General features: G+C 34.8%; 15 protein-coding genes, 4 long non-coding RNA genes, 1 other non-coding gene and 2 pseudogenes across 25 annotated transcripts; 13 read left to right on the top strand and 9 right to left on the bottom strand.

Moving 5' to 3' along the window:
- Window positions 1–13,478: 13,478 nt before the first annotated feature.
- On the bottom strand, window positions 13,479–17,885 carry LOC142632097 (cysteine-rich receptor-like protein kinase 44). Its single transcript, XM_075806517.1, has 5 exons — window positions 17,476–17,885; window positions 16,974–17,184; window positions 15,979–16,216; window positions 15,682–15,832; window positions 13,479–14,032 (listed from the first exon to the last, which is right to left on the bottom strand). The coding sequence occupies exons 1-5, from the start codon at window positions 17,692–17,694 to the stop codon at window positions 13,664–13,666; spliced, it is 1,188 nt and encodes a 395-aa protein (XP_075662632.1). The 5' UTR covers window positions 17,695–17,885; the 3' UTR covers window positions 13,479–13,663.
- Window positions 17,886–30,541: 12,656 nt separating this feature from the next.
- LOC142633185 (small nucleolar RNA R71) lies at window positions 30,542–30,649 on the bottom strand. The gene has a single exon (XR_012843828.1). It is a non-coding gene; the product is annotated as a small nucleolar RNA R71 (small nucleolar RNA).
- Window positions 30,650–30,716: 67 nt separating this feature from the next.
- Window positions 30,717–32,636, top strand: LOC142632683 (uncharacterized; annotated as a pseudogene).
- Window positions 32,637–43,362: 10,726 nt separating this feature from the next.
- On the top strand, window positions 43,363–64,446 carry LOC142631209 (AMSH-like ubiquitin thioesterase 1). 2 transcript variants are annotated; one of them, XM_075805318.1, is made up of 14 exons: window positions 43,363–43,750; window positions 46,369–46,433; window positions 46,567–46,642; window positions 46,808–46,987; window positions 47,244–47,338; window positions 49,050–49,155; window positions 49,227–49,273; window positions 49,522–49,903; window positions 50,078–50,167; window positions 50,246–50,308; window positions 50,404–50,478; window positions 61,179–61,241; window positions 63,762–63,814; window positions 63,992–64,446. In XM_075805318.1, the coding sequence occupies exons 1-14, from the start codon at window positions 43,619–43,621 to the stop codon at window positions 64,164–64,166; spliced, it is 1,602 nt and encodes a 533-aa protein (XP_075661433.1). In that variant the 5' UTR covers window positions 43,363–43,618; the 3' UTR covers window positions 64,167–64,446. The 2 variants fall into 2 exon arrangements, with proteins under 2 accessions (XP_075661433.1, XP_075661432.1); XM_075805317.1 differs by having other exon boundaries at window positions 49,227–49,285.
- A 24,822-nt stretch (window positions 64,447–89,268) lies between these two features.
- LOC142632682 (uncharacterized) lies at window positions 89,269–89,955 on the top strand. Its single transcript, XM_075807048.1, has one exon. It carries the CDS (start codon window positions 89,269–89,271, stop codon window positions 89,953–89,955), a length of 687 nt encoding a protein of 228 aa, XP_075663163.1.
- Window positions 89,956–92,605: 2,650 nt separating this feature from the next.
- On the top strand, window positions 92,606–93,070 carry LOC142632681 (uncharacterized). The gene has a single exon (XM_075807047.1). The coding sequence runs from the start codon at window positions 92,606–92,608 to the stop codon at window positions 93,068–93,070; it is 465 nt and encodes a 154-aa protein (XP_075663162.1).
- A 15,519-nt stretch (window positions 93,071–108,589) lies between these two features.
- On the bottom strand, window positions 108,590–120,310 carry LOC142631355 (zinc finger protein BRUTUS). 2 transcript variants are annotated; one of them, XR_012843604.1, is made up of 14 exons: window positions 119,805–120,310; window positions 117,555–117,764; window positions 115,890–116,084; window positions 115,435–115,802; window positions 114,638–114,866; window positions 114,159–114,327; window positions 112,803–114,044; window positions 112,485–112,650; window positions 112,114–112,332; window positions 111,958–112,019; window positions 111,121–111,355; window positions 110,934–110,993; window positions 109,857–109,928; window positions 108,590–109,161 (listed from the first exon to the last, which is right to left on the bottom strand). XR_012843604.1 is itself a non-coding variant. In XM_075805496.1 (14 exons), the coding sequence occupies exons 1-14, from the start codon at window positions 120,105–120,107 to the stop codon at window positions 109,027–109,029; spliced, it is 3,741 nt and encodes a 1,246-aa protein (XP_075661611.1). In that variant the 5' UTR covers window positions 120,108–120,310; the 3' UTR covers window positions 108,590–109,026. The 2 variants fall into 2 exon arrangements, 1 of the variants encoding a protein (XP_075661611.1); XM_075805496.1 differs by having other exon boundaries at window positions 111,882–112,019.
- Window positions 120,311–140,080: 19,770 nt separating this feature from the next.
- Window positions 140,081–142,438, bottom strand: LOC142632680 (uncharacterized). Its single transcript, XM_075807046.1, has 3 exons — window positions 142,213–142,438; window positions 141,472–141,617; window positions 140,081–140,815 (listed from the first exon to the last, which is right to left on the bottom strand). The coding sequence occupies exons 1-3, from the start codon at window positions 142,436–142,438 to the stop codon at window positions 140,081–140,083; spliced, it is 1,107 nt and encodes a 368-aa protein (XP_075663161.1).
- A 5,366-nt stretch (window positions 142,439–147,804) lies between these two features.
- LOC142632678 (uncharacterized) lies at window positions 147,805–148,530 on the bottom strand. The gene has a single exon (XM_075807045.1). The coding sequence runs from the start codon at window positions 148,528–148,530 to the stop codon at window positions 147,805–147,807; it is 726 nt and encodes a 241-aa protein (XP_075663160.1).
- A 27,999-nt stretch (window positions 148,531–176,529) lies between these two features.
- On the top strand, window positions 176,530–180,798 carry LOC142631611 (AP-3 complex subunit delta). Its single transcript, XM_075805816.1, has 2 exons — window positions 176,530–179,800; window positions 180,392–180,798. Exon 1 carries the CDS (start codon window positions 176,779–176,781, stop codon window positions 179,713–179,715), a length of 2,937 nt encoding a protein of 978 aa, XP_075661931.1. The 5' UTR covers window positions 176,530–176,778; the 3' UTR covers window positions 179,716–179,800; window positions 180,392–180,798.
- Window positions 180,799–185,991: 5,193 nt separating this feature from the next.
- LOC142631612 (glycosyltransferase BC10-like) lies at window positions 185,992–191,147 on the top strand. Its single transcript, XM_075805818.1, has 2 exons — window positions 185,992–186,764; window positions 190,393–191,147. Exons 1-2 carry the CDS (start codon window positions 186,147–186,149, stop codon window positions 191,038–191,040), a joined length of 1,266 nt encoding a protein of 421 aa, XP_075661933.1. The 5' UTR covers window positions 185,992–186,146; the 3' UTR covers window positions 191,041–191,147.
- A 10,615-nt stretch (window positions 191,148–201,762) lies between these two features.
- Window positions 201,763–207,774, top strand: LOC142631948 (glycosyltransferase BC10-like). Its single transcript, XM_075806320.1, has 2 exons — window positions 201,763–202,403; window positions 206,980–207,774. Exons 1-2 carry the CDS (start codon window positions 201,873–201,875, stop codon window positions 207,619–207,621), a joined length of 1,173 nt encoding a protein of 390 aa, XP_075662435.1. The 5' UTR covers window positions 201,763–201,872; the 3' UTR covers window positions 207,622–207,774.
- Window positions 207,775–210,703: 2,929 nt separating this feature from the next.
- LOC142632677 (uncharacterized) lies at window positions 210,704–211,243 on the top strand. Its single transcript, XM_075807044.1, has one exon. The coding sequence runs from the start codon at window positions 210,704–210,706 to the stop codon at window positions 211,241–211,243; it is 540 nt and encodes a 179-aa protein (XP_075663159.1).
- A 15,233-nt stretch (window positions 211,244–226,476) lies between these two features.
- On the top strand, window positions 226,477–230,621 carry LOC142630921 (protein SAR DEFICIENT 1). The gene is made up of 7 exons (XM_075804981.1): window positions 226,477–226,678; window positions 226,850–226,925; window positions 227,448–227,991; window positions 229,386–229,546; window positions 229,630–229,815; window positions 229,959–230,055; window positions 230,263–230,621. The coding sequence occupies exons 1-7, from the start codon at window positions 226,590–226,592 to the stop codon at window positions 230,508–230,510; spliced, it is 1,401 nt and encodes a 466-aa protein (XP_075661096.1). The 5' UTR covers window positions 226,477–226,589; the 3' UTR covers window positions 230,511–230,621.
- Window positions 230,622–239,704: 9,083 nt separating this feature from the next.
- On the bottom strand, window positions 239,705–243,952 carry LOC142630430 (uncharacterized). The gene is made up of 3 exons (XR_012843310.1): window positions 243,734–243,952; window positions 243,495–243,569; window positions 239,705–240,285 (listed from the first exon to the last, which is right to left on the bottom strand). It is a non-coding gene; the product is annotated as an uncharacterized LOC142630430 (long non-coding RNA).
- A 1,634-nt stretch (window positions 243,953–245,586) lies between these two features.
- Window positions 245,587–247,645, top strand: LOC142631716 (uncharacterized). 3 transcript variants are annotated; one of them, XR_012843647.1, is made up of 3 exons: window positions 245,723–245,995; window positions 246,443–246,534; window positions 247,339–247,645. It is a non-coding gene; the product is annotated as an uncharacterized LOC142631716 (long non-coding RNA). The 3 variants fall into 3 exon arrangements; XR_012843646.1 differs by lacking the exon at window positions 246,443–246,534 and having other exon boundaries at window positions 245,587–245,995; XR_012843645.1 differs by having other exon boundaries at window positions 245,587–246,534.
- Window positions 247,646–247,932: 287 nt separating this feature from the next.
- LOC142631715 (uncharacterized) lies at window positions 247,933–249,210 on the bottom strand. Its single transcript, XR_012843644.1, has 2 exons — window positions 249,132–249,210; window positions 247,933–248,488 (listed from the first exon to the last, which is right to left on the bottom strand). It is a non-coding gene; the product is annotated as an uncharacterized LOC142631715 (long non-coding RNA).
- Window positions 248,863–250,102, top strand: LOC142631714 (uncharacterized). Its single transcript, XR_012843643.1, has 2 exons — window positions 248,863–249,203; window positions 249,942–250,102. It is a non-coding gene; the product is annotated as an uncharacterized LOC142631714 (long non-coding RNA).
- Window positions 250,103–251,987: 1,885 nt separating this feature from the next.
- Window positions 251,988–267,567, top strand: LOC142631712 (LEAF RUST 10 DISEASE-RESISTANCE LOCUS RECEPTOR-LIKE PROTEIN KINASE-like 2.1). Of its 2 annotated transcripts, none has more exons than XM_075805999.1 (2): window positions 251,988–252,925; window positions 266,257–267,567. In XM_075805999.1, exons 1-2 carry the CDS (start codon window positions 252,169–252,171, stop codon window positions 267,399–267,401), a joined length of 1,902 nt encoding a protein of 633 aa, XP_075662114.1. In that variant the 5' UTR covers window positions 251,988–252,168; the 3' UTR covers window positions 267,402–267,567. The 2 variants fall into 2 exon arrangements, with proteins under 2 accessions (XP_075662114.1, XP_075662113.1); XM_075805998.1 differs by lacking the exon at window positions 251,988–252,925 and adding an exon at window positions 259,237–260,570.
- Window positions 264,013–265,772, top strand: LOC142631713 (LEAF RUST 10 DISEASE-RESISTANCE LOCUS RECEPTOR-LIKE PROTEIN KINASE-like 1.2; annotated as a pseudogene).
- An 11,547-nt stretch (window positions 267,568–279,114) lies between the features above and the next one.
- LOC142631637 (LEAF RUST 10 DISEASE-RESISTANCE LOCUS RECEPTOR-LIKE PROTEIN KINASE-like 1.2) lies at window positions 279,115–283,423 on the bottom strand. The gene is made up of 4 exons (XM_075805853.1): window positions 282,554–283,423; window positions 280,977–281,012; window positions 280,612–280,875; window positions 279,115–280,284 (listed from the first exon to the last, which is right to left on the bottom strand). Exons 1-4 carry the CDS (start codon window positions 283,311–283,313, stop codon window positions 279,359–279,361), a joined length of 1,986 nt encoding a protein of 661 aa, XP_075661968.1. The 5' UTR covers window positions 283,314–283,423; the 3' UTR covers window positions 279,115–279,358.
- Window positions 283,424–285,771: 2,348 nt separating this feature from the next.
- On the bottom strand, window positions 285,772–287,357 carry LOC142631636 (LEAF RUST 10 DISEASE-RESISTANCE LOCUS RECEPTOR-LIKE PROTEIN KINASE-like 2.1). The gene has a single exon (XM_075805852.1). It carries the CDS (start codon window positions 287,218–287,220, stop codon window positions 286,396–286,398), a length of 825 nt encoding a protein of 274 aa, XP_075661967.1. The 5' UTR covers window positions 287,221–287,357; the 3' UTR covers window positions 285,772–286,395.
- Window positions 287,358–288,358: the final 1,001 nt, after the last annotated feature.

The raw sequence follows: 288,358 nt of genomic DNA, 5'->3' as shown, positions 1-288,358 counted from the left end.
GGTGTCTTGGTCTGATGATAAAGAGCTATCATCATAAGCGAACGTCATAAGTTGAAATTATCTCCAAAAAAAAAAACTTTAAATTTAATGTAATCTGTTTGCCAAAAAGTTTATTACTTTTTGTTTCTTTATCTCGGTTTTTTTTTTAGAAACTTTATCTCGGCTTGATTTTAAACAATCTAAGTATTCACTTTTAATTTTTTAATAAATAAACTAGCTTTTAGCTTTTTATCTCACATTATGCAAATAAGCTATAGAAAAATAATGTAAGCAATTTTTAAATAGACATTTATTTGTCCATTGATCATGTTGTTTACAAATGACATATATTTACCGTAGCTAATGTTATGATGGACGGTCAGATTTTACAGAAACAACTATGGATGGCGGCACTAGGGTGATGGACAAAGAGAGTAGGTAACACAACGACATGTGTAGTGAGTAAACAGATTAACCTTGTTGGACGGACAGGGAGGTAGACGGACACTAAAAGGTGGATGGTGGCAAGAGCCACGTGGCACCTACATGGTTTATTTGGTCCTCAAGGAACCTTAAATGAAAACAACTTATACTCCATGATTAACCCTAGTCAATAAAATCTCTATATGGAAAGGATCCCACAAAATATGCACATTTATGAGGATCTTCTTACAAGGAAATATTCCCCTTCGCCAAGGAACTGAGGTCGGTTTCCCTACTACTATAAAAACCCAAAATCCTTAGAAACCAAGATACGCATAATTCACCCCAGCTCTAGCACTCTAGAGTTGTAACAGTTTTTTTACTTAATTTTCGGAGGGTATTTGGTCAGTACCACACCAGTACTTTCTTGAGGTCTTCTTTTCCAGTGTTGTGTAGGTGTTGTTTTGGGCACGTGAGGACTGTGTAGCTTACTAACGATTTTCGGCTTCATCAGTTGGCACCATCTGTGGGAAAACATAAGTGAGCCATACTACTACTTCCCAAACAAAAAGTTACATGGTTCTTACTGGCTCGATGGCAACCAACACCAACAACCAAGGAGACAAACCCTGTACTGTGACCTTTAAAAGATAGGTCCAGACTCTCGTCGTGGCTGTGGAACGCCTTACCAAGCAAAACCACGACTTAGAAGAATAGTTGCGCCAAAGGGACGCTAAGCCTCGAAATCAAGAAGAGGAGCAGAAGGGCAACAACCTTTTGCACGCTAATGGCAGACAGAATAGGGAAGGGCTAGAAGGCAGCAACGCCATGAGTAGGTTGACAGCCACAGATATCACCCCTCGAACCTAGCCACAGATATGCAGATGATAAGGGAACAGATGGACTTGATGATGAACGCCCTCGAGGGACGGGTATCAAGTTATCTCGACGAACTGGTGCACCGAACGGATTCGCCCTTCACGCGCCTGTTACTTCGTTCCCTCTCCCGCTGAAGTTCCGTATACCACAAGTAGAATCCGTTGACGGGTCAAGGAATCCTTTGGACCACCTGGAGACGTTTAAGACCTTCATGCACCTGTAAGGCGTAGAGGACAAGATCATATGCAGGGCCTTTTCCATTAAACTGAGGGGTCCTGCAAGAGTATGGTTTAGCAGGTTGACGCCAAATTCCATCAACACCTTTAAGGAGTTAAGCGCCCAGTTTGCCTCGCACTTTATTGAGGGACACAAGTGCAAGAAGTCAACCGCATGCCTAATGAACATTAAGCAACGGGAGGATGAGATGCTAAGGTCTTAAATCACCCTTTTCAATGAGGAGGCCCTCTCAATTAATGAAGCTAGTGACAAGATACTCGTGGCCGCGTTCACCAATGGATTACGGAAGGGGAAGTTTTTGTTTTCCCTACACAAGAACAACCCGAAAACCATGTTAGATGTACTTTACAGGGCTACCAAATACATGAACACGAAGGACGTGTTGCTCGTGCGAGAGGAGAACCCCAAAAAAGAGAAAGACAAGAGGAAGCAAGACAGGAAAGAGGACGGAAGGCCATGAGGACAATAGAAAGATGAAAGGAAAAATGCTCCAAGCCCCCTACAGGAAGGTTCACAACTTTCACCCCACTAAATGTCCCCATCGATCAAGTACTTATGCAAATCAAAGATAAAGGATCGCTGACGTTTCCTGGCAAGCTGAAAGGTGACCCAACAAGAGGTCCAAGGACAAATACTGCTGCTTCCATCTAGACCATGACCACAATACGTCCGAATGCTACGATTTGAAGCAACAAATAGAAGCCCTGATTAGGCAAGGAAAATTGCAAAGGTTCATCAGCAAAGAGAAGACGAACCAGCCATAAGAGCAGGGCTCCCGGAGGGAAAATGAGTGCCCTAAACTACCCATAGGGAACATACAAATGATTGTAGAGGGCACCGCAACCTCCTGTTCAATCAGGAAGGCGCGCAAGATCTACCTCCGGATGGTTCAGAATGTCTAGTTGACCGGTATGGTCTTGAAGATGGCGTGCATCGATAACCCCGTAATCGGGTTCTTGGAGGAAGACACTCGACATCTCCATCATCCACACGACGACGCACTTGTTGTGAGTATACAGATTCGTGACTACAACACTCATAGGGTCGTGGTGGAAAATGGCAGCTCTGTTGATAGACTCTACTATCCAGCCTTCTAGTAGATGAGGATTGGGAGGGAACAGTTGACTCCGATTGACGCACCACTTGTTGGGTTCGGAGGAACAAGAGTGTACCCACTCGGCGCAGTCACCTTACCTGTTACCGTCGGCGATTACCCTCAGCAGATCAACAGGGATGTCACATTCCTAGTAGTAGAATGTTCATCCACTTATAACGCCATCTTGGGCCGCCCTATCCTTAATTCATGGAAGGCCGTAGCCTCCACCTACCACCTGATGGTCAAGTTCCCCATTGAGTATCACATAGGAGAGGTACGAGGTGATTAAGTAGTAGCACGCGAATGCTATATCACCATGTTGGAGATGGACAATCATTTCTCGGTGATGTGCATAGAAAAGCGTTGGGCTTGGGCAGAGCTGGACGATAGGTTGGAAGAGGTACTGCTTGATGACTCCATGCCTGACCAGAGGACAAGAGTAGGTACTCTTGCAAGCCCACCGGTCTGTTAGGCATTGATATCATTTCTGAGGAAGAACTAGAATGTCTTCACCTAGAGCCACAAGGACATGCCCGGAATCAGTCTTTCGGTCATGGTCCATAAAATGAATGTATCGCCCACATTTTCTCCCATTTGTCAGAAGAAACAGGTATTTGCTCCAAAACGAGACATGGCCATAGCAGAAAAGGTTTGTAAGTTGCGGAAAGCAAGGTTTATACGAGAAGTATACTACCCCGACTGGCTGGCCAACGTGGTGATGGTCAAAAAGGCCAATGGGAAATGGAGGATGTGCGTAGACTTTACAGACATGAATAGGGTGTGCCCCAAAGATAGCTACCCGCTCCCCCGGATAGATATCCTAGTAGACTTAACAGCAAGATATCAGCTACTGAGTTTCATGGACGCATTTTCTAGTTACTACCAGATCAAGTTAGACAAAGCTGACCAAGAGAAGACTTCTTTCATCACTAGCCAGGGCCTCAACTATTATCAAGTAATGCCATTCGGACTTAAGAACATAGGTGCCACGTACGAGAGGTTGATGGATAAGATATTTGCGCATCAGATTGGGTGGAATGTCCAAGTATACGTGGACGACATTCTGATTAAAAGTGTACGAAAGGACGACCACCTAGATGACCTTAGGGAGACTTTCGAAACCCTATGGCACTATAACATGAAGCTGAATCCGAACAAGTGTGCTTTCGGAGTGTCGGCAGGAAAATTCCTAGGACTCATGGTATCTCAAAGGGGTATTGAGGTTAACCCAGACAAGATACTTATCATCACGGAGTAAGCTCCGCCAAAGACCGTCAAAGAGGTGTAAAGTTTGAACGGAAAGGTCGCTACATTGAACAGGTTTGTTTCGAGAGCCACAAATAAGTTCTTACCCTTCTTTCACACATTAAAAAATGCCTTTGAATGGACAACTGAGTGTCAGCACGCGTTCGAGGATCTAGAGGCATATCTTTCTTCCCACCTTTGCGTAGTCCATCCAAGCCCGGAGAGGGGTTTTTTCTTTACTTAGCCGTCTCTTCAGCCGCTGTCAGCACAACCTTAGTTAGGGAGGAAGACGGGGTACAAAAGCCTGTGTACTTCACGAGCCAAGTGCTTCGAGGCTCAGAAGAGAGGTACCTGTTATGGAGAAGCTCGCTTTTGCATTGATAACTGCAGCATGAAAGCTAAAACCATACTTCCAAGCCCACACTGTTGTTGTCTTGACCAATAAACCCCTACGGAGAGCTATGAGCAATCTGGAGGCAGCTGGAGGAATGGCACTACGGGCAATTAAGTTGAGTGAGTTTGACATACAGTATCGCCTGCGCATAGCCATAAAAGGACAGGTTCTTGCCGATGTCATTGCAGAATTCACCCACATGGATGAGTAGGGGGCTGGAGAGAATCCCCAATGGATGGTCCACACGGACAGCTTGTCAAACAAACATACAGGAGGAGCTGGTGTAGTACTCTGCAACCCAGAGGGAGACGAGGTTGAGTGCGTGGTTCGACTTGACTTACCCACAACAAATAACGAGGCTGAATACGAAGCTTTGATAGCAAGGCTGGATCTTGCACAGGCAGCATAAGCCACGAGTGTGATCATGCATTGCGACTCCCAAGTAGTCACCAATCAGGTCAACGACGGTTACAAGTGTAGAAGGGAACAGATGAAGGAGTACCTTGAGCAAGTGAAGAGTCAAATAAACAATCTCAATGCAAAGTTGGTGCAAATCCCTAGGGAAGAGCACGAACAGGCCGAACGTCTTGCCCAAGCAGCATCAGCAGAGCACATGTCTTTTTTAAGTCAAGGACTCTTCTTTATTTAGGATCACCTGTGATAAACACAGTTAGCATGCAGGAGATAGGTTCCGAGAATAACTGGACGACGCCAATTACCACCTACCTAAAGTTCGGCACGTTACCGGATGATAAGGGAGCTACAAGGAAGTTGAAGGTCCATGCTGCACAATTTGTACTGATCAAAGACATTTTTATACAAGAGAGGATTCTCCCGACCATACCTAAGGTGCCTTATCCCCGAGAAAGTAGACTACGTCATGCGAGAAGTTCACGAAGGAATCTGTAGAAACCATTTCGGATCTCGATCATTGGTCCACAAGCTAATCCGGGCTAGAAATTACTGGCCCACTATGCAAAAGGGTGCCTTTGCATATGTCAAAGCTTGAGACAAGTGTCAGAGGTTCGGCAACATAATCTGACAACCAATAGAGGAACTCACCCCAATAATGACCCCATGGCCCTTCGCTTAGTGGGGTTTGGACATCATGGGTCCATTCCTGACGGCTAAGATTATTAAATCTTTGGAACATTATAAATAGAATTAGGCCCTATCAACTATGCTATTTGTGTTTATAGTTTGGATTTAATATCTTGTGTGTACTAAGTGGCTGTGTTGGGCTGGTTGTTCTATTTGTAATTTGTTTGCTCTTCAATATAATGTCTGAATTATCCAAAAATAAAATAAAATTATAAGTACATCTTATGCACTGGATCATGTGGAACAATGTTAATTTGCTTTCATTTACTACTTTCTATTTCAAATGATTATTGTTGATTGTGCATCACTACTCTCTCTATTTTATATGTTCGAATATGCTATAAGCCTATATTTGGGGAATTTATCCCTCTGTGGTGCTTGTTGATTCTTAGCTAGCTTGCGGGGTTAATGATCTATTGTTTTTTTTTTTTGTCAGTAGTTTCTGCTTTGAGTTTGTATTGGGTCTCCCCTGTTATTGTGCAGGGGTTTATTTTGCTTTTAGGTTGGCCTTTGTGATTTAGAGGCTGATGGTTTGTTTTTTTCATTTTTAAGGTCTGATGGCCTAGACTTTGTAAAGTTTAAAAGAGATGTCCTATCAATTAAGCTAGAGAAAAAAGGCCTAAAGCTTTCAAAATACATTCTACAAGTGTTGATTTTGGACCCAGACCATCATGAGCCATCACTACTAATATTAATACCTTACCACTAAATGTTATCATATATCAGCATTTCCTAGATGTTATTCCACTTGAGTATGATATGATTATAACATAAAATACCAAATAGTTAGACAAATAGTGAATTCTATAATTAGTTTCTTTTCGTGAAAAAAGCTACAACAAAGTATTGAAAGCAAATGGAATGTAATCTAAGATAGCTTTATGGATGAATCTAAGATAGTGGGTATGGGGTATGGTACCCGCCCAAATCTTAGCCATATGTTTTTATTGTTTCAATCTTGACCGTTTATTGATTTTAATATATTTTCTACACATGTATATGGACAGTGCAGTCATTCATCAGGCAAAGTTGAAACATTCAAGGACAAGGTAGACGCCATCCATCGACAAGATATTTGCGGACTTGGTTGTTAAGCATATACAACTTGTGAAAGAGCAAATTACTTTTAGTTGTTATAAACTATTAGTTGTTGGAAAAATGGAGCTACAATGTGAGGATGGAACCTTTGACGAAAAAATAGTTGCAGAAATATTGAATGTAATTGTTAAATATTGATAACATTGCATTTTGGCAAACTTTGAAATCTAAAATTATTTTGAAATGTAGTTATAGCTTGCTGCTGGTTTGGTGTATTTTTTCTTTTGCTTGGTTGCTTCATTTTGTTATTTCCTAACAAAAATGTCATTAGCTATTTTAATTATAATGCATAATTTATTTGCTTCTCAATTTTACACTCTCTTTCCCTTCACATTTGGTATATCAAGTTCTTCAAGAACACGCTCCGATGCCTAAATTTGTTTTATGTTTCAATTTCAAGTTCTTCAAGAAAACACACTAAGGCCTAAATTGTTTTAGGTTTAATTTTTTTTTTCTTCTTTAGAGTTCACAATTATAGCATTGTATGGTCTAAATATAGAGCTTCTTTGGAATCATTTAGAGGATCAAATGTTTCCTAACAAATAATGTTTGCTTTGGGTCACCTTTTTTTTCATTAAGAAAATTTAACACCATAAAGGTATCAAACAAGCTAAGATGTGTTTGATTAAAGCTGATATTTAGCGCTACTTTGTTCATTTTTAGTGTTTTTTTTAAAATTAATTTTGAAAGTTTAAAAATGTATTTTAGTCATTTTATAGGTTAATGAAGGTATTTTGGTAATATTTGAAGCATTAGGGTATTTAAGTAATTTTATATATTTTTAGGACTATTTTTTGAAACCCTTAATTTCTAGGGTATTTTTGTTAATTTTCAAGTTTATAACTATTTTGGGAAAATTTCTTGTTAATATTTTAATTATTACCAAGATTGTTATGAATTGACAAAAATACAGGTATATGTGATGTTGATATTGCCCAATATAATGATTAAACTGTCAAATGTGAGAAACAAATTATAGAAAATGAGGGTACCACCGAATGTGACAAAAGTACGGTCACATGTGAAACTATTGTGACCGTACTTTTAGGTAATTCAATGGGGTTAGGTTGGGTTGGTTACGCCCATATGTAATGTTGGTTCTACGTAATGTGATGATGGAATTGTCAAATGTGAGTAAAAAAGAAGAGAACCATTAAATGTGACAAAAGTACGGTCACATGTGATGTTGATACTACCCAATATGACAATAAAACTGTCAAATATGAGATAAAAGATAAGGAACTACCGAATGTGACAAAAGTACAGTCACATATGATGTAGGTACTGCATAATGTGAGAATGGAACTGTAAAATGTGAGAGAGAAAAAAAAAAGAAGAAGGGAAACTACCAAATGCGACAAAAGAACAGTTACATGTGATGTTGGATCTGCACAATGTGAGGTTGTAACCATCAAATGTAAGAAAAAATAAAGGAACCATTGAATGTAACAAAAGTACAATCACATGTGATGTTAGAACTGCACAATGTGAGGATAGAACCGTCAAATGTGAAAAAAAAATCAGAAAACCATCGAATGTGACAAAAGAACTATCACATATGATGTTGGAACTGCATAATGTGAGAATGAAACCGTCAAATGTGAGAAAAAAAATAAAGGAACCACTGAATGTGACAAAAGTACAGTCATATGTGATGTTAGAACTGCACAATGTGAGGATGAAACTGTCAAATGTGATAAAAAAAAAAACAAGGGAACTACTGAATGTGACAAAAGAACTGTCACATATGATGTTGGAACTGCATAATGTGAGGATGAAACCGTCAAATGTGAGAAAAAAAGTAAGAAAACCATAGAATGTGACAGAAAAATTGTCACATGTAATGTTAAAACTGCACTATTTGAGGATGAAACTGTCAAATATGAGAAAAAAGTAAGGGAACCACCAAATGTGACAAAAGAACTGTTACATATGATGTTGGAACTGCACAATGTGAGGATAGCGCCGTCAAATGTGAGAAAAAAAGTAAGGGAACCACCAAATGTGAGAAAAGAATTATCACATGTGATGTTGGAACTGCACAATGTGAGAATGAAACCGCCAAGTGTGAGAAAAAAGTAAGGGAACCACTCAATGTGACAAAAGAACTATCATACGTAATGTTGGAACTGCACAATGTGAAGATGAAATCGTCAAATGTGAGAAAAAAAAGTAAGAGAACCACCAAATGTGATAAAAGAAGTAAGAGAACCACCAAATGTGATAAAAGAACTGTCACATGTGATGTTAAAACTACACAATGTAAGGATGGAACCGTCAAATGTGAGAAAAAAGTAAGGGAACTACCAAATGTGAGAAAAGAACTGTCACATATGATGTTAGAACTGCACAATGTGAGGATAAAACTGTCAAATGTGAGAAAAAAATAACTGATATAACAGGTTACCTACTAGTGAGCACCATACCATATTTTTTGGGGTTCCGTAGAATTACTCATATATATATATATATATATATATATATATATATATATATATTAACTTCAATCCTATAAATTTTATGAAATCTCAAGTTGGACGGTATATATCTCTCTCCGTTTTGGGAATTGTAATTAATGAAGGGAGAGAAAAAAAAAGAAAAAAAGATGCTATTAATGAGCAAGTTAATATTGTAAGTAATAAATATTTCAATGTGATATATCGTAAGTGCATTTTTAACCATTAGGAACTCTCACGGCCTTCAAAAAAAAAAAAAAAAAAACCATTAGACAATTTCACCATGGAATTATATGTTTCCTATATTCTTAATATACATACCAAGTTTCATGCAAAGCAAATATTATTTACTATTTGATCTAAAAGCTTATCTTTCAGGTTTAATTTTAAATACAAAAATTTGAAATTTAAATATTTTATCGATAATATAGTTTTTGATCCAAGATATCGATCTAAGATCATCTTGAAATTTTGTAAGGATATAAGTTATATAGTCCCCTCATGTTAATCGCATTCAATAAGAAAATTCTTGTTGTTCGTTTGTAGGCGGGTCTTATTAGGTCAACGACCTACTTCATAAGAGCATTAGTTTAAAAGAGTTTGACAACCAACTCAAATCAACCGTAGTCTGTAGCTGACCAACTCATAAGCAAGTTCAGCTTTTGTCAAGTGAACTGTCCCTTGATAATGCCTGTATGTGAAATGGTCAAGGTGTTTTACTTTTTTATGCTTTCACATATATATATATATATATATATATATATATATATATATATATATATATATATTAGATGCCTTCGCTTACAGAATTTAATGCAGTCATGTGGCAAATCATATTCGGCAGGTCCCATGAGAAAACCATTTTTAATTGGTCTATTTCCTTGCAAGTAGCCATTGGTAGTGTTTTAACGGGATAATATAAATTAAGGGTCCGTTTGGTTGGAGGATAAAAAAGTGAGAGGATAGAAAATAGAGGGAGGATGAAAAAGTAGGAGGATAGAAAAGTTTTTAGTTTTTCTCAGTTGTGTTTGATTGAGAGGGTGAAAAAGTAGAGGGATGAAATTTTTTTTGGTTTAGTTGAAAATAAGGTTTATATAAATTTACTATCATGTCCCTCTTAAATAAAAGAAAAAGTAATACATTATACTTTTTTTTTTTTAAAATTGTGTATAGAAGAAAGTGGACATTTCAAAAAAATAGTATAAGGAATCATCCAAAAGTCTTTTCTTAAAAAATAATAAAAATAAAAATTAAGAGAAAAAAAGAAAGAATAGATGAACCACCACCTGACCAAACAAAAGAAAGGGAAAAAAAAAAAAAAAAACCAACGTTTTGGAAAGTCAAAAGGAAAAAAAAAATGGGGGTAGTTTTGGCAAAAAAAATTTCTCACTTTTCACTCCAATTTGGAGAGATTGTATTTTGAAGGGGGAGGAGAGAAAACTTGTGGCCCCACCACTTTTCTCTCCTCCTCCCCCTCTCAACCAAACAGTGAAAAATTTCATTTTTCACCCTATTTTTCATTCTCTCTATTTTCACCCTAACCAAACACACCCTAAAGGAAAAGTTGCAGCAACTCCGACAAAAATGAAAACATCTATCTAGACTTATATTTAAATGAAAACTTTCTTATTGAGATTGAATTTTTAACCAAATGGCCACTTGACATGTGCTTGCAGGATTTGCTATAACTTAGTTTTATGTGAGCATTAAAACTTCTCTTAACCCAACTAAACTTATACATGAATAAAGACATACTTCGTTTAGGGTATTACAAATAGGAAAATGTTAACGGATGCCTTTAAAATAATGAATAACAATCTATTTAAAAAAAGATGTTATAGGAAAAAGAAAAAAAAATTAATGTTTTGATAACTTTTTTCATTTTCTATAAAAGTCTAAACTTTCCTAAAGGATTGTTTACCCTTTACATTGAGACTGTCTAACACAAGTTTTAGCATCACCATCTATGACAACTTGCAACCAGTTCTCTCGAGTGGCAACTTGCAAGGCCTAGAGAAATGCTACTGTCTCGGCCTACAAAGGAGAGCACAACTCATGTAACTTGGCTCAGACTTTGAGACTTCACCGTAATTGTCTCTTGCCACCACTGCCTTGGCAGTTAAGTGATATATGATAGTTGCATCCATGGTGAGTTTGAATGTTTGATTATGCTTATAGGTGGCGGTTGTCGTGATTCAGGTTCTTTAACTCTATTAAATGCCTTGGTCTCCTCATCAACAATATGTCAATAACCAAATCATATTCCTTGACCATGTTTTCTATGTTGTTAGTGATAACCATAATGTCCACATGCATGCTATGATGCACACAGTTTCTAAAACTCCAAATTGAATCCATAGTGAATATCATATGTAGTGAGCACACATGAAAGCCTCCTCTCTATGAAGATAAGCACATGAAAGGTGGGTAAAATGATCTAGCACCAAATTAATAATGTCTTCATTTGAATTTATTGGGCAATGGTCAGATTCCATGCCTCATTTGTCAACAAACCAAATGGCTTTGGCAACAAGGAATTTAAAGTAAAATGGGCACAAAACTCAAATGCAGAACAGAAAAGCACACAGCTTGGATAATCCATGTCAATTCTTTGCCGGAGGTTTTCTCTAGTAGGTAAGCAGTGGGAGCCAATCCTCCAAAGCAACATTTTGATTTGGTGCTTATACCAAACCTCTTATGCCTCATAATAAAAAACAATACACACATGAGAACGTCCACAACACTTCATGGAATCGACTATTGATAGCACCATAATGGCCTTGTGTTCTTCTCAGGTTAGTGAATAATTACAAGTGAAAACCCTTTTATTCTTGGTAGAAGTGGCACCACATCTATTTTCATAAAAGTAAAGTTCCTTCTTTATGTCTTTGTTACAACATGTACTTGTTTATGAATTTCTTTAAGAGTATAAAGTTCATCTTACTAAATGTAACAAATATCATTAATTCATCTTGAATGAAACACAAAATTTAGTGTTATTACTTACCACGTATCAATAACTTTTTGTTATCCTTTAAACCTCTTAGATTAAATCAATTCGAGGTTGGATTCCTACTGCTAGTGATTCTCTTTAAGATAAAAGGTTTTATACTTTTAATTCCACCCAATGAATGTTACCCTTACCAAGTTGTGAGATAGCCTTTGGTATAAAAAGGGCCTATATCATTTTTAGACTTTACATAGGCAACGTACTAGTTCAACCACATTTTACTTGCCTTACATATTCTTGTCTTAAACTTATAAGTTTACATTTACATCGTATACTTCACTTGTATACTCTATGAATGGTGGCTTCACCATTACATTACAAGGAAATGGTTCACAAATAATCAGCCATGACACTTTATCCAAACCTTGGCCATTTTCTTGTGTTGGAGAATCTTGTCAAGGACTAGTTGAGGTCAGTTGTAATTTGTAAGGCGTTGAAGCATTTAATGGGGGATGGAGGTAGATTCTCATGTGGCATGATTATTAGCATTGTGATCGTCCTTTGTATCCTATATATCGATTTGGGGTGATGTATATAATGCTACAAGTGATATGAATGCCAAGCTTTCCACTGTCATTCATGAGGAAATATGGAATTGGTTTCTAGATAGGTCTAAGGACTTTAGTTTCCATTCTTTGAAGAAAGCTGTGAAAGATGAACGGGGACGGGTTTGAGGATTCTGTTTATTTGGTTACCCTCTCAAACAAGCAAATTCTCTTATGCAACCCCATGGGAAGGGCTTAGAACAAAGCATCTTGAAGTGGAATGGAGTAAGGATAGATTGGTAACCAAAAGACCGTGGAGGTGGATACATTATGTTTGATATGTAGAAGTATATAGCAAAGAGCATCTATTTTTTCAATGCTCCTTTACCTCAAGAATTTGGATGAAGTTTATGAATTTTGATTGATTACTAGACCTTACTAAAGATGGGACATCAAGTCTAGGATCAAAATCTGCTGTAAGGTGAAGAAATCTGTCCAAAATATAGCTCTTTGCTCCAGTTGGGGAAATTCTCTATTTGTATACCAAGATTGAAGTTGTAAATGAGATTGTTTAGTGCTTGTCAGCTCATTTGTTTTGTCTTGCAGCTTTTGTCCTTTACTTTGTTTTGAGATGAGATATTGTATCTGCATTTTTGCTGCTTGTCCCTGGACTTTGTATGTTAATCCCAATAAGTATGGGAATACAACATGTTTTACAACAAATGATATGTTGTGAATAATAAAAGTGGTGCCAGTAATAAACCCAAGTGAAATTGATGTTACTTTAATCAAAACAAGCTATATCAACAAAAGCAAAAAGTTGTATCCATAGAACCCTATTACTCCTGGGTTTCAATAAAATCATTCATTCATCTGAATAAACATGATTCCAAATTTCATTCAGAAAACATTGAAGGTTCACAAACTATTTGCTCAAAACCTATACAAATTGGTAATTTTTTTTTTTTTTTGATGGGTATACAAATTGGTAATTGACTATTCATGCATTATCTTCAGAGTATCTAATCATTCATCAATAATTGAGATTCAATGTTTAATCACGTAAAAACCTATAGATTCAGAAAATAAAAGCTCTTGATCTTTGCTCTATCACCAGCACAGCAAATGGTTTTGTGTATAAAAAAAAAAACAAAAACAAAAACTACACTAAATTAGAATAAAAAATTTAGCCCCAAAAAAGAAGAAAACTTTACATAATATAAATGAAGCTAATTGCCCTTTACAATCTATAAAATCCAGTCATCTTCCTTCATCAATAGAAGAAACAGATATAGAATTTCTAGAATATTCCTCAACAAAACTACTGCCTCCAGAAGCCTTGGTAGCACCAGTAAGCGTGCTACTAGCATTGGTATTAGTGAGAGCAGTACTGGTAGTCGTCCAACGTCCCCCACGACCTTGAATTCCGGGTTTGCCTGGTCTGGGCAATGTAAATGAATCACTCGAAAGCATGAGATGAACTGCATTCATGTCAGGCCTTTCTGCAACACTTTGTTGACAACATAACAGCCCAAGCTGGATGCACATAGCTGCCTCATCAGTATTGTACTTGGCAATGCTTGGGTCAACTAATTCCAATGTCCTCCCTGCTTGATACAGCATCCATGTCTGCAAAATACAGCAACGAAGAATCAAAGGATTGAATGAATTGACTGAGCATTTTTCCCCTTTCCCAATGTGGGCAACAAACACCTCTGCTTTTAGGCCAATCCAAATTGCTAAATATACTTGAAGATCAATATTGATTAATTAGATTTAAATTCATGAGAAGGCACTATATGACTACATTATGCAAAAGAAAGCAATTCTGGGAGCACTTTATAACTCAATATGTGAGATAAGGATATATTGGAATTGACAACTCTTACTCAGTCTGTTTCAGTGTAAAATGTTTTCTGTTTTAGTGGAAATTATTTGTTTTTTATTGTTTGGTTGCAACCCGGAAAATATTTTTAAGTGCTTAGTTGCGCCCAAAATTTCAGACAATAATGGCAATTGGGGGGAGGAAAGTGGAGGCAGTGGCAACATATTCAGCTAACCGCTAACAGTGGTGAGGGAAACTGGGCGGTGGCCAATGGTGACAGCAGTGTCTGGCAAATTGGTGGCGTAGAGCAAGCTAGTGGCAGCCAGCAGGTTGGCAAATAATGGCTGGTTGTTGACAACAAGCGAGCAAGCAGGTGGGTTGGGTGGCAGCTGGTGGCTGGGGGTTGGTGGCCACGATAGTCTGCAATAATGACTAAGGGGCTATCTACTGCTAGTGGTGATGGCCAATGATGGTCAGGTGGGCAGGTGACAACAGCTTTTGGCAATGGAGGATGAGATGGTAGTGGACTAGTGCCGGCATAGAGGGAAAGGGATTAGTGTGGTGGGGATGAAGCCAAGGCCTTTTTTAGAAAATGGTTGACACTTTTAAAAGCATAAATCGTTTTTTGCCATTTGTGTAATTTTCCATTGTCCAAAGAAAAGTTTTACATTGACTGACATTTTAATCGCACCAAACACCGGAAAATATAAAAAATATTTTCCAAAAAGCATTTTATGCCTAAACAAATAGGGCCTTAACACTCCACAATTTGTTCATAGATACCATCAAATTGGTTAAATGGCAAAAAAATATGAATTTTAAATTACTCCTACTTGAATTTGAGAAAACTAGCTAAAAACCAATACTTATCAAAGATAGAAAAAAAAAAGGGGGGGGGGGGGTGCTGAATAACTTGATCAATCCACCTTCTCAGGCATAGCAAATTACTCATTGAAATGGAGATTCCACTACAAGGCAGGAGAAGCAATTGTCACAGGTGACTCATTGCCTAACCTCATTGAGGGTGGTTTTTGTGTGTGTGTTTTGTCAGGAACTTAATAGAGAAGGGTTAAAGAAGAATTATAGTAAATAAGTAGCATGTTTGGGAGGTACAAATGCTAGAAAATATTCAGTAATGATGCTAATATTTGCATTAATACTCAATTATCTGGAACAGAAGGTTACCCTTACAAAAAAGAACCTTTAATTAGATTTCTTTTTCTTCCTTAATAGATGTATCTTCAATTTATTGGAGTACGTTGTAATATATGGGTTTCGATTCTCTGATTCTCAAAGGATGATAAGACATGCAAGAATATAACAACAATGACTCAATCAGTTAATGCAAATTTCATTGTATATAAATCTTTTAGGCTGGCATTCAGAGAGATGAGCATTACATGTAGCAACCATCATTCATTACAAGATTGAGGTTTCAGATAAAGTAACTTACATAGTTCAGGAGATCTTGTTTCTCTGAACTAAGCTTTGTGTCATTGTTCTTTCTCCCACTAACAATCTCTAACACCAAAACTCCATAACTGAAAACATCTGTCTTGACAGACAAATATCCATGCATTGCATATTCAGGGGCCATGTAACCACTGCATTCAACAACATTTTTTTTATCATTTTATTAGCTACTAACCCCAAAAATAGTTCTTAAGATAGACTAATATCACTTGAAGCAGTGAAAACAACTAATTAAGAACAAACACAAATAGGTGAAGTTGACGAAAGAACCACTCACTGAGTACCAGATATCCTAAACGTATTTACATGGGTGTCATCCCCAGGAAAGAGCCTTGCCAAGCCAAAATCTGAAATTTTTGGATTCAAATGCTCATCCAACAATATATTACTAGCTTTGATGTCTCTATGAATTATCCTTAATGGGGCCTCTTCATGTAGGTATTGAAGGCCTCGCGTAATGCCTGTTACTATTCGAAATCTTGTTGGCCAATCCAGGGATGCAGACTTCTCTTTATCTGAAAAAAATAAAAATCCCATCAGTTTTAATCTCCTTATACCCTCTCCCCCAAGAGAAGATTTTTCATGTATACTATATACACATCCTTCCTCTCAAAGCGTGTGAATCCCATAGCTGTAGATGCATAAAACAATTATTGCTCCCCCACTCCCCAAAACAAACACTAATAAAACCATCACATTCATGATAGTTTTGTCAAATAATGGTATTAAGATCCTCTAGAGTTCTTATTATAACTCCACCACAAAGTTCTTAAAATCCTATTTATTCATTTTAAAATGATTGGCTTATTATACCAAGTCATCAACATTTGATAGGAAAAAAAAAAAAGACTATTACAAATTTAGTATCTATTTAAATTATTGTTGATGTGGAAAAATCCAGTTCGCTCATTTCAAAAATGAATGGATAGGATTTCAAGAATTCCATGTTGACGTTACCCTAAAAACTCTAGAGTATATTAATTCCAAATAATGTGGCAATATTTTATTTATACAAAAGTCAGTTGGCAACATGTATAAAGCCCCCAATAGCAAAGAACCTTGTAACTCGGTAGTATTGTGACTATTGTTTGGTCTCCTATACACGAATAACGAATGCCCCTCCCCCACTTGTTATGATTTATAACAATTGGTCGTACCCATTACACAAAACTCCAGCGACCTGTCGGTTTTTGATGTAAGGCACTTGGCATTGCACACCTCTATATAACTCACAACAATTAAATTATTAAAAAAAGATGGGAAAGTTTTTACCGAATAGAAAGTAATCGAGGCTTTTGTTAGGCAGGTATTCGTAAATAAGCATTTTCTCAGGCCCTTCAGCACAACATCCAAATAATGTGACCAAATTCTTGTGCTGAAGTTTGAGTAACAGTTTCACCTCATTAGTGAATTCTCTCCTCCCTTGTCTTGATTCTAAAGATAGCTTCTTCACTGCTACTTCTTGACCATTTGGCATCAATCCCTGTATATTTTTTGTTTCCATAATCATCATTAACCAATTAATAACAGTCCCCAAAATTAACACAACACTAATTAATTAATAATATTAATATAAAAAGCTGAAACTTTTTTTATAGGTATATAAATTATTTTTTAATTACATTTCAATTTTATTTCTTTTTTTTTTTTCCAATTGTCCAATTAAACTCTTAAGAACTCACACAAATTTCTGAAATTTTCGAGGATAATTTCGTAATTTGGTTTAATTTTTTATAATTTTTTTTTTTTTTAAAAAAAGGAGAGTTTAAGATACCTTGTAGACAGGACCAAAGCCACCGTGTCCGAGCTTATTGATCTCGGAGAAGAAATTGGTGGCGATTTGGAGAGCGCGGAGCTCGAAGAAGATATCAAAGGAGTCGATAACTTCGTCTTCAGGATCGTCTGCGGCGCCGCCTCTGCCGCCGCCGCCGCGTTTGAATCTCTTTAGCAAGCAGGAGCAGAGGTTGGACAGAAACCTCATCAAAGCAAGCATTAATGGTAAGGCGATAATCACTAAATAAATGGACAACAACACAACACTCTTCCAGCTTTGCTCGCTAATCTTTCTTCTGGGTTGTACGGATAGGACTTTTTTGCAAGGAAGAGACCCAACAGTTGTTGTCCGCAATGAGTACGTCTGTTTTGGTTTAATGGTTCTATCTGTAATGAATTGAGTGTTTTTTTGTTTTTTCGTAGGATAATAAATTGAGTGTTGAGTTTTCACTTTGTGTGATGTTGTTGGGTTTTGGAGTATATATTTACATTTTTGGGCTTTTTTTTTTGGGTCAAAAGACTCGAGTTTTTAGTTTTTACTCTTTGGTGAAGGGTAGTTTGGGGAAGGTGTATATAACATTCAACCTTGTCGTTATAATTGGGTAGTGAAAAAGTACAGAGTTTTCTAAGGCCAAGCTGGAAGAAAGAAAATGGTGTCGATAAATACTTATAATAAGAGATTTCACTATTTTTAATTTGTATTTTCAGCAGTGGGTGAAGTTGGTGTTGAGTGCCTTTTTAGCACGTGTCCAATTTTAGATACGTGTGTTCGTTTGCATCTTAGTATGTCTTGGTGCAAAAAAAAAAAAAAAAAAAAGACATTGGTTAGATATAAACTATGGCTAACATTATTTTACATTAAAACCAGTCATTTGTATAACACTTGACTCTTAGAGTTTTGGGATGAGACAGAGTTTAGATATAATCTGTTGTTAAGCTATTTCATTATAATCATTGCGTAAGTGCAATATTTAAATAAATTATATGGCTCGTTAAAATAAGTATTATGTGGACTAGAATTATATATGAATGATTTCTTTAATCGACATATAATAGCTTGAAAGAAAATAGTTTTAGTATTCGTTTGAATACGGATTAATTTTACTGTGTTTAGCGTTTTCACGTTTTCTTCTTTTTTTTCCTGCTTGTGTCAAGGATGGATTTTACTGTTCATGCTATTGTTTATGAACAGTAGTCGTATATGTTTGACTTTTCAACCCTTTTCACTTTTTTTTTTTCAGGAGTTTCAGCTTTTACCCAACAAATTGTACTGTTTAGTACTGTTCATAGGACCTACAAGCACTTTATTCAGAACAAAAAATATTAAAAATGGGTCCCATAATACTATTCACATATTTAAAAATTATTTTACTACAGTATTTTCAGTTTCAATTTTCAATTTTCAACAATAAGTTCTATCCAAACAGACCTTTAAATTGGTTTAAAATTAAACTTTTTGAGAAGTGCTACACTCACAACATATTCACAACTAATCCTAGATAACAGGTTATTACAAGTTTTAAATTCGAATTCATCAATGTAATAACCTATCATTTATGATTAATTGTAAAAATGTTATTATTGTCATTTTTTCAAACTTTTTCCATTGTGAAACATAACTGGAAAATGCGACTCTAAATTTTGACATGAAACAAAAGTCATATGAGATTTTGTGTTAAACTAAACTAAAAAAATTAAGACCCAAATACAATTCAATAAAATAATATTAATTACACTTAAAACTTCCATAGTTTAAAGAGAAACCTCGGAAACAAATTTGTATACTTCTTTAAAAATAATGGTACACTGAATGTGAGTGCTTCAAATAAAATAATTGGTAATACTGATTTTTATTTTATTTTATTGACTAGAGGAGACCAATTCAAATATAGTCATCTCATCGCAATGAAAAAAAAAAAGGTCAAGTAAAATATACTTGTCCACATCATCGTTCTGTGGTCAAGTCAAAAAGAAATACTTTCTCAATAAACAATAAGAGGTTGCCGCACCAGACAGCAAAGCTGGAAACATCGTGGTGAATGCAAGTCCATACAAAAAGAAGTGCAAATGAAATTTCAAACCCATGTCTAATCAATCGATGTAAACAAAAGAAAAACTCCATTTGACCAAAATTTAAAAGTCTTCTCTGCATAAAGGAGCTGCATGTATCAACGTATGTGTGGGAATGATGGCTACACGTTTCTGTTAGATTCCGTGATTGAATTAATTGTGATTAGCAGTTGGATACTTGCTTGAATGTAATTTGTCTAAACGATCTCTTCTATAAGAACAAATCAAAACTCAACCTTTTACAGGTGCTTTTGACATTTGGAACGTTTTGTTCGTCACATTGGGAACGAAGAGTAGACAATTTATCGTGTTTGACATTGTAATTTAGAGCATTCATTAAGCGCGTGGACTAGTACCACCTTACCTAAATTTTTCTTTATTACAATGGAAAGTATGGAAACCAACTTCTTGTTTGAGAGAAGTTATTACATGTTATTGGTGCATGTTTCCTCTCTCTCACAAGAGATGGACCTTACAAAAGAAGAAATCAAAACTCAACTTTTTACAAGTGTTTTTGACATTTGGAACGTTTTGTTCATCACATTCGGGATGAAGAGTAGACAACTTCTCGTGTTTGACACGGTAATTTAGAGCATTTATTAAGCACATGGACTAGTACTACCTTACCTAAACTTTTCTTTATTACAATGGAAAGTACGGAAACCAACTTCTTGTTTGAGAGAAGTTATTACATGTTACCAGTGCATATTTCCTCTCTCTCACAAGGGAGTGGACCCCACACTGTGAGAGAGAGGAAATATGCACCGGTAACATGGTGAAATTTTTCCTTGTTTGATCTAAATTCATATTGCTTATATTTAATTTGAGAAATGTCACTCCGCCTACCTGAGTTTCAATCCATTTTTCTTCCATAATCCACCTCTTTAAAAACAAAGATAAATATGTATTTTTATTTACTTTTTATATCTCTTTCCTCCCAAAACAAAAAAAATACCTTAAAAAAAAACAAAAGAAAATAAGATCTAAAAGTAAGGTTCTGTAAAAGTTTACAAACTTGGCTCAAGAACTGCAATAGAACACAAAACATCTTTGTGACTTAGAACGTTAGGCAAAAATTTAACTCCATCCATTATTTCATCTTAGACCCAAAAATTTGTCTCGCTGTAAAGCCTAGATCGCATGAGGGATGAAGAGACTGAGAGAAAAATCAATGAGAACCCAAAGCCAATCACTCTCTCTTTCATCTCCTTTTTTTTTTTTATCGCTGCATTTCTTTTCTCGGCAAAATTCACCTCTAGTACCTGAAGGTGTGGTACCAAATGTGTGATTTACCTTTAAAATTTAAAGATCTACCGAGTATTCTGTGAATTTCCACATTCAAAATTTATTTTTCAAAATTTATTGTGAACTTCCACACCTTTAAACATTTACTGTAAATTTCTACATTTAAAGTTAATCCTCATCGAGCATTTCCACATTAAAAGGTGTAGTATTTTCATAGTAAACCCAACAAAGGAACCATTGGTGGGTTTTCAATTTTTCTGCTTTTTAAAAAAAAAAAAAAAAATTTAACTTACTCTTTGAAGTTCCTTCTTCTAGGCGTTTGGACTTTACAATTCCTCTATTCTATTATCTCTCTACAAGAAATGATACTGCTTTGTTACACTTCCTAGATCCAATGTAGCATTTGAGAACCATATGGGTCTTATAAATCGTCCCACTTTTGGTCTTTTTAAATCTTTTCTCCAAAAGGATTTTAATGTTTAAAGATACATCTTGAGTTTTCATGTTAATCTTTTTTATTCTTGGATATGTCGTTGTATTTGGTTTCCAATTTGTTGAATTAAGTTACTGATTGGAGGGAAATGATGGAAGCAGGGGGGGCCTTCTCTACCCGCTTGGTATGGCCTTGAGGAGATGGGTAATTTTTTTTTTGAGAAGCAACAGAGGGTTATTGTCACATTTCTTCAACTCTGAAGGCCTACCTCCTTCTCTCATTGTTTCCTCCATTTGTGTTACTAGTCGTCAACTTGTGCAATGCACGACAAAATTCAGAAAAAATTTCAAGAATTTTTTTTTTTTTTTTTTGTTAATCAAAGAAAAAATGAGCTTGAACATTAATATACAAATTTTGTGTTCCTATTCCTCTATAAAAACTAAAAGGGAATGAAAACCAACATCAAAGTTGAATAAAGATTGTATCTGAAAGCACAATGTAAAAGTCGTTTCTTATTAACTTATATCCCAAAATTTTAAGGAACATCTCAAGTAGTTTAGTAGCTAAACATAACTTTTTTGTAAATATAGCATTTAGCAAGAACTGTCAATATCTAGCCTAACTTACAAAAAAAAAAAAAAATTCAATAGGTAGCCTAATTTACATACATGACAGCTTAGCAACTGAGAGAAGACTTCCACAGAAACTTCTATGTCAACCATCTAACCCCAAACTTGTCAACATGTGCTAGTAATAGCCTTTGAGACACTTGTGACACTTGCTCTTGACCAAAATGTTTCATCTTTCCTTTAGATCCAATTTTTCCACCATGTTCTATAATGAATTACATGCAATCATCATAGAACTCCTAATCATAAATTGAGCAAGTTTTCAAGAACTCCATAGAACTCTAATTTTTGGTTTTCTTCCACACTATCTATGTGGGGGAGTGCGCCATCAAATACACAATTCAATGTAAACATTTGTTTCTAGTCTAGCAAAAAAAAAAAAAAGTAAATAATCTTCAATTGCATTATTTCCATTTAAAATAGAATTTGGATGCATGTTTGATTCAACAAGTCAGAGAAAAAAAAATTAATAGGATTTTCTTTATTATAAATAGAATTTATATAAGATTTCAAAGAAACTATCATGCATTTACAACTTAATATAAAGGATAAACAAAAACCTTGAGATTGAAGACGGTAGCTCATCATCTTTGTATAAGTCCCCCACATCACCATTCACATCCAGCAGAACAATACGAACTACAAAATAAAAACATAGAAAGCTTATCAAATTTTCCCCACAAGTAAAATAGTAGTACAAATACAACATTAGTTTGTCACTGAGTCCTCAAAATTGAAACACTAAGCAACACAAATTAATAAATTAGAGAGAACTTTAAAAAAGAGCATCAAGAACTCTCATTTTCACCTTCATGCTTGTGTATTGAATTGATGTTAGTTGCATTGAAATCTATACATAAAATTAAACAGCAAAATTATATCAGGGGAAGGAAAAGAATTGAAACAAAAACATGCCAAGAGACTACCTGGATGTTCATGGCCTTCGTGTTGGACTCATGTTGTTCATGGCTTTTTAGATAGTAAAAGTTTCTAAAATTTTCACACTATTACATTTCCCAAAATTCACCGGATTTGACATACTAATCTAACTACAAAATGTATGTTCTAAAACCCCAATAACTTACTCAAAATTAAAAATATTAACAAAATCAAAACTCTTCACATTAAAATTTTTTTTTGGGTAAACTCTATAAAAATAAGCAAAATTAAGAGAAATAGAGAGATTTATCGTGCACAAAATCCCTAAGAAACTTGTGCCCTGAGGAACTTACAACTAAAAATTATAAAAATTGAGACCCAAAAAAAAAAAAAACTCATTTAGCCAAGCATAACAAAATATTTAAATTATCCAACTAACATACTACATATATAATAGTACATTGATTATAATAAAAAAAAATATAGTAGTACATTCTTTTGGAGAGAAAAAACAACATAAGAAAGAACAAAGAAGAAAAAACACGTCAATGCAGTAATTATATTAAGCTTATTACAACCAAAAAAAAGGAAAAAATAAACAATAAACAAAGAATCATATGTAACCCCTGCTTAATCAAGTTCAGCTACAAATATGGAGAAAAAAAATTGCAAGCACCTGCAAAGAATGAAGAAGTTATTAAGGTGTTCTTCCCATATGAATAATGGTGTCAAGAGAGTTCCCAAATCTGTTGGATTGAAATAACCAATGAAAGTAAAATAGAATAGAATACCATAGAAACATCTTAGTAAACATAACATAATTATCAATGGTATAAATAAAACTACCATCCCATCTACAAAAAAGACTTTGACAATGCAAAAAACTACCATTCCATTGAATTTTGGGTTGAGCAATAGTTGCATTGCCACTTGCCAGCATTGTTGTCATTATTAGAAAGATTAGGATGTCAAAGAAGTGATGATAATCTAAATTTATTGCAAATCTACATGGAAAAGTCATTAATGTAGTCCTCATCATATATACCCCCAAACCGTAATTCATTCGCAACATGTTCACTGATATATTTTAAAAAAAAACAAAGATTGACCTTAAAAAATCAATAAAAATTAAACTAACTAAATACAGCAACCAATATAATATGAAGCTCCAAAGAATGTCAAGATACTATCGTCCTGCTAAAAGCAGAACCAATGCAAAATATGAATGATATTGCAACTCCAAAAACATACTTTTAAGATGCTAAACTACATAAAACACATGTAACACCTTATGGGTTCTTATTTTGGACAGTACCCAGGCCCAAGTAGAAACAAAGATCCTGAGCTTTATACTTGTTATATGATGGACTGGGCTTGGTTCACCATAACTATATTGGGTTGATTACGAACCAAGTTGTGCACAAAACATGAATCCTATAACACATACATATTCATATACGCAAATATATACATATTATAAAGTAAATGGCTGAGGAACAATAAAGAAATAAAGAAAAAGTAAATAATGACGTCTAGGATCCTCAGAAAATAAAATGATATTTCATTATATTGAGTTTTAGTACATTGGACTCTTCTTTTCACTGAGATGTGTCACAAGGTTCAAATAAGTTCAAAAGTCACAGACTTGGATAGCTCTTTATAGACTTCCAAGACTTGTGAGGTTTGAATCTCCTTGAATCCAAGTGTATTCTCTAGTGCTTGTCTCAGGATCCCTCACAATGTTTTTCCATTTTCCTATTTTTCTGAGATTTAAAGGAGTTTTTTAGAGGGTCTTTATGCTCTAATTCCTTATAGCTAAATGAATTTTGCTAATGGCTTGATCCCCTTTTATAGTACCTTTCTAGGGTTTTTGGTGTACCATTAATTCCCTCCATTTGCTGTCTTGGGTACCAGAACCAATGTTGTGTCAACAACATTGGCGACTGGTCATTTCTTTATTTTCTCACTATATTCTTCTTTTGAGGTTTCCCTCCAAAAAGTCCCCAACTAACCTTCCTCTTTTGGGAGATCCTAGGGGCTGATTTTTAATCTCTTTTTCCAAGGTTTCTAGAGAGGCTTTTCAGAACCCTCCTTTTGGCTACCTCATCCTTTGTCTTTTTTCTCTAAATAGGCAGATTCCCCCTTGTCAGGCCGAAAGATCTCCAGCCACCTTCCTTCATAGTTCACCTTGATGCTCTTCTCAAGGTACCAGGCTTCTCTTCATAGGTACTAGTTTCTAAGTCATCGTTTGTTTCCAAAGTATTTTTTTCTAAGATGTACGTGGCCGATGGGACATGTCTTTCTTCATTCCTTGTGCCCATGAGCATGCTTCTCTAAATTGTCCAACTCCCAGTTGATTCTTTCCTGCACTTCTCGAGGATCCCCTCCTTGGTTCTGTCAGCTCCTCAGTATGCTGGTCCAGTCTCTTTATGGGCTCCTTAGGGGTTCTTCTCATAGAGGTTGGGCCAAGCTTCCTCGACTTTTTTCTTTCTTCTCTAAGGCCCAAGGCTTACCCGTTCATGAGCTTGGGCTTCCTTTTATCCACTTTAAATGGGCCTTGGCTCACAGATTGTTCCTTTTCTATCCTTGAGAGCTCATTAGTTTTCGATTTCAATACTTGTAATATTTTGGACCTCAAACACCTTAACTACCACTGTTAATATGGTTAATTATCAAAATTCAGACCAACTTAATACAACAACCAACATAATATAAAGCTTAAAAGAACTTGAAGATAGTATCTTTCCCTATAAAAAGTAGAAATATGACACAAAATATTGGCATATATCCACCAATATCATCAACCAAATGAACCCAACAAAATCAGAAGCCCAATCAAATTCCCACAGTAGGCTTACATTACAAATTTACAAATACACCAAAGAAATACCTTTACTTACTGATTCTAATGCAAAGGAAGCTGAATAAAAATTCAAAATCCAAAATAAGCAACTGGGTATTCACCTAAACTTCATTAAGAAGCACGAGATAAGGAAAAGAAAAGAAACTTGGTGGACATGTAGAGAATTGAACAACTTGGGCTTTTTATTTTTTTTTATTTTTTTATTTATAGAAACAACAACTTGGACTTTAAAAAGGAAAAAAGTGAAAGACCAACCACAACAGATTAATAGCTTTCTTGATATTTAGTTTTCTAAAAGTTGGCGATATCCTGCAAAGATCAGACAATAACAGTCATTACTTAAAATTAGGACTTAGATTCATTAACTTAAAATTAGCAGCTTTTTAATGTAGCACCTACCAATATGAATACTCATGGCAGTCTTTATTTTCAATCATTCAAGTATTCCCAAAATAAGGCTACATTGAACAGAGCAACAAACTAACAAAGAGGCAAATGAAAAGATGGAATAAAAATGACATCAACAAAGAGAGATGTAAGCAAGAATCAACCTAAAAAACCCTATCTCTATAACCGAAATTTAGCAACCAACATTAGGAAAGAATTATAGTTGGATTCAAAATTGGAAGCACATATATTGTAGCACTTGCAATTCATGTTGATATAAGAGTCTTAGGATGCTCGGACTATCCTCTGACAAAAATTAAAATTGAATGAAAAAGATGGCATAAAGAAACTGAAACAAATCCTCCAACAATACAAAACCATAACCTAGATAAAGAACATTTAAACTCTCACAATCTGAAATAAAACAAAAAATTAAGTAAATAAGAAAATGGTACGAAGAAATGAACTTGATGCATAATTTTGAAGCATTTTTTATGATAGAATTAAATGATTTCAAATTTAAGGGGCAAACGAAAAGAAAAACAAAATCTTACAAAAAAACTACCAAACAGGGAAAAACATTCTAGCCAAATGACAATAATCGACAAAACAGAACCCAAAAAATTAGAAAAATAAAATGGGAAATCAGGTTACCTTTAACCTTGATTCAATAATTTTTTTGGCATAAGACCCAATGTTTGGCATAAAAACATGGTATACTGCAATTGGAGAAAAAGAATGGAAATAATAAATCAAAAATTAATTAGGAAGACGGAATCTTAACATGAATGAACGATATAGAAGTAATAAGGCGTAAACAATGTAAGAATGGAACCTTTGTTGTTGCAGGGAAGGAAAAACAAAAAAGCAGGAGAAGAAACTATACAGCATGAAGGAGAAAAAGAAACTACACAACAGGAAAAACTACTCTGAACCACAAATTTAAAACTATCTTAACATTAAGATAGATTTTTTTATTGAAATTAACAATGGGCTCCAAACCCATCAATTTGTGTTTAAAAAGACTCCCAAACAAAACCCTAAATCATATTTAACAGGAAACTTATAAAACAAAATTAAAAAATTTATTGGTAATAGTGTTTGAGAAAGACTAGTCTCCGGCACATATTTTTCTCTCCATCTCTGAATCTCTTTGCCGTAATAAAAATAATCACGGAGTGGGGGTAATTTTCCTTACCCTAATTTCTGAGCTTTTCTCTACTTGCTACTTCCATCTCTCTCTCTCTCTCCTCTCTCTCCTTCTTGTCCCTCTCTCTCATCTCACATCTCAAACCTCTCACTCTCTATTGTGCCTTTCTCTGAGCGAGTTCTAGTATTTGGGTTGGTGGGTTCCGATCTATTTGTGGGTTGTCGTAGTGGCGGTGGGTCATTGATTGGGATGCGGTGGTTGGATTAGTGGGTCATGCCGTAGGTTGTGGGTTGCATTTTGGTGTGGACCGTGTGGTGGCCTTGATCGTGGGTGGTGGGTCATGTTGGTGGCCTTGGTTTGCGTTTGGTGTGCTAGTGGATTCCAATCACCATGGTTGATGTGGGTTTTGATTGTTGTTTATAGTGGAGTTTTGGCTTTTGGCTTGAGATTGAAGATGAAAGGGTGTATGGGGATTGTATCTTGTTAAGAATTTTTCTAGGATTTCAAAGAAATTTTATGGGGAGAGTTGTGGTTGGTGGCTAATAATAGCTTAATTTTGCATATTTATATCATTATTAAAAAGTATTATCATACTTATTTTGAGTTAATTCATGCATTTTATAGTTGGTTTTGGAATAATGATAAATAATCAATTTTGTGCTTAATTGAATTTTAATGCGTGAATTTATCTTTAGGATAATGAAATTAAATAAGTGGATTTGTGCAAAGAAGAAAGCAAATGGACTTTACTCTTACAAGGGTCATGATGAAGTCAAAGAAGGCCAACCCAATTAAATTCAAGTCCAATTTGAGCAAGGAATCAAAGAAAATTTGCACCAAATCCAAGTCCAATTCAGATTGGGATTCCAGCTTGTGCACTAGTTAGTATTTGGAGCATAACTTTTGACTCAGATGTCTAATCGAGATGTTTCAAGTTGAGCTGGAAAGATAACTTAAAGGGCTAAAACTTTGTAGTTTACCAAAAGTCCTAATTCCAAATTTAAATGGGCCGAAAACGTTGGTTAAGTGAAGCCTAAAAATCTGAAATTGTCTCCAAACGGGAATTCAACTTGTAATGAGATTCCTTGACCTATTTAAAGGCTCTTTAGGACGAAATTCAGGAAGAGAGCTGCTGTAGAACATATTTTAGGACTTTTTAACATTTCTTTATAGTTTTTAGAGTTTTATTTATATTATGGCTTGCTAGAAGTCTTGCTAAGGCAAGGGGTGAAACCCAACTGTTTATTAGTATGTTCTTAACAATTATTTATTGGTTTTAATGCTTATGTTATTATGTTGTTGATTGTTTTACTCATCTAGAAAAGTGTTTAGTTTTTTATAATCCTTTGATTTATCATAGACTCCGAGCACGTTAAATGCTTAGTATTCCTTGCGAACTAATTCAATAATTTTGTTTTGCCTAAAATAAATCAATTTCATAAAACTACCTTAGACAATTAATTCTTAAGTTTTTATTGTTAAATCATCTGACTAAGATCATCTTTCATATGAATTTTAGTTGAGGTATAAAATAAATATTGTTAAAACTACCAATAGATGTGTTGTGTGTGGATCCTTAAACTTTAGTGCCTTAATATATTGTTATTTTCTCTCAATTTAAATTAAATTTACTAAACCATCAAAAATCTCTTCAATTAAACTTTATTATTTTGGTTTTATTCTCTTGTGGTTTGCTAATCAATTCCTTTTTCCTTGTGGATTCGACCTCGAACTTACCGAGTTATTATTTCACGACGGAGAAAATAGTAAAATAGCTTTAAGTTTCAAACAATATAATTAGCAGTTACTGATTACAAACTATATATTTTACTAGCATCTCGAGTCTAAAAGACTCGATTTTGAGGCTATAAATCGAGTTTTTAATGCTCGATTTTTATGGTTTAATTCTGTCTGATGTGGCATATTTTTCACGTGGCAACTACCTGGAAATCGAGTCTCTAAGACTCGATTTACAAACCCAAAATAAATAAAAAAATCTAAGTCTTTTGCCATCTGAAATCCACAACCATCAAAATCCACAACAACCATCAAAATTCATCCACCACCATGTGAAGATCAAGACTGAACAGAACCCAGCACGCACAAAAAAAAAAAAAAAAAACCATTGCCCCAGATCCACGGCTGCCTGGGTCTCGCCGGCCGGGGTCGCGCGACCTGGGGCGCGCCGGCCTGGGTCGCGCGACCTGGGCTCGCCGGCCTGGGTCCGCGTGGGTCGGCGGCGGCTGGGCATGCAGGAGGAGGAGGAGGAAGAAAGAAGCAATGAGAAAAAAGAAGCAGATTGAGAGTAGTGAGGAAGAAAGACCGGAGTGAAACGCAGAAAATGGGAAAAATAAGAAGAAGATAGGGAAAGATATAAGACATAAATCGAGTTTCTAAGTCTCGATTTTCAACTAGATGCCACGTGGAAAATATGCCACATCAGACAGAATTAAACCATAAAAATCGAGCATTAAAGACTCGATTTATAGCCCCAAAATCGAGTCTTTTAGACTCGAGATGCTAGTAAAATATATAGTTTGTAATCAGTAACTGCTAATTATATTGTTTGAAACTTAAAGCTATTTTACTATTTTCTCCTTTCATGACAATCCTGCACTTGGGAGCATTATTTAAGTCGCAGCAAGTTTTTGGCGCCGTTGCCGAGATTAGGCGATTAAAGAAGCGATCCACTTCGTTTAGAGATGTTTTCGGCATTAAATTTCATTACATATTTGGTAATATCTCTCTAGCCCTTTTCTTTTTTAAGTAGTTTAGTTTTCCTTTAGAGGTTTTTTTTTTTTCATTTTATTGTTAAAGGTATTTGTTTTGTTTTGTTTTGTTCTCTTTTTTACTTTTTCTTCCTTGCTTTACTATTGCATGCGTGTTTGGTGTCATGATAGTGATAATCGCTTGATTAGAATTGAGTCTAATAATTTGTTTAGCAATTTAACTGATTCTTTCACACATTCTTACGCACCTGATATCATAGCAGACTTAGAGAGTAATCATGGTAGAATAATTTAAATAATGAAAACTTCCATGCTCACCAACCCATTAGAACTCTTAGGGATTATTTGCAACCTACTAGGAGTAGTGCACAATCATGCATCATTTTTCCAACTAATGCAAATAATTTTAATTTTAAGCCCGATATGATTTCATTACTTCCTAAATTTCATGGCTTAGATTCTAAAAAATCCTTACCTACACTTTAAGGAATTTGAGGAGGTATGTTCTACCTTCTATGACCAATCATGTAATGAAGAAACAATTAGGTTGAAGTTGTTCCCTTTTTCTCTTAAAGACAAGGCAAAAACTTGGCTTAATTCTTTGAGACCTAGGTCAATTGGTACTTGGCAAGAGATGCAAACTGAATTTTTGAAGAAATTTTTTCCAATTCATAGGACTAATGCACTTAAAAAACAAATAATGAATTTTTTCACAAAAAGATAATGAGACATTTTATCAATGTTGGGAAAGATTTAAAGATTTGCTTAATGCTTGTCCATATCATGGCTATGAAACTTGGCGTATAATTAGTTTTTTCTATGAAAGCTTAACTCCAAAGATGCGCTAATTTGTAGAGATGATGTGCAATGGAGAGTTTTTGAATAAAGATCCTGATGAGGCTTTTGATTATTTTGATCTCTTAGCTGAGAATGCCCAATCTTGGGATACTACTGATACCTCAGATAGGTCTAGAGCATCCACCAACCCCTCTAGGGGTGGTAAGAACCAACTTAGGGAAGATGATGACCTTAGTGCTAGGCTGGCTAGTCTAACTAGGAAGCTTGAAGCCATGAAATTAAGGAAGGTCGATGAAATCAGTACTGTGCCTAAAATTGATGAAGTTTGTAGAATTTGTGAGACCATGGAACACCTTATGAATGAATGCCCTACAATTCCAGCTTTTAAAGAGGTGTTGCATAATCAAGCAAATACTATGAACATGGTGAAAAAATCATATACTTCCCCCTATTCAGAGTCATACAATTCAAGGTGAAGGAATCACCCAAATTTCAGTTGGAGGAATGATAATGTGATTGCACCTCCTACACGTGGTTCTTTAAATTTTATTCCCTATAATCCCCCTCCAAAGAAGAGTCTTGAGGACACTTTGCAACAATTCATGCAAACTCAATCCACCATTAATAATCAGAACTCACAAGCCATAAATGACATTAGGAGCACTCTCACTAAAGTGACCACATCCATGAGCACAATAGAAAATGGTAAGTTTCCATCTCAACCACAACCAAACCCCCAAGGTCAATTTTGTGTTGATGATTGAACTTCCTCTAAAAATAAAGTGAGTCAAATTAAATTTGTAACTACTCTTTGTAGTGGAAAAATTATTAAGAAAGATATTCCTAAAAGCAATACATATGATGAATCTTCTAAAATAAAGAGTAGTGATGAAGTTCTTGAGCTTAAATCTAATGAAATTGAAAGGTGTCATATCCCTACTCCCTTTCCACAAAGGTTTATTCCACCTCAAAAAATGAATCAAAATTTTGAAATCCTTTAAGTGCTTAAGCAAGTTAATGTGAACATTCCTCTTTTGGATGCCATAAAGAAAATTCCATATATGGTAAATTTTTGAAAGATTTATGTACTGTTAAATGTAAGCTTAATGTACATAAGAAGGCATTTTTGATTGAACAAGTTAGTGCAATCATTCAAAATAATAAACCTCCTAAGTTTAAAGATCCAAGTTGCCCCACTATTTTATGTGTGATTGGTAATTCAAAAATAGAGAAAGCTTTGCTTAATCCTGGGGCAAGTGTGAAACTTTTGCCGTATTCAGTGTATGAGCAATTAGGTCTAGGCGAGTTAAAATCCACTTCCATAATTTTACAATTTGCCGATCGATATATGATTTTTCTTAAGGGTGTTGTTGAGGATGTTTTGGTTCAAGTGGACAAATTTTATTTTCCTGTTGACTTAATTATTTTGGACATGCATCCTGTTTCTAATGCTAATTCTCAAATATCTGTTATTTTAGGACACCCATTTCTTGCAACTTCTAATGCATTGATAAATTGTAGAAGTGGGGTCTTAAAATTATCTTTTGACAATATGACCCTTGAGCTTAATATATTTAATACTTGTAAGCAAACTAGGGATGAAAAGGATGCGCATGAAGTTAACTTGACTGAAACAATTGTTCAAGACCAAACATTAGAACCTTGTTTAGTTAATTCATGTGATTTTAAATTTGATGAGAATTTTCGAAATTGCATACATTCATTGTCTCTTGGAATTTGCATAGAAATTGGAAGTGGGCAATTGGAAATTGAAATATGAGGAGTTGCCACCTTGTGAGATAAAGTTGTTGCCGTCTAGTGATCAAGTACCTAAATGGAAGTTGAAGCCCTGGCCAAATGAACTCAAGTATGCTTTTCTAGGAACTGATAAGACTTTTCCTATAGTAATATCTTTTGAACTTGACTCCTTGCAAGAATGTAAGTTATTAAATGTTTTGAGTAAACATAGGGTGTCATAGGAAGGAACATGGCTAACATAAAAGGACTTAGTCCATTGGTATGTACTCATAGGATTTATTTAAAGGACAATGGCAAACCATCTAGGGAGACTAAACAAATTTTGGAAAAGACAGTTAACCCAAATCGTAAAAATTGGTCTTTAAGGTTGAATGATGCACTATGGGCATACTGCACTACCTATAAAAATATTCTTGGTATGTCTCCTTATGGACTTGTTTATGGTCAAGCTTGTCACTTGCTTGTGGAATTGGAACATAAATCATATTGGGCAATAAAGATGTTTAACTTTAACCTAGACAAGGCTAGTTCATTGAGAAAATTGCAATTGAATGAGTTGGAAGAAATTTGGCGTGATGCATATGAGAACTCTAGGATTTCTAAAGAAAGAATGAAGGTTTTTCATGACAAACAAATTTTAAGGAAATCTTTTGAACTATTTCGAAAAGTTCTTTTGTATAATTCTAGGTTACATTTGTTCCCCCGGAAAATTGAGATCTAGATGGACTGGACCATTCATTGTTAAAAATGTTTTCCCCCATGGTGCCATAGAAATTGAAAATCCTAATAATGGTAACATATTTAAGGTGAATGGACAACGTCTTAAGCCATTTTTTGAGAATTTTTCACAAGAGGAGGAATCCATTAATTTGGAGAAAAACATTTATCAAGACTTGCCAAGCAATTAGCATTAGTGTTTGTGTTGTAGTTTAGATTGTGTTTTTTTTTTTTATAATTATTTTAGCTATTTTGTTTTCTAACCCCTTTTGCAGGTGTTAAAGTATTTTTTGTTCATTTATGTTCATCTCTTCAAGGTAATCTTGGTAATCTTTACTCTTTATTGTTTTTCCTTATTATCATTGAGGACAATGTAAGTTTTAGGATGGGGGGAGAAACTTGAGATCATTTGCATTTGGTTTTATTTTATGTTAATTTTTTTTTAGACTGTTTTTAGTGATTTTTGTTTTTGTTTTTAGTCCAATTTTTTTTTTTAAAAAAGAAGTGTTGCTTTAGGAAGAGTTTCAAGTCAAAGTTCTTTATGCTACTTTTATCTAAAGAATTCCATTGTTTTTCATGCTCAACTATTATGCACATGCACTTTAGCCAATGAACATGTTTCTTGGTTGAGAGATATAGATGACTTTGAAAATTTTGAAAATAAAATGTAGAGACTATAACCCAAGTGAGTTCTTGAGTCATTCATTTTTTTAGAGGTTTTTTTTTTTTTTTTTAATCTCATTTTTCATTTGGAAGCACATAACTCTGTTGTTGCTTAGTCTCATTATTCTTTGATTTGGTCGAATGCTAAGAATTCATCAATTTTATGCCACACTTGAATATATTAAAGTCATGGATTTTGAAGAACTATCCCAATCCTTAAAAGATAATTTCAGGCCATCTTTGTTAATTTTGAGCCTTTATTATTTTCTTTCTTGATACATTATCGCTAGTCACCCATTTGAGCCTATTATTTTAGTCATTCTTTCTCAAACCCTTTTCTAAAGTGTTCTAAGAATAAATGTAATCAAATTGTCTTATAGTGGTACATTTGTGGTGAAGTAGTTGGAAGAAAATGAGGACTCACTCCAAAAAAAAAAGACTTATAAACAAAAAAGGAAAAATGTTGAAAAAAAAAAAGGAATGTGAAAGATGAAGAAACAGAGAATGAATTTGTTAATGAAATTTTGAAGAAAAAAGAAAGTGAAAGTGCAATGTTCAAGAAAGTTAAGAGGATAAATCAATTGTCATATACTCAAAAGAAGTTGTCTCTCTAATTATTCTTGGGAACACTTTTTATTTTTACTTATACCATTTGTTCTAAATTCCTCCTCTTTACCCTACAGTACGTCTCAATGAAAATCCCATTTGATCTTAAGGAATATATGGTTTGGATCTTGACATGGCCAATCAATGTGTGTGGTGTAATATTTTTAGTGTTTGACATCCTTTCATGAGACTATAAATGTCCTTTATTTTGCTTCACCGTTCTTCATCTTATTTATATGTGAGATATTAGTCTTTGTTCTACATTATTCTACTCACATATGTTTGAGAGTGTTACACCCTTTTCGGAGTGATTTTATTTATCGAGTGTTAACAACTGTGAGATTTGAGTTGAAACATAACTTTGGATAGAAATTTAAGCCATGTTTTATTTTAAGACTAAGGTTGCGTTTGTGTTTGCTAAACTATTCACACACTAAGTATTGATGGTATGTGGAATATCTTTGGTGGTTGTTAGTGTTTTGAACTTTGATTAACTATTTTTACTAAAATAATAATTTTTTGTTTTTTTTTGTCTTTGTCTCGAGTTGCTTAAATTGCTAGGTATTAGCAATGAGCTGGTTGGGGAGTGTGATAATAGCTTAATTTTGCATATTTACATCATTGTCAGGAGCGGTTTTTGCGCATAACCACGTGTCTTCCACTGGAGGTGTGACTTTGCTAATCTCGTATTTGTTTTGGGGAGTTCAACCCGAAACTCAACATTAGGCCGCATAGACCAATGACTTCCGGTGTATTTTTAAGTCTACAAAATAGATAAAGCCCAAAGTCTTAGAATCATGATAATGGTTGAAATATATAAATAATATGTTTAGCATGATAGTTTTGATTAAATGGTGAGTTAATACATTGTTATTATGTAAAAAAATTTATTGTAAAATATTTTACAGTAAAATATTTTTAAGTGTTTGGAATGACAAAACGAGTGAAAATGCAGACTGCCAACAACCACCTCAAATGAGCAAAAACCACCAACAGCCACCCGAAAATGAGCACCACTCCAAAAACCAGATTTGGAAGAGAGGAAAAAGACAGCTACCACCTAAAAATCTGACCATTAAACCACAAATCTGAGCACAAACCACCAGCAATCCACAACATATGAGAATTAAGCCACAAATTCGACCAAACAACTCCATAGCCACCCAAAAGAAAGCCAAAAAAAATAAAAAACCCATGAAATAAAAAACAAATTTCAGGTCATAGTTTTGTTTCATCTTTGCTCGCCATTGTAGCACCTTCCAGACATTGATGGTAGATCACGACTGTAGCATCTTAGCACCTTCCTTTAATCTACCCATGAAACGGAACTGCGATCTACATTTCAGAAAAATCAAAACCCAAGAAGTCTTCCTTGGTCGCCGCTATCCACCGTAGCACCTTCCTTTGATTGCGACTATCCAGATCATGCCGGAAAGCTTCCTTAACCACCACCGGCATCATAGCTCCCCACCAAGAAGCCCTCCTCGTGACTTTCTTTTTCTCCGCGAGATGGGTATGAGAGAAGGGAGACAGATCCAATGATGGGAGGCGCCGATGGAAGCTGGAGTTGGCCGATGCTGCCTCAAACCTTGGAGTCAGTGATTGGTGGGAGAGGGGACCGGAGGTGGCTGGTTTTTTGGAGAGAAATTTGATTTGGGAGAGTTTGAGCTTCAAGTGACTGTAGAAGTGCTGTAGGGTGATGAGTATCGGGGTGTGAGGGAGTAAGCAAATGTAAAAAGTTTTACCAAAATTTTAAGTGTAAAATATTTTACATAAATTTTCTTAGATTGATTTAGTTAACTGAAAATATTTTATTTTTGACCAAATATTTTACTGCAAAACAAACACCGTAAAATTAGAAAATATATTCCTGAAAATATTTTACATCGAAACAAACAGAGCGTAAGTAATGTCCAATATTAGAAAGTAATTTATTAAGTGTCATATGTCTAGTAATGGGATGAGTCCAAAATAGTCCATATCAAGTTGTGGTTCGTGGTTCATGTACAATATAATAAGGTATGTCTAGCAATGGTCTATGTCCAAATAAGAGACGTCCAACAATGTTTTATGTCCAAATAATATATGCCAATCAGTGGTATATGTCCAAATAATATGTGTCAATAGGTGATATATGTCCAAATAATATATGTACAATGGTGGTAGATCAATTTATTAATATGTATATTCATTGATGAAGTATTAATAAGACCATGTTTTATTAAATAGTGAGATGATATTAAAATAATTTGCATTCAACGATACAATAATAATGAATTAAAATGTACTTAATAATGTAATTTTGAAGATAGAGAGATTTTGACTTATCTTGTATGTTTTTTACTCCAGTTGTACAACATCACTTTATTCTTTATATGATTTATGGCTCCAGCCGTATATCATTAGTAAGCTTCACAGTTTGTAGCTCCAGTCGCATCAATGAGTTGCTAACATTTCAGTGGTATAATAACATTAGTCGAGTGGTATAATGATAATGAATAAAATATACATAATAATATAAGTTTGAAGGTAAAATAGAATAACTCATTTTCATAGTTTGTAGCTCCAATCGTAGAACAGCAGTGAACTTAAACATTTCAGCGGCATGAGAAAATGGGTCCAGCAGTATAATATGATATTATGAATCCTTTCATGGTGACTTCATGATTGAAAGGGAAAAATGGGTGCAACTGGAGGGATAAATAATATGTCTAACCGTGTGCATAGGTTGGTTAAGTTTATCCCCTTTATCATGTATTTAAATGATTTTCTCTATGTAATGCTCTTTTGGTTTTTTAGTCAAATATGAGTGATGTTGTCTTCCATGAGAATGACTTTTAGTATTATAAGTTTTTGCCTTTCATAAGAAGGGCTTTTAGCATTATAAATATATGTCTTCCATGAGAAAAATTTTTTAGTACTAAGTTCTTAAAAGAGTGCTTGATATGTTTTAAGATGTGTGGAAATGGTAAGAAATGTTTTAAGATGTTTTAAGAAATGTACATATTTTTGTTAGATATGGTGTTTGTAATATGTATAGGAATTATATGTAGATGCTTTGTTGAACATAGATCTTGTATATGTATATTTTGTGAGATATGGAGTTTAAAGATATATGAGAAGTATGTATGGGTATTTTGTGAGGAATGTGTTTGTAAAAATATATGGAAGTGTGAGATAGATAATATGAAGGTTAAATATAGTAAATACATGAGATTATAGTTGTTGCTAGAGTGATTTTTTGTGTAATGTCATGAGTTATGTTGCTTTTTAAGAAGGGAGATTTTGTATGAGAAATAAGGAATGAGATGGAGATGTGTTTTTGGGCAGCAAAATGATGAAGTTTCAGAATATTAAAGTGTGGGAGAGATGGATAGTGTGTAATGGTGTGGTGTAATAGGTGTGATGTAATGGTGTTATCTAAGAAGAGATATTTTTGTAAGGGAGATGGAGAAGTATGGAAATGTTTAGAGATATGTGCAGCAAAGTGAATGAATTTTCAAAATATTGAGGATGAGAGAGGGATGGATTAGTCTCTCATGGTGTGTGGCTTGATCATCTTTATATATGGCCAAGCATGTAACTAGATTAGAACTAGTTAAAGGGAAATTTAGCAAATAAGGAAAAATCTTTAACAAAGTAAGTGGTTTTCTGTTTTTTAGCCAAAAGCAGAAAGTTTGAGATTTTAATGTTGCTGTGATAGCTGGATGATGTCATTTAAATGACATTTTTGGCATTAAATTCATGGTTTGACTAAAGATGGTAAGATAATTTTTATGGGATCCTTAAGGTATTATAGCTGGAGCTACTGTAGAATGTGCTAGAACTGTTGCAGCTTCTGCAGAAGCTATTTCTATAGAAGCTGTTTCTACTTCTACCGGAGCTGTTGTTGGTATTTTTGGTTAAGTTTCCTCTTTTGGAAAAAATATATGTTTAGTCCATATATAATTTTGGTAAGTAATAGGCTAGTTGGTTGATATTTGATGAAGTTTTAGAGATGTAATTATGATCTTTTTGTATTTTAACCAAATCTTTGAGAGTAAAGAGAGCATTTAATGCTAGATATGAGATATTAATATATATTTAGCCATGTGCTTGGAATTGATTTAGATGATAATAATATAATTTATATGAAATACTATAATTATATTTTTAAACTTATATTATATGATGGACATTAATTTTTTATGTACAGAGTATGTGGAGTTTTATCATTTTAAGTGTTGTGCGATATGAGAGGCTTACCAAATGTTACCTATTGCACACTGACCCGTTAGAGTTTAGGGAATTGGGGAAGACATGCTAAGCAACATACTTTCTTTTATCAACTTTAAACCACGGAAGCTTTACTGAACATACTTCTTGACCCTCCAAATCACGATTCCCAAAATTCCCCCAATAAGACTCATGATCTTGGATCATGAGTTGAAAATGAGATGTTGTGATAGAGCTCGAACTATGGGCTTTGATGAGATTATATCACCATGAGTTTTGGACCATGGGCTTCGGTGTCATTTTGTGAATATGGACTCTTTTGGGCTTTAAAAGAGATTTTCCCAAAATCCATGATAATGTTGACGTGGTGTGAGTTGCCAATGAAATGAAGCCATGTGGTGTGAAAAATTTGTCCTCAACAATCATTATTTGAAAGCATTATCATACTTATTTTGAGTTAATTCATGCATTTTATAGTCGGTTTTGGAAAAATGCTAAATAATCAATTTTGTGCTTAATTGAATTTTAATGCCTGAATTTGTCTTTTGTAGGATAATGAAATTAAATAAGTGGATTTGTGCAAAGAAGAAACTAATGGACTTTACTTTTACAAGGGCCACGATGAAATCAAAGAAGGCTAACCCAATTAAATTTAAGTCCAATTGGAGTAAGAAATCAAAGAAAATTTGCACCAAATCCAAGTTCAATTCGAATTAGGATTCCAGTCTGCACACTAGTTAGTATTTGGAGCATAACTTTCAGGTCAGATGTTCAATCAAGGTGTTTCAAGTTGATCTGGAAATCTAACTTAAAGGGCTACCAAAAGTCCTAATTCCAAAGTTAAATGGGCCGAAAACGTTGGTTAGGTGAAGCCTAAAAACCTGAGATTTTCTTTAAACGGGAATTCAACTTGTAATAAGATTCATTGACTTATTTAAAGGCTCTTTTAGGGTGAAATTTAGGAGTGCTGTCGTAGAGCATAATTTAGATCTTCTTAACGTTTCTTTATAGTTTTTAGAGTTTTATTTGTGTTATGACTTGCTAGAAGCCTTGCTAAAATAAGGGGTGAAACCCAACCGTTTATTGGTATGTTCTTAACAATTATTTATTAGTTTTAATGCTTATGTTATTATGTTTTTTATGGTTTTACTAATCTAGAAAAGTGTTTAGTTCTGTATAATCCTTTGATTTATCGTAGATTCCAGGTACGTTAAATGCTTAGTATTCCTTGCGAACTAATTCACTAGTTTTATTTTGCCTAAAATCAATCAATTTCATAAAACTACCTTAGACAATTAATTTTTGAGTTTTCATTGTTAAATCATCCGACTAAGATCATCCTTTATATGAATTTTAGTTGAGTTGTAAATTAAATATTGTTAAGACTACCAATAGATGTGTTGTGTGTAGATCCTTAAACCTTAGTGTCTTAATATATTGTCATTTTTCTCTCAATTTAAATTAACTTTACTAAACCATCAAAAATCTCTTCAATTAAACTTTATTATTTTAGTTTTATTCTCTTGTGGTTTGCTAATCAATTTTCTTTTCCCTGTGGATTTGACCTCGGACTAATTGAGTTATTACTTTAAGACAATCTTGCACTTAGGAGCATTATTTAAGTTGCAGCAGTGGCTTGCTGTATGGGTGTTTGGTTGTGGGTATCGGTGTTTAGTGGTTGTGGCTAAGTGTTTGGCTATAGCAATGGCTGTTTGTGTGTGTTTTGAGGTTGTGGAATGTTGTTTGTGGTAGAAATTGTTTATATTATTTTAATATGTTGTATGGTAAAATAGAACCATTGATGTCAAATGTAATGTAAAATGAGGTGTTAAAATAGATAAAATAGCTTTTTGAGTTGTTAAAAGTTAAAATTTTTAGCACAACTACTGTGAAAGCTCTTATATGGTTATTATAGTAATTTGCAAATTTACACATCTTAAACTTGATTGATGTGGGTGATTTTGGGGTTAAATCTGTAAAATTGTACACTTTTTGTATTTTGCATTGATTGATGCAAATGCTCTAATAGTTACTTCAAAATTAACCTTTATGTATAGGAGGAAGGGTGTCCCATTCACCACTTCTTGCTTTGTTTCCACCTGCAAATTCCCAATAACATAAATGGACAATAAATTTAGAAACTCAAAAGCATGGGATCTAGTACTTTTATTTGTCCCACTCTTAGGATTTTGTTTCTTGTCTTCCAAAGAAAAATACTTAAGTAGTCCCAAAGTAGTGTTTTGGGACAACCTAAAAATTATCCGTCATCCAAATAATGTCACAATAAATTGTTGTGAGTATAGTGAAGTTAATTACCTAATCTTTTTGGATCAATAATCAGTTTAACCGAAGATGCAAATGGAATTAAAGTTAATTTCATAGAATCTGATAAGCTAAGGTGACTAGGCCTATATGGTTATATTTATTGGGAAATCTATGAATAGATATCGAGTGTCCCTTCATTATCTCCACATAAGATGCATTATGTGTCTTCAATATGTAATATTTTTTGGAGTATAAACTTTGTTGAGATGACCCGTCTTGCCATCTTCCATAAGAGTAGTTTTAGTCTTTCTTAAATTTTAAACTTCCATAGAATTTTTCATTCTTTCTTTTTCCAAGAGGGTTCTCTCAATTTTTCTTAAGATTTGCATCAATTAAGATTTTGTAGGGAATTTACTTACGGAGTTTAGGACTCATACAACTTTATCCTCACTTCGTTTTTGGGGAAGATGAATCATTAGAATTTGGAGGAAGAATTCCTTCTCAAATGTTTCCTATATTTGATCTATATCCTATATGATTGGGTTATAAACTTATAATTATAGAGGATGAGCTTGAAAACTTAATTTAGGTTTTTTTTGGAATTTTCTTCTAAAAAATTTTTTTTTTTTTGAAATTAAATTTATGGACTTTGGAATGGATTGATTGCACTTGGTGCATTGAGATCAGATAAATTTCCTCCTCACCATTCAATTAAAAAAGTTAAAACTTTTTTTTAAATTAAATTTTCTTTTAGTTTTTTCCCGATCAAACGGTTATAGGCCATTCGATCTCATTGCATCCACTGCAAACCCACCTACTATACCATGCCCTCCCATTAAAAATATGGTCACATTTTTTAAGTTTTGTTTTATTTAAAGTCTCCCAAACATGTTATGCCTTGTTTGGCAATCATGTTTAGAAACTAATTTTTTGATTAAAAAAAATCTGGGTGTTTTTTTTAAACCTAAAAACGATAAAAGTCTTATTAAATAGCATTATATACGGTAGTAAGAGGTCAACAAGGACAATAGCTCAATAATAATAATAATAGCTCAATATATAGCTATTTGAGCTCCACTCAAACACAAAAAATCTTCCTGCAACAGTGGAGGTAAAGTAAAAAAATTTAACTAAAGTGCTACAGTGCTCATGTATCAATACGTGAGCACTGTAGCTGAGAGCTATAAAAAAAAAAAAAAATTTTATTCACCTTTTCAATTAAATTGTGGTTGAATATTTTTTGGGTAGTGAGATATATTATTTTATTGTAGTAGATATATTATTTTATTGTGATGTTTATATTATTTTATTGTGTTGAAAGCTAAAATAGATCCACTGCTGCAGCATGTTTTGTAAAATAAGTAGGTAAAATAGATAAAGTAACTTTTTGTAGAGCTAAATTGCTAAAATTTTTGTTCCACTGTTGTGGATGCTCTAAAGAGGCTAGATATGTCATACACAAAACTAGGAATCTGGTTCTTTTGTTATCGGCTCTGCCCCCACAAATATTTACTGAAGTTATTTTAGCAAAGCAATTCTTTTGATGTATTTCATCCTAGTTTGTACTTGTCTTTGTTTTTAAATAAAATTCTTTATGTTGTTCATAAAAAAACTAGGAATTTCTAAGGAACTCTCAGATCATCAGCTACAATTTGGCACTGCTCAAGCAAGTTGGGGGCTCCATATGTGCATTTGGATGTTCTCAAAGTACTAATAAATTTTGGGCATTCCAAATGGACTATGTAACTCATTTCTCCAAATCTTACATTGACAAGTTCCCAACTATTTCTTGTGCCAGAGCATGAAAGTCTAGTGCACCTAATATCACATTTATGTAGTTTACCTCTGACAAGCGTAAAGTTGGGTTTTCACTACAAACCATGTTTGACAAGTTGATTTATGAGATACTTCTAAAAAAAGAAAAAGAAATTTAGACCAACATAATCAAAAACTTTCTCAAGTAGAACCAACACAAATTTTGAAAATTTGACAACTACATATGGAATAAATAAAAATGAGTTTCCGCCTTAAAGTTTAACTGACATCTATTAGTGTTTTTAATGAAAATGTCTTAGGTTTTAATTTTGTACAACTTTTGAATTATAAAATATAAAGAAAGAGTAAATTACAAACTATACCTTTAAAATTTAGAGATGTTTAAATTTTATACCTTAAAATTTTACTCTTAAGTTATATTTCATTTACATCAACTCCATCCATATTATTTTAGTCAAGTGTCATATAAGTTTGCCACGAACAAATTAAACATAGAAAACTTGTGTGGCACTTGACAAAAAATATGGACAGAGGGGCTAATGATGCAAATAAATATAACTTCAAGAGTAAAATGTAAAATTTAAAATTTTAAGGCACAAAATCTAAATAATCCAAACTTTAGAGCGTTGTTTGCAATTTACCCAAAAAGAAAAAAAGAAAGAGTTTCCAAGAAGCCAAACAGACCCTAGGCTAATTCTCTTTGTCACATTAGCCCCCGAGCGAAAGCCAAATGACTTCCTTGGCCCTTCAGTCGCGTTGCGAGGATCGTATACGTAGCACTCTCTCTCTCTCTCCGTTTCCTCTCTCAGAGCCAAGGCCGCCATTGACGACCTCTGTCCTAAGCTCCTTCGCTCTCAAATTTCGGGGTCAGAATTGCGTCCACAATTCCCGATCCCCAAGGAAAATGTTTGTTTGGCTAGAAAGAAAGTAAAATAAAAATTGAACGAGAAAAAAAGAAAAAATGAGATCGAATTCTTCTCATAAACCTTCTTCTCAGAGTGTTAACATCGCTGCCAGTGCTCAGAGGCTCGATGTCGATAATCGGATTTCTCTCCGGTACTACTTCCGGATCGCCGATAATATTCTCAAACAGGTTTCACTTCTTCCTCCCCAAAATTTGTTGATAATTTTGATATTTTCACTTGGAGAATTTTCTGCAATACTGTGTTTTTCGATTATCGTCCAAGCAAGCTTTGAATTGTTCATTCTGTGTGGATCTCTCTTTATTTTTATTTTTATTTGTGTGAGATTAAATTTGAGAAATGTGAGTTTTTAGGCAATTTGGATTGGTAGGAAGCTGAAATACTAGTACGTGTTATTGGAATTAGGACTTGTTGCCTGTAGTATAATGAGCTATAGCAGAAGTTTTTTGATAAGAATTGATGGAGTTTTAGGTTATGGGTACTTTATGTTGGATGGTTAATTATAATGAGCCCAAAACTGGCAACCCAGTTGAAGATCAATCGACACAAGTCCAACAATGCGTAATACGCGTGTGGATGATCATGATCATGATAAGACATGTGACTAGGGTCAAGAACCTAGTGCAAGACAAGCTGAGAGCTGTTTGGTTAGTTTGTTACTAGGTGTTGTACAAGTAGTTAGTTGGGAACTGAGTAATGAGCTTTTCTTGATGTTAGTTGGGTAAACATTCTCATTATCGAACTTGATGCAGTTGGCTATCTTCCTAATTCCCCTTTCTTCTTCTTTGGAGTGTGACTACCTTGAACTAAGTCAAATCCTTACTTTCCATACACTTCCCTATCATTATCAATCATTTCACTCTCCTAGCCTTTAAACCACTAGCAGGTTCATTAATTTATATAAGAGCATTGATTCAAGATGGCTAAAGGTACAAGATTCTCTCTGCTGGGAGAGTCCTTTGCTATGGTCTAAGGAGATTTTGGCTCAACAAATTGCCCAAATCACTGAGGCCCTCCTCAAAAGATATCATGGTTGCTCTACCATGGGCTTAAGAGCATCATGAGGAGGTAAAAGTTGTGGCAGGAAAAAGAGGCATAATCCATCTCCCTAAGGCTACGAAGTTACAATTCCCTAAGTATGGTGGTGAGAACGCATTAGGGTGGATCTACAAGGCCAATCAACACTTCAAGTACTACTAGGTTCCAAATCAAGAAAAGGTTTTGATGTCCTCTTTTCACATGGAGGGTGAAGCTCTAATTTGGTTCCAAGATGCTAATGATTTTTTTGGTAACTAGGATTCTTTCATGAAAATCCTGCAAATTAGGTTTGGACGAATATCTTATAATGACCCAATGGTGTGTCTCACCAAGCTTAGGCAAACCTTGAGTGTGGCTACAACAAGGCCTAGTTTGAGGTCTTATACAATAGGCTAAGGGGGCTTTCTGATGGACATAAACTTAGTTGCTTTTTGAGTGGATTGAAAGATGAGATAATGCTACCTGTGAGGATGTTGAACCCTTAAAACCCTCAACCAAGCCTTTGGATTGGCTAAGATTTAGGTTTATGTCATTAGCAGCCATAAACCCTTTAAGGTAGCCTATGAACAAGGGTAGCCTTCCACCCTTGGCTTGCCTAAACTAGGATTAAGAACCTAGCGTAAGACAAGCCAAGAATAGTTAATTAGTTTGTTACAAGGTGTTGTATAAGTAGTTGGTTAAAGAACTAATCTTAAGCTTTTCTTGATGTTAGCCTTGTAAAATCCTAGTATAAATATCTTTATTAATGAAACATGACCTATCAAAAAAAAAATCCTAGTATAAATACTAGGCAGACATCCTTACTGTTGAACTTGATGCAAATTCGTCAATTCTCTTTATAGGCTCTCTTCCTAATTCCCCTTTCTTCTTCTTTGGGGATTTCTACCTCGAACTAAGTCAAATCCTTACTTTCCATATACTTCCCTATCATAATCAATCATTTCCCTTTACTAGCCTTTAAAGTTTAAACCACTAGCAGGTTCATTACATTATGTTGGCAGTTCTTACACTCAGAATTTTGTTCATTGTGATAATGTGTCTAGAAGCATGAAACAATGGACATTTATGTCTTAGTGGTAAAACTGGGTTTCAATTGGACCTTTTCATAGATTGCTAGACTTAGAGCTAGCAGTTGGACATACTTTAGTCGCAAAGTAAATGTGAATGGAGGATGATGTATGGGTTTCAAGTGAAAGTGGCTCTGTGAACAGTACTCACAGGCAATATAATGAAGGGAGAATAATGTTTGGGATGTGTTGTCACCCATGCCATTTTTTACCTAATCTCACCATTGAACGTTTTAGCCTAAAAAGAGAGAAAAAAACAGAAGAAGAAAGATAATTGGTTAAATATGGCACGCATTGTTGTTTCTTTGACTCACATTTCTGTTATGGAAGTGGCAGCGTAGCATTTTTAGATCATTGTTATTGCAGGGCATCTCTGTTCTTTCATTCATTCATTCAATTAACATTGCTCTAACTTATTTGTTATGCATTTTGCTACTACTATAAATTTTGAAAATTTTTTTTCTAGATGTGTTTATTATGCATTTTGCTACTACTATAAATTTTGAAATTTTTTTTTCTAGATGTGTTTACTGCCACTTTAAAATTAAATATTCTAATGCTGATGCTATGTTGCTCCCGTTGAATTTCATTTTAGATGTTAAAGTTACTTTCTTTTCTCTAAATCAATTTCTTGTTCAGTTTTCCTAAATGTCCTTGATTCCGATCTATTTGTTATATTTTAGGCTGACATCTTTCGAAGAGAGAAGAATATTATAGATCTGTACATTATGCTTCTAAGGTTTTCAAGGTGAGAAGCACAGATGTTGGTTCCTCTTTTAATTTGTTACTTTAATTGGCTAGTGCCTGTCAAGTTAGACTTCTATGTAGTTCTTAGTTATCTTTGGAAAGTGTCCCTGGAACTAGTTTCTTTTCTATTTCAGTTTGGTCTCTGAGACAATACCATGCCATCGAGATTACAGAGGATCTCTTCAAAGCCAAAAAGTTTATTTGAAAAAGGTAATATTTCCTGTTCTCTCAAATTTTTTTGATAGGTAATTAAAAATACACACACACACACATATATGTATATAGAAAAACTAAGGAGATTCACTTATATCAAATGATTTAGAATTTTCTGATACAGCTTTTGGGGCACAACTTGATTTGGAATATTTATTGTAGAAATTATTGGCTACATTGACTGAGCTGGAAGAGTTGAAGCCTGCAGTGCAACAGAAGATCGATGAATTAAACAAAAAACATACATATCATGTAAATGGGAGCAGCCAATTTCATCGAAATAATTCATGGGACTGGTCTCCTGTTAAAAAACAATCCTTGACGAATTATGATGTGACAAAGGTACAGTTAATGCTACATCATATTAGTATAAATTACTCTCTCCCTTCAATTTGCTATTCTGCTTCATTAGTTTCATTTTAGGGTAGCTACCTTGATTTTATTTTTAGGTGACAATTTGTTATTTAGTCAGTTGCTTCATACAGTGACCTTTTTCTCTTATTCCTATTTTTATTCTTTCTTTCTATGCTGCTGCTCTTATTGGTTCAATTCTATTGAGATAAAAGTTTTACTTCAATATGCTTTCTACATTTGACAGGCAGCAAGACCAGCTGCACGTCAATTCCCCACTCAAGGTTCAAGGGCTCAACAATTTTCATATGCCAGACCCGTGGAACAGCAGTTTCACAAATTGTAAGTGATTTTATGTATTCTATTAGGGTTCTGCTCTAAGTGCTTAGAGTTTTTCTCCCAACATGCAGCACATACCTACTATTGCGATTAAGGCTTAGTTGAGTTGAGTTGTTTTGTCTACTACTTTATCTTTAAAGTTAGATACTACTAGGCATATATACTTGTATCAAAACAGATACTTGGTTGCATGCATATTGGACAGAATCATTTCTTATATATAGAATCCTGAATACAATCTATTTGTTTATTGCCATTTTTTTACTTTGTGTTTACCATACTGGAGCTTTACAGCTTATGAAAAGATGATTTATTTTTGTAGCCCTTAATGCAAAAAGTTAAAGATATTGACTATATTGTCTGCCAAGAGTGTTGTATATTGGAATGCCCTTGATAGTACATACAGCATCTTGATTTACCAGCATTATGTATTTTACATTAGTAGATGATTTTCCAGCATTACGTTATTATGAAATAAAATAATACTAGATTCGTGTTTTTTTGAATGGAACCTGGTCTTATCTTCTAATTTTTTTAATGCTTATTTTACAAACTGTGCTTATTTGTGGCCTACCTTGTCCCTTTTCAGCTTGTAACAGTTTATCAAAGCTGCATTTGTTGGCAAAATAATAAGCAGAATATAGATACAACTTAACTCAAATCAACTAACCCTTAATCTTCAATCAAATCGTTGTTTTATCGATCATTAGACTTTGTTGGTTATTCTACTATATTTTTTAGATATCAGCATCTTCGGGTAAACTCAGTGTTTTTAGAACAATCAGACACACTTAAGCATAAAGTTCTCATGGAATCTTGTTACAATGCTTAAGTACAAGTCTAAGCTTGATTGAAGCAAAGTGCACATTTTTGAAATAAATGTCAAGTCATTTCTTATTCTTTTGGGACAATACAAATTTTTTTCTTATTAATCCTTGGTGATCATAATGCCAGGAAACTAAACTCTAAAATAACGACGAGTATCATATTCAGTATAAAATTACTAAATATTTAGTAGGATAATTTAAAATTGAAAATGTCCAAAGTCAACATGATATTTACAGGGTTAGAAGAATCATAGGCCACCAATTTCAAACCCATTAAGTAAAAAAAAAAAAAAAGATGGAAGCAAGTGGACCCATGGGGCCAAACTTTATTATTAAAATTATTAACATAGTTTGCTAGTAGAGATGGAGTCGGAGCCCCATCTTAAATGTACTATAATTTAAATGCAAGTGCATTAAAATTATTAACAGTCTTTAAGCAAAACTGAATTATTAATGTTTCAAGAAATTAAGAATAATATTTCAATTAAAATTCAATTACCAAAAGTTTTAAATGGAGTTTCATTATTATTTTTATATAATTTTAATAAGCTATTATTTATTTTTTGTTTAATTTTGGTCTTATACAATGTGCTTTCACCATTTATCTTGAAGCAATTTTGAATTTCAAGTTTCTCTTAGATTTTCCTTCTGAGATTTTGTACATTTTTGACACTTTGTGTTCATCATTATGAACATAAAATATTTTTAATTTTAATAGAAATTCATTACTTATCAAAAAAAAAAAAAAAATCTTGAAGCAATTTATGTTCTTTTATGTTCTGGAGTATAATTTACTAGTGCATGTGACAATGGAGAAGTTATATTATGAGTGATATGTTCATCTGTTGGTGTCCTTAATTTCTAGCTTCTTTGCTTGCTTCTTGTAGATCTTTTAGTATCCCGCGTCCAAAGGAGGAGACTCTCTCTAGGCACTCTATCTTGGGTCCAAATGGACTTCATGGACAGTGGCAGCCACCTATTAGTGATAAAGGGGTATGCCAGTAACTAGTGATTTCTTTTGCTTCATTGCCGGAACCATGCTGAAATATCTCTTCTTGATGTAGGTCCAATATCCAAGCAATATAGATCTGACTCCAGTTGAAATCCCAAGGTTTGCCTCTAGTTAAGTTCCTTTTACTTGGGCTTTTGCGCACCTCTAGATAGATCAAATCTCAGTTCATGGGGGGAATATATAAAGAGATACTTTCTGCGTAGGCATTGCTTGATTGTAGATAGAAACTTGATTTGTTTAAAGATTGAATCTTGTCACTGGTTCTCTCTTCATGATATCCCTTTGTTTATGCGTTTGAAGAGTCTATAGCTCATATGTTTCATCTGGTTGCCTTTCTGGGAAAACAGCCTGCAGAAAGCCATAGATGATGGACTTGCAATTAGAGAAGATTGTAGCAACTCGGGACAGGAAAAATCAAGGCAGGAACCAATTCTTACCTCAAAGGATGATACTCAGATGCATTGTGCTGAGGAACCTTCTTCCCTGATTTCATTTGAAACAACTCAATCTCAGCCAAATATTATCAGACAGCCTTCTCCTCCACCTGTACTTGCTGAAGTACAAGATTCGATCCCAGCAGTGTCACACACTTGTTCTCCAAATGTACTTGCTGAAATACAAGATTTAATACCTGCAGTTTCATCCCAAGTTGGTGAGTCAGGATGTGGAACTGAGATGTCCGCTAAAGATAATTTTGTCCAAGCTGAATCTCCACTGCAATTGCATATTGTGAGTTTACTCTTGACAATCTCTCTCTCTCTAAATTTCTTTTTGGGAATGACATTTTGACATTGGTTATATTTTTCTGATGATAACAATTTTTTATGCTTAAATCAATTACAGTGATGTAAGTAATACTGTAATAGGCTATATTTTTATCCTAACAGATGTTTCTCTTTGCAGTCAACCAATATGATGGAGACCTTTATGAAGCTTGCTAAGTCAAATACTGTTAAAAACTTAGAAACATGTGGTGTACTTGCAGGTTCACTTGTAAGTGCTGATAAAGATTACTTCTTATGACCTAAACACTTCTTAACCCTAACGTTTTTAAATATTTCATTTCTGCAGAAAAACAGAAAATTTTATGTTACAGCTCTCATCATTCCAAAGCAGGAATCAACATCAGATTCTGTATGGAGATTTCTTTACACATTTTACAGGGTTCTTTTGTGTGACTTAATAAGATATATACCGTTGTTATTCTAAACTTGTGCTTTTTTAATTAGTGTCAGACAACAAATGAAGAGGAAATATTTGAAGTGCAGGACAAGCAATCTCTTTTCCCTCTTGGGTGGATTCATGTGAGTATCTATTATTTTGGTTGGTAGTTATTTTACACAAGTAGCTATTGGGTCTTGAACCTAAGACTTCACCCTCCACCATACCCTTACAAGGGGAGGAGGTGCCCTTTGAGCTAAAGCTCATTGGAGGATTCTTGTGTCTATATTATAATGTGATGAATGATCCTACACTTATGCTTAAACCCTTTGCTGGTTTATGAATTGAATGCAACTTATCAAACTTGATTACACTTATTGCCGTTGGTATGTAGAGTCTTACTGTGCTGAGCCTATGGCCCCATGGAACTACTGTAACATATGAAACCAGTACTAACATTGGTTGATGTACTTGAATTGTTGACCCCTTGTACACTCCCTGTGTACTAGGGTGTTCCTTTTTTGATATCAATAAAACTTATTACTTATCAAAAAGTACTAACATTGGGTCATGTTAAAATTTGGTAGTTTCCTGTAATCTTTTTTTTTTTTTGATAAGTAATATAACTTCATTGAAAAAAGAAATTGATACGGGGAGCCAAAGCATGCAGGCAGTGTTCTAAGGATCCAGCAAAAACTATAATGCAAAGAAAGTACAACTATGTAACAAATTAGTCAAAGAATTAAAAGTAAAAGAACGCTCGAAGAATTTGTCCACTCTAGCAACATCTAGAGGAAAAGCACCTTCATAAAATGAATTAATCTCACTTCCTACAAAAGTATGAGCATTCCTCTCCTGCCAAATACCCCACATAAGGCAACGAGGAATCATATTCCAAAACACAATAGGCTTAGGTCTGCTACATCCACAACATGGCATGGCATAACCCAATGAACCTTAAATAAAGAAAACACTATATTACAACTCTCAATGTGAACATTAAATGATCAATGGACTCCCCATCCTACTTACACACACAACACCAATCCATCAAAACTACTCTTTGTTTCCACAAATATCAGTAGTTGAAATTCTCCCCAAAGCTGCAGTCTACAAAAAAGAAAAGACCTTTTTTGGCACCTTTGTCTTCCATGAAGTCTTCCAGGGGAAAGAAGAATGGGTAGTGGAATATAATACCTTATAAAAGGATTTAAGATCAAAAAACCCTCTGGAAGAGGGTTTTCAACATAATTTGATCCACTACACTCACTCTTACCAAACCAGAATTAATCAAATCCAAAAAATTGGCCACCGACCCCAATTCCTAGTCTTGCTCCAGACGAACAAAATTGACATTCCAGTGGAAACCATCCCGAGAAAGATAAAAGCTCAGACACAAAAGATTCCTTATTATAAGAAATATTGAATAATTATGGGAAGATATCTTTTAAGGGAGTCCCCCAACACCAGGTATCAAACCAAAATTTGATACAAGAGCCAGCCCCCCCACCTTAAAGCAACAAAATGATAGAAAGTATCCCATCCCTTCCTGATATTCTTCCATAGGCAAACTCCATAAGTCTCCTGCACACCATTAGAGCACCAACCCTCCCACATACTACCAAACTACCATATTTAGCCTCCACAACACTTCACTATAAGGCATACCTTTCTATAGCAAAATGTCAACCATTTCCTGAGTAAAGCCTTATTAAAAAGGACCAAATCCTGAACACCTAGCCCCCCAATTTTGAATTGGCTCACAAAACTTCTTCCCACCAACCAGGTGATACTTGAACTCATTTCTCAATCCTCCCCACAGGAAATCCCGTTGTAATTTTTCAATATGATGAGCAACACTCATCGGGTTAGGAAACAGGGATAAAAAATAAGTAGGGAGGCTAGACAAAGTGCTCTTAATTAATACAATTCAATCCCCTTAGAACGATACATCATCTTCCAACCAGCCAACTACCTCTCCATTTTCTCTAGCACAACATTCCAGACTGCTTTTTCTTTGAAGGTAGAGCCTAAGGATAGACCCAAATATGTCACAGGCAGCTGAGCTAATTTGCAACTCAAAATACCAGCCAAAGCTTCCACATTCAGTGCATCACCAATCTGAACCAATTCAGATTTCCCCAAATTTAACCCAGAAATAATCAGAAACGATATAAATACTGCTTTCAAGTGCCGACTTTGCTCTGGATCTGCCCCAACAAAAATCAACAAGTCATCTACAAAGAGAAGATGTGAGATAACTATCTGTCTACCAGGATGGCGACCAACTGAAAACTGTGTAAATTTTTTTTTTTGATAGGTAATCAAAGAAATATTATTAATGAAAATAGAAAGTAAAAATACAAATTGTTCATGATGATGAACAACAAGAAAAGGATAAATCAAACAACAAAGAAGAGGGAAATCAGGAAACTAATCTAAGAGAAAACATAAACTCAGAGAGAACAATTAGTAAAACCCCAACAACGAGACCACTCAAAAATACTACACTGGCATAAAACCTTTAACTTTTCCAAAGTTTTCTTAGTGTCCTCAAAGGAGCGATGGTTTCGTTCCAACCAAGTAATCCACGTCAAGCAACTTGGAATCAAATTCCAAATATTTGAAGTATTATTCCCAAGTCATTGATGCCAACAAAATAACAATCCCGCCACTGTTCCTGGCATAACCCAATGAATACCAAAAGCCTGAAGCATAAAAGTCTGTAAGGTATATGTAACAAGACAATGAAGAAGAAGGTGGTCAACCAACTCCCCATCACGACACATACAACATCGATTTTCCAAAGAGCGACCCCTAAGCATGAGATTATTCAAAGTAAGAATCCGACCATGAGTAGCTGTCCACAAAAAGAATCTTGAGTTCCCCGAATTGCATGGTAGGAAGATTGGGTGTCAAACTTACCATCTCCTTTGAGCCACCAACAAAGAGTATCACTCCTTTCACCTCGAGGAATATGAGATTGGATAAACTCAAGGAGAGAATAAGATGCAGCTATCTCCCAGTCTTCAAATTCTCTATAAAACCTTAAATTCCAAACTCTAACGGGACCCCCCTCCGGAAGTCACAACACCTCAGAGATACAAGCATCCTTGTTAGCTGAACACAAGTAGAGGTCAGGATAGAGAAATTTTAGGGTATTATCGCCAATCCATCTATCATGCCAGAAATAGATACGAGTACCTTCATCCACTACAAAAGACATGCTTAGAAAATCGTGTAAAATTTTAAGACATCTATTGAGATTGGTTATTTTTGCTCGTTGCTTTCTTGACTTTTTATTATTGCTATTGCTATCATAATTAATTTGTCTACGGAGATTCAAATTCCTCTTGCTAGCATCTTATTTGTATACTCGAGTTGCTTTCAAGTTCTTTGCCTGGGGTTTTGGTGCTATAGATTTCATGAGTAATTGGCAAGTCTGGTGTTCTTCCCTTTCATCTTTCTGCTTTGCTATTTTCTTGACTTCTTATATCTCTGAATAACAAGTGCATGGATAGTTGTGCCAGAGGGGACTGAACGCTCATTGCCAGAGTTAAAGTTGTTTTTCTTGAGACCCTTGTATGATTGGATGGCTGCTTTGAGTAGTCATTCCCTTTCCTCGTTGGAGGAATTTCCAGACTGATGTAATTTTGGCTAGCATTATAGATTCTTTGGTACTCAACCTGTGTACAGGGGAGTCTGTTTGTTAGGATCATTGTGTAGCTGTTGTAAGTGTAGCTGTGGTAATTCATTGTAATTCAATTGTAACTCAGGATAGTTAGTAAGGGAGGGTTAGTTAGAACCATGGTTTAGTCAAGGAAGGTCAAGGGAGTTAATTGGTAGTTAGAGGAAGTTAAGTGGTAGTTAGTTTGTTAAAGGCAACAAATGAGATATAAGAGTGAGGGTTGGACAGAAGGGTTCATTGAGCAATTGGTTAATACATCTTCTATTCTTTTGTATCTTCTATACTCTCTCTCTCTCTAACTTCTTCCTCATTCTGGAGACCTAGCTGTTCTCTAATTTAGCTAATCCCTAATCCAAATCATTGTCAATCCTTGCAATTTGGTATCAGAGCAAGCTTTCCTGATTAACCATGGCAGAAACGCGTGCTACAGCAGCCACCAATGAAGCTATTGCATCTCTAAGAACCACCACTGATCATCATACGAAGGAATTTCAGAAGATGCGAACGGTGCAACAGGAGATGCGAATTGTGCAAGAAATTCACACGAGAACTATGAATGAGATGAGTCAACAGTTGAATGTGGTATTATAGAAATTGAATTCCTTTGAAAATCCAGGGTCACCAGGATTCCAATCTCAAAGAAATGGTGAGAATATAAATCCTAATTCTGCCTTTGTGTTACTACCTGTATCTCGCACCATGAAATTGGAGTTTCCAAGATTCTTTGGGGAAGATCCTGCGAGTTGGGTTTACAAAGCCAATCAGTATTTTAGATACTATAACACCCCCATTGGAGAAAAGCTGATGTTAGCTTCGTTTCACATGGAAGGTGAGGCCCTAATCTGGTTCCAAGAAGGGGAGGAAACAGGGGTGTTTCATGATTGGAATTCTTTGATTCAAGCCTTGCATGTGAGGTTTGGTACTACTGCATACGATGACCCTATGGAGACATTAACAAGGCTAAGACAGACCTCTACTGTGGCAGTATATAAGGCCCAATTCGAAGTTTTGTCAAACAGGATCAAGGGTCTCTCTTCTTCACATAAGCTGAGTTGCTTTCTCAGTGGGTTGAGGGATGAAATCAGACTTCCTGTTCGTATGCTTAACCCACAGTCACTGAATGAAGCTTTTGGGTTGTCTAAAATTCAAGAAGAGTACAACTGGAGTTGTAAAAGGAGTTCCAAGATTCAATTGGAACCAGGTAAGACCTCAATTCTTGGTCCACCTCCAAAAATTCCAACTTTGACTGATAACAAGAATAATAGGCTACCACTTAAAAGAATTACTCCTGCCCAAATGGAAGAAAGAAAGAAAAAAGGTTTATGCTATAACTGTGATGAGAAATGGGGTCCGGGTCATAAGTGTAAAAATGCTATGCTTTTCCTTCTTGATTGTGTAGAGTTTATGCCTAATGCAAATTCAGGTGTGCACATTACTGAAATAGATAGTAGTGGTGGTAGTTGTGTCTTTGAGGAGCCCTTGAAGTGTCAAAGTGATATGGTTAAGGAGGCTGAAATTACACTATATGCTCTAAGTGGTACTCCTACATCTGGGACTATGAGGGTGAAGGGTAAGGTTAAGGGTAAATCTGTGGTAATTTTGATGGATTCAGGTAGCACTCATAACTTTGTTGATCTTTCACTATTTTCCCAATTACATATTCATGTAGATAGGTCCTAAATATTGGAAGTTAAGGTTGCTAATGGTGAGGTACTTAGAACTCATGGGTTATGTAAAGATGTGCCTATTGACTTACAAGGTCATCAATTTTTAGTTCAGTTGCATGTGTTAACCATGGGAGGGTGTGACTTGATCTTAGGCACTCAGTGGTTGAGTACTCTTGGAGTCATTCAATGGGATTTCAAGTTGCTTACCATGTGTTTCTTTTCTGGTCATAAAAATGTGCTACTGCATGGTTTAAAAGGGGCAGATGGTGACTCCATTCAAGATGGCCTTCAATTCTTGAAAGAACCTGTTAAAAGAGGCTTGGTATTGCAGATTTCTGAGTCTCTTACTCCTGTTGAGGAGGTTGTTCACATATCTGCAGAAAAGGTCGCTTCAGTTCCTGCCCAGGTTGCTGTCTTGCTTAAGGAGTTTGAGGCAGTCTTTGCTACCCCTGTTGGCTTACCTCCTATTAGAGGGCATGAACATAAAATCCAGCTCAAGGAAGGTGCCCAAGCTGTCTGCCAAAGACCATACAGATATCCATTTTATCAAAAAAATGAGATTGAGAAGATAGTTAAGGATTTACTATCTGTGGGATCAATTAGGCATAGTTGCAGTCCATTTGCTTCCCCTGTTTTGCTTGTGAGGAAAGCTGATGGGTCTTGGAGGATGTGCATTGACTATAGGGCTTTGAATCAAGAGACCATTAAGGACAAGTACCCTATTCCTGTCATTGATGAGTTGCTGGATGAGTTGGGTGGGGCTTGTGTGTTCTCCAAGTTGGATTTGAGGTCGGGGTACCATCAAATTAGAATGAAAGAGGAGGATATACCCAAGACTGCTTTTAGGACACATGAAGGGCATTATGAATTTTTGGTTATGCCCTTTGGCTTAACCAATGCTCCTTCCACCTTTCAATCCTTAATGAATGCTATCTTTAGGCCCTTTTTGAGGAAGTTTGTCCTTGTCTTCTTTGATGATATTCTGGTTTATAGCAAGACTCTATCTGATCACCTTGGTCATCTCAGGTTGGTTTTGGAAACACTAACCAAACACCAGCTATTTGCTAAACAATCTAAGTGCACCTTTGCTTGTGCTGAAGTAGAGTATCTTGGCCACCTTATTTTTGGAGAGGGAGTCAGAACTGACCCTAAGAAGACTGCTGCTATACAGCAATGGCCTATCCCTAAAGATGTCAAAGCCTTGAGAGGATTCCTTGGTTTAACTGGATACTATAGGAAATTTGTGAGAGGGTATGGCCAAATTGCTGCCCCTTTGACTGCCCTTTTGAAGAAGGATTCATTTGTTTGGAATTCTGAAGTTGCCACTGCTTTTCAGAGACTCAAGGAAGCTGTTTCATGTCCTCCAGTCCTGGCCTTACCTGATTTTACCAAAACTTTCATTGTGGAGTGTGATGCTTCTGGTTTAGGCCTTGGAGCTGTTTTGATGCAAGATCACAGGCCTATTGCTTATCACAGTCAGGCTTCAAAAGGTAGTAAGCTTTCTCTTTCCACTTATGAAAAGGAGTTCCTTGCTTTGGTGGTGGCAGTCAAGAAATGGAGACCTTACTTGTTGGGAGGTCCTTTTATTATTAAAATAGATCACCATAGTCTGAAGTACCTGCTGGAACAAAGGGTGGGTACCCCAGCTCAGCAAAAATGGATTTCTAAGCTCTTGGGGTATGCTTTCATAGTGGAATACAAGCAAGGTAGGGAGAATGTGGTGGCTGATGCTCTTTCTAGGAGACAAAGTGATGATACAACTGTTTCCTGTGATGATTCTTCTTCTGCCTTGGCCCTTGCTGCAAGTGGGTCAGGTGTTCATGAGGTGTATGCTAAAGGTACTCTATGTGTTATCTCCTTTCCCACTCCCTCTTGGCTGTCTGCTTTTAAGATTAGCTATGATTCTGATCCCAAGATTAAGGCACTCTTGCAGAAGGTTCAGTCAGGTCCTTGTCCTCCAGGGTTCACTTTTTGTAATGGGCTGTTGTTTTACAAGGGTAGATTGTATTTGGGAGACTCTAGTCAGGAGTTGAAGGCTGTGGTATTGTAGCATGTCCATGACAGCCCCTTGGGAGGTCATTCTGGTTATCTCAAGACCTTGCATAGACTCCAGAAGGATTTTTATTGGTCTGGGTTGAGACAAGACTTGAAGCAGTATGTGAAAGAATGTGACACTTGTCAGAAACTCAAGCATGAGACTTGTTTCCCTGCTGGGCTGTTACAACCCTTGCCCATTCCCGAGAAGCCTTGGTTGGATGTGAGTATGGATTTTGTTGAAGGATTGCCTAAATCTCATTTGAAGTCTGTGGTATTTGTGGTAGTGGATAGACTTACAAAATACACTCATTTTATGGCCTTGTCCCACCCTTACACTGCTGCCAAGGTAGCCAATCTCTATTTACAATTTATGTTTAAGTTGCATGGTATGCCAACCACTATTGTTAGTGATTGAGATCCAGTGTTTACTTCCTTGTTTTGGAAGGAATTAATGAAGTTACAAGGTGTTTCTTTGGCCATGTCTTCTGCTTATCACCCTCAGTCAGATGGCCAAACCGAGGTTGTGAATAAGAGTTTGGAACATTACCTAAGGGCTTTTGCAGCTGATAGGCCTAGTACTTGGGTGGAGTGGCTGCCCTTGGCAGAGTTTTGGTTCAATACCAACTTCCACACTTCCATTAAGATGACACCCTTTGAAGCTTTGTACGGATACCCTCCTCCAAGGATCTTGGACTATGTGGCTGGTACCACAAGGGCGGATGCAGTGGATGTGATGTTAAGGGATAGGCAGCAGCTTCAGTCCTTGCTTAAGCAGAACTTGAATGCTGCTCAAGAGCGTATGAGGTGGTTTGCTAATCAAAAGAGGGTGGAGAGATCCTTTGTAGTAGGGGATTGGGTCTATTTAAGGTTGCAGCCTTATAGACAGACTTCAGTGTCTGCAATGCACAATAAGAAGTTGGGTAAGCTTGATCCTAGGTACTATGGACCTTTTAAGGTCATTCAGAGGGTTGGGGCTGTGGCATACAAGTTGGACCTACCTCCTGGTTCCAAGATTCATCCTGTGTTCCATGTGTCCAATCTCAAAGTTAAGTTGGGCAGCCAGGTGGTGCCTAGACCTACTCTACCAGCTGTGAATGCTGATTTGATAATCACTCCTGAACCTGTGATGATTTTGGATAGGAAATCAATACAGCTGAGAAGTAGAACTGTGACTGAAGTATTGGTGCAGTGGCAAGGGGAGAGCAAGGAAGAAGCTACATGGGAAGTGCTCTATGACTTGCAAGCGAGGTTCCCTCACCTTGTGGGCAAGGTGCTTTAAGGGGGGAACAATTGTTAGGATCATTGTGTAGCTATTGTAAGTGTAGCTGTGGTAATTCATTGTAATTCAATTGTAACTCAGGATAGTTAGTAAGGGAGGGTTAGTTAGAACCATGGTTTAGTCAAGGAAGGTTAAGGGAGTTAATTGGTAGTTAGAGGAAGTTAAGTGGTAGTTAGTTTGTTAAAGGCAACAGATGAGATATAAGAGTGAGGGTTGGACAGAAGGGTTCATTGAGCAATTGGTTAATACATCTTCTATTCTTTTGTATCTTCTATACTCTCTCTCTCTCTAACTTCTTCCTCATTCTGGAGACCTAGCTGTTCTCTAATTCAGCTAATCCCTAATCCAAATCATTGTCAATCCTTGCACTGTTTTGCTATTTTTGATGCTATAAAATTTCTTATTCTACTGATTAAAAATAGGAGGTTGAGACTTACAGTAAGAATACAAGGTTCTTTCTTAATGCTATAGTAATTGCCTAAGTAATGCTTTCCTGTTGCCGATTCAATTACTGATTCATAGGATTAACTAGAAGAGAGGGAAGGCAGTGGAGGCGCGTTTGGAAAGGGTTGTTGAGATCAATAGATCTAGCAGTGTTTGAATCCTTGATTTGAGTATGTGAAAGATCAGCTCTAGATTAGAGAATGATCTCCAATTATAGTTGAAAAGATAAGTAAGCATCAATGGATTTAGGGTTTAAATGGTGGTATTACATTGAAAAATGCGAAGCTCATGAGTTCGTTATGTCAGGCTCCAGATACTAATCACATGTTAGGTTAGGCTTCAGATACTGATTTTGTTGTTTTGCAGTGCAATTGCTTTGGTAATTGGAGGTCACCAGTTTGTGATAGAGATCCCCTTGATAGATCTGTAAATGTGCTTAATGCAGGGGAGCCTTGGAATTTTTAATTGTTAGGGTCTATTTTGCATGGGGTGGGTGGTTGGAGTATGCAAAGAAATGAAGAAAAGGATAAGGGAAAGGGATAGAGAAACTATTTAGGCCATCTTCAACAGCCAAGATGCCTAAAATTTTATTAATCTAACTCTACTATATTGATACAAGAGGCCTTACTTGTGGATTTTATGCAAACCTTTCTTAGCTAGCAAAATCATTTGAAAACAAAGCCAACAATATTATGACCAATTTTTACTTGGATCTAGACCTTTCTTATTGAAGGATCCAAGCTGCCATTTTTACAACTGAATGACACAGCATATAGTCCCACCTTGAAGTTTGCTTCAGTGCCCTGACTTTTGCCCGAGTAACTGAGGCATTTGCTTTCTGCTGATTTCTTTTATTTATTTATATTTTTTACCTTTTGCTGTCATTTTGGGAGTGGGAGAGCATATACATTAAATTGAAATTAAATAATAATAGAAAGTAGAGAATAAAAATAAGTAATGATTACATTAAGTTACATCATGAAAGCACATCATGTAAAACCTAATTTTTATTAAAAACAAAAGTTATAATATACTACTAAAATAATCTAAATTAAATCATTAGTTTCTTTTAAATCTCTTGAAATATTTGGCTATTAAGTTTTAACTTGAGTAGTATTTAAAATCTCTGGAAAGTTTGTAATAGAGTTTACTTAGAGCAAAGTAGATTAATAATTTTAATATATTGATAGTGGTGAAAGCACGTTGTACAATTTGTAACACTTAGGTAAAGCTCCATAGCACACTAATGACGTGGGGGACCCAGCTTTTATTATTAGAACAACAAAGGTTTTATTATTAGAACGAAATTATGATGGATGATTGAAATAATTTGGAATGGATAATATAAGATGTCTTTTAAATTTCTTATTACTTTTAGTAGTTGAGTTTAATTACAGTAGTAATTTGAATGTCTTGAAAATTTTGATAATTTAGAGTTTTAATTCAAGAAAATTATGTTAATAATTTTAATGTATTTATAATGCACCATATGATGAAAGCATGTTGTATAACGCTTTTGTTGAGCAGCATGGTGTAACCACAGTTTTTAGGACAGAGCTATTATTGTATAGAATGTGATATATTATTAACATTGAATTTTGCCTCTAATCACTTCCTGTTCAATGCCTGATCTGCATATGATTATGATCTTGTGATATGCATGTTCAAAAAAAAAAAAAATGTGATTGTTATGCTGACCAATTAATTATACCTTGGTTCAATTTCCAGACACATCCCACACAGTCTTGTTTCATGTCGTCGATTGATCTTCACACTCATTACTCATATCAGGTGTGTCTCCTTCTGTTAGTATAATGGTTATGGTTGCAAATGGAAGCTAAATTTTTAGATTCTCAGTTACCCATATTAGTCGTGGTAGTTATTTATGACTGAATCATCATCTTTATCTTCATATTTGATTAAAATGTTTATAAGTTACATGTTGGTTGTCTAATTTCTTAGGTTGAACAAACTTATCAAAAAAAAAAACAAAAACTTCCTAGGTTGAACAAGGCATCCCAAATAATTGTGTGCATAGTGATTAGTATCGTATGATATGTATCAAATCAGATGAAAAAAGTACTGCATTGTAAGTAGGTATCAATCATGCTCATGAATTGTATGATGCATAGATATGCGTATCATATGAATTGTTCGTATCGGACAATATATAGACATGGCTTTAAATTGGAGGTTTTTTTATTATTAAAATTTGTAATTTGAATCGAGTCCAACCAGTTATTAGGCTTGTTTTTAACACATTTATTAGGTTACTTGATTGAGCCCAATAAAATAAGAAGTTCAGGAGGGTTTTTTTTCCCTACAAAATTTGGTACTCACTTGGTATTTCATTTTCACATTTGCAAATTGCTTTTCTATATTGTGAATAAAGTGTTATTAAATGACAATATAATTATTATTATTAATTTTTTTATTGTTATAAATCCAAGAAAATAGAATGTCAAGAAGAAATGTAAAGAAAAAGTTGGTGCAATAGAAAAACAAGAGGTGATAGTAAATGTTAGAGATGATGAAGAAGATGCCAATGGAATGATTTTGTAAGATGATGAAAATGATAACAACATTGACTTGAACTATAGAGCTATGAAGCACAGGTGTGTTTCCAGATTTGGGTGCGAGTGCGGGTGCGGGTGCGGAATTTGGCAATTTTTGAAAAAGTAGGGGGCGGATGTGGTGATTAAAAAATTATTAAAAATAATTTTATTTATATTTTCTATATATTGCTAAGCATACTTTTTCATATAATTGTAAATATGTACCAATTTAAGAGTAATAGTAGTAGATAATAACTAAAAAATGATATTCATAAATTAGAATACAACCTACAAATTTATTTTTATTATTTTTTTAACATGTATTTCAGCCATGATTTTGGCCAGTTTCGGCCGGAATTGGCGCAAAAAAAAAAAAAAAAAAAAGAGGCTGAATTGGCCTGTCAGAGGAGCGTCACCGCGAGTCCGGTGTGGGTGCGGTGGCCCTGGACCTGCACTTGTGCTGTCTAGCTATAGAGATGAAGTTAATTAGGCAAGATGATAAATATATGTGAGAAATTATTATTTTGGATATATATCATGTATTATCATGTTTGAGTTTTACCAAATTGAACCTCTATATTATAAATATATTTTAATTTGATTTATTTATTTAGCTTTGTTAAATTACATAAGTGATGATTAAACTAGACATTAGTTGAAATATTTTCCAAATTTATGGTATGTATTAATTTTGATAAGTTGTTTTTGTATCTTATGATACACGATAGAAAACAATATAAAATTGATTCACGATATGATTCATATTTTGACAACTATGATTGCATGATTTAGGTAGAGATAATTTTATTACACAGTTTGATTCTTGGAAATAGGTTTTGGGTTATTATTTCAGCATTCTGATTCTCTTGTTGGCTCTGATACCATGAAATGAAATATGGGAGAAAGACCTTCAGGAGACTGAGAGTAAAGAAAGAAAACGGGATTCCATAGAAAAACTCTTGTGAACCACGTTCTCCCCTTCTCTCTTCATTTCTTCATTCCGTTCATTGTCGTTTGATAGATAGCACTTTAATCTAATTGAATGCCCAAGGGATTTGAAGGAAGTGCAATGGTGAAATGAAAATGTTTCACAAATCTGTGGAGGCATTGTCTATAGTTCCTTATAAATTATGAGTCCGGTTAACGGGTGTTCTTAAAGCGATTGTTAACAAATCATTTTAAGAACGTTTTGACACCACTTTTATAGGAAATAAAAAAAGCTGTCAAAATATTGATTGCTTTTTTTCTTTTTCTATAAAAACTTTCCTAAAATGACTAACAAATGTCCTTAGGGCATCCGTTAACACTTCTCATAAATCATTGCTATCAAATACTTGAACCTATAAAAAGAAAGGGAAAGATAAATTTGAAACCAACTTCCCCTCCTTTTTCCTCTGTGATAGTCTCATCCAACATACACAGAATAGATTATCAAAAAAAAAAAAAAAACACAGAATAAGTGGAGAATTTTCTTTTCCAATTGTCCTAAAGAGCTCACTGTTTGTCATCTAGAGCCACTTTGGTATTATTATTTTTGAAAGTTCAATAGTTACAACGGGGGTGGGGGATTTGAATCTTGGATGTTATGGACATACTATAAGGTGCCAACCAGTTAAAGCTACAAGGCTCTTGGCAAATAGCCACTTTGGTATTATGTCAGGAAACCTTTTCATATCCAACACACTGAAGGGTAAATGATTTTGTGTGCTTTTATCATTTCTGTATTAATTACATAAATGCTTATTCCTTTTTCCAGATTATGTTGCCAGAATCTGTTGCAATTGTCATGGCACCAACGGATGGTTCGAGGTAAGATCTCAATAGAATTGTGAACTCGCAAGATAATATATATATATATATATATATATATATATATATATATATATATATATATATATATATATTTGAAAATTATATCTGCTAAACAATTATCTGCTAAACAATTGTATTTTCTCTAGATAATCTCTTTGTTATTCATCTGTACAGAAAGCATGGCATTTTCCGGTTGACTACACCCGGCGGCATGTCTGTCATTAGAAAATGTCAGCAACGTGGCTTTCATCCACATGATCAGCCTCCAGATGGTGGGCCCCTTTACAAGACCTGTACAGATGTTTACATGAACCCCAGTTTAAAATTTGATGTCATTGATCTTCGTTGATCACAATCAAAACATTCGGAATTGTACATTTACGATGCAATTGTTCATATAATGTGTGCGCTATAATATTTTTACGATTAGGGAGCCTTCCGAATGCAAGAATAGTCATGTTAATGTACTGGTGTTTTGTGTAAAAGATGATAGGGGTAATATTGCCAGCTGACCACATAACTATCTATTGTACCCTATCTATTGTACCTTGATCAATTGGCCATCACTGGAATTGCAATGGAAATAACTTCAAGCTGTGTTTATGTATGATTTGTTGATTGAACAGAAATGCAACAGCTTCTACTTCATTACAAAATTTTCAGATCGGTTTTATCTGTATCATCAGGCATGAGCGCATCATAATCAACAATACATGTCGTTGCTGTGTTACTTTATTAGTGTCAATGAGCTTACAGCCCCATGGCATCCTTCCCCCTCCCCAACCCTTTGTGGGCTTAGATCCCTCCGCCTCTCTCCGGCCAGCGAAACAGAATAATGTGCGACAAACATATGCAATACATCGCTCCACTCGCATGGGATTGGGCCTCACATAACTGGGATCAATCCCTATTTGAGTAGGGTGTTCATAAGACTGTTACAACGGCTCCTGATACCTTAAATTAGTTTTAAAATAAGGGCAGAAAGATTTTAATGTTGAAACATTACTTGGGTTTTTCAAATATCAATGAAATTATCTGCTTGAGGGGATTTTTCTTTTTGGGGTAAATTGAAGAGTTCACATGGTACTTTTTTTATTGAAAATGAATCTGGTTTATTTTGCACATTTTACTCAATGAGAAATAGGCAAACTTCAATAGTATCAAACCTATTTGATCCTATCCTATGGAATGGATAAGATTTAATTTCATTCCTTTACCTGTCTTTTAGATGGCATGTCAACTAAGTGATTGATTATTTCTTTGATAAGAATCAATGGATATATATGGAGCTTACTCAAATTGAAAAAACTGTCATATCAATTAGTTACACTTTCAATTTTAGGAAACTCTTTATAAAAAATAAAAAAGTAACTAATTAATTTGACTTCTTTTTTAATTTTTTATGAAAAGTTTTTAAAAATAAATAGTTAATGTATGTCCTAAAGACATATATTAACCAGACTATATATATAAAATGAAAGAGTTTAACTTTTTAAGTAATTCTTCTCGTGTTACAAATGTTTGAAAGTTTACATTGTATGAATCAATTAACATTGTATATTTTATTAGAATGAAATAGTTAGATATTAAATAAATTATGATTAAATTATATTGCATCTTTTCTACATATTCTTTTATTTATAAATTATAAATATAGTTGGATAAGTTTTTATTTTATTTAATGTAACTTGCACAGATTAATCATTAACAGCTGGTTTCACCTTTTTCAAAGCAATTTAGATGGATGTTTTCACTGTTCATGCATTGCGTTTAGTTTACTTTTATTCTCAAAGAAAATTCAGATGGGTGTACGGGAAAAATAAAAGAAATGGAAAAAGATTGTGTGGCAATTTAGGAAGATGTGGTTAGACAAACATTTGGAAGATTGGAGTGATGACAAAGCCATCCCATCTATCACATTCCACATACATAGCTTAATTGAAAGCAAAACAATAATCGAAAAATATGGAGATTCGGCATCAATCGTTTGGCGGTTGCTCTGGATATGAGTTTTACTTTACATTTTCATTTGTCCAATCTTTGAGGTCATCGTTCGAAGACCATCATCAGGCCAAACTTTTGTTTTCTCTTTTAGAGGAGACTTTTATTAGCATGGTGCTTTCATTTCTCCTGCAAAAGTGGTCTTTGCCCCATTTTTTCAATTTCTTTTCCCCTCAAACAAACAAGTGTTCTTTATCATTATTATTAGTCTCGTTTCTTGATTTTACTTGTTCCAACTTCAACTGTGGAAGAAGAAAGCATCTCAGGATGGTACCACCACCCATACGACGTAATAATTCCACATGATGTGGGTCTTAATTTGTGCACGTACCTTTCATAAGTGGGGACCATTCCTATCCAAAAAATAAAGAGTTGGGTCCATTGGAATAATAATTAAGGCTACACCGTTGATCAGAAATTGTGATGGTGAGACGTCAAATATTCAAAATGTATGAATGTTATTCTTTAATTGTAAAACCTTTGTACTCTCACTATTTCTATACCAAATCTTGCTATGAAGATGCCAAATGGGTCCTATTATAGGTAGGGAGTTGTTGGGAGGGGCCCTTGTAATTGTCTAGGATTAAGCATTGCCAGCACCCATCAGGCACATCAATGCCAAAGAGTACAGATTTCTCAATGGATGGACGGTGGATTCTGATTAGTGAGGTGAAATATTTTGTAAATTTCGTCGTGTCATTATATTTATTGTTTTCACAATTTTTCGTTAAACAATGCTAAAGATACTATAAGGGATTTGTCTTTCCTTATTCATCCACGAGGATTGAGTGCTCGTGGGAAGTTGTCAAAATTTGAAAAATGCATATCTTTATGTGCGTTCACACGGGTTGGATCGAGTTGAGTTTATGTTCGACCCAATCATATAGAGTAAAAGAGATCAAAATCTGCCATTGACTGTTAAAGAATGTCAATTTGGATAGCTCGGTTTTTTCACAGGTGGTGGTTGAATTTGGTCAACATTGGCTAATGGCAGGGAGAGGCAAAGATGGAGGATCTTCGTTGGATTTTGAGGAAATCTCACCAGATTGACGAATATCTTGCTAGATCTAGTGAAGATCTCAGTAGATTTGATGGATATCTTGTTGGATTTAGCATATATTCATCGGAATTGGTGATAACTCTCACAAATTTGTACCCCTTGTCAATTGGATCGAGCTCGTTGGATTTGAAGTAGGTAACTCGCCACTTAATTGATCATCGTCAGATTTTAAAAGAAAAAACCTATCGTCGAATGTTGCAATCATTGGATTGATTAGTTTTTTGTTCGGGTCTAGTCGAATCCTTTGAGTAGGTCGGTTTGCTTGGGTATGTGGACAACCCTACCTAGCTCACATAGAACCACTACTCACTCATTTGACTCCACCACAAACATAAAGAAAAGAAGGAGTGTGAAAATTTATGTGGAATTTTCGATGTGATTAGAGTTATTTAAGTTAAGGAATTTTGCTATCAACAGTCTTTTTACAGAAAAATTAACAGACTTTATCACAAATTCACATCACTAAAATCCATCACAACACAAAAAAAAAAAAAAAAAAAAAAAATACACTAATGACAAAATTGGTGACAAAGTGTCACCAAACTTTTCCTTAAGTTAGGGGATTCAGATTTGGTGTAATGCAATAGTGAATTGATGAGCGAGATTTACATATAAAAATTCACTTTTAATCTGAGCTCTTAGACTAGTAACTTTTTAATCTTTGAACTTTTTGTTTTTTTACCTTTCAAACTTTTACACTTCACAACTTTATGGAATTACACCATGCAATTATTGGATAGGATCGGAAACATTTGTAGCCTACTGGCGTTGGGGCCCTTCACCATCACCCCAAGTGGACCCTTTTTTCCCTGCCGTACAGTTTTCATCATGTCATTGGTTCCATTTTCCTTCTAAAGTCAGCCATTTCACATTTGGCTCGAAGAACAAATTTGGTATCTGAAATCTATATTCAGAGAGACCAGATTAACTTTATATGTGAAAGTTAGAGGCGTGATTATTGAAGGGTAAAGTGTTACTTAAGCTACATCATGGAGAATAGTCTCACAGGTTCAAAAAAAAAAAAAAGAGGAAAAAAAAAATCTTCTAAAAACTGATAAACACTAATATCTATTTTCGAACCAATCCATAGGCTAAAGAGAAAAAGAAAAAGAAAAGTAAAAGCATTTTTGAAGAAGATTCTAATTGGGGCTTGCTCAACGTATTGTGGGGCTTAAGACAATTACTTTTAAGCGAAACATATTCTTATATTTTAAATATTATTAAAAGATTTATTAAAATTTTAGTAATTTTTTTCACTTAAAATCTATTTTTTTAGATGAAAATTTATGAATTAAAACGAATCCATTTTTATTATTCAAAGACTATACAACTAGAATAAACCTTATTTATTGAGTGAAGCAACTAAATACTAAAAAGTTATAACTGAAAATTTTAATAAAATTATATATTTAATATCCCCAAATAAAATTTGAGTATAAATTTATTTACTAGTAATTAGTTATTCATTTATTTAATTTGTTTTTCCAAATTTGTTATATTTTATAGAAGTGTTGAAGTGGACAAAAACAAATAAAGTGATGGTGAAAATTTATTTTAAAAAAAAACTAAGAGCTCAGTTTCAAGAACAAAATAAAGGGAAAGTAAAGTAAGAATTAGAGTTTTTAGAAAACTATCAAAACTAAAATGAAGGCGTAGACTCATCGCAAATCATAATGGAGAAGATGGCCTGAAGCGCAACTAAGAACCTTTAAAAACAAATCATTTTCCAACATTTTTTTAATTTCATTTAGTTTTTAGAGAGAGCTAGAGAGAGTGATCTTTCAGCATTTGTGTGTGAGAAATTAATGAGTCTAAACTCTAAACTGAGAAGAAAAAAAATAGTCATGGCTGCATCAATGAAAAGATTATTTTTTTGTTTTTCCTTGGTAAAAAATTACTTTTTATTTATTGGCTAATATTTGAGGTTTAATTAATACACTCATTAGTACATAGATATCTTTATTGGAAAAAATCTGGGGTCTTAGGTGGTTGCTTATTTTCCTCATGCCTTCAGCCGACCTCAATTAGGATTTTACTAACGTACGCTCTTAAAGCATATATTAGTAAATCATTGTAGGCAAATTTTCATAAAAAATTAAAAAACTTTCTTAAAATTGATGATTAATGTTAACCAGTCTCTACCTAACTAATACACTAACAAAAAATTTAAGTCTAATTTGACAAGAAATTGAACCCTCAATCACATTTTAGAACTGAGATATAAAATTCTCCCCTAGACGAAAGTTATAAAATAATCTTCAAAGAAATCTTCATTGGCATGGGGTCCAACGTCAACGTCTTAATATCAATGTATTTTACTTTTACGTCAAAGTCCAAATATTAAGACTGTTCTTTTAAATTTTAATACAATAGTAGCCATGAGATGTGAATTGAACACACGAGATCTGCGAGGATCGGAGGCCTATAATTGGATTAAGAGCATTTAGGAATTGGATTCTTGGATGCCAGTGAGAGTGTAAGACCAAAAAAGAAAAGAAAAAATGAAGTGATTAACCTGTTTTATGAAAATTATGGAGTGCAGGGGTTTCGTGATAGAAGGTTGTAAAGAATTTGCTTCATTATTACTTTAATAGTAAATAAATGTTCAATATTCTTCTGTTTTTTTTTTTTTCTTTTCTTTTCGTAATAATCGTTTTTTCGGCTATGTTTAGTTGAGAGGAAAGAAAAGTAAATGATAGAAAATTAGTATAAATTTACTATTTTTGGTTGAGAAAAAAAGTTAAAGAATAAAAAAGATGGTATAAATTTACTTCTATGCTCCTATTACATGGGTACATAATATATAAGAAGTAGTTTGATACATTATACAAGTGAAAACATCACAATTATTACCTTAAATTAACTTCTTTCTTTATTGATTCATTTTTATAAATAAAAAATAATATAATTAACAAAATTAGTTAAAATGAATATTAAAAAGAAAAGAAAAATGAAGTTAGATTTTAGATAAGTTTTTTGGAGAATAAATATTAATAAAAAAGAAAAAGGAAAAGATGAAAAAAAGATGCTTTAGATAGTGTTAGATAAGACCAAAAAAAAAAAAAAGTGTTAAGATAATAAAATATATAGGACGGAAAAGATGACCAAGTTTGAATGGAACAAAAAAGGGTGAGAGAGTGGATATGAACGTTATAGGAGGGGTAAAACTGACTTTTTAGTTTGATGCTCCCTTTTTTGATAACAAAATCAAACAATGGAAAAATGAGCTTTCTCTCCACTTTCTCCCATATGTTTTCTATCGCTCTAGTTCTCATTTCAACCAAACCGACGTTATCCTCCAATCCTCAATCCCCAATAAAATTCATCCAAATTAGGATGCTTGTCTAACAAGCTCGCTAAAGAGCTAAAAATCACATGTGGATTGAAATTAGTTGAAGTTTATGCACCTTGATAGGGAATATTTTCACTAGTTAGAAAATTGTTTCTAACACCCTAGAGTCTGCGATCACCAAAAGCATCATGAGCTTACTAAAAGCATCTTCGATCATCAAAAGTATCGTCGGTCACAAAGGGAGCGCGACACCATGTGATGCGTTCTACCCTGACGGTCGTCATTTATTAATGGATCGTCAGGTACCCAGCGGTCGTTAGGTACTTTCCCTGACACCGCACGAGACGCTCTGCCTTGACGGTCGTCACGTATCAATGAGTCATCAAGTACTAAGGGGTCGTTAGGTACCTTCTTTAACATTGTGCGACATGCTCTGCACTGATGGTCGTCACGTATCAATTGGTCATTAGGTACCAAGAGGTCGTCAAGTACCCAATGGTTGTCAGGCACCTTCCCTGACACCGCGCGACACGTTCCGCCCTGACGGTCGTCATGTATTAATAGGTCATTTGGTACCAAGGGGTCGTCAGGGACCCAGTGGTCGTCAAGTACCTTCCTTGACACTACGCTACATGTTCCGCCCTAACAGTCGTCACATATCAATGGGTCGTCAGGTACCAAGGGGTCGTTAGGGACCCAGCAGTCATCAAGTATGTTCCTTGACACTACGCGACACGTTCTACCCTAACGGTCGTCAGGTACCAAAGGGTTGTCAGGTACCCAACGGTCATTAAGTACCAAAGGGTCATCAGGTACCCAACAGTCATCAGGTACCTTCCCTGACACTATGCGACACGCTTCGCCCTGACGATCGTCACGTATCAATTGGTCGTCATGTACCAAGGGGTTGTCAGGTACCTTCCCTGATACTATGCGACATGTTTCGCTCTGACAGTCGCCATTGTATTAATGGGTTGTCAAGTACTAAGGGGTCGTCAGGGACCTAGCAGTCGTCGGTACCTTCCTTGACACTAGACGACACGTTTCTCCTTGATGATCGTCATGTATCAATAGGTCGTCAGGTACCAAGGGGTTGTTAGGTACCCAATGGTCATCAGGTACCTTCCCTGACACTACGCGACACACTCAACCTTGACGGTCGTCACGTATCAATTGGTCGTCATGTACCAAGGGGTTGTCAAGTACCCAGCGGTCATTAGATACCTTCCCTGACATTGCGCAACACGTTTCGCCATAACGGTCGTCATGCATCAATAGGTCGTTAGGTACCAAGAGGTTGTCAAGGACCCAGCAATCGTCAGGTACCTTCCTTGACACCGTGCAACACGTTCCGCCTTGACGGTTGTCACGTATCAATTAGTCTTTAGGTACCTAGAGGTTGTCTGTACCTTCCCTAACATCGTGTGACACGCTCAGCCCTGACGGTCGTCACGTATCAATGGGTCATCAAGTACCAAGGCGTCGTCAGGTACCTTCCTTGACACCGCTTGACATGCTCCGCCTTGATGGTCGTTACGTATCAAGGGGTCGTCAGGTGCCCAACTCATTGCCCAGAACATCCAGACACTATACTCGTCCAGTTAACAAACCAACTTGCACACTAATAGAGGTATTTTTGTCTAATAAAGTCCTTCGAGCACTTTGACCCATCAGGATGGAATACTCCACCACTGACCTATCAAGGTTTGTGCCTCTTTTGGTAGGACCTACCAACTATGGACCCGTTGGGATAAACTCCACATTTGACTTCCTTGAAGTCTTTGCAAATCAGTGCTTCGCATATGTGCCCAACGGATGGTTGTGTATGTACCACGAATGGTCACATCTTATCCTCCATATTCATACCGACAGACAGATGGTCATACTGACAGTTGAGTAACTGGGTCTCACAAACCTTTACGTATTCTTCACTCATGCAACCCTATATAGAAATAACTTGCACTACACGCCCAAAAACCATGCTCCACGCTCGTGTCTTCCCTATATGGGAAGAAAAGTTCAAGATCTCGGGGTCTAAACTCCAAATCTTCTCTACAAGGAAAAACCCTACATTTAAGGGATCTTGGTCAGCTCTACACCACTATATAAGTTCTAGGCAGCCTCTTTCTTAAGGTACGTGAATTCTCCCTAGCTCTTGCACTATTGAGTTCTTGGATATTCTTCCATCACTGACTTAACTTTCAAAGGGTCTTTGATCGGTACCCCACTGGTGCCCTTTGATTGGTTCTTCTCTTTTGTTCTTCAGGTGCACCCATTGGCACATGTGTGGATGATCAACTCACTGACGATTTCTATGCATCATCACACCTCAACAATCTTCCTCTCTCAAATATTGAAGATCTACAGCCCAAATTTTAAATTAGCATCCATATTGGCCAATCCGACATAAAAGCTTAAACTTCTCTTTAGACACAACTTAAGTCAACATGTCTCTAATTTTTTTTTTCAATTGTGAACACATGCAAAAGGAGATAAAGGAAATCAGAGGACCATTAGGGGTGTGTCAGTAGGGGGGACTCTTTGAGGTCTAAGTTAGTAAAGAATGTTTCTAGATGAAGATCATAAAGAGAGCAATGCCCTAAGTAGCAATGACCAAATTTAAATATTTATGTAGGGTGTTATGATTCTTCTTATAGGAAATGGGAAAGAAGAAAAGAGTGATCACTTCAAGGGGACTAGGCCTCCATAGAAAGATAGAGAAATTAGAGTAAGAGAATGATTGAGAGTATTATTGCTTAACCATCATACAAATCTTATAGCTCTGTAACTGCCTTCCTAACAAAATGCTAGCCTAACAACCCTTATCTAATTCATACAACACACACGTGCCACTTGCTTCAAAACACTAGCTACTATTCACTACAATGCAATACAACACAAATGCAATACAACACAAGTACACAGAAGGTTCCTAACATAGGGTAATGTATTTATACCTTCTGTGGAGGCCTCGTTTCCTTTTAAGCAACCTACGAGAGTAGATTACTTTGTCATTGTAGATTGGGCTCCAAATTTGAATTGCAATGTCTCCTTCTATTTTGGAAACTATCTTGTGATGATAGGCATTGAATACAGAGATCTCGGTGATGGTAGGTTATCAGATAATTTGGGAAAATACTTCTCAATATATTAGAAAGATCAGATTTACAGCTTATATACAATACAGAGTAAGTAAAACTAAGTAACTAACTAAACTATACTAACTGAACTATGCACGTGTGAACAATAAAATAACTAACCAACTCACGTGTGGTAACTAACAGCATTAAGTAACTAACAGTATTAAATACAATGCTACATGTAGTTTCAGTCCTAAAGCTACTAGTCGTTTACTCTGTTTTGTAATTCTGCAGCTTCACTTGGTCTTGCTTCTATCAAGGCTTGACTTGATGCTTGCTTCTCATTCTCACACTTCTATTGCATATACTGATACTCCCCCTCAAGGGAAACTGCAGAATGTATATTAACCATTCCCATCTTACAAACCAAATTAGAGAATTGATTAAATCCTAATGCCTTAGTGAGCAAATTAGCTAGCTGACAGTGTGTTCTCACATGAATTAACTTGATAACTCTCTCAAGCATCTTGTCCCTCACTACATGTCAATCTATCTCCATATGCTTTATCCTTTCATGAAAAACTGGATTCGAGCTAGTATGCAAGGCAGCCTGGCTGTCATAGAATAGTAAAGCCTCCCTCTTGTGTTCAATCCCAATATCTCTAAGGAAATACAACATCCAAACAATCTCACAAGTAGCTACAGCCATAGCTCAATATTCTGCTTCTGTAGAAGATCTGGACACTATGCATTGTTTCTTGGACTTCCATGATACTAGTGAATCCCCAATAAACACACTAAAACTAGTCACAAACCTCCTTGTATCAGGGCATGAAGCCCAATCTAAATCAACAAAAGCTTTAACATGAAGCTCTGATTTTGATGAGAATAATATCTTTTTTCCTGGTTCATTCTTCAAGTATTGCAAAACTCTTTACACAACATTTAGGTGAGGTTTCCTTGGCTTGGCCATGTATTGACTTAAACTATGAACTGCATCGGTGATATATGGCTTGGTAATAGTCAAGTACAATAACCTGCCAATCATTCTTCTATACATTCCTGGATCCTTGAGTTCTTCACCCTCATACTTACTTAGCTTGACATCTTGTTCCATTGGTGTCTTGGTTGGCTTGCATCCTAAAAAACTTGCATCACTCAACACCTCAAGAGTATATTTTCTTTGACACAATACAATTCCTTGATCTGACCTAGCAACCTCAAGTCCAAGGAAAAATCTCAAATCCCCCAAATCTTTAAGTTTAAATTTCTGATTCAACAACACCTTAAACTCATCTACTTCTGCCTTATTGTTGCTAGCCAATAAAACATCATCCACATAAACCAAAAGAATCAAGAAAGACTAACCTGTTTGCTTAGTAAAGAGAGAATAATTAGCCTTAGACTGCACAAAACCCAAGTTTTGAATCAAAGTACTTGAGAACTTAGCAAACCATTGTCTTGAGGCTTGCTTGAGACCATATAATGACTTGTTTAGCCTACACACTTGCTCCCCTTGGCTATGGAACCCTGGTGGAAGAGCCATATAGACCTCCTCAGACAAATCCCCATGCAAGAACACATTATTAACATCCAATTCCCCAAGGTACTAGCCCTTAACAGCTGCCACAGCAAAAAGACACTTAACTGAAACCATTTTTGCAATAGGGGTGAAAGTCTCAGTGTAATCAATCCCCTCTTTTTGAGTGAACCCCTTGGCAACCAACCTTGCCTTATACCTCTCAACTGACCCATCAGACTTGTACTTGACTTTATAAACCCATTTGCAACCTATGGGCTTCTTGTTGGGAGGCAAGGAAGTCAAAGTTCAAGTGTTATTAGCCTCTAAAGCAGCTATTTTAGAAGCCATAGCATCCTGCCACTTTGGATCAGAAATCGCTTGATAGTAGTGTGAGGGCTCAACAATTGAAGAGATAGAACAACAAAAGGCTTTGAAGGAAGGAGAAAAAGACTTAAAGGAAAGATGAGATGATAAGGGATGAGAGGTACCTGTGTGAAGAACAGCAGCAATGGGAGTGGAAGTAACCATGTTACAATGGTAGGCTTGGAGATAAAAAGGTCTTTAATGAACTCTAGAAGACTTTCTTAAAGGAATGGGATCAATGAGGGGTTCAGGAGGTTCAACAAGAACATCATGCATAAAGTCATCATCAATCTCATAATGCAATTGAAAAATAGTATTATCCATAGAAGAAGTAGACGGAGAAACCAAATGAGATGAGGAAGATGAAGGCAAATCATCCAAAGGAAGAGGAGAAGTACAAGGTAAAGGAACAGGCAGATCAGGATTGGAATGAGAAACAGATGTAAGGAAAGGAAAATCTAATTCATGAAAGACAACATCTCTACTAAGAAAAATAGTATGAGTGTGCAAATCAAAAACCTTATAACCCTTGACATTGAAAGGGTAGCCAATGAAGACACATCTCCTAGACCTAGGATCAAACTTAGATCTAGTATTAGCAATGGTTGAAGCAAAATATTCACACCCGAAAACCCTCAAGTGATCATAAGAAGGAGGTTTATGGAAAAGAAGTTCAAAAGGGGTCTTATTGTTGAGTAAGGGAGAAGGAAGTCTGTTGATCAAGTATGCAGGAGTGAGTACACAGTCACCCCAAAAAGGGATAGGCAAATTTGACTGAAATTGTAAGGCCCTAGCAATAAAAAAGTAGGTGTTGATGTTTTTTCTCCACAACAGAATTTTGTTATGGAGTATAAACACAACTGTGTTGATAAATAATGTCATTAGAAGCAAAGAAATATGGCATATTAAATTACAAGGCATTATCAGTCCTTATTTACTTAATTTTGACATTGAATTGAGTAAAAACCATGGTATGAAAAGGCAGAATAAGAGACCTCACATCAGACTTAGATTTCATTAAGTAAACCCATGTAGCTTTAGTGGCATCATCAACAATAGTCAAGAAGTACCTGTAACCATCCAAGGTAGGAGTGGAATATGGACCCCAAACATCCATTTGCAACAAATCAAATGCAGAAGCACTGAGATTATTATTAAAAGGAAATGGCAAACGTTTTTGTTTAGCCAAAGGACAAATGTTACAAGCATTATTACAAGAAGTTTTCAGAAAAGGAAAAACATGACTTAAAGCTTGTAACCTAGAATCTGATGGATGGCCTAATCTGCTATGCCAAAGGGAAGAAAGTGTATTTGCTGAAGTTGCAATTGAGAAAGAATTAAAAATAGTACTCAGATTATGACTTGCCAGGAAATCAGCAAGAGAGCTTGAAGAATGTTGATGAGTGCTACCAGATTGTAACAGGTACAAACCATCATTTGCTAGCCCCACTCCAATCGTTCTTCAACATGTAAGGTCTTGGATAAAACAGAAGGTAGATAGGAAAATAAGGCAACAAGGGTGAGATTTAGTGATGGTGCTAACAGAGAGAAGGTTAAAGGTGAAAGAAGGCACACATATGACATTATGAAGTGTGAGGGAAGAACAAAGTATAACAGTTCCAATATATGTGACAAAGGCAGCTTCACCATTGGGCAATACAACTACAAACTGAGCAATAGCAATAATAGAAGTCAAAAGATTCACTGAGCAAACAATGTGGTTAGCAGCTCTAGTATCAACAACCCAAACATCAGAAGTGTAAGCTCTTCTATTAACTACCTTTGCAGAAAAAACAGAATGAGAAACATCTATACTTGCCATTGCAGAAGAAGAAGAAGAAGGAACACATGTTAAAGAAGCATCCTTGCCATAAATATCCTTGCCTTGAACAACAGACACAAGAGGAGAACAGGGAGTAATCAATCCAAGAAGCTGCTGGCACTGTTCTGGAGTAAAAGCTGACCTGTTGGGATTTGGACAAGGCATCAACTTGTGTGATTGAATGGTTGAGACTTGATGAACCATTGGAGGCTTATTCTTGAACTTAAAAAAGGAGGACAGCCATGTAATCTATAGCATTTGTCTGCTATATGACCAATCTTACCACAGTGAGTACAAATAGGCTTGTCCTTGCCCTTGACACCATTACTACCAAAGGTAATACTAGCATTAAAAGTTTGCATCTTTGCAACCAAAGCAGTTGAATCAACCTTTACACCAAATTGATGAGGAATTGATCTTTGCATCTCTTCTTGTATCAACAAAGCATAGACTTTGCTAATAGAAGGCAAAGGATCCATGAGCAATACTTGAGATCTCACTTGTGAAAAAGATTCATTTAAACCCATTAAAAACTTCAACACTGATTCCCTAACTTGCAAATCACTAAGCCTCTTATTCACATTGCACACACATTTTCCACATGTACAAGAAGGAAATGGATTGTAACTTTGCAATTGGTCCTAAAGCCCTTTCAATTGAGTAAAGAAGTTAGTTATAGAAACTTCACATTGGTGTAGATCAACAATTTCCTTCTGAAGATTGTAAATTCTTGGTCCATTGCTCTATGCAAATCGATTCCTCAAATCAGCCTAAATCTCCAAAGCCGTGTCTTCATAAATGATACTTGTTTGAAGTTTTGGTGACACTGAGTTGGTTAACCAAGTTCCAACCATATTATTGCATCTAATCCAAGCCTGAACAGCTGAAGGAGTAGACACCATTTGAGATGATAAAGTGAGAGAACCATCAATGAATCCTAGTTTGTTCTTGGTGAGCAATGCTTTCCCCACAGCTCGAGCCCATGCTTAGTAGTTCTCTCCACCAATCAAAGGCTGAGTCACAAGAACTGTACTCGGACTCTCTGTGTGATGCAAGAATAGGGGATCATCCATTGGTGAATCTTGCGAAGACGAAGATGCAACATTCTCTGATGTAGTAGCACCTTGAGTTGTAGCAGAAGCCATTGTTAACAATGAAGAATTTTCTTAGAGAAAGAAAGAAATTTTCTCAGAGAAAATTGAGGAAGTATAAACCCTAAGAACCCTAGAATTTGGTAATTTGCTCTGATACCATATCAGATAATTTGGGAAAATACTTCTCAGTATATTAGAAAGATCAGATTTATAGCTTATATACAATACAGAGTAAGTAAAACTAAGTAACTAACTGAACTATGCATGTGTGAACAGTAAAATAACTAACCAGCTCACGTGTGGTAACTAATAGCATTAAGTAACTAACAGTATTAAATACAATGCTATTTGTAGTTTCAGTCCTAAAGCTACTAGTCGTTTACTTTGTTTTGTAATTCTGCAGCTTCACTTGGTCTTGCTTCTGTCAAGGCTTGACTTGATGCTTGCTTCTCATTCTCACACTTCTATTGCATATTCTAATATAGGTCGAATTAAATATATTCCCTATGAATTGACAGAGTTTTGTTGTTTTCCCATTTGAGAGAATTTGATTGAGCAAAATTTCTAACGCCTTGATTGAGCTGCCATGTCATCATTCAGAGCTACCAAACACAGCTTGATCTTGTTGAGATGAAATGTCATCATCATCACCAACAAGATCGACGCACTTAAATAATCTTCACGTTATAGTTATGAAAATGAATGAATCCATGACTATGCACAACTGATCTCTATGGTACATCTTGCCTATGAAAACGAACGAATCTATGACTATGCACGATTTGACTTTACGATTAACCTTAAGAATTTGTTAAATTGGTCATTCTGTCAATTATCATCTATAAAATCACTATCAAGTCCACCAAAATGACGTCGAATTACATATGTAAATTGTGTTGGTTTTATAAACAATAATGAATAGAAGAACTTGATAAGAAATTAAAGTTTAAAAACTAAAATGATAAAAATCAAACTTTATGGACAAAAATGACAATTCTAAAAGATGTAATTTGGATTTTTAGTTTTCCCCCCTACAAAGCTCATACCATCAAACATATAGAAAACTATAATTGGTCATTATGCTTCTGAAGCCTCTCGAATATTAAGGTGAAATTATACATTACCCCCTAAACTATACCCCTTTTTACACTTACACTCTTAAACTATGAGAATCTTCACTTTACTCCTTACAACTATGCAATTTTTATACTTACACCCCTAAAATAGAGAATGCACACTTACTTTCCTAAACTATTATCTATAAGATAGAGTGCGAACTGCGAAGTGTTACACAAGCAATAGTTTAGGAATAAATGTACATTATCATAATTTAGGGAGGTAAGTGTAAAAAATATATAGTTTATGGGAGTTAAAGTGTTCCCCATAAATTTTTTATATGTAAAAAATAGCGTTGGGTGTAGGAGGTAATGAAAATCAAAGAGAATAGGCTGATTTTGATTAGCTATATACATTCCAAAATCCAAAAGAAGATAGAAAAAATAACTTCTAAGAGATGCGTACAAGAATGGGCATGTAATCCCTCACTTCTTTTATTTATTTTTCCATATCTCTGTAATCCGATTCTTTAATCATTTTTATGGAGTCAGAAGTCTTATAATTTTAGAAAATCAAAGAATCAGCAATGTCCTGACCAGAATGGATACAAATGTCTTACGTTTCTTTAAAGGAAAAAGTTTATCTCCAAACTAGTTTGGAGAGAAACCCTTCAAACTTATGAAATATTTTTATATTGAGTGTGAAATTTGAAAATCTAACCGTTGGATTGTATGTTCTTATTATATTATTCATGCTTGCAAAATTTCAAGAAAATCAAAAATCAATTGCTATGTCATCAAACAAATGTTAAAATTTCAAGATTTTGTAATCTAAAATTGTGTATAAAAAATAAGTTCATTGATCAAATAGTAAATAAAATCCGATTTGAACGAAATTTGATATGTATGTTAAGAACATAAGGAACATGAAATTCAACGGTTAGATTTTCAAAATTCACACCTAAAAATAGATATATGATAAGTTTGGAGAGAAACTTTGTTCTTATTATAAATTATTGGTCCACTATCAACACGTCCTCTAGCATTGTGTTACGTATAGCAATTACTTTTAGGAAAGGAAATGTTCAAAGTATAGCATCCACACTGAAAATTATTGTTTGAATATGAATACGTCAACCAATAATATTACTATTAAAGTTTAAATTCAGTAAGGATACTGCATAAATCCATATGTTTACACCCACCAATAGCATCATATATCACGTCAGATTATTTCACAAGAGAATAGAGAATATCACATACTATCACAATTTAAATATATCCAAAATTCCAAATATATTGAAAAAAAATCAGAGCCAAACTTCTCACATACACAAAAGAAAGAAACTAAATTTGTATAGTTGAACTGCATCAAAAGGCTTGATACCCAGTTCAATTCAAAATATCCAGTTGAATTAGGCATAAATCTGAAGGGAAACTTTTTGAGAAAATATGAGTTTCTAATTGCAAAAAAGATGAGATTTTTATTAATATATACAAGAATTGAAGAGTTTTGGCTAGTAATCTACTTAAACTCAAGCTAGCAAGTGCTCGAAAATGATGTCACTGAAGTTGTGGCTCCTTGCTCCGGCGTCGTCTACACAGTTCTCCTCCCTTTGGCATTTGGGACTTCTTGCTTTTGTGTTATTTATTTATTTAATATTTTGGATATATTTAAGAGAAATGTGATAAGGTGGGTTACCATCCATTATTTCCTATGAAATAGTCTGACATGGCAGGACATTATCAGTGGGTGTAAATTGAGACTCTAATTATTAGCTATATCTATATTACTATTTAAGTAGTTTTTCTTGTTTTGACTAGATTTTTTTTTATTTTAAAATATCCCTACATCTTTTTGTTTAAGTAGAGACAAAACTAAAAAATAATCAGGTAAAAATGCAACCCTAACTTCCACTAAAACATTGCTTAAAAAATAGGGTCACTCTCCTATTGATTTTCAAATTTATTTATCCACTTATAAATTAGATTCTCAAAATAAAAATTATATATATAAAATATAAATAAAAAAACATAATTTTTTTTTTGCTACTACCACTAAAAAAAAAAAAGCCTCATCGTACGCGCGAAGCACGTATGCTGAGGCTAGTTACTATTTAAGGAGGTTTAAGTTGTGAACTTTAAGCCGGCTTCCAAGCCTTGAGCTTTAAAGTTGCTAAAAATTAAGACATTATTTCTATTTGATTAATTTGTTAAACTTTGGCATTTAATCTTTCTCACTGAAATGTAACTTGCACATAGATGCCACAAGAAGTTACTAAAAATTAGGGCATTATCCTGATTAATTTGTAAAATAAAGAGAGATGCTACGTCCACAATATTTTCACAACAAATCATAAATGGTTAGTTGTTATTGGTTCAAATTTGAACCTAACACTAAGATTACTTTTTTGCCCCAACAATAAAAATCAGTAACAACCTGCCACTTAAGATTTGTTGTAAAAATGTTGTGGACATATCATTTCTCTAAAATAAAACCCAGAACCTCCTAAATTTTAGGTACTTCTTTTGAATTACCACTTTTATTTGGAATTCAATTTAACTGTTACTAAAGCGTAACTTGCACATAGATGCTAGAAGAAGTGGCTAAAAATTAGGACATTGTCCCTATTTGATTACACAACTCACATATAGTATAGTAATTCCAAATTATAATGAAGGTAAATAATTAACTTTTACCCAAAAAATAGAAGAACCTCTAAACACGAGTTCACAGAAGCTAGTTGTTGATAAACGGTTTTGTTTCACCTAGGTAATCAATTTTAATATTTTGGCAATCACTTTCTTACTCTAACTAAATTTCTCTCTCTCTCTCTCTCTCTCTCTCTCTCTCTCTCTCACACACACACACACACACACACACACACACACACACACACACACACACAACAAAGTTTCCTCTCTTTACTATTTATTCATGGCTGCCAAACTAATTTCTGAACAAGCCCTAGGTAGACCATAAAGTTTAATCAAAGTTTTTTTTTTTTTTTTTTTTTTTTTTTTTTTTTTTTTTTTTTTTTTTCTAATTTGCTCTGCTATAGCTATATCAAAGATGGATAGAGGCCTTACATTAAAATATATTAATGAATTTGGGACTTTGATTGACATATTTAAAAATCTAGAGTTTAATATGAAATATGGTATAAACTTCGGGTCATTTTATATAATTTCTCCATTTATTCTATTATCTATGGTTAATATAATATGAATGATTTTTGAGGTGCTATAAATTTTACTACATTTGTCTTACAAAACTATATATCAACTTTTAAACTTAACACAAAAATGTAATTAAGAAATTTATTTATTACTTGGTTAATGTTGTTATTGTGGTGTGTTCGATATAATTTTAATTTTGCATGTTTCTATCTCTACCAATATATCATTCTTTTATTTTGAGTGTGTTTAATTGATATTATTCATTTGTGATTCGGTCCATATTCTTTGAAATTATACTATGTTTTTTAAGTTTCAGATAAATAATTTAAATTTCTCATTCTCTTAAAGGAGATTATCATGATAAGCACACTCAAATGCATAATCAATATTGTGTTTTGATATAAATTCAATTTTTCACGTTCAATATGACTATGTATTAACTCAAACAAAAATCAAAGCAAAGTTATGAGAGGGAGAGAGACTATTTGTGATGGGACACTCAAAAATATAACACCAAACGTATTGACCAGTTTTAAAACGCACAATAATTCATCAACCTAAAATAGAGTTGCAAGAAAGAATCTAAAATCAAGAGAGAGCGATAGAATAATCATTTTTTCAAGGGAGAATATGAGAGAAAATAACAAATTTATAGAAAATAATATGAGAAGAAAAAATTAATAAAAATTAAAGATATAATAATAAATACCAAATTATCTAAGTTACGCTATGTAATAGAATAACATTATATTCTTATTAACTATCTTTATAATGCAATAAGATAACATCGATGAAATTAAAGAAAAAAATTACTTAAAAATACAAAACTAAGTCACATAAACCCAAAATAGAGTTTGTGCGTACCCAAAATGTGGTTTTTGGGCTCAACCTCTATTTGGGCTCACAATCTATTTGTATTGTGGGTTTTGGGTTTTCTACTATGGGGGTTCCATGCTTGGCCACTCAAATACACTCGTCTCATTCACTCTTCCCTGGACCTCTTAGAATTACTTCCTCTCTCTTTCTCTCTCTGTCTCTTGAATAATCTCCTTATTTTTCCCAATGTTCACCCTTAAAATGCCCAACCCCTTTTTCCTCATTCTCATCTCATATTTATAGCTCAAGACTAGTGGAGGAGTTATGATTATTTTCGTGGTGAGTGGAAATGGAGTCCAATGTTATTTCCTTTAAGTGGGTGTTTTGTTGGGAGTGGGAGGCAGTAAGAGTGGCATTGGAACTGGTTTCCACGATAGAAGATTTGCCCAGAAGCGATACTCCCCAGGCGATACCGGGCACCTTGGGACTCACCTCCCCGGGAAGTTGAACTTCCCGACCAGGCAGGGTCTCACTTTTGCATTTCACGTCATAATGGCTTCATTGCGGTTTCCGGACTTTTGGTTGGGTGACGAGGCTCGCCGGGACCACGTTCGTAGGCCCAACCGCTACTACTGCTATCACTACTAGAATCACTATAGCTAGTTGTGTTGCGATATTCGTCTATCTCCCTATTAACACTATTGCTAGACGAAGAAAAAACCTCGGACATTATGGAAATGTAAGGGAAGCCTAAAGACGAGTGTAGAGAAAATACCTGGCTCTAGATGACGGAAACTAGGGACGCTGGAATACTCCTAGACAAGGCGACGGACGAGAGATGTCAAACAAGGAAATTTGAAAAATGGAGAGGGTATGGGAGGAAATCCACTATTTATAGGCGTTGAAAAGTGAGACCTGAAACGAAATATCCAATCAGGGAGAACCACGTGGCAACTTCCTCGAAAACTCAAATCGACATGACGGTTAACCAAGTAAATGATGACACGTGGCACAATTTGGTGGCCGTTGGAGCCCACCCTCTACCTTGAGGCACGTGGGATGATATGTTGAAGCGTGTCCAAAAACCGAAGAGCTTTGGACGACCCTTAAACAGGGGGTAACTGATGGGGTATCGATTTTGCTTATCTCCAAGTCGTCCATAAAAGTTGCCCGTAACCCGTCTGGAATTGTAAGCACCCTTCGGAACCCACCTGCAACTACCTCATCCAAGCAAGAAGAGCTCTGGACGAGGTAAGCACCACCAGTGATGCACTCGTCTAGAGTGCCGACAACCTCGTCTTGAAGGAATTTGCCTGTTAGACGAGACAACCCCAGCGCGTGTACCAAAGCACACTCAACTAAGGGACTCCAGGACGAGGGTATCATACTTAGGAAAACTCCGAATATGACATGATAATCCCTTATCCCACGCATAACCGCCTGGTATCCGTTGTGGAACAGAAGCATAACTTCTAAACAGTTATGCAAGTTACGTTTGATTTCTACCTCTCCTTGAATCCAGGAGAAGTTCCAATTTTGATAACCGCCTATAAGAACACTATATAAAGGCTGTTTCGGACATGGCCAAGGTATGTTCATTTTTTACTCCAAAAAAGTTGGAACTCAGATAACATAGAGAGAAAAACTAACTTTGCCATCGGAGGGTTTTTGGCCGGCAGCCCCGGTCGCCTTTGATTCGCTTTTCTTTCTTTTTTCAGGCCGCAGAGAGAACCAGTAGTCCTTTCAAGTCCGAAGCATCCAGCCTACTGATCTTCTTTGCATCATCAAGATTCAATGCCATTGATTTCAAGAAAGCTAAATAATTCATGAAAATGCTAAGTATCAAAGCAAGCAAAATAGTTTGTGCCTAAATAGTAAACAAATCGATGTCTAAATATAACCAGACTAAACGCCAATTCAAATTGATGAAAACGCATTACTGATCAAACAAGATTGGCAACTAAGAGCTTAAACCAACTAAAGTGACAAATTACAAGGAAATGAATTTACTAACATGAACTCCTACAGCTCTATATACTAAGAGAATCTATTAAAGAACTGGAATTACAAGAGAATGATTTCTATATAAGCAAGTTTGTCAATTGAGAATGGTGTGTTTTTCTTGAGAATGAGTCCTCTATTTATTAGGCCTGTCCACGAGTTGGTCCGGGTCGGGTTTGTGCCCAACCCGGAATCGACTCGACCAGATCGGATATTCAGAATTTCAACCTGCCGTCGGTTGGAGTGGTTGATCGGATCGAGCTGATCCGACCTTCAACGGATGGCGATCTATTCGGTCAGAGACTGAGATCGAAAAATTGGCCAAAATTCGGCTAGTCAACAACGAAATCGACAAAATTTCAGTGATATTTTTGCTGGAATATCACTGAAAATTCACTAGATTTGGCGAAATCTCACCAGATTCGACAAGATCTCACCAAATCTGGTGGAGATTTCAAGGATCTAGTTGAGATCTAGCTGGAAATGGCTAAGATATTGTCGGATCTAAAAAATTTCGTCGAGAAATGCTCCTTATCTCGGTTCGTTCAGGTTTCTTCGGGTTTGGGGGAGAAAACCCGCCAACCGACCCGCCGTTTACGGGTTCTGGAGGCGAAGACCCATCGCCGATCGTCATCGACGTCGGGTCGGATTGTTCTCGGGCCAGATTGGATGGTTTTTGTAGGTGGGTCAAGTACTGGATTTTCGTGGACAGCCTTACTATTTATGTATGAGGCCTTCAATGATTATTGAGAGTTGTTCATTTCACGTGTTTCTCTTTCTTTAAGCTTGAATAACACTTGTTACGGTATTAGATGTTTCTTGTAACTTCTTAAAACTACATCAATACTATCTGTCATCACCGTATAATAGTGGCAGGGCCAGGATTTCAGTTTAGGGGTGCAAGATTTAAAAAAAAATTAAAATATAAAACCTCAAAAAGAAATTGATATTAATAATGAAGTAAATAAATATTGTAAATAACATGTAGAATTCAACATTTTTGTTCTATATTCTTCAAAGTATTTAAATTTAGGTTCATAGCAAAAATCAAGAGTTGGAAATTGAAAGGTGAATTGATAGAAGATTTAAAAATAATAATAATAAATAATTATAATAATAGTAAAAAATAATACAGGCTTTAGAGTTTGAGTACTGGGACATTAGTTAAAATGTAAGACACACAAATCAATTGAAATACATCAAATAAACCAAAAAAAAAAAAAAAAAAAGGATAAACATTCAAAATGTCGGAAAAACAAAAAAAAAAATGCCGTAAAAGTGAAATGCTAAAATAGAGAGACAAGATAAAAGTTCTTTTAAAAAAAGAAAAAGAAAAAAAGAAATGGGATATAAAAGTTTTATTTATAAAAAAAGGGAAACCAAAAAAAAGGATAAACATTCAAAATGTCGGATAAACAATCAAAATGCCGTGAAAGTGAAATGCTGAAATAGAGGGACAAGATAAAAGTTAAAAAAAAAAAAGAAAAAAAGAAATGGGGTATAAAAGTTTTATTTATTAAAAAAATGGGATAAATGAGTTGTTTAGTAACGTTGTTCTAATAACGTTTATATTTTTTTGAAAATACGTGTGGGTGAAAAAGTGTATAAAAATACGTGTAATGTTATTTAAAAACTGAAAATATATTGTTAAACTCCTCTACGGAACGGCCCTAAATTTTTTATTTTTTAAACAAAAGTTACTATAATTTGGTTAAAAGGTGCCGTGACTATCTCCTATAACTTTGTGAAATGATATATTCATAATATTTTTACAATATTTTTACAACAAATTTTAAGTGGCAGGTTGTTACTGATTGTTATTGTTGGGGCAAAAAAGTAATCTTAGCGTTAGGTCCAAATTTAAACCAATAACAACCAACCACATGTGATTTATTATGAAAATATTATAAAAATATTATGGACGTAATATCTCTCTCTAACTTTTTCTCATTTTGTTGGTTACAGCTATTTTCTTGCATGTAGGAACTGCTTTTTGTTCTTTTTCTTAGGTGAGGAGGGGCAGAGCATTTAAGAGGACCCTATATACGCATTTATAAGCATTTTTAGGAGGAGCCTGGGGGTACTTGCCCTCTTTCACTCTCACCCCCCTAACTCCAACCTTGCCGTATACACTGTTATAACCTCATTACAGTCCGATCTCAAAAACATTAAATTTCTCCCTTTTACTGTTATTTAATCGATACGAGGTATACTGTTGTGTATAAGGCTTACAGGCTCATCTTTGACATTTGTAAAGTAACTACTATGCAAATTTGAAATATGTACTATGGTCATGTGAAATACTTTATGGTTGCTGCCTGCCAATAGCAAAGCAGTTATCTAATGATCTCACAATTATGAATAGGCGCTACTGGCGAGGCGCATTTTGACTATTTTTGAACATTGAATTATAGCTTAAGATCGAGTGGGTGGTGGGTTCTTTCATCTGATGCAACATGATAACTAGAGTGATTAGAAAATTTTCTATATGCAGTCAGTACTCAGTAGGTGAGCAAATCTGTTAACTGTTCTTGCTAAATGCTACTATTATTTTTGGGAACTAATTTTTGATGAATTAAAAATAATACGATAATTCCTATCATGGATAAGAATAATATTACTATGATTTATGTTCTAGGGAAAAAAAATTTCCAACTTAAACTCGTGTAAATTAAGTTTGAAATTGCCTTAATCAAGAATAAGAGATTGAAGAACACAATAACAATAATAAAATAAATGCAACTAAGATTAACAATTAAAATGTTGGCAGAAGCTTGTTTGCATTAATTGAAGGTAACTAATCATAAAGTTTTTAGATTTTACACCCTTAACAGTAAGTCATAATTGACTTTATTCATTGGCATATGCCTATACTATAATACTTGTAACCCAAAAAAAAAAAAAAAAAAAAAAATTAGTTTCACACTTCGTATATCCTATATTTATCGTGTAAACAATTTGTATTTTTTCCAAACATACCATATATTATATTATATGACCTTCATAGACTATAATACTTGGTAAATGTTAAGATAATTGAGGACTGCGTCATCTTCAAAAAGTCAAAATAATGGTTTCTTTTTTAATGTTTTAAAAACCAACTAAATGAGTTTTTGGTAGTAAATTATATAGGTGTGAAACTTACCAAGCATTCGTAAGCAATGACAAGATGTTAACACTAATCTAATTCAAATTTATTGAGTAAAAAAAAAATTGAGTAATAATATTATACTGCATGAAAACCTCAAATTGTGAGAATTTGATTGGATTTAATTGTATGAGTGTATATTTGAATCCCATATACACCTCAAGTTAATTAGTTTTGTTGGGATATAAAAATAGACATGGCTAACTGACATTTCCTTAAGTTACTGCTGCTCACAACCCCATTACCATGACTTGTCACTTATCACTTAAACCTTTACCTTTTCTTTCTTTCTGTGCGGTTTTTCTTTGCCTTTGAATGTGGGTAACTTTTTTAAGATCTCTCTCTCTCATTATTGATTATCCGGCCACATTTCCCTTCTTTTCTTGCAACCTCAAGCCACATATATTTGATATTTCCCTCATAATTCATGACCTTGCCTTGGAATTTGTTGTCAAGTCTTTTTACATTTCTTCCAAATTCTCATATCTTATATACTTTCTTTTCCTTTTCTTTTTGTTCTTTTCAGTAACATACAGACAACTAAATTCTACTGCATATTCAGAGAAGAACATTTGATCCCAGATCCCAGATTTTCTTAGAATCCTCCGACATCCTTGACATTTTATAAAGATCGCCGCTTTTTTAATTTTTTTTATTCTCTCTCTCTCTCTCTCTCTCTCTCTCTCCTAAAAATTCAAACAACCCTTTCCACTTTATTGACTTCCTAGTCCAAGCCATTTTTGCCAAATTTCAAGGCTTTGATGTTGGCCTAAAAGTTTGAATTGTGTACCTGCTTTCTCTCTTTACCACGCGCATATCACGTCATTGAATTATTCTTCTTCATGCTATTTACAACCTCTTTCTAGTTTGTACCATTTTTCTTGGCCCTTTCTTGATAAGTACTGGAAATAATCAAATAAGCATATATGATATATTGACATGTGTTCAGAAACAAGCCTTCCTAGAACATCTTTCTCCCATGATCTTGTCCAAGCAGATGTTTGATCACTACTCAGCATGTCTGATCAAACAGACTCATCATCGCATTTGGGCTCAAATTCTGATTTTGAATTCCACATTAGCAGCAGCTTATTTGAGCATGAATCTTGTTCAGCAGACGAGCTCTTCTTCAATGGGGTACTTCTTCCAATTCATGATAAAGAGAAATTTGTTGCTAACAAAGAAGTCCATGGTTGTCAACCTCGGCCTATTGCTCCTCTTCCTCCTCTTCCACGTGATAACTCATCATCATCGAAGAAAGAAGCCATGGTTGTAAACTCAGATTTGGAGCAAAAGCATGTATCCACGGCGACCAAGTCTTTCTGGGGTTTCAAGAGAAGTGCTAGTGTCGATAATTTTGACAATAAGAAGAGCTTTTTACGCTCGTTACCGCTTCTGTCACGAAGCAATTCAACTGGAACATTGGACCCAGTTCCAAGAAGAACAACGCAGAATAAGGAAGTTCACAAGCACAATTCACAGAAACAAGAATCTATTTCATTGTCAAGGTCATCATCTTTTTCATCTTATACTAAAATGCAGCAGAAGCCTCAGTTGAAAAAGAGTTACGGAGAATCTTTAAATGCGGTTCAGATTAGTCCTGTTTTGAATATACCACCTCCTTACATTTCTAAAAAGGCTCAAAATCTCTTCAACTTTGGTTCTTTCTTACGTGATGGGAAGGATAAAAAGAGCAAGAAATAGTTTTCACTTTGCTTTTCCTTCATTGAACAGATAGTTGGATTTTCACATCTGTATAGATTTTATGGGTTTAGGTTCAACAATTAGTGGATTTTCCTTACCTGATGAGTCCAGACAAAGATCATGGAAACTTGTAAAGGACCGAGTATGATTGAGCCTAAGAAGATATCTACGAAAGAGGCTAATTGTATTATGGTATAAAATAAACGCATATGATGAGAAAGAGATGAAGAGGGAAGGATGGAGCCTATTGGAATTGAATTTCCTGTATTTCAAAATGTCACAAGCTTTGGACTTGGAGACACACACAGCATAGTAATTCTAAAGACCCAATCATTCGAATATTCAATTTCATAACTTGCTAGCTTATGTGATTGTGAGTAGCTAAAGTAAAGTGGTAGGTTGTACAAGACACAAAATATAAAATACTCACAATCACACAAGTTAACAAATAGTAAAATTAGAAATATGACTGATTGTGTCGTAGTAGACTGGACACAGCAAGAGGTTCCCTTCTTTCTAGTTGTCCCAACGTTGTTTTCGTTTGAATTTCTCTTCATTAGCTAGGTAGGTAGGTTACTTTTTGTTTAATCTAAAGCCGCTTCGTTGTCTATGTAAATCCTATTGTACATATAATTTTCAATTGGTTGTTTCTTTATGAGAGATGCTTTTTGCTCTCATTAAGTTTTGTTCTTATTATGAAATTAAAGACAGACCCCGGCTTGAATTATTGGGTGGGTTTGAAAATACAAATCTACAATGAAATGCCCTTTCAGAACTGTTCTGTATCGACTTTAGCTTCTCAACTAATCTAATCATGACATTTTCTCGGGTTTCTTTTCAAACTTTCAAACTGGGCCAGGCTTGAATTCGACTAGATGCCTTTCCCTATGATAAACCAAAAAATACCACATTTATTTCAAAAGCCCTTGCTTTAACCCAAATTTTCTGGACATATAGAACTATTCATTTATTTCACTGATGTAATATGACATTTCAATCTAAAAAAACAAAGATGGTCATGTTCACATTGAAGAACAAATAGGAAAAATGAATATTTGAAGAATACTGTTATGTTAGTAAACTTTATTCATAAATGAGTTTTTAACATAGAAAAATTATTAAGGTGTGCTTCATTGGATTGATTGCAACAATAAATGTAGTAAAAAGAATATTAGGCAATGATAATTTTGATTCACTATCCTCTTCTCCATTAACATGATGGTACCTCACTTTTGCAACCTTTGATATCCTAAGCATTCAGTTACCTAAAACTAAGAGTCCCAATTCTTTGCCAATCAGCTCTAATGAAAAAAAGAAGAAGCAAAGAACCAATCTTTGATAAAAAATTCAAATGTTCTAGTAGTTGTGGGTTTTTTTTCCCCTTTACCTATGAATTTTAGAATTTGAAATAAAGAACAAAGATTTGCATAATATATACATCATGATAAGGGGAATTTTTAATTGATAAAATATACGAAGTTGTTGGTCTCTAAGAACCCGTCAGCTCTATTATGCATGCTGACAACTTCACGCAAGATGAAGCCGTCAGCTTTAAGCCGACGACTTCACCCCACGACCTGACAGCATCTACACCTGGACGGGATGAGAAGCTGACAGGGAGAAAGCTGAAGGCAAGAAAGGAAATGGTGATGGGTCTAGCATAACTATACTTGGCTCCCAAGAATATGTATATAAGGAAACATCTTGTGCTCCCATGGTTAAGCCTAATCAAGAGGATTCTTATAAGGAAAGGATCCTACAAGATGCGTGTGTTAAAAAGGATCTTCCCTACAAGGAAAGACCCTCTCCGCCAAGGAACGAATGTCAACTCTACACTACTATAAAAGCCCCAGAGCCCTCACAAAACAAGGTTGGCATAATTCACCCTAACTCTGGCACTCTAGAGTTGTAGAAATTCTCTAACTTGACCGTCGGAGGGTATTTGGCCGGTACCACACTGGTACTCTTCGTAGGGTCTTCATCTTTTGTGTTGTGCAGGTTCTTGTCTAGAGCACGTAAGGACCGTGTAGCTTATTAACGATTTTCAATATCATCAGTTGGCGTCGTCTGTAAGAAACAGGAAGTAAGCCATATTTCCACTTCACAGACAAAGAGTTGCACGGTACTTACTCGTTCAATGGCAACCACCACCAATAACCAATGGGACGAATCACGTACCACCACTCTCGAGAGACAGGTTCAGACTCTCGCGGCAGCCGTAAAACGTCTCACCAAACAAAATCACGACCTAAAGGAGCAACTGCGCCAAAAGAAGGAACCAGCATTGAAGGAGCGGATGGACCAGGAAGGAACCAACACTGAAAGGAAGAACCAAGAGGGGCAGGAAGGCAACTATACCCCGACCAGACAAGAACGACAGGATACAAGTTGTCCATCAGCCACAAATACGGCTTCACCATCGCACTTGGCCATAGAGATGCAAATGATGAAGGAGTAGATGGACTTCATAATGAACACCCTCAAAGGACGAGTATCAAGCGACCTTGACGAGTTGGTCCATCAGATGAACTCGCCCTTCACTACGTTCGTTACCACGTTCCCTCTTTCGCCAAAGTTCCGCATGCCATAAGTAGAGGCTTACGACAGATCTAAGGATCCCTTGGATCACCTGGAGTCTTTCAAGACCTTAATGCACCTGCAAGGAGTGGCAGACGAGATCATGTGTAAGGCCTTCCCCACTACGTTGAAGGGCCCCGCAAGGATTTGGCTCAGCAGGTTGACGCCCAACTCCATTAGTACCTTTAAAGAGTTAAGTGCCCAGTTTGCCCCACACTTTATCGAGGGACATAGGTATAAGAAGTCCACTGCATGCTTGATGAACATTAAGCAACAAGAGGATGAAACGCTAAGGTCTTACATAACCCACTTTAACAAAGAGGCCCGTTTAATTGATGAAACTGACGACAAGATACTCATAGCAGTATTCAAGAATGGGCTACGGAAGCGTAAGTTTCTGTTTTCTTTATATAAGAACGACCCAAAAACCATGTCAGATGTGCTTTACAGGGCTACTAAGTACATGAATGTGGAAGATACATTGTTGGCCCGAGAAGAGAAACCTAAAAAGAGGGAAAGACAAGAGGATGTGCGATAGGATAGGGGTCGAAAAATGGCTAGGATCGAAGAACGGCGGGAGAACAGGCGCTCCAAGCCCCCCATAGGGAAGTTCATAAGCTTCACCCCGCTGACTGCCCTAATCGACCAAGTCCTAATGTGAATCAAAGACGAAGGAGCCCTAACATTTCCCAACAAGCTAAAGGGAGATCCCGATAAGAGGTCTAGAGACAAGTACTGCTGCTTCCATCGTGACCATGGTCATGATATATCTGACTGCTACGACTTGAAGCAATAAATAAAAGCTTTTATTAGACAATGAAAGTTGCAGAGATTCGTCAGCAAGGAAAGAGCCAACCCACCATAAGAGCAGGTTCCCTGACGGGAGAACGAGTGTCCTAGGCCGCTAATAAGAGACATAAGAATGATTGTAGGAGGCACAGCGGCCTCTGGCTCATCCAAAAAGGCCCGTAAAACCTACCTAAGGATGGTTCAAAATGTCCAGCTGACGAGATTCGTCCCAAAGATGGCACGGATCAACAACCTCGTCATCAGATTCTCAGAAGAAGATGCTCGACGTCTCCACCACCCGCATGACATCGCACTCGTCGTTAGCATACAAGTAGGAGACTACAACACACACCAGGTCTTGGTTGACAATGGAAGCTCTGCTGACATCCTTTACTACCCGGCGTTCTAGTAAATGAGGATTAAAAGAGAACGGCTGGTCCCAACTAATGCCCTGCTCATTGGACTCGGAGGAACAAGAGTATATCCCCTCAGTGCAATCACATTACCCGTAACGGTCAGAGACTACCCACATCAAATCATAAAGGATGTAATATTCCTTGTGGTCGATTGCTCATTTGCCTACAATGCCATCCTTGGACGACCTACCAACTCATGGAAGGTCGCGACTTTAACTTATCATCTGATGGTTAAATTCCCCATCGAGTATGGGGTTGGAGAAGTATGCGGAGATCAAGTGGCGATGCGCGAGTGTTACATAGCAATGTTGGAGATTGATAACCATTTACAGACAATGAGCAAAGAAGAGCAGAGGACGGTTGCAAAACTTGTCGAGGGATTGGAAGAGATACCACTCAACAATTCCAGGCCCGAGCGAACAACTAGGATCGGCACTCTCGCTAGTCTGACAATTCGTCAAGCGCTCACAACGTTTCTAAAGAAAACCAAGACGTCTTTGCTTGGAGCCATGAAGACATGCCCAAGATTGACCCTTCAGTTATGGTGCACAAGTTGAATGTGTCACCCACTTTTCCCCCTATCCTTCTGAAGAAGTGTTCACCCAGGAACAAGACCGAGCTATAGCAGAGGAAGTCCGCAAGTTGCAGGATGCAGACTTTATTAGAGAAGTATACTACCCCGACTAGCTGGCCAACGTGGTGATGGTTAAAAAAGCTAATGAGAAATGAAGAATGTGCGTGGAATTTATGGATTTGAACAAGGCATGCCCTAAGGATAGCTACCCCCTCCCACAGTTTGATGTTTTAATGGACTCCACAGCCCAACACCAATTACTGAGCTTCATGGACGCTTTTTCCAGCTATAATCATATCAGATTGGACGAAGCCGATCAACAGAAGACTTCATTTGTCACCAGCCAAGGCCTCTTCTGCGACAAAGTAATGTCGTTCGGCCTCAAGAATGCGGGCACAGCGTATTAGAGGCTAATGAACAAGATGTTTGCACACCAAATTGGAAGAAACGTCCAAGTCTATGTTCATGACATGCTAGTAAAAAGCCGAAGAGAGGACGTCCACTTAGACGACCTCAAGGAGACCTTCAACACCCTCCGCTCTTACAACATGAAGCTCAATCCGAGTAAGTGTGCATTTAGAGTGACGGCAGGGAAGTTCGTGGGGTTCATGGTGTCCCAGAGAAGTATCGAAGTCAATCCATACAAAATCTGGGCCATATTGGAGATGTCACCACCTAGGAACGTGAAAGAAGTACAAAGCCTCAACAGCAAGGTAGCCGCGCTGAATAGGATCATATCAAGGGCAACAGACAAGTGCCTCCCTTTCTTCCGCACACTGAAAAAATCTTTTGAGTGGACAACCGAGTGTTAACAAGCATTTGAAGAATTGAAGGCCTACCTCTTCTCACCGTCATTGCTAAGTCCCTCTAAACTAGGAAAAGAACTATTCCTCTACTACAGTAGCCGAGCACTCTGAGGCGTGAAGGAAAGATGCCCACCAATGGAGAAGCTCACCTTTGCTTTAGTCAAAAGCCCATCTAGTACACTAGCCGAGCACTCCAAGGCGCGGAGGAAAGATACCCACCAATGGAAAAGCTCACCTTTGCTTTAGTCATCGCAGCTCGTAAGCTCAAACCATACTTCCAAGCCCACACTGTGTTCGTCTTGACAGACAAGCCTCTACGGAGAGCGATGAGTAGTCCTGAAACCACCGGACGGATGGCGCTATGGGCAATAGAATTAAGTGAATTTGATGTACGATACCACCCTCGAACTGTCATAAAAGGACAAGTAGTCGCTGACTTTATTGCAAAATTCATCAGCATGGAAGGCCAGGGGGCAGAAGAACATCCTCAGTGGAGCGTCCTCACAAATGGATCGTCTAACAAGCAGGTTGGTGGGGTTGGCATGGTACTCCGTTCCCCAAAAGGAGACGAGATCAAATGTATGGTTTGTTTGAACTTCCCAACGACCAACAACCAAGCAGAGTATGAAGCTTTGGTAGCAGGGCTAGATCTCGCGAAAGTTGCAGGGCAATAAGTGTGGTCTTATATTGCAAATCCCAGGTCGTCACCAGCTAGGTGAACGGGGAGAAGATAAGGAGATATTTGGAGCAGGTACGGAGACAAGTAGGCGAGATGCAGGCCAGGTTCGCCCAAGTCCCTAGAAAAGAGAACGAGAAAATCAATCGCCATGCCAAAGCCGCTTTAGTAGAGCACGTGTTGGTCCCTAGTAGAGCACGTGCCAAAGCAGATAGTTTCCTATTTGAAAAATGGTACACTACCTGACGATAAGGAAGCTACGAGAAAGCTGAAGGTCCAAGCAACATAGTTCGTCCTAATAAAGGACGTCTTTTACAAGAGAGGCTTTTCCCGCCTGTACCTAAGATGCTTAAGGTCTAAAGAAGCGAACTATGTCATGAGGGAAGTCCATGAAGGCATCTGCGGGAACCACTCGGGGGCTCGATTGTTAGTGCACAAGCTAATTCGGGCTGGATACTATTGGCTTACTATGTAGAAGGATGCCCAAGTTTATGTCAAACCATGCGACAAATGTCAGAGGTTCAGTAACATCGGTAGACAACTGATAGAGGAACTCAACCCAATGACGGCCCTATGGCCGTTCACTCAATGGGGACTAGACATCATAGGTCCATTCCCAATAGCAATGAGACAGTTGAAATTCTTAATAGTCAGCATGGGTAGAAGCTGAAGCCCTGGCCACTATCACAAAGAAAAGCGTAAGAAGTTTCGTCTGGCAAAGCATCATCTGCAAGTACGGGATCCCTAGAGTCTTAGTATCAGATAACAGGAAGTAGTTCGACAACAACTCCTTCAGGGACTTTTGTTCATAGTTAGAGATCTAGAACCACTACTCCTCTCCCGCTTATCCTTACGCAAACGAACAGGTGGAAGTCACGAACAGGTCCTTGCTTAAAATTATCAAGACTCGGCTCAAGAGGGCAAAGGGTGTATGGCCAGAAAAACTACCAAGCGTATAGTGGGCATACAGGACGACAGCCAGAACTCCTACAGGGGAAACACCATTTCGACTGACATACGGCAGCGAAGTAATCATCCTAGCTGATGTCGGACTCACAAGCTACAGGGTGGACAACCACAATGAAAGGAAGAATGACGAAACCATATGTCTACAGCTTGACCTAGTGGACGAAGTCAGGGCGACAGTTGAGCAAAGACTAGTACGATACCAGGACATTATGGCTAAGCACTACAACTCCAAGGTCAAGCACATGGACTTCCAAGTTGGAGATCTTGTCCTGAGGAAGATGACAGGTGCCACAAGAGATCCATCCTAAGGAAAGCTCGGACCCAATTGGGAAGGACCATACAGAGTCACGTCTTAGCAAAGGAAAGGTACTTACTACTTAGAGACACTTGACAGACAGAAGTTATGCCACCCGTGGAACGCCGAGCATCTCAGGAAATACTACCAGTAGAAGGCAGCATGAAGGGCGACACTCCTCATTTCTAGTTTATCTCTTTTAGTTAGTTTATCTATAGTAGTTTTTAAGCCCAAAGGGCAGGATTTCATTCATTTAAGAACAATTTTTTACTTATGCACGTATTTATCACAATAAGAAGAGTTATTCAGATATGGTTCGTGTATGTTTTTACAAAATGACAAAGTCCAAAAGTGGACAAATTTATTAAGTCCACAAATGGAAGGGGTTCATTAAGTCTAAATATGGACGAATTTACTACAAAGTCTATAAGTGGACGAATTTATTAAGTCCACAAATAGACAAGTTCATTAAGTCCAAATATGGACGAGTTTACTACGAAATCCACAAGTGAATGAGTCCATAAGTGGACGAATTTATTAAGTCCATATACGGACGAGTTTACTACGAAATCCACCAATGGACGAGTTTATTAAGTCCAAATGTGGACAAGTTTACTACAAGGTCCATAAGTGGACGAATTTATTAAGTCCACAAATGGACTGGTTCACTAAGTCCAAATATGGACGAGTTTACTACGAATTCCACAAGTGGACAAGTCCATAAGTGGGCGAATTTATTAAGTCCATATGCAAAAGAGTTTACTACAAAATCCACAAGTAGACGAGTTTATTTTGGAGTCCATAAATGGACAAAGTTATTAAGCCTGTGTTTGGGCGAGTTTATTACCAAGTCCATAAGTGGACGAACTTACTACAAAATCCACAAGTGGACGAATGCGCCACTAAGCCCACAAGTAGATGAGCCTGTTGTAAAGTCCACAAGCGGACGGGCTTACCACAAAGTCCACAAGTAAATGAATGAATTTATCACGAAATTCACAAATGGATGATTTCATTGAGACACATACGTTTGTCACAAGATTGGCAGACATAAATAAAAATCAACAAAGGTATATATCTAAAGCGACGAATACAGAAAAGACGCCATAATATAAAAAAGGTGTTTGCAATAAAAAGCCCAAAAAACAAAGGGCACTTGACATTGTCTGAAAATAAGACAAAGTACATGAAAATAAGTTAAAAGTAGGAAACTAAACTATAGGGTCTTGAACCCCCTACACGAAAGCATTCTTGTCATCTTTAGGAAAGGGGTCTTAGGCACTTGGAGCTGAAGGTCTCAATGTCAATAGGAGGATCTTCAGATGATGGGATTACAGGAGCGACGGGCCCTTCCTAGGCAGGTTGAGAGAGCACCACGACGTCACCCCTTCACACCTTGCTCTACGTGAGTGGACTCGTCGGTCACATCATTAGTGGTGTTTTCAGCAGCAGGGGTCGTCAACATAGGGTCGCCCATGGTGACCCCGAATAAGTCCAGGTCTGGGTAGACAGACCCATCCTGCTTAAGGTAGTCATCGAACCCATCACCATAGTATACCGCACACGCATTGACAAAAGTCTGTGAAGCCTTATACTCCTTGATGGCGTCAGCCCTATCCATTTCTACCTGCTCAATGAGGGTCGTCAACTCCTTCTCCACGTTCGCCTTTGCCTCCTCAGCCTTTTCTCTAAGACTGGCCTCCTCCGTCAGCTTCTTCTTCAAATCCTCCACCTCCTTGTTCAGTATACGAATGGCCTCCTTGTATTGTGCTTGCTTGTTGGTCAGGGTCACATTACATTTTCTAAGGCGACTGATCTCCCCTTCCTAGACAACACACCTGTCTTGGAGCGCCTTCATACGCACCAACGCTTGCAAAGCGAGACAAGCGTCAGCTAAAAAATAAAGAATCATAAAGTGCAGGAATCTAAGGGAAAAGACGTACCCTAGAAAGGTCAAAAAGACCTGACGACCCCAGGTTCTCAGTCTCCTGATTACCGTAAGGATCTAAGTCTGTCTCCTTGATGATTGACTCAACCATCTTGACGGCGTATCCCTTATGCGTAAGGAGACGACAAGTTCCTTGATTGATGGGGCCTATGACCGTCATCAAACCTTTGCCGACCTCGTGACCTTGTTTGGGAGGTGATGACTTCTTCAATTGTTTGTCAGCTGTGGGAGTAACCTTGCCCTTCTTAGGAGGCCGATCCTCATTCCTTTCAGCCTTACGTTTAGGCACCCCCTTCCCAACGACCTTGGGAGCTGACGAGGACGCCAACTCCTTATCTTTCTCCTTTTCTTTCTCTTCTCTTTTGCAGATAGCAACTGATGCCCTCACCGAAGCTCTCAATCTAGCTGCCTCCATTTCTACAAAGGATGAATGACGAGGTTAGATGCGTAGACTACATGCAAATTACGGCGAGCAAAAGGAAAGGAATGAAATACTTACGTCGACGAGAATAATTATTTAGTCTACGGGCTGGTGGCGTCAGCTTCAGACCACCACAGTAGGCGTGCAGAGTATCAAGAGTAATCAGGTCCTTGCACTTTCATTCCTCAAATGGAATTTCAAGGACCCAACGGATAAATGCCTCTTGCTCTTCAGTTATACGTGGACGAACGCTCACTGAGAAGAGAAGTAGACGACATTATCAAATTAAAAAAAGTAGACAACATTGAAGTTAACAAATATGTAGAAAAAAGTGAAGCAGACGGTCCTAAACCTTATTCCTTTACAATGCCCCAAGTGTTGTCAAAAGCATGAGGCATTGTAACCCACTCCTTAGGATGACATACCCAATTCGTCCCTTGTACGAAAAAAGTATCTACCCTTCCACTTCCTATTAGAGTCAGGCATGTCTAACACCAACTTAAGTGTTTTCTTCCTTGCTGCAAAATGGAATATCCCTTTGGACAATGTGATGTGCTGGGGTCGATAGCACCAAAAGAACTCGTCCAATGTAAGCTGACGATTTCCGCCACTTAGACAACCCTAGAGGATTTCAGCTCCAATAAATATCCTTCAAGCGTTAAGAGCAATCTGGCTAACGAATATTCCCAAAAAATTGGCCAACTAACGGTGTAACACTATCAGTGGCAGCCTTAGTCCGGCGGCAAACATGGCGTCATACATGGCAACATATGCAATCCTCCCCGAATAACACTTCTCAAACTTCTCGGGGAGACAAATTGGGATATCTTCAGGGATTTGGAAGCGATCCCTTAGGTCCTTAAAGATATTAATTGTCATTAAGGGCTTAAAATCGTTGACGGTCCATATTTTGGGAAGGATAAACAGATGGGTGTGATTATCCCCTGGGCATGCTGAACTACCTCCCTCAGTAGCCCTCTTGTCACCCTCAACCTCATCCTCATCATCTTCTCCAGCATGTTCTTCATCCTCTCCTCCCTCATCATCCTCATCCTCACCCTTTTCTCCCTCACCTACCTCTCCATCATAGCTTTCTTCTTCGTTAGAAGAATGGGTTGACGAATCCCTCTCCGACAGCCAGGAAAAACCCTCCTCGAGCTCATGACCTGACTGGAAGACTTTATCGTAGCCCGCTCCCTCACGGACTGACAACTGTTCACTCATCGCTTCTCTATCACCTGACATTTATTCACCTACAAGCGACGGAGTAATCTAAGTGCCTACTTTGACAGGTCTCTAATAGACGTGACGACTAAAACTACGAAGGGCCGAAGAAAAGAAGAAAGAAAAATAGAGAAAGAGTACTTACAGGGTAAAGCGACGACTCTAAAGCTGACGAAATATGACAAGGCTAACATGGTCCACAAGCTAACGGCAATATAAGCAACAGTATGACTACTCTTTCTCTCTTAAGGTTTACAAGAATGAAATAAGAGGAAATGTGAGGAAGAGGTGAGCTATTTATAAGGCGAAAATACTCGGAAAACGAAGCGACGCTTTTGTTCAGAAACAAGGCCAACCAGCTTGTGCCACGTGTCCTAGCATTTAACAATGAATGTTCAAGGAACCATTAATGAGAACACCTTTTTCTAAGAAAATGGAAATAAGAGTTACGAATCAGACTCCATAGCCCATCAACTAAAGTTGTCGGAGCCATGGAGTAGGGGGTAGCTGATAAGGTGAATTTTTAATTGATAAAATAAACGAAGTTGTTGGCCTCCAAGAACCCTTCAGCTCTATTATGCATGCTAACGACTTCACGCAAGATGAAGCTGTCAGCTCTAAGCCGATGACTTCACCCCATGACTTGTCGGCATCGACACCTGGATGGGATGAGAAGCTAACGAGGAGAAAGCTAAAAGCAAGAAAGGAAATGGTGACAAGTCTAGCATAACTATACTTGGCCCCCAAGAATATGTACATAAGAAAATATTGTGTGTCCCACGATTAACCTTAATCAAGAGGATTCTTATAAAGAAAGGGTCCCACAAGATGTGCATATTAAAGAGGATCTTTCCTACAAGGAAAGCCCCTCTTTGCCAAGGAATGAATGTCAACCCTACACTATTATAAAAACCCCAGAGCCCTCACAAACCAAGATACGCACAATTCACCCTAACTTTGGCACTCTAGAGTTGTGAAAATTCTCTAACTTGACCGTAGGAGGGTATTTGGCTGGTATCACATCGGTATTCTTCGTAGGATCTTCATCTTTTGTGTTGTGCAGGTTCTTGTCTAGAGCACGTGAAGACCATGTAACTTACTGACGATTTTCAACATCATCACATCATATTGGGACACAACATATAATATACTTATATTACAAATAATCTTTATTTCCATTACTCACGTCATCTTTGCCAAATAGAATAAACAATCTAAAAAACGTGACTCTAATAATAATAATAATTATCAAAGTCCTTTCTAAAATATTTAGCTAAATATAGAACTCTTTGTTTGCTTGTAGATAATACAAATGTATGACTATATGAGTATGTTCTCTATTGTTTTAATTACTTTAAATGACAATCAATTACCTTCTCCTCTATTATATCAAGGGAAAAAATGTTTTAGGTTTTAATTATTTTTTTATTAATTATTATCAATAAATCACAATAATCATTCAAAAAATAGTCTCTCTCTCTCTCTCTCTCTCTCTCTCTCTCTCTCTCTCTCTATATATATATATATATATATATATATATAGACACACAAACCAAAATATGAAGTCCACAAGTATGAGAGTAATATTCAAACCACACAAAAATTTACAATAAGGTTTGTCTTTTTTTCATTTTTCTACTTCTTTTTTTTATTATTATTCTTATTTTGTCAATTGGATTTCATTGATTTTGTAAAAGCCATATTTACTCTACACTATATTTAATTATGAAGTTTCTAGGGTATGTCATATATTTGATGGCCGATTTAATTGATTTCTTGACAAAATTTTGTTTGAATAATTTGATAGGTTATGTTATATATCTTTGTTTATTGTTTTATTTTATTTTATTTTTTTTAGTAATGGTAGTTTACTAACTTATGTGGTAAGAATATTCTTTTGATGGTTCACAAAATGATCCTTCACAAATTATTATTATAAAAATTATTATTTTCAAATAAGTTTAACTACAAAATGATCATTAATAATATTCTCACGCATTGCATGTGTCTGTGACTAGTATAGTATAAAACTTGACTACAGTTCTTCAGGTGCAATACATCAAGCATCTAATTAAATTCAGACACATAATTGTATTAAATTTAATTTTTTTCTTAAAAAAGATAACACTATTTACGTTTTATTTATCAATAAAGATTTGTAAATAAATAAGGAAAAAATTTGTCTAGGTTATAGCTAATGACTACAACTTCTACTAAAAAAAATATTACATATTTTGAAAATTTAATTATTGCATTGCATGTTTTTTATGTTCTTAACACGCGTGCCAAATTTCATGCTAATCTGATGTTATTTACTATTTGATCCATAAACTTATTTTTTATGTATAATTTTAGAATACAAAAACTTAAAATTTAAAAATTTTATTGATAACATAACTGTTGATCTTTGATCTTCTTGAAATTTTGCAAGCATAGATGATATAAGAAAATATGTAATCCAATGATGGATTTGTCAAAATTCATATTTAATAAAAAAAAAAATATTAAGTGAAGTTGTAGTCATTAAGCTACAACTAATACGCTACAGCCAAATTTGTAGCCAAACTGTCCAATAAATATCTCATTTACCTTTTAACAATTGGTGACACTTGAATGTATGTAACTTTTGTTGTAAAACTTATAGTATTTCTATCATCATTCTTGTGTCATAATGTAGTGGGGAGTGTTTTGCAACAAGGGCAAAAAATGCAAGAGCGGCTCAGATCTCCCCTTGAGTTCTTTAGAAGTGATTATTTGTGGAGTATTAATTCCAAAATTCCAATATTAGTGAATAGAGGTTAATGGTGCTTTAACAAGGGAGAAATCAAAATGTCAATAATAAAAATGCTGAAAAATGTATAGAAACACAAGGAAATTTGGACCCACAATCAGCGAGAAGAAGAAATTGAGAAAGGTTGTGAGGAAGAGAGGGAAGGTTTCCTTATACCCATATTTCCACCCACAAGCTTTAGAATTGTGAGAATGTCTCCTAGCTAAATGGGCTTTTGCTATAAAGTTTAATAACAAAAGTCAACAAAATGTATAAAAACAATAGGTCCGAAACTTCGACTCATAATCAGGGAGAAGAAGAAATTGAGAGAGGTTGTGAAGAAGAGAGGGAAGGTTCCCTTGTGCCCATATTTCCACCTCCAAGGTTCGGAATTGTGAGAATTTTAGTTGGCTGAACGAGCTTTTGCTCTAAAGTTTTAGGTCTAAGGGTAAAATGTGGTTGGTTCCTTTTGAACCTAATTGGGGCATTTTGTTTTGAGTTTAGGGTGCCTTTAGTGACTAGTTTTTTGGTTAATAAAAGAGGCTTTGAACACCCAAGGAATCAATCAAAGAGGTTATGGTCAGATTTGCTTTGATTGGGTAAGAGGGTTGGCTTGCTTTCTGCATAAGTTGGGAAATGAAGTGACTTAAATTCATGGACTAGTGTTTCCTAAACATGGCAAGTCCTTGGAGGCTACATTTGGTTATTGTAACATACAAGGCTAGCCACTTAGGGCCAACTATGCGTTTTAGTTAAAAAAAAGTGTAGAGCAGAAAATTTGAGTCAGTCAACAAGAGTATAAAAGCTCTTTTGGGGTGAAAATTTTGAGTATAAGACCTCCTCCATAAGCTTGATGTGCTACTATTGTCATTTGCCCACTTGGTAGCATGCATGGGCTAGGCTTATACAAAGGGTCCAAAAGAAACCAACCCATACCCTCCAAACCACATTTTCTCAATTTCTGCAATATGTTACATGGGCTTAGATCATGCTTGAAAGAATAAAATATAATACAATACATGAAATGGGCTTGTAAAAAAAAAATGTGCCATGAAAATGGGTGTGGGTGCCTTTTGCGCTATTGAGCTAAGGCTTTCTACAAAAAGTAGGGAAGTGGAATAGTGGATCTCACTTTCTCCGCAGTATTTCCTTAGAACCAGTTTGTGCACAAGACTAAACACTCCAAACAAAGAGAAATATATACACACACACACACACACACACACACACACTTATATGTATATAGTAATAGCAAAATAACTGTTAGTCCGAGAATGTTAGCAGCTTCAATAAATAGTAATTACAACAAATATAATAACAAAAGTAAAAGGGTTCTGTGGAGGATATATACTAAAAAGAGCCCAAATTCTAGCTCACTTAACCTTATTACCCTATAAGGCCATAAAGCTATGTAGTTTAGAGTCAGAATAGCTATTTTATTAATTGAGATGACAAAAAGGATGGTTTTGTATGAGGGAGGAAACAAGTTACCTAGTGATGCACGTTAAGTCTGCCGTTTATACTTTATACTTACTCTACTTTCTCAACTCTTTATTCTCTTTTACGTTTCACTTTCTTTTCCCCCTTCTCTTTTCTTTCACTTTCAACTCCCCATTCTAATTCTCTTAGGTACTATGTTTCTTCACACCATTGTTTATGTTTCTTTATGTCGTTTGATGATATCGTGTTTTCTCTCATTCTTGTTGCCCTTTTTTCTAGTTCTAATGATCTTGTCCCCATATTCATGGGTACTATTCCTTTTATACCCAAGATCAAGCCTAGGCGATTTCCCTTCTTTACCCTTGTTTTTACCTACCATTTTGTATACTATAGGCATTCAGTCAATACCCACAATGTATCGTTCTGGCCGTGTGCAAGTGGGCTCACTACCTTCTGGTCGCTAGAAGTGGGTTTAGCCCCACTACTTGCTTAGTGACAAACTTCTTTCCACTTTTAGGTAAAAGCCAATCCGACCATAATACTGTTGATTCCCACTTTGGCAAAAAAAACCCAATAACAAGAAGAAGCCCAACAATATAAAAGGGGTGAAGGAAAAAGAGTTAGTAAGGTAAGAAAAACCATTAGGCCCGGATGGTAGGAATAATGGTCCACAGGCTTATAAAGTAGTAAAAAATGTCACAAAGAAATCAAACGGGCCCAAGAGAACCTTGAGAAGGAAGTAGTAAGCTCATAGGAATCATAAGAAATGGAAAGCAAGCAAAAATGGCCCGAAGGAGCCCAAAGAAAGGAATTAGTAAATGAGGTTGGTGCAAAGGCCAACAAGCCCCAGAAGTAAAAGGTATGGTAATTGGGCTGGGGAAGTCCGAAAATTTTAGCAAAAGCCTATGAGAATGTAGGAATGGAATGGGCCAAGGAAGCCCAAAGGAATAAAATGGGCCAAGGAATCCCAAGATAGTATGAGAATTAGCCCAGCAGAAGTACTGGGCAATGTAGACTGAGTAAAGGAAAAGTATATGGCAGGCCCAAAGGAGACCCAACAAGCACAAGTTAAGTGATAACAAAGCAAAAGCAACGAAGCGACATGGCAAAAGTGTCAGTCGACACATAAAGAAGGCAGGAGCTGGATTGAAGAAGGAAGGGCCCATACCTAAGCAAAGCCCAGCCAAGGGAAGAAACAAGATGAAAAGAATGAAGACTCACTGACTCATCCATGCCACAAAAGGTAAAAAATAAGCAGCAGAATGCGTAGAAGGGCCAGACAAATCCGCAGGCAATGGCGAATGCATGAACGGCAGACAAGCCATGGGCTCACATAGGAGTGGAGCACACACAAGGCTCAGACTCCACCTACTTGAACCCAGCCACTACAGGCACGATAGGCCATGTGTCATAGGTAAGATAGGGTATAGTTTGGCAGTGGGGAGAAGGGGAAAGTTTATTCTAGGATTCCTACTCAAAACTCTTTTGTGGGAAATGTCCTACTAGGATAACATACTACCTAAAAAAGGGAAGGGTGAGCTGGAATCACTAGGTGCATGCCATAGGAGTTATTAAGAGAGAATACTCAATTCTTATATGGATGGGAAAGCCACAGAGAGCAAGAAAAATAAAACAAAACTCTTTTGTCTAGAAATGAAGCATGGCACAGCCAACACAGGGTAGTGGTGCTGGCTGAGTAGCCAACAGACTAGTGGGTGGCCCAAAAAGGACATCCATAGTAGTCCAAAAGTAGTTGAGGGGTAAAATAATAAAACTTGTCACGACAGACAATATAAGAGGGCCTTAGCTCTGCGTAGTGGGAAATGGGGGTAGAGAGGCAAATAGTAAGGAGTAATAAGTAAGAAGGAACAAGTGAGAGAACAACGAGAAAGAAAAACAACGAAAAAATAGAGAGAATAAAAAGAAAATAAGAGCGATAAGGCATGCACTAATAGGCTATTCCCTTCTCTCTCTCTCTCAATAGCCTACTCTCTAGCAAGTTAAAGGACATATGATTGAGTCATTTAGGTCCATTCTTTCAAAGTAGGCAATTTCTATGGCAAGATTTCCTGGTGAGATTGCCCACATTAGAGACTGATTCCCTTCTTGGACTTATATTTGCTAAGGAAATCAAGCACAACAGACTAATCCCTTTTCCCCTCTTTTCTTGTGATTTATTAAGCATTCCTTTCTTTTATCTATTATTGCTAACTTGTTTCTGCAATATTCATATAATCGTGTTCTTTTATTGAGAAAGTGGTTTGAATATTATCCTTTGTTCACAGCAAACATGTTTTCTCTTATCCTGTTATATTATGTGCCTTCTGCCATAACATTTTTGTAATAGCATCCTTTATCGTGAGCACATGATCAAGATCTCTGGAAAAAGAGGTCCTAGCTTGCACACAAGCTGGCTTGAGATGAGTTTCACTTGAGCTAGTCTCGACTCTCCTACCCCAGAACTATTGGGCCACAGTGCTGCAAGAAGAAGTCCAACCCAGAAATACAAAAAAGACCCACCACAAATACTATTATCTTTCTCTTTCCCATAACGGCAAACCTCCGTTAATCTCTCGTTTTGGTAAAGATGTTTTCCTAGCAAAGTATCTCCCGAAAGGGGTCTTGACAGGATACCAAAACTAGGTCTTTTCCACCTACACCAAACCACACCCTTTGTTCCTTTTTAGCCATGGGCCCTGCCTCCCTTGCATTGGCTAGGTTGCAGGTCGATAGAGCTCCAACTCTGGCTTCTTCTTCATGCGTTTTCAGTGGCTTTTGATTTTGTCCTGTTTCCTATTCACGCGTTTCCTACCGCTTTTGATTTTGTCTTGTTTCTTCATGCGCTACTTGTCGCTATGGCTTTGTCTTGTTTCTTCATGTGTTTCCTGCCGCTATAGCTTTGCAAAGTTTCACCTTGCTTTACCTCTACAAAATCAGAATTCATCTTTATCCCTTTATGCAAGGGCATTACGAGCTTTCTAGTATAAATTGGGTTAGGCCTACTAACCCCCTTTTGGTTTCTTTTCTTTTGTTCACTACTTTGGGTTGGGCCTGCTAACTTTTTTAATTTTTTTTCCCTTTATTTATTCACTATATTAGGTTGGGCCTACTAACCCTTTTGCTATATTTTCTCTTCATTTATTCACTACAATGGGTTGGGTCTGCATGCCCTTTTTACTTTCTTTTCTCTTCATTTATTCACCACATTGGGTTGGGCTGGCTGACCCTTTTGCTTTCTTTTCTTTTCCTTTAATTCTGTTAAGACTTACTTATTAGGCTCTATTTCATTATCATAATACTCTTCTTTTTTAAGTCATTACTTGGATCTTATTTTTGCACTCTTCTCTTTGGATGTTTAGAATATAGCCCGATTACTATCTCTTTGCTCATACTTTAACCCATCTCTAAGGGCTTTCTTGGACTTTTCACCTCATGGGCTTTTGGATGAAAATTTGCAAAAATAGGTATCAACAATGGGTATCAACAAATGTTAACCATCATTGAGACTACAATACAATTTTTTTTTTTTTTTCTTTTGACTTAGTGTTCATAAAAGGCCCAATTTTAGTAGGAAATTCTTAGTAACTTTGTGACATTATATATAGAAGGAAGTAAATTTCCAAACAACAGAGAAAAATGTAGAAAGAATTGAAGAAAATTCACATTTCTGGTTAGGAGAAAAATTTTACTCTAAGATAAAAGAGCAAAGAGCAAAGAGCACAAGTAGCATATATACTACTAGTGACTGCTTATTAATGAAATTTCTTTTTTTTGGCTAATATTACTGTCCAAAGCTCTTTGAGGACTTTGATTATTCTCCTAGGTGCGTGTAGTCCCCCCCCAATTCACACACATCCCAAAATGCTGGTTAGGAGTTTTGAATCCAAGACCTCATGAATCTCATGAGACCTAGAGAACTACTAGGTCAATCCCTCGAGATTAAACATATTAATGTAATTATCTCTTCTAGTTGTCTCAAATCTCAATTCTTCCATCTTCCAAACAAGTGTAGGTGGCTTCTATAAAAGCAATGTCCTTCACTGCTTATCAGATGTAGGAATCAGTAATAACCAGTTTCCTGGTAAGGGAAAATTTGATTGGCTATACAAACAAGTATTTACAAACTACTGTGTATACATTCTTCCCGAGGAAAAGGGATCCTCTCATTAGTGTGAAGTGGGGCAAATTGTCACCTCACTCTTGATCACTCGGGTGTTATATGATCCACAGAATCCGCACTTATGATACAACCAGTGGAAGCTAGAGCTGCCCTTTCTATCACAGTCATTGCAGAGTATATCCTGGATGGCCATATGAACATTTTAGTTAGCATTTAGACAGGAGCTGTAATCAGAATGTAAATTAAATTTTCTAGATGGAACCTCTTTCATTATCATAATGATGCATCACACAAGTTGTATGATGTGCGTCTACCAGTACATTTTTCTGAAAATTGAACTCAACTAAACCTTAATCCCAAACTAATTGGAACTGTCTGAAAATTTATATTATTAGATTAAAGAAAAAAAAGTTATAATAAGATTTGCTTCAAATTTCTAAGACTTTGTGATCCAAGTGGACCCTCCAAACTGGACAAAAGTGTAAAAAGGAAATATTATGTTGTAAGAAAAATCTTTGTATACTAAATGTAAAGCACGGTATACTCTGGAATGCCCAACTAAATCAAGATCATCTAAAATTGCACACCACATGGACTGGAGATAAACTTGCTGCCAGACATCATTAAAAAGAAAAACGACACTTCCAAACAAATAAAATCTTTCCAGCACATGAATGACTTCCATAAAGACAGCTAAAGTCATTATCCTTCCCTTCCAAAGGAATCTGATTATCAGTCTCCCTGTAGAACTAAATGCAACAGTTTTATCTCATTCACTCACTCTCATTTTTTTACTCTCTCCCTATATGTGTGTGTGTGTGTGTGTGTTTATCTACATCCATGTTTATGTGCATGAAAGATTTAGAAGCAGGGTACCTGATAGCGATCCCTATATTCCTCTGGAAGCTCCTCAGCAGCCAACAATGCGTCAAGCATGCCAAAGTAAACCTGAGTTGGCATTTTGGTTATAAGAATTTTTTTTTTTTTTTTTTAAAGCACTAACTTGGTATAGAAAAGACAGTGAAGTAAGATGCTTCTGATATTCTTCTGCAGGTACATGGCAAAGCACCTTTGAGAATCTTTTTTTACCCACACAAAACACGGTGCCTATGCAGAACCATACTATACACTATTCAGAAACACTCAAAACAATATCAGATTAACAAAGGGGTGAAAGTCAAAAAGAGAATTAATTATATAGTTCTAATGCGAAATTGTAACATACAATGGATTATCGGAGATTACATTAAATTGAATACAGTACAGAAATTTGACACAACGATTAATGAGCCCTATTTATTGACACTGATGAATTATAGACTCTGTAAGGTAGAAACTGACAGAGACTTGCTTATTGATGCATTACATCCTTAAATGCAAATAATGCCGTGTATGATGAAAATAATAAATAAATATATAAAAAAAAAATTCTAGGGATGACATGGGAGCTGTTCTATTTTATATACATATATACACACATACATGTGCATGCGTGTGTGACATTTTCATCACCTTTTGTACTAATATATCAAGTATACATTTACCTTCTGCAAGAAATACAAAAAGTGCTTATACAAGTCTCAGATAAATTATCCTACTAGACATCCACATGGAAGAAAAGTTGAATCGGCTTGTGAACTCAGCACCATGTTAGTGCAGAGATCAATATAAATGTATACTCATTCTTGATAACAATTAATTTGTTAAAAGAGTGATAGTAACAATATTGTAAAATATGCTAATTGGAGAAATTAACTTCTTGTTTCTTGAGGATTGAAGGAACGAAGAATCCTATTCTAAAATAGGAACAGAACTTCATTTATTGCCATGTTTTCCCCAAGTAACCAGCAGGTCACCAATTTCAGCACCATATACCAGATATGTACATTTTTAACATATTAATAATAGAAACCTCAGTCAGGTGGTAATTGAAAGGGGGAAAAGTTCACTTACCGCCATATCTCCTAAAGATTTGCTGCAGATTGGACAAGTGTAATGACTGCAAGTGTATGCCTAAGAGAACAAAATAAGGTTTGAGATTAAAATCAACCACTTCTCTCCAATTCTTTTCAGGACAGATAAAAAAGATGAAAAGGTCAAGGACAGTTTGGCAGAACATAAGTGTGGGATAGACAGAGACCTGAAAGCAAGCTGAATGCATATAATGACCACAAGGTAGACCTCTGACTGTATCACTTGATGTGAATAAGAAATCGCAGCAGATTGGGCAGTTTGTTTCTAAACTTTTCTCCAGACACTTGTGGTTCACTAACTTTATTCCCAGGCAACAATTGCATGTCATGCAATGAAAATAATCTATTCCAAGACCTCTCCCAAGACGGCATAAATTGCAGAATGGGCAGTGATATACAGTCCTAAAGCAAGCAAAATAAGTCAGTGTTTTTGTACAAGTGCCTAGTGTAATGAACCCCAAAATTAAAAGCCAAGGTTTGTGAAATCAAATTAAACAGCTCAATTGTTGTTTTTCACAAAAAATAATTATCAACTGGAAGTCACTGGTATTAATGTGAACAATAATTTTCAATTTTCAATTTTCCATGTAAATTACAAACAATATTTACATTATTTTGTCTCCACTTATTAGCTCTTAGGCCAGGATAGTTTAGCCCAGTAACTACTTTATGTACCAACCATTGTGTAAAGCATTTTTGTATAAGTTTAAAAGGGAAGAAAAGACACAAATATGAACAAAAGAACATTCTTTATAATAGTTTCCGGAAATCTCTTCATCTTTTATCCAAAAATTACAGAGAAAAGGATAAAAGAGAATGATTACACTGTACTTTGATACCATTGTATTTTTTGGTTTTTTTACCTGGCTGAATTTAAATGCTTTTGATAATTATTAAGTTAGAATCTTTCCAATAAGAACTTGTGTACCTTTCATCATCAAAAAATTTACATATATTGCAATAATACTTGGCCATGGAAAATTCATTGCACGAAGGTGTCATACATATTGGCCCAACTGCTTGAATTTTCAAGCAACGCATGCACATCATTTCTGATGTTGCTTTCCTGCAATTATAAAACAGAACATCAGAAATGAATGATTGCTCCTTTTTTTCTTTTTTCTTTTTTCTTGGTAAGCAAAATATGCAAACAAAATCACCTGTCCATAGAATGATCGCTCACATTGTCATGGCAAAATCTACATGTAAACAACTTGCCACAACAAGCAGCACGCAGTTTGCAGTTTCTTTTGTAATGCTCACACCCAAACACTCGTTTCTCAGGATCTCGGAATGATGGTGAGCATTCCACTTCTTCACCATTAGAAGTTTCCCCAGCTACTGATTTTGGCAACTTCTGCTGAGCTGCTATCCAACGACTAAAAATGAACCAGGAAGTAATAATAATCAATGATTCATGACCAAGAGATGAAGCACTTTAAGATTCCATGAACTGCTTATTTATATCAGACTGAAAATAAATAAAACCTATTTGAAAATCTCTAAATAGATTATTAGCATTTGAGCTAACCTAGTCATAAGATTCTGAACAAGATACGCCTTCCTCCTAGGATCAAGAGTCGAGTCCTGATAAACCTTTCTGATCTCTGACTCAAGCTCATTTTGATTCATACGGAAAATATCCTTCCAACCAGGCTTGAACATCTGATCACTCTGGTCCAAACTTTCATGATATTCTATACCAAGAACAGAAAACATTGAAATCAGTTCAAGCCATTCCACCAAAAAAAATTTGCACTTAACACATGATTGAGCACAAGGACAACAATAAACATATAAACATGTGAACTTGAAACTATGCAGTTCTCAGCAGTAACAAAATAAAAACCTCTTTGATAGGTGCTGGTTTCCAATGTTTCAGTCTCTGAAGTTGACCCTGGACTTCCTTTCCAACATTCATTAAGCCATTCGTTGAACATTGTGTTTTTGGTTGCCTGTTTCCATGTGTCCATCATTTTGTTCTGTTCATCCTGAGTAAGTGCAGAAGTTACCCATGGTAACATCGATTGTAGCACTTCAGCACCTGTAGTCCCAATTATGCGACCCACTATTTTGTCTTGCTCCTCCACAGAGAAATGTCTGCCAAACAATGGCCACAGCTCAAGTTCTTCCCTGAAAATATGCTGATCCAATGATACTCTTATTGATTTGCACATTCCTTGAAGCTTAGTAGCTAGCTCGTTGTACTTCCTAACAGAATCACTACCATGGGCAGAAGAAAATCCAATGTTATTTCCAGCTAAATCCTCTGTCTTATGTGCCTTCTGCAAGCTTTCAAGAAGTTGTGAAAGCTCATGAAGAACAGAAGATATATCTTCAAAAAATTTCTCTTCCTGCTTATGGTCTAGTGTGTATGAGTGACTCACATTATGAAGTGCTTCCTTGGATTCCAAGGCTGGAAACACAATATCATCTTCAGCATTACTATGAGCTCTATATAAGCCCCACAATAGACGAAATCTTCCAATGAACTGCCGAAGGAATGTCTCATCACAGTCACTAAGCTTTCCAGATTCAATGTCTAAATACTCCAAGTCTTTGCGTATGGCTTTATGAAATTTAAATATGTTATCAATCGGTCGTTCTGCACACCCAATATCAGAAGAGCTATTTTCTGTTTCCCAGACAAAAAGACTGGAGTTAAGAGATGGGGCAGAAGAACTAAAAGACAAGGAACGTAAAGACTTAGCAGTAGAAAGAGAACCCAACCCCAGATTATTATTGTTTACACCTAAACCAGGTACACAACAAGTTTGATCACTACAACATTGTTTCTGGACATTGAAAGTCTTTGAAGGTGGGTCAGGAGCATTGCCACTCCTGCATAACACTGATACATTATGTTTGAATGGCCTTTTGATTGCATCTGCTTCAGTTGATATTGGGCTGTCTTTAGCAGACAAAGTAGAAGCACATGCACAGGATGATCTACCAAAATTTTCTTCAATATCAGCAAAAGTTTTAGCAGGGCAGCAACCAGTTGCATTTGGAGACAAGCACAATCCTTGGTTACGAGCCTTGCAAGCCCAACCAGAAAAGAGGGTTACCAGAGCTTTATCTGGTGCTGGAGCTGAATCAAAGAACCACTCATTGTCAGGTTTATACTATGTAATTATAAATTTGTTGAATATTATTTGTTTAATATTCTTTCTAGAAGCAACTATATAGGAAACAGATGTAGAACCTGCCAATTGCATGTTTTCGAGGAATTTGCGGGCTTCATCTTCAGTCAATGATCCTACCAGCCATGGCAAGACGCGTTCAATCAATTTCAAGGGCATCACGCATAAGCTTTGATACAAAAGTTCTCGCTGTCTTTTGATGCTGAAGTTCTTTCGAGCAAGTGGAAGAACCTAGATATGTGGGTAGGTCAGCAGAGATCTTAAGGAATCAATGGGGATGTTTAGTATTATAAGTTTCTAGTCATGCAACCCTGATTAAGCCATTTACTGAATAACAGTAAGGCTTCAGATACCATCTTTAGTTAGAAACAGGAACATAAAATACATTTTATCAACCTCCCATGAGCTCTCTGATCACTGTCATGTATTATCATACTGCTTAACTTCCACAGAGGCCCAATTACTACAATTATTGCTGCATAAACTCACAGCAGTTACCAAGCATCCCCAGAATAGCTTATTACATCAATAGGGAACTCACCTGAACTTCCTCATTGTAGAAGTGCCGCTGTGTAGTTTCCATAATATGATCAGCATGTGAGCATAATTTTGCATAAAACTCAGAAGCTGAAGTTGAGGTTTCTCCTGCACTTTGTATACTTTCAATCAAATACCTAAACTCATTGAACTGGCTTTCTTCTTCCGCATGCTCCTGGGTAAAAGAAAATTCTCCATCTACTGCAGGAAATATGACCTTGTCCTCAGCAATACTGCAACCAGATGAAGAAAAGTGGGGTAAATTATTGTGCTGCAGCAGTGCCAGTTATTAAACTTCCACTCCAGCAAACCTCTGGCACAAAAAAAAAAATTTGCAAAATTAGGTCATATTTTAGCTTCATGGTGAACATATGAATGAGTCAGACCAGTTCTGAATCAAATTACCAATGGAAAGATTATTGACAATCATACAGAAGATTACTTCTGGAGTGCTGACAATTCCACCATCAGAGGTAGTGGATCTTTCTTTAAATGGAACTTTGGCTTGAGCATTGTTTTCTTTCTAATTTTCCCTTGTCCCTCTATTGACATCTTTATAGTGAAATTTTGGAATAAACATACCAAAAAAGGATTGTAACAGCATAATCAGCACCTAATAATGAAGAAAATGAAGAATACAGAGGCCCTGACAGTAACTAAAGCAGTAAACACATTGATATTTATAAACACAATCCCTACCCCCATGCACACCCAAAAAAAGAAAATGAAGCTTTCATTACATTAAAGTAAAGACCTAATACCCTAATATGTCAGCTGCATGATAAAATGATAAGTGGATACCTGTGAAAGATGCAAACTTCAGCAATAAACTGCAACCTCTCATTGAAAGCTGATAGATTAGTGAAATCTCCAGAAAGTTGTATCTTCCTAGCCTCCTTGGCTATCTCATTCAACTCTCTTTTAATAGCATTATGCCAGAGCAATATTTCATTTATTGGATGTGTTCCAGTGGTCTCTGAAACATCAGTAACTGACTCTAGATATTTCCTTTTCCCAGTCCTGGTAAACTCACAAGCACAGTTTACTTTCTTTAGTTGAGAAGCCAATGTGCTTGCATTAGAATCTAAGCAACTTCGGAGCTGAGGATTGTCTACATAACTTCCAGTAGTGTTAGTGCTGCTCCTCCTTTCCACCCAGGTAAAAATGACCTTCAATAGCCAAGAGCTGTCATCAGACAAATGTACCTAGCAAATCATATACAGGAATAATTAAATGCTCTGAAACCGAAAATTCACCTCTTGAAGAAGCTTTTCCGCTGGGACTATCTTGTTTAGGCACTTCCGCAGATCCTTGTATTCATCGGGTGAAATGGAGGTTGAAATCCATGGAAGGAACTCTGCCATCATATTCACTGGAATGCTGCACAAGAATTGCCAGACCAATGATGCCTGCTCTTCAAGCGAAAACTTTTCAATAACCAAGGGGAAGACCTAGCATAATAAAAGAAAAACAGATTAAAAGCAAAACAGGAATATATATATATATATGGGTAAAGAGATATTTAAAGAGTTGACATTATTTCTACTCTAATATTGGTAAGAAATTACTCTCAGCCCTATGGCTTGAATACATTTGAAGGGAATATATGTCAATATCTTGACAATATTGACGCATATTCCCAGTCATAGGTGATAGGACACACTATTCAAGCATGAAACGCATCAAGAGACACAACAAGGACATGGCAGCAAATTTTGATCTCCACGGATATCAGCTTACTTCCATTCCTTTTTTGGCAGTCCTCTCTTGAATACTTATTTGTACGTGTGCAACGCCCTCTTAGAGCCCTTTAAAAATTAAAATTGTCCCCCCTCCCCCAAAAAAGAAACCCTCAAAATGCTGAAAACCTTGATCTCTTCAATCTTAAAATTAAATCTCTCCCATCTATCTATCTATCTACCTATATATAATAAAATTTATTATTTTCTTTATAAAACTCACCGAGATTAACATTTCATTAAGTAGCCATTTCTGGCAATATGGACAGTTTTCAAGGAGTTTCAATGCTGTGGCTAACTATGAATCCTATCCTAAAGAGACAGCTACGACATCTAAGATTTTGGAGTTTCACAAATTCAATCACAAATGTGCATGGGTATATTTGCTGAGTATGTATAGTACTTTAACAGTCTTCCAAAGTCCCATCAACTAGATATTGTAAACTGGTATCTGCAAAATGAGAAATTTTAAGTTGGGTCTTCACATTATTCGTGGCATTTTCTGCTGGTAAAGGGATGGGGATTACCACCAATGTGAGTGTTTGTGGCTTTCACATGAAAAGATGGTCCTTAATAACTGCCCAAACAATGTCAGCTCTTGATAATGATAATAAGAGGGTTAAATAAGTCGGACACAGACATAGAAAGAAATATTCAACTCCAAAATCAATCTTGGAAAAAGAAAAGACAAACTGTATACGTGGTTTTTTTCTCTCCTCAGTCCACACAGACAGATCTAGTATATTTTCTGTAAGGTGTGCACTTGATAATCAAATGCAACGTATGTGAACCACCAGTAAGAGAATGGTTGGACACCAAAACTTCGAATTGTTGGGTTGATAAAATACGCCTCAGTGCTCTCCCTCCCTCACTCCACACACAGCTACAGATTTTATTTATTTATTTTTGGCTGGCAGTGGTACACCTCTTGTACCTTATCATGTGTAGAAACTATATATTACAATTCACAATATATATATATATATATATATATATATATATATATATATATATATATATATAACATGTGTTTTGGCATTGTACCCCTATTGGATATCACAGCTTTTAAACATTGATTTTCATCTCATGAATGGTCCAAAACTATTATCACTAAAAAAGTTTACTCAAACAAGATTCTGAATACACAAACCAGAATGCAAAAAGCAGCAAATGAAGCTGTACCTGCTCCTCTTCCTTAGCCATGTGCTGGCTAACTGATGTCTGTAGAGCTCCTGTACAGGAAGCTAACTCCCTTGGAAAAATTTCATCATTTTGTGTGCAAGAATTTAGTAGCTCAAATAGGTGATCGAAAAGATCACTCTCGCCCTTGTGTTCAAGGGAATACGTTTGTGCTACATTCTTCACACGTATATCAAGAGCCGGAAAGATTACCTGCAGTTTTAGGATATCATGGCATGACCACTTTTATATATAGCATAACAAAAGATAGAGACAAAGTCACATCATCCATGTAAGAGGATCCACTCCATTTGAAATGGATCCATCTCATGGTTTAAATTAGATAATACAAATCTAAAGGTGTATCTAGTGCTACACCATTTGAAATTTTCAAAGAAGTGAAAGTATATACACGAAATAAAATCTTAACCATGAAATGGAATGTCTCCATTTCAAGTGAAACGGAGGTGATCGTGTTCTATCATTAACATGTTGCAATGAATCATAGTAGATTCAGTAGCCATCTCACAGATTTGCCCACGTTAATAATAATAATGACAACAACAACAACAATTTATTATTATTATAACAATTTTTCTATAGAATGATCTCAAGAATTAGAGTTTTCCTAATGTCACTTCACACAAAAACCCTAAGCAAGTGGCAGTTGGAGAAATTTTAGATTTTATAAATAAGATTTTACGGCCTTAGATGTCCCATTGCAGCCTATAGAACCATAAAAATGCCATGCAATGGAGAAAATCCAAGAGGGAATACTGCATAATCATACTCTACAAGTAAAAATCAAGACATCATTTCCATCAATAACATATTATTTTGACTTAGATGATAACAGATGTTTATAAGAATGAATTTTCCTATAGATGCTTACATACGTTAAAACTTAGCATTCCAAAATTCAAAATAATATATGTATATGTCAGCATATCAATCACTAGGATTTGTCTACCAAAAACGGATTGAACAAGGCTAGTGGGCCCTTCATTGAAAATATTTGAAGAATAAAAATTCGAAGTGGAACACAAATTTTGAAAAAAAAAAAAAAAAATATCATTCCACAATACCAGAGATATTCTTTTAGGATTTTCTGTGATAAAGAAGGGGCACATAATAAGCATTTTTAGAAAATCGTTGATTTGTTATCATACTTTTAATACTTCTAGATTGGTCTTTTTGATGAATTTAACAAGAAGATAGTAATTCAGCTTGCTCAGTTTGGTCCAAATGATATTTGAATTACAGCAAGTTTTGTTAAAGGGTTAATATACATCCAATGGGAGATATAAGGTAAAAATAGATTACAGTTGACCTTTACATTATAATTTGTACGAGAATTAAAAAAATATATTTATTTTATTACTTATATTAATTAAAATTTTCCAATTTAGTTTTCCTGTGTTTTAGTCTTCTCACGCTTTGACTAAGATCCTATCTCTGCTACTGTTCATCAGTGCACCTTTTTGGAAAATTTGAATGTACCACTAACTAGAGGTGGACAAAATTAACCACTACAGTGTTAAAACGATTCTACGTCCATTCATGTTCGATAAGTTATATGATTTTTCATCCAAGAACTTCGGAGAATTTTCTCGGATTCCTTTTTTTTTTTTTTTCCAAAATTTCCCGCAATAAAATATAAGAAACCAAAAAAAAAAGTAAGGAGAATCTCGTACACAGAGATGCCTACACAGAATAATCAGGAAATCTTTCCTGCTATGTTATGATTCAACAAAAACGCAAACACACTAAAGTAGGTGTTAACAGAATAGGAACTTTTTTCTGTTAAGGTAGCTTAAAAGAAAAAGATGCAAACAGAAATAATCCAAAGAATTTTATATATATATTCAGATTACAAATCAATACAATAATCAAACACAAAACAATTATCGAACGAACATAAAAGCAAAACTGCAGTAACGATTTTTTTTTTTTTAAATAGAGAGACGAATTATTCTTTACAGAAAAGAAAAAAAAGTCCAGAATTAGGAAAAACCAGAAACAAAATTTTGATAATGCTGAAAGTAGCAATATCAGTACAATTTTCTGTATAATATATATAGAAAAGATAATAATTATTTATATATTAATTAATAAAATCATATAAATACATTGAGAATGAGAAAAAAAAAAAATTACGGCCAAATATCAGGCTCCAAACTTTCCCTCTGTATCGTTCATTTTTAGAGCAAAGAAACAAAAGGCAGACAAAAAGAATCATCAAAGAAAATGTACCTCGTCTTCAGCATTGGAGTGGTTCTTGTAAACAGATCGCAGAAAATGATAGCGGTCGAGCAACGGCCTAATATCGCTGCGCTTTCCGGTGGCGAAGGCCATGGCGGATCGGTGAAGTGCGTCGAGCTCATTACGAATCGCTTTGTGAAAGAACAAGAAAATCAGGATTGGTGACCTCGTCTCCGGGCTCTTCACACAAGCAGCAGCTTTCGGAGTCGGAGTCGCAGACGAAGAAGACGAAGAAGGCGAATCGACCTTGTTCACTGAATTCGGCAGCACCGCCACACCTCCCGGCGTCGCCATATTTCTCTCTCAAACTTTCTAGGAAAAATTCTCACTCTAAAAATAAATTTGTTTTTTTTTTGTTTTGTTTCTCTCTCTAAAATTTAATTTTTGTTTGTTTTTGTTTTTGTTTTTGGTTTCTGTTTTTATCTCTCTCTTAGCTTTGGCTATATTTTCAGAGAAGTTTGGTTTCATTTCCTCATTTTGGTTTGATAAGGAGAGAGCTTGGAAGAGGACGGGAGGGGGGTCTATTTTTATAGTTGAGTCTGCGCCACGTGGACTGAGGGGGTGCCACGTTGGATAGCCAGGGGTGGTCACGTGAGGGAAAGTCGCTGGGCACGAGGATGGCGTGAGAGAGCCTGAGAGAAGAGTGCGGTGAAAAGCTGTTCAACCCTGGTGACTGGTGACTTGGCGACAAAGACCACAGTGAAGAGAAAGTAAGTACGGATTGTAAAATCTCATAATATTTCCGAGATAAATGGTAAGTTTGAAAATATTTTTACAACAATTCTATAATATTTCTTTTTATAAGATTTTCACAATTTCATAATTAATTTAGGTGGCAAGATATCAATGGTTCGAGGGAGACAATCTCATATTAGAGACTGTACTAGTTTAACTAGCAGAACGATATATTTCGATACCGGTTAATACCGGTATACTGTTTCGAATTTACCGTTATTTTTTTATATTTATAAATATATATATGTATGTATGTATGTATGTATGTGTCTACATATATATATATATATATATATATATATATATATATATATATTATAATATGTATAAAAGTTTATTATAAAATATTACCTCAATTCAGAACAAATTATTCATAATTTTAAACTTTAGCATCAATTAAAAGAAAAAATATATATAATATAAAAAATAGAAAGCTTAATTGTTCATTGCGTACTAAGAAAACAAATAATACTAATGAGTTAATGCAAATAAGGTATCATTTTGTCCTTACAAAAATTTAAAAATTACAAAACTAAAAAAAAAAAACTTTATTTATGTACTGGCTGATACGCCCGATACCGGCTGGTATTTAAACCGATACGGTACATACCAGCGAATACAGCCGATACCGGTACGATATCGACCACATTGGTTTTAATTTGGATTTACAGTTTAAATTATTTTTTTTCCCATCAGTAATAAGTTACTATGTAAGTTTTGTTGTAAAAATGTCATAGCATTTCTATTTTTTCACAATAATTAAAAAAAATTATAAACCAACACAATAATCTTGTTTTAAATTGAAGAAATGTTATATGTTCGTAACAAATTCGCAACAACTTATTATCTATATTTTGTTGTGAAACCAATACTTCTATTTAAATTATAGTGGTTTTGTCCCTAAAAAATTTTGTTGGTTTTGGGTAATTTTGTTTTTAATTTACTTTATTTTTTTATTTATGATGACTAGTGGATATGTTGAGCCATCAATGAGAATGGCAGAAAAAGTAGTGTGGATGAGGGGTAAAAATGTGGAAAAACTTTTTTACCACAATAGCAAAAAGCCAACTAGTTGGAGAATAGAATGATTAAAGGATTTCCTTTTATCTACGATTTTATTTGAGGAATCAAACATGGTATTCTAAAAAAGTTATTCTTAATTCTTATATTTGATTTGTTTAGAAATTTGGTGAGACATTTAGGGATATATCTTCTCCATATAAGCCTAAAACATCTCAAAATTTTACTGGTACTTTAAAACATCAATAATAGCAATCCAAGAGTTCAAAAAAATTTAATTTGAGAACGATATAACTAGCGACATTCATTAGTCAATGTAGTGAAGGTTGGAAGTATTTTCCCCATATCACCTACATCATTGGTTTCATGAAAATGTCTTAGATTCAAGAAAAAGCAACAAATAGATAGATTGAACTCAAATTCAATACTCACATCAAACAAAGAAAAATATTTAGGATGAAGTGTTATACATGTTGTCCTTCATGAGGATTCAATAAAGACAACAGGGATTCAAAAAAAGGCATGTCCACAATCCTCTTCATATTGCGGACGAGCGTGAATTGCACATTGGCTTGAAGAAAAGCCAACATGATTTGGTTTAGGACCTTCTTGTTGGAGGCAATGACAACTGTGGGGAGTAAAAGGACCCCAGCGGGCCTTTGGGCTCTAGTAAGGAGGGTCGATCTGTTCTTGAGCTAAGAATTTGTTAGTACTGCGAATCGGCCCATACGCCGAGGGTCCGAGGACACATCTGAGGGTCCGAGGACACATCCGAGGGTCAGTTTCTCCTCGGACAGACCCAAGAGAACACGGAGATTCACTACGAAGGTCAAGGCAGAATTCCGGAAAGACTGTTGGTTAAGAGGAGGAAACCCTAAACCTTCTAGATACACCGGTGTTAGAAAAATATCATGAGCAAAGGCTGCCACTTCCACATTAAAGACTCTGCACCTACCTCCCTGACCGCATTAATGGGGAAGTGACCCGTGAACAGTAGAACTGAAACTTCTGGTCACTATTCAAAGGCACTAAGAGAAGAAATATCTAGAAGGGAGGGAGTTTGAGTAACACGTGGATAAAGTATCAGGAAAAGAAGTATTTACGAGGGGTGAAGGCCAAAGAAAAAGGGGGGGATCAGTCAATAACCAAGAAAGAAATTAAGAATTGTAATCTTTAAGAAAGAAAGAAAAATAATACAGAAGTAGTACTCGGCTCACGTCTGAGGAGGTCCATCTGCAATTATTATTCATTATTTACAAGTGTTTGCACACCATAGCCTGTTATCAAGTTCTCAGTACTTCTAATCTAGATTTCAAGCCCACACTCTACAAATTTCATTGTTTAAGGCTCATTGAGCCTGAGCCCATAATAGTCTTTGGGTCCAGGTGCAATTGTGCACTTACAACAACATTAGGAAATGGTAAACTCTTAATCTTAGAAGGATTTGAGGAAAAAAAAAAGGAGACTAATAATAGGTGCAGTTTTATGTGATTTTCAAAACTTTCGTTGACCACCGCCCATTAGTTGGAAGAATTCGATACCAACCATTGTTGTTAAACTCATAATTATTACCGTCTAACTCAGGGTTGAGTTTGGGGTTAACCTACCAATCGACCCAACCACGACAAGTTTAGGATCGTGGAACCCACCATCGACTGTGAAGAATACAAGTCATCACCACCAAAGGCCGATTGTTCCAGTAATAGGATCAGTCAAGTTCACTTAAAGGTTGGTGGCAAAAAATAAAATATGTTGAATCTAGCCTCTAAATTTTGACAGTTTGAAGATTGAATTTCTCTTAACATGTGTTCAAAAAATTAGGGCAAGACTCCAAGAATTGCTCCCAAAAAGACCCATTATTCCACCTCAGAAAATCAATGTTTCTTCCTGCCAGGCCGGATTGGTGTGTGATGGCAACGCTTCGAAACTTTGGTGTAGGCTCGTTGCATTTGATTGTTATCTCGCTATATATGTGAAAAACGACAATATCGAAGGACGAGAACAGAGACTTGAAGGCAGTTTCGGTTGGATTGGTCGAAGGTGAATTGCATAATAGTAGAAGCACCATTCAACTGATCTAATTGGTTTTTGGATTTGAAGATGTATCATCCAATTGATTGATCGGATCAGCTGGTTTCTAGTTCGGCTCACCTCGAGTTGGACAGTATAGTTGGGTCCAAGTCTTTGATACACCATGTGTGACTATGAGTATATAAAGACATGTATATCAGTTATAAATTTTGTCCCCTTAACATAAATCCCAGCTTTGCCATTATTTCGATCGGTATTAATTTTTATGTCAGTACAATAAAACTAATTTAAATTGTTGAATTTTTTATTAAAAAAATCTTATAAATCATGTTAAGTTATTGGAAGGTATGGAGGAACATCTTCCATTCACACTAGACTGAGAGATCTACCACATTAATTAGTAGTATGTTTAGTAAGGCTATGGGTTATAGAATTGCATTAATGTCATACATGTGAAAAACTGAGAGAACTAAAAATAAAAATAAAAAACAAAAAACGTAGCATAAAATATCTTGCATCCCCCTTCCCAACAAAAAAAAAAGTTGTTTCATCAACACTCAAAAAGGGAAATGATTAAAGTGTGTATGTCTTTATCAGTTAGTTTGTTTCTTAAAAAAAAAAAAAGGGGGAAAAATGAACAAATAGGAAAGGGTTTACATCAAATGAATTATAATTCTTATTCTTCTTGGGAGAGGTATTAAATGAGGGTATTTTTATCACTTTATTGAATATTTAATAAATATTCCTTAGTTGTGAGAATGTACTATAATTGTAGATATCCAGCTGTTTTCAAGGAATCCATATTGCCATGGAGATGAAGTTTAATGGAAATATCAAATATGGATGCATATGATCATTTTTTGGAACTATGTGTCACCACCAAACAAGAATATAGGCAAAAGGGGATTCCCACAATTCTAAAAGACACCTATAACTTTTTTTTTTGAGAAGAAGACACCTATAACTAGAAATCCTTTTTTTTTCTTTTCTTTTTTTTTTTCTTTTTTTATAGCAACAATGGCTATTTCTTTCTTTGGTTATTAAGATAAGATAAAATAAACTTACAGAAATTTTTGTATATGAATTTTGCCGAAGTTTTGTGTATGAAAAATATTTCAACATTCTTAAAAAGTACTTTACAATACTTTCCTAAACTATCTGTTTTATTAAATAAAATTTCCCTTTTGTACCAAAAAAAGAAAAAGATAAAGAAAAGAAGATAAAGATGTCTTACCAATGACCTTGCATCCTGCCTAAGGACATTCTGCCCTAATTTGTGTGAACGTGAAAAAACTTAAGTACGCCGGGAGCAATGTTCCCTCCTCTCACATGAGGGGTGAGCTCCACACGTGAGTCCCACCAGAGGGCCCACCCCTCATGTGAGAGGAGGGAGCATTGCTCCCAAAGCATGTAAAAATTATCCATATGAATGACCATCTAGCCAATAACATTTTGCCCCAACCTGTGAATTAATGAGATTAAATTCTCCAATTTCACTTGGGGGGAAAAGATCTAAGGCCGTCTTTTTACTTTTTGTTTTTATTTTTTAGAAGGGTCTTTTTACTTGATTCCATTCCACCACAACATACCAAATATAAAGTAAATTACCAATTTAATGAAGTTTAAGAAGAAAAAAAACGCACTACCTAAACTTAGTTTTTTTTTTTTGAGAAAGGTATATACCTTAATTTCTAAGATAACATTATTCTAATTTCTAAGATATTTTCTCGCAAATAATATAATTTCTAATATATTAAAAAGTTATTTATCATTATAAAAAAATTTAAAAATCTATTTTTATAATAAAAATATATATTGAAAGGTCTGAACTTCGTCAATATCTATGTAATTCAGTGGGCTCTGCTTTATTAAGAGAACTGAAGATCAAATCCCTCTCCACAATAATATAATTATCAAATTGTTAAAATAAAGTCTTAACCTTCAAAAATAATGTTTTCGGTTAAATAAAAAAAATTGAGGAATTTTTTTATATTTATCCATCATATAGAAGAACTTAGAAGGGATTTGGTAAGAAAACCACCACTAATAAATCAGTCAATAAAGATAGGCTTGACAACACTCACTCCTCCCTACCAGCTTTTCAACCAAGATGATATCACCGTATGGTTTTGAAAATGTTAACTAATTTTATATGAAACACAATATTTTTCACAATAAATTTTAATTGGTAGGTTGTTACTGACTGTTATGCGTAGGCCAAAAAATAATTTAAGTAGTAAATTCAAATTAAAACAAATAACAACTTATCATTTATGATTTGTTGTAAAACTGTTGTAGATGCAACACTTCTCATTTAGTATTGCTAATGAAGTATGAACCTCAACTTTATGCAAATAATGGGTGTAATTTAAAGATAATAAAATTAATAAAATTCTACTATATCATTAGAATATTTAAATGGTATATATGTTTTTCAAAGAAAAATTTCCAATGGCTTGTTAAACAGATTAACTGAGGAATGGGATGTACCACATTATCCATTTTCCATATGTAGTCACAATATATGCAACCTTTTAATGGATCATCCATTATGAATGGCATTTGAAAATGACCTTCCATTAATAATGAATTGTGATCAACAAAAAGGACCACCTAGCTATTATTTGGAGGAGTAGTTGAAGAGATGGAACCTGTAATATATATATATATATATATATGGTTATAGTTTCTTCATATGAAGCAATGATGATGGGGTTGCTCTCATTCTGTTCCTATCATTATTTAAAGAGTAACGAGGATAGAAGACGACAGAACGATAGTAGAAAGTGTGAAGGACACAGTCAGACAGTTTTTGTTTGCTAATGTTATGTGTGATATTCAATTACTAGGTGTAATATCGCTGCAATACATGATCAGATTTTTTTTTTTTTAAGATTTTTTTTTTTATAAAAAATGTGAAATTTTGATAATTATGATAGTTAATTTTTTTTTATCAAAAGAATAATTATGGTAGTTATTGATAGATATTTAATATGATTGTACTTGTATATAAATGTATCTATTTTAGCCAAAGATCTTGTAGTTGAATTGACATCTTCCCAGGTACAAAATATATATATATATATATCTCTAAAAAATGATGATAGCTCGAGTGGTAATTATCTCTAAAAAAAAAAATATCTATTTTAGCATTTTAAGACAAATATAATAGTGGATTCTAGTTAGCTCGAGTGGTAAACTCAATTTTCTAATATAAGGTTTAAATATAGAATAAAGTTTAAACTCAATTAAAATATTATATTATTTAGGTAAAAAATTATTATTTTATAATAATGACATTTAAAATTATAAGGCATCCAAAACTTATGTGACATAATATTTAGAAGTCAACTAAAAGTTAAAAAAAAAAATTTGATTTACACATGTATTAGTTGGCGACAAAAATTTAAATAATTAAACTCATTTTTAAAAAATTTGACTATATAATTTTAATTAGAATAATATTTTTTTTAGAGAATTTTAATCTATAGTGTCTGCTCTTAATGATATATTTTTATTTTTAAGCTAACTGAAACTCACATTCGGAGTAATATTTTAAACTTTAGATATATAGGGCATAGCTCACATAAGATAAACCAACTTAATATTTTTAATACAATTATGAGTCACATGGCGAAAGCAATCTAAAATAAGTATCGATTGTGTGAATTGTGTTGTGAGGACTATTTTTTTAATCAGGATAGAAATTTAAGTGAGTAAAATTAAAGGAATACATGATTATTCATGTGGCATATATAAGGAGAAAAAACAAGAAAAAAAAAATAGTGAAAAGAAGAAGATATTCACATTCACGCCACACATAACGAAAGCATGTTCTTACTTATCACTTATAAATCTATCGACATATTTCTTATCCTTATCATTGTTTATTGGAATTATTATTTTATCTTGTATGAATCTATTTATTTTAATTTTTTGTTGGCATATACAGCTATATATAATTGTTATTTATTCGTGGGTTCCAGACTTCCAGTTAGCTCAACTGATAACATCTTTGATGGTTGTATAAGAGATCTGAGGTTCAATCCACGTCTACACCAAAAATTGATTGGTGTCTTGGTCTGATGATAACATAGATTAAAACTCTCTAAAAAAAAAATTGTCATTTATTCAAATGAAAGTGACTCAGTTAAATTTTCTTCCTTTGCTGGGATTCTTACTTCTTTTGGACTATTGAGTATTGACTGGTGTTTTAAAAACACAGGCAAGTTCGTTTCAAAGGGTGTAGGTTACCCACAAAATTATAAAAGAAATGAATGCTAAAGCTGTTATGGCCTGTTTGGGAGTTTAGAGAGGGAGGAGAGTAGAGGGGAGTAGAGGGGAGGGGAGTAGTGGGGAGGAGAGTAGAGGAGAATAATTACCCTCCACCTTGTTTGGATGTTTTTATAATTAGTAAGGGGGAAGGGAGTAATTAGCCCTTCCCCTTGTTTTTAATATTGTAATTTTATAAATATAATAAGGGTAAATTAGGTAATTTACTCTATAAATAATTTTATGTGCTCTACTCTCCCTCCAAATCTCTCCAATTTGGGGGAATTAAAAATGAGGGGGTTGGAGGTAGTTGAAACCCCTCCAAACCCCTCCAAATCCCTCTCCCTCCTTCCTTAAAAAACTCCCAAATAAGGTAATTGAATTACTCTCCTTCCCTCTACTCTACTCCCCCTCCTTTTTTAAACATCCAAACATGCCATTATTGATATATTCAATGTTAATGCTAACGCTGTTATTGATATATTCAATGTTAATTCTAACTTTAATTCCCATTTTCATCTTTACTATGCTTTCATCATTTAAATGAATGTAAAGCTCTTTAAGGAAAGAGTTTGTTTTTAGGATTAAAATTTTATAGTGTCATTACTGTTATATCATTAAAAATTTCAAATCACGTGACATTGGATTTACTTTTTAGTTTATAACATTTGATCAAAATAATGAAATGACTTTGTTTCAAATATAAAGGACCCTAATACATCTTTTCTCCACAAAAAAAAAAGAAAAAGAAAAAAAAGAAAAAGGACCCTAATACATCATATAGAGACTTGGGACCTTCTAATTCAACCATGAAAATTGTGAAGCAATTAAACCATTTCAAAGATCCTTTGATTTTTTTTTTTTTTAGCAAAAGAAGGAAGCAGCTGTACATCAATTAAATCTTTCTTGTTTTAATTTGAATGTTGGAAGATCCTTGGGGAGTTCATTACACTCTTTATTTTGCACTTAATTTCTTTAATTTATTGCATTCTTGTTTAAATTTAAAAAAAAAAAAACAATCAAACAATCAAACCAACAAACTAGGTCAACAAACAAAGTGCAAAGAAATCAAAGCTGTTAACCCCAACCCCACCCTCCCAAAAATTGATTTCATCGAGTTTGGTAATTACAAGTCCTACAACCATTAATTCATCATCATTGCATATTTTTGTTAAGCAACTTTTCATTTGATGCTGATTGTTTAAACAGGTTGAAGAACTATATTTAAAATATACTTTACCCAAAAAAAAAAAAACTTTAGAAACTCCGAAGGATTGAAGTGCCGTATACAATTTTTTTTTTTTTTTATGCAAATGCATTGTCCATTATGACTTCGATTTAATCAAGAACATTATTCTAAATTATAAATGCTATATTGAATTCACAAACTTACTATATATTTGTCTTTTTTTAACCATAATCAGGATCTTATCTTATATTATTGTTATTCCACTAGGTGATAGATATTAATAATGGAGTTACTAAAGATTGTACTAGAGGAAACTTGACCCGGTGAACAAATAGTCCCCAAATCTTTTATGTTTCATTTTCCTTGAACATAAATTAGTGTTCAAATGGATATATATGTTCCCTTATTAGCCAACACTTATACAAATGAATTCTTCTAGCGATTCCTTCAACGGTACTACTTCCCATCAATAATGATAGTGTTGGGCAGTGGATTGTCAAATATAAAGTAAAAATAATAATGTCTTAAAAGTCGATGGCAGCATAGAGATAAATCAGAAGATTAATAATGCAAAGGCCAAGAGACCAGAAGAAACATTTGAAATGCAGCTACCAGCTATTCGTTAATTAGCTTTGAGTTCTATGATGGAGAGTGGTCATTGTTGGACTCCAAAATAGAAAGGTTGACAAAGTGGATTCCTGTTATTATATTCATAATTGTGCATAGAAAGTGGATTCCTATAATCATATTCCAGGTATTTAGGATTTTTTTTTTTGGGAACCAAGATAAAGGCTTGAATGAAAAAATTGTGGTATTACGGAGCATAGTTGTCAAATCGTGAATTCGATTATGAATTGATTTTTTATTTTTTTGTATTGTGTATTGTATAGTATATCATAAGATACACTCATACACAAACATATAAGAAAATTTATTTAAAAAAAAACAATTATAGATATACATATATAAAACATATATTCATTATAATTTTAGAATATATTCAATTAATGACTAATTTGATTATCACTTATGTAAAAATATTTAATAAAACTAACTAAATAAATAAAATTAACATATGTTTATATCATACACATTCAAATTGATTAAGCTCAAAAGTGATAATACATGACATATGAGTCAAAATTGATTTCTTTTCATCATATTCATCATCTTGCATAATCAACTCCATTTAAGACCTTCTCCCCTCTCCCCGTGTGTGTGTGTTAAAAATACTAAGTATTCTAAAAATAATTAAAAAAATCCATTTAAGTCAATATTATCATCTTGTTCATTATCTTGTAAAACCATTTCTTCATTGGCATTATATTTATTATCATCATCAACATTTATTATATCTTCTTGTTCTTTTATTTTAATATTTTTTTCTTTATATTTCTTCTTGGCAGTCTAACTTCTTAGACTTGTAACAAAAACAAAAATAAATATATATTGTCATATAATACCTTATTTATATTATAGAAAAGAAATTTGCAAATACAAAAGGGTGGGGGGGGGGGAATCATGGACAAGTTATCTGATTGGGCTCAATCAATTAGCCTAATAATTTTTAATTAGTTCAAATAAAAGCACAAATTTTAACAAATAGCCTATCTTAACCCACATATCTATGTATTGTACGATATCTATGATTTTACAATACACAAGTATGTATCATACAATGCAATATGATTCATACGATACACACATATGTATCATATAATTCATGAACACTTTCAATATACTCTTATGAGCCAGAACTTTTTGTATATGATGTAATACGTATTGCTTATTGTATAATACTAACAATTATGTTACAACTATATTCAGGAGAGGTTCAAAGGAGTTCGAATAACAAATAATTTAGGATGAGAACCCATGATCATATAAGAGAATTGACTTTACATGTAAAGCAATAACTATGCTTATTTATTTTTATTTTTTTCAGAAAAAACTATGCTTAATTAGTAATTAGCAATTAGGGTGATGTGAATAACATCAATCCAAATGGAAGATATATTTTTTGAATAATTTATGTGCAGAATGGCATGTTTTGTGTATATAATAGGTCGTGATTCGTTTCTCATTAAAGATAGTAGATGAGGAATTTGGAAATGATACGTGTCTGTATCGTGTTGGCTTCAATACACTAAAGTATTGGAAGTAAGCTGAGTCTATTTGAAAATAATTGCTAGCACCATCTTGTCTATAGAATAGCTTCAAATATATATTTTTTTAAATAATTAATGATAGCAATAATAATTAGGACAAATTACAACTTACCTATCTGTGGTTTAACTGAAATTTAAGTTACCTACCTATGGTTTCGGTCAAATTGTAGTAATTTTACTTCACTTTTATGTTTCTCTCTTCCAAAAATACAAAAACACAAAAAAAAAAAAACATAAAAATATAAGATCAAATAAGATAAAAAAGAATCCTACGGAACACTTGAATCATAGGATTTCAAACCACAGGTAGGCAACTTAAATTTCGGTCAAATATCAATGGATAAAATGTCAAATTTTATACCATAAATAGACAGCTTAAATTTTAATCAAATCACAAGTGAGTAAGTTGTAATTTGCCTTATTTAAAAAAAATGAAAAGAAATGTCATATTTTATACAACAAATAAATTTTGGACAAAGGAAAAAGATTGGATGATTAAAGTGATATTCACAGCCGTTTTAGATTTGACAGGTAATGAACCCAAACTTAAAGTTTGATGGTACATAATCTACAGATTAGAGGGGAGGGGGCACACGAGACATGCTCAGGCTGAGTGTGCCACGGATCAGTGAGCACATGGCTAACCCGCGCTAACACACACCTTAATCTCACTTTCTCATGTTTCCTAGTTGGAGCCTATGCCAATTTCATTTGGTTGTTTAAATCACGAAAATGTTAAAGCTACTTGACTTATACGTGCTTTATTGTAAAAGGTCTACAAACTCATAGATTGATACTCTACTTCAACCATATAATGAACCAGTTTAGAATCCTATACATATGCACAAATACAATTAGAAAAGAAAACACAAACACCCCATATACATAAGTTTCTACCTTTTTCTCAAAAAAAAAGTTTCAACCTAATGAATAATAATTGTGTTGGAGCATTTTAATATTATATAATTAAAAATTAATTTATATTACAACATAAATGTAGAGATATGGGAGTTAATATGGAAGATGAGGAGTTAGTGAAGATATTTAATCCCACATTGAAAATGAGAGAGACTATTTTTTTTTTAATTGTGGTGATTAATGGGTTAATATGAATAGATTTAGATATTGGGTTAGATATGTACCCAAGAGGGGGGTGAAGGGAGGACGTGTAAAAAATGGAAATAAATCAACAATTATGTTCAACAATTAATCTTGTAACACCTACTACCACTTACAAAATGTCGCACCTCAGTCCAAATAGTGTTGTGTATTCTCAAATCTCAGATTAATAATATTCAGAAGTATTATTCAGTTTCTCTTTGTGTTATTTCTATTATTTTTGTGTTTGCACCAACAAATTGTTTGTAATATTATGTAAAAAGTTGATAAGTTTGAATTAATTTTAGCTAGACAAACAAATGGCATTATAAAGTATTGTATTTCAAATTCTCTCTTCTCATAATTTTAGATATATAATTTGATATGTGATTGACTTTCTTATGGTTCATTTATATTGGACTCTTTGTATTTTGTACTAAATTATCTCATTTGATACAAAAATTTAAAAAGTTTAAATTGGACATATGACACAAAGTTAGACTCCAATTTGGATTCTAATTTTCTCTTAACATTGGTTTATAATATATATATATATATATATATATATATATATATATATATATATATATATATATATATGATGAGCATTTAAAATACTTTTTCTTTTATTGGTGATACATTATTTTTTAAGATTTATGTAGTGAAAATTATAGTAGTCCTAATATCATTTTTAGGATTTTTGTTTGTTTGTTTGTTTTTTTGTTTGCTCACATCTTTTTAGAATACCAAAATTCTAAAGTCACAGCAAATTTTATAATTGATATGGAGTTGGATTGTGATTGGTGTACAATATAAGAGAAAATGTCAGTGATGGTCTCATACAAAAATGATGCTGTAAACTAGCAGTAATCACAATCTGTCACCTCAATTATTGTGAATTTGTTGAGTACATAGCTTTGTTGTTAGATTAATGACATCATTAGTGGACCAAAATGACACTTATAAGTTTCTAAACTAATCAGTATCTAATATCTATATCAACATCAAGGGGTTGGTTTTCTTTAAAAAAAAAATCAAGGAATTTTTTGTTGTTGAAAAGAATCAAGAAGTTGGGGTAGGGGTTTCAAAATCTTATGAGATCTATGAAGTATTGAATTCAAAACTCCCCATATCTTTTACTTATTGTGACTTTGTTGAAATTTTGTCTTAGTAACCACTCAAACACACATCTCAAACCCACGAAATTCCCAACCTAAAGCACCCATTTCCCCATTTGAAGACCTTTCCATTTATAGGATAAGCCATCAAATTCATTAACCTACATTTTATATAATCAAGACTTCAGTCATTAGCATCTGTCTTCGGCAATCAAGAATTCTAGCAATTCTAAACATGGGTGGAGCCAAGGGGTGGCGAGGTGGGGCAATTGTCCCACTGACCCCACCCAAGGTCCCTCCTAAGGCTATGTTTGGTTGGGGTGATTATAAAAATGATAGAAAATAGAGGAGAGAAAAGTGGTGAGAAAATAATGTTTGTGTTTGTTTGGTTGAGGGGGGAAGAGAAGGTGATTTTGGTGGGGCAAGAGTTTTCTCCCCTGGCCCACCAAAACACAATCTCTTCAAATTGAGGAGAAAATGAGCCAAAAGTATTTGGACAAAAATGCCAATGTCACAACTTTGCTGCCTATTTTTGGGGGGTGGGGGGTAATTAGGCCTAAATAGGTTTGTATATTAGACTAAAAGTTGGTCAAAAAAAATTTTAACGACGTGTGATTGGATTTTTTTTCTTCTTCTTTGTTGGTTCTTTTCATCTTTATTTTTTTAAAACCATGCATAATTTTTTTAATAAGAGTATACGAGTCAATTTATATAAATTATTTTTTCCGTCCTCTTACTTTTTTCCTGAGCCAAATAAAAGAATTTTTCATCCTTCCACTTTTCGACTCTCCAACCAAACATAAATGAGAGAAACTAAAATCTCTTCTATTTTCTTAGTTTTTCATTCCATCCCAATTTGTTATCATCCCACTTTTCGATCTTTCCAAAAAAACGGACCCTAAAGGTTTTTTATTTTTTTAAAGTACTAGATTCATTTAAAAAAAAAAAAAGATTCTAATTTTTAATTATATTCCAAATTCAAAACTTCTTGTGACAATATACCTTTTTCTTTTCTTGACTACGTTAGGATCCTAACGTAGTCAAGAAAAGAAAAAGGTATATTGTCACAATATCTCCTAACCAATGTACCTCTATAGTTTCTAGGAAAACAAAATGTACCTCTCTCTCTCTCTCTCTCTCTCTCTACATACATACATATATATATATATATATATATATATATATATATATATATATTAAAAATCTTTTACGAAGGTATATGCTTTTTAAGGTCTTTTGCAATCAATTTACACTAATAGTTGGAAATGAAATCTAAAATAGAAAAAACAAACATTAACACTTTTAAATTAATTCAAAATAAAAGGTCATATAACGTCTTTAAAAAATAGAACATTTAAAATTGTCAATTATATGATCATATTTAAAGTACTTCTAAGTTCTAAGTAAATTTATTCTTTCATTTTACTTTAAGTATTCAAATGATCTGTTTAAATATGTTAATTTTAAAATAATCTTTTAACTTTACACATTAATGACCATTCATTGATTATTTCTATTTATTTCTTAATTATTCAAAATGTATTTTTTTAGCCAGATTAAATTATTAAGTAACTTAAGCATAACAATGATTATATAAACTCTAATGCTAGGCTAGAAAAAATAAATTAAAACCAAGCAAAAAAAAAAAACTAAATTATAACTAACATTTGCATTATATTTTTTTTATGTTAATCAAATATTTTGTTTAATAAATTAAGTGATTTTTTAAATTAATTTTGTTTTCAATATTTTATCTTAATCTTGCCCTCCCAAACCAAAATCCTGGCTCTGAACTACGTCCAACATTAATAGCAATACAACTACTCCATGGAGGTCTTGAGAAGAGTCTATGGATCTATGATTAGAGGTAGGTTGTGGCGAGTGTTGTGTTGGTTGCATTTTTCGTCCATTCAAACTTTAATTTTAATAAAAGATGATTTGTCATTCATACTCATGCATGGAGGTGTGTATGCATGTAATCTTTGATCTTAGATATTTATGTAATTTTATTTTATATAGAATGGTGTTTTTTGATTTAGGTTATTTCATATGAATTGAGTTCTTTGAGAAACAAAAAATACAACAAAACCAAAAAAAAAAAAAAAATTTTTTGATTGCTTTCTAGGTTAGAATTGAGGTAGATTACAAGAATCAAGATAATGTTTTAATTTTCAAAATTTCTTTTAATTCACTCTCACATTCCATTTTGCTTCGTGCATTTTAATGTTTTCTTTCATAGTAACATGAATATGAACAAGTGTATTAGATCATAAAATCATCAAGAAGTGGTAGATTGGATCTTAGAGTTTTTTTTTTTTTTTTTTTGTATTTATTTCTCTAAATTTTTCTATTGCGGTGCTTATGGACAAATGTAATCGATGATGAAGAGCTAAGTATCATGATGTCGAATCCTTGTAAAAATTAAAGTTCTCTTTGTAGAGAATCGAATTGGGGGAGAGTTTAGGGATTTTTGGGATTTCTATCTGGTATGAATTCATTTGTAAGAGAAACTAGCTTGTAACTTAGGTTCACAATGAGAGAGAGAGAGAGAGGTAAAAAGTAGAGTGTAAAGTGGAACGCAAAAAATAGGACAAGATTTGTGTTCATAGGTCTAGTGTTTTATATGACATGAAGGCATCTTTCTTTTCAATTCTTTAGGCCTGTTTGATAGTAGCTTTAAGGTATTGTTGTTCAAAATAATGTGAAAACTATAATTTAAAAAGTATTGTAAAAATGTTCTAAAAAAAAAAAGTATTGTAAAAATACGTGTTTAAAGTACTTATAATGCAAAAAATGTGTTTGGTACCATATTTCAAGCAACATATTTTAAAATGTGTAAAAAATATAATTGTGTGTTTGGTATGTGTATGTATTATTATTATTATTTTTAAATGGTAACTTTTGACATGTACAAATATTTTATCAATTTTATTATAGGAATGAGAATTTCCCACATTATTCCCGGTTGGTCTTCTTCTTCCTCTGTGCTCTTCTTTCTCTTCAAAAATTTCTTCCTCCTTAAAAAAAAACACACACACACACACACAATCATTTGCTTAAAAAAAAACCCAGGAACCCACTCTCATTACTCTTCTAAAAAACTAACAAAACCTTTGCACAAAAAAAAAAAGGAAGAGAGAGAGATCGTGAGAGAGAAATGAAGAAATCTCACTTTGTGTTTTTCTCCTAATCAGTGAGGTTGGATTTTCTTTAATCTACATTGGCTTTTCCATATAATTTTATTATGATTTGGAGAGAAAGAGAGATGAGATGAGAAGTCTGAAAGTAAAGAGAGAAGGAATGTGAAAGAGAAGGGAAGAAAAGAAAGAAAAAAAGAAGAAGATGAGGTTTACTCGAGAGAGAGAGAGAGAGAGAGAGAGATGTAGTTGTGTTAGGTCTTATCAAGTGGGTTCCACACTTTTCTAAATATTTACAAAAGTGTCATTAAGTAATATTATTTGAAAATTGAAAACTACTAGAATGAGTTCTCTAAATTTAATGTTTAAACATCTTAAAATAGGAAACGTAACTCAAACACTTCTAAATGAAATTTCTTATCAAATGCGTTTTTTTTTTCCTCACAGTTTTCAATATTTAAACACTAAAAATTGTTGTTTAAATTACCTTACCAAATAGGTCATTAACCTCTTTACCCACTTATAATTAAACAAAATTCAAAGGTTTTATTTATTTATTTATGGTAGAGTGTGAATAGAATCTTATTCAATTCTTCATTTAAAAAATGACATTAGATTGGAGGACTATATTAGTATATTAGCTAGATTGCATAGCATAGTCCAACCCGGGGGCGGGGCGGGGGTGGTGGTGGTTTAAATAACTTCTCAAGTTTCACATACAAAACATACATTTTTGTTTTTGTTTTTTTCAAGAAAATTTTTTACGGCTTACGAAAATGAGTCACAACTCACAAGGATCATAGACTCATGGGTATATAGAATATACTGCCATATATATTCAATTATTCCAACGGCTAGATACATTCGTGCAATCACTGTAGTTTGCCACTTCAATAAAAAAGAAAAAGAAAAAAAAAAAAAAAATAGAAAGGGTAATGCTAAGCGCATTCGTTAAGAATTACTGAAATGCCATTGCATTTAAGATAAGCTGCAAAAATCTATGCAATGGCATGTGTTAGTTTGCTTAGAAGAAAACAAATGTTTTAGAATAAAAGTTCAAATCTTCTGTCTCACTTTTCCTGTTCCACTTTATACTCCATTAATAAAAACTTGTCACGTGTTTACCGAATTAATTAAATACTACTATTAATTAATAACGGTAACATTAATAAGTCAATAATGATAGTATTTAATTAATTAGGTGAACACGTGGCACGTTTTTATTGGTAGAGTATATAGTGGAGCAGGAAAAGTGGGACAGAATATTTGGACTTTTAGTTTTCTTCATTTAATGTCCCATCCACATAAAATGCCATAACACTTAGGAAGCAAACTAAAAAATACTTGTTATTTTTTCCCTCCATTTCACATATTTTTTCTTTTACTTTTTCCCTCCAATCTACTATTTCACCTTTTCATCTCCTACCTTCCTGTGGTCTTTTTTTTTTTATCATCCATCACACGTGAGAAGCAATAGATTATGCTATTCCAAATTAAAGACTTTTCTTTTTCCATGATTCACTATGATTCTGAGTAATATTTGAGTTGCCGACCATTCTCTGTGAGCTGTTTAAGTTTAGTATTAAACTTTTTTTGTTTGTTTTACTCTTTTTGAATGAAACTGCTATAACAACAGCCACAAACTCACAATTTTGTTTTTTTGAATTATTTGGAAAATTCCCGACACCCTTTATGAAGTTGCTGTAGTTGGGCATTTTAATAATGTGGTGCTCATGGGACTTTTTAAGTAATGTTAGTAGAGCCAAAAGGAAAAATTCAGAAGTCAATTTGGAAAAATAAAAAATAAAAATTCAACGCTTTGATTTCCGATCTCACCTCCAATTTAATTTAATTTAAGCATTTTGCTATTATTTATATCCACAGTACAAATAAAATAAAAACATTATAGAATGTTATTTATAGAAAAACCACAAGCAAATATGTAGATATTGAATTTAGGGTGCGTTTATTTCGACAGTAAAGCAATTCCGGAAAATGTTTTCAGCATTTGCGGGTGTTTGGCAACACCGGAAATTTTGGTCAAACGGAAAAGAGGAACCATTGACCGTAAAATACACCCTCCTCACCCGGAAAATATTTTCTATGTCTATTTTACCTTCAAATTGAGTTTTCCGTTGGAAAATAGAGAAAGAGAAGGAGAGGGAGAGAGCAACAACCCACACCAGAAAAGAGAGAGAGAGAGCTAGAGGGAGATCGCCGGTGAAGCCAAGATCACGCCGTCCTCAACCCAAAGGCCCGCCATCGAGCTCCCGCCGGGCGAGATCGAGGCGCGATCTCGTGCCGTCGAGCTCGCGCCGGGCGAGATCGAAGCGCGTGATCGCGCCGGCGAGATCGGTGACCCACCGATCTCACTCTTCCTCCTCCCTGTCTCACCTCCCTCTCTCAGTTTAATTTGATTTGGCCATGGTGTTTTATTTGATTTTTGTTTGTTTAGAAGTTGATGGATTGTAATGTTCTATTATAAAATTTGTTTGGAATGTGAGAAAATGGTTGAGAAAATATGAGAAATCAGTAAAAAATTTGTATTTTCAGAATGTTACCAAACACTTGAAAATATTTTCCAAAGTATTTTTTAAAATGCCACCAAACATCTAAAAATATTTTCCTTTGCCGAAAATATTTTCCTTTCCTGAAAACATTTTCCAGAATTGCTTTACTGTCGAAACAAACGCACCCTTAATTCCCAAACTCAATTGAAATTACTTTTATATTAATAGAAAATCCTATTATATATACAATTACTCATATACATATATATATATATATATATATATATATATATATATATATATTCTTTTTCCTTCCATTTTTATCTTTCTAGTCTTTTTTTTTTTTAATGATTACGCTCCGTTTGTTTCAATGGAAAACCTTGTGTAAAGATAGTTTTTCTTATTTTCCAGTGTTTGGTAGCATAAAAAAAGATAAGTCAAAGGAAAACTATCTTTGGTCAACATAAAAAGTATGGCTTATTTTTGGAGATTGTTTTCCATTAAATTTTTTTGGAAAACAACTCTATCTCACAGCAAGCTAAATAAGGGAAGTTATGAGGTTGTTTTTCAACTCATTTAAAGTTGCTACCAAACATTAGAAAATGAGATAGTTTTATAGAAAATGTTTTTTAGAAAATAACTCATTTTCTAGAAAACATCATTGCTGAAACAAACAAAGCGTAACCACCAATTCATTACTATTAGACCGAAAGTTTTATAAACATCCTGTGAGTGGGAGTGATCATAATAGAGATAAAAATGAACAAAAACTTTAAAATAAAATGGGACAATAAAAGTATCACACCTAAATAACATATCCTCAATAATTAAAATGCAACATATATTTAACAATTAAACCAACAATCAAGCAAAAGCAAAAGTTCAATAAGTAAATTCCATCAAATCTTCTCAAAAACATGTTGTCAAAATGACAACATTAACAAAATATGTGTCATAATTTTTCTTTCACAATCTCAAAAAGCTTTCACCTAACATTTCAAACAAAATACCAGGTTCAATCCAATATCAGTTGATGTTGTTTTCTTTTTCTTGTTTGCACAATTTGACGAAGTACCACTATTCTTCTCCGGACATGTAGAGATGTTATGGCCAATATGCTTACAAAGTCGACTAGACTTCTTTTGCTTTCCCAACTCTCTTCCACCTTTCATTCGTTTTTGCTTTGGACGACCTTTTGTCTTCGACATTGGAGGATAAGAAATAAAACAGTCTTCATCAATCACATCATTAACATCACCATCTTTAGTGGTTTCCTTGTCCACTAAATCTTCATCATTCAAAATTAACAAATCTTTTCCCTTTAGTGATGCTTCACAACTCCAACGTGATAATAGATACATATGTGGCATTTGGTGGCAATCTTTGTGAAGAAATATCCTAAATACGTGGCGACAAAGTATACCCCAAAATTCAAAGTGTTTGCAACTACAATTAGTCATATCACCATCCCACAAAACTTTGTGTTTCTGACTAGTTTTGTCTTTGTAATATTGCACCACAAATTCACTACCATTTTCTTGAAGCACGGAATATAGTGTAGTACTCCCAAACTCCACTTGAAATAATTTGAAAGCATAAGGTGTCAACACACTATGTGCTTGGCCTTCTAATGGTGAAAGGGTTCTTAAAGAAGAACTCCTAAATGTTTCCAACATTGTATCATGTGATTGTATTTGTTGAACATCTTCAATGGCAAGGTCAATCTAAAATTGAAAACAACAAATTAGAAGCATTTAAATGACACACCAAGACTTAAAAAAATAATATAAAATATACTAACATTGACAAATATAAACATAGATAAAATAAATTATAAGGGTAAATAATGACTTACTTGTTTAACAAATTAGATCAAGCTTATGTGGGAACTAACAAACCGTTTGATAAAAGCATTTATGCTTTCGGATCTTCCTGTTGTTGTCATTCCACCAAAAAAATATCCACGAAGGTAACTTGGTACCCAAAAGTGCTTAATTTGATATAATCTAATCATACACATGTCATATTTTGCAATAACTTGTAGTCATTGGTGCTCAAATTCTTCACATGAGTCCAACTTATATAACTTGTAGAAATTCATGCACCAACTCGAATATTGACTACGAAGAATTGATGTAAACCAACCACTAAATTTAGCGGTAATATGCCCTATACAAAAGGCATGTTTTGTGAATGGCAATTCTTTTGAAATTGTCTCTGTGATCCATGGATCTTGATCAGTCAAAATAGACTTGGGTGGCTTTTTCATCAATGATACAAAAGTCTGTCAATCAAACATAAAATTGTTACAATGCAAAAAAATTCAAATACTATCCAAATTAAAAAAGAATTGTGAATCTTTACAAGATTAAAAGTTTACCTTCATTAACCATTGAAAGGTACTAGTTGTTTCATTGCGAAGAAGTGCACAACCAAAAAGAATTGTCTTTCCATAATTATTGACACCGACAAAGACACCAAAAGGCATATCATAAGCATTCACCTTATAAGTAGTGTAAAAAACAACTACATCTCCATATTTTTGGTACCAATCAATACAAGGATAAGGTGCCCAAAAAATATGCTCCAACTTTCTTTCATCGTCTATTTTAAAGCATATTGAAACTTTGAATTCTCCTGTTTTGCATCTTTGCAATATTGTAAGAGGCTCATGGCATCACTCATTGCATGCTCCCGTCTCATCTTCCCAAAAAGGTTACGAATATCTTTTTGAAAAATGGAAGATGTCCATGTTCCACTTTTTTCTCAAGTTCCATAATACGCATTATTTATCTAATCGAAAGATTAGCTTCTTTCAACAATTGAATGCGGTCTTCATCTTCTTTTGTGATAATTCAATTACTAGGAAGAAACCGCACTTCCGAAGGAATCAACAATTCATGATTGTGATCAATAATAAACTTAGTGACATGCCATTCTTGTGGAAAAATATCAAATGACTTTCGTAAGGCAATCCTTAGATGAGTTTTGCATCTACATTTTAAAGACGCTCTATTTCTTTGCTCCTTAGATGGATCCACAATTTTTAATAGTGGTTTACCTTCTCTATGACAAAAGAAATCCCACCTTACTATTTCTTTATTTTTTGTGACAAACCGACCTTTTCGAATAGAAAAACCATGTTGACTTGCATAAGTTCTATAGAAAATAAAAGCCTCTTCTTCACTAAGAAAACATTGACCAACAAAAGGCTCAAAATTATATTCTTCAAGAACTTTCTCTCCACAAATGTCACTATGTTTTTCATTATTTAAAGACTCATCCAACTCAATATAATTTCTTGAATCACTTTGATCAGTTTCATTTGCAATAAAATCCTCATCCATTTGTGCTATATTGTCACAAGAATTTTTATAAAAAAAATCAACACCACATTTGAATATAAAAAATAAAAATAAATAGCCTTTCCGCAAATAAAATAATAGTACCTTCTTTAGGAAGCTCATTCAAGTCAAAATAATTCCTTGAAATGCATAGTTGAGTTCCACTTGAACTTAAATCCTCATCCATTTGAACTATAATAATATAACAAGGATAAATAAAAAATAAAGCAAAATCATTTTTTTAATATAAATAAATGAATAATTGAAAGCACCTTCTTAATTCTGATTAAGTTCTTTGAGCCCTCCCCTCTCCTAATTTGCTTATGTGTGTGTATGTTTTCAAAAGTGAGTAAAAAGAAGAGTGATGATAAAAAAAATAAAAATAAAAAAAATAGATTACAGAAAGGTAGGAGATGAAAAGGTGAAATAGTAGATTGGAGGGAAAAAGTAAAAGAAAAAAGATTTGCTTCTCACGTGTGATGGATGATAAAAAAAAAAATACTACAGGAAGGTAGGAGATGAAAAGGTGAAATAGTAGATTGGAGGGAAAAAGTAAAAGAAAAAAGAGGTGAAATGGAGGGAAAAAATAACAAGTATTTTTTAGTTTGCTTCATACCTATGATGGACTTTTATGTGGATGGGATATTAAATGAAGAAAACTGAAAAAGCTGAAGGGTATTTTAGGTTTATTCTAAAACATTTGTTTTCTTCTTAGCAAACTAACATATGCCATTTCATTACATAGATTTTAGCGCATTCATTAGCATTACCCAACTAGAAATTATCCAAATAGTTATACCAATGTTCACATTAAAAAAAAAAAAACTATACAAATGTGAATTCGTTACTCTATTAGCTCCTGACCAGTCAACAAAACCAACGTAATGGATCACGCTTCACCACAGTCCACATGTCCTATGCTATCAATTCTGCCAACCAACCCCAAGAAAGTGGGAGGCTGGAAAGTGGGAACCGACCAATGTTCACATTCAGTGTATAATTCGGTGTACTGGAAGACTCAAGTTATCATGAGTCCAACGTACCTTAACAAAAATTAGGGACCATTGTTTATGTAAAGACAATTGACTCAAGTTAAATTAAGTCTAGCGTAATTTGACACTGCCCCAAGCTTATCTTTTTATATCTTAATTTGTTTTAGTCATTAATGAGTACTAGTTTACAACAACAAGCATATGCATGGGTATACATAAAAGATACACATTAAGATGCATAGTATAATAATCTTACATATATAATTTAAATATTATTGATAGTCATTTATATATATATATATATATATATATTAACTCTTTAAAAAGTCTTGTAATAATGTTGTTAGGTAAAAAATGTAAATTGTCAATTTTTTTTTTATGTTTATTAATTCTAGACTCTTTGATTTTTGTACACAATAGCTCACTTGAATAGATATTTATGATATGGTCTCACATTTGATTCCAAAATTAAAAAATAAAACTCTCTCTAAAAATAATAATTTAGGACATATGGCTCAAAATTGGATTTCAATTGTAGAATCTAATTAGATTTTCTCCAAGTTTTACCTATATAAATATATATATATATATAATTTTTGTGCCAAATGATTTTTTTTTTAATTATAAAAAAAGGCTCATAAATTTAAAATTATTCATACTCTTTCTTCCTCTAATTTTATATATAGTGTTAGATATATGATTATGTTTTTTATGATTTATTTATATTGGACTCGTCGTTTTCTGTTCTAAATTAACTCATTTGACACACAAATTTAAAAATTTCAATTAGATGGAACACGTGCCGTAAAATTAAACTCTAATTGAAATCTAATTTTTACACCAAACTAACTAACTTGGTTCAAAAGTTTAAAATTTTTGATTAGATGGGACACGTGGCGCAAAATTAAACTCTAATTTAAAATCTAATATATATATATATATATATTTTTTTTTTTTTGAGAATCCGGGCCCGAAGGCCAATTTCATTGAAAGGAAAAAAGAACTACAAAGAGTCTCGATACACAAGAGGAGCTAAATCATCAGGGATGGATTCAATCCACACTTGGAGCTCATTACCAGATTTAGCTTTTCTGGCAAGGTCGTGGGCAATAGTATTACCTAATCTTCTTACATGAGAGAAAACACATAAACAGAAATCATTTGCTAATACAAGGGAATCCTGGATGATATAACCAAATTCTGGGTTGCTGGTACTCCCATCCTTGAGTGCCGAGGTGACTATCTCAGCATCCCCCTCAATTGTGGCTTCAAAAATGCTTATCTCCTTCGCAAATAAAACTGCTCTTCTATAAGCTAAGGCTTCCATTATGGCTATTGAGCATGGTAGAGGAATTCTTTCAGCCATAGCACCAATAATCATTCCTACAGAGTCTCGGATAACCACTCCTAAACCAGTAGCACCCAACTCCTTAAAGATTGCCCCGTCAAAGTTCACCTTATACGCCAAAGGGTTAAGGGGAATCCACTTAGTATTACTGCTAGAAATTGAGGGCTGCACATGTTGAGGGAGTTGAGTCGAGGAAAAATCATATAGAAAGGTTGAAGCCTTAACTCGAATGGTTCGAAGGTTAGAAGAGCAGCCTCCCACATGGTTAGAATTCCTCTTTTCTCAAATCATCCAAAAGATCACAGCAATCAGGTTGATATCGAAGCTATCCCTCATCTCCACTAACATCTCCATTAAGTCGGCAAACCTCATGAATCTGTGCTTTATATACTTCTGACCAGTTGCATTAGCTTCCCAAATGACCTTTAAAGCAGGGCAACTCCACAAAGAATGGATAGTATCCTCACAAGCCGAGTGACGCCTAGGACAGATGATTGAAGGGACTACTTTACATTTCCATAGGTTCAACAGGGTTAGGATAGCTTTATGTGTTGCTTTCCATGACATGTTTTTTACCTTGGGAGGGACCTGCAAGCTCCAAATTCCAGTCCACATTGTTTTACTTCGACCCATGTTAGAGCAGTTTAGAGCAAGGCCCCTTTCAAACTTAGTTAGCATCTGGTATGCACTCCGAGTAGAGTAAATTCCCTGATTGGAAGGAAACCAAACTTGTTTGTTCGAGATCTGATTGATACTCAAAGGCAAATCAACAATAATACTCATGGGGTAGGAACTCTTGCTTTATCAGATTAGTCTTCCAGGTCCGGGATTCATCGTCAATCAGGTTGCTCACCATAGAATCTAGGCTAAGAGAGGAAATCAGGGAAATGACACTTCTGGAGCTTTGGTTTGGTAACCATTTATCTCCTTGGATTTTTATAAACTTACCAACACCGACTCTCCAAATTGAACCCGATTCAATGACATATTTGGATTGGAGGATACTTTTCTAGGCGAATGATCCTTTATGATGACTTGTTGCCTTTAAGACTGAGCAGTCCGGAAAAAACTTGGCCTGGAAAACCCTGTGAAATAGAGAATCCTCATGGTTCATCAAGCACCAAATCTGTTTGGCCAGAAGGGCATCATTGAACTTATTTAACTCCTTGAATCCTATGCCCCCCTCATTCTTCGAAAGACACAATTTCTCCCAGCTAATCTAGTGAACGCGCTTCTGCTCACCTATGTATCCCCACCAAAATTTTCTTATAAGTACTTCAATTTCCTTAATCAGCCCTTTTAGGAGTTTAAAGCACAACATGGTGTAAGTGGGGATTATCTGAACAACTGCCTACTAAGATCTCCCTTCCAGGTTAGGATAAGAGCTTTTCCTTCCAACCCTTAAGTTTTTTCTAGATTCTTTCTTTGATGGTGCTAAAGGACTTCTTCTTTGCGCATCCCACAAGGGAGGGTAGGTTCAAATAATGTTCATATCTTTGAATGGCAGCCACTCCTAAAAAATTCTTAATTTCCTCCTGAGTCCGGGTTGGAGTGTTAGAGTTGAAAAACAAATTTGTCTTACCCCTATTAATATTATGACCCGATGCTTCCTTATAGAGCTGAAGGATTGATTGAATCTTTTGGCATTCTAAAATAGATGCTCTACAAAAAATAAGGCTATCGTCGGCGAAGAGAAGGTGTGAAATTCGAGGGCCTAATTGACAAAGAGAGACTCCTCTAATGCTACCCTCAGCTTCAGCATTCTTCAAGAGACCATGCAGCCCTTCTGTCACCAATAGAAACAAATACGAGGACAACAGATCACCTTGGCGGAGGCCTCTTTTTGGCAAAATGAAACCATGTGGTTGCCCATTCAGTAAGACCAAATATGAGACAAATCTGATGCACATAGAAATGAACGATATCCATCGACGGCTAAACCCCATTTTCTCCATGATTTTTTCAAGGAACAACCCACTCCACACGGTTGTAAGATTTGCTCATATCATGCTTCACCGCCATCAGCCCCAACTTACCCGTCCTCTTAGCTTTTAGGTAGTGGAGAGTCTCATGAGCAATTAGAATGTTATCAGTGATGAGTCTTCCTGCCATGAAGGCCCTCTGAGTTTCTGAAATTAGCTCAGGCAAAAATTTCTTTAGATGATTAGCGAGCATTTTAGCAATAAGCTTACACAACACGTTACTCAAACTAATAGGCCTAAAGTCTGTGACCCGTCTCGGACTTTGGATTTTAGGAATAAGCGTTATGAAAGTGTGGTTGAGGTTCGGAGGGATTTTACCTGAATTAAGCATTGCCAATACTGCAGCAGAAACTTCACCACCTATTTTTGCCCAGAACTGTTTGTAAAAGAGGGGGGAAGTCCATCAGGACTGAGGGCCGTGTTAGCTTCCATTTTCTTGAGAGCTAGGTGGACTTCAAAGGCATAAAAGGGTCTGAGCAAGTTTTCATTCATCTCTTGAGAAACCAGAGGCTCAACACCATTTAGCACTTCATTAAACATGGTCGGGTTAGATGAGGAAAAGAGATTAGAGTAAAAATTGACAATCATATCGCCAATCCTGTTTTCATCATCAACCCACTTACCATTATGATCCTCCAGCCCCCCTATGAAATTCCTCTTATTCCTTTCGGTTGCTTAGCAGTGGAAATACTTAGAATTTTGATCTCCATCCCTTAGCCAATCTGATTTTGCCCTCTGGTTCCACCTACATTGTTCCATATCCATCAATTTATTTATCTCATCCAACAGAAATTTTACCTGCCCATTCCCTCTTACTGCAATGGCTTTAGCTTCAACCTTAGTCAATAACTTCCTATTGCGGGTTAAAGCCAATCTAATATTACCAAAAACATACTTATTCCACGATATCAACTGAGTTTGACAATTACTGACCTTTTCCAGGACCTTACCCATAGGATCGTTCGTTGAGCACTTATCCCACGCTGAATGCACCACCCCTTTGCATCCCTCATCTTTCAGCCACATAGCCTCGAAGCGGAAAGGCTTCTAGGGGCTGTAGAATCTACTATGGACATCATTTGAGCAAAGCCAGATGGGTTTATGATCTGAAGAGAAGCCTGTCAGGTGGTGGAGGCGTACCGATGGAAATTTAATCAACCAATCAGCTGAGGCCACTGCTCTGCCCAAGCAAACCCAAACCAACGGACCTTCATATCGTCGATTACTCCAAGTCAATGGCAAACCCGTGAAGCCGAGGTCTTTAAACCCACAGAATTCTAGGTAATCACGGAATTCTTGCATCTGTTTCTTAGGCCGAATGGCTCCCCCAAGCTTTTCCTCCAGTCTTGTAATTTCATTGAAGTCGCCGATACAAACCCACGGCAAATCAGTTTGAGTACTAAGGTAACGAAGTACAGACCAAGAATCTTCCAAGTTGACTGTCTCCTGAGCTCCACAGAATCCCGTAAACTGCCAAGCGTCATCAATCCTTGGATTTACCACTGCATCAATGTGATGTGACGAGAAAGTTCGAATGTGAAGGTCCAACTCATTCTTCCACAACAGAGCATGCCCTCCACTTAGGTGTCTTCGAGGGACCACAAACAGGTTGTCAAACTTCAGTCGGCATCTTACCTTTTCCAAGTACGCACTCTTCTTTTTTGTTTCCAACAAGAAGATGAGGTTGGGTCCTTTTGCCTTCACAACATCGGAAAGTTCTTGAACTTGCAACGCGTTCCCAAGCCCGCGGCAGTTCCAACTGATGCAATTCATGGCTATCGGTGTGGCTAGGAAACAGCCACCGCTAATATAATTTCTAGTGAGGGGTCGTCATGTGGAAGGATAGCTCTGCTTTTAGAGGGTTGCACATCTAAAGCTTCTAAACTTGGGCATTCCCTAATAGACTCCAGCATAACAGAATTTGATGGGGTAGGGATGGGCTTACGGGTCACTTTAGGCCGCCTACCTTGGGTGTTTGCCTTGTTTCCTCTACTTGGACCAGCCCTGTTTGATATATCCCCGAGGGGAGGCCTAGGCTTGTTAGATGAGGCAGCATGTGAGGGTGAGAACTCATAAATATAAAATCATTCAAAAATTATTTTTTTTTATAGTTCACTTATATTGGACTCCTCGTTTTTTTACATAAAATTAACTCATTTGGTACAAAAATTAAAAAACTTAGATTAGATGAGACATATGTCGCAAAATTAAACTCTAATTGAAATCTAATTTTTACATTGAATTACTTCACTTGGCACAAAAATTTAAAAACTTAAATTAGATGGGACACATGGCGCAAAATTAGACTCTAATTGAATTCCAATTTGAAATCTTTTTTTATTTTTTGAGAATACTAAATATTTTTAACACATACAGGGAAAGGGGCGAAGGTTTTAAAGAAACTTACAATGGTGTATATCCAAAAGGGCTTAACTCTTGAATATACAGCATAGGCTTTAAACCTCTTTAACTTACACTCATTTTCCAATGTGGAATTAACCCACTATTTTTTCTTTTGAGAATACTAAATATTTTTAACACATACAGGGAAAGGGAAGAAGGTTTTAAAGAAACTTACAGTGGTATATATCCAAAAGGGCCTAATTCTTAAATATACAGCACAAGCTTTAAACATCTTTAACTCACACTCATTTTCCAATGTGAGATTAATCCACTATTTTTTCTTTTGAGAATACTAATTGAATTTTCTCTCTGTTTTACTTATTATTATATACTAGCGTGTAATTCTGTGCATATGTACGGGTACATTTAAAACCAATCTCAATTATATATATATGATTTGGAATCTAATTGAATCTAGATTCTTTAGTTTTTGTACCCAATAATTCACTTGTCATAAAAATTAAAAAAATTAGATGTGACACATGGCACAAAATTAAACTTCAATTAAAATTCAATTTAGAATCTAATTGAATTTAGACTCTTCGATTTTTGCACCTAATAATTTACTTGACACAGAAATAAAAAAAATAGATGAGACACATGACGCAAAATTAGAAATGATTTAAAATCTAATTAGATTTAGACTCTTCGATTTTTGCACACAATAATTTATTTTCCACAAAAATTAAAAAATTAGATGGGGTATATGGCACAAAATTGAACTTCAATTAAAATTCAATTTAAAATCTAATTGAATTTAGACTCTTTGATTTTTGCACCTAATAATTTACTTGACACATAAATTTAAAATTAGATAAGACACATGGCATAAAATTAGACTTTAATTTAGAATTTAATTGTATTTTTTCCCCCATGGCACATGACACATGGCACCTAATAATTACAGTATGTTGACTTGTCTCTCCCAAGATACAATAGCCTAATACAAGTGTTGTATGGCTAAAACAACCTTTGCACAAAGTGTTCAAGCCCAAAACTTCAACAAGAACAATTAAAAAGAATAAATAGTCTCTTTCATTTTCAAGGTGGGATTAGACATTTTTACTAACTCCTTATCTTCCATATTTACTTTCACATCTTTACATTTATATTGTAACATTTATTTATTTTAATTATTTAATATTAAAATGCTCCCACGTTAGTTTTGGTAAATAGTTTTTTATTATTGTAATAAGATGGTTTTGTTAACAAAAAAAAAAAAAAAAAAGATGGTTTCTTTTTTGGGTGTGATAATCAGCTGAAACTTGTATTGATGAAGAACATTATAAAAGACCTCAACTCCGATCCCCAGTAGGGGACCGATCGTTAGACACAGCTTTAACAAAAATTGGGGGACTACAAAACATTATGTAAAGACCATTTAGATAACTCATGAGCAATTATTAAAAAAAAAAAAAAAAGATGACTCATGAGCAGCTTTATTGGGATTTTCTACAGACCCACTTAAAAGTGCTATCAAGTATCAACTAAGTCAGCACATGTATTACTAGCTAAGTCAAGGCAGCTTTGGATACTCTATGATCTGTCAATTTTCTGTAGTGTGAAAATTGCTTTGATACATGCTTTAGAGTCCCCTACAATGACCGCTGCTTCAAACTGATTAGCCTCCGTTAGCTGTAAAGCTCACAATAACGCTTTAGCTTCTAATTGGAGATGGACTATTACATATTCTTGGCGTGATAGTTACTCCATAAGTATAAGTATGAGCGTTTGTAGAATATAAAGGGCAAAAGTAGGAATTTAAATCTTCAAGAAAAAGCTTAGAGACCTGGTGTTAACTTTTTTGAAACGGCTAATAACGCTAACTCTCTACAATCTCTATGAACCGTAGCAATGACTGAAGATGTCATAATCGCGAAAACAGGCATGATAGCTTTTTTTTTTTCATATTTTATTTTTCGATCCTATTATATTTATATACATTTATTTAAAGATTAACTAAACCACACGAAAGTAAAGAGCTAAAAATCAATCTGAAAAGAATATATTGAAACCCAAAATGAAATGATTTGAGAACAAAGTTTCTTTTTTCATTTTTGCTTGCAATAGTTAGTGATTGGTTGTATTAGCAAAAGAAGAAAATATATATTGTAAAAATATCATGAATTTGTCATTTTATTAGATGCGTGTGTAATGCTTAGGCGTGCCACACATTTGTCATTAAAATAATTCACCATGGTTGTTTCAAAGGGATTCCACTAAGGATGCACTACAAACTTTTTTCATATAAAATCACCTCTAGTTGCACCTTTTCTATCCATGATCCCATATCCAATCTAAAGATAATCACACTTCATCCTTTCTTTACATTTTGTTTGGTCATTTCTCTTCCCACTTTCTACCACTATCCTCCTCTTATTCATCCAAGCTCATATCCAAAAAAAAGCACATATCTTCTTTTTCCTTTTTTTTTTTTTTTTTGTTAAGTAATATAAATGAAAAAAAAAAAAAATTGACCCACTTAGACACTCGTGGGTGTGGGTGTTCCAAGAAGGGAAATTAATTGTTGTTCATCTAAGTAATGAGTGTTTTCCAAATGGGATTTACATGAATTTGAACAATACTTCTTAATTATTGGCTAGACCAAGATGATTAAAAATATCCCCACTTTAATTTATGTTACTGAAGAAGTCGTCAATTTTCTCCTATATATCAATAATTGAGAACTAGGAACTGTGTTTTCAGAATTGAAGATATTCAAGACTATCAAAAAAATAAATACCCATTTTTTTATAAGAGGCTAAACGTTAAACTAATAATACCTTAACAATGATTAATAGACTTAAAAGCGTAAAGAAATTATATTATAAATCTTATTAGAACTGCCCGTTTTTTATCAGAAGCTTGTGATTTAGTTTTTGATATAGCAAGTAAGGGAAAACAATTCTTAATGGTTGTACAAGTATAAGGCTTGACTTACCTACCAAGTAAGATTGAACTTAGGCCTAGACTATTGAGCTTGAATATCTCTAACATCCAGAAGGCCATATATCTAAACTCATCTAGAGAATGCATTATAGTTATTATTATTATTATTATTATTATTATTTTAATCTACCTGAAAGTCCAGCTAATATCTAGCTAATATGTTTAAAAATTTTATAAACCAAGTGGCCAATGGTTATCAAATAATATATATATAAAGATAAAGACAAAACAATTTTAGTTTCAGCAGGTGCCCAAGTTAATGAAGTTATAGCTCTAACTTACAAACCTGATCGTATATTAATTAAGATAATATATGTTTTAGGTGCTAAATGTAAGATCATGTTGTGGAAGCAAAACACGCACTACTAAGTTTTTAATGTTAATTACTTTATCTTGTCTTGGTTTCTAATAGGAAAAGAACCTTTTGGGTCTCTATCAAAAAAATTTAGTTTTAGCAGGTGCCCAAGTTAATGAAGTTATAGCTCTAACTTACAAACCTGATCGTATATTAATTAAGATAATATATGTTTTAAGATCATGTTGTGGAAGCAAAACACACACTACTAAGTTTTTAATGTGTATCACTTTATCTTGTCTTTGCTTCTAATAGGAAAAGAACCTTTTGGGTCTCTATCATTGTACCAGCTAATAACATTTAAAATTAGTGGTAACCCAGTCTAAGGCATGTGTGGTGTTTGGTGGACCATCACCTTGAGTTCAGACAATTACACATAACAATGTTGGACTTGTTGTCGCTTATGATAATTAGGTCTTCTACCCATTTTCATTTCACTGAAGAAGATATTGGGATCCAATCAATTAAATTTAATAATATGTAAAAGCCATAGAATGAAAATCAAACTACCTTTCTCAGTAAAAAAAAAAAAAAAAAAAAACCATACTACCTTTGTTCCAATAAAGGAGATCTGTAGGATTCTATTCATTCATATCTTTGATGATCGGATTATGAAAGGATGAGTTCAAATACATGCACCATGTACTTATATAAATGTTATTAATGAAAGTCTATGCCTTTTCTAATTAAGAATAAATTTTAATATCTTTTTTTGACGTTTATCAAGCTATTCAATTTCAGCCGGATTTTAAAAATAAAAAAGAAAAAGGTTGGGGGGTTGTACCTATCTTAAAATTGATTTTCATTTTCTTCTTCTTTTTTTTATGAATTTTTTTTAAATTATTTATATCCCAACTAACTTCAATTGAAAAAGAAGAAAATATTTCTTATTTTTCAATGCCTTTTAAAGGTTTTGCAAACCTGTAAAAAGAAAATAGAGTCAACAATATCAGAATTCACATAAGTTGTACTTGAACTTTGTTAAGTTACTAAAAATCCTTTCCTACGATTTGTAAAGGGAATTTTGGCTTTAAAAAAAATTCACAAAGCGGTTAATTCATCTGAAAAAAATTCTCTAACAATTAAACACAATATAACATGTGGTTTTTTTTTTTTTTGGGATGATTTTCTTGCATTGACATATCACTTAGTAATAGCCAAACCAACCCATTAGGTTGGTTGAACTTAGAGATCTTATCGGCCAGCAACTCGGAGTAGGATGACCACAGTCCCGACCTTTCTAGCATCGAAAGTGTACTAATCAATGAACCCCTGAAACCTAATTTCTTTTCTAACAAAATTAACCAAGCCTACCGATTGCTACATGTTGTTAATATTGATCAAGTTTGAGGGTCGATCATTGATTAAATCCATCCATAAGCCTAAACCTTGGCAACCTTCACAACCAAAACGTGATGATAACATCCAAATAAGGTTACCCTTGGATTCTTAAGTAGAGGGCAAGGAGGAGCAAACCTAATTTCTTTTCTAACAAAATTAACCAAGCCTAACCAATGGCCACATGTTGATGTTGTTAATATTGATTGAGTTTGAGAGACGTTCATTAATTGATTAAATCTATCCATAAGCCTAAACCTTCACAGCCAAAGCTTCATGATAACATCCAAATAAGGTTACTCTTGGATTCTTTAAGTAGGGGGCAAGGAGGAGCACATAGGAATGCTGACCAATACATAAGCCACAAGTGTTTTATATTATTCACATTGGTTTTAAGTACTCACTTGGAAGTGGGTGAATGTGTCTCTTATAGACTGGTATCAACTCTCTGTTTTTTTTTTCTTTGAGGTCAGAATTCAAATTTAAAATCCTCTTTGTGTCTCTTTCTCTCTATCTCATATGCAATTATATGGTATGTGCACATTCTCAATAAAATATATCAGTTGAATTTCTACATTTGAGTGCGTGTGCTGAGCTTAAGTATGACACACATTCCACATAAACTATTTCACAATGTGTACTTTTTTTTTAAAGACACAATATTTATACTCAAATGATTGAGATTCCACAATAAACTATTCTAAAAAAAAAAAAGACTGCACAATAAACTTCTATTATAAAATATCCTTTTTCAATTGGAGCTGTTTCAATCCACAACCTTGTCTTCCAAATTTAGAAAATATATTTATACTTCTTTTAATCTCTTCTTTGCTTTTGTCAAATAGTATTTTTAATTCCACTATCACTTGGTAATAGAATAGGTATGTTGTCCATCAGGAAGCTACTATGCAGCTTAAATAAACAATTGACAACTTTAGTCAATTAGTGCTAATTATGCTTCTATGAGGGGGATACTCTCAATTTTAGGGTCTGTTTGGATATCGCTTATTTTGCTGAAACTGAAAATTTATTACTGAAAGTACTGTAAATAAAAGTAAAAGTTAGTTGAAATAGTATAGTGGGCCCATAAATAGTATAAAAATAAGTTAAATAGTAAAATAATTTTAATTTTTAATCCTTATCCAAACGGAGGCCTAAAGTCACATTGAAGAGTATCATTATGGGTTTTAGGTAAGATTTAAAGACTAAACAATATTGAAACTCATAACGACAAAATTGTCTGCTCACACAAACTAAAATTGGTTTCTCCATAAATTTTCAATTATATTTTAAAGGTTTGGCTTGCATTTAATACTCAAACATGGACACCGCATGTATTCTAAAATAATGAGCAGTTGACTTCGTATCTTGTCTAGTGCACAAAAGCACTGAACGGAAATGCCACCCTTTCAATATTAAGGATAAGCAAATCACATAAGTTAGTTTTAATTAGATTTTGCAGAGAGGATCAATTTTCTGAAAACTCTGCCTTTTGCTGAAAGTGTTTTATTACTAGCCAGTTGCTGAGTTGCCATGTGAACAAAAGAGTGACTAACATCTTAATTATAAGGTTCATACTGATAAAATGTTGGAGAGTCAGTCGGCAGAAGTTTCATATTGATGATAATTTGAAAGTAATATTACAAGAAACTTCATATAATTTAGTGTTGAAAATTTGAGCGAGAAGTTCATATTAAACTTGCAGGTTTCTCAAGTGATTTTACCATGGATCTTCAATTCTATTTTCAATAACAATCGGTGATCACATAAACTGATAGCTCATTTTCAAATTATTGATAATCTTTTCAAAAGTTGTGGAAATTTTATAACTTAATTATAATTTATACCCTTAAAGTTGTGGATAATTTTGATTTTGTTCTCTAAAATTTCAAAATTTGAATACGTACCCTAACGTTACATTAAGCTTGTATTTAAGCCAATTTGTACTTGTGTTTGTGGTCATTACCTCCACTAAAAAATACATTGTTTTTTCATTCAAAGCTACGTTGCATTAATCACCAATTTAGAATTTACACTCTTTAAGTTTTGGTTAATTTTGATTTTAACCCCTAAATTTTCAAATTTTATATTCACAAAATTACGTCATTGTGAATTAAAATGAAAATTAATTAACTGACACCTCATCACGTCACATAAATGGAATAACTTAAATTCAAATGATATATAATATTAGGTGCAAGAATCCAAAATTTGAAATTTTAAGGGACAAAATTAATTAATATCAAGGCTGTTAATTACAATTTAGTCTCTTTTTTTTTTTTTGAGAAAAACAATTTAGTCAAATTTTATCATACAAGATAGGATAGAAAAAGAAGGGATTTGGTTTTATATAGATATAGCCATATCGGCCTAAAAGCAAAAGTGGCCGGCTGGTAAAAGCTTAGAAGAATAAAAATCTTAACCGAGTGTGGAAGTGAGCAGCAACGCTTTTGAGTGAATAATTATTTAAAGTATGCATAGTTGCATACCAAGCTGGTTTATTTAACTATAAAAACAAAACAAAAAAACAACTAAAGTAATGATTTAAAGTTTAAACTGTTATAGAGACAAAAACCAGATCAAGTCTAATTACATCAAAAGAGGTGTGACTAGTATTGCCCTTAGGATTATCTACAACAAAAGAAGGACAAAGTCTATCTACACCCCAACCCATCCTCTCAAACATTACAGCATATTGAACAATTAAAAGCTGGGCTCTGAGTATATTCTCTTATTCTTTCTACTTTATTTGTTCCTCTCTTAGCCAAAAGATGTGCAACCCCGTTAGCTTCACGGTAGATATGTTGTAATTTAATGTCCTATTGTCTATATATGCACACACAATGTTTAGTGGATTGCTATGAAGTGAATTTTGATAGTGATATCAAGGGCTAAAAAGAATGTGATTCTAGGCACGAAGTGATTGGTAGTTATTTAGATTTCAAGAAAATAATATAGGTCAAGATAATATCATTTAAGTCTTTGAATTATGTCTTAGATTTCAATTATGTCCTTAAAACTATTTATTGCTTCAATTTTGCCTTGAAGTTTTAGAAATCCTCGATATGGTCCCAAGTTTTTAAAAATGTTTCAATTAGTTCAGCACTACCTTATCAATATTGAAGCATTTTTAGAACTGCATGGACAAAGTTGAAATGATGAATAGTGTAGAGACAAAATTGAAATATGACACAAGGTTCATATATAGGTCAAAATCTATATCCATGATCACCTTGCATTCTTTACTAATAGTGAACTTTAAACTAACAGTAGACCAATAGAGTGGAACGTTTTGAGTATTTCAGTGTCCAAGTGGCAAAAAAGTCACAGATTGAAGATGCTGAAACAGTAGTGCATATGGTCTATAATCCGAGCTTGAATGAATAGATGAAGAAAGTGTTTTGAATGACATATAGCCAACGTGAATGTGACTAAGAAATACATTGAAATTCATTTTGAGGAAGTGCCTCTTTGTACTATTAAGAGTACAAGTTAAAAGCTGATGGAGAATGCACACCCACTTATATAAGGTTACCCACTTACCCGTTTTTGGTTCACATGAATATTTGCCCTTAATTTTTAGCTCATTTTTTCTGTGAATGTATGAATATGATATAACCCACTTTATGCAACCCAAAGTGAGGCAATATCTTCGTTTCTCACCAATGTCTCATCAATTCAGGTTTGTTGATAGGGGCACAAAGCCAATTGGTTAGGCTCATCCTAAAGCGCTTTTAATTTCCAATCTCTCGTATGGTGAAAAAGGCTTTAAAAAGCTTGCTTTAAATAAAACAAGGAAAAAGAAAAAGGATAGGCATAGGTGTTCAATCATCTTATCAGCCCAGTAAAAGAGTATAAGCCAGGATCACACCATCAATAAAGGAAAGTTTCATTAAAAAGAAAAAAAGGGAGTTATTTTGCGGACACCATCAATTCTTGGTGAGAAATTGGGGCCGTTTGGTAACGTTGTTCGTATTTTTTAGAAATACGTGTGGATGAAAAAGTGTGAAAATACACGTAATATAATGTTATTTAAAAACTGAAAATTGTTATTTGAAAACATTTGTGGAAATACATGTTGGTAAAAAAAGGTGTAAAAATATGTGCAATATTGTTTAAAAACTAAAAATTGTTGTTTGAAAACACAAACCAGACACCTTGTAAAGGTCTCAACTTCAAAAAACTGACCACCATGCATACAATGTATATACGATGACCAATAAAAAAAAAGGTCAACTACTGCTCACATAGCGTATGTGCAGCCATCAAAGGTTTCAAATCATAGGTTTTGCCTTTCACTATATTAAGTCTAGATAAGCCATCTCCCCACATATGCATGTCTTCCCAAACTCACCAAAATATACAAAACACTTCTATTTGACCAAAATGAGATAAATGTGATAAGAACAAGACATAAAGTAACTTAAGCATGTTTTATAGATAATTAAGTTGTATATTTTATCCAATGACTTTTCTCATTGAGAATTATTTTTCTTTTTAGAAGTTTTTTAGTTAGAGAAGTACAATAACAATATTAAAAATTGTGGTGTATGTGGCAATTAGAATATCTATTTGACGAATTAAAGTAAATATTAAATTTATTGAAATTTCAGTAATAGAATTTAAAATTTCTTGAAACTTAAATAATATAGTTTTAATTAAATTGTAATATCATTATATCATAAAAAAAATCTTATGAATTGATTTGAGAAAATATATTTAAACAATTAATATGAATTAATTTAATAATTGATGAGGGTGTAGCCATGTGTCGCAACTCGCAAGAGATAGCTACTTAATTGGTGCAATTACGGATTCTAAAACCCAAATTTTTTTATATAATAATATATTGTATGATGAATGGTTTAAAACCTTTTTCTTGAGAAGAAAATGATTTAAATCCTCATATTAGTACACACAAAAAAAAAAAATTTGTATACTATAAAAAGAATCTAACTATTGAAAAGTTTAGATTCATACGCATGTGTATATATATAAATTTGGCAAAAATACCTTTTGGTAGCTCTTAATTTGTATTTAATGTCATTTTAGTCTCTTGTGTTTTAAAATTGTCAATTTTTAATTTATTACACCTTATCTTTGTGAACACACCAAATATGCTCCTACTATCCATCGCTGTTGATTGTTGCCATTAACATCACAATTAAGAAAAAAACAAAAGCAAAAACAAGCCATAACTCCATCTCCATCGATTTCTTCTCCCAGAACACCATAACTCCATCTCCACCAAGCGGATATTGTTTGTTTTTCCCAACTCTATTTGGCAAGGTGTGGATTATATATACGTACAGGTTCAGGTTACTTGGTTATGGTGAAAAGGCCAAGCCATGCTAGCCTGATCTCGCCCTAGTTGATGTGTGGGGTGCACTTAGGTTGGATTCAAAATTGTCAAACCAAAAAAAGAAAAAGAAAAAGAAAAAGAAAACTCAGATACTTTCAGTTTGGAATTTACTGGGGCAGCTTATGTTAATCAAGATAATAATAAATGTTTAGTGATAGGACTGACGAAGTTGAACACGGACGAGGTTAGCCATGACGAACCTGACGGATTATCTGCGTCATTGGCGAGAACGTTAAATGCCATTCAATGCTGCCAATAATGTCCCGGACCGTTGCAAGACCAGCTGGACGAGCCGGTGGAAACGCATTAAAACCCATTACTCCGCCAGAGACGTTATCAAGGGAGACATTAACACCACAACGGCTATGGTCCAGAAGGATATATAAAGCCCTCACAACACTAATACGAGGTACACACAGAATCACAACATATACTGAACTATTTTTGATATATTGACTGCCACCTTCTTTCATACTAACTTTGGCATCGGAGGCGTTGTAGCAGGCACCGCACCGGTGACCATTGAGTGAGTTCTCGCTTCCATCGCGTCGCCAGAGCGTGACCGGCACCGTCTGGACGAACCCAAAGAAACTGACGAGCTTCTGTTTCATCATTTAGTTTTTTTTTTTTTTTTTGAGAAAGAAATAAATGTTTAGTTAGATTTGGGTTTAATAAGAGTTTGGCTAATCCTTTTATACCTCTAATGTTGGTATGTTATGACTAAGAGTTTTATACCTTAATTGACACTTTCATGTGCTTTTAACACTTTATGTCCACGACTCTGTTACAAGACTGTCAAAGCATCTCGCAAGAACACATACACCCAGCCCGAATGGAGCTCCCTAATTTATGTTGTTTAGTCTTCTACATGTTAAGTGGACATGAACAGATTGTACAGTTCAATGGGTTATACCCGATTTCTTAATAAAATTCTATCTTCACTGTCAAAAAAGTATTGAATTATCAATAATATAAATGTCAATTGGTATGTAATTTAATACTAACAAATGACAGGTGAAATCATCATCAAGCATTCAACCACAAGCCCATGGTACAATAATGAAAATTAGAGTTTGTATCTCTCAATCCTTAACTATCGAATTATCGCTAATATAAATGTCGATCGGTATGTAATTTAGTGCTAACAAATGACAGGTGAAATCATTATCAAGCATTCAATCACAGGCCCGTGGTACAATAATGAAAAAAACACAATTATTTATATAGGAAGCAGATTTCAAAAAACAATCATGAAAAATTGGAAGCATATTTCACTGTTTGGTCAGGAGTAATAAATCTGTGGGGATTTGGAGGAGACATCAACTTAGGGTCCATTTGGATAGAATTTATTGCTGAAAACTGAAAACTGAAAACATTGTAGCAAAATAATTTTTAAATGTGTAAATAGTGCTGCGGGACCCACTTTTAATAAAAAATTACTAAAAAAGTACATGTACAGTGTGCGCACAGTGCGCGCTTGTCCCCGCAGCAGCGAAAAAAAAAAAAAAAAAAAAACAGCAAAACGTGGACGCAACAACTTTAAGCTACATCCAAACGCCCTCTTATAGGCCAAGTTTTGTTTTTCACTTTCGTTTTTGTGATGGCCAAGTTTTGTTTCTTCAATTTTGTTTTTGTGATGTGATGTTAGTGGGAAAAAAAATAGAAATAGATGGAAGGGGCATATTATTAGCATTCGCATCCGGAATGCTAAATGCTATATGTTGCCTTTATTTAGCATTTTTTTCTCAAAAATCTCCCACATCCAGAATTGTAAAAGTAAAGTGATGAAGCAGTATCTCGTTGATTTGCTTGGACTCGTCCAGAAGGCTCCTGAAAGTACTCTGACGAACCTGTGGGAGCAGGAATTCACTCAAGTGGTCACCGGTGTGGTGCCTGCCACAACGCCTCCGATGATAAAGTCAGTATCGAAGAAGATAATGATTGAAATACCAGAAAAAATGATTCAGGTGGTGATGTTTTTTTATGTACCTTGTATTGGTGTTGTGAGGGTTTTATATACCCTTGGGGATTGTAGCCGTTGGAGTGTTAATGACTCCCTGATAACGTCTCTGGTGGAGTTATGGACTTTAATGCGTTCCCGTCGGTTCGTCCAGCTGGTCTTGTAACGGTTGGAGCTTTATTGGCAGCATTGAATGGCATTAATTCTTTTTGATGACGCGGATACTGGTCATGTTCGTCCGTGAAGGCAACTTCGTCTATAATTATCCTCGTCAGTTCTGTATTCGTCAGTACCATCAGATGCCCCCAGGCTTTATGGTCGTCAGTGACGATCGTGGAAGCCGAATAGTTTTTTTTTTTTGTCCTTTAGGATTTCGTGCCGCATTGAATGCGTTATGGCGGCGTTACGTGGGTCGTGGCCACGTGGCGTGATGTGGTTGGAAAGGGACTGACCCTTGGGTTTCCCGCCGATTTTCGGTTTTCACTTCTATTTTGGCTTTTAAACTCATTTCTCTGCACTTTACTTTTTCATTTCCTTCCAAACTCCAGTTTTTCTCCTCTAAGCATCCTCCTCGTACGTTTCTTTGCTCCTTTTTGGCTCTTGGCTGTTGGGCTCCTTGCTTTCTTCGAGGTAAGCTTCTTCAATCTCTCTCTTTTTTCTTTGCAAGTATCTGATTTTTGTTTGTTTTTTTTTTTTTTTTGGGTTCTCCTGTTTGTTTCTCCTTCTTTTACGTGGGAATCTTAGTATTCTTCTTTGTAGGCGGAAGTTCATGGTCGGTAATTTAGAGGTTAGGGAAACTGTCCTTCAATTTCTTTTCTTTTTGCTCGCTTAGGAGGGTCATTAGGTGCTTTCCCCAATTTGAGGGGCTTTGTTTGAGGTAGCCAGTTTAGGTGTTGTTTTGGGTGATTTATTCCCATTGCTCCAGGGAGTCCGTCGATTGGTTTGAAGATTTGTAGAAGAAGCTTAAGTTGATGTCAGAGGTTAGGTCTAGTGACCTCGATACTGGGTTGTCGTCTAGCGACGATCATATGGAGGGAGATACGGCCGTCTCGACTTTTAGAGAGGTTAGGGTTTTCCATGCCCTCGTGGAGCCGTGTGGATTAGATTCCGACGCCGTCAGTCGGTTTAGGGATAGATTTCAATTCCCAGAGCGGGTTCATGTTCGTCGCCCCACTGACGACGACAGGGCTTGCTCGTTTTTCCCCGGTGAAGTGTGCTTCTATGAGGCCGCTTTCACTTGTGGACTTAGGCTCCCCGTCCACCCGTTTGTGATGGAGCTCTTGGCATATCTGGGGATTGCCCCCGAGCAGCTTATGCCCAATTCGTGGAGAATAGTGGTCAACTGTATGGAAATATGGTTGGCCGCTAACGGGGATATGATTAAGGTAAACGAGCTCTTATATTTATACCGTCTAAAAGAGTCCAAAGAGTACGGGTATTACGAGCTAGTACCTTGGGAGAGAAGAACCAGGATCGTCAAGGGCTTACCTTCGTCCTTCAGGTACTGGAAGTCCAAATATGTGTTTGTGTCTGGGGACAATTTTGAGACTCCCTCCAGCCAGGACTGGGGTGAGATCCCCAGGTTGCTTCGTCGGTGGGGAACCCCGACCTTAGGTGCGTCAGTCTTCTTTCTCGCCCCTTTTTTTTTTTTTTTTTCTTACGTATGTATATATATATATTTTTGGGTGATTGTTGCTAATTTCCTCCGTCCTCGTGCAGCTAAACGAAGAACGAAGTTGAAAAGCAGGTACAAGGAGCGCGTTGAGGCGGCCATCACTTATTCCCAATCCATTGACAATTGGGACGACTTGGTAGACCCGAGGACACTCGCTTTCTACAACCTCGGCCCCGATCCGTCTCCCTACGTTTTACGAAGCCTTGATATCGAGGGAAAGAAGAGTAAGCTTCTAAGTTCGTCGGTCTTGACCCTGAGGCTGTACTTGTTCAATTTACTCTTTCTCTTACAAATTTTTCCCTTTTGCAGAGATGACGACGAAATTCAACAAGGGCATGTATGAGAAAATGAGGTCCAAGAAAGACGAACCCTTGTCGAGCCTTGGGAAGAAGGTGGTTCGAGTGAAGGGCAAGGTTGCTTCCGTTACTCCGACGGTCTCGACCACACCCGTGGTTTCGGGTGCTGAGACGACGAGGACGGCTTCTCCGGCCACTTCGGTAGAAGAAATTCCGACACCTGCTTCCAAGAGGCCTCGCACATCGGATAAAGAAAAGGATGCCGCCGGGTCGTCCACTATTTGGGATGACGAGAGGTTGGCGACGGATCGGGCTCGTGGGGTAGTGAATGCCGAGGACCTGAAGGTGCTTTCAGGTTCGACTCCAGCTGAGTTGATGGGTCGTCATATCCATAAACTCGTCCAGGTAAATCGTTTGTTTCTCATGACGCCTTTACACATATGCCTCTCTCTTTCTTATTTATTCTTTTGCATGCCCCTTTTTTTTCTTTTTAGGTGTTGGGGGAGGCCGTCCATTTTTCAGTGGAGTATCAAGCTCAGGAGGCCAAGGTCGAGTCTTCGCTTTCTCGGATCAAAGTCCTGGAGATGGAGAACTCGAGGTGAAGAGGAGCGACAAGCGCGATGGAGGATGTTCACCAATATAAGGACGAGGTCAAAAGGCGGGGCGACGATCTTAAGGTTGAACGGCGGTGGTTACGGAAAAGGACGAGCGGCTCGCGGCGCGAAGGAAAAATCAAGGTCGTCGCCTCTAGGGCCATCGAGGGCTTCCCGGCGGACGAAGAGTACAACTCTGTGCTCTTCGGTACTTTAAGGGGTTTGAGCTCTTGAGGAGGTATTGCATCAAGCATCCTTCCGGGGTGGATTTGGAGGCGGGATATGGAGGAGGTCGACAAGGAGATCTCTGGCGACGAGGCTGCCCTAGCGCCGTCGCCGAAGCTCTGAGGACGTTCACGATGCTCCCGTCAGCGATGCCCTTAGATGCCCCGGTGGAGACGATGCCGACCCGGATGTCTGAACCTGTCATTAAAAAGTTTTTATTATATGTATTTTTTTTGAGGTGCCTGACATGTTTTTCAGGCTCAATTTCTTGGACAATTAGAAATTTTCATGTGTATTTTTAGCCCAGTGTTTATGGGTTTTTTTTTTTTTAACAATGGCCTCAGGTTTTGGGCTTTTATAATATTACATCTACTTGGATACATTCTGCTATAAAAAATTTTTCCTGTATCCGTCAGTAATGTTCGCCCACTGGGTGGGAAAGTTATCACTTAAGCCTTCTCCTGTACTTAGGCGTTTTTTTTTTCTTTAGTCTTCGTCAGTGATATGTCTCCGTCTACGCGGAACCTCATTACTTAGACAAAAGTTCTTGGCTTTTGTCTTCGTCAGTAATATACTTCCGTCGATGCGGAATCTTATTACTTAGACAAAAGTTCTTTGCTTTTGTCTTCGTCAGTAACGTACATCCGTCGATGCGGAATCTTATTACTTAGACAAAAGTTCTTTGCTTTTGTCTTCGTCAGTAACGTACATCCGTCGATGCGGAATCTTATTACTTAGACAAAAGTTCTTTGCTTTTGTCTTCGTCAGTAACGTACATCCGTCGATGCGGAATCTTATTACTTAGACAAAAGTTCTTTGCTTTTGTCTTCGTCAGTAATGTACATCCGTCTATGCGGAATCTTATTACTTAGACAAAAGTTCTTTGCTTTCGTCTTCGTCAGTAATGTACATCCGTCGATGCGGAATCTTATTACTTAGACAAAAGTTCTTTGCTTTTGTCTTCGTCAGTAATGTACATTCGTCGATGCGGAATCTTATTACTTAGACAAAAGTTCTTTGCTTTTGTCTTCGTCAGTAATGTACATCCGTCTATGCGGAATCTTATTACTTAGACATTTTTTTTTAACTCTCCGATACTTGGTACCTGTATGAGCACATCATTTGAATCATCATTTCATTAATTTTCAGTAATTAGTACATTCTTGATCTATGTCTGTTGGTGGTACTTCTTCAAGTTTTCTATGTTCCAAGGTCGCGGGAGTTTTTGTCCGTCCAGGGTCTCCAAGTGATAGCTGCCTTGTCGGGAGTAGTGCACGACCTTGTAAGTCCTTCCCATGTGGGGCCAAGTTTTCCGTGGGCGGGGTCTCTAGTTGCGATCGTCACTTTACGTAAGACGAGATCGCCGATTTCTAGTCTTCGAGAACGACCCTTTTGTTGTAGTATTCGGTCATCTTACGGCGGTACTTCATCGTCATGTTCGAGGCTTTGTCCACTTACCTCGTCTAAGCAATCCGGATTGATTCGAAGGGTCGTCGTTGTTCTCCTCGCGGAAGACTTCTCGCCGGGTCTTGGTCATACCCACCTCGGCGGGATTCTTGCTTCGGTGCCATAAGTGAGCACGAAGGCGTCTCTCCCGTGGGGGTTCTTGCTTTGTCGTCTGTGAGGCCCACAAGACATTGGGCAATTCTTCTGGCCACGCGCCCTTAGCTTCGTCTAGTCGTGCTTTTATGATCTTGAGCAGCGTTCGATTAGTTACCTCCGTCTATCCGTTGGACTGTGGGTGCCTAGGCGACGAGAACTTATTCTTGATACCCAGTCCCGAGCAAAAGTCTCTAAATCCTGAGTACATCGAAGCGTCGGCCATTATGCAGAAATGATCGTTTGCGGGATCCCAAACCTGCAAATTATGTTTCTCCACACGAAGCTACGGATTCTTGCCTCTGTGATCGTTGCTATTGCTTCTGCTTCAACCCATTTTGTGAAGTAGTCGATAGCGACGAGCAAGAATCGTACTTGTCCTTTTCCCAGGGGTAACGGACCGACGATATTGATCCCCCATTGTGCGAATGGCCAGGGGGAGGTAATCGTTGTCATCTTCTCTGCTGGCAGCCTCTGGACGTTCCCGAACCTCTGGCACTTATCGCACCTCTTGACGAGCTTCATAGCGTCTTCCTGCATAGTTGGCCAGAAATACCCTGCTCTAATAACCTTACTTACCAAGGATGCGGGCCGGCGTGGTCCCCGCAAATCCGCCGTGGACTTCGTGGAGGACGTGCCTTAGCTTCTTCCTCGTCGAGACACTTCAAATAAGGCAAGGAGAATCCTCTTTTGTATTGGGTTTCATTCAAAATTGTGTATCTGGCCGCCCTTGCTTTAATCTTCTGGCCTCCATTGAGTCATGAGGAGATGTCGAGTCTTGAAGATATGAGACGATCGGTTCCATCCAACCACCCGTGTTACGGATGGGGAATACGGGACTTCCTCGATGCTAGGGTATTTACGAATCTCCATGAGAATCTCCTTGTTCGTTGGTTCTTCTATAGACGAGGCCATCTTGGCAACCTCGTACGCACTGCGCATTTTGGCTTCTCGGGATCCTGACGAAATTCAACTTGTCGAACCCACTAGCTAGATGCCTGACCAACTTGAGGTACTTCAGCATCCTATCTTCCTTAGACTCAAACTCTTACATGAACTCCCCTATCGCTAGTTTCGAGTCACTCTGAATGAGCAAGTTCTTAATCCCGAGAGCACTGCCAAGTCTTAGTCCCGTCAGTATGCCTTCGTATTCAGCCTCGTTGTTGGTTGCCGGGAATTTTAATTGGACTCCATATTGGAGTTTTTCTCCATTGGGGGTGTTTATAATAATCCCTACTCCTCCTCTTTCGGGCGACGATCGAGTCGGTCCGGAATCGTCCTTGTTCCGCCTCGTCCATGCGTCACCATCGTGCGGGAGGGTGGTGCGCTATAAAGTCTGCTAGAGCTTGTGCCTTGATGGCCGTTCGGGATGGTATTCGATGTCGAAGCTGGCGGGAGTTCGATTGCCTTTGGACCATTCTCCCATTGCTTCGGGTTTGCTCATGGATTTCACGATGGGTTGATCCGTCATTACAAGGATAGGGTGTGCTTCGAAGTATGGTCGTAGCTTTCGTGAAGCCACTTATTAGGGCGAAGACAATCTTCTCAATCTGGGGTATTTGGCCTCTGCTCCTTGGAAGGCTTGGGCGACATAATAAGCGGAGGCTTCTTGTCTTCTTCTCGGATTAAGGCGCAACGACGAGCTGTGGATGAGGCCGCTAGGTATAAATAAAGGTTCTCTCCTGCTTTTGAGGGTCTCTTGACGGTCGGGCTGCCTAGGTAGCGGTTGAGTTCTTGAAAAGGCTCTTCCTACGTCGGTCCGGCGAACGCTTGCTTCAACGTTTTGAAAAATGGGAGGCATTTGTCCGTCGCTTTAGAGACGAACCTATTCAGTGCAGCTATTCTTCCCGTGAGCTTTTGGACATCTTTGATGGTTTTGGGGGATGCCATGTCGAGTATCGCTTGCACCTTCTCCGGATTTGCTTCTATTCCCCTTTGGGATACCATGAACCCTAAGAACTTTCCCGAAGCTACCCCAAAAACACACTTACTAGGGTTGAGCTTCATCTGGTATCTTCGGAGGGTATTAAATGTCTCTCCCAGGTCGTCCAGGTGAGTCAACTCTTCTTTGCTCTTGACAAGCATATCGTCCACATACACTTCCATATTTCTTCCAATTTGCTTGTTGAACATCTTGTTCACCAATCTTTGGTACATTGCTCCTGCGTTCTTCGATCGAAGGGCATTACCTTATAAATTAAGTCCTTGGCTTGTGATGAATGCGGTTTTTCCGATCTTCCTCGGCCATCTTTATCTGGTTGTAACACGAAAATGCGTCCATGAATGTTAGTAATTTATGTCCGTAGAGTCCACCAAGCTGATCTATCCTCGGCGGGGGAAAACTATCTTTTGGGCGAGGCTTTGTTTAGGTCCGTGAAGTCTACACACATTCTCCATTTTCCATTTGCTTTCTTCACTAACACGACGTTGGCCGGCCATTCGGGATAATAAACTTCTCGGATGAAGTCTGCACTGCAACAACGTTGACTTCTTCCATGATTGCTTGGTTTCGTTCGGGGGCAAAGACCCGTCGTTTCTGGACGGGTTTCTTCTCGGGATCCGTCTTCAACTCGTGCTGGATTACACGGCATGGTATGCCGGCATATCTTCGTGACTCCATGCAAATACGTCCAAATTTCCTTTAAGGAAACGGACGAGCTCATCCCTCATCTCGGGGCTTATAGTTGTACCTATTCTCGTCACCTTCGAGCTTTCCCCTCAGCCCGAGTTCCTACCGTTTCTAGGGCTTCCATGTTGTCTTCTTTTTCTCTTTCAATCGTCCATGTGTGGTTTCTCCTGCACCAACACGGCTTGATAGCACTCTGCGGCTAAGACTTGATCTCCTTTTACCTCACCGACCCCCTTCTTCGGTCGGGAATTTTATCTTGAGGCGGTAGGTGGACGTTCTTTGCGCCTCCATTGGTTGAGCGTGGGCCTTCCAATGATCACATTGTACGAAGAGGGGCGAGTCTACAACCGGGAAGTCCGGATGACGGGTCTGTTGCTTCGGAGTAGGCGCCTATCGTGACTTTTAGTGTCACAATGCCCTTGGGGTATACACAGTCACCGCTAAAGGCGACGAGGGGGACTCAAACGGACGCAATTTACCAGGACCTAGTTTCAATTGTTGGAAGGCCGATAGGTACATAATGTCTGCAGAGCTACCGTTGTCGATGAGGATCCTTTTAGTATTGAACCCTTCAATTGTGAGTGCTATCACCGAGGGTCGTTATGGGGCTGCTGACTCCCCTCGCGTCCTCTTGTTGAAGAATATATCTTGGTTCGTCCGTCGTGTTTCAACGGGGGTTCCATGTGGACCTTGTTTACTTGTCTGCGGTATGTTTTCTTGAGGGACACCGTACGACCCCCATGAAAGGTCCTCCTGCTATCGTGCTTATCTCCCCAATTACTTCTTGTGGTTGAGATCGGCGATTCTCGTTTTTGGACGAGGGTTCTCGTTGGCTCGTGTCGCCCTCCCTGAACCTGCTGGAGTCCCCTTTCTTGAAAAACTTCTGAAGTTTTCCTTTCTGTATCAGTTCTTCTATATGTCCCCTCAGATCTCGGCACTCTTCGTCTAATGGCCGTGGTCCTTGTGGAATCGGCAGTATTTGCTCTTGACCCGAACACATCGAGACGAGTGCAAGGGCTTTGGCCACTTTAGGTGGTGTTGATCCTGGATCTGTGTCAAAATTTTGTCAACAGGCATAATTAGGGGTGTGAATTTTACCGGTCGTGAAGCTTTCTCGTCTTTCCGTCTGTCGGTGTCACCTCTCCGACGGCTCGGACGCTCCCTCTTTTGTCCCCTGCGTTCGTCTTCCTTCCTTCATTCCGTCTTTAGCTTCCCCTCGTCTACGATGGGCCGATGCGTCCTCGGCGTTCATGTACTTTTGAGCTTTCAATAACATCTACGCCATCGTCGGGGCGGATTCTTTGCTAACGAGATGACGAATTCTACGGACTTAAGCCACACGCCTTAAATGTCGTCGAGTGGACCTTATCGTCTGCATCGTCCACCTCTGGGTCTCCCGAGTGAAGCGTTTTACATATGATCGCAAGGTCTCCTCTCTCCTTGCTTAATAGTGAGTAGATGATCCGCGGTCTTTTGGGTCGTTGCCCCGACGAAATGGCGCGGAAAGCACTGCTTAACGAAGTTATCGATGGAAGAAGTGGGCAATCTCGTGAACCACTCTCGTCCAGCTCCCTTCAGCGTAGTTGGGAATGAGCGACACATGATCTCGTCAGGGGGATGTTGAAGGCCTAAGGTCGTCTTAAAGGTGTTAAGGTGATCTTGGGGGTCCTTGAGCCCGTCAAAGGCTCAGGCGGGGTAATTGAAAATTTCGGCCGATACGGTCTTTCTAGGACTGCCATGGTAAAAGGAGAGTCCGTCGCTCTGACCATTTTATCCAGGCTTCGATCAGTCTTCTCTTTGATGGCGTTTCTTAATTCATCCATCTCCTTCCTCATCTCTTGGAGGATGTCGGAATGCTGCTCTTCTGGGGTTATCGTTCTCCGTCGGTCGCTCCTCCCATGGCTATCCCCTTCGTCTTCTTGAGCTCTTGTGGGTTTTCTTCTTGCTTTGTAACCTCTTGTCTCATCTCCGGTTGTCTTGTAAGTTCTTCGACGGTGGCTGCGAGATTCCGGACTTCTTTGTGCCAAGGCCGTTGAGTCTGGTTGGATTCCATCTGGAGTACGGTAGGAGCTGCGTTCTCGTTGTATGACAAAGTCGTTCCCACGAAGACGCCGGCGCCAAGCGGTATCTCGTTGATTTGCTTGGACTCGTCCGAAGGCTCTGAAAGTACTCGACGAACACATGGGAGCGAGAATTCACTCAAGTGGTCACCGGTGTGGTGCTGCCACAACGCCTCCGATGATAAAGTCGGTATCGAAGAAGATAATGATTGAAATACCGAGAAAAAATGATTCGAATTGGTGTTGTTTTTTTATGTACCTTGTATTGGTGTTGTGAGGGTTTTATATACCCTTGGGGATTGTAGCCGTTGGAGTGTTAATGACTCCCTGATAACGTCTCTGGTGGAGTTATGGACTTTAATGTGTTCCCGTCGGTTCGTCCAGCTGGTCTTGTAACGGTTGGAGCTTTATTGGCAGCATTGAATGGCATTAATTCTTTTTGATGACGCGGATACTGGTCATGTTCGTCCGTTAAGGCAACTTCGTCTATAATTATCCTCGTCAGTTCTGTATTCGTCAGTACCATCATAAAGAATGGTAAAAAAATTTTCAACATTACTACAGTGTCATTCTACTTTTATGATGGCACTGTAGACTATTGTATTTATTTTTTAATTTGTTTTATTCTCTCTCCTCTATGTCAGACTTCTCAACTTTCACTCTCTCTCTCTCAATTGCTCTCAACTATTGGGATATATTATTTGATTGTGTAGAAATATTATTTTAAAGTGTTATATTGTAAAATAAAAGTTGGGATGCTGATAATATTATAAAATAGTATGATATAATTGATAAAGTAGTTTTTTGAGATGGTAAAATAGGATATGATATAATTTCCAGATGTGAATGCTCTTAGATGTGCTCTTAGAAATTTGGGCCTAAATTGACAATTTCAAAACACAAGTTACCACACAAGTTACCAAATGATAGAAATTTGTATTTATTTATTTTGATAATTAAAAAATAAGGTACAATCGTTGGGTTAGTCACTTTCTACCCGATGATATAAACCCTGCACATATACGGCTCTATGGCCCTACTTTGCTAAGAGTGACTTGAACCCAAGCGTTTATGGTGAGGAAGACAAAAAGTATTTTTGCCTATGAAGTTTTATTTACCTAGAGTTATGAGGCCATATGCCCAGCCTCTTGAAAACTCTCTCGTCTCTGATTCACAAACAACTATATATTAACAAACTGTTCAGGATTTTAATGAGATATTCAAGGCTGGAATTATTTTTTCTTAATCTAGTTAAATTTACATTAAATTTTGAGTGACATGATAGTCATTATGGGGTTTAGGGGCAAAACGATCTAAGCTTCCAAAAGCACTCCATACCTGACCAAAAAATGTGTAAAGTTTGCATGAAGATTTTCACTTGATGAAGGCATATATCTGTGAACAGGTCATGTCAACCTGAGCTGGGAGTATAATTGTACATCCACTTTAACACAATATACCATGTGTTTCTTCCTCGGATCATAAGCTATCAGAGTTGACCCCCAGCATCTTTTATCTTGCCAGCCATTGAAAAAAGAAACACAACTTTGCATTGTTTACATCATCGGCATTCATCACCATTATCATGAAGCTTGGTCCATATATACTATATTTGTTATTGCTTACAGATTCATCATCCAATTCTATCATGGCTGTAATATCCACCAATTAATTTCAACTTTGTTACGTACTTTCCTCCTATAGCTCTAGAGGATAGGATAGGATAGGATAGGACAGCCCATGTACCTAATAATTATGTTCGTAAACTACTACTTTCTGTATATTGCGCTTATGCAGTAAAAGTCCAAGGGCTAAGACATTTGTTAATAAGTTATTTTTAAAAAGTTTTAATATTAATTTTATGAAAAGTGTAAAAAATTGTATAAAAAAATCAGTTATTTTTTTTTTCTATAAAAAGTTTTTAAAAGTATTTCTTAAATTAATGATCTTAGGGAATCTGTTAACATTTTACATATATATATATATATATATATTTACATATGTCCTTACTTATGGTATATCTTAATAAACTATTTTAAGGAACTTTTTATGGAAAAATAAAAAAATTGATAAATTGTTTTGACAACATTCTTAATTCTTCATAAAAACTTTCCTCAAATGAATGATTAAAATATGTCTTAGGGCATACTTTATTTATTATACCATACCACTTTATAATGTACCTAACATCCTAAAATCTTTTTTTTTTTTTGCCACTTCATTTAAATATTCTTTTTTTTTATACTATTTCTCTTTCTTCCTCTTCATCTGTCTCTCCCTCTTCCTCTTAAGTAACCAACAACCACATCATAGTGCCATCACTAAACTCACCAAGCAAACCCACCGGCCACATCAACCACCACACACATAACACCCAAACCCATAAACCCACTTCTGCCAATCAACCACAACCTTTGCCAAACCAACCACTGCCAATCAACCACCACCTCGCCAAACCCACCACCCACCCCACCACAACGGCAACAACCCACCCCACCACCACCATGAACCTACAAATGCACAGAAACCCACAAAAAAAAAAAAAAAATCAAAGCAAAATTCACACAATTGAAACCCCCAAAATCAGAATCTAAAAGGCAAAATGCATCCTTAAATCAAACCCATAGCAAATTCCAACCCCAAAACCCATCAAAACCCACCCAAAAACAAAACTCATGAACCATAAACCAACCCATCATGAACCACAGTGCTTCAATCAATTTGCCTTAATCTTGGCCGATCTCAACGGCCCAAGCTAGACCCACGCTGGCGCACCTGCCCACGCCACCAAACCCACATCGGTGCACTTGCCCGCCCTAAGAATGAATGCAGCTTCAACAGCTCACTGTCACAGACTCATAGTGATGCTTATGTAGTATTGCAATGGAGAAAGAGTGAAACACAGAGGGATGAGAGAGAAGGGTTGAATGAGAGAGAATCAGAAATTGAAAAAAAAAGAAAAAAGAAAAAAAAGAAAAGAGATATATGAAAAAGGTTACATGAAGAGAGAGATAAAGAGAATGAAAAATATTAAATAAGTTTATAATTGTGCTACAATACCATCGTAAATAAATTTAGGATGGTACCGTAGCCAAATTGTAAAATTTTTTACAATTAAACGACTAGTTAATGCATCATTTTAGTGTTTTGATGCTAAAATTTAGCATATCTGGAATTGTAAACTCCAGATATTGATGCTCTAAGAGTTGACAAAATAGCATGTTTCAAAAGTAGTTTGAAATTTGAGAAATATTATGTTCACAATATTTTCATAGTATTTTACAACAAATTGTAAATGTCAGGTTATTGCAATATGTTATTGATAAGGCAATAAGGTAATTTTAGTATTAGGTTCAAATTAGAACTAATAACAACTAATTACCTATAATTTGTTGTGAAAATATTATGAAAGTGTTGTGGACGTTGTACTTCTCTTGAAATTTTCTTTTATAAAGTTTTTACCTCCCATTCTTTGTCAAATTGGATGCATTAGGAAGGATATCTTCATTTTCATTTGCCACTAAAACAAAGATAGGCCTAAAACTCTCTCTTATAGTTCTAAACAAACTAACAAATAAAATATAAAAAAAAGTTTGTATTTGGATTTGAAGATTTAAAATAAAAGGAGTTTAAAAATCATTGTGGTTTGATATGAATTAAAACAACATATGATGGGTATGAGTTGAAAATTTTGTTATAATAAAAAATATTTGTGGCAAGAGCCTCGTAGTTAACATTTGGATATCAAATTCCCCTTCTCCCAACTATCAAATTATCAAAAAGGGGGGGAAAAAAGAAGAAGAAGAAGAACCATTTCTAATGAAGTTGAAATTACGTCTTAGTAGTATTTAGGTAAAGTGGATTTGAATTTGGGTATTTAAATCAAAACAGCTTTTGGGGGGTTGGAACATAGCTACTTGGCAGACTTTGGGCCAAAGAGGAAAGGCCAAAGAGACACTCCCAAACTAAGACCTCAGCTCAGGTCCCAACTTAAAAAAGCTCAAACACAAGATAAAATAGTTCGTCTGAATCAACCGTCGAGGTAATTAGCTCTCTGAATCAACTGTTGAGGTAATTCAAGAAATGGGTTTACCCCTAGATACGATGACCTAACTTAGAAGAGATCAGCTAATTCATTGAAGATGCCACTTTGGTCCCTCTTTCCCGAGGAACGCAAAGAAGATGACATAGAGCCCAACATAACAATCACCTCCGCATTAATTAGCTGTTCCTACCAAATGTTAGTCTTATTAAATGCTGAATAATTGGCTTAAATAGTGAAAACACCCCAAAAAGCCTGCCTTTATGATCGAAATGGTAGGAGGGAGTCTGATGGGACAAGTATCTCCACAAATCTAGTTAAGAGAGAAATAGCTAGAAAAAAAAAAGGAAGGGAGGAGGGATAAAAGGAGGGGGGGGGGGATATCAACAAAAAGGGGGATCTAGAAAAATCAAAAAGAAAAGTAAGAGAGAGAAAAAGAGAGAGAACAAAAACTTGTATTTTCCTTAGATTCACTCTTTGTACATTGGGAAATTTGTTTTTCTCAATCAAAGTGCTTATTTTTACCTTCCTTGCCTTCAACCATCTGTCTAATTTTCCCATTGTGGAGTTTACCCCTTTTACTTAGAAATTAGTTGTGTTGATTAAGAATGCAAGCACTGTTCTTTATAGATTATGTTTTTGACCCCCACAAGTTTGATTGGATAGTTTAAAAGATTAAAAATTTGGATTTAGGAGAAATACAAAAAAGATTTTAAAACCTAAAGTCATTGGATTTGAAATAAATTCTAAACTCATGGAATTTTAAAAATTTAGTCACACTTCCAAATTATTGACACTCTAAAACAACTTAATTGACCAAAATATCCTAAAAATTCCCAAATAACTAGAATATCACTAAACATCTAAAATGATCAACATCCCAAAATCACAAAAAAAGGACCAAAATATTCCTAAAAGCTCCAAAATGACAAAATACTCCCTAAATCTTTAAAATGACTAACATACACCCTAAACTCCACGTAACAGCCCCAAAACTACTAAAATGGTTAAAACTCCCCCAATTCAAAAATGTTTCAGGTACCCCAAACTTATTAAATGACCTACATACCCCTAAAGCCTAAGAAATGACAAAAATGTTCCTAAAATGATCGAAATGACTGTAAATTTCTAAAATGATCAAAATTCTCCCAAAAGCTTCAAGTTGACCAAAATCCCCCCAAATCTTAACAATGACCTAAATACCTATGAATGCTCCAAAACAATTGAAATATTGCCAAAATTTTAAATTATCTCCAAAATTATGAAAATGTCCAAAATACCCAAATGAGCAAAATACCCCAAAACTTTGAAAATGACCAACATACTCTCAAACCTCAAAAATGAAAAATAACCCCCAAGACTTTCAAATAACCAAAAGACTCCAAAAAAGATTGAAATACCGTCAATTTTGGTATGCTTTTGGGTTTAGCAATTAAGCTAAAAATAAGTTATTTAGAACTTGTATCATATATGTTGTTTCAAAACTTTTATACCATATGATTTGAATATTAGATAATTTACACGAATGATGAGTTTAGTTTTTGATATATTTAAAATTTATGTCATTTGAAATATCTTTTTTTAGTTTACACATATTGTTATTTTATTTTAGCTAATTTTTATAATTATAAAATATATTTTCTTGAAGTTGTTTGGATCCTCGAAGACATTAGATTTATTTGTGATAGTTTTGATTTTATATATTTTGTTAGCATACTTTTACGATGTTATTGTGCTGCTCTAATGTTGGCTAATGTTTCAAAAAAGTAAGAGATGGTCATTGTTTAGTTAGAAAAATGCTCATATTTTCTCTTTTCCATTATACAACATATTTCTTTATAAATAAAGTCTACTATTGTTTTTGCTAAAAAAAAAAAACTTAATTTATACGGTTTAAACCAATAATGCATCAGCCGTTCAATCTAGTCAATCTTTGATTATTTTTGAGGAGTTTAGATTTGATTACTATGACTAAATAAATTTTTTTTTCCTTCCAAGTACTAAAATAGAATCTGACCCTATTAAAAAAAGAAAAGAATCTTTTTCTCAAAAAAAAAAAAAAAAAAAGAAGAAGAAAAGAATCTGACCCAAATTTTGATAGACCAAACCTCTATTTCTTGAGCCCTGTCCTGATGTGAGGCTCCTTTCAACCTTTCACCACCAATCTATTCGTAGGCCCAAACTCCAAAAAACATGTTCATGTCCTCATAACCCCATCACTCACCATAGGCCCAAAACCAAAAAAGTTCCATCCATCTCTTCCCACACCCCAACCAAAAAAGAAAAAAAACAAAAACCAGAGAGAGAGACAGACACATTGAGAGAAGAAAACAATGATGACCTTTCTCTAGCACAAGAAGAAGATCATCAAATCAAAAACACAAAAACAATTCCTTGAAACCCCAAAATCCCATCCTCAAAACTTTCACCCACCCTTCTCACCAATGATCTCTTCATAGATTGATAACACACACCAAATCTTGGTGTTTCATATCTCATTTCTCATCCCAATATTAACCTTAAAATCCACAAACAATGGCCAGCACCACTTCTTCCATCATGGACGCACTCTTCCAACGCACCTTAGAGGACCTAATCAAGGGCCTCCGCCTCCAACTCATTGGCGAGTCCGCTTTCATCTCCAAAGCCCTCGACGAGATCCGCCGCGAGATCAAATCGACAGACCCACACACCAAATCCAACGCACTCCAAAAGCTCTCCTACCTCTCTTCTCTCCACCACTTGGACATGTCGTGGGCTGCTTTCCATGTCGTCGAAGTCATGTCCTCTTCAAGATTTTCCCACAAGAAAATCGGGTACCATGCCGCTTCCCTCTCCTTCAGCGACTCCACCCCTGTGCTCCTCTTGATCACCAATCAGCTCCGCAAAGATTTGACCAACCCAAACAACGAGTTTGAGGTAAGCCTTGCTCTCGAATGCCTCTCTAGAATTGCCACTACTGATCTTTGTAGAGACTTAACTCCTGAGATATTCACCCTTTTGTCGAGTACTAAGATTTTCGTGAGAAAGAAAGCGATTGCGCTTGTTTTGAGGGTTTTCGAGAAATACCCAGATGCTGTAAAGGTCTGTTTTAAGCGTTTGGTTGAGAATTTAGATAGTACAGACCCCCACATTGTGTCTGCGGTTGTTGGGGTCTTTTGTGAGCTCACTTCTAATGACCCCAAATCGTATCTTCCTTTGGCGCCCGAGTTTTATAGGATCTTAGTTGATTCTAAGAACAATTGGGTGTTGATTAAGATGTTGAAGATTTTCGCCAAGTTGGTGCTGTTGGAGCCAAGGTTGGCAAAGCGGGTTGTTGAGCCGGTTTGTGAGCATATGAGGAGGACTGGAGCTAAGTCGTTGATGTTTGAGTGTGTTAGGACTGTGGTGAGTAGTTTGAGTGACTATGAAGAAGCGGTGAAGCTTGCGGTTGTGAAGATTCGGGAGTTGTTGCTTGATGATGATCCGAATCTTAAGTATCTTGGATTGAATGCACTTTCAATTGTTGCTCCAAAGCACTTGTGGGCTGTGTTGGAGAATAAGGAGGTTGTAATTAAGTGGTTGAGTGATGAGGATCCTAATATCAAGCGTGAGTCCTTGCGTCTTGTGATGGCAATGGTTTCTGAGAATAATGTGGTTGAAATTTGCAGGGTTTTGGTGAATTATGCTTTAAAATCTGATCCAGAGTTTTGCAATGAGATTCTGGGGTCCATTTTGTCCACATGTTCTAGAAATTTGTATGAGATAGTTAATGATTTTGATTGGTATGTGTCGCTTCTTGGAGAAATGTCGAGGATTCTACATTGCCAACAGGGGGATGAAATTGAGAATCAGCTAATTGATATCTGTATGAGGGTCAGGGATGTTAGACCGGAGCTTGTTCGGGTTGGTCGTGATCTGCTAATTGATCCTGCATTACTTAGTAACCATTTCTTGTATAGGATATTATCTGCTGCTGCTTGGGTGTCAGGGGAGTATGTTGAGTTCTCGAGGAATCCGTTTGAACTTATAGAGGCACTATTACAACCTCGTACGAATCTCTTGCCACCATCAATAAGGGCAATATATATCCAGTCTGCTTTTAAAGTATTAATCTTTTGTTTACATTCTTACCTCTTACAAAGGGAAAGTAGTGCTTCCTCATATCCTGATACTTCGGCACTTTCTGAATTAGCCTCTAAGAGGGAAATGCCTGAGGGTTCTGATTCGGCAACATTTAAAGCTCCTTCTCACAGTGAACAGGATGAAGTGTTCAACCCAAGGGTGTCAAATCAATCATTTGAAGAGCTTTCTGTAGGAAATGGTGGGGATAGAACTATTAGTCATGGTCAGACATCTACACCTGTTACTTCAGAGAACAGTTTCACATATGAAGCTGTTGTCAACCATTTAAATCTAATAGAGTTGGCTCTGGGCCCGCTTACAGGAAGCCATGATGTAGAAATACTGGAGAGAGTGAGGAATCTATTATGTTTCATTGATTTGATTAAGGGAGAAGTACTTGAGAGCTTAGTGCAGAAGGAAGAAAACTTGAATAGTGCAGAGATGAAATCTTCCAAAATCATCAAACTGATGAGTGATGCCTTTTCGGAGGAGCTTGGTCCAGTCTCAGTTAGTGCTCAGGAAAGAGTTCCTATACCAGAAGGATTAGTGCTTAAGGAGAATCTTAATGATTTGGAGATGATCTGTGGTGATATTCAACTACCTTCATCAATTTCATTTTCTCTTGTAAGTAATCATTATGAGGAGGGGGTTGGTGCTTCTCTCCCTGACCTCCAAAGCAAGGAAGAATTGGAACCACCAAGTGAGGCCACGTCTCTACTTGCTGAACACCGTAAGCGGCATGGGTTATACTATCTTTCTTCAGAGAAAAATGACATTGTAGCAAATGATTATCCACCTGCCAATGACCCCAAGTTGCAGGACAATCAGAATAATGACACTGAAGATCTAGTAAAGCTTACTGAGCAATTACTTGTGTCAAAGAAAAGGCCAAACCAGGCAAAGCCTAGGCCTGTAGTGGTGAAATTGGATGGAGATGTTGTACCTGTTTCAGCCAAGAGGCCAGGGCCAAAGGATGATTCGCTATCTGGTGCAGTGCAGGAAGTTCTTTTGGGAAGTGACACAAGAACCTCTACATCACGAAGTAATCCCTCTGATAAGTCATCAAGTAAGAGAAAAGGGAAGGAAAAGCTAATCACTGATCCTTCTTCCGAACTGAATGAAAATTTGGGTGATGCAGAAAAGCTTGACCATGAAAATCCAAGTTCAAGAAGAAGTAAACACCGTACTCATGGTAAAGAGAGAAGACATAAGAGTCCAGGAAAGATTAGGGAGGAAAGGGAAGAAAATGGTCAGAAAGAGAAGAAAAAGACTAGTCATCGCCATGCTAGGCACAAAACTCGACAAAGAGCTGATGTGCCCTTGAATGTGGTTTCAGAAACACCAGTAATTCCAGATTTTCTTTTGTAGCATTAATGACCTGGAATCATTATTTGCCATCAGCTGTCACACAACTTTTTTTTCTCCCTCATATTCCTCCACTTTGAGCGATGAGGTCAGTTCTGTTGTAGATTTTACACTCTTTTTTTTTTTTTTTTTTGGTGAGGGTTTGCCTTATATTTTTTGGATGAGGGTTTACCTTATTTTCCAATGTTACACAAAGTGAATTTCATCAAAGTAAAATTTCAAATTTAAGATTGTTTAACTGCTGTCTAGTAATAGTGTGGAAGCATTCTTTATGACCTTTTGAGGTTTTAACTTTCTTTCTTATTATGTTTTTAGTTTGAGCTGTTTTTGCAATTCTTGTTTGCTTTCATGATGACGTGTCTTTTATTATTTTTAAGATAAGTGGACTTCATTAATTAAGTGTAATATTGTATAGTTTTTAGGGAAAATTACACTTTACCATCCTAAATTATACATTAGATTACACTTTGCATCCTAAACTATTCGAACGCACACTTTGCACCCTAAACTATCATGTTTATGATACTTTGCACCCCGACGTTAGTTTCATTGTAAGTTAGACAAAAATTAATAGCACATGACCTGCACGTGATTTTTGCTAAGGTGGAACAAAATTGAAAGTCAAAAATACCCATCCTCACAATCAATTAAAACAATAACTTTTCCTTATTTTTTCCAGCTCTCTCCCTCGCGCATCATTGATGGAAATCAAGGACCTCCATTGCAGATCCTGCATGAGCATTTGGATATTAAGAACAATATGACCCAACCTAGATACATGAGACCCATATCAGTAATGGCCTTCATAACATTAGTATTCTCTCCTTTAATGACTAGATCTGTAAAGCTAGCTTCCATAGCAAATTCAATGGCCTTGCGACAAGCTAAAATCTCCACCTCATCACTATTATCCACTAAGGGACCTTTAGCAGATATGGCACCTCATCGCTATTGTTCCTTTTAAAATGAAAAATCACATGCTAAATATACTATTACTATGGGTTCTATATAGTATATATTTTTTCAGCGGAAATCATTGGATCTGTACCTGTACCATAATGAAATAAAATTTTGTTTTTAATTTTTTGTGAAGAGGGTGTTTTTTGCAAAAATCATGTGCAAGTCATGTGCTATTAATTTTTGTCTAACTTAATGGTAAAACTAACATTAGGGTGCAAAGTGTAATTGTCTAGGGTGCCAAATGTGCATTCAAATAATTTAAAGTACAAAGTATAATCTGGTATATAGTTTAGGGTGGTAAAGTGTAATTTGCCCTAATTTTTAAACAGCAATAGATGTGCCTCAGAACCTCATTAGCTGTGTCATTGCCCTAACCACAAAAATAATATATAGTGGTATAGAGTATTACCACAATTAAATGGGACTAGCACACTTTTTGATTCGTTTTCAAAATATATAGCAATGTTAATTTTTTTGTTTGTAGCCAAATTGTCATTTTTTTTAATAATTTATATATATACACACACACACACACACACACACACACATATACACCTGACTATTTCGGGGAAAAATTTTGGGTAGCCAAAGTGCCAAGCCCAATCACCTGGGATTATGGCTTGGTTTGATTAAGTCAAGTTGAACGTGGTTTTCCATATGCCCTCTTTCTTCTTTTTCTTGTTTTCTAGGTGGGGTAGTTTGCCTCATCCAGTACATCATATGTAGTCAATGCCCGGCTTAGGATTGATACAGCATACTTCACCAGACCAGGGCATGATTAATAGGGATATCTTGGATTTCTTAATAAATAGTATATACAACTTCTTGATAAATTTATACAAGATGTTTACTTTACATAACCTTCTACCTAAACATGTTAGTACTATTAGGAATTTGTTAAAGATGAAGAACATAAACCACTTTGTCATCTACATATGGAAGGAAATCTGGTTTTGGAGATGTTTACACATGTTTTTGCGATTTTCTAAACACTTCCTATTATTGGGTATCTGCCTTATTGAATTAATTCTGTAAACTGTTTTCTCACTACTGCTATTATCTTTTCCATTAATGTTAATTGAAAATTTGCAATCTTGGAGCTTTCTCTTCTTGAGGTGTGGTGTTCAAATCCTACAAGTCACACACCCAATAAAATCAACAAAAAAGCATAAGTTGAAAATAGAGGATTAAGAGAGAGCGAGATAGAGAGAGATGGATCAAAGTATCAAACTTTTGCTGGATTTGTTTGTAGTGGCTTGCTGTCTGGTAATCTAAGTTTGGCAAAAGACATGTCTTAAGTTTTTGAAGTAGCGGACCTGTGTAAAGAACTCATGATCAATTATAAATTTTTATTAAGTTTTGTCCAATTTGTATTCTTGGTGTATTTTAAATATCATTGAATCTCGAATTATGGTTGCATTGTCTTCTGTTCATATTCTTGGTTCATTCTAGACATAAAGTGAGTTACAAAGTGTGAGTTACTGACTAACCTTGGAGTGTTAGCCTTAGGTTACTTCTATCTGAAAGCAGTGCCTAATTCAGGTTACTATTTGTTACTCAATAGCCCTTTAATACCATGCTGGGTTTGCAAAATCTGTTGATATCTTCTAGGAAAAGATTCTTGAAATTCTGGTATTGCTTTTTGACTTATGAAATGAACTTTTAGATTCTTGCAATTCTGGTGTTGCTTTTTGACTTAGGAACTGAATTTTTTAGATTCTTATAATTCCGATATTGCTTTTTGAATCATGAAATGAACATAATTTTGATCCCTGAACTATCCATCTGATCTCAATGTGATCCATCAACTATCTATTGTTTTAATTCAGTTTCAATGGTACTCGCCTTATGTTGCCATTATTGATGGCAATTACTGATATTATAAAATCAAGGTTAAGGGAGGACAAAATATATTATTATTTTTGTAAAAATTTTATAACCATGTATTTTCATTTATTTTGACTTTGTGAGACTGCTACTTGGCTTAACTTGTCAAATCAGTAATTGTAATTTGTAAGTGACATGTATATGATACTCTGGGAAGATCCCAAGATATGGATTTTGTTGTTTTCGACTTTTTCCTGCTCCCCACCCCCCGGCCGCGGATTCTGTCTTGGGTTGTTTCATAATGAATAATTTGGTGATGATGACTAGTTCTTGCCTTGTTTTGCTTTCTTAGTTTAATATTGAATCTGTAAATACCCAAAAAAAAAAAAATCTCTTAAGCACTACTTTAGGTTCAGCCATAATGGGAAATAAAATGGAGCATCCAAACAACGTATCATCACAAGTCAAGGATTGTACAAAAACTATCCATCAAGTTAGCAAATGTTTATCTGAAAAGTTTTTAGAACTCTATGAAGTATGAACTCAACTGAAACAATTGATAGTTTTGGGATGAAATTGAAATTTGATGCGTAGTTTAAGGATCAAAATTGTAGTTTGACTTAAATGTTTGTATGATATGATGCTTGTTATGTTTGAACTGTATTTTGCTTAGAATTCAGACATTTATGCTTTGAGTACTTCGGCTCTGATAAAATAAGCTGGGCATGAGTAAACTAAAATTGTGTACTTTGAACCGTTCAGGTGGAGTAAGGTAAAGCTTGGCTCACTTGAATCTTTAGTTTGTTCAAAGCCTGTATGAGTTGGCCTCTTCTGTTAAGAAATTTAGCTTACTTTGCCTGAAAACACAAAAACAATTATGTTTGTAAGAACTAAACTAATAGTATTAGTATTGTTTTTGTTATTGTTAAAAGGAAAGCAAACCCTGGTTTAGAGATTTTTTTCAATATCAGGCTTTGTTTGAACTAATGTACCAATTTTGCCAAGCCAAATCAGATTCCGCCGAGAGTCTGAATTCCTCAGCATTCACTTACAGGTTCACTTCATCTTGTTAATCAATCAGGATTCAGAAGAGCAGAACTACTGAACAGTTTTGTTGTTATTCAAGTCTAATTTGTAGGGATAATGAAGTAACATGTAAATTAGGATTCATTCATAGCAACAAGCTCATATAGATGAATTCGAGAGCAAATTTGAAGTTAGATAAGGATCATAAGATAATACAATCCAGCATATAGAATTAAGTCCGAGATACAGCATCATGAAATGCTTAACTTGATGTCTCTCTTCATATGTTGCTTAGTAATAGTAATTAGCATGGATCATATGATTGGGTTCTCCCCTGCATTTGTGCCATGTTTCCTGTTTCTCTGCTGGAGTCAGGTAGGTGGGTTGGGATTGTTTATAATGTTGTTTCCCTAACGCACTAAACCTAGACTTGACGTTCTTCACCTATTTGCTCCTCACCCCACAACCCACCGAAGTCGAGAGTCTAGAATTGACACTTTCCTAACCCAAAAACTGGTGCTACTACTAATTCAGAGAGATCAATAATGGCAACGCACTAAACTGAGCTGGTTTGAATCCTCCAATTTCATTTCATCTCGAACCCCAACCAACCTGTCTTAAATCTATATTTAGGACTTCTGTTTTTTTTTTTTTTTTGGGGGGGGGGGGGAATTTAAACATTAATTTTGTTTGGGATTTTATTTATTTTTGGAACCGTTATACATATTTTTGTAAAGTACTTTATTCTTTTATGAGTGGCCAAAGCCCAAGTAATTTAATTGGGGACTTAAAGGAGTGTGGTTAGAGAGTACAATTGAGTTTTCTTTGGTTTTTTAATGGATCCAGAGCATAAATTTTGCTAAATGGGTTGGGACCAGTTACAAAATCTGAGGATCCATGAGATAAATCATACGTTGGCCATTTTCAGGCATGTAAGACATTGGTTGCGCTGCTCTATGATGAAGAAAAAGCACCTAACTTCATCACTCATCAGAAGCTCTCTAACGAGGTTTGACACTTTTAATACGTTCCCTAAACGCGGATTTGGCCCAAAGGTTAGATAACAAAATTTTCAGATCGTGAAGCTTGCCATCTCTTTAGATATACCCCAATTAAAAGCTTAAATCCCTATTCAAAAATGGATATTAGGAACCTTAAATATTATTCAGAAATGATTATCAAGCCAACTTTTTGCAGCTATTTCTCTTTTTTGACAATTTTTTAGTAGTTTTTAAAAAAAAAAAAAATATCATTCTTGACAATTTTTTTAATAACTTTTTGTCTTTTTTGTTATTAAGTGAGATTCATATAGGAAAATCTTAACAAACACGACACGGTATTTGTTAACATTTTCTTATATATATATATATATATTTTGAATAGATACTATTTTTTCAAACAACTTATCTTAAAAAAGAAAAAAAACTAAGTTTTTTTTATTAGAACTTGGGCGGGCTTACTATTGTCTTAAGTTTAAATCCTAAGAGAGGAATGCTTTGCTTATATTTTTTTTTGAGAGAGTTTTAACTTATAACATTCACTTTTAATGATGCTTTTTACCATTAGATTAAGACTGAGAAATGCTTTGCTTAAGTGACTCTGTTTCTTATGGAACGAAAGGTTGAACTCTTTTTTCCCCTAAAAGCAACTTAACATACAAGTACAACAAAAATGCGTTTTAGAGCGTTCCGCCTCATCCGGCGAACAAAACGGTTAAGTATCAACTTTATCTTAAATTGTTTTGCCAGTCTGTCCCATAACCAACAGTGCCTTTATATCATGGAATTGTCAATTTGTCACTCCCCTTAAAACCTTGCGTAAATTGGTATCTAACTTCATGGTCCTGTTTACCAAATTGACGAAATAAACAAACTTAAAAGTCCACAAAGTTCCTATAAAAAAAATAAATAAATAAAGGAAAAGTCCACAAAGTCCCATTACACGGTCAGCAAATTGGTGGAATTTCTAAGGTCAAAATTTTGAAGTCTGCTCATGAGTACTCAAATTGCATTCGAACAAGTACTGGTGGCATATTTTAATTGGAAAAATATCAAGTTAAATTAGTTTTCATCCACAGTTTTACACACAAATATCCACAATTAACGTAAAAATGTCCACATTTTAAACATAAAAATAAATGTAAAAAAAAAAAAATGAATGTAAAAAAAAAAGTAGATGTGAAAGTATTGACCATTTTGATTAGCACAATTATATATGTGTGTATATATATATATATATATTTTTTTTTTTTTGAGTGAAGCACAATTATATTTTAACACAACACACCAACTTGAATATAGGTTTACACAGTGTTTATATTATAATAATATGGAGATCGTTGCTCATACTTTACACTGAACAGCTATATAGAAATAAAGCTCCCAAAGTGCTAAATAATTCGACCTGCCTAACATCGAATTCTGTGTGCTTTTTCTGCTACAAGTAACGACTTCATCATACCCAAGGTCAGACCACCGCACATGCATGCCATCTTAACTTTCGGTTTAAGTGTTCTAATTAGTCATATCCTGCATTAAACTTACTGGGTTCTTCCTTATTGCCTCTCAATTCTATTCTAAAGACAACCCCAGACCCCTCTACCATTTTTTTTAGATTAATCAATGGGAATTGAACAACAGCAACAGTCTCCAAAGATTGCAAAGAATTCATATTTATCGTTAAAACATGTCTTCTATTTTGTGTTCTTTGTGATTGGTTTGTCCATTGGAATCACAACTAGTTTGTACCTTAAAACCTTCTCTTTCTACATTCAAACAACCCTGTCATTGCCATCGTTATCAACAACAATTCTACTGCAGTCACCACCATCACCATTACCACCACCACCTCTACTACTAATAGCTCTACAATCACCACCACCGCCGCCGCCGCCGCCAGTACTAATAGCTGTACAACCACCATCACCACCACCACCGACTATACAGAATGAAAGTAGGATTGCTTTCAATGATAAGCCTTTTCTCATGCACAACATGGATGATGACGAGTTGTTTTGGCGAGCATCAATGGTTCCAAGTATTAGAGAGTTCCCTTTTAATCATGTCCCAAAGGTTGCTTTCATGTTCTTGACAAAAGGGCCTATACCTTTGGGACCATTGTGGGAGAAGTTCTTTAAAGGTTATGAAGGTCGTTATTCCATTTATGTTCACCCTCATCCCTCATATAATGAATCTGTCCCTGAAAGTTCTGTTTTCCATGGAAGAAGAATTCCAAGCAAGGTGTGTTTTTTTACTTATGCTAATATTCAGTTTATTATTAAAATTATAGACAAAGTTTTCCTTTGGGTTAGAGGGATTTTCTCCAACCCATTACGTGGTAGTTCAAATGATTAAGGGGGTGTTTAGCAAGCTAATTTTAATACATTTTCATATATTTTAAACAACATTACATACATTTTTACACATTTTTTCACTCACATGTATATCTAAAACACCCAAACAACATAACTCAAACTACTCTCTCAAACACCATCTAATTATTCAGGTGTATTTTGCTTACATGAATTATTATGTCATCTAAAATTTAAACAAATCTCATAATTCTTAAATAGGTTGTGCGATTTATAGAGATACTCATTTAGGTCACCATTTAGATGAAGAATTTTATTTTGATAAAAACTTCATCCTAGAATTAATATCATCATTATTGAATGGCAATGATCATTTTAATATAATCCGATCTTGCAGATAAATAAATTATAAAAATGATTTGTTTAGTTTTATGCTTATATAGATGTTAGGCCATTTCTGTTAACTGCTCAACAGGGGGCAGAATTGATATTTGCTAGAGAGGGCTAGATCTTCTCAATTTCAAATAAATTAATTTCAAAGTTTATACTCCCTCAGTCACACTTTGTTTGTCCTGTTTGAAAAGTCAAACTTTTTAAGGGAATATTATTTATTGTCTTGTCTGCCTTATAAAAATATTTAAGACAAAAATGCAAAATTGACCCTCTAACTTTCAACGTTTTTTATTTCAGTCCTCTAACTTTAAGTTTTGTCATTTCAGTCCTTTAACTTTTAATTCTTGTCAATCTAGGCTTTTGTTAAAATTCAGTTAAGATTACCGTTAAACTCACTGAGAAATGACCGTTTTGCCCTTCTTTTTTTTTTAAAAAAAAATTTTTTTAAATAAAAAAAATCTGTAAAAAAAAAAAAGTTTGCCAGTAAAAAAAAAAAAAATCTGAAGAAGACACCGTTGTTGTAACCGTCATCGTTGACGTGGTTATTGATGATGATGATGATGAAGCGTTTGTTGTTGTTGATGCCGGTTTCTTCAAACGGTGAGTTCTAGGGTAGACTTCCAGGGGGGGGGGGGGCTCCTTCGGGTTTGACGGCGGAGATTGAGCGGAGGTTACAGCGTTTGTTGAAGTCGTCTTGTACGGACTACGAGATGAGCAAGCGTTTGTAATTTTTTGGATTTTTCCAAAAAATATCTCCACATTCTCTCGTCTCTGACTTTCTTCTCACTCTCTCTTCTGTTTCTTTTTCTCTCTCCTCTCTCGGTGGCATAGGGCTTTGGTTTTGGGGCTGGGGCTTGTATTGGTGGAGGGTGGCATGGGTGTGGTGGCTTGGGTTGAAATCAATGGGTTTAAATTGGGCTGCGTGGATGTGTGGTGGTGATTTTGGTGGGTTTAAATCAGTGGCTTTCTCGGTGGTTGTGGGTTGCTGGGCATGGGTGTGGTGACTTGGGTTGATTGATGCTGCCACTGGGTTTGATCGATGTTGGCTTGGGTTGATCGGTGGTTGTGGGTTGCTGCCGTTGTAGTGTCTTCTGTGGTTTCGTGGGTTTGATCAATGCTGCTGCCGCTATTGCTGTTGCCACCACCGCTCAACTCAGCTCTTATATTGAAGCCCGATCCTTGTGTTCATCTCATTCTCCATTTTTTTTCCACAAATGGGTTTCTTTTTCTTGTCTTTTATTATTATTTTTTGCTGTTTTGGGTTCAGATCTGAGCTGCTAACATTTTTTTTTTTGTGTGTGACTTTTATTGTAAGATGTCTGATTATGGACTATGGAGAGGCTACAGCGTTTTTTTTTTTTCAATTTTTTTTTCTTTTAATTTAAAATTTATATGAAAAAGGGCAAAACGGTCATTTCTCAGTGAGTTTAACAGTAATCTTAACTGAGTTTTAACAGAAGCCTAGATTGACAAAAATTGAAAGTTAGAGGACTGAAATGAAAAACGTTGAAAGTTAGAGGATTAGTTTTGTATTTTTACCAATATTTAAATTTACAAAATTGCCCTTAAATAAATTTATCGGTTTTAAAAAAAAAAAAAGAGTTATTCTTAATGAGGCAACTAAAAAGGTGCCCTAATTAGATTGATTTTTTAAATATTTGTTAGTTTTCTTTTCAAATAGTTTTGAAAATAAAGTAGAGGTATAATATGAATATTAGTAAATTAATTAATTTTATTTTTAGAAATAGGACAATATTTTGGGACATCCCAAAATGGAATAGAGAACAAACAAACTGGAACGGAGAGAGTATTAAATATTATAATGTGTGTATTTAGACTTATATTATTAGATGTACAACACAAATTTAAATGTGAGATGCTCTCTCTAAATTTCACTTAATATGGAGAGAAACCTTGTCTGATTTGATAAAAACAGAATTACTAAAACACACATATATATCTTTCTTTTTTTTTTGATAATCACAAATGTACATCTATTTGATAATCACAAATGTACATCTATTTGATAATACCTTTAATATTTTTCGTTTGAGATTAGTATAATGATTATGAATTTGGATAATATGATAGATTTGGGCCTTGCATGGGATAATATAATTGGGCTTGAACATTAATGTCTCTAACACATTTGAACATGGACGCGGCTTGAAAAGTATAAGTGAAAGCTTCACGAATTCTGAAAAAGAACTAACACAAGGGAAAATGTGTTTGAATTTTTAACATTTTGGATTTTTATTTTTAAATAAATATTATCTTTTTATGTAAGATTGCATAAAGCTTAATACAAATTTTAATACAATATTAAATATTATAAAACTTAATTTTTATTTATAAAAAATAAATGCGAGGTACCGGTAGATCTTTGGGGGAAAAAAATACCCAAGGCTAGTAAGGTGGATGTTAGACAAGAAATTTACCCAAACTCCCATTAATAATTATAAAAAAAAAAAGAAACTTCTTGCACCGGTGAACATAATAAGTGGAATACATATATTTTAAGTGTGTCTAATAATGGCAATGATCTTTAGGTTAGTTGGCATGCCTCTTAGCATTCCTAAAGATGAGAGGTTAATGTTTGTTCTCCCTCCCCCAATTTAATTTAATGTAATAATAATAATAAAAAATGCATCCCAATACATCAACTAATGCGATACTTGATTACCCCCAAGGGGGTACTCGGGTAGTGAATTCATTAGTTTAGAATGTGATATAAACTCAAAGGTCTTAAATTCAATTCACCACACTATTAATTCATAAGACTTTCTAAGTATCTCATGAAGAGGAATTAGAATATTTTAGTCAAAAACTAAGACACCACAATTAAAAGAACGTACTTAAGGAAAATAAAATATTAAAAAGTAGTTCACTCCTTATCTCATGATTTATATTTAATATTTTTTTTCCCTTCACCGTATGACTGGCTGACTGGCACCACTATCACACTCTTGATGAGGAGTCAGAAATAATTGAATGTATAACAATTAATTATTTGAGGAATTTGTAATATAATGGGTCATATTCACACTCTTTTTCTTCATTTAAAATTATTTAACAATAGAGATATAATGTCTTAAATTTCAGGCTACTCTATATCGAAAAATAATTAAATGAGTCACATGAATATGTTTCCTCTCTTATTGCAGCCAGTGGAATGGGGGAAACCAACAATGATTGACGCAGAGAGGCGCCTCTTGGCTAATGCACTACTAGATCTCTCTAATGAAAGATTTGTATTACTCTCAGAGACATGCATTCCTTTGTTCAACTTCACAACAATATATAACTATCTCATTGGCTCCAATAAGAGCTTCATAGGCTCATATGATGACCCAAGAAAAGTTGGTCGCGGTCGATACAATCCTCAAATGTTTCCAACAATTTCTATTGCAGATTGGAGAAAAGGGTCACAATGGTTTGAGGTCAATCGCAAGGTAGCCATTGATATTATATCAGACAAGAAGTACTACCCTGTATTTAGTGAGTTTTGCAGTCCTCCATGTTACATGGATGAACACTATATTCCTACGATAATGAACATTCTGAGCCCAGAGGAGAACTCAAATAGGAGTATCACATGGGTTGATTGGTCTAAGAGTGGTCCACACCCAGGAAAATTTGTCAGGCAAGCTGTTAGTATTGAGTTCCTGAATCAAATAAGGTTTGGCACTAACTGCACTTATAATGGCAATGCTACTACCTCCATGTGCTTTTTGTTTGCTAGGAAGTTCATGCCAAACACTTTGCAACCTTTGTTGCAGATTGCATCAGAGTTTCTACATTTCAGTACTTAAATATGTGTATACAAGTCTACAATTAATTTATCAATTATATTTAAGTTGAATTACATATTTAGTACTCAATCTTTGAAATTTGTTTCAAAATCATTTTTATAATTTAAAAACACTTTAATTCTTTTGATTCTTATACTTTTAAAATTATTTTCAAAGAACATTATTGACATCTAATTGAATGGATGAAAAATGTTGATGTGACAAACTAAATTCATAACATATAATAAACTCCACTACATCAAAGCAACTCAGTTTTATAAATTCTATTTGTTAGGTCAACATTTTTCATCTATCAAATAGTGTGTGTCTGTGTTTTTTTTTAACATTCTAAACAAAAGTTAAATTTGAGGACCAAATATGCAATTTAAGCTTATATTAACTATCCATATGATTTAACCGTTTAATTAACATCTATATAATATAACTGGAGCTGTAACACATTTTTTAGGAATCAACTTGGTATGGTGGTTTTGGATCGATGTGAAGAATTTTATGAGTAGTTTCCCTGGCTTCTTTATTAATTTTTATATAAATTTAGTAATTTAAAAATAGAAATGAGGCACATGGGCCCACACCATGATGACTACAATTTCATTAATACTACGGTGGGGTGGTGGGATTCCTTTAACCGTGAAGGCCACGAAATTTTTGGTGTATTTAAGTGGTTACACATACACTCATTTACACACTCTTATACACGAATTGAGATAGTTTCAAAAAAAGAAAAAAGAAAAAAAAGCATTGAGATCGTGACTTGGAAGTGTGTGAATTAGTGTATGTATAATAGCATTTTCCCTTAACTATTGTCGCACAAAACACTTATACATGTGAAATCAATATATCTCCAGAGGGTTCATTGGTGTTATTCTAATGATAAAGTCAGCTAGGGATTTTAGAGGAAAATTGTAACTCTTGTCAATGTAAAAAAGATCATACTTCTTACTGAGTAGGTGCCTTTTTATGCTTGCAATGATCATCTCTTTCACTTCCTTTTACTTAGCAACAATAATTTGTCTTTTTGTTAGAGGATTATTTGTAAATTATGGTTAAATCAATTATGATAGATGATTTTATACATGAGAAGTGAATTTTTTTTTCATATTTAGGACCAAATCAATCACAGAAGACTTCTAAGATTTAAAAAACCGTTGAATTCCATTTTAATAAATAATTTTATTGAAATGTATTTAGCTAAAATTATCTTGTATCTTTTTATTTGTTGATATTTTGTTAATACTAACTGGATTACTAGATGCTAATTTGAATTTTCACCAAAAAAATAAAAATAGTTCTATACTTTGCCCCCAATTGGAATCCTGGCTCCATATCTAAGACAGCTTTGCAAAAGAACTACTAGCAGGATTACACACAATTCTATGCCCTTATTTTTACCTTTTAGACAAGAAGCCCATTTCATCCCAAACAAAAATGCTCTCACATAGCTTCCCTTCTATGTGACTAGAAAGTAGAAACCGAAACCTCCCACTGGGATCTACCCTGCCTTAAGCAAATACACTTTGACCCAATCAACTCAAATAGATTTAGCATTTGCTAAGGGATTCCAAATCAATCTCATAATATCAGTTTTAATCAAACCCAAACCTCTTTCATACTTAGGAAAAGTCATCCCAAGCTATTTTAGCCATTGCATTCAGGAGCATTAACATTCCACAGATAGGCATTAAGCTTTTGTTTAACAAGCTTAACCACTCGTTTAATTAGGTAGGAAAAATAAGTTATTGGTCCAATAAACCTGGACACTGTATAGCATGGTTTTAATCAATTGGAATCTCCTAGCAAAGGTCAACTGCTTGGCACACCAAGAATTTGTCTTACTATAAATTTTCTCCACCAATGGTAACAATCCAACATAGACAATTTACTTGACAAGCTCTTAAATTCATCAACAACCTGCCTATGTTGTTTTAATAGACAAAATACTCGTTTTGGAATGGACGTTGGGTTTGCACTTATCTGTTCTTCTTATTCCAACATTCTTCCAATTCCTTAGGGGAAAAAAAAAAACATGTATTGACATTCAAACCAACTGACCTAACGAAAAGGCGGCTAATGAAGATCCATATATATAATGAAACCATGCAATCACATAACCAAAACATGTATGCGACCAACTTTCATGTCTTGGAAATGAACCAAACACAGTGAAAAATAAAGAAAAGATTCCCACGTTTTCTTTAGAATTATGTGTCACACTAGAACTTACCTATGATCTATACAAATGAGCAGATCTTGATGGTGATTTGATCCAATTTGAGTGGACAAGATTAAATATTTGGATGATTCAATGGAGAAAGGGTCAAGTTTTGGATTACTTATTGATTTTAGAACCGGGTCTATCTCATCATGGCTTGGACAATCATTTCAAAGGCAGTTCCAATTTCCAAAAGGTACTTTATGATTGGTCCACAGTTCCTCAATTGAGATTGAACAGTATCTAACCATCCAGAAATTAAATTTTGATTTGAAATGCTCGCACATCAATGTTGTTATCACGGCATCAATTAGAAAATTTGACAAGAAGAAATATTCTAACCTTGTATAATTGGTCCCTCCATAAACAAGTGAAAAGGAATTAACAACAACGTTATTCATGGACATAACAACAACGTTAGAGAAGCATAGATCGATCATTTGAATTTTGTTTCCTACTTAAACTAATTAAAAGGCCCGTTGTATAATTTGTGAAATTATCTTATATAATGTTGCAAGAAGTTGACATATATAAGATAAATAGATTAATCGATGTATAAGATACCACTGCCCTGAAAAAGATTGCATCTTGAAAATATTGGAAGTTCAAACATAAGACAGAAACGAGGACTATACCCAAACTTTGTGTGACGAAAGATTGATTAGTAATGATGTTAGGGTTATTAATTTTTTTTTACAAATCGGCATGAATTCATGTGTAATATATATGTGACAGCATCAATTAATCAGTTGACACATCAATATTCATAGGGTCGTGTGGTACACATTGCAAGACAATTCACAAACTTTGGAATGGTGTTTTACATATTAAACCGTGTCCTACATCATATAATTTCTTTCTTCTAAAAAAAATAAAAAATTTCTAATTGACTTAAACTTTGGAGTGGTGTCGGTGAACCCATTTCGGATAATATTCTTTTTTAGATATATAATCATAAAGAGAGGTTAAAAGTGTTTAACATATTACAGGCCAAGATTATTTACAACATCAATGGGGCATTCTCTATACACTAGCCCATTCTATCTAACTACGGTGCAGACTAAACAAATTAAAGGGGGGCTATGAGCAAATTCTCTAATTCTATCTTTTTGTTCTCTTCATCTCTTTGCCAAAAGATCTGCAAATCCATTAGGTTCATCGTATATATGCTGCAGTCGGACCTTGAGCTAGGGTTCTTGCCACCTTTCTCGAAGTGGTTTCGTTTCTAATTGCAAACCACCACACCACACCAATAATTCAAAAAAAAAAGAAAAAAAAAAGAAACAAAATACATAAATTTTTAAGAAAAAATATAACATACTAGTCAATGAAAAATAAGAAAATATTAGAAAGAAAATTTAATTTATACTGAACTTATGAAAACATGCATGCTATAGTGCTTGTTTGGTGTATCTTATTTTCATTGGTTCATTGAAGTTATTCAAAAGTATAATTGTACCTATAAAATGTAAAGTTTTAAAAAAAACTTGTACATAAGTTAACATAAATTGAATCAGCTCAAAAAACTAATTGGCAAACATGAATATAGATCTGATACTGAAAATATTTATATTTGAAAATTACATATTATATAGTCAGACACTCCAGCAGCAGGGGTAAAATGGTCTTTTCCTCAGGGAAATATCATACCTAAGGTTAAGATAGCTTGACGTTAGTTAATTAATTCAATTATCCATATTGATTAATTAGGTTCAATTGCATGCAAATTGTGAAGGCAGCAACAAATCACCAAATAAACTAAATGTAGCGGAAATTAAATTAACATGGTGATTTATTGACAAATAAGGAAAATCTCTCGCAAGGCAAAAACACCATCGGATGATTTTAAGGTCACTACTCCCAAGAATCCATTGATCAACAATTAAGCGATTACAAGTATAAGAAATCTTACTACTACCCTGGCTTATCCTAAAATACCAATCTACAGTTGAACCTTCACTTCAATACCCAATTGAACTTGATCTTGTAGTAGCCTTCTTTTTCTTGATGCAAAAATCTTCAATCTGCTAGCCCTTTGCATGGATCCCAGTACGTGACTAACTCTAGCAACTTTAAACGATGTTGTTGGTTGCAATGTTCTTCACATTATCAATAATGAAGATCAAGAAGCACTTGGTTACAAAATTCTATGGTGTACAAACGTAGTAGCTTCCACAGAGAAAATAAATCTATAGTTCTCTGTATTTGTATGTGACAGCTCTTAAAATAAGCCTTATATATGTCTAGAATTGTGAGAAAAGAAACCCTAGACAAATATATAAGTCTGAGCCGAATTTCAAATCTAGAAAACTAAAAATCGTAATTCTCAACAGATTGAGTTGCTGTCGAGCCATCTATTGAGCTTCATATTAAGTCTCAATAGCAAGTATCTGTCGAGCTTTTTGTTGAGATTTAATGAACAACTTTTTTTTACTTGTTTCTTGGACCAATCTTCATGTCTTTTAATACGAATACTTGATATGCTTAAACAACATATTTCTTGATGTATTAAACCTATCTTAGATCTACCCAATTACAAGTAAAGTGCATTTTGTCAAAGAATTAACCAATTATATAAAATATGACCTTAACAATACCCATCCCAAGCTTCCATGTGGACCACTAGAAATGGATTATTATCACGCAATTGTTATATAAATACCCCTTAGTCTCAAGGGCAAGATTGTCAAATATCTAAGTTAGGTTGAAGGCGCGACCAGAGTACATCCAAGCCAAGGCAAGGTACAATGAATAGGAAAAACGATTGTACAGTAAGACACAAATACAAGAGCTAGAGCATTATGATGTAAGCTCATTGGTCACAAGACGCCAATACAAACAAGAGAATAGTGGATACCATTTCTGTTAGGTCCAATCCACTAGGTGTTGGCAACTAATGACAAAAGATTGAGTTTTGTTGAAGTTTTAATGTAAATTAAAAAGTCCAAGACAAAAGCTCAAGATTTTCTGAAGAAAAGTAAGTTTTTGTATGTTCGACTGCGAGTTCAAGCAATCGAGATGAGTTCGATTCCTAGTTCGACCGATCGAGAATCGCAAATTCAGCTTTTCAAATTTGATATGATTTATAAGTCTATTGTTCACGTGAATTTTTGTAACCCTAATGAAGAGCCTATATAAAGGCTCATTAAGCATGACCTAATAAGAGGTTAGAGAGGTAGAAACCCTAAACTTTTTCAGAGAGTGGATTTGAGTCTCCATCTATTCAACCTGTGAGAGTTCAAAAGCATATAGAGAAAAATCAATACAGTGTTGTTGTTGCCATAGTGCAGATTTTGTATGAAGCCATAGAACAATCCAATCTACAACAGTTACTGGTTTAAACTTTCAAGTGGATTTTTTGGAGTCATAAATGGAGAGTTTGTGTGAAATCTGTTAACCACAGTTACTAAGTACAATCTTTGAGCATGAATCTTAAAGTCACTAACAAGGGAGTTCGTATGCAATGGTCCTAAGTCTATGAATTTGGAGCTACGGGAGGTCATGTTTGTAAGCACTTCATGAGGCAGCAATAGATTTAGAGTTAAATTTATTATACAAACTTCAGTTTTATTAATGGATATGTTTCCTTAAGGATTGTTTAGGTTAAATTATTCCCAGTTTTTTTTTTTTTATTTTTTTTTATTGTGGAATAGTTAGTTTCATCAGTTTTTCAAGGTCACCATATTTCTGTCTTTTGTTATTTTGATTGGATTTACTATTTTATTGCTTTATTGGTGACATATTTAACATATGAAAATTAACTTGGAAATCAATTTAAATTCACAACTGGTAAATTTTTTAAAGTTGATTAATTTCGTTGCAAAATCAACCAAGGGGTCTAAAAACCCAAACAATATCCAACTGAATACCAAGGACTGTTACTTAACTTGCCATTTGAGAATAGCGTGGCACAAGGAACCAAAGAATGTTGTACCCAATTTTGTAATATAGTAGTAACCATAGGCATTCAACACCTATGGAAGGATTAGGACCTCACTTGGCCTATAAAAGGAGAATGGCTAACCTTCACTAAAGGAAAAATCTTGTATGACATGGGCTTATGAGACCCATGTCTCACTAACATGTGGGTCCTACATGTGGGTCCTACATGTTAGTGAGACATGGGTCTCATGATCCCATCTCAAGAAATACTTTCTCTCACCAAAGGGGGAAGTAAGGAACCAGAAAAGAAGAAGTGATTAGTGAGAGAAGAAAAACAAGTGAGCATTTCGTACCTAAGAGAGTGCAGTCTTTTCATTTGAATGTACAATATCTGGGAGCAAATGATTTCTTTACTCTAACCATGGTTTTTTACCCTATTTCTTATGGGGTTTTTCACATTAATCATTATGTTCATGAATATCTAATTCTTATTTTCACTCCAACACCACAACCAACTTCGTTCGCTATTGATGCAATGCATGTTAATTGCACCCAAGCGTACAATTAGTGAATAACTATCTACCAATATTATCATAATTTCATTTTTAACCTAACTACCATGTAGTCATGTACATACAACAAGTTGACGAACTATGTCATTAGTATTTACATCTATCATATAGAGAATCTTATAGAACTTTAGCATATAAATATTGAAGTATACATTGAAAATGGGCCAATTAAAAAAATTTAAAGTTTAAATTTCATAATAAAGACTTGGCAAACCGGTTAGGTTATGCTAGGTTTGGGTTTAACCTGAATCTAGTCAAAATTTGGTATGGGTGGAAAATTGATCAAACAAACGAGTTATTATTCTTATTACTAGGCCCGTCCAATAAAACCGAAGACTCGACCCACCCAGCCAAACTGACCAAACCTGAACCGTTTGACGCCTAACTCGACTACTTGGTGGTCGGTAGCGGGTTCGTGCCATCCCAAACAGATTTCGGAGGGTCGAGTGGCGAGTCTTCCCTTCAAAAATCCGATCCACTTGACTCAATTGTGATATATAAATTAGAATTGCTTAGTTAGTTTCTCACTTCTCTCGTTCTGTCATTCTTTCTCAGTCTTAGGCTCTCTCTCACTCTCAACATCTCCGATCTATGTCGATTTGTGCCGATCTCTCATCATCGAGCACTGAATCTCCATCATCGCCAATCTCTCAACCTCCATCATCACCAATTTGCGATTATCTTCCATTCATCATCATCGATCTGTGATCTTTACCATTCACCATCTCCGATCTGGCAAGTCAAAGATGTAGTTTTCAGTAATTTTTTCTCTTTATTTCTTTGTTTAAGTTTCATGCAAGTTTAGATTTACTATCATCTCTCTATTTCTGGTTGTGTTCTTTGGATTTGTGGGTTACTGGTGTTTGGGTTTGTAGATCTATTCTTAGATTCGTTATTTATTTATTTGTTTCAGTCTCTTGTAAGTTTAGATTTGCTATCATCTCTCTATTTATGGTTGTGGTCTTTGGATTTATGGGTCTGTTCATAGATTTGTTCTTTCAAATTTGTGAAATTTGTACCATGTTTGGTCTTTGATTTCTATCATTCGGTCGAAGTCGAATTCGACCGCCGTGCACCGGAGCCTAATCCGACTCGACCCATGATTTTTCATGGTCGGCGGCGGGTCTGCTGCCCTGCCACCCAACCAGATCAGGTCGGCCCTGGGTTGAGCACAAACCCGAACTGAGTCAACCCGTGGACACCCCTACTTATTACTTATTAGTTGTACTTTTATTTTTTGGATGAATCAATGGATCGGAATCCAATTTTATTGGATGTAGCCGTACTTGAGGTTTTAAAATCCTTTACACGAAGACAAAGTAGATCCATGGCTTACACAACACGTAACAAAGGGATATATATTGTCGGTATGGTGTTATGATATAGAAGTTTTTCGCATCAATTTTGTGTAATGATCTAATATTAAACTGATTGAGAACTTATAAAGAAACTTACCAAAAAAACAAACCCCTCGATCATTTAGACAACTGAAACTCGGCCACGTACGAATTGACAAACTAGACAGGTAGATTAACATGAATTTAGATGTGAACATCTCACTGATACTACAACTCTCAGAAAACGCAAATTGGGTTATCTTGTCCATTCAAAGAAGATTTGAGTTCACATCATGCATTCATTGGCAACAAATAACTGAAGGATGAGAAACAAGATAGATTTGGGGTAGCGTTCATATAGGTATATGATTGAAATTGAAATATATAAGAGTAACTTAAAATGTTATGTAATTGCTAATTAGCATTATGCCATGGAATGTGCGGGTTAATAAAAGATTATATGTATTAAAAACTAGAGTAGATATTTCAATGGCGTATGATTGAAATTGAATAACAGATCATATCAGGGGAAAAAAAAAAAAACAGAAAAAGAAATTGAATAACAGATATAATAGGTCATAAATTTGTATAAACATACTAAACCCCTTGAAGTTTATCAAAACAATATCCCTCCTCAAATATTTGTATGAAATACACTCATCTTTGAGGGTTTTATAAATGTGATAGATAAGTCCATGCTTGGATTTCTTAATAGAATATTCAATTTTTCTGAAAAAAATATTCCTATCAAAACTATGGAGTACGGATAGTGGTGACTTTATGAATTTTTTTTAGGGTGGTCACTAAAACAATTTAAATTATACAAAATCTAATAAAATGATAACTTAAATATTTGCTACAATTGCGAGCTGAGTCACTAAAGAGAGCAAAATTATTGCGATTATAAAGCTAAAAAGAGTATAACTGTCATCACCATCAAAGAGAGCTCACAACCACAATATTTTTCTTAGAACCATTTTTTAAGGAAAAATGAAATTAGAGATTATTTTATTGAATAGGTTGAACGGTCTAAAAATTTGAATGATTAGCAATTTTTATCTTTTTGTTGAATAATTTGTTCACTTGTTGTTTGGTCTTATCTTGTTTTTGTTTGGTTTATGTTTGTTGTTATTTGGGCTAATATTTATTGTTATTATTTAAGATTTTTTTTAATTTATAAAAGGGATTAAGGATAATGTTTGAGAGTGCAGAATTAATTTTGGAGTAATACTACGTCCACAACATTTTTACAATAAATTTTATGTAAAAAACTGTTATTGGTGGGTAAAAAAATCATATTAGTATTAGGGTCAAATTAGAATTAGAAACAACTTACTACATTAAATTTATTGTGAAATTATTGTGAATTAGAATGTAGCATTACTCTTATTTTTATTGAATTCAAATTTTTTTAATTCTCAAGTCACGTTGTTCAACATTTTTATTAAGGTAGTTATAAAAGGTTAGTTTAGCATACAATATTTTTTTAGCAAGTGTATCTATACATTTTTTTGCAAGTCAGGTGCAAGTTAGGGTGGTCCTGTGACCACCTTGGCTTGCTTGTGGAGTCGCCAGTGAGTATGGACCAAATGACACTCCTTCCCTCAAGGTTTGTATAAATAGGAAAAATCTTAGGTAGTCCTAGAGTATAGTAAAATGATGTTTCATTTTCTCACATTCATAGTGAGACCTCCACTATAAATTTAATAAATGGACCTCATCATGAATGTGAAAGGAATGAGCACTATTCTCTATATACTCTGAGAGTACCTAAGAATTACTCATATAAATAATAGTCTCTCATTTGGGATTTCTATAAATGAGTAGGAAACTTAAAAAGAAAAAAATCCTTTATTAAAGTAATAGTGTGAGAATTGAGAAGTTATGAACTTATTTGTTGTATTTATATAAAACTAAAACTCAAGGAAGTGTTTTATATAAAAACCTTTAGGGGGAGATTACCATTTCAATAAAACTTAAGGGACAAAAGTATAATTTATCAAAAAATCAAAAGAACAAGAATGAAAGGGCTAAGGAGGCACCTAGTGGGAGCAACCACAATATATATTATTTTAGGGGCTTCGATGCAATTTTTATTGTATAATTACTCGACAAGATTTCGTGTCCTAATTGCTGATAATTAGAACGAAAATAATGTTATTAAGTCCCAAATGAAACATATTTCATTCACCATTCAATACATGCATCTTCCCATCTATACAAGTTATAACTAGTCAGCTCATGATATTGGTGGCTTTGGGGTGGGTTGCAAGTCTGTACACTCAACTTAATTATTGATTTATTGGTTGGTTCGAGCATTTTCATATATTATTATAAATTCTATTAAACAAGATGAGAGAAAAGTTAATAGATGCTCTAATAGTATTTGATTAAGAAGCATGTTTTAAAAAAAAATTTATAGGAAAAGAAAAAAGTAATTGATTTTTTTCACAACTTTTATATTTTCTATAAAAATAGTATCAAAGTTTTCCTAAATGATCTATTAACAAATGCTTTAAAAACACACTTTAACAAGACCCACAAACAAAATAAAAAGGAAAAATACAAAACTCAAGTAAGAGGAGCCCAATTCAAAGTTTACGGAAAACATAAAATATAAGTCACGGCAATTCATTAAATATTATAAATATAGTATATAGTTATGTTCGAAGAACAATTCAAGAATCTCTTTTGAGTAGAGAGGCCCAAGCTTCGTGAAGCTTACCGGCTCTATCTCTCTCTCTCTCTCTCTCTCTCCATTAAAAAGGTTAACCTTACTTCATTGGAAAACAAACAACATCCTTTGTTCACTCTTTTCTGTCTCTCAAAATGAAGAATAAACAACAACAACAAGAAGCCTCGCCAACCTCAATTCAAAAGCTCTTCAATGCCCAAATGCACCTCCATAACCTTGTCTCTTATTTTCTTATCTTTTGCTCCGGTTTAGCCCTTGGACTCACACTCAGTTTCTATCTGAAAGATTTCCCCTTCAACTTGCAGCTCAACCAGTTCCTATCCCCAACATCACCCCCTCTCCTGATTTCATTGAAAACCAAGAATCTCACCCGAGTTGGATTAAAAGAATACTTAAAACCACCAGATGCTAGGCATGATATGGAGGACAACGAGTTGCTATGGAGAGCTTCCATGGTGCCTAGGATACGTGAATTACCTTTCAATCGCACACCAAAAGTTGCATTCATGTTTTTGACAAAAGGGGCTATGCCATTGGCTCCACTTTGGGAGTTGTTCTTTAAAGGACATGAAGGTCTCTATTCTATATATGTCCATCCAAATCCTTCTTTCAATGGAACGGTGTCTCAAGGTTCAGTTTTTCATGGCCGGAGGATCCCAAGTAAGGTCAGTAGATATACATGCACATACATTTTTTTGGTAAACATGTATACATACATACATATTCTTTGCACTTATTCATGTATTTTAACAAATCGAGAATATTTTTTTTTAATACAAAAAAAAAAAAAAAATCAATCAACCATGTATTTTAACAAATCGAGAATTTTTTTTAATACAAAAAAAAAAAAAAATCAATCAACCATACAATAGAGAGTTATTAATTATTATTCATAAATGTCAATTTTGAGGAAAGTACGCTGCCAATAATATATACAACTTGCGAGCACTACTTGTCAACACAGGTAAAGTTTGGGTCCAAATCTGCGGTGCATTTGACCTGTTTTAATGATGTATTTTGATGATAACACATGGCCAAAATTGAACATACGTTACTATTAAACAGATTTAATGCATCAGAATAAGAATACTGAACCCAAGCTAAATAATATCTAATTTTTCCTTTATAGGTTTCCAAACGTGTACAATGTACATATATATTTATATAACCCCAAATGCAAGCCTTGGGTTTGTGTTTACCTTGGAGCTAGCAGCGCCAAACCTAATGCACACTTTTCAAAAGAGAAAATATATTTATTAGCATTTTATTTGTTTACACATAAAAATTTATTTTCAATATGTGTTTTTTTTTAATATATGTGTATAATTTGACTTTATTTAAAAAAAAATACATAATATTATTTAATAAAACAATAAATACATCTTCATTACTGCTCTTAGGCCATTTATAAACAAAAGCCTTTACCTTTTTTATTTTGCCTTGGGTTTGTGCTTTGTACAGAAAAAAGTAGAGTTTTATTTTCTTTATGTACGTTGAGATCAAGAAGGGGCGCCTCATAGCATTCCTTGTTAATTGGAAAATGTGATAGGATATTTTTTTAATTTTTTTGAGAATCATAGCATGCCTTGTGATGGAGATTAGTTATACATGCATGTGATATCGCGTATACGGTGAAAGTGAACGCACATTACTGTAAGTTATCTTTGGGTCCATGAAATCGGAGCGTCTCATTTACTGTATCAACATGTGATGTAGCATATGACACCCTTATAAATATCCATTGACAAGTAATTCTCAAGTACTTTCAAACAAGAAAAATTATACTTTTTTCTCTACATACATAGTAGGATTTACTCATTAAATTTATAATAAACCCTATCATGAATGTGAGAAAAATGAGCACTATTTTATCATACTCTAAAAATACTTAAGAATTTTTCCTCATTTACATGAACAATCATTGTTATGTTTCTAGCCTAATATTAAAGACTAATTTTTTATAGATTAGACATTACACCTTCCCATTTATTGAAATGTTCAATGAAAATAATTTATTTAGCTTAAAATTGGTTAGTATCTATCTTTCTTCAGCAACTCACTATATCATGATTGAAAAGACCATTCATATATAATTTTAGTCATGTAATTTTTTTAAGAAAATAATTTGGCTACTAATGGCTAGAAGCCCGCACGAAAAAAATTAACATAGTTACAAATTTTGAAAATTTAATAATTGAATTACATGTTTTTTATATATGTTTTAAACAAAAAACATGTTAAATTTTGTGTCAATTATATGTTATTTACTATTTGATTCAGAAACTTACTTTTTTTTTGATAATTTAAGACTACAATAACTTAAAATTTAAACATTTGATTGATGGAATAACTATTAGTTTTTAATCTTCTTAAAATTTTGCAAGCATAAAAATATGATAAGAAAATGTAATATAATACTGAATTTGTCAAATAAACTATATCAAATAAACTTGTTGATAGTTTCGCTGAATATCTTGTGTGTGTTATATTAATAGGTTTATTAATGATATTATGTCTCTTTCTTTAATCTTCAAATCATCTTGCGTCATTAGGCAACAATAACGTTGATCAATCCTAGGTTGTATCTAGGAACATCTCTACTCTACAATAATATATTTTTGGTCATCGGCCACCCCACTAATACGTATCGGTCTTCACGTTTTTTTTTTTTTTTTTTTTAGAATCAAATACCTGATTTAAACGATTTTGTACCTAAGTTGTACGTAAGGGTTCCTGAAGACATGTCAGGATTGATGAACATATTAATCTATTTGATGTGACTTGTAATTTGGCTAACATATTTGGACACATTATGAACAATATTCATTATTCGAACTGATCATGACCGCATGAGTTAACAGGGGATAACTTGTGGAGTGCAATTTTTGAAAGTCAAATAATAATAAAATATACCTAAGCTTAACACACACACACACATATATATATATATATATATATATATATATATCTGGTAATCAAGTGTGTGTGTGTGGTAATCAAACTTAAAATCTTAAACCTCAAAAAAAAAAAAAAAAATCCTTCTATGATGCCCGCCTAACATATTTTAGGGGTAAGATATTAATTTGATGCATTAAATATATAATTTGGTAAATAATACTAACTAGACTAGGATTAATTTTATATAGAAAATTGAATATTATAGTTGAAGCAAAATTTTAACAAAAAGAAATATAAACATATTATTATTTTTAAAAGATACTTACTTTCTCTCGAGACATAATTATGTAAAACTGTAATCTAATTTTATATCTTGTTTTAAAGAGAGATTTTATTTGGTGTGTGGCTTTGTAGAAGATTGATTTACAAAGATGAATCATCACTAATGATTTAACACATTTACAATATTTTTTTGAAACATTTTAGGGTTTAAGTTGGGTTAGGTTTCTATTGGTTTTTTATTTTGGAAGTCTTGTAAGAAATAAAAAAGAAAATACTAAAGATACTACAAAATGTTCATAATTTAATGTGTCAATAACTATAATTAATGAATTTCAACTACCTAAATAATGAATTCTGAATTATTTTTTTTGTGATTTATGATATGTCAATTTGTAAACTTATGGTAAAATTTGTGTCATCTCTAATCTCAGTAAAAAAAAAAAATGTACAAACATTTAAAAAAACTATTTGACCTGTTACAATGGGGTTGGGTCTTTTTTCACTGGGGTCGAAGTTTTGTATGGTGGGGGGGCCTTTGGCCGCCCTATGCTTTATCATAAATTATCCCAATTTAAAGGATTACTGTTGCTTTTATTTTTTATTTTTTCTTACTTCCTAAAATTATTCTAGAAATATTTTATTTTTCTTCAATAGTCATCAAATGGGGTAATCTTACTTACACTAGCCATAAAGTCAGCTGGATTATCCCATTGTCTAGGTTCTTACATTATCATAAATTATCTTTCTGGATGTTTTTATACTCACATTAGCCATAAAGTCAGCTGGAGGATTTAGGTTCTTACTTAATTTTTAGGTAAAATGGTTTTCCAACTAATACTCTAAGTCCTTTTCCAAAAAAAACAAAAAACAAAAACTAATACTCTACGTACCTTACCAATTAATATCCCCAAGAATTACCTATAAAAATAATGCCCATTCAGTTCCTTCTCCTTTACAATGCTACTCTATTTTATCACATTTCTGCATATTTGTTTTTTTGTTATTATCATTTGGTCGAATCTACTAAATTTCGTGTCCTTGTTAATGTATTATTATTGCCTTTGGGTTTACGCTGTGGTAGCAATCTGTTTCATTCATTGCTTTGATTCTACTCCTTTTGCAACTATAAAGTAAAATTCTTTTATCCTCATTCTCCTACACCCTAACTTTCTACCTCCCCAGCCAACTTTTCTAAATTCTTTTCTTCGCTCATTCCTCATGTTCCAAAAATTAGAGAAGTCGGTAGCAAAAGTGTTCTCTTTTTTCTTTCGGCAACCAAAGAAAAGCAACATTTTCTGGACCAACCCTCCATGGTGTATCTCAAGGCATTTTAACTTTCAATATGGGCCCCATTATTGGGCTCAATTTGAATTTTCAACTTGGGCCTGATTATTTTAAATTTTTTTGGGGGGTACTTTAGCTCTATTATAGCATTTGCAATTTGCACCACAAATAATAGAGTAAGGGTAGGAACTCTTATGACATTTACCGCATGAACCTTGCAAATGAAGTATTACTCATCATAAAAAAAAAAGAAAAAAGCATATATTGGGAAACGCTAAAATTACAAATTATTTTACAAACTACTAATATGGTGAATAATTATTGAAAAATAAAAAAAATGATGTTAGTTGTGGGCACAAATGAGAAATTAGTAAGAATTTGACACATCAGTAATTTGTAAAAATGTTTATGTATGTAGCATTACTCAAAAAAATAATGAACAATTTTAGGGGATACTATAAATTTATTACATATAATTTACAAACTAATGTGTCATCAACAGTTAGAAAAAAAAAGTAATTCAGACATTTACTTATTATGGCTTTGAAATCCACTAATTAGTTACCTTCATTGTCATGTCATTTTGTATAATAGTATCTTTAGCTTTTTTATTCATAAAAAAGTATTTTTAGCGTTTTTCAAAAGTAATTCAACATTTATTCATTATGATGCTAAAATAACTTGAACACATTTAATACCGGATCGAACTATTATAATGAAATTTATAATACATTAAGCATTTCTCATAATAATAACCCTCTACTTACAATGATTCAGGCAGTGAGATGGGGAGAATTCAACATGGTGGAAGCGGAGCGCCGCCTACTCGCCAACGCACTGCTAGACATATCCAACCAACGTTTTATCCTTCTCTCGGAGTCATGCATTCCCCTATTCAATTTCCCCACAATCTACAAATATCTCATGGGCTCAAAAAAGTCCTTTGTGGAGGCTTATGATTTACCAGGCCCAGTGGGCCAAGGCCGATATGATCACAAAATGGGGCCCACAATTAAGCTCGAGCAATGGAGAAAAGGCTCACAATGGTTTGAGATGGACCGTGACCTTGCCATTGAGGTAATTTCGGACAAGAAATACTATGCAGTATTTGGAAGATATTGCAAGCCCTCTTGTTATTCAGACGAACACTATTTGCCGACATTTGTTAGTATCGAGTTTTGGAAGAAGAATTCAAATAGGACTTTGACTTGGGTTGACTGGTCCAAGGGTGGGCCCCATCCATCTAAGTTCATAAGAACACATGTGACTGTTGGATTTTTGAAGGCACTAAGGAATAATGGTAGCGAATGTGAGTACAATGGAAAGATCACCAATACTTGCTATTTGTTTGCAAGAAAGTTCACTGCCCATGCCTTGGATAGGTTATTGAGGTTTGCTCCAAAGTTAATGCAATTTTAATTGATTTGCATAGGTAGTTGTTGTTGTTGCTGTTGTTGATCATTCATTTATACATACACGAATGGTTTTAGGGCACAATAAGAAGTACATGTTGTAGAATAATTATAATGATTTTTTTTTTTCTATTTATATAATATTAATTTTTTAAATTCAGAGGACTTGTTTTATGAATTATTATTGTGCACATGGATAGTGGATGGAATAACAACCAATAATTACGCATAGCAACTTCTATAAAATTGGATGGATTTTTTTTTTTTTTTTTGGGGTTAAGAATCAATACGAGGGAATCATATAAGCTAATCATGTGAGCAACTTGTAATATTATCATATTATTTCTTTCTATATGGCTCCAACCTACTTTAAAATTTAAAGCTTTTCTTCGGGTGTTTAAAATTTTCGGATTTAGTAATGCAAAAAAAATCATAATAATAATAATTTTCCATTTACGAACTCTACCAAATGCAAAAATGTTAAATTTTGGGTTCTACTCACATCGTTTTTTCAAGTAGAGTAGTAATCGGGTTAGACAAAAATTGAACATTAATAATTCAAAATTTGATGGTCTAATTGTGCTTTTAATATGAGCAAAGGCCAAAGATCAAAACATATTACAAAACTAAATAACATATTCAAATTTAATTCATTTAGTTTTGAATGAGTTTGACTTTTTCATAGAAATCGATCTTGATTAATTTATTTTCTCAAATAGAATAGATATCATTATCAATGTTTCATACAATTATGAATGATTAATTGACTAGGTTTTTTATTTATTTTTTATTCCTACGAACCTATATAATATTTGACATTTTCAATAGAAAAAATGCAAATAATCCATAAACAAAGGTTGGTGATTAGTATTGCTAACCTCCAATGTATCACACCCTTCCTAAAAATTCTTAATTACACGAAATTTTAGAAAATTGAAATTGATAAGGTGTGAAGTGTTATTAATATATATGATCATCATGTTGATTAACATAATAAAATGTATTAACAATTTTTTTTCTCTTATTAATTTAGTTTTAAATTTTAAATTGCTTCTCATTCTTAAAATCCTTGTTCAACTTGTGTTAAAAACTTAAAATTGGTTACTGGATATATCCCTTGAGCCTTTTTCATATTAAGGCGGAAAATTATGAAGGCTGCATCACTAATCAGGACGAGAATAATCTTTCTATTCTAATATATACTACAATATGGTCTTCTTAGTAGCCTATGCGATTAGTTTAATGTCTTCCTGATCGTCAGTCATTATTCTACATTAACTAAAGAATGGGTTCTTTCTCAAAAAAAAAAAAAAAAAACCTATAGAATGGGTTGCTGTGTGCCTTGATATATAAATACATATTTGGTAGGATGTTTTTTTCAAAAATAATAGTTAACTACAATTCTCCATTTTTGGTATTTCTATTATTCCATGTTTCAATCAATACATATATCATATTTTTCACGATTTTCTTTTCGGAGTCATGTTCATTCATGTTAAGTTGACTAATCACTTTTAGGGTTTTTTTCTGGGTTATGTTATATTTTGAGAACATAATTATTTCAAAGTGCCGAACAATAATAAATAGTGCGAAAGTTGAGAATCCGAAAACGAAATAAAAATAAGTAATAAAAAAAACGTTTAATTCCAATACGTTTCTATAATATAAATTAGAGTATAATGAAATTCAGAAATGTATTTATTTTTTCATTCTTTTGAAAATCATTTTGGAAAATGTCGGCTTAAATATACTATTTGTTCTTAAATTTTAGCACATGAGCAATTTTAACCTCCAAAGCTTAAAATGATTGTTTTTAATTTCTCAAAAGATATGGCCAAATTAAAAATTGGCATATTATCACTCTATTAGATATATTAAAAACTAAAAAAAAACATTTTAATTTTGTTAGGGACAAAAATTGATTACTTTATATTTTTATTAAGTGATTAAAAGCAACCATTTTAAAGTTTGTTAAGGATTAAAAATAATCATATAAAAATACTATAAAATGACAATTGAGATACAAAACTCTTTTTCTCAACTAAAAAATATAAAGAAAGATACAAAACTTTTAATAAATATAACTGGATTAAAATTATTGTTTGACTAGACTTCAACAATATGTCTTTTGCTAAAATGAAAAATACAAAATAACGGCATTCAACATTTAAGATTCAAATCTTGACTAGACTTCAATAATATGTCTTTGCCAAAATGACTTTATGAAAAATAGAAGAGAACTTTTGGATATTCAACATTCAAGATTCAACCTAGGATTTTTTTTTTTTGGGTGAATGCACCTTGGAAGTTTCGTTTCATCGTTGTGCAGTTAATATTTTATGCAGGGTTCTTCTGCACCACCGCGTATCCACTATATATAGTACTATTCGAATATTACAATATTCATGAACCCTAATATAATATTCAGTCAAACAATGGTGCATAGAGTTCATGTACTTTTGATTTCCCCCTTAAACTTAAAGAGTCCTTTCAGAGTGTAAATGGTCACCAACACCAAGCCAAGAACGCGGGGCCTGGGGAGTTGGAATCCCAACAGTGCAAACTGCAAAAGTAGGAGTGAGTTGTGAGTTGTGACCCACTATTATATGCCTAAGAAATTAAGCCCCCAACAAACATCCAAAACAAAGTGGACCTAGACCTATGTCAAAAAAAAAAAAAAAAAAAAAGTGGACCTAGACCGATAGTATTGTACTGCACATCTGAGCTTTTTTTTTTTTTTTGGTTCTTTACATCTGCATCGATCAGTATTTATTAAGTTTAATCCACACATCAACATCAATAGATAAGGCAACATGTGTTAAACAACAGAATAATTTTGTTTTTGTTTTTTGTTTTTTTTTCTGAATGAATGTTAAACAACATAATTTAATGATATGCTTTAACTGTTAATTAACCGTGTCTGCGTAGTATTGAAATTTTAGAGATTATTATATGGTGGAGTGGTAATAGAGGTTATGAATTATTTTGCACATGGATAGTGGATGGAATAAAAACCAATACATGCGCAATTAAACATTGCACCTTGGAGACTGTTTCGCCACCTACACAGTCGCTCTACGCTACCGTGTATGTGTATCGGAGACTACAATGAGATTTTGAACTCTGACAAGAGAAATGGTGGACTACCAAAATCACTGCCTCCCATGTTGGATTTCCAAAGTGCCTTGCTCTATTGCGGACTGATTGACCTTGGCTACAACGAGTATAGGTTTACATGGCGGAATGGACGAGCTGAGGAAGCATTTGTGGAGGAGAGGTTGGATAGAGCGTGTGCATCGGTTGAATGGTTGGAGATGCATTTGAGGGCAAAGGTGATCCATTTGACAGCATCTTACTCAAATCATGACCTGATATTATTGGACACGAACCCGGTCTCTACTCTTATTCCTCGACGACGACACAAGCTGCACAGGTTTGAAGAGAGGTGGGTGATTCATCCGAAGTGTGAGCAAGTAATCCGAGACTCATGGACCCAGTCAATTGCTTCGGGTAGTCCCATGAACCGACTTTTGGAGAAAAAAAAAATGCCAATCAGACCTGGTAGCATGGAGTCGAGCTGTTTTTGGCAACACATGAATTCGGCTCAATGCAATAAAGCAGGAACTTGAGGAATTGGTGGAGAATGGGTATGGGCAGAACCTACGTTGCATCATCGAACTGAAAAGCGAGATCAATACTTTGATGCACCATGAAGAAGTGTACTAGAGGTAGTGCTCTAGGTCCTTATGGCTTAAGGCAGGGGATAAAAACACTCATTATTTCCACCATAGGGCAAGTAAAAGACACGTGAAGAATAATGTAAAAGGACTCATGGATAGGGAAGGGATATGGCAATCTAATATGACGAGTTAGTAATATTGCTGAGGAATATTACAATGAACTATTTACTACAACTCGCCCTAGAAATATGGAACGGGTCTTGGAGGTAGTAGACAAGGTGGTCACTGAGGATATGGCCCACTCACTGATTCAACCATACATCGAGGATGAAGTAAGGATAGCTCTCTTCAATATGCACCCATCAAAATCACCAGGTCCAAATGGTATGTCTCCTTTCTTTTTTCAGAAATATTGGCATATTGTTGGGCATGATGTAACTCTCGTTGTATTATCTGTCCTGCACTCTGGTAGATACTTGAAGAAAATGAATTTTACACATATTGTTCACATTCCCAAAAAGAATGACCCACAATATATAACAGAGTTTCGTCCCATAAGTTTGAGTAATGTTGTATCACGACTCATATCCAAAGTTCTTGCTAACTGGATTAAATCCATTTTACCCAAAGTTATTTTTGATACCCAAAGTGCTTTTAATCCTGATATACTCATTACAGATAATACTACTGTTGCATTTGAAATGCTCCATTGTATGTGGAATAGGAGGAAAGGAAAGACCGATCACAAAGCAGTGAAGTTGGATATAAGCAAGGCTTATGATAGAATGGAGTGGGAATTCCTTCAACAGATTATGTTGAAGATTGGACTGCCTGAACAATGGGTGAACTTGGCTATGGAAACGGTATGAATATCCTCATACTCGGTTTTCATTAATATGGAACCAAAGGGTTTCATCACACCAACCAGAGGTATCAAACAAGGTGACCTTTTATCTCCATATCTCTTCCTGTTGTGTGCTGAGGGGTTGTCCTTATTGATCTGAAAAGCAACAGATACAAATAGACTGAAGGGCATTTATTCTTGTCGAGGTGGAGTGCGTATCTCTCATCTCCTATTTGCAGACGACAACCTACTGTTTTGTGAAGCAAAGATTGGAGAATGCCATAAATTACTTGACTTACTTACACAATATGAGGAGGCATCAAGTCAAGCCATAAATAGATCGAAGACCACTCTCTTTTTCAACTAAAATACAAGCCGAAGGGACAAAGAGGAGATTCGGAGGTTGATGGTGGCACAAATCATGAATAATTGTGAAAAGTACCTCGGACTGCCTATGGTTAGGGGTAAATCAAAGATGGGCACGTTTAAGGAGCTTCAAGAGAGGATAACAAAAAAGGTGATGGGGTGGAAGGAAAAAACCATATCAAAGGCGGGTAGGGAGACCTTGATCAAGTCGGTGGCCCAAGCAATACCTACATACTTTGAGCATTTTCAAGTTACCAAGAAGGGTGTTTAAGGGTATCAACTCAATCTTAGCAAAATATTGGTGGGGACAAACACGGAATGAAAAGAAAATCCATTGGCTTAATTGGAATAGACTTTGTACTCCAAAAAATAAGGGTGGTATGGGTTTTAGGGACATTCATGCTTTTAACCTTGCTATGTTAGCAAAGCAAGCTTGACATCTTGTTACTGGCTCACACTCCCTCTTCTTTCAGGTGTACAAAGCCAGATATTTCCCTCGTTGCTCTTTCATGGACGCTGAGTTAGGCCATAACCCATCATTTGTGTGGCGTAGCCTCCTAGTTGCAAGGGACTTAATTTGGGAAGGGTCCATGTGGAGATAGGTAATGGGCAGAGTGTTCAAGTTAACTGCAACAAGTGGCTGCCACATCCCCTTCTGTTTAAGCCTGGAGCTAATACTAATATGAAAGTGGTAGACCTCATCCATCACCAGACCATGCAGTGGAACCGTTCGTTGCTACAAGCTACCTTCATGCAATCCACGCAAGAGGATATATTGCGCATTCCACTCAAGAGGATATATTGTGCATTCCACTCAGTAATACACATGCTTGGGATTGGCTCTACTAGAAAGAGAATAAAGCCCAACAATTCATGGTCAGAATAGCCTATCGAGTGGCTCTTTGATTGCAAGGTGAGTCTAGGACTGAGCACTCGTCGGTAAGGGATAAGAAGAGGTTTTGGTGTAGGATCTGGAAGTTGAGATTCCACCGAAGGTCCGTAACTTTTTCTGGAGAGCACGCATCGATATACTCCCTACATGTGCAAATCTATACCACAGGAAAGTACCACTAGACTCGCTGTGCTTGATATGTGGGCAGACAGACGAAACTGTTGGACATGCGCTCTGGGAGTGTCCTCTGGCCAGAAATATGTGGGCAGTGGCTCAAGGGAGATTGCAGAAGTGTGGGGCAGCAGTGCATAATTTTTTCCTTTTGGTCCGACAACTAGAGGAGAAGCTCACTAATAAGGAAATGGAAACCTGGGCGATGGTGGCCTGGGCCATTTTGAACGCAAGAAATGGGTTTTGTTTTGAAGATATTCAGTCCCAACCAATGGACATCCTACACGGAGCTACAACATTTCTGCATGATTACCAGCGATTGAATGGGCATGTGGTAGGACCTGGATAAGCACCTACATGTTTTTTTCATCTTTATTTTATGATACCTGTAAGCCTAATGAGTTGAAGCTATAGGCTACTATTTTACTGTATACTTTCGTGGGGGAGTTTATAACCCCAGTTTTGTCTTTTCAATAAAAATTTATCTTCGCAGTCAAAATAACATTACACCTTGTATAGAATTGGAGGAAATTATATAAGCTAATCATGTGAGCATTAGGTACTTGATAAAACTTAAATATAGTAGTTTAAGTACTTTTCCTTAGGTTTTTTTTCTTAAATTTCAATCATTTTTCTTATCTAACAACTCTAAGAAACATTATTAAATACCAACTCAGCAACTCTCCTTCTTTTGTATTGCAAGAGAACCCCTAGACTTCAGATCTCTCTGACTTTAGGACATGATCTTTTACTTATGCTGAAGAGGAACTATAGAGATCTTAGATTCTTAGTGAGCAAATTTATCTTTTTATTTGGTTGTAATCAATTACTACAACGCCACTTAATATCTTTTTATAAGATATTAATTTTGGAAAATTTATCATTGAATAAATTTTTCCTTTTATTTCTTTCATGCTCACAAATTTTTCAAAAGATAAAAAATCAATAGCTTTATTATTGATTAAACGTTTAAATTTCATGTTTTTGTAGTCACAACAAAAAAATGGGACTATCCCAGTGTTTGCAAAACCACTAGGATAGCCTCAGAAAGCACCGGAATAGGGTCAAAATGCCTATCCTCTCGTTTTTTTTCCCAACGCTTCAAACTGTCACACAGTGACAGTCGGTATAGGTCTATCTATACTAGCGGTTTTATAACCACCCTTATAGGGCCTATTCCCGTGTTTTAAAAGTGCTGGTATATGCAGTATCTATTCCAGTGTTTTCGAAAACGCTGGTATAGGTCTTCAATGGACAAAATAACAAGGCCTATACCAGTGCTTTTAAAACACCGGTATAGGCCTTGCTTGTGCCATACCCTATTCCAGCGGTTTGTAAAGTGCTACAATAGGGTTTAAAAATTTTTTTATAGCACCTGTAATGAACCTACAATTCATAGCACCAATAATCTATACTTTATGGAACCTACAATTCATATTTTCCAATAGCAAATACAATACCACTTTAAACCAACAAACCAAATATATTTAATTACACCATATCAATAATTACATCCCAAATATCTAGATTATTATACACAAAATAATACATCCCAAGTGTCTAGAATTTTATAGTAAAGTTTCCAACTATAACATATATAGATCAAAGTTTGAAACTTTATTATAAAATCAATCCCATAATTCCAACCACTGGTATCAAAAGTTCCAAGTCAAAAATTTCTAGGGAAACTTGAAGGGAGCCTTTTCTTCTCAGCTTTAGCTGTATTGCATAATAAAAACCAATTGAGCAACCATTATATCAAAATCTTTTTGTTTGATTGATAATAATAATAATAATAATAATAATAATAATAATAATAATTAGTACCCAAATATTTAATGTGGAAGGCAAAGATGAAAATATTACTTCATTGAACTCTCTTGCTTGTTGTAGCATGTTCAAACCAATTGTTCCTTCCAAAACTAGTTGGATCTCTTGCATGGGAGTAGACCATAACAAACGTATGAATTGATAGATGAATCCTATCCCTATCATCTATAGGAGAACTTGTGGAATATAGAGCTAGCACATATCAGTTATAGCCTTCGTATTCTTTGTAAAATTTCAATAAAATTATTGTTACTTAGAAAAGAATGAAGGGATTGCCTTCCAAATTCCAAATGCCATATTGTTTGCTGAACATCCTTCCAACACACCAATAACTAAACCACTGATCTCAGCATAACCCATCTAGCTACAAATAAAAAAAAAAAAAAAGAGTCCACAAATTGAATAGTTGTGTGCTTCCATTTTGTCTTAATCCCATATTTAACAAATATAAAAATGTATTGAACATACTAGCACCCAACTATTCCTTAAAAAGACCCTATTGTGTGAGAACAAGAAATAAAGAAATAAAAATGTAAGGCAAGAAAAACTGCCAATAAGCTTGAACTCAATTCAAAACTCATCCACTAGTAAGTACAGGATGGAGGCAGCTGTCGTGAGTTCAAGACCTTATGGGTAAGAGTGTAGCCTACCAGCAGAACGAAAAAAAGAAAAGAAAAGAAAAAGTAATAGGGTGTCTTATTGTTTTATTAGAGTGTAGCACTCCAATTCAATTTACTTTTTCTACAACATTAATTCAAACCTTGTCAATGAACTCTAGTTCAACTAATGTGCAACCCCGTGCTCATGCACGGGTACATTTAAAAACAATCACAATTATATATATATATATATATATATATATATATATATAATTTAGAATAACTAAACTCTTCAGTTTTTGTACCCAATTATTCAAGGGAATTTTGGTCATTTTTTGGGTTTTAGGGGTGTTTTGGTCATTTTTTAGGTTATGGGGTATTTTGGTCATTTTTCAAGTTTCAGAGGTATTTTGGTCATTTTTAGGTTTTGGGGGTATTTTGGTCAGTTTTTAAGTTTCAGAGGTAATTTGGTCATTTTCTAGAAATTTAGATTTTATGTTGTTTATTTAAATTTTAGATGGGTTTTAGTGGGTATTAGTGGTTTTATCCATTAAGACCTATTAAAAAATGACCCAAATACCCCTGTGAACGCAAAAAATGACGAAACACCCCCTATGCAGTAATAAAGTTTACACACATACATCCTAAGCCTAAAAATGACATAAATGCCCTTGGAACTTAAGAAATTAATAAAATGTTTAAAGCGTATGCAATCATTTATTATGTTTTGGGAGGTATTTCGATCATGCTATAACATTTCTCTAACTTTTTAGTCATTATAATGCTGCCTTCATAGGTTCTTCGATCATTTTTTACGCTTTAGGGGTGTATCAATTATTTTTTAGGTTCCGAGTGTATTTCGGAAAGTTGCCATTATAGGGGTATATTGATCTTATTTTAGTCATCGAGGGGTATTTGGTCTTTTTCAAACATAGGGGGATATTTATGGTCAATTTCCATGTTTTAGGAGGTATTTTGGTAATTTTATGTGCTTTAGGGGGGAGGGGTTGGTCATTTTTTAAAGTTTCGAGAGTTTTTCGGTCATTATTTAGGTTTCAGAGGTAATTCAGTCTTTTTTTTTCCCTGTTATGCATTGGTCTTTTTTTCGGTATCGGGTGTATGTTGGACATTTTTTGTGGTTATGGGGGCATTGTGGTCATTTTTTCGATTTATAGGGCTATTTTGGTATTATTCAAGTAGTCAAGGAGATTTCCACCTTTTTTAGGTATGGGGGTACTTTTGTCATTTTCTAGCTTTTAGGAGGTATTTTTGATCCTTTCGATGTTTTGGGGGTATTTTGGTCATTTTTTATGTTTCAGGAGTGTATTAGTCTTTTTCTGGTTGTCGGGTGTGTTTTGGACATTTTTTGTCTTTCTAGGGGCATTTTGGTCATTTATCAGACTTGTAGGGGTATTTTGGTCTTATTCAAGTAATCAAGGGTATTTTGGCTAGCTTTAGTAACAAGGGGTACTTCGATCATTTTCACTGTCTTTAGGGGGTGCTTGGGTCATTTTTGATGTTTTGGGGGTATTTCAATTGTTTATTAGGTTTAATATATCGGTCTTTTTTTAGATATCGGAGGTGTTTTGCTCTTTTTAGATGTTTTGGAGGGTATTTTGGTCCTTTTCTAGATTTAGGGGAGTATTGGTCATTTGTTAATTAACAAATTCCTATAGGTGACCTATCCTAGTGCTTTTGGAGTGTTGGAATAAGGTTCGCTTTTGGAGTGCTAGAATAGGTGGACCCTATTCCAGCGCTTCCGAAAGTGCTGGGATACGTCTCTCTCCATTAGGGAATGGAGTGATCCTATTCCAGCGCTTCCAAAAGGGTTGGGATAGGTCTCTCTCTATAAGGGAATGAAGTAATCCTATTCCAGCACTTTTGAAAGCGCTGGAATAGGTGGACCTTATTTCAGTGCTTCCAAAAGCACCGAGATAGGTCTTTCCCATAAGAGAAATCAGTAACCCTATTCCAGCGCTTTTAGAGCGCTGGGATATGACAACTATATTCCAGTGCTTTTAAAGCACCAGGATAGGATAGTTTCAAAAATTAAATTTGATGATGGAAAGAAAATCAGTAGGCTGAATGCTTCGGGCTTCAAAGGGCTAGTGATTGCTTGGAAGACTTGAAAAGAAAAACACACGATCAAAGGTGACCGGGGTGGATCGGCCAAGAACCCTTCGATGCTTAAGTTAGTTTCTCTCTTAAATTCTGGAGTTCCAACTTTTTAGGAGTTATCTCAGACTTTCCTTCATTTGATGTGAATGAGTGTTTATATAGTGTGCTCTTGAAGCGGATATTTGTCTCATAACTTCCTCTATATTTGAGGAAGTCAGAAGGTTCAAGGTTAACTTCCACAAAAGTTATAGGAGTTAGAATATCCAATCTCATCTTCTATAACTGTCGTTGGAAGTTAAGAACTTAGAAGAAAGTTATAGCGATGAACCAAGATTTTACTTATGCCTCGAAATAATAACACGTGGTTCAATTCACTAGCTCTTGTAGATAAATCTTTCTGGAATTTCCCCAAGTGTTGGTGGTCGTCCAGGTGCCTTTTTTATGGACGATCGTCCCATATGCCAATGGACGATCGTCCTACCAGGTATAACCATTATTGTCTTCTTGGTGTGGACGACTCTTATGGATGAATTGGAGTTGGTTCAATTTACAGTTCACCATTGAAATTAATTTAAAAAAAAAAAACAATAAACCTAACCTATAATGGCAGTTATAAAACGCTGCAAAAAGGCTTCCTATACTAGCGTTTTTGGAAACCGCCGCTATAGGGCTCCTATTGCAACGATTTATAAAACGCCGATTTTGATTTGCCGTAATAGGGTTTCCTATACTAGCGGTTTCAAAAAGTGCTGGTACAGGCTTTTCTATTTCAACGGTTTTTAAAAGCGCCAGGAAAAAAATGTGCAATTCAACAGGTAATTTTTCAAAATATGTAATTACGTTAATTAAAAAAATGGTAATTATCTAGTTTATTGATAAACTAGTTTTTTTTTTCTTCTATAAACCTATATAATATTTGGCATTTTAAAAATATAAAATACAAATAATTATAAGTAAATGTCGAAGATAAGTATTGTTAACCTCCAATGTTGATATCCCACTTTCTGAAACTCTTACACAAAATTCAAGAAAATTGAAATCAGCAAAAAAGAAATTATTTTGGTCATTCCTAAAATCCTTGTTCAACTTGTGTTAAAAATTGGTTTCATCCTTGTGCCTTTTCTATATTAAGTCGGCAAATTATAAAGACAAAGGTTTGTTTGACTACTAGAATTGGGGCTAAGGCTCCATCACTAATCAATTAGGACGAGGATAATAATCTTGAGGAGGACTAGTACTACGGACTAGGTCTTTGGACTTTGGAGTCTTTACGATTAGTTTAGCGTTTACCAGATCATCTATCACGTTATATAAATGCCAATCACTAATGAATCGATTGACGTTTTTCAAAAATGGAAGAAAAAGAATGGATTGATGTGTGCCTAGATATACTAAGATATTTTTCCTTAGAAAACACATAGTGAATTAATATATATATATAAAAAAAATAGTGAATTGTTTTAAACAAATTATATAGTTAACTACAATTCTAATTTTTAAATTTTGAAACTTCTATTACCCCATGTTTCAATTAATACATATATTTCACGATTTTCTTTTCCGATTCATGGTAATTTATGTTAAGTTGACTAATGGATTCAGATCCTCTAGATTTCTTAGAGTACTCTACCAATAGATTTCCTTAAATCCTAACCATTCTTTAATGATTTAATGGTATAGATTTTGCCATGTCAGTATTCCACTAACAATAATCTTAATTATTTTGTTTGCAACATTATTTTATTATTTTAGGAATATTGTTAGTGGAATGCTGACATGGCAAAATTTATACCATTAAATCATTAAAGAGTGGTTAAGATTTAAGGAAATCTATTTGGTAGAGTACTCTAAGAAATGTAGAGGATCTAAATCCTTAATTTTAGGGTTTTTTTTGGTTATGTTATATTTCGACAACATGATTATTCCAAAGTGCCAAACAAATTGCACTAAATAGAAATGCAAAACAAATTAAATAGTGTGAAAAAACCATAATCTAGAATCCAGAAATGAATTTAAAAGAATTAATTCAAAAAATATACATTTCTAATATTACTCTATCATAAATTAGAGTTTAATACCAAAAATTAGCAATAAATTTTATTTTTTCTTTCTTTTTAGAACCATGTCGGAAAATTGGTTCCTAAAGTTTGAACAATTTGAAATCTTTGAAGTTGGTTTCAAAAATATATATATATAAATAAAGTTTAAAATAATAACTTTTAGTACTTTATATTACATTACCAAACTAAAAACTGACACATTATTACTCCATTAGATACGTTAATTTAGGACTCAAAATAAATATTTTAATTTCTTTAGGGACTAAAGTTGATTACTTTATGTCTTTTAGAGATTAAGAAGTGACAACTTGTAAGTTTGTTAGGGGACAAAAACAATAAATAATTTAAACTTCAAGATTATTATTTTCTCCGTCCCAGTTTGTTTGTCCTCTATTCCATTTTGGGATGTTCTAAAAAATTGTCCTGTTTCTAAAAATAAAATTAATTAATTTACTAATATTCCTATTATACCCCTACTTTATTTTCAAAACTATTTGAAAGGAAAATTAACAAATATTTAAAAAATCAATCTAATTAGGGCAACTTTTTAGTTGCCTCATTAATAATAACTCTTAAAAAAAAAAAAGCTGATAAATTTATTTAAGGGTAGTTTTGTAAACTTATACATTTTTAAAAGGGAGACAAAATAATAAATAATGTTCCTTTTAAAAGTTTGACTTTTCAAACAGAACAAAAAAATTAGGACGGAAAAAGTATTATTTTTAATTCGATAGTCATGGGAAAGGGAATATAAACCCTAGACTTCTTTGATAGTAAAGTCAAGAAACATTAATTAAGCTATAAAACTCTTAAGTCATAAGAAACTTCAAGAATAGGCTTTTCAAAAAAAAAGAAACTTCAAGAATTAAAATTACTAATAAATCATTAAAGTATACTAAAGTATAGGAAGTAACCATGTAGTTCAATCAAAATTGTTTAATGAAAAATACAAGTGTCTTTATGGGTATTCAACCTTGGAATTTTCGCTTCACCCTCGTGGAATTAACTTTTACCCATGCTTCTGCACCGCGTATCTACTATTCCATTATTACAATATTATGAACCCTAGTATAATATTCAGTCAAACAATGGTGAATAAAGCTTTATGCACTTTTGATTCTCCCTTTTGAATCCAATCAGAATGTAAAGATGGTCACCAAGAACGCGGGGTATAATATGAGGCTTTGGGATCCCAACAGTGCAAAGTACATAGGAGTGACCCACCATGCTTGAGAAAGCCCTCAACAAACATCCAAAGAAAGTGGACCAAAGATATGTCTGAGCTCTTTCTTTTTTTGTTGCTTTCATCTGAACCAGTCGTTTATTTATTATATTCCACATATGAACATCATGATTAGGCACATGTGTTGAAGTTGAGCAACAGGGATATTAATGATGCTATGACTGCTAACCGTGTATGAATTGTTCTGATATATTTTAGAGGTTATATATGCATGGTGGACTAGTAATATAGGTTTGGTGCACTAATGGCCGTTTGATGAGAAGCCTATTTTTGTGAAGAATATGCAGCGAAATTACTTCGAAATGTAGATTCATTGGGGCAAATGACTTTGAGACCATTTTTCATCTAATGGGTATGGGTTATTGTAGAAAAATTTTTAATCAGTACAAGGAGTTGACCTGCGGTCTACTTAAATATAGCATGATGTTTTTCTTCTTCTTTTCTTCCTTCCTTCCTTCCTTCTTCATTCTCCTTTTACTTTTCTTTAAAAAAAAAAAAAAAAAAATCTCCAGGCAATGTTGATGTAATGTTATCAATCTAATTCCCTTATGTTTCATGTCCGAGACATTTCCTTTTCACCAGAGTTTGGTAGAGACCATAGAGCCACTATATGAATGTAAATACAAGTTATAATTTTTTTTTCTTGACCTTGGTTTCGTGTGTGAGTGTGTTTTTAGAATTAGTCTATGCATTGTTTCGCGTGTGTGGTGTTAGAATTAGTCAAAGTGTTGTTATGCTTAAGTTGCTTGATTTAAGAAGATTATAAGTATATATTTCATACAAGTAAAATATATAAATAAAAGTAATCAATATATAATCATTAATATATGAAGTTAGAAATACTAATCTTAATATTTGATATCCAAATATTTCATTTGATTATTTATAAGTAGAATGAAAAAAAAAAAAAGCACTTAGATTTTTTAGAAATATATATATATATAAACATAGATACTTTTTTCTCAAAAAAAAAAAAAAAACTTATATATCATTTACAACTATGAAAAGGTGGTTGCAAAAACCTAAAAAATCATACTTCATTGGACAAGAATTATATTATGATGAGGTTATTTCATCTTTAGCTATTTATGTATGTGGAAGACATTAATGAGAATTAAGCAGAAAATTAACCCCAAAAAAAAAAAAAATCTCTTTTTCTCTATCAAGTTTAGGATGTTAATCACCTTGAATTGACTAACTATCTTTACAATTAGTTATTTCAATTTTTCAACCCGGTTCACAGGGTAATGATGCATTTATAAGTGTGAGGAGGGCTTGGTCTCTAACCATCCATTGTTGGTATAATGGATCCTCGTGTGGAGTTTCATCATCAATCTTATTTCTTGAAAATATGTTAGGACATTGCTATGATCCATTAATGATGTTTAATTGGGAAAAAACTTCTAAAATGGAAGTAATATGATTTTTACAAAGGATGTATTAGGCGTGATCAAGTTTAAGAGATATTAGGTTTGATGCAAGGAAGATAGGCATTGCTGAGTAAGGTTTGCTGAGGGATTATAACTAGTTGCAGTAGAACTAGTAGAAGAGGAAGCCATGTCAAGATCTTGGATGCTTATTATGATAGAAAGTGAATTATGCAAATAGGTTTGAAGTAGAAACTGATAACTCCAAACAAAGAAAGATGAGAAACGAAAAAAACAATATTCGGTAGAAATGGAGGAATAGTTTATTTCACTAAGAAAAATGAGATATAATGCAACAAGTTGCATTATAACTTATGTATTTATAATGACCTACACTTGTCATACACATGCTAAAGTGGATGTAACTGATAATAATAGAAGGATGAAACAACATAATAGAATATAAACTAATAATGCAACTAACCAATAACAAATAGTAGTTACATAACCAAGTAAGTGAAATCCATATTTTTAGCAAAAAAAGAAAAGAAAGCGAAATCCATATTTTTCAACATCATTATTATAATATAAAATTAACCAAACTAATTTTGATTAAATTACGTTTGATGATTCTAAATAGTTTATGGTTTACTTGTGTTGTAAATTTATTTTAAAATGTTTTTTTTTTACTTTATATTTATTATATATTTTTTAAAATATGGGTAATTTATAATTATTTTTTCTATAAATTTTTCTATACATAGTATGGATTAATGATTAGTTATTATTATTATCATCACATAAAACTTTCTTTTAATATCATCTATATGGATGAGATACGTAATGGTCAATGGGATGACCCTCTTTTTAATCTAAAAAATCTCTCTCCATTAACTACACAAAGGTTCTTTATTTTTATTTATATAATTAATTTTATTCCTTCTCATCTCTTTTTTTTTTTGGATAGGTCATCTTTTTTCTTTGTACGACCCACAAACTTTTATGTTAATTTTGTGATGGTTGAGAAAACATAGTATTTTGTGGGTTACATGAATTCCAATAAGGTAATTGCGTCACGTGTCATACTCGTAGCCAAGAATGGCCATTATCCTGCCGAGGAGGTCACATCCTCGAATAGTAAGGTCACGTCAATAGCACGTCATCAGGGGAGGTCGTACGGTAGAGAAAGAGTTTCGAGGAAGGGGCTAGTACTAACATGACTAAACGGATGGTGGCTGCCACCACATTTAATGCATCCCACCAAACCTCCTAATTGTATTTATGTAGAGAAGACCTCTAAATAGTGTTGTCTTGGCTGCCGCAACTCACAAGGGGTTTGGAAAGGTGTCTTATGGGACGAACATTCAAGCAGTGGCCTGGATGATTAACAAATAGAGGGCCAAGATCATCTAAGGGGAGATATATAATGTAAGAAACCATCTGGGGAAAGAAAAAGAAAAAGGGGAAGAAAACACTGTAGCAACAAGAACTAGACTTGTAATCAACTTCAAAAAAGAAATATATAGAAGATTCAGTCTTCTTAGATTGTGCCGAAGACGATTTATTTTGAGCAAAACCATTTTATTCTTGTTCACTTATCATCTGAGCTCATTACCACTATTATCTGATTCATTAGAGCCTAGTTTTTCAGCTTATTCTCTAGAAATTCATTGTATTGGGTTCTTTGGGCCAAGATCTTTTTCCCTTTAGGCTTAGGCACCAAATTCCGTCGTTACAACATTAATTGCAAATAATAAAGTGGTATTAATAGTGGTCTACATGAAAATCAAACAACTTATTCCAAATGTTGTGAGAAATATTACATCAGCTGCATTATTCATAGGGAATTATTAGTGGAATAGTAGAATCCATAAATCAAGTTGCATTCCTAGGTTTACTTAAAAAGGAAAAAAAAAAGTTGCATGATTTGGTATTACAATTCTAGTAATGATAAATAAAATAGAGTACAAGTTAAAAAAAAAAAAAACTTTGCGCATTTAATTTTAAGCAATATTACACCACTCGATATTTTTTTATTGGAGGCGAATTTTGATAAAATTTACTATTAGATTAAATTATTTTTGTACATTTTTTATGCTTGCAAAATTTCAAAATAATCAAATGTCACTAACTTTTTAATCAATCAAATGTGTAAAGTTCAAGTTTTTATAGTTTAAAATTATGCATCAAAGATGAGTTTATAAATTAAATAGTAAATCAAGTCTGATTGACATGAAATTTGACATGTGTGTTACAAACATAAAGAGCATGTAATCTAATGGTGAGATTTTCAATTTATTACTCTAATAAAAAGTTATTAAGTGGTGTAACTTTACACCGGAGAATAATTCAATATTAACAAAGAATGAGATGTTTTGATTCATCTCTGTCTTCTAGAAAAAAAATCTAAAATAAAAACTGAAGTGACGATGAGAGGATAATCATAGCCCAACAATGATGTTAGAATAATGCTACATGCAGAAAAAATTTGATAACCTTTTCACATTTGTTAAGCTAGCAAGTTTTTGCTAATTCTTATATGGATCCACATTTGACATTGCATTTTTATTTATTACTAACAATTCTTATATGGATCCAATTTTTCATAGGTTAAAACTCTCTCTTAAAAAAAAAAAAAAAACAATTTTCATATCAACAAGTGACAAATTTTTGTGTGTATATAAGGTATAGACTTTCTGATAATAGAGTAAGAGAAATGTTAATGAATACCCAAAGAACATTTGTTAACAAACCATTTTAGAAATTTTTTATTATGGAAAACTAGAAAAAAGAAGTTAATGTTTTATATTTAACTATTTAAAAATGAAATTAAATAATAAATATACTAATTAAATAATTTTATTATACTATTTATTTATATTTATAATATATTATTATTTATAAATAGTAGAATTTTCTATAATATTTATAATACTATTTTGATAATATATATTTATTTTGATAGCTTTTTAATTTCTATAAGAGTGGTATAATTTAAAAAAAAAAATAATTTATTAAAACTTGCCTTAAAAGTAAATGTTAACATTATCTATAAAGTAATTTTTAAATATTTTCAGAGTGTGAAAAAAATACTCTTTTCTCATATTTATAATGACAAAGTTTGCTAATTAAAAATTCACCATAAATACAGGGGAAAGAAGCATAACTTTTTCAGATAGCTACGAATTGTCCCTGAAAATAATGATACGAGCAACAAAAATTTCACCGGCAGGAACGGGGGACATAAAGAGTTGGTTGGTAAAGTTTTGGGACCCAACTCTTGATCGAGGGTGTCCCTACCGGAGTATCAAATCAGATCCTTCCGAGAAATGAAGTACTTTGACCAGATTGTGTATCTATTGGTTCGATCAGTTTGAGTGTTATATACCCTTTAATCTAAGCCGTGGGATTTTTATACATACATTGGTCCACATTCCACAAAACCAAAAGCTTTTAGAGAGAGAGAAAGAGAGAGAGAGAGAGAGAGAGAGAGGTTGACTTCATAAAGGCAAGTGAAGTTGACGTCAAAGTCGTTACATCAGCCTAGGTTACCACGTTCCTGCCTTACCCAGCTGTTTCCTCTATCATTCCAAGAAACTTCTTTTTTATTATTTGTTTATTGCTAAAAACCTTTTAGATATATATATATATATACAAGCTATTCAGACTGTCTTCCCTAAACCTCCAATTCCTATTACTTCCAACGCCTCTCTCTTTGATTCTTGAAATTGAGCTTTTTTTACAACCTCCAACATTTCTCTTATCTCTCTCACTCTGATTCTTGGAATTAAATTTGGAGAAAAAAATGGCGGGCAAAAGATATTTTAATGAATCTGAATCAAATGAAGATCAGAAACCGGAGAAAAAGATGAAATCTAGACCTTCTTTTGCTTCGTAAGTGTTTAGACTTAGAGTTTTATGTTTTTTTTTTTTAATATAGTTTCTTTATGTTTAATTGATTCTTTAGAAGTTTTATTCTTGTTTTTGTTTAGAAAATGCTTTCTTAAATTGCACTAGGTATATATTAGAGTTTAGCTTCTTATTTCATCTTCTCGATCTTGACAGAGTTATTGGAGAAGTGGTTATGGTGAATTCACTGCAGAATCTTTTCTCAGCATTGGAACCTTTGCTTAGAAGAGTGGTATGTTATGCTTATTTATTCTTACCCTCATATATAAATCATCCTTATATACACACTTACATATGCTCCACAATAACGAGTTTATGTATTTGTATATATGATTAATCATGGATGTTCCAGTCACATGAGGCCAACAGGTGCAACTTGAATGATATGGATGATGGATCATAAGTTGGAATCTTAATATGTTGGCCGTAATTAAAGTATTAGAAAGTAATTTATGTATTTCTTAAGTAAGTGGATGTGCTCTAGTTGTTTATTCATTGTTCAAGTGATCAAGCAACTTGGTGTATTTTAAACTATAAACCCTAATCAATATGTTGTATTGACGAGGGAATATGGGGCTCAACTTGGTGTATTATTCACTATTCTTGAACTACAATGATATAGTACTATTTTCTCTCATATAAATTGTTTAATCTCATTATGAATTTAATTAATCTCTAGAAAGAATTCAATTTTACCCATCAAATTTAGTTCTTTTTGTGTTGTTATTTATGAAAATTCACTCGATGTTCTTAGGTGAAGGAAGAAGTGGAGCATGTTCTAGGACGCAACACACGCTCCTTGCTAAGGTCCCCTTCATTGCGAATTCAAGCTCTAGAGCCATCAAGCTTGAAACTAAAGTTCAGTAACAAGCTTTCACTCCCAATATTCACCGGAAGCAAGATTGGAAGTTTTGACAACAATCCACTTCAAATACTTGTGGTAGACAATGCTAATCCAAATGTTCCAATAATTCTCCCCCAACCAATCAAGATTGAAATTGTTGTTGTTGATGGAGACTTCCCTAAGGGGGATAAGGAAACTTGGACTAGTGAAGAATTCAACAACAACATTGTGAAGGAGAGAACTGGAAGGCGGCCATTGCTTACCGGAGAGCTAAATGTCACCATGAGGGATGGTTTTGCACCAATTGGAGATATAGAATTTACTGACAATTCGAGCTGGATCCGGAGCCGAAAATTTAGAGTTGGCGTAAGAGTGGTTCCAGGAAGCAATGGAGATGTTAGAATTTGTGAAGCCATGACTGAACCTTTTGTTGTCAAAGATCATCGTGGAGAATGTAAGTATCTAGCTTATAGTAATGAAATATAAATGATAAATCCATAATATGATTAAATTTTTTATTTTTATTAAAATTGATTAGAGTTTAGTGTATAGTATGAGTCTAAGTGGAAAAATTATTTAGTATATTTCAAAAGGAATAATAAGATATTCATCACAGTAATGACCTTAATATGATTGCAAAAATATTTACCTTACCTTACCTATTAGAGCTTGAGCACTACATCAACTTGTTTGATTTATCATAATTATTTTCATGAACTTGTTGTACACATAAAATTTATTCAATTTATTTAATCAAGGTAGATACCAATCATAGAGACACATATGAGGGGGGGGGGGGGGGGGAATCTAGGTCATAAGTCAAACCCATGGTGATGATCAAACCACCACCAAACCTATTAATTAATTTGGACCAATACTGAGAATATTGCTGACCCTTTTTTGTTCCATGTCCTGACTCTTCCAAAGCGTTATAGGAGATGCAGACATGTTCCATTAATAGACATTTAAACCATATTTCACTACCTTGTGTTTTGTGTGTGATAGCCTTGTTAGTCTTATGATTTCATTCATTTGCTTTATTGAAGTGGCCGGTGTTATCAAGGCCCACACTTGGAAAAAAGATAGACAACTTTTTTCTTCCTTTCACACACAAATATATATAAGTTTAGAATCACAATTTTTTTTTTCTCATAACTATTTATATGACAATTAGTATGATAATAAAAGTAATATTAGTGTTAGATTTAATTAGAATAATATTGCTTCAGTTACAATAAATTATATCAAAAGTTCTAGAAAAAAAATCATGTTTATCTAGCACTTGATTGTGAATTTCCATTTCACTCTCTCTCACCAAACCAAATGAAACACTTTTAAGTCAGCAAACAGCTAATAGTTTTCCTCTACTAGTAAAATATAATTTGGGAAAAGATAACATATGGTCCCAACTGCAAGTTGGGACATTTGAGCCACTTATTCAAAACCCCACCTGTGGATCCCTACCATCTGATTTGTAGTTTGCCTTTTTTGTTTCTATAATTCTATTTTTATTTTTCTTCTAATTTAATTTTTTTCTACGCGTTTTGCCGGCCATGGACTTAGGTCAATGGATTCATAGACTTTTTGTCAATCAGATTGCAGCAAATCTTATATTATATTCACATGAGACCCATCAAATTTTTTACCCTCATTAAATTGTCTCTCTTTTTGATTAAGTAAAAAAAAACTTTTGTTTTATAAAATTAGAGTGGTGAATTTTGAATTTTTTAATACTTTTCTTCATTTTTATCAAAACAATTTTTGAGTACGTCAAAGCATAAAAGCACCCAAAAAAAAGAAAAGAAAAAAGAAATACATGTACTGATTAAATTTTATTCTCTTATGTAGTGTACAAAAAGCATCATCCACCAATGTTGGATGACGATGTTTGGCGCCTAGAGAAGATCGGAAAAGATGGAGCTTTCCATAACAAGTTGAAATCTGAGGGCATAAAAACTGTACAAGACTTCTTGAAGTTGTCTATTGTGAACCCTCAATTACTTCGAAAGGTTTGTAATTTCACTTTTTCATTTCAAGTTCATTACAATATATCTTCCGGCTTCCAAATAATTAAAAATAATTTTGCAAACAGATTTTAGGTGTCGGAATGTCTGAGAAAATGTGGGAAGTCACGATAAAGCATGCTAGGACTTGCGTTTTGGGCAACAAACAGTACGTTTTCCGGGGAAATAATCATTTGGTCATGTTAAATCCAATATGCCAAGTTGTCAAGGCTGTGATTGATGGCCAAGATAGGGACCTAATCAATATTGATAGGGTATGACTACAATTTGCTAACCCTTTTCTTTTATAGTAACCATATATTTTTGTGCAAAAATTGTAAGTAATATATATTTGTGGGAAACCAAAAAAAAAAAATTTGTGTTTCACTAATGTGTGTGCTGTTTTTGGCATTTCCAGACCTATATTGAGAGATTAGTGAGGGAAGCATATATGAACTGGAGTTCCTTAGAAGAGGTGGATGCAAGTCTGAATGAGACTGCCTTACTAACACAAGGTAGTTATAAATTATTTTTGCAAGTTATGTAGCACGTGCAAGTATTGGATTCAATGCTCTATGCATTAGACCCATCAAGCATTTGAGATGTGTTCGCATTTCAACGGATTTAGTGCATAAGAGTATTGGATCCAAGCCTGTTCGATGCAGTTTATCTAAACATAATTATTGTGTTTGACATTAGTAACATATGCTTGAAAATTATAGGGGAAATGATGGAGCAATATCCCAATCATCAACTGATGATGGTGAAGCCATTTCAGCAACCTGGATACATTGTTGATAGAGCTATTGATATGGGGTACGAATTGAATAGTGATCAGGCTGGATGCAGTGATTGGACATATGTTAGCATGCCCAATAGGAATATTGGAATCAACTATACCATTTCAGAATCATCATCGGACGGTGAATTAACACCTTCAGCTTCAAGGTCATTCCTCAGTGGGAATTGAAGGTGAATCATTGTCAGGTGTATATAAGCAATGCAGCCAATGCCACCCAAGGAGTTAGTGTTAGGGCATTAGTGCTGAAAATTTACGTGGTTTGAAAGTGCTTTTTTTTTTTAGAAAAAATAATTATGTGCAGTTTGGGTAATTAAATTCATAATCAATGTAACAGATTGATTGCAAAGAAAGCAATTTCACAATTTTTTTGGGTCCTATTTCATATTTTCAAATTTCTTATTAGCTTTGTTTCAAGCCCATTGGAATGTGGTGGCCATGGACCATGGGTTTCTTTGTGTCAGCTTATAAGGCCAGCCCAGCAGAACTTTCAAGGTCAGTCCAGATTTGGGCCGAGCTAGTTCCTTTTAAGGTAAAATAAAAGGAGGAGATGCTACTAAAGTAACGGGCTTGAATTCGACTTAGTTTTTTAAAGAGTAATAAAATCATTGTTACGTTTGCAATGTTTTTATAACGATGAACAAAAATGTTATGTTATTAGTGAATCAAAATAAAAACTATTAACAACTTACTACTTAGGAATTGTGTGAAAACGTTATGAATGTAGCATTACTCATATTTAAAAGATAAGAGTATTTGTAAACTGTGTTTTTTTCTAAGTTTTGCATAGTTCTAACATTAAATCTTTTAACCAATAATGTCATTATTTTTTTCTTGAAGGGTATGCTATTATCCCCGAGTGTTGGAATAGTGGTTTGTTTTTATTAAGTAATTAAATCTCATATTAGATAATAATGAGAAGAGTTAGTGGGTAATGTAAAATAATTTGGACTAAATCTATTGACATAAACTTTTGAATTAAGTGGTATCTATATTATATGGACACCTCAATTAGAGTCTTCCAAGATGTTATCTTCACCCGTATTGAGTAAAGATTCTATTAAAGGAGTGAGTTAATATAATTGCAAAAGTTTTATTATATGGAATATGGGGGATAAAATGTACAGTAGTATATAAAAAATTTATGTCTTGTTGGGCATAACTTAATGGGCTTGGGTTTGACTTTGTTTTATTTACAAGCATAATGTATTTGGGTCATAAATCATAAAGGCTTGAGTTAATAAAGCTTGTATAAAATTTCGGACTGGGGCCTATTGGGTAAAACACGAGTGACGAGTGCATGGCTCTTCTTAATAAAAAGTAAAAATTAAAGAAAAGCATAAAAAATCCTTTACGTAAAACATTTTTTTTTTAATTTTTAATTTTATGTTTTTAGTGTTTCATGCAGATGAATCCTTTAGTAAACCAAAAAAAAATATATTTTTTCTCAATCAATAGAAATTAAGGACAAACCGAGAAATAAGATATTAAAGGCCTTGTTTGGTTTCATAAAGTGGTGCATCCACTTTTTATTTTCTTTATATTATATTCAAATTCTAAATTTGAATATAGAAAAAAGCAACTATTTTCATATTTGGTAGTGTTTGGTAAGTTATTTTAAATATATAATTTGAGTATAGAATACATTATACTCGGTTTTGGTCATTATTTTCTATTTTTTAAAAAAGTAACTTTTCTCACTCACATACATCACATCACTAAAAGAAAAAGTAAGTTTGTGTTTTCACAATATTTACAAATATGCAATTGTATATGTATTAATAGAAAACGAAAATGCTGAAAAGTTGTATTCATTTTTTGTATTTCAAATCCAATTTTTAGGATACTGAAAATAAAAACTGAATACAAATATTAAAACCAAACCAGTCTTTTAGTGGTGGGACCCACTAAAAACTGAAAATGAAAACAAAAAACAGTTCTTTTTTCAGCTAACCAAATAGGCCCTAAGACTTTCAAGCAACATTGCTCTTTTATTTAGACTTCATTAATTTTGCTATAAAATGCTTTTCGGTAAACATTAATTTTTACATTTTCAGGTGTTTGTTTCATTTTAAAATTTGGTCAAATTTAAAAATATCTTCTGTTCACTGGAAAACTCTTTTGTAAAAAATTGTAAAATGTTGTACAAAAACAAAGGGTTTGACATTCACATTCTCCTTCCCTTCCCTCTCATTTTCTCTCCCAAACCCCCACCACTTCTCTTCTTTCGCATTTTTTGATTCTTTAATTTTAAAATGTTTATTTTTAAATTTCAAAATTTTAAAATATAATAATTTAGTCCATCTATCTACATTTTGTCAATTTATTGTTTTCTATCCATTTCTCACATGCATTTTTTATCCCTTAAAAGAAGAGATCAGTTTGATTTGAGTCCTAGGTCGGATTGATTGTAATCTTTAAAGTGGGATGTCTCAACATTTATTAATCACATAAACTTAGAAAAGATAGAATGAATAAATTTTTACATTTTAAAATTGGGGACCATACATAACAAAAACCACATTTAAGAGGCAAAAAAAAAAAAAAAACTCTTCATAGGAAATCATTTATAACTTTTAAAAATCAGTTACATCAAGACTTGCTAAATTTGAAAACTTAGTTGAAGTGTCTAATGTAGTCCGTTAGAATGGGCAAATCGGTATAGATTACTAGGCACATTGAAAATGAACTCCCTTCCCTTTATCTCACATAGTCGTATCACATGCAAGTGGAGCAACAAGTAAACTTCTTACTTTGGTGAATTAGTAGGCACATGGTAAATGCACATGCATGGTAAAGACTTTGTTATGGTGTTTAGTAAACACTGGAAATAGTAAGATATACGGCTGCTAGATATATAGAATGGGTGAATCGGTATAGATTAGTAGGCAGGCATGTTCTAAATACAAACAAACATATAATTGAAAATAGGTTCTGAGCAAATCAATTTACAACTAGGCAAAATTTAGCCACAAAATTGGTTGTATTGGTTGTAGTTTTAAGTTATAACCTTACTAAATAAAATAAAAATTACTACATATTTTGAATATTTAATTGTTAAATTGCATGTTCTTTACTCTTTTAATGCACGTCAAATTTTGTGTTAATCGGATATTATTTACTATATTATCTATAAGCTTATATTTTATGCATAATTTTAAATCACAAAAACTTATAATTTAAACAATTTATTAATGACATAGCTAGGCTATCAACGGGTCGGGTTGGGTTGGTTTTGGACCCAACCTGGACTCGACCCGCCGGCGTCGGGTGGAGGGGCGGAGGAACCCGTAACCGATCGTCGGAAAAATCGGTCGAGTCGGTTTCGGGTGCGGGTGAGTGTCGGTCGGGCCGGGCGGGTCACCGGAATAAAGAAAGCATCGAAATCTGAAAAAAAAAAAAAAAAGCGTTGCCGGAATCTGAAAAAACTTACCGGATTCTGGAAAAAGTAGTCGGATTTTGCATTTTCTTGCCAGATTGTACATGTTTTTGCTGAAAATCGCTGGGATTTGGTCGGATTTCCTCGAATCGAAGCTTGAGCTCGTCAGATCTCCTTGATTCGAAGCTTGTTATTGCCGGATCTCCTCGAATCTAAGCTCGATCTTACCAAATACGGTCGAGTTCTCTTTAGATCTCCTCGAATCTAAGCTTCATCTTGCCGGAGTTGGCCGGATTTAAGCATATTTGAGTGAGGATTTAAGCGGATTTGAGTGAGGATTTAAGCGGATTTGAGTAAAGAAAGGCCAAACGTCGCCAAATCGGAGCTGAGAAACCCAAACGTCGCCGGATTTCAACTTCTTTTTGAGGTTTTGTCGGGCGGGTCGGGTAGATCGGGTTTTTGAGGACGAAACCCGTCACTCGACCCACCGGGGTGGGGTTCTGAAGACTAGGACCCGTCACCGACCTGTTGGAGGTGTTGGTCCGGCCGTGACGAGTCAGTTTCGGTCGGGCTGATCGGGTTCGGCGGGTCGTCGGGTACTCTAGACAGCCCTAAACATAGCTATTGATCTTTAATTTTTTAGAAATTTTGCAAGCATGAAATTTATAAGAAAAAGATGTATTCCAATAGTTGATTTGTCAAAATTCACCTTTAATAAAAAGATATTGAGTAAGGTTGTAGCCTTAAGCTACAACCAATTTTATAGCTAAATTTTGTCCTTTACAACTTATCTAATGTATTTTGAATTTGGTATTTTTTTTACAACGTATTTTTAGTAATTCTATATTTTCAATGTTTGAATGTGTTATAACATGTGAAGGAAAAGATATACCTAATGAAAAGAAAGTGACAAATCACTACAAGAAAAAGCTCTATTGCCACAAAGCTATTGCAACAAAAGGAAGTTATAGTGGCAATAGGAACTTCTTATGAGTTTAGAGTAACTTTTGTTGAAATGACAATTTAAAAGCATTAATTTATTGCATCTATAATTTCTATATAATATTATTGCAATAATTTGTAGATTATGTATTTCAATAAACTTTTTAAAGTAATGTAAGCCTTTATCGCAACTAAATTTGTTGTTGCAATGGCTAATCCCCTCCCGCACATTATTTTTCCCAATTTATCACTACCCGCATGTGCTAAAATTTCACACAAAGTCTCACAAAATAAAAACCCCTCTCTTTCAAATCTCTATCTCGCCAAACTTATTGCCACAGACTTTATTGCAATAGGGTGCAACAAAAACTTTTTTTGATGCAATAAGTGTTTATTGCTATAGTTTTGAGTTTATTGTAACAAAAAATTTTATTGCAACAGTTTTGAGTTTATTACAACAAAACATTTCATTGCAATAAACATTTTTCTGCCAAAAGCCTTGTAACTGAATTGACACCTCCTCATGTACAAAGTACTTGGGGGTCTAGGGGGGAAAGGGTTCGAGTTGCGGGTTAGCCGCGTGTTATAATTATTTCTCTAAAAAAAAAAAAAAACCTTTTTCTTGTAGTGAACCATGCATGTATTTAGGGAAGCCATTGATGCAAGTTTGCTATACTACGAGACAAAAGAAAATGTTATATATAGAACCTTAGAATTAGCCTATTATTGAGATATAGTAACTATTAATTAAGAAATTTATGTGCAGTTATTTTTTTTTTTTTTGATAAATGAAAAGGGGGGGAGGGCGATCATTGTGACTCACCCCCCTAGGCGTGACCATAGGAGCACCTTTTTGCTAGGGAATGTTGGATTGAGCCATAGCTACTGTGGTCTGGGGTGACCACAAACCTCATTTTGGCATCTCAAGAGAGCTGGTAATCAGGGACTTCTCAGCAGAGATACCCAAATTCCTCCCCAAGTACTCGCTCGAGCTCGAACTAGGGATCACAAATCTGATTCACGGATCCCAACCACCAAGTCACCCCTCTCGGGGCTTATGTGCTGTTATTGACAAGTAGTAAGTATTAAGAAAACGATGGGTTAAAATTTAACCTTAGACAATATTAGGGTTTGGTTTGTTATATAGGTCCAATCTATAGGTGAAAAGCAAACAAAAACTCTACAATTTGATTTTTTTTTTTTTGAAACCCTATTGTGCTACTTATTAGTATGGAGTGTGTTGCATTTCTTTTCCTCCTAACTGGTCCACTTATTGGGTCACTCAATTAGCCCAATTTAAGTAAAAACTTTTATTCTAGGTTGCTAAAAATTTTTAGGAATGTAAAATAAAAGTTGGAACCTTAGATTGAGAATACATGTTGATGTGAATAAAGAAAAAAAGGGAAGTAAAAAAGAATAATGTATTGTTCAATAATAAGGGGGTTTTCTCTGAAATTGAAAAGCAATAATAGAGCTATAAAGATAAAAAGCCACCAGGTTATCCTTTAATAAATGAAAAATTTTAGTTATTCAATAATACTGGAACTAAATTTTTAAATTTTGATTGACATGAGTTTTTCTTTTGCAAGAGAAGATATGCGCTAACATGCAAAGTTCCATCACATATACAAAATTTTGTACTAACAATCTAAAGATTGATCTCCAAACTTGGATGAGTTCTGCCATCATCAACCTTGCCACATGCAATGATGAGCTTGTTGGCCCTAACACAAGCACCATCTTGAAAGATAGCATAACAATGAGCCTAGAGAAAGTAATCGCGCTAGTTAGCAATCAGTTGGCTTCTGTGCAACAATTACCTAATAATATGTAGTTAGTGACGGTTTTTAATCCTGGTTTACTGCATACGACTGGAAACTCATTCAAGCAAGTGAGATTTCAATCAACATTATAATGGCTTCTAATGGATCTGGTCACTACAAGACCATCACAGATGCAATTAAAATTGCACCAACTATAATATCAAACATTTTGTGGTCTATAACAAGGAAGTTACCTATAGGGAATAGGTGTTTATCCCAAGTGACAAATAGAATATAATGATAGTTGATGATGGTATCGACCTGACTATCATCTCAGGTGATCAAAGCAAAGCCACTGGTTAGCCTACAAAGGGATCAGCTAGCCACATTCGGTAATTAACAAATATCAACATGTCCTAGTGCAAGATTTATCCTAAATAAATATTTATTGAATAATTACCACCTTGTTTTAAAATTATAAAAATAATATATTTTGTGCTAAATCTCACATGTATTTTGTACATCAAATTGATTTGTATACAAGGTAAACTAATTTGGCTAAGCACCATTAGTGCTAAAAACTAAGTTGTATGCAAAGACTATGATAAGATGCTAAGCATTTATATAGTATCACAAACATTTTTATTTTAATGTTGTCATATCCCATATTTTCTTGTGCAGTTGTTGATGATAAAACTTCATAGTAGTGAACATGAAATTCGAGAAAACCGCGGTACCAGAATTGAAGGAAGCCAAGTTGTGGCATTTCTATCCGAGTCCGACCTATCAGTCTTTTATCGTTGCAGCATTAGGGGATACCAGGATACCTTATATTCACACTTAACTATCAGTTCTACCATGAGTGCCAAATAAGTGGTATATGATATATGATCAAGAGAAGCACAGTCTGGACAATCTAACACAATCACTGCCTGATATGTACACAATTTTTGGGGAGGGAAAATATTAATATTTAAAGAAAATGAGATAGAATTTTGGTTGTCTCTAATGAAATAATTAGTACGTAAAAGAACAAAAGATAACAAAGGGATAAAGTTTGGATTTGACAGAGGAAATCCTAACCTCTGGGAACCTTTTGGATTTGATTGAGGGAATCCTGACCTCTGGAAACTAATTAGGATTTAATTTGATTAAACTTCTCAGATATTTTTATTGAATAATATTTGGCTGGTTTTATACCAGTTGCTACAACTTAACAATCGAAATATAAGGACTTCATAACGTTTACAATCTAAAAATAAGGAACTGCCCACAACGTGAACTACAATGACTCAACTACCCAACCTATTAGGACTCTAACTACTTAAAACAAACTCCAACATTACAATAAATAAAAGATAATAACAACAATAGTAAATACCAAATTCTAATGTTGATAAACCAATAGTAAATAATTAATTATTATTTCTCAAATCACTTAGTTATTGGCTCCTATATATTTTCATCATCCATCCTCTTCTAGTGTTACCCGTATGGACACCTAACTACACAAACACACGTCCCTTTCATAGAAAACCACACTCCTACAATTAGTCTAATGGACCCATAATTCCACATACATGTATGTATCACCACCCAAGGATATCAAAGTCCAAATAAAAACAAAGGCTTCTGATTTCATTTTCGCAATAAATCTGGAGATGTGGACCTAATTTCCTCTCAAAATCCAACCCTCACATACCTTGTCAGACCATAGAGGCCTTATTCTAGAACAGTGTTTATGCAATCTTATATGAACGATGTCATAGTGCAGGAAGGGTGGCTACAATGGAATGAGAGCTTTGAAACAACCTTATTTTATGGAGAGTAAAATAATCATTGGCTAGGTGCAAGTACAGAGAAGTACTGGGTGAGGTGGCTAAGTGTTCATATGTTTTAGATTCTTTTCAAGCCTAGCGTTACTGTCTCTTTGTTTCTTTATGGAGAATCATGGTTGCCCTCTACTAGTATCTCATACGATGGAGGATTGGCAAGCTAAAGATTTTAATTTATTACCCATATCATCAAAAAAGCTAGCATAGATTAATTAAATTAAGGATGTGTTATATATGAACTCTAACATGCACAATATAGTAGTAGTGTTTTAATGTTTTTATTCATAAAAAAATTCATATATGTAATGCTTTTGAAGATGCTCTATTATGTTTTTTATTTAAGTAATACATTTTGGTTTTTTTTTTTTTTCAATACAAGAAAATCATTTCAATAACATTTATGTCATTGCAATGTTTGATGCGAGTTGTTGCAAAAAAAAATTCCATTGCAATAAACTCTAAATATTTTAATAAGAACTTTGATACAATTATATATATGTTGTTACAATAAACAATTTACTAATTTGAATATTTTGTAATAATATACTATTACTTCAAAAATCTTATTGCAATAAGAAATAATTCTAATCATATTATTGCAATGATATATTCATTGTAATAAAAAATTATTTTATGTTTGTCATTGAAATAGATTGTATAATAATTGATATTAGGTTATTATAATGATAACTTATTGTACAGACTAGGAATCCTCCTGAAGCTTTTGAGCTTAACAATGATTTAGAATTTTCAAGTAATATGACCATTGAAGAAAATGAAATGGTGGGGAAGATGATCATAGTGGGCTTGTGGTGCGTACAGTCATGCAGATAAATCCATTTAATAGGCCATGCATGAGTAAAGTGATTGAAATGTTAGAAGGAAACATAGAAGGCCTACAAATCCCTCCAAGGCCTGTTTTGTCTTTTCCACAAAGAACACTTGCAAAAGAATCCTTCACCACATTAGTATTATGCAAATATATTTCTAGATACATTTTTATCATCTATCTCTTTATACAAAAAATCTTATGTAGTTTAAATTAGATACGATATGAGATATTCGTGGCATAACCATTTGGTACTTTAATATCGTTCAAATACTCTCAAGAAATAGTTTCTTTCAAAAGACTAATAGTTTGTAGGTTGATGCAGTAGTTAGCTAAGGCTACTACTAAAGTTATCCATTTATTATTTATGATTTTTGGCTTTTTGCCAAAATGTGGTTCATGATTTATTTTTGTTTATTTATTTATTTATTTAGGTTTTTATGGGAGATTTGTTTTTGTTTTATAACTTGGATATGTATGTTACTCATTATTTAGCGGTATCACTTTTTTTTTTTAAATCGCTATAATTATAAGTTGTGGACATTGGTATTGTGGCACCGTCTGTATTTTAAATTAAAAATTATGAAAAATTTGAAGTTCCTACTATTTTGTTATAATTTTTCAAATAAACAAGTTTTTTTTTTTTTTTTTACCATTCAAAGGGAGGAACAAAGAACAGTACTAATTACAAAAGGCTGGATTGGACCAACAATGCTGTATAGGCACTATAGTTGTCATATTAGCTACAAAATAGACTGAGTCAAGGACAACTTTGGGAACCAATATCATCTTAGAAGTAAGTCCATTATGGTGAAGGAAAATTAAATTAGCAGCCACTGTTTTCTCTTGCCAATTTGGTGCTCTTTCCCTGTTGGACATTTGGACTAAACTTTTGCTACTGCTAAGGAATATCACACGGTGAAAACTCATATTCCTTGCCTTCAGAGCTGCCTCCACCAAAGCTTCAAGATCTGCCCCATAAGTTGAACTTGCTGCACAACTAGCTACACCAGAGAACATGATCTCTCCCTGCAGACACTTAGTTTCATAAGCATAGGCACTCCTTCTAGTCTTCTTTAGCTTAGCACCTGCAATTTTGATCATAAGCTGCCAAGGCTCTGCACTTAGATGATAGCCCGAAGCTGAATGCATTGACTGCCTTCTGGTATTTGAATTTTTTGTGAATGTGACCTGGTACCTGCAAGAAAGATTTTGAGTAGTTAATATCACTTCCATTGGATTAGGTAGTTTGCCTTCATGAACCACCATGCTTCTGTGGTTCCAGATAGTCCATAAGGTAGTAAAGATGACATAAAGATTTCCCATTCATTTAGACTCTAATTTCTTGTGTCTAACTAGTAAATTTCCAATCCAATATTGCACTGTGATATTAGAGAGGTCAGTGGTATGAACAGCTAAAGGAGATCCATGCCAACAGGCTTTGGTAAAGGAATAGTGCAGAAAGATGAGATGTGGATTCATTCTTTAAGTTGCACATGAGACAACTATAAGAGGTAGAGATACCTCAATTTTTTAGAGTTAGGAAGGTAGGGAGACTATCATGCATCAGCTTCCACACAAAATCGCTGATTTTCAAGGGCACCTTCACCTTTTGAATAAGGTCCCAGACTTCTCTATGGATTTGGTTGTACCTGTCATGGTTTGGGAGGGGGAGAGGGGGGGTGGGGGGTACAATGGGAGTCTTTAAGAAGAAAACTATAAGCTCTCTTGACATTGAAATCTCTTGAGTTGGAATATTTCCAAAGGAGTTTATCATTGGCTGATCCTGTTTTTGAGAGTGGAATTTTCAAAATATTAGACCACTGGGGGTATTGATAGATGGTCCGAACCATATCAACTTTCCAAGTATTGTTGCTATGGTCAATTAGATTAGCTACTGTGCTTGTGTGTAATCCTGGATTGTTAAGATTCTGTGATGGGCAGTGAAACCAGTTCTGGTGGTTTAGTGGGGTTTCAGAACCTTTTCCAATACAATATCTTCCTTCTTTGAGTTTGGGATTATCATTTTTAATGATGCTTCTCCAATACCAAGAATGATGTGGCTTAGGTGTGCAATCTTGTATGGATCCTCTAGGAAAGTATTTTGCCTTAAATGTTTTTGCAAGAAGGGATTGGGGGTTGTGGTTTATTCTCCAAAATTGTTTTGTAAGCACTGTCTGGTTCATTAGACTGAATTTCTTAGTCCCCCCCTCTTTCTTGGGTTGACATATCCCGTCCCAATTAATTAGGTGTAGTTTTCTCACCCCTTAATCATGACCCCACCAAAAGGCTCTAACCATGGAATCCATCTTGTTGCAAGTGGTTTCAAGTACTTTAAAGCAAGAAAATGTGTATAGAGGAAAGGTTTGGAGAACAGAGGAGATAAGAGTTGTTCTTCCAGCTTGGGAAAGCAATTTTGCTTTCCATCCCTGCAGTTTCAAGATGAGTTTTTCAATTAGGAATTGGAAGTCAGCAACTCGATTACCCTTTAGTTTAAAGTTAATGCCAAGGTATTTACTTGGGTTCTATACCAAATTCACCTGTAGTGACCTGGCAAGAGATTCCTAATCATCTTTAGACATGTTAGGGAGCAGAAAATGTCAGATTTTGAAAGATTGATACTTTGACCTGAAAGAGAGCAGTACCAATCTAAGATGAGTTGGATGCTAGCTAGAGATTTATTGTCCTTCCTAAAGAAAAGTAGGGAGTCATTAGCAAACAACAGGTGTGTGAAGGAACAACCATTTCTACCTATTTTGATCCCAGTAATATCCTTTGAATTTTCTGCTTTCATTAATGCTAGAGATAGGATATTGGCACATATGAGGAAGAGATAAGGGGATATGAGGTCCCCTTGTCTAAGGCCTTTAGAAAGTTTAAATGACTTGAGTTATGCTACCATTCACTAGTAAGGTGTAATGCACCGTGGTAACACACTCCATGATCCATGTTATCCACTTTGGTTCAAATTTCATGGCTATCAGATTTGATTTCAAAAAATTTCAGTCCACCCTATTATATGCTTTGCTCATGTCGATTTTTAGAACCCCAAAGCTGTTTTTTCTACCCTTCTTTGTTCCTAAGAATGTCATGAATCTCATGAGCTATAAGAATATTGTCAGTAATGTTTCTTCCTCGGATGAAATCATTTTGATAGGGGGTGATGATACTATCCATGTAGGGTTTAAGTCTATTTATAAGGATTTTTTATATGACTTTATAGATTACATTGCATAGACTTATTGGCCTAAAATGTGTAACATCATCAGGAAAAGTAGTTTTAGGTATGAGTGTAATATATGTATAGTTAAGGGACCCTAAGTGGAAGAATGCTTGAACAGTGTTGAAGATATCTGTCTTGACAATGCTCCAGTATTTCTGGAAGAATAATGCAGCAATCCCATCTAGTCCAGGAGCTTTATGTGGACCCAGCTGGAAGACAGTAGACTCAATCTCCTCATTTGTCACTGGCTTGTTAAGACTAAGGGACTGCTGTACTGAGAATTGTGGGATAGGTAGTGAGTTAAGCTCTTCTAAAATATTTTCAACACTAGTAGGACTTGTAGCATCATAGGACAGCTTGAAGTGGTTCACCAATATGTTTTCAATATCCTTAGGGTTTTCTATTAGGTTTCCATCTCTATCTTTCAAGTGCAGGATTCTGCTCCTAGCTCTTCTTTGCTTGACCAGTGTTTGGAAAAACCTAGTATTTCTATCACCCAACAAGGTCCAATCACTTCTAGCTTTCTGTGTCCACATACTACAAGAAATCTGGGCTTAGGCGATGTTTCTAAAATGTCACTAAAAACCCAAAAACGTCACTATAGACACATTGAAGATATAATTTTTAAGTAGAAATCCTCATCTAATGGAAGAATCCTCATCTAATAATAATAATAATAAAAATGCCTTTAGTTTTGGGTGGAACTTAACAATTTACTTACTTTTTAAAAAAAAAAATTAGATACAATTATACCTTTTAATAAACAAGTCAATCCAATCTGATATTTAACGTAAATCATTAATAATCTATATATAGACACACATCAAGTATACAAGATAGAGGTGTGTGATATATGTGACAAGATAAGATCTTTTCATTAATTTAAATATTCATAATAACAACACATTGCATTATTGTTCTTCAAAAAAAAAAAAATGCAATTCATTATTGTCATCCAATAATTATCTATAGGTAACATAGCATAGTGCACCATGGGTCATTTGTTGACCGCATTGGCACATTATATACCATCATTGTTTAACCATATTAATAAATTGTAATTCTTCTATATCTACCATCATTGTTTAAGCATTTTCACATTTTCCTTGTACACATTAGTGGGCAGTGGGCTTTAAAAAAAAAAACAATAATCTCAAGATTTACAAACTTGTATATAAACTTACAATGATTCAGCCTTTGATGCTCAGGTCTTTTTGCTCAAAAATTCAAATTTGAATAAGAGTTTTCTGTACCAAAATCTAACCAAAAGAAGCAAACAACAAAAATTAGCACAAAAGTTCCATGACCCATTAAAGAAAAACTAAATCAAAGCAAACCCATAAACCAAAACACAAAGACTCCATGACCCATTAAAGAAAAACCAAATCAAAGTAAACCCATAAGCTAAAATACAAAGACTTACACTTTAAAGACACTTGAACACCAAAAAAGAGGGAAAAAGTATGGTGGTGGCAGTGGATGGTAGTGGAGGTCGACGATGGCCGCGGTGGCTATGTTGGTGGCAATGGGTGGTGGCTAGAGAGGGAAGAGCTTGTAGAAGTGATAAGGGCAGGGGGAGAATATAAAAGTGGGAAAGGTAAGTTTGTCTGAGAAAAAAAAGAAATGAGAAGAAACAAAACAATGAAAAAAAGTGTAGGGAAAAAAAAGAGGAAAAAGGAAAAAGGAGGGACAAAAAACGGGGGAATTGAAAAGTCAGCGAAAATGTCGCTATAGATTTTTTGGACTATATGGTGGTTCTTCTTTAAACAAAATATACGCCACTATAACTGTACTTTTTGCAAGAAATGCTGCTATTATTTTGGGTTATAGTTATGTTTTTTAAAAATGTTGCGATAGTCTCACTCTTTAGCAGCGTTGTTTAAAAACATCACAATATACTACTTATAGCAGCGGATTTAGAAACGTCCCTAAAAAACACGCCGCCTAAACCCATATCTACTTCTTTATCACAAAGCTTAAAGCAAGACTTTTAATTTCAATTGATTTTTTCCTTAAAAGATGGTTGCATCCAATTTGCCAGCTCTGACTTATAAGAAGCCCAATTCATTGGATAAACTCATAAAAAGGTGGGTTCATCCTATTTTTGATAACGGGGTGAACTCCGCAACTCGACCGTGGTTGCAACTTTCGGGGAATGAGAAAACAGTAATGGTGTGACAAAGTTAGTGGGAAATTGTGCCTCCCATTTAAAATTCAATCTGAGGAAGAGGACTTGGAATCTCTTTAGGACTTACCGGTCTTCGTTCAACTTTGTACTGCGTTATTAACTTTACATCTCATCTTATTCTTTTCTCTGTGATCTCTCCTACACATCACACATGGAAGCCCATCATCTAGCTCTCTCTTCCCTCATCACCCTCTCCTTCTTCTTAGCAATATTGCCACCATCTTACTGCACCAATGATGCATGCTTTGTTGAGTGCAGTCGTCCCTTTGAGTGTGGAAGAATCAAAAACGTTTTTTACCCTTTCTGGGGAGATAATCGACCTGAACGCTGTGGTCGCCAAGGGTTCAAGCTCGAGTGCTCCTATGACTATGAATACCCGATCCCGATTATCAAATTTGAAGAACTAGAGTTCCTCATACTAAACATCAGTGAATCTCAAAATATCATGACCATTGCAAGATTGGACCTTTGGCATGGCTTTTGCCCTCAAATCCACAACGATACCGTTTTGAATTATAATATCTTTGATTACGCTTCAACCGTTCTAAACATAACTTTGTTCTACGACTGCCCTTCTTAAGTCAATACATCTATACCGGTCCAAATAGATTTACGTGCTTTGAAGGTAGTGATACAAATTATAAGAACGCTTACTTTATAAACGAATCGTTAGCAAAGATCCATATTCTGGAGCCAGAGAAATGCAGAGGAAGAATTCGTGTTCCAATTTTACGGAATGCTATTGATGAGTCTGCGGGTGTAGTCCCCGCACTTCAGAAAGTATTGAATCGAGGATTTGATGTGGACTACTATCCCTTGCACGATATTGCCTATGACGGGTGTATGGTATCAGGTGGGAATTGCGGTTCTAATAACGAAACACACCAATTTGTCTGCTTTTGCCGTGATGGAGAGAGCGCTCATTACTACCCAGGTAACAATATGTACTCTCTTTTCTCTTCTCACTTTCCTAGATTAGGCTGAAACATACTTCTTCTTCTTCTTGGTTTGGTTTTGAATTTTGATGGTATATACTATATAGTGCTTCTTCTTAGGCTAATCTTACCTACAGGTCACATAGTGGAGAAAGTATATCCCGTTTCCATAATACCAACTTAGCTCTTAGTTGGTGTTTCTAGGCCTAATAAAAAGTCGACACCTGTCTTAACAAAAGCAAATCAGCAGAGCTCTTGAAAAGACAAAATTGCCCCTGAAATTTCTAGGCCCCGCCATTTACAACCTGAAACCTCTTTTGCAAAATCATAATCAAAATCTTTCTCCTCTCTCTCACCGCACCATATCTCTCTCTCAACTCCAAACCTCCATTCCCACTGCCTTGCATCACCGCTGGAGCTGCGTTGCCAAACTCCAAACCTTTGGCTCTAGCGGCCTTTGTCTCATCGAAAATTCTCTAAAATCCTCTATCCTTCTCATTACTTCTTTAGCCCCAACGACAGAATCTTTCTCGCCACTTTCAAGCCCCAACGTTGCAAGAAGGTTTTCTTCTCTCTTTTACTGCTTATTTTTTGTATTTTTCACAACTTATTTGTATGCTTTTTTTTTTCCCACTCGAAATTACAAGGGTCGATCTTTTTTATGATGATGGATTTGGCACCATAATCTCACCTTACAAGGGTCTATTTTTTATAACCAAATCTCAGAACACATGATGTTGCAAGATCTGTATGATGATGGAGTTGGATTTGCAGATCTGTAATGGGGTGAGATTTGGGTGTTTTTGTTTAGGGAAGAGAGAGGGGTTTGATGGGGTTTGGTATTGTGAGTTTCGGGTTTATTAGCTATCATTGTGTTTTTTTTTTTTTGTCCATTTTATCACTGTATAACACCATTCTTTGTTTTAGTTTGTATCCTTTTTTTATTATCAATGAATATAAATTTACATGGGATTGGGCTGCCAATATTAATATTAATGGTTCCTTGCAGGTGCTGTATGATGCTATTGGAGTCATACTTCAGTGTACTTTGTTACTTGCATACAGTCTATATTGCCTTAGCTATAAATATTGTGGAATTTGGTACATTTTGTTAGATACCTTCGGCTTATTTCAATATCAGTTATGTTTATCATTGGCTTTATATACCTTGTTTCTTTTTGTTTGTATCATGACACCATGTGGCGCTAGTTTCTGTTATGGAACTTTATTAATTTTATTTAGTATGCTGCTTATTCCAGTTACTAAGTTAAATTGTGCGTGAGGCTGTGAGCTGCCTCCCGAACACCCAGTCTCTAATGTTAGGCCTCTACGTGATTCACTCGGTCATACTCCATTTCAGATCTGTTGCATTTCTTTGGTTTACATTTATACAGATGTAATTGTTTATGTTGTCCTCATGTCAAATACATAGGCTTGATTAAGTTTCTGGATTGAAATCTATATAATGAAAAACAAGAAGCTACAAGAAAAAAAAAAAAAGTTTGAAATTTTTCTTTTTGTTACCATGACCATGTGCCTTTGGCATGATTATTCTTAAAGAGGAGAGTCCACCTTTGGTGGTCCAAATGGTAAGACTCATTAAACTTTATATAAAGAAAAAAAACCATAAAGAAAGATCTTTTTATAATGATCTACACTTCTCAAGGCATGGAGATCTTACTTATTTAGTTTCTTTGACATAAATGACAAAACTTACTGTTGATGGTAATGTATTGATTCCTTAGGAGAAAATAATGAAAAAAAAAAAACCATGTTCTGTTCCTTTTTCTAATTTTCTCAATGATACAACTCTAAAAAAATTTTTTCCTTGATCTAAATGACTAAGCACTTATTATACTAATGATATGATTCTAAATGAACGTTGTTCTGTTGGTATTTTTGTAGGTTGTTGCAGGTGTTATTTTGGTATGAATGGTAGCACTCATGGAAAGTTCCAGTTAAGGGGATGATGTAGTGAATGACAATATTTTGGCCATACTAGTCAACAATTACCAAGCTGGCAAGCTTTACTTGTTGTCACAAGCTTCTCTGCATGGAGATTTGGATTTGGGAAGAGAAGTTTTAGAGTTGATATTATAGTGAATCTACTTATCCTAACTTTTCAAGGTCTCTTCTCAAAAAAAAAAAAAAAAAAAAAAAACAGCAACAACTTTCAAGTTCTTAATTTGATGTAGGCATACTATTATTCATACGAGTGGCTTAATGTTATATATAATTATTTCCTTGTTATTGGTAAAAAAAATTTGCTTAAATTTTTTAATTTGATTGCCCCAAATTAACAATTCTCGCCAAAATCTTCACAAATTTTTTAGTTTGGTTTTTTTTTAAATTATTTATAAGAATGATATATATGCAAGAAAAGGCTGCTCTATGCAAAAAAAGCACAAAGCAAACCAACAATTACAAGAAAAGGAAAAGGAGAAAAGAAACAGAACAAACAATAACCGTGTGACCAAACCAAGTCACCCATTAGACATATTTTTTAACAATAAACCAAGCTTTATTAAAAAAGAACTAAACTACAACTGTACAACTCAAAGCATCCTTCCTAATCACATATAGCAAATGATCAGGTAAGGCCACAATTTACAAATCCATTCTAATTGTTAACTAAGACCCACTTAGCAAACTCATGAGCCACTTGATTTACATCTCCCCTAATCCAAATGAAACTTGGATCATCTCATTTGCTAAGTCCAATATGTCTTCAAGCATAGTCCTCAGTTCCCATGGATTTGTATGGCCATGCTCCCTTAGCATTACTTTTGTTTAGTGCATTGAAACAGATCCTTGAGTCTCCTTCCATAACTAGCTTTAACAATTTTGCCATCGTTAGTGCCCATCTTGTGCTTTTTGCTTCTGCTACACTCCTTGAGGCTTTTGTGTCCATTTTTGTACCAACAACAATAATACTACCTTCCCAGTTCCCAGTCCCTAACCACCATGGTTGCGCAAATTAATTTATCAACTCTCATTTCTTATTCAACAACTTCCATTCCCTTTTACCAATGTCATAAAATTGCAAATCAACAAACTGCAAATCCAATTTAAGGTTGGTTAGAAGGTAATTTTACACAAATACTAGAAACCATAAACTAAACATTCAAATCAAGTTCTCTTTTCGTTAACAATTTCAAAACACATTTTTCTTTGCTTTTAACAACTTGAAGCCCATTAAATTAATATTTAATGGAAAATACACCGACAATAGACAATATTGAATCTAGTTACTAGTTAGCAAATTTTTGCTTTGAAAAATACAGATTTTTTACTTTCAAACAATGTAACTAAATTAAAGTTCAAGACTGCATAGCAAAACAACACCCATCAAACCCCTCTCTCTTCCCTAAACACAATGATAAACAATGATAGCTAATAAACCCGAAACTCACAATACCAAACCCCATCAAACCCCTCTCTCTTCCCTAAACAAAAATACCCAAATCTCACCCCATAACAGATCTGCAAATCCAACTTCATCATCATACAGATCTTGCAACATCACGTGTTCTAAGATTTGGTTATAAATAAATAGACCCTTGTAAGGTGAGATTATGGTACCAAATCCATTATCATAAAAAAGATAGACCCTTGTAATTTTTGGCAGGAAAAACAAAAAAGCATACAAATAAGTTGTGAAAAATACAGAAAATAAACAGTAAAAGAGAGAAGAAAACCTTCTTGCAACGTTGGGGCTTGAAAGTGGCGAGAAAGATTCTGTCATTGGGGCTAAAGAAGTAATGAGAAGTGTAGGGGTATTGGGCCCAGTAATTTATAATGGACGGCCCAACAAGGTCTTTTGGGCTAGAAACCCAAATCCGAAAACATCAAAATGATCGTGGAGTATTTAAGTGTCCCATACCGTCCGAGGAGTAGATTTGTCCTCGGAATGTTAAGCCGAGGATACACAGTATACGTGGAGGACAGTAGAAAGAGCGGTGGAATGTCTAAAGTAAAGCTGCTACCACCGCCCATATATTAAAGACCCTGTAATTGATACACTGACAGTATAGATGGAAGGATGAGACCTGAGCATGGGCGGGAACTTGGTCCCAAATCCCAGCGGGCTTTAGGGAAGAATGGATGGGACAAGTATCCAAAAATCAGGGTCGCGGCCATAAAGTGGAAGATGATGAAGAGAAGAGGAGGAGTATAAATAGGAGGGAAGGCATACGAAGAAAAGGAGAGGCTTTTTGAGAAAGAAAAAGTGTATGATAATCAATATTTGTATCCACACTTGAGAAATACTATTAGAAACTATCCTCGGAAACAGTCCGAGGAGGAATTCTCAATCTTACTCTTTGCAAACGATTCTTTGTTTTGTTCCATTGGGCCCAAAGCCCGTTCTTTTTGTGATTGTCTAAAGCCATCCTTGAAATCTAAATTACAAACCCATTATCTACAAATTCATTGTGAAGAAAGGCCTTTCAAGCCCATTTTCCTCCCAGTCGTGGTTTGGGAATTTGAATTGTGTCCTTACAAGAAAGATAGAGGATTTTAGAGAATTTTCGATGAGACAAAGGCCATTAGCGCCGGAGGTTTGGAGTTCGGCAGCGCAGCTCCGGCAGTGATGAAAGGTAGTGGCTATGGAGGTTTGGAGTTGAGAGAGAGATACGGTGCGGTGAGAGAGAGGAGAAAGATTTTGATTATGATTTTGCAAAAGAGGTTTCAGGTTGTAAATGGCAGGGCCTTGAAATTTCAGGGGCAATCTTGTCTTTTCAAGAGCTTTGCTGATTTGCTTTTGATAAGACAGGTGTCGACTTTTTATTGGGCTTAGAAACACCAACTAAGAGCTGAGTTGTTATTACGGAAACATGATATACTTTCTCACAAGCATTTATACTTGTAGAGTGATCATTATGTCAAAGGTGCTCGGCAGTAGTAGGTCAAAGACTTGATCCTTCTAATAAACATATCAACCCTACAAAAAAGGGTAAAAGTGAAATCACTCTTTTATTTGAAAAAAAAAAAATTTAGTACCACAAATTATTACACAATTTCTTTATCACAATTGTAAAGTGACCACGGGTGAGTAGTGTAGAAAAAATAGTAGTTACGTGTATAAATAATAGATAATCACTCACAATCTGCTATATCAAAATTGTATCAAAAAGTTGTGGTTGTCAGTGACGGACCTACAGTGGGGCAGGGGGCCATTGCCCCCCCTCCCCACCAAAAAAAAAAAAAACTAGGATATATATATATATGTGTGTGTGTGTATGTGTTGAAATTTTAAATTTTGGTCTTAATAGTCCCCAATTTAAATAAAAAAAACTGGTACACATATTTAATTTGAAAAATTAAAATTTTTCCTTAAATATATATATTTTTGGATCTCCTCTGAAATAGCGTCGAGTTCTATCTTGATAATTGTGTTGAAATGTTTAAGGAACACTTATTTTATATGTTATACTTTGTTGACATTTTTATAATATTAAATGTTTAAGAAACACTTATTTTATATGTAGTATTTTGTTGAATATGAAATAGATATTAATTTTTATTTTCATAAAAAAAAATTTATTTTAAGTTTTAGCCTCCAAATTCGAATCCTGGTTCTGTCCTGGTGGTTGTAGAAAACTAGAACTATACCCTTTATTTTCACATTTTTTTTTATTATTATTATGAATGATGCCAACCGAACTTCTGCTCACTTTTTGCATTATAAGTCTTACTATTCTCCTCTTTTGTTATCCGTGATTTTGGTTATGAAATTAGAATTACGTTTTCCTCTAAAAGAAAAAATATCAAAGATTCAAGTAATGATGAACTTTAAAAAATGTTAATTAGCAATTAGTGATGAAAATTATCTGGTATAAAAAAAAAAGATGAAAATTAGCAATTACTGATTTATTTGTAATGAGATTTTTTTTTGTATGTTATTCATTGGTTTTGTTGAATTTGATTTTGTATTGCTCTGTTAATAGTCTTAAACTAATCCTAATTAATATTATTTAATGTAAAGAGTCAGTTTTGACTAAAATACTCCTAAACAAGTTTCTATAATAAGAAAATAAAACTCAAATTTAAAAAATTCTAAAACGAAAAAAAGAAATATAAAAAATTAAGAATAAAATTTAAATTGTATAAGCTGCTCTTCAATTAAAGGTCAAGAAGGTCCATTTAAGTTCTCTGAAACTTTTCCGCAACGTGTTGGAGGTTGCCTGGAAGGGGTCGGCAAGACCACAATTCCGTGCATTGTCATGTCAATACACGCAAGTCTGAGTGGAAATTTCTTGTGATACAATTGAATGGAAAGTTTTGGGACACTTATTTTACCAAACACGCTGTATTGTTTTTTTTTTTTTTTTTTGAAACCTACACGCTGTATTGTGATAGATCCAAATAAGATTAGCAAATCTATGTGAAAGAGAGTCAAGTTTTTGTGAAAATAAAAAAATTAAAAAAAAAAAAAAAAACTGAAAATCGAAATTTTCTCACATTGCCTTCTCTTTTTGTATATAGAGGCTATACTATATACAAGCCTGTGTGAGAGAGCGCGTGAATTTCTGGATGACATTTTCTTTACCCGTAACGTAGTTAATTCCAAGGAACAAGTCTAAAGGTAAAGGCAGAATGGTGGACACAATGTAGTTTGAGAAATTATTTGTGCTGGTAGCAGAATGGTGGACCCCATGTTTGGCTTATATAAAGTAGTATTTTACCGGATCACGGAAACAACGGTTCGCGTGCTATTGTTTCAGACGCTTCACCATGTCACAATTCCTTAGCTACCTCCTCATCCTCTCCTTCTTCTTCTTCTTCATCAACTCCTTAGGCACCAATTCTAGTCCTTTATGCCTACCACAGAGGTGCGGTAACGTTATCATCGCCTACCCTTTTTGGGTTTATATTGAAAGCGCCTCTGATCAGCAATATTATTGTGGCTACCCGGGGTTTGGCGTTAGGTGCCAGGACGGCAAGGCCGTACTTCGCTTATCCGGTGACCGGAACTACCACATGAAAGATATAAATTATTCCGGCTACACCGGTAACCTAACCCTTGTGGATACTGATGTCAGCACCAACCAAAAGTGCCCAAGACCACGTCAAAACTTTTCTCTAGAGACGCTACCTTATTTGAACTATTCATCAATGGATTTGAATCTCAGTTTTTACTATAATTGCATTTCCTACCCTCAAACTGTGCCTTTCATCCCGTGCTTGAATATTAGTAGCAACCGGTCTTATGTTTTTGTGGAGACTCATGAGACGGAGGGCTTTGATTGGTCAAAGAATTGCGAGGAGAAAGTGGTGGTGACAGTGAGAGATATACAGACTGAGATTAATATTGTTGATTTGATTGCTCGGTTTGGTGAGGCTATGAATGATGGCTTTGTGCTTGATTGGGGACGTGTTGAGGATTGTGTTACATGTGAGGATTCTGAAGGGTTTTGTGGATACAACGCTACGGCTAAGGAGTACTTGTGCTTTTGCAAAGATGGAAGCACGCATAGTAACAGCTGCAAAGGTACGCTCCCTTGGTCAATTCCACATGATAAATTCTGTTCACTGCTTTTAGTTTAGATTTATTTTGTATTGTATTACGGTTTGTAAGTATCCTTTTCTTCATTTGATTGTTGATGGGAATTATTGCGCTATGCACGTTGGCAAAAGGAAAAGTGGAGTAAGAGGCCATACTAATTAATGCCTAATGGATACTGAGGGTCTATTTAGATAGAATTTATTGCTAAAAATTAAAAACTGAAAATACTGTAGTAAAATAAATTTTAAATGTGTAAATAATACTATAAGACTTATTTTTAATAAAAAATTACTAAAAAAATACGTAAACTGTGTATATACAGTACATGTTGTCCCCGCAGCAGAGGGACAAAAAAAAAAAAAAAAAAGAAGCTTGATCCAAACCCTCTGATACTAACAAGGTTTGATACTAATAATAGTCAATAGTGGTTATTTTTGACCAAGAGTGGGTCAAGGGTTCATACTGATGGAGACCGAGATTAAAATACTAGTCAATACTTGATAGCGGTTATTTTTTTCCAAGGGTGGGTCCGACTGGTTATTTTATATAGGTTAAAAAAAATATTGAAAAGAATTCAACTAAGAGTTTAAATACAGTTTCATCAACAACAACAAAAAAAAAGTTTAATGCAGAATTAGTCTGAACTTTTAATTAGTTCAATTAGTAAAATTATTTTTCATTAAATAAGATCTAGATCTAAGTTCGATTTTTACTTATACAAAAAATCAATTAATATCTTAGTTTAATGCTAAAGAATAATCTTCATGCACTTAATGTTATAGGTTAAAATACTATCTTTTGTGCTAAAGAAGAGTTTAATATAAAACTAATTAACCCAAAACTGATTAAAAATCTTTTTTTCTAATGTGAGTAATCTACTATGGTAGCGTTTGGATCCGGCATTTTCTACGTTTCAGCATCTGCGTTTTGGACATGAGACCCACACTACAGTTGGAGATAGTAAACGTGCAAAAAACTCAGCTTTCCTTCCTTTTTTTTTTTCAGCCGCTAATGTTGACTTTTTCTGTGAACAGTGTACCCGTGCACTATTTATAGACCCACAAACATCACTTTTCAACAACTTTTTTTTTATTAAAAATAGGTCTCACGGTATTATTCACACATTTAAAAATTATTTTGCTACAGTTTTTTCAGTTTTCAGTTTTCAGTTTCAGCAAAATAAGTTCTATTTAGACGGACCATATATATATATATATATATATATATATATATATATATATATATATATATATATATATATATATATATATGCTTCACTAGACTCTCAATAAAAAATAAATAAATAATAAAAAACCGCATAACATTCTATAATTTATGGAAGATATAAATTTCTATGAAAAAGAAAAAGAAAAGTGGAGTATAAAAATGTTTATTGAAACATTCATATTGATACATTTGATTTTTATTCAAAAGAATTATAAGGGAGAGCTAAGTATTAGTGCACGTACACTTGTGTACCCGCACACTTTGCACTAAATTCATAACTTTAAGTTACGATTTCAATTCAAAAAGTGCTATGTTATGTGTAAGAGGTAATGTGAAATAAATTGCTCTAAAAAGTACTTGTCTTAGATTATTCTTTTCTTATCATTTCTAGCTCTTCTGTGTTCCCTCTCTTCTTTCGATTATATTTAAACCATTTATGTGTCTATAATAAATGAAAAAAAATCAATAAACTATCTTGTTTCTAAAAATTTTATTTCAGAGAGATGTCGGAATTGATAGACAAGTCATAGAATGACAAAAATGAATGGACCCACATATATTGGTGTATAACAAAAATTATGTCAATTAAGGATATATGAAAAAGTAATATTATTTCAAGGACAAAGTTTATTTCTAAATTGGTTTGAGTGGTATTTTAAAAAGATAATTGAAAACGATGGTCTTAAAGTAACACTCTTAATTAAAAGTACCCGTTGCAACAAAAATTAACTTGAAAATCCAATAATGATTTACTATCACTATTTTTTTTTTTTTTTTGTTATTGTAGTAGCTTTGTTGCAATAATTTTTTTTTTTTTTTTTGGTAGTAATTATTCTGTTCCTATTGGTTATTTATTATTTGGTAATTGTTCTTTTTACATTTGTTAATGCACACTCTGTTAATATAATATCCATAATTTTAGGCATGATGTCTACATTTTAAATATAAAATAGTTTATATGAATAGATGATGTACAATAATGAGTGTATGAGAATAATACTCTTATTTACTGGTAAACACAGTAAACAACCTCTCTCTCTCTCTCTCTCTCTCTGAATTCTAATACATCTCATCTTATTCTTTTCTCCATGATTTTCTACACATGGATGCCCTTCTTACTCTGTCTTCCCTCGTCACACTTTCCTCCCCCTTAGCAATTGTACCACCTTACTTAGAAGGTTTGTCTTGGTGTTCTTACTCTAACGAACCATGTGTTTAAACCCTTTCTTAGAAGGTTTGTCTTGGTGTTCTTTGATGATATTTTGGTTTATAGCGAATCCTTGGCTGACCATATTTCTCATCTTAGAGCTGTGTTGGAGGTATTAGCTAATGAACAACTATTTTCTAAGAAGTCTAAATCTGTTTTTGCATGTGGTGAGGTTGAGTATTTGGGAACCTAATCTCTGGTGAAGGGGTGAGAATAGATCCTAAAAAAACTATGGCAATGCAGCAATGGCCTATTCCTATGGATGTTAAGGCTTTGAGGGGATTCTTAAGCCTTACTGGTTATTATAGTTAATTTATAAAGGGGTATGGGCAGATTGCAGCCCCATTGACTGCACTTCTAAAAAGGGATTATTTTTCTTGGAATGAAGAACCTGATCTAGCCTTTCAAAACCATAAGTCAGCTATGCCAATCCACCTGTTTTAGCTCTTCCAGATTTTGATAAGACATTTGTGGTAGAGTGTGATGCTTCGGGTAAGGGGATAGGAGCTATATTAAGGCAGGAAGGAAGGCGTATAGCTTTTCATAGCCAAGCTCTTAAAGTTAGGAATTTGGCCTTATCAACTTATGAGAGGGAACAGCTGGCTTTAGTGACTGTTGTGCACAAATGGAGGCCATATTTGGTTGGAAGGCCTTTTCTAGTGAAAACAAATCAGCAGAGTCTTAAATACCTCTTGGAGCAGAAGATTGGTACTCCAGCTTAACAAAAATGGATTACCAAGTTGTTGGGGTATGCTTTTATTGTTAAATATAAGAAAGGGGAGGAGAATGTGGTGACCGATGCTCTGTCCAAGCAAGTGGAGGTTGGTGGAACTTCTTTTCTGGAGGGTGTATTGTGCATGATTTCCTTTCCCACTCCTAACTGATTAGCCCAGCTTAAAGCTAGCTATGCTACTGATCCATCAATTTTGGGTATTTTGGATGCTTTTTAACCAGGTAAGGATGGTCCTAAGGGCTTCACTATGCAGAATGGATTGCTTTTATATAAGGACAGAATGTATCTGGGGACTTGTGATTCATTGAAGATGGCCATCTTGCAGCAAGTTCAAGATGGTCCTTTGGGTGGCCATTTAGGTTATCTTAAGACTTTACATAGGGTTCAAAGGGACTTTTTTTTGGCCTGGGTTAAGGGCTGATGTTAAGAAGTATGTCAAGGAGTGTGATACTTGTCAAAGGCTCAAGCATGAAACCTGCAATCTAGCTAGTCTATTATAACCATTACCTATACCAAATAAGCCTTAGGTAGCTCTAAGCATGGATTTTGTTGAGGGTCTTCCAAAATCTCATATGAAAGATGTGGTTTTGGTGGTGACAAAGATCCTATCTTTATCTCATTTTTAGCAAAGAGCTGATGAAGCTTCAAGGCATTCAACTGGCCATGTCTTCAGCTTATCATCCTCAAACAAACAGCCAAACTCAGGTTGTGAATAAAAGTCTTGAGCATTACTTGAGAGCTTTTGAAGCTGATAACCAGCTTCTTGTGTTGAATGGTTACTCCTTGCTGAATTCTGGTTTAGTGACAATTTCCATATCTCTCTCAAGCTTACTCCGTTTGAGGCTTTGTATGGATATCCCCCTCCTAGGCTTATGGATTATATTCCTGGAACGACAAAGGTTGAAAGTATGGATGCTCATTTGAAATCTAGAAAGCAATTGAGTTCCTTGTAGAGGCATAATCTAGTGATAGCTCAAGAGAGGACGAAGATGTATTCTGACAAGCGTAGGACTGAAAGGAGTTTTGTAATGGGAGATTGGGTGTTCCTTCGACTTCAGGCTTATAAACAAAAGTCTCTTAAGCACCACCAGGTGCAGAAATTATCTTCAAAGTATTATGGTCCATTTTAGATGTTGTAGAGAGTTCGTGAGGTGTCATATAGGTTGGATCTACCCCCAAATTCTAAGCTACATCCTACCTTTCATGTTTCCTGCTAGAAGGCTAAGCTTGGGAAACATGTGATCTCTATTCAAACCTTACCACCTACTGGCTTTGAAGGACTTGTAACTTCAGAACCAGTAGCTATACTACAAGAGAGGACTCATCAGCTTTGTAGCAGGACCATCACTTAAGTCTTGGTCTAATGGCAAGGAGAAGGTCTTGAAGATGCAACTTGGGAGAGTTTGTATATCATGCAATAGAGGTTCCCTCATCTTGTGGGCAAGGTCTTTTAAAAAGGGGGGGGGGGTATTGTTAGGATTACTCTTAATACTCATTGATACACTTATTGCCATATGTTAGATACTACTAGCTGTTGCAATATGAGTCTGTGAGAGTTAGTTACATTGTCAGCTGGTATAGAGAGTCTGTTAGTGACAGCTGTATGTTAGTTGGTTAGTTACAGAAGGTATGTGCTTAGGGAGTAGTAGATAATGATCAATGATTCTTCTCTCTACTGTCTCTATCCCTCTCCCCATTCTCTTATTCTTAGGAGGCCTAGCTGACCTTGAATCTAGCTACTCTCTCAATTCTTTTCTATTCCTTACAGAAACTATGTTTCTTTTACTTAAGTAATGTTATGACAACTTTTGCCATAATTTATCCATGTGATGAGTTGTGAGTGGTGAAGTTGTGTACTTACATAGACCCACCACTTTTACTCCACCACTCACCACTTGTTACGTTGACAAATTGTAGTAATAGTTGTGAGAAAAGTTGTAGTCTTAGAATTTTCCTATATACTTTTAGCAATGGTTTTAGGATTGCCGATATTTTGATTTTTTTTTTCTTTATTTGGCAATTTCTTTTAGTTAAAACCAATGCTATATTTTTTAGTGGGTCCCCCCCAATTACACACACACACACACACACACACACACACACACACATATATATATATATATATATCAAAAATACCATTTTGATCCTTAGGGACACATTCTATTTGGCATCTAAATTTTGGTAGTAGTCAATTTAGTCTCTACCATTAACTTAATGACCAAAAAATGTGTCAAAGAGTATGCACTACACTTGATGCTTACATGGCTTATAAGATAATATTTAAAATTTTTAATTAACATCAAAATTCCACATTAGCTAAAATAAAATTAAAAATTAGATAAAACAAAAAACAACCAATTCCCTCTTGAGCATTGAACTTTGGGACCTTGAGGAATGTAGTAAAAGTAGGGACAGACCCAAGATTTCGAGTTAAGGGAGGGGGGGGGGTGGAGTATATGTAAAAGAAAAAATCATAAAATTTCAAATAAGCATCTATTTAGTATTAACAAGCTATCAACAAAGAAAAAGACACAAACTTTTTGTTTCGTAATACATTATAATGCAATCATCTACTAATAATTTTATAATTATTGTACAAGTATTATTAATTTTTTGAGCTAAGTTCATTTTTTATATGTGTAATACATTTTATATCAAATAATTTGCTGCATTGCTTATAAAATGACATATACATTTAAAATAAATAAATAAATTCATGTAAAAAAATGTGTCGGCCCAGTCCACAATCCAATTGATCCAACTCATTTTTAACACGCTAAAAGTACATGTTTATGATCCGAAACCATTTTCGACCTGAACCCAAGTGACTTGACCCGTCTGCCTGTTTAGCCAAGTCTAAGTACATAGAGGGCTAATCAATTATTAAAGTAATGTTAATTAGTAATTAGTGATTAAAATCTAGCAAAAGGTAAAATGACATATTAATCCTAAAATTAATTTCATTGTCAGCTCAGTGTTAACGGGAGAAGATTTATCCTGCTACAGGTATTTTTATCTTCTCACTCATGGCAAGTGGATCCCACTTAGAATTCACCTGAATCAGGGTATATTCTTCCGTGTTAGTGGAGGCGAGCAGACCTTCGAAGTAGTTCGACTAAGTCATAGTTTGTAGGTGAAAATGCCCCAAGAAAATGAACTTGCCCAGAAAGACAGTTCTGTCTACTCTTCGAAAAGACATTGGGGTCTACTTTTTGACCACAAAACTTAAAAGAAAGACTTTTGAATTCATTTAAGGATGGGGTTAAGTAGCTTCTTGGCCCTAATCCAATATTATTATTATTTATTTTAAAGATGGTTGAAATTGAATACAATTTGACAGCCCAATTAATTGGTTGAATAAAATTATTCCTATTTTTGATAACCGGGTGAATTCAGCAACTGCGCCATGAGTGCAATTTTCTGGGATTGAGGAAAATCATTTTCTTTAGGACTTCTGAACCATAAAACAGCACAGTCTCAGACATAAAAGATTGGCGTGGAAAAGTCAGTGGGAAAATTTGTCTCCAGAGTCCAGAAAAATCCCGTTTAAAAATCAATATGTGGAGTGGGCTCTTTATTCTCTTTCGGACTTACCAGTCTTCGTTCAACGCTTCTCAAGAAGAAGTCTTCGTTCTACGTTAGGCTGCGTCATAAACATTGCTTCTCTCCCAGTCCTTTTCTTCATTATCTTCTAAACATGAATTCCCATTATCTAGCTCTCTCTTCCCTCATCACTCTTTTCTTCTTCTTAACATTGTTACCTCCATCTTACTGCGACGCGGTCAAATACTTTGCTGAGTGCAGTCGTCCCTTTGATTGTGGAGGGATCAAAAACATTTCGTACCCTTTCTTGGGAGATGATCGACCTGAATTTTGCGGTATTCCAGAGTTCAAGCTTAGGTGCAGTGGCAATGAATACCCTATTATTAGTTTTAAAGAACTAGATTTCCGCGTACTAGACATCAACCAATCTCATTACATCATGACCATTGCAAGATCGGACCTCTTGAATAGTCCATGTCCTTCAAAATTCGTCAATACCACTCTGGATTTTAATAACTTCGACTATCACACAACCGATCAAAACCTAACTTTGTTCTATGACTGCCCTTTTAGAGTTAGCGGATTGGATGCCGCGAAAAACTTTACCTGCAGCTCAGTAGGAGATGGTGCTGCAGATAATACTTATAATTACTTTGTAACCGAATCCTTCCCGAGTATCGACGAGCTTTTTAAGAAATGCCAAAGCAATATTAGAGTTCCAGTTTTAGAGGCTGCTCTTATTAACGAGTCTTTGGGACTTCAGAAGGTATTGAATCAAGGTTTTGATGTGGACTACCATAATTCCTGGGCGAGTTCCTGTTTGTGGTGTGGGGTTTCAGCTGGGATATGCGGTTCTAACTCCTCCTCACATAAATTTGCCTGCCTTTGCCGTGATGGAGAGCAACCTTTGATCTGTTCAAGTAAGTATGAATACTCGTTTCTCTTCTCACTTTTGGATTAGGCTGAAACACATATTTCTTGTCCTTTGCTTAGTATATATTTCCTATTCTTAGCTATAGTTCACATAATGTCATAGTTTAACAGTTCTCTTTGGCTTTGGGTAGTCGACACAGTTAACAATTGCATAGCATTCTCATGGGTTGTTTGCTTTAGGTGGCTTTGGGTAGCCGGCATAGTTAACAATTGCATAGCATTCACATGGTTTGTTTGCTTTAGCCAAATGTGGGTCCATTTAGTAGCCAATAGACTTGATCCTCATTCTGGTCTAAGTCATGCTTTAATAAGTTGTCATAATCTGTTTGGATGGTGGAATCATCTTAATTTGTTTTGAGCGAGTCCGTTCATAATGCCCCTCATATAGAAATCAAAAAAATTAGTGGCCTTAAAGACTTTAAGCAAGATTGAAGATGGTGAATCACTAATCCTATAATATTAATTTTTTGCTGGAGTTTCCAATATGTATACGAATAAGTTCCAAGTTTTTGGAATAGACAATATATAGTGAAATTATGTTATCATCACTCATTAGTCATTACACAGTAGACATCCCAATCCACAACTCAAAGTTAATACTTTTAGTCTTGAGTGTTCTCTTTATTTGAGTGAGTTATAATGACATTTACCTAAACCAAAAATAACTGCCACAAAGAATTTTATAAAAAAATTAGTTCATAAGATATTGTATTTGATTGAATAGTGAATACATTTTTTGATAAATTTGATAGTTATAATAGATGAGATATTTGAATTATAAATATTTGGTTGAAATATTGTCAAAAAAAAATATTTTATTGAAAATATCGTAAATTGTTAATTGAGTTATAAAATTATTGTTAAATATTTTCACAAATAGGTCGAATATTTTATTATTAGTATTATTTCCCAAATAGGGCATAATGTCAAAATTATGAATAGTATATTAGGTCCTTCCTAATATTTTATTAGGAAATTGTCTTTTACCATAAATGCTAAGTAGAACTGCCAAAACTTTCCCCCATTGACTGGGTCATGCATGTTGACTGGTCAGGATCATCTAATTCTGCCCCCCAGAAGAACTATGCTTTCATCTATTATAGCCTTATTCTGTTTTAGAGGGATATTTTTGACACACTGTTCTCTTTATTTTATTGAAGAAATTTCTTTTTTTTGATAATCTATTGAAGAAATTTCTTACAGCCTCACGTAACATTTTAATATAATAGCACGTTAACGTTTTAACTCATAAACGGTCAAAAATAGGAATAGCTAGGAAAATGACTCCATTCATTGGGACTCTTCAAGTCAAAGCCAAAGCCAAAGTCAAAGCCAAAACCAAACACTTGTGTGAGAACTGACAAGTGAAAACAAATCCCATTGACTTCAAATTCAATGTATGATTTTGAATATTTCTCGTGACATGCAAAATTGCGAATTGTACTGTCGTGTCATACAATGCTAGGAAACAAATTATGAAATTAAAACTTCCAAAAGAAAAACAAAAGAGATTGCTGTAGGTTTTAATGATCCTAAATTCGTAGAGATATTTAGTAGGTCAGACGAACTCTTGGCCACCTAAATTCAAGGTTTTTAGACTTAGACCGGACCGAGAGGTCAGACTGTGAAAATTGAAAACCGGATGAAAATCTGGATTTTTAAGTATAGAGAATTGGGCATATGTGACAATTCCGTGAACCCATAAAACCGAGATTGAACCCCTAAAACCGAGGTTGGACCACACAGTCTAACCCCTTAGCAATGTTTTTTTTTAATAAAAACAACTTAACACAATTTTATTCTAATTAATTAAATTATTCATCTCTTACAAGGAATAAAACAAAATTATAATTAAAATCCTTCAAAGATATTCAACTTTACTTCAAAAATTAATCATAAATTTTGATGTTTTCATGGTTATTATTTTATTTTATTAACTTTCTTATTTATTTATTAAATATATACTTGAAAATCATTAAATCTCCCTCACATATATAGATATATTAGTCAATTTTGCTAGTTTTATAAATTTAATATCTATATTTAGGCTTTAATTAATTAATAAATTAATTATGACGTCATCATGGTTCAACCCCGGTTTGGCTTCAAAAACCTTAAATTTCTCCCTTTTACGGTTCAATGAACGGTCTGGATCTAAAAACCTTGCTTAAATACAATTTGGCTCAGTTTAAAATTGTACTTTTCCAATATATAATATTTTTTAACCGCGATTTGTTTATTTATTTATAGTTTTTTCTAATAATCTGTTTTTAACAATTTGAAGGAAAGCTATATCAACTTTAATTCTAAGTTTAACCATTTAATCATTATCCAAAACTAATCCTTTTAAGTCTTTAAATGTAGAGTAATACTATGGACACAACATTTTTCACAACTGACATAATTTGTTATAATTGAAGTAACATTACTTTCAATTGGTACATAGACTAAAAAGAACAAAATCTTTTTCGGTGTTACTTGTACCTTTGTTTGTCTTTGCCTTCATTTTCAAACTCCAATCATAAACTAAAAATAAAACAAAAGTAAAACCAGCACACTCAAGAGAACTTTCACACCAAAGTCATACCAACTAAATTTTTTTTACTCTTAATGCTTCTCTCCATTAACATCTGCCTTCTTACTTTTTTTTTGTTTTTTTTTTTTTTAAATTTGCTCAGCGTCTGCTTCTTACTTATTTCCACTCAAATGGACCTCCAAAACTTCTCCATGTGCCCAAAACATTCCCTTATATGCACTTTTTTCACCATCTTCACGACTTCACCTCCTTACTCAACTACATTCTATCCCTTGACCCAAAATTCCAAGCCTGCATCCCTCATACTTGTGGAGATAACCCAAATATAAGTCCACCAAATACTACCAAAAAAAAAAAAAAAAAAACCTATAGCGTATGTCTTAAGGCTAAAGAAAATCTCTTTGTTTTCTTTTCTCTTACACGCACTAATTGTTTATCTTGAAGGTGGCAACAGTTTTCTCTCTCCTCTCTAGCTTTCTTCTTTTATTCTTTCTCTTTTCCACGTAGTTCTTCTTGACTATCTCTCTCTATGCAGCACCTCTTTCTCTGGCACACACTATGCGGCACCCAATCCTTGCTTTTATAAGCAAGTCAACCGCCTCTTATTCCTAGTCCTATTTGAATTAGGAATCCTGCTAGCAATGGACAAAACAATTATAGGCTTTGCTACTATATGGGCTGGACCTTGGTGCTATGCACCCAAAACTAAAGACATAACATTTTTCACAACTGACATAATTTGTTGTGATTAAAGTAACACCACTTTCAATTGGTGTATGTACATACTTTTTTTGAGAATAAACGGCAATGTATGGACTTACTTTGGTAGTTGTTAGAGAAAAGAAAATATTTTCGTTGTTGGTTGTTCCTTTGTTTGTCTTTCCCCTCCTTTTCAAACTCCAATCATAAACCAAAAACAAAAGTAAATCTAACACACTCGAGAACTTTCACACCCTAGTCATACCAACTACTAAGAATTTTTTCCTTTTAAATGGCTCTCCATTAACATCTCCCTTCTCTTCCTCTGTTTTCCTCTGCTTCTTACTTACTTCCACTCAAATGGACCTCCAAAACTTTTCCATGTCCCAAAAACCTTCCCTTATATGCATTCTTTTCGCCATCTTCACCTCCTTGGTCAACTACATTCTATCGCTTGACCCAGAATTCTAAGCCTGTGTCCCTTATACTTGTGGAGATGGCCCAAATATAAGCTATCCTTTCTGGATACTTCCTGAACAATAACCTTTCTGTGGCAACCCAAACTTTACAATCATCTGCAAAGACAAAAACCCAGTTCTTACAATTTCCAATAATGATTATATCGTTAAAGATATCTTTTACTCAAACCAGTCATTTCTTGTGGCCAACACCGCGGTGTATGAGAACACATGCCCTGCTTCTTTGTATAATGTTAGCCTTGGTCAAACTCCATTTAATTTTAGTTTGTACAATAGTGATTTCTTCATCTTTTACAACTGCAGTTCAAAGCCTTATTACCCTGTATATGAATTAGACTGTGCTAGCAATAGTACCCATCATTCTTTTGCCGTTTTCCATAAGGAAGCATTGGAGCTTCATAACTATTCATTGAAGTCGTGCCGATCTTTGGTTGATGTGCTGTGGATGTTAGAGTCAACTTTACAAGCTTGTTGCTAATGAATTACACTGAAGTTCTGAAGATGGGGTTCTCTTCGAATTGGACTGCACATGATTGCAACAGTTGTGAGAGAAGTAATGGACGCTGTGAATTTGAGAACAATGAATTTGTTTGTTTTTGCCATGACTGGCCTTATCTCAAGACTTGCAATGATGGTAATTCTGAAGGAAATTTCCTTATCATCATTGAGGAGTTTCTTCAAATTTTTCTAATGTATCTTCTAGACAGATTATAGGAAAACCATAATGATCATTGACCAAAATTTCACTACTTCCCCCCACCCCCCTTATAAAAGTGAAATATTAGCAGTTTCTAATCATGCTAGCATACAGGGTAGTGATCTTGAAGTTTCCATTTCAATTTGAACTCTAGCTTGTATTATTTGGGCACCTAATAGGTCTAAATGAATTAGGTAGGATGAATGATTTGTTGGATTTTTCTTCAAGATTAGAAAATGACAATCTGAATTTTCGAATGGCTAATTGGTTTAGTTTTACCTTTTATTTTGCATAGTCTGTTCCCTTGATATTCTAGAAGTTCTTTAAGATTTTATTCCCATCTAAATTTTATCAAATCAATGAGTGCCAATTAAGTCACTTCTCAGAAAGTAAAAAGATTTTAGCTTGGAAGACAAAACGCTACATGAACTCCACAACAAACAGGAATCACTCTTTTTCTTTGTAACTCGTTTCTGTGGACAATTGGGATGAGCTAAACTAGGTTCAAATCCAACCAATTTGCTAACAAAATTATGTCCCTGTAGTCATACATTTTCAAAGAGTACACACACACACATCTATTCTACCTGTGTTATACGTGATGCAACTATGCTACATTCATTAGCCTTAAAGTTTATCTTCCTTCTTGGCCTTGAGCATCTTTTCTCTTTCTTTAAGTTCAATCGAAGCATATTGTATATTTAAAAGCACACACTCAGTACTTGGAAAAGTTATGGAATGAGCTTGTTATATTTCTGTTGTGATGTTATGAATGTTTAGACACGTCTTTCTTTTTGTTGCTTACTATTAGTGTTGGAATTTAAAAACATACATTAAGTGCTTGGAAAAATAGAAGAAATACAAAAACACAAATAAATTAGAAATCACCCAAGAAAACTCATTTTTTTGACTTGCAACGAGTGAGTAGATTACAAATATTTATAGATTTGGTGGATACTTTTAGCACTTACATAAATAATTAATGACTAAATATTTCTCTCTCTTTTACATATAAACTTTTTTAATTACATATATAAAAAATATCATATATTCATTTTATACACGCACACACGCGCGCACACACACACACACACACACACACATTTTAGAAATATCTGTTCAATATATTTATCTAAAATTATATTTATTCTGCCTGGATTACAGATAAGCGTGTGATAAGGTGGTGGAAGTATGTTGTAGGTAATATATCCATTTTCATCTCTCACTTCTCTAAAATTATATTTATTCATCCTTGGTTACAGGCAAGCATGAGCCTAAGTCGATCAAGATTGTTGCAGGTCTTGTTGCTTTGGGGCTTGGAGTGTTACTTACCTGTATCACAATTTGTTGTCTTAGAAGTAAGAGATCAACTACGTCAACACCATTTTTTATGAAGAAAACAAAGAATGAACATGATCTTGAGGCATTTGTTAGAAATTACGGACCACTATCGCTAAACAGATATAAATTCTCAGATGTCAAGAAATTCACTAATTCATTTAAGGTTAAACTAGGTCAAGGAGGCTATGGCGGTGTCTACAAAGGAAAGCTACTCAATGGTCGTCTCGTAGCTGTGAAGGTCCTAAATGCATCAAAAGGAAATGGAGATGAATTTATCAATGAAGTTGCAAGCATTAGTAGAACTTCCCATGTTAATATTGTCACACTTCTTGGATTTTTTCTCGAAGGTAAAAAAAGAGCTCTCATCTATGAGTTTATGCCAAATGGATCACTTGAAAAGTTTATACACAGTGACAACATGGAGACAACCTCTATGCCCTTGGGATTAGAAAAATTGTTCCAAATTGCAATTGGTATTGCCCGGGGGCTTGAGTACTTGCACCGTGGCTGCAATACTAGAATCTTGCATTTTGACATAAAACCACATAACATTCTTCTGGATGAAAATTTTTCCCCAAAGATCTCTGATTTTGGACTTGCTAAACTTTCTCCAAGGAATGAGAGTAACGTATCAATGGCAGTAGCCAGAGGGACAATAGGGTATATAGCTCCTGAAGTGTTCAATAGAAACTTTGGAGCTGTTTCACACAAATCTGATGTCTATAGCTATGGAATGATGATTTTGGAGATGGTTGGAGGAAGAAAGAACATTGATGTTGGAATAAGTAATACCAGTGAGATATATTTTCCACATTGGATTTATAAGCGTCTTGAGCAGCACAATGATTTAGGATTTCCGATTAATATGACTGTAGAGGAAACTGCAATGGTGAGAAAGATGATCTTAGTGGGTTTGTGGTGCATACAGACAAATCTATCTGATAGGCCATCCATGAGTAAAGTAATTGAAATGTTAGAAGGAAACATAGAAGCATTGCAAATCCCTCCAAAACCTTTCTTATCGTCACCTCCAAGATCTCCCGTAGAAGAATCCTCCACATATTAATCCTATGTAATACTACCTCTAGATACATTTTTTTCTTGATAACTTTTTTATTATTATCTTATATTTAATTTAAGGATTGGGCTCCTTGAAGACAATATTGGTGTTATTATGTACCTTTCACATAAAAGAGGGAGTGTGCACTTCAATGTCCCTTAATCATTAACCTGGGAAAGATCTCTTAGCTAAGAAAAACTCAATTATAAGACTAGAAAGGGAGTGTGTGCTACCAACATTTGTTTCTCAAAAATGTTTCTTAAAAAAAAAAAATTGTTTATGAGAGAATATTCAATGGAATTGATACCTCTTAATTTTTTTTTAGGAAGTATCGTGGGTTCTTTTTACATTTCTTATACCTTAGACACGCATCTTGATGTTATTGGACAATGTTTAGTCTAAGCTTTTTCTAAGAAGGAAGTTGGGCCTGGCACCCTGCAAAATGGGCTCCAAAGTACCATTTTGCCGCTACCAGTTTGTGCGCAAACATTGAGTCCAAGTCCAAGGGTAGATGCTGCAAAGTGGGCTTATCCTCTATTTCAGCCGCGGAAGGAACTTTTCTCCAGTTTCTGCCATAAGTCTGACTTTTCTTCTATGTAGCAAAACTTTCTGCTGTGCAGTAAAATCATCAGCTGTGCAGTAAAACTTTTTGCTGTGCAATAAAACCGTTTGTTGTGCAGTAAAACTTTCTATTGTGCAATAAAACCTTCTGCTGTGCAGCAAAGCTGTTTGCTGTGCATTAAAGCTGTCTATCGTGCATTAAAGCCTTCTGCTGTGCATTAAAGCCTTCTGCCGTGCAGTAAAGCCTTTTGCAAAGTAAATGACTACTCTTCATTTTTTACTGTAGAAATACTTTTTTACTTCCTGCACATAAACAAATCTAAAACCCAAAAAAAAAAAAAAAAATACCAATCAAGCAAATGTTAGCTTACATGGGTTAGCATATTTTCAAATATATACATACACATATTCGTAAATATACCTATACGTATTCACATATACATCTATAAAATATATTATGCAGAACATGAGAAATAAGGTATATGTATATGTGTGTGTGTGTGTGTGTGTGTGTGTGTGTGTACACACATACACACACATACACACACACACATATATATATATATACACATATATACTTATGGCAGAATAATGATTAGTTTGTGTCAAAAGTAAAAAAGGTAATAACAAATAAAGAAGAAAGCTTCGGCAGAAAAGGTTTAGCTAGTATAATAGCTAACAGGGCAAATATAATAAAAAGATGCTACAGCAGAATGACTAGTACAGCAAGTAAAGATACTACAGTAGGACAACTGATGCAACAGATGTGATAAAAACGTGCTACAACAGAATTACTAAATACAACAAATATAAGTTCTAATGAGTGAAATCAAATATATTTGCCATCAAAATCAAATATTGAATCTTCCTATAGAATAAGTAAACTAAGAAAGAACTCAAACCCCAACTTGAACAACCTTATCATAGGTTTCTGCCATCAAAGTTATGCATTTTGGAGAATAGACCTAAATGCCTACTAGCAATTACTTTTGGAGACTTCAAAGAGTGGGTTTGCTAAGAGGAAGGGAAAAGATGGTCTATTGATGCATCTTTTTACTACTTTCTCTCTTCTTTTTACTACTTTCTTTCTTTCTCTCCGTTCTTATTTTTACTCTTAGTTTTCTTACTACTCTCTTGTCGTGGGTTGTTCCCTTAGGTACTTCCCCCTTTAGGTGCTTTTCCATTCCCTCCAATCTCCCCATCATCCATAGCTACCTCCTCCTTTTATAATGAGCTAATTCAATAGGATTTCTCCCTCTTACCCCTAAGAGTTCACCCACTGTTTTTGGTTTGTTGTGGGCATCCTTTTAGAACTACTCATCAACCCATTGGTTGCCCCGACCACTGCCATTGATCAGTACATGTTTGCTACACCATTACTCATTTCACGACAAAATTCCCTTTTGTTTATTCTTACTATATACCTCTACATTTAGGTTCAAATGAATAAGGATTGGGCTACCTCACTACCTAGCTCTGTGGCATGCATCAGATGGTCCCAACCATCTATTACTTCTTTTAGGTAAGATACCATCCCAGCAAGCTATATTCCCAAAAGAAGTCATGGCAAGAAACCAGATATATACCCCATTTTCCCCCCACCACCAAACCACACCTTATGAATTCCTTTGACCGTGGGCCCATCTCCCTTGTATTGGCTGGGTACAGGTTGGTGATGCTCCGACCCTTTTATGCTTGCTCCACTATCTTCTGTTTTTGTCTTCTTTCGTTTCCACGCCATTTCCGCCGAAACAGATTAGTTCTGTTTCAGCCTACTGCGTGTTTTTTGTCTTATTTTTTCATGTGTTTCTTGCTGCATTTCCTTTGGTTTAGCTTTTCTTTCTTTCACGTGATTCCTGTTGCTGACACTTCCTGCCGTTTCTTGTTTCTTTTCATCGTGCTTCTTCATATTAGTTTTCACACCTATCTTTTTTTATACAAAAGGATTTGGGTTTTTATGGGGCAAATAATGTTGAATGGATCAAAAGGGTTTTGGGCCCAATTTGTCCTTATCTGCTGAAACCATTCTGCTAGAAAACTGTATTCTGTGGCAAAGCTGTATTCTGCGGGAGATTTGTATTTTGCTGCAGATCGCTTTCCCTTGCATTTCTTTCTTTGAACCTCTCTTGATCTTTGGTTTTCTTGGTGAGCCTTTGGGCTTTGCTTTTCACTGGGCTTTCCTCTATATAGTCTTTTGGGTACAGATCAAAAAATTAGGCATCAACATTCAGCCCCCTGAGCATCTGAATTGCTTCTGCAATTCATATGTGAAAACTTATGCAATTTTCTTACATGGGTTTTTTCACAACTCACATGCAAACGCTTCTCTTCTTTTTCTTTGCAGGCCTGTTGTTTCAATCTTTACGCTCCTTAGGCAAATTGTTCTCTTTCTTTCTACAAATTTATAACCCTCGAAGGGTAGCCAACAAGTTGCTCTTCGTGAGGGTGGTGGTTTTGTTGGTGTCACCTTATAGCGAGTTTGCTAAAAACTTTGCCTCTTTTTAGCTTAATAATTTCTGCTGATTGCCTGCATGTTATTATTTGACTTGTGCCTGCTGGGCCTCTTTTGGGCCTGCTATATGCTATCCTTCTACTAAATTCCAATAGCCCAGTACTATTATTGGGCTTGTACTCATGCTATTTTAGGCTTCCTTGGCCCATTTCATCGCTTTCAAGCTCCTTTGGCCCATTTTATTCTTTTGGACACCCTTAACCCGTTTCATCACTTTCAGGCTCCTTTGTCCCATTTCATTCTTTTGGGCATCCTCAGCCCGTTCCAATTTTTTACTCCCATGGGCCTTTGCTAAGTCTTTTGGGCTTCCCCGGCCCAAATTACCATATCCTTTACTTTTGGGGTTCACGGGCTTTCCATCAACCCCTTACTCACTTAATTCATTACTTCGGGCTTCTTTGGCCCATTCTTGCTTGCTTTCTATTTCTCATAATGCATATGGGTTTACTACTTCTTTCTCTTGGCACATTTAGGCCCGCTTGCTTTCTTTGAGGTTCATTTGCTATTTTCTAGGCCTATGATCCATTATTCTTACCATTCGGGCTTAATAGTTTTCTTCTCAATTTACTAACTCTTTTCTTTCCATATTGTTGAGCTTCTTCCTGCTATTGGGCCTCTTTGCCAAAGTGGGCATCAACACTACCCTCATTCAAAGGGATTGTCGATGATGATGATGTGTGCATCCTTCTCTTCTTCATCATTCCTTTGCTTGTTTCTTGGTTTGTTTCTTGGAAATTCCATTTCTACCATAGTAGATTAATTATGTTTCGTCCTGCTCTGTGTTTTTTGTCTTATTTCTTCATGTGGTTCCTGCTGCATTTGTCATTTCCTTTAGTTTGGCTTTTCTTTCCTTCACATGATTCCTGCTACTAACACTTCATGTCGTTCCTTGTATCTTTTCATCATACTTCTTCATATTAGTTTTCACACCTATCTTTTTTTATACAAAAGGATTTGGACCTTTGTGAACCAAATAATTTTGAATGGATCAAAAGGGTCTTGGGCCCAATTTGTTTTTATCTGCCGAAACTATTCTGCCAGAGAACTGTATTCTGAGCAAAGCTGTATTCTGCAGTAGATTTGTATTCTGCTGTAGATCGCTTTCCCTTGCATTTCTTTCTTTGGAGCTCTCTTGCTCTTTGGTCTTCTTGGTGGGCCTTTGGGCCTTTCTTTTCGTTGGGTTTTCCTCCGCACGGTCTTTTGGGTATGGATCAAAAAATTGGGCATCAATAAAAAGAATTGATACGTATTATTGAACCCCTTTTAAAAAACAGTTACAGACATTATGTGGGATATTAATTGCACGAGTAAATATAGTGCCACAAACTTTTCTACAACTTTGCTACGTGGCGACTCATGAGTGGTGAAATCATGGACCCACTATTTTATTTCACCACTCACGAATCGCCATATAGCAAAGTTGTGGAAAAGTTTATGGGTGTGCGTCGGTTGTCACATCTCAAGGGTGTGTTCGTTTGGGGTGAAAATAGGGAGGATGGAAAATAGAGAGGGGAAAATAGAGTGGAAAATACTGTTTTCCACTGTTTGGTTGGGGAAGGAAAATAGGAAGAACAGAATTCGGGAGAAAGCTTTCTCTCCCTGGCCCACATTTTTTATCCTCCCAATTTGGGAGGAAAATCTGGAGAGAAAAGTGCTTTCACAGCACTTTTACACAAATGCCCTCTCCCACTTACCCTAATTCATGATCTATGACTAGGGCTGTCCAGGACCCGCTCGACCCGCCGCCACCCGAACCAAAAGCCACCAACCCGAGCACCACCGTGGTCGGTGGCAGTTTTGTCTAGCGAAACCAGACCCTCGTCGGTTCAAGTTTCGGTTTCACTTCTCTCAGCCCGCCGGAGCCCGACTTGACCGATGAATAGGTAGATTTGTTTGATTTTCCTCCTTTTCTCTCTCAAATCAGCCAAGTTTTAGTGGAGATCTTCCTTTCTATGCCCAAATTCGGTGGAGATCGAGTTCTTCACCTAAATCTGGTGGAGATCTCAAGGTCTCCGTCCATATTGAGTGGAGATCTTGAGTTCTCCGCCCAAATCTGGTGTAGATCTCGCGATTTCCACCTAGATCGGGCGGAGATCTTAAATTCTTCGTCCAGATCCAGTGGTGATCTCGGTGATTTTCAGTGTAAATTAAGTGATTTTTGCAGATTCCGGCGAAGTTTTTGCAAATACTGGCGAAGTTTTTGAAGATTCCGGCAACGCTTTGCAAGATCCAACGACTCTCTTCACCGATCGAACCGACCCAAGCGAACTCGACCGATTGACGCTGGCGGTTGATTTTGAGTCCCTCCACCTTCCACCCAACGCCAGCGGGTTGAGTCTAGGTTAGGTCCAAAACTGACCCAGCCCGACCTGTGGACAGCCCTACCTATGACCCTCTCTTCTCTCTTTTTTTTTTTTTTTTTTTTTTTTTTTCAACGTGACCTGATCACTTGCCTCTATTGTTTCTCTCTTTTATATGTGCACTATTATAATTTTTACATTATAATAATAAAAATAATAATATAAACTTATATATATGATGTGGTAAATTTTATATTATTTAATGAGTACAAATAAATCTATTTCTTACATATTATGTAACAAGGGTATAATAGTCAATTTATATAAATTACATTTTCCATCCTTCTCTTTTTCTCTCCAACTAAACAAAAGAGTTTTCCACCTTTCTACTTTTTCACCCCTCCAACTAAACACACAAGAGGGAAAACTAAATATTTTCCATCCTTCCAGTTTTTCATCCCCCACAGTTTTCCATCATCCCACTTTTCCACTCCTTTAACCAAATAAACCCTAAATCATACATTAGATTTGGGACATTACACATATTGGGTTTGGCTTATCTCCAGTATTTTTAACTGATCTCCTTTTGTTTTAATGAAAAACTATCACGTTACCCACTAAATAAATAAAATATGGAGATTAAAACCTATTACCACTACTTGCTATTGTGCATTTAAAATAAAAGGACAACTCTAGTTAAAAAAGTACTGAAAGTAAGTCAAATATATATATATTCTGGCATCTCAAGAAACATTAAAGTCACGCTTTCTTTCTTTTTTCTTTTCTGTTTTTTGTTTTTTGTTTTTTTGGACTTCAAAAAAAAAGTCTTTTTTTTTTTTTTTTTCAATCCAATTTTATCATTTCAACTTGTTTCTTTGGATTTGGGATTACCCACTTGATAGTTTGGGGGATATTTTGAGAAACTCAGTTCTCTTTTTCATTTATGTTCAATGCTGGTCTAATACAAAGGTAATTTTTTTTTTTTAAGATTTAATTTCAGTTCAAAAAAACTAGGAAAAAGGAAAAAAAAGGAGAATTCATTTCTTTTATGGTCGCACGACTAACAAATTGCCATTAATTTTAACAAACAAACAAAATATGAGGTGCAATTTGCAAGCTTTGGTGCAATTGGGGCGGTCATGGCAAGTTTTTGTAATGCGGTGTAAAATATGCAATTGGGATGGTCATGGTGAATTTATACAATTAATCCAATTTTTTTATTTGGTGAAAAAAGATATAGTGAGGTTTTCGTGCACAAAAATATGAACTCGCAATTTTAAATTGGTTCATAACACTGTTTAGAATCAATAAATATGAACTCGCAAGTGCAAAGACCGTGGCGTATGTGAGAGCATAGTGAGGTTTTCGTGCACAAAACCACCTTGGTCAGTTGCTTCATTAAGCACTCAATGTTCTTTGCTCTCTCACATCTACTCTGGTGACATCTCAAGAAACAATATGTCACTCTTTTTCAACTACAATTCCACTCTTTGAGCATGTTTATTTAGATTTTGGAATACCCACTTGATAGTTTGGGGGACTTTCTGAGAATCCCAATTCCAACTTTCGTTTTTACGTTCAATGATGGTTTAAAAAGAATATCTAATTTTCTTATAGAAAACTTAATTCAACCTTTTGAGTTTGGGGATTTTTTTCAGTTTTGTCAATATCTATAGTAGTTTGTAAGCCTCAATATGAACAATGAGCTAGTTAATTTTATCCATGTGAAAATAGAAAAATTAAGAATAATTTAGTACATTAACTTGGGAAAAGAGTAGAAGGGAGAATTAATTATTTTATTATCACGTGACTTACATGTGACCGTTAATTTTAATTACCATTCAAAATATGGGGTAAATATCCATGTTTAGGTGCAACTAGTAGTGAGTTCCAGTTAGCTCAGCTGGTAAAGTCTCTGATGGTTGTATATGAGATCTAAGATTCAATTTCCGCCTACACCAAAAATTGATTGGTGTCTTGGTCTGATAATAAAGAGCTATTATCAGGAGTGGACGCCATGGGTTGAAACTCTCTAAAAAAAAAAAAAGGGTGCAACTAGTAAGTTACCCCTCTCTCTCAAAAAAAAAAAAAAGGTGCAACTTGTAAGTTACCCATGCAATACACAGATAATGTTGTAAGATTTTATGTAAAATAGTTTTAGAGAATGTTATATCTGTATTATAGCATAATCATTATAAAATTTTATTAGTAATAAGTTCATTATAAAAAATAACAATTATAAATTGCACACACATATCTATTATAATTATTCAATTAAAGTAATGAGAAATAAAATTTAAAAAAAAACGATGAATATTATAAAATAAAAGTTGATAAAGAATATGTCTTTCTCTTTCTCCTTAATTCTAAAAAAAAAAAATACACATTTCAAACACCCACAGCACATCATTTACAATATCCATAAATTCACAACGTCTGATCTTAACATAAAAATCGTAATTGTCGTTGTCACTCAATATAAATTGCAAACCCCCTTTCTTGGTTGTAGCCAACTTATGCAGATTAGGATTAGACAAAATAGCAATGTTAGAGCTAGGCAAGTGTCATCAAAAGATTGAAGGTAAATTAATGACATCGTTTTTGGTCATGTGTGTATTTGACATGGGATGGCATGAAAGGCTATGAGTGAATATATATAATGGGGTAGAAGCACAAGAGGTGAAAATTGTGAATTAAAATGTGAAGATTTTTGTATGTATGCGTGTTGGATGAAAAGTCTTGAAACATTGAACCAAATGAAACAAAGAAGTCATTATTGTTGTGAAATGATATAAATATATCAAACAAAGTAAAAGAAACAAGAAATATATATTGATAAACTTTTATATTCAAGTGGTCATCCACAATTTTTTTGATCTCTCTTAGATGTGTGTACAATAACAGTAAAGTAATCTCACATATTTATAGGACCTTAGAATGCTTGTAGAGTTTATGGAATAAGGTTGAAATAATGAGTACACTTATGGATATACATCTCCCCTATAGGCTTGATACATTTCACCCTTTACACATCTTAAGTAACCTTTTCATCCCCAAAGTTTACACATTCCAATCAGACTTTATTTCTAACATTATTTAATTTGTTTTTATCTTAGATGTGGTATTTGAAAATATTTCAATTCTCTTTACATATAATGCCACTTAATAAAACTTCACGCTTTTTCACATAAGATTTCTGTTTTTATATATATTTTTATGATTGATTGGGATGGTAATGGAAAGTTTTTTTATTTTGTAGTGCAGAGTGAAAGTAACCATTTGTTTACGGTGGATTTGTACCATTATACCTATTTGTTTTATTGAATAAAAAAATATTAAATTCTTTATATAACAATGTCTTTTTTTTTTCTTTTTCTTTTTTCTTTTTTTGCGCTAACATGGGCGCCCAAACCTCTTCAAATGCTAGATTATTCCTTCGTGTATATGTAATCATCTATTCTATACATCAAGCAATTATAGGAATATATTTATTGGGGGTGTTTCCAAGATACTGGGTAGGAATTTTTAATTTAGGATTTCACGAATCCCATGAGAGGTTGAGAACTATTAGACTATCCTGTTAGAGTTTATTACGCTGTATTATGTTTGGTAGTTTGTAAACTCCTGGATTTCAAGTGTACAAGACGCAATTCCTATGTGAAATTGGGGAAACTTCTTTATTAGATTATTTTTAAAGAAATTGGAATATGTTAAGTTTTAGATCTTGATTATTGAATTACAAGTGAATTAACCAAGTTATTTAATCAATCCAACTTTGCCAATTTATAAATATGAGTTAGGCAATTTAAAGCACGTAAATGCAAATTCAATAAGGTGTCACCAATTGCACAAAAGTGACAAAATCATTCATAATTAAAGAGATAGAAATATGATGGCGAAGTGGAAAATAGACGAAAAATCCAAAGGAAAAACCACTATGAGGAAAGCCTTCAATAACAAAGAAAATCCACTATGATCAGAGAAGTTTTACATTTGAGCAAAAATCTTTTCCTAGACTCTACAAACCAGTAGACAACTTACAACAAAAAACTTTTACTGTACTAGAATGTCAGGACTCTTTTAACCACATGGATTATTGCACTTGTTAGGGTCATATTTTTCAGTATTGGCTAATCTGATTTAAAATACACTTAATGATGTATTTTGAGTCTTAGTTTTTATTGTCCAAAAGTGTGTTAAAGATTCATATTGAAGAGAAAAGAAAACTGCTCAAGAGACAATTGAAACAAGTACCTCAATTGTACCTCGATACCTACTCAACGTATCAAGGCTTAGTTAATCATGATACCTAGCTTGATACCCCTCGACATATCGAGTTACAGGAAATTTGAATAGAAAATTTTGTTTCAACCCAAAATGCCTAGCTTGATATAAGGACATAAGAGATAAACTTTAAGAGAAGTTTCTGTGAATTTGTGTGCCTAGGTTTTGTAGAGTTTATTTAGACCCCTTAAACCACAATTGGATTAACCTAGTTAACAAGCCAAGTTATTACTTAGTTCAAATTCTAGATCTAGGTTAACACAATCATATAATCATATCAATGCAAAGTGCGGAATATAAAAAACATAAAGATATGATGACCCAAGAAAACCAAACCAGTAAAAAACCTGGGGAGGATTTAACCTAGCTATCCTCAAGGTAAACCTGAATCCATTATGAAAGAATCGAAATTGTACAATAGTGACTTAAACCACTAACATCCTATTGCTACCTACCAGTAGAAACTTACTGACACGAGCACGTGCAAGCTCCGAGACCACGGACTCCTTCTTTCTTGGATTCTCCAGCAAGTACAAGCACTCCCGCTTGTGTATCTTTAAGCTCTTACGGCAGCACCTGAATGATCATCAAGTTCTTGAAGTAATCTCCTTCTTGATAACCCTAAGCTTGTGTAAAGGCAAGCACCTCTCCGATCTCACAAGAGATTCACACAAACAGCAATATGAGCAACCTAAAAAACGTGACTAGGGTTTGCCTTTTATACCTAGGGAAAAACATAAAACCCTGCACGTCATATGGGCTTAGGGCTGAGTTGGAAATTCTGCAGAAAAACAATCTGCACGACTTTCGATCGATCGAGTCTAATTCTCGATCGATCGAGTCAAGCAGAAATGCACAGTAACTTCTGCAGTTATCTCGATTCCAACTTTACATAAATCACATACTTTGAGCAAGTCTAAAACATAACTAGACACCTGTTTTGATCATGGTTTGCTAACAATACATATTAAAATTCTAATATATTAGGTCCTAAGTACTTAGAGCCTAACAGGTTTTTTTAGAAAGCTACTTCGATACTTCCAGTTGCCATTGAAGCTTGTTGCTGCAAAAACATTTGCACCAACCACTACAACAATCTCGAATTGTTGTTGAGAAGTCAATCACATCGATTGGTAGATCCATGCACCTTGAAGTTAGTTACATCAATTGACAGATCCCAGGCAATCGAAAAAGTCTGCTAAGAAGTAAGTCCAACCTAGTAGGAGCTGAGCAAGTATCAGTAGGTTTTACTATAGATAGGTATTTGGAATTGTGTTAATTCATTTTACTTGTAATCTTATTGGTGGAATTTTCAAGAGAGATGACCCATATATCACCCGTAGTTTCTAATTTATGTTCCGTTGCATTAATCTCTAGATTAGCAATAAGGTTTTGCTTTGGTTGAATATTGCATCTAATTGGACTAATTAATTTGATAATTGATTAATTTAACTGGGTTCCTATTAAATCCAACAACATTGTTGAACTGTTTCTTGATTCAATCTTCAATAACACATTACAAACTCAATTTCAACATATATCAATGTCATAGAATCTACAAACACTAAACATTATTGATCCTAACAAAATTCATATAATTCCATTAAGATTTATCTCTACAAGGATATTGGAATTTGAAGAAATTTATTATTATTTAGAGAAATGTTATGTCAACAATATTTTCACAACAAATCTTTGATGGTAAGTTGTTATTGGTTCTATTTACCCACCATTAAAATAATTTTGTGTCCACCAGTAACAACTAGTAAGAACTTGCTACTTATAATTTGTTGTAAAAGTATTGTGAAAATATTGTATATATAGCATTTTTCTATTATTTAATCCCTAAGGAAAGAGCTCCAAAATATCTAAATTATTGTGAGGGAAGAAAAATGGTACTAACATGGTGAAAAGAACAAAATCACTCACAAAGAAGAAATATTCAGTTGGCATAAAGAAAAAGTGTCTACTTGACATACAACGAACGAGTAATAATCAATTATTATTATATTTTTACATATGATGTTTTATGCATTGCTAATGTACAATCAAAATAATAAATAAACAAATAAATAATTAAGATTTTTTATTTGAACTCTTAATTAGTAGAAAGGAATAAATCATCTAAAAAGCTAATGGACCAAAACTTATGAAACGGAGTGAATCCATATCCATGACAGCTTTGACATAATATGTACATCTCATACTTTCATTCAAGTTATCAATGTTTAGTAGATGTGGCGCAGGTACCAACTTCTTTGACATATAATGGGTAGAAATATTTAGTGAAAAATAAGAAGCATAGCTTAACAACTGCCATTTGATGTTGAAGACGTACTGATATTCCAATTTAGCGCAGAATCTGGCGAAAGTGGTACCGGATCATTCTTCAACAACACAACATCATCTGCAGAAATATTAATCTCCTCCTTATCTTTAACGTAGTCTTTATGTTGTATATCCTTTAGTGCTTCAAGCACCACTACCATTGATGGTCTCATTTCCTTATCATATTGCAAACACTGAAATGCCAACTCTGCCACATCAGTTATCATGTTCTTCACCGTACAGTCCGATTCAAACCCAAGAGAAGGGTCCACAAGTTCATGCAACGTGTGATTTTGGATCTTGTTCATAGCCATGTTAGACAAATTAATTTCGTGTCGATGCCTTGTGATATCAACAGCAGGCATGGATGATATAAGCTCAATCAAGACCACCCCAAAGCTGAACACATCACTTTTTTCAGTAAGTTGGTAACACTCGTGATATTCTGGATCGACATAACCAGGAGTACCTTGTGGAGCAGTCGAGACATGAGTGACATCGGTGGGAAAGAGACGAGACAGACCAAAATCTGCGACCTTAACCAAAAAATTGTTGTCAAGGAGAATGTTGTTTGTTTTTACATCGCGGTGGATGATATCAGAAGAATGGAGATAGGCCAAAGCACTTGCTGTCTCGACGGCAATCTTCATTCGAGTAGGAAATGGGAGTGCACCGGGTTTTGCAAGATCACCATGAAGATGATCAGCAACTGTGCCATTAGGAATGTATTCATAAACAAGCAGGAGTTCACGGCAAGTGCGAGAGGTGCAGCCATACAGTGAGACTAGATTTGGGTGGCGCAAGCGAGTAAGGATGTCAACTTCATTCATGAATTGTTCTACTCTTTTGCAGTTGTGTTCGTACAAGCGCTTCACTGCAACTTGACGCCCATCACGAAGTATGCCTAGTCAAGAAGTATGGTCAGATGAGAGAAATCTTCAAGTTTAAGCAAATGAACTTGATAGTCATTTTCAAGCACTTTTAATTCCTTAGATAACATGACTAAACTAAAGATTGAAACATCATCACTTAATATGGACTAAAAGTCTAAAAGTAATCACTATAAATTTGTTAGGAATTAAATCAAGCGCTTTTAAGTTTGTTGAAGAAAAGAAGTGCTTACATTAAATTTCAAGTCCTAAAATCGCTGATAACATTCAGTTTAGATACCAAGAGTATTTTGGCAGTAAATATAAGTGCTATGTTTGTGTATGTGTGCGCTCAATCTTACCATAGTATACAGTGCCAAAGCCTCCATCTCCAAGTTCTTTGGCTGAATCAAAATTGTTAGTGGCTTCTTCAAGTTCATTGTAGGTGAAGAGATGAACTCCAAAGTAGCTACTTCCCCTCTCTTGATCTGTCGTTCCAGAGGGATCATAAGAGATGCTTCGACTGAGTAAGGTTGAGGGATCATATTTCTTCTTCATGCGGCGTCGATGGATAAAGAATATGACGCCCGGTATTATAAAAACCATTACGAGACATGCGCCAACACCTGAGTTAAAAATGAAGTTCCAACTAGTTCAACTTCATAGTCCAAGTTGAGAATTTTAGTAAACACTACACAGAAGTAAGAGATGAAAATGGATATATTACCTACAACAAACTTCCACTGCTTATTATCATGCTTACCTGTAACCAAGGCTGAATAAATATAATTTTAGATAAATATATTGAATAGATATTTCTAAAATGTGTATATATATATATACATACATACATATATATGATATTTTTTATATATGTATTTAATAAAGTTCATGTGTAAAAGAGAGACATATGTAGCCATTAATTAATTATGTAAATGCTAAAAGTATCCACCTAACGTATAAATACCTATAATCTACTCAGTCATTGCAAGTCAGAAAAATGAGTTTTCTTGGGTACTTTCTAATTTATTTGTGTTTTAGTATTTCTCCTATTATTCTAAGCAATTAGTGTGTGCTTTTAAATTCCAACACTAACTGTAAGCAACGAAAAGAATGAGGTGTCAGAACCTTCATAACATCACAATAGAAATATAACAAGCTCATTCCATAACTTTTCTAAGCACTAAGCGTGTGCTTCTAAATTTTAAGTACACAATGTCCTTCGATTGAACTTAAAGGAAAAGAAAAGATGCTTAAGGCCAAGAAGGAAGATAAACTTTAAGGTTAATGGATGTAGCGTAGATGCATCAAGTATAAGACAGATAGCTAATGTTTTCAGCTAAGAGATCCGAAAGAGCAATACTAGAAATACAACTTTTCTCACTCAATACTTTTCACAACTTGTTAAGATGGCAAGGGCATGGATCAAACATACTTTCGCATATATCTATCACTGATATGATTTTTATTTTTTACTAACCACAATATAGACAACCTCAACTGTTACGAAAATTTTTATATCCCTACACTCAGACACACAGAAAAAGAAGACACTGGAAAAGAAGAGAAAATAAATTCTAGTCAATCTCAAAACCCATCATATATATACATGTGTGTGTATATGTGTGTATGGATATTCTTTTCCAAAGAAATTTCTTCAATGACTATACATACACTTTGAAAAAGTATGACTACAGGGACATAATTTTGTTAGCAAATTGGTTGGATTTGAACCTAGTTTAGCTCATCCCAAACGTCCACAGAACAAATAAAAGGAAGTGATTCTTGTTTGGTTGTGGAATTAATGTAGCATTTTGTCTTCCAAGCTAAACTCTTTTTACTTTTTGAGAAGTGACTTAATTTGCACTCATTGGTTTGACAGAGTTTGGATGAGATTGAAAACTAGAGAACTTCTAGAAGATCAAAGGAACAGACTATGTAAAACAAAAGGTAAAACTAAGCTAATTTAGCTGTTGGAAATCTCAGATTGTCATTTTCTACTCCTGAAGAAAAAAAATCCAAGAAATCATTCATCATGCCTAATTCATTCCAACCTATTTAGGTGCCCAAAATAATACGTGCTATAGTTCAAATTTAAATTGAAAGCTTCATGATCTCTAACACTGTATGCTAGCATGATTAGAAACTCCTAATATTGGACTTTAATGAAAAAACAAAAACAAAAACTATAGAGAAATTGTGCTCACTATGGTTTGCCTATAATCTGTCTAGATTCTAGAAGAAACATAAGAAAAATCTGAAGAAACTTCTCAATGATGATAAGGTAATTTCGTTCAGAATTACCATCATCGCAGGTTTCAAGATGAGGCCGGTCACCACAAAAACAAACAAATTCATTATTCTCGAATCCACATCGTCCGTTACTTTTCTCACAACTGTTGCAATCATGTGCACTCCAATTCAAAGAGAACCCCATCTTCAAAACGTCAGTATAATTCATCAACAACAAGCTTGTGAAGTTGACTCCATTATGCACATCCACAGGCACATCAACGAAAGACTGGCACCAGTCTGACAAATAGTTATGAAGCTCCAATGCTTCCTTATGGAAAACCGCAAAAGAATGAAGGGTGCTATTGCTAGCACAGACTAATTCATATATAGGGTAATTAGGCTTTGAAGTGCAGTTGTAGAAGATGGAGAAATCACTACGGTACAAACTAAAATTATATGGAGTGTGATCAAGGCTAACATTATGCAAAGGAGTAGGGCAAGTGTCCTTATAGATTGCAGTGTAGGCCACAAGAAATGACTGGTTTGAGTAAAAGATGTCCTTTATGATATAATCATCATTGGTGATTGTGAGAATTGGGTTTTTGTCTTTGCAGATGATTGTAAAGTTCGGGTAGCCACAGAAAGGTTCTTGTTCTTGAGGTATCCAGAAGGGGTAACTTATATTTGGGCCATCTCCACAAGTATAAGGGGCACAGGCTTGGAATTTTGGGTCAAGGGATAGAATGTAGTTGACTAAGGAGGTCAAGATGATGAAAGAAATGTATGTGAGGGAAGGTTTTGGGGACATGAAGAAGTTTTGAAGGTCCATTTGAGTGGAAGTAAGTAAGAAGCAGAGGAAAACAGAGGAAGAGAAGGGAGATGTTGACGGAGAAAAGTATTAAGAGGAAAAAATTCCAAGTATTTGGTATGACTTGGGTGTGAAAGTTCTCTTTAGTGTGCTAGTTTTACTTTTGTTTTGTTTTTGGTCATGATTGGAGTTTGAAAAGGAGGGGAAAGACAAAGAAAGGAACAAGCAACAAGTTTATCAAAAAAAAAAAAAAAAAAAAAAGGAACAAGCAACAACAAAAAAGATTTTGCTCTCTCTAACAACTACCAAAGTTGGTCGACACCAATTGAAAGTGATGTCATTTCATTTACGAGTAATGTTAGTTGTAAGAAATGTTGTCTTTAGCATTATTTTACATCAAAAGACTTAAAAGGATTAGTATGGATAATGATTAAATGGTTAGACATAATTAAAATTGATACAGTTTTTCTTCAAAATTTTGAAAATAGATTATTTATAAAAACTATGCCTTAAAAAATAAAATAGTGGTTAAAAAATTATAAACCGAGCCAAATTGTATTTAGGTGACCAAGAGTTCGTCTGATCTATTAAATATCTCTATCAATTTTTTATCATTAAGGCCAGTACCAATCTCTTTTGTTTTTCCTTTTGGAAGTTTTAATTTCATTTGTATTGACAATTTTGGAGTCCATGGTAGGAAATAGATGTAGACAAAAACTTGGACAAACAGTCTTAGACCAAAATAAAAAACCATCAATATCCCTAGTAATGGTGACATATGGTGACATCACGATGATATGGTAATAGTGTGTATATATATTAGATAACACTTTAATATCAAAAGTTTCCATTAGAGTAGGTAAGAGTATGAGTTACACATACTAGAGAAAAAGACCCACACCTACCAAACAGATGAATGGAGCATAAGAAAATAGTGTACAAATTAGGCAAGGGCATTTGTGGCATTGGTGTTTGAACTCTATAATAATAAGAGTGGATGACTTTGAGTGAAGATTTGTTTGGTTGAACGGAAAGTGGAGAGTAGGAAGAAAATTATGATAAACATGATTTTGATTGCAGCGGATTGCTTGGTTAGCCTTATTCCTGTGATTGCCGATAGGAATGTTTGACATTATATAAAAATAAACTCAAGTTTAACCTTCACCTCAATCTGTTGGACAAGTGTTTGGTGCTAAGTCAAGATTTTGTATTTTGTTTAAAACAAAAAACAAAAACAAAACCAAACGAAAAAAAAAAAAAAAAAAAATGCCTAATTTAATCGAGTGCCTTTAATATGAGCATAAACTGTGCAATTATTGCAAGAAAATTCAGGGCGACTTGTTCTTCAACTTTAGGAGTGGTTGAGTGTATTAGAGAGTTATCATAAATAGTCAAACAGGTTTTGTTACAGCAATTGAATTCAAAAGTCCATAATTTTCCAATATTGACGGTGAAGAAAGAGTTGAACTTAACAATTGGCCTGTGAAATCAAAATGCATAGAAATCTAGAAAACGATCAAGAATATTCAAGGCTCCTAATGTGTTTCAAGAATTTAAAAATTATCAAACCTCACTCATTTCAATTTATACAGTGGTTTCCTTTTCAGATAATTTATCAGCACATATTATTTCTTTTTCGTTTCTAAGGGAGATTGAAATAATTAAAAAATTCTATCATTTGTGTACTAGTATTTTATGAGACAAAAGTAGTTATTAGCACAATCATAGTTTGATCTGCTACTCTCATATAAATCCAGGCTGCTTCTCACAGCATGATCTAAAGAGTAGTTGGTAACTAATATTCGAAATTTTGCTTGTCACAAGAAATGTTCAAAACCATACATTGAAATGAAGTCATTGGGATTTGTTCTCAGTTCTCACACAAGGCTAGGGGTTTGGTTTTTGGTTTTGACTTGAAGAGTTCCAATTGATATGGTCCTAAATTTTCCTAGCAATTCCTCTTTTTGACCGTTTATGAGTTGAGATGTTAACGCGGAATCTATGATTATAAAGGCTCTAAGAGATGAAAGAATAATTTCTCTGGGGCCATTAGATAAATTAAAGTCAACAAGATTGGATGATCATGAACACTCAACATATATGACCCAGTCAATCGAGAAAATTTTTGGCTGTGCTATTTCGCATCAATGGTAATTGAAAGACAAATTCCAAATAAGATGCTACGAACTAGGAAGGACCTAATACTATTCATATTTTTGACATTATGTTATACTTTAGAAATATAATAATACTAGTCCGTAGTCAGTACAATAGAAAATATTAACATAATATAATAAATTAATAATAATATTAATCAAACAACTTCAATTTTATATATATTATAAATACTCAAGTGTACATGGTTGTTTTTCCACAAAAAAAAAAAAAAAAAAAAAAAAAAGATGAGAAGAAGAGCACAACAGACTGAAAGCACTGTGGGTTGTGAATTCTGATGTCTACTGTCTAATGAGTAATGATAAAATGATTTCACTCTATATACTTTCTACCAAAAACTTGGAACTTGGCAACTTGCTTGTAAACATATTGGGAACTCGGAAAAAAATTAATGCAATATAAGCTGTGATTAACTATCTTAACTATCTTCGTTCTTGCTTAAAGTCTAAGGGAGTAAATTAATGTAGATTTCAATATCAACTTGATAATAGGTGATATTCGTCCGTGAAAAAGACAATGATTAAAAAATAAAAATAAAATAAAATAGGAAACAGGTGCTATTGTAGGGGAAGAGTACCTATACGATTTTTTCTTTATAAGCTTTTGTTGAGAAAGATGAAGAGGAATGTCAAATTTTTGCAGATTGGGATTAGGAAAAGAGACAATATAGGTGGATTAATTAGAATTTGCATCTCTCACTTTTCTTCAATGGGTGATTCGACTTTATTGTTATTGGCCTACTAGATTGACCAACATTCCCCAAAAGAAAACAAACCATTACAATGGTATGCAATTATTAACTATGCCGACTGCCCAAAAAGAAGTAATTAAAGAATTAACGATCGACTATGCCTTACAGGACCTATAGCTGAGAACATTAACTATATACCATCAAAACCAAGCCAAGAAGAAGAAGAAGAAGTATGCTTCAGCCTAATCCAGTAAAGTGAGAAAGGGAAAAAGAGTACAGATTGTTACCTGTGCAGAAATGAGAGCGCTCTCCGTCACGGCAAAAGCAGACAAATGGGTGTGTTTCGTTACTATAACCGCAATTCCCACCTGATTTCATACACCCGTCACAGGCAGTCTTGTCCAAGAAATTGTAGTCCACATCGAATCCTTGTTTCAATGCTTCATGAAGTGCCGGGACTACACCCGCAGACTCATCAATAATAGAATTCCGTAAAATTGGAACACGGATTCTTCCTCTGCATTGCTCAAGGAACGGAAACTGGATCTTTGCTAACGTTTCGTTTACAAAGTAAGAGTAATTATTTACATCACTACCTTCCAAACTGCATGTAAATCTATTTTGGACCGGTATAGGTGTATAGACTTGGGAAGGGCAGTCGTAGAACAAAGTTATGTTTCGAACGGCTGAAGTGTAATCAAAGATACTATAATTCAAAATGGTACTGAGGTTGGTTCGAGGACAAGAACGATTCCAGAGGTCCCATCTTGCAATGGTCATGATATTTTGAGATTCGCTGATGTTTAGTATGAGGAACTCTAGTTTTTCAAATTTGATAATCGGGTATTCCTCGTCGTAGCACTCGAGCTTGAACCCTTGGCGACCGCAATGTTCAGGTCGATTTACCCCCCAGAAAGGGTAAGAAACGTCTTTGATTCTTCCACACTCATAGGGACGACTGCAATCAACAAAGCGTGGATCGTAGGCGTAGTAAGATGGTGGCAATATTGCTAAGAAGAAGGAGAGGGTGATGAGGGAAGAGAGAGCTAGATGGATATCCATGTTTAGAAGATAATGAAGAAAAGAATAGGGGGAGAAAAGTAATGTTGATGATGCAGCCACATAATGTTGAACCAAGACTGTAAAGCGATAGATAGTACGATAGATAGATGAAATGAACCCTCTTATTTACAATGAACAAGTGGACCATTTGTTTTGATGAAGAAAGGTGAGGTTTTTAGAATAGTATTCACAAGAAAGAGATAGAGAGAGAGAGAAGAATATTGACTTGGACTTTGTGAGATCAGCAAGCTTGACTAATCTTTTTTTTTTTTTTTTTGATAAACCAAGCTTGACTAATCTTTGTTTGTTGAATGTGAAGGCGAGCGAAAGACGCAACGAAATTTCCAAAACAAAACAAAACAACAAAGTTTCCTAGATATTTCAATACTACAATTAAACTGTTGTTTCGTCGAAATTACCAACTTTATTTAACTTTTCTATAGGTTGATGTGACGAGTTTGAATATTTCTTTGAAATCCATATTACAATTGAACTTAATTGTATACAAATTAAGAAATATAGTATTCTTCTTTCTTATCTTTTCTTTTTCTGTCTTTTAGCTTTCAAAATATTGAACAGCATTTTATATGAATTTTACAGTTCAACTTGTTTTTTAATTCCTTTTACAGTTTACTTATAAAAAAGAAAATACATAAACTACTTTTCCAAAACAAGTTAAAAGGAAAAGGCGTAAAAATATTCTTTATTAATTGGACAGATATTGCAAATTTGTAATGGATTAGGTAAACATGACTGAAAAAAATTAAAATGAAAAATAAAAAAGTTATGGAGATATTTTTCTAACAGCCGTGTTTGAAGATCTGAGGGGCTTAAATGGTTTGAAGGCATGAATAATTTCTTCCAAACCCAGAAACCTTTTTCATGATTTCTAAAGGATCAAAACTAAATAAAGAGATGGCTATGCAAATCTTAAGAAGGCAATCAACTATAAAATAAATATATATAAAATTAAAAAATAAAATAAAATAACTGCAAAAACTAGCTATCCCAATATCTCATCCCTAAAAGTTTGTTTTCTTTTTTTTCTTTTGTGGGCTTGTACCATTAAGATTTCTTTGCTAATTTTTTTTTTTTTTTTTTTTTTTAAGAAAGTGATGCTTGCTAATTTAGTTGACCA

This window comes from Castanea sativa, chromosome 4 (assembly GCF_040712315.1).
Source record: "Castanea sativa cultivar Marrone di Chiusa Pesio chromosome 4, ASM4071231v1".
NCBI classification, from domain to species: Eukaryota; Viridiplantae; Streptophyta; class Magnoliopsida; order Fagales; family Fagaceae; genus Castanea; species Castanea sativa.
The sequence above is the reverse complement of the archived record's forward strand: the minus strand, read 5'-3'. Positions and strand labels throughout refer to the sequence as shown.

Bases quoted from the DNA above. Each gene is read 5' to 3' on its own strand.
- LOC142632097 (XM_075806517.1), bottom strand. From the start codon at position 17,694: ATGCTTGCTTTGATGAGGTTTCTGTCCAACCTCTGCTCCTGCTTGCTA. The intron at 15,833-15,978 runs GTGAGTGGTTCT...TGTTGAATGCAG, and splicing joins TTTAGGATATCTGGTACTCA to TGGTTACATGGCCCCTGAAT. The intron at 14,033-15,681 runs GTAAGTTACTTT...TGTATTTTGCAG, and splicing joins AACAAGATCTCCTGAACTAT to ACATGGATGCTGTATCAAGC.
- LOC142631209 (XM_075805317.1), top strand. From the start codon at position 43,619: ATGAGATCGAATTCTTCTCATAAACCTTCTTCTCAGAGTGTTAACATC. The intron at 47,339-49,049 runs GTAAGTGATTTT...TGCTTCTTGTAG, and splicing joins GAACAGCAGTTTCACAAATT to ATCTTTTAGTATCCCGCGTC. The intron at 49,904-50,077 runs GTGAGTTTACTC...TTCTCTTTGCAG, and splicing joins CTCCACTGCAATTGCATATT to TCAACCAATATGATGGAGAC.
- LOC142632682 (XM_075807048.1), top strand. From the start codon at position 89,269: ATGTCTGATCAAACAGACTCATCATCGCATTTGGGCTCAAATTCTGAT.
- LOC142632681 (XM_075807047.1), top strand. From the start codon at position 92,606: ATGCACCTGCAAGGAGTGGCAGACGAGATCATGTGTAAGGCCTTCCCC.
- LOC142631355 (XM_075805496.1), bottom strand. From the start codon at position 120,107: ATGGCGACGCCGGGAGGTGTGGCGGTGCTGCCGAATTCAGTGAACAAG. The intron at 115,803-115,889 runs GTGAATTTTCGG...TGGCTATTGAAG, and splicing joins CGGAAAAGCTTCTTCAAGAG to GTCATTTTTACCTGGGTGGA. The intron at 110,994-111,120 runs GTCTCTGTCTAT...TTGTTCTCTTAG, and splicing joins TGCATTCAGCTTGCTTTCAG to GCATACACTTGCAGTCATTA.
- LOC142632680 (XM_075807046.1), bottom strand. From the start codon at position 142,438: ATGGATGAGGATTTTATTGCAAATGAAACTGATCAAAGTGATTCAAGA. The intron at 141,618-142,212 runs GTCGGTTTGTCA...ATGGAGATGTAG, and splicing joins TGGTTTTTCTATTCGAAAAG to TTGTTTTTTACACTACTTAT. The intron at 140,816-141,471 runs GTAAACTTTTAA...TTTCAATTTTAG, and splicing joins CCTTTCAATGGTTAATGAAG to ATTGACCTTGCCATTGAAGA.
- LOC142632678 (XM_075807045.1), bottom strand. From the start codon at position 148,530: ATGAATTGCATCAGTTGGAACTGCCGCGGGCTTGGGAACGCGTTGCAA.
- LOC142631611 (XM_075805816.1), top strand. From the start codon at position 176,779: ATGGCCAGCACCACTTCTTCCATCATGGACGCACTCTTCCAACGCACC.
- LOC142631612 (XM_075805818.1), top strand. From the start codon at position 186,147: ATGGGAATTGAACAACAGCAACAGTCTCCAAAGATTGCAAAGAATTCA. The intron at 186,765-190,392 runs GTGTGTTTTTTT...CTCTTATTGCAG, and splicing joins GAAGAAGAATTCCAAGCAAG to CCAGTGGAATGGGGGAAACC.
- LOC142631948 (XM_075806320.1), top strand. From the start codon at position 201,873: ATGAAGAATAAACAACAACAACAAGAAGCCTCGCCAACCTCAATTCAA. The intron at 202,404-206,979 runs GTCAGTAGATAT...ACAATGATTCAG, and splicing joins GCCGGAGGATCCCAAGTAAG to GCAGTGAGATGGGGAGAATT.
- LOC142632677 (XM_075807044.1), top strand. From the start codon at position 210,704: ATGTGTATCGGAGACTACAATGAGATTTTGAACTCTGACAAGAGAAAT.
- LOC142630921 (XM_075804981.1), top strand. From the start codon at position 226,590: ATGGCGGGCAAAAGATATTTTAATGAATCTGAATCAAATGAAGATCAG. The intron at 229,547-229,629 runs GTTTGTAATTTC...TTTTGCAAACAG, and splicing joins ACCCTCAATTACTTCGAAAG to ATTTTAGGTGTCGGAATGTC. The intron at 229,816-229,958 runs GTATGACTACAA...TGGCATTTCCAG, and splicing joins ACCTAATCAATATTGATAGG to ACCTATATTGAGAGATTAGT.
- LOC142631712 (XM_075805998.1), top strand. From the start codon at position 259,805: ATGAATTCCCATTATCTAGCTCTCTCTTCCCTCATCACTCTTTTCTTC. The intron at 260,571-266,256 runs GTAAGTATGAAT...CCTTGGTTACAG, and splicing joins GCAACCTTTGATCTGTTCAA to GCAAGCATGAGCCTAAGTCG.
- LOC142631637 (XM_075805853.1), bottom strand. From the start codon at position 283,313: ATGGACCTTCAAAACTTCTTCATGTCCCCAAAACCTTCCCTCACATAC. The intron at 280,876-280,976 runs GTAATATATCCA...TTTTTAACTCAG, and splicing joins GCAGTGGAAGTTTGTTGTAG to GTGTTGGCGCATGTCTCGTA. The intron at 280,285-280,611 runs GTAAGATTGAGC...CTTCTTGACTAG, and splicing joins CTTTGGCACTGTATACTATG to GCATACTTCGTGATGGGCGT.
- LOC142631636 (XM_075805852.1), bottom strand. From the start codon at position 287,220: ATGGATATCCATCTAGCTCTCTCTTCCCTCATCACCCTCTCCTTCTTC.